The sequence below is a fragment of the Lemur catta genome, chromosome 5 (assembly GCF_020740605.2).
Source record: "Lemur catta isolate mLemCat1 chromosome 5, mLemCat1.pri, whole genome shotgun sequence".
Taxonomy (NCBI): domain Eukaryota; kingdom Metazoa; phylum Chordata; class Mammalia; order Primates; family Lemuridae; genus Lemur; species Lemur catta.
The window spans coordinates 38,171,930-38,460,287 of record NC_059132.1 but is presented as its reverse complement, the minus strand read 5'-3'; the positions used below and the strand labels follow the sequence as shown (position 1 = coordinate 38,460,287).

Below are 288,358 nucleotides of genomic sequence, written 5' to 3'. Positions count from 1 at the left end.
ATTTTTGGCACCAGGGACCAATATCATGGAAGACAATTTTTCCATAGACTGGGGGTGGGGAGGGAGGTGATGTGCAACATATTTATTGTGCAGTCAAACCTCTCTGCAGATGATAATCTGTATTTGCAGCTGCTCCCCAGTGGCTGCTGGTCTGATGGAGGCAGAGCTCATGGGATGATGTGAGTGATGGGGAGCAGCTGTCAATACAGATGAAGCTTCGCTTGCTCACCCGCTGCTCACCTCCTGCTGTGTGGCCCGGTTCCTAACAGGCCACGGACAGGTACTGCATGGCCTGAGGGTTGGGGACCCCAGCCTTAGAGTAAGAGGCAGGGGCTGTGCACCCATTGACACTGTGCCCCTGCAGCCCATGCGTCAGGCTCCCACAGCTGCTGCCTCAGCTACATCGGCTGTGTGGCTGCAGGATGTGAGGAAGTCCTACTGAGTGTGTTCTGAGTAAAAGAATAATAATAATAATAATGATCACAATTTTCAATTTCTCCTTTTTTCTGTATGCAATTTCTAGTGCCAAGAGAAATTGCCAGCTGACCTCACGATCCTCATCTTCGTGGCTGTTGTCAGAGCGATGGGGGCCATGATCCCTCCCCAGTCCTCTACCTGCATTTCCTCTCCTGCCACCACTGGGGACAATTCAAGTAACTGATGCTGTCACATGCTACAGCTTATCAGAGTCTCATCTCCTGGCAAAGCTACTTGCGTACTTCTCGATGTGAGCAGCCCAGCGCCAGAATCCCCTTCCCAGGGCTTTCCTGGGGCCATTTCCAGTACCAATTACTACTCCAGTCGGATGTTACACTCAAATGGAGTAATCGAGAGAATTTAATAAAGGAATCGTTTTAAAAGGCCTGAGCAAAAATAGAGATAGATGATAGCTAGACAATTGATAGATGACAGATGACAGATAAATGACAGATCATAGATAGATGACATGGGTGATAGCCAATTGGCAGATGATTCACGGATGGAGGGATGAATGGATGCGTGGCACAAGAAGGGTCCAGGGAAGCCTGTTAGGGACCAAGCTCCCTTTATCCCATCATGGCCCATGCAGTACAAAGACACCACAAAGCAAATTAGCGTTCGCTTAAGTTTCATCCTAAATGAATGTGTCCTGGTAGTGAAGGCACATTTGACCTCTCCTCTGTCCTGTTTACTTAGAGCCATCATTGCCGCCAGGCAACTCTCTAATCTGATAAATCCATGTGTGTTTATGAGGTCAATCTTGCTAAGAACTTCAGGCGCTGTTTGTATCCTACAAGAGCTGGAAGCGGCTAGCACTCCACGGTGGTGCTCACTCTGCCTGTCGGTAGAGCTCTCGGTGTCGTCTCCTCGGGAAAACTGCAGTTCTCTGCCCTTTAAATAACTATATGGTGCTTCCAAAGTTAACAAGATCAAATAGTTTAAAACATTTTATTTAGAAAAGAAGAGTCTGATAGAAAAGTAATTCAATAAAATGAAAACAATACCCTCATTTTTTTCAGTAGGAAGCATACTTTTAAAATTCCAGTATTATATTCTTTTTAAAAATCTTCTAAATGAGAGTAACATTTCATTGTGAATTATCATAATTTGGGTTTAAAAAGTCATGTTCTTGAGTGGCTTAATTAAATATGGAGTACCACTCAGCCATAAAAAATGATGAACTAATACCCTTTGTATCAACGTAGATGGAGCTGGAGACCATTCTTCTAAGTGAAGTATCACAAGAATGGAAAAACAAACACCACATGTACTTAACATTAAATTGGAACTAATCTATCAACACTTATGTGCACATATGAAAATAACATTCATTGTAAATCAAGCAAGAGGAGGGGGAGGAGGGGATAGGTAAATTCACACCTAACAGGTACAATGTACGCTGTCTGGATGTAGGGCACACTTATAACTTTGACTCAAACAGCACAAAAGCAGTTCATATAACCAAAACATTTGGACCCTGTAATATTCTGAAATTTTTAAAAAGTCGTGTTCTAGAAAGTTTAGTCTGCCTCTAGTAAAATAGAAAAGTAGGAAAAATGCTCAGTTGCCATGAAGCACAGAGTAATGGAGATTTTTGTAAACTAGAAACAGAGAAGGACATTTGGAAAAGGAAAATGGCTAAAATGGAAGAGGCCTGGAAAAAAGTATTTGCCTTATCCAATTGAAAAATCTTGCCATACAGCATTAAGGTCAATTCTGGATAAAACTACGCGATGGGCAGAGTTGGTCTTGATGGCTCCATGCTGTGTCTTTCTCCAGTTGTTATCAAATCTTCCTGGACCCCAAGGACACTGCATTTTCTTCCTCCACCCCCTTCCTCCTCCTTCTCTCTCTCTCTCTCTCTCTCTCTCTCTTTCCCCCTTGCTCCCCCCCACCTTGCACAATCACCACCCTCTCCTATTCCTCCTCAGTCCATTTAAATTCTACTTTCAACAATCAGAAAAGCATCTCAGCAATTCATTTGCTTTGATGGCAAAAATGACTAATAAGTCTTAGTATGTTACAACTTTATAAACTGTTACCATTTCATAGGTGACAATGACTTTGTAAAATTTTAGATCAAATTGTGGAATTTTGGGCAACAGTAAATGGAGTGAGGATGTTCCTGTGACTGAGGATGGACCCCAACCACAACATGAATCTAGTGCCACTCACCAACAGTTAGAAATCCAAAGGTGGATAACACACAAACCCAGCTAATTAAGAAAGCTCTCAAAAAGCAATCTTCTCATAAATGAGCCAGGTACAAACCATTTCACCAGTAAATTGTTTCAAATATTAAAAGAACATCTACTTCTAATTCTATTTCAACTCTCACAGAACATAGAAAAGTTTCACATCACTTTCATTATTAGGTAAAATACTGATATTAAAACTTGAAAAAAAAAGGAAAAAAGTAGAGTTTTCACCAGTAGAATGGCTATTCTCAGAAATTTCCCAAAAGCAATAAGAAGAAACAGAAGTGCAAATGCAAGTTTCATCTTTGAAAAAACAAGGATACACCTTTAACACCAACCACAATATTTGAGAATGGGCTGCTAAATACCCACTTTGAAAGATGTTCACCAATCTCACTGATGGAGGAGAGAACATCCTAAATAAATGAAACTGAGCAGTTTATCAAAAATAAATTCATCACAATCAAGTAGAGTTTATCCCAGGAATAAAAAAAAATCTACTAATATATCTTATTAATTATTTAAATAAAAATTATCTTATAATCTTTATAGGTGCAGAAAAAGCATTCACTAAAATTGAATGTTTACATATGATTATAAGTAAAAAGAATTATTTAAGCAGGGTCAGGTGGCTTACACCTGTAATCCTAGCACTTTAGGAGGTCCAGGCAGGAGGATGTCTTGAGGCCAGGAATTTAAGACCAACCTGAACAAACTATCAAGACCCTGTCTCTCAAAAAAAAAATTGAAAAAATTATCTAGGTGTGGTGGTGCATGCTTGTAGTCCCAGCTACTCAGGAGGCTGAGGCAGGAGGATTGTTTGAGCCCAGGAGTTTGAGCTTGCAGTGAGCTATGATGACACCATGGCACTCTAGCACAGTTAACAGAGCAAGACCATGTCTCAAAAAAAAAAAAAAAAAATTATACACAACTAGTAATAGAGGAGATCTCTTTCAATTTGATTAAAGTTATTAAAAATAGAGCAAAAATCCTGTGAAATGATATAAATGTACATGCATTAATGCATTACTATTAAAATCAGAAATAAGGCAGAACGTGGCTTCTACCATTAGTTCTGTTCAGCCTTGAATTGAAGGCCTTAACCATGTAATATAGCAAGAAAAAGAAATAATAGGCATAAGAATTGACAAGGAGTGATACATTGTCTCACAGAAAACCCAAGAGAATCTGCAGACAGACAATTATTAATAGAACTGATAAGAAAGTTAAGCAAATTTGTGGGATTAAAAAAACTCACATTAATGAGCATTGCAATATACCATTAAAATATTCAAAAGCAGAAAGAAAAAACATATCCCATTTCCAGTAACAACAAAAACTATAACTAACATAAAAATAGATCTAACAAAAGTTGTAAAAAGTTTTCTTGTCAATGATTACCAAGTTTTATTAAAAGGCAAGAATTGAATAAATAGAAAGTTGAACTATATTCATGGATAAAGACTCAAAATTATAAGAATATCAATTCTCCCTTATTAAAAATACAAGTTAAAAGTACTTATAATAAAAATTCTAACAAGATTTTATGGAATTTCGCAAGCTGATCCTCAAATGAATATGGAAAAATTGAAGTCCAAGAAAATCTAAGAAATTTAGAAGAATGAGGAAGAGGAAATTAAGAGCTAACAAGACTTATGAAGCTATTATACTTGATACAGTGTTTTATTAGCACCTGGACAGTCTCATACACAAATGGAGCAGAATCCAAAAATAGAGCTGAGTGCATATAGAAAGTTGATATATAAACAGTGTTGATATTAAGTATATGGTGGCTAGGACTTCCTTTAAAATCAGTGTGAGGCATAGACGTGGAAGAGCATTTGAATGGAGCAGAATTGGCCAAGGTTGATGGCTGTTGGGGTTGGGAAATAAGCACATGGGTGTTCATTGTGATTTTGCCTACTTTTACCAAGAAATTTCCATTATAAGAAGTATTTTTAAATTATATCAGAAATATAGTAATATACTATTTTTTAAAATAAATTTTTATTGTTTATATTTGAGGTTTCTTATGATGTCATGGGATACATACAGGCAGTAAAATGATTACTAGTAATATATTCTTGTATAAGATTAAATATATATACTGGGCAAAAAAAGGTCAGTGGTGAACAATAGCTTATTCTGTGGGAAAATAAAACTAGATCATGTCCTTACTTCATCAAACTCACATACATACAACCCTCATGTGCACAAACACTCTCGCTCTAGATGAATTAAAGACTTAAATGTAAGAAGAAAACTTTTGGAAGAAAACAAAGGAGAAGATTTTCTAATCCTGGGGTAGGATATGATTTCTTCAACATGACACACATAGAGAAAAACACTACACATTAAGGAAAAGAGCATTAGAGCGTTAGTTTAACTATACCCAAATTTAAAACTTCTCTATAACAAAAAAAGTAAAGTTTTTCTTAAAGCCACAAACTGGGAAGAGATATTTGCAATAAATAAAACAAAGGATGATTATCCATAATATTAATATAAGAATTCCTATGAATTCCCAAAAGAGAAAATCCAAATGGCCATAGACAATACACAAAGATTCTCATTCTTATTATAAATTTGAGCAATATTACAACATCAGATACAATTTCACTCATCAGCTGGTTTAAAATTTGACAACAATTAACACTGGCAAAGATATGAAGTAGTAGAAATGTACATATAATGCCGGTAGAAATGTAAAGTATATAACTGACTTTGGAGAGAAACTTGGCAATACCTATTAAACAATGGCCAGGTGCCTGTAATCCCAGCATTTCGGGAGGCTGAGGGAGGAGGATGGCTTGAGGCCAGGAGTTTAAGACCAGCCTGGGCAACAGAATGGGACCATCTCTCCACAAAAACTGGAAAAAATTAGCTGGGCATGGTGGCATGTGCCTATAGTCCCAGCTACTCAGCAGGCTGAGGCAGGAAGATCACTGGAGCCTGGGAGTTCAAGGCTGCTGTGAGCTACGATTACACCACGGCATCCAGCCTGGGCAACAAAGTGGAATCTTGTGTCAAAGAAAAAAAATGAAGATGTGTATAACCTAAAACAAAAATAAATAATAAAAATAAATACATAAATAATAAAAATAAAAATAAAAGTTCTATTAAATATACTGAAATAGACACATGGCATAAGGGTCATGTCTACAAATGTAAATGGGCAAAACATTCTTAATAACAGAAAAAGGCTTACAAATTGTACCACGAAGCAACACCCAATATTATGCTGTATATAATCTAACTGTTAAAAATAAAACAATCAGTAAAAGGATATTTGTCAAATACAAACAAAAAGAAGAGGTTGTTCATTGAATATTATTTCACTGATTTCAGGACAAAAGTATTTAGTAAGACAAAGCACAAACTTGGAGGACTGGCACTTCCTGACTTCAAGACTTACTAGAAAGTAATCAAGACAGTGTGGTGTCGGTGGGAGAAGCAATGAACAGATCAGAGGAAATGCAGGCCAGAAATAGACCCAAACAAATACAGTCAAGCAACCTTTGACAAAGGATCAGACACCAGTCACTGGAGAAAGGATAATCTCAACAACTGGCGCTGGAAAAACTGGATATCTACCTGCAAAATAATGAATCTGAACACACACCTTATAACTTTCGCAAAAATTAATTCAAAAGGGATCATAGACCTAAATGTAAAATCCAAATCTAAAATTCCTAGAAGATAAGAGAGGAGGAAATCCAGGTGACATTGGCTTTGGTGATGACTTTAGATACATCACCAAAATTGTGATCATAAAAGAAAAAGTTAAGTGGAACATCATTAAAATTTAAAATGTATGCTCTGAAAAAAAGGGCACCCTGGAGAGAATGGAAAGACAAGCAGCAGACTGGGAGGAAATATTTGCAAAGCACTTATCTGATAAAGGGCTGTTACCCAGAATATACAAGATTCTCTTAAAACTCAGTAATCAGAAAACAAAGTCGCAATTTCGAAATGGGAACAAAGGCCTCCCCCAAGAAGATATAGAGATGGCGAATGCACACATGAAAAGTGGCTCGACAGGAGATGTCATTAGGGAATTGCAAATTAATCTGACAGGGCAATGCCCTACTACACACCTATTAGAATCACAAAATTAGAATAGTAGCACAGGGATTTGAGTCATTTACCTGTAGAATGAAACCGGATGTGGACTTTAAGATGTTTCAAAAAGCATGATTTTGCCAGACAACCAGGGGGAGTGAATCTTCTGTCTGCAGAAAACAATATAATCTAAACTGAAAAACCGACAAACCAATCAGACCGCTAGGGAGAGAAGGAAAAAGCAATGAGCAAAAGACCTGCCTGGGTGTTAACCAGAGGAAATAAAATACATTAACATCCAGAGCCAATTTTATTGTTACATTTCCTACTAAATATTCTAAAAGCCCCATCCCTCAATCATCACGATCATAATAAAAATATTTTACAAATAGAAATTGTTATCAATTTCTTATATATGTTTTTTCTCCTTCTCTCTCTTCTTAATGCAAAGTCCAGGTGTGTATCTTTTGAAGGATGTGGGTTTTATCCTCAACGGCACCTCATATTTCCTGGGAGCTCTAAAAATGTCCAGCCAATGGACATAGTTTACTCAAGAGGGTAATTCTCTATCACTAGAAGATGCATTTCTCCTGCTTCATATTGTTGGCAAGCCTGCCTTTGATGGTATGAACGATACCCGTAATCACAGCAGCCAGCACTTGTGCAGTGCTTCCCACGGAATCCAAGCTGCAGTGAAACCCAGCCTCTTCACGCAGATCTACGTTCTCAGCCTCTTCAAGCACAACTATTTTCTCCTTCCCTTTAAGAAGATAAAGTCCACTCACTCACTCAGTTATGTTTAATTTGGGAGACAAAATTAACGTTGTTGCATTTGTCCACACAGAGGAGGAAGATGCATCTGAATGGAAAGGTGTCTATTTTGTCTTCTCCCAGTGGCATGAAACCTGAATTATGAAATCATCTTTCACTCCACCACAGTAATACAATACTATCCTTGTAGTTGATGTAATTTTATCCTTAGGTTATCTGATAAGATATTTCCTCCCAGTAACTTAACTGTAACCTGTATGCAGCAAGCCCCCAATAGGACAGCCTTAGCCAAAATCGTCTGTCACCTTAAAAGCACACTGAGTGCTTCTCCCTATCTTCAAAGCAGTCCCCCTAGACAATGCATGAATAAGAACCAGATTGTTCACTTAGGACTTGTGGATAAAAGACTAAACTGTGCTTCCCAGAAGGAATTTAATCAAAATCCCCATTAAGCTTTGTTCTTTCCCTGACAACTACCTCAACTCTCCTCTTCTCCTTGATAAGACCTGTAAAAACTCCTTTGACCAATCTCACACTCATCTTGCATAAAGCCACTCAGTGTGAAAAACCCACCAGGGAGCTTTACAGTGACAATCTATTCTTTCTCAAGCCATGCCCTTGGGAATCTCATCTCCCAGGACAAGTAGCACCTCCAGTAAAAACAAGGCCTAGCTCTGCTTCTAAGAAAAGACTGTTTCCCATTCGGTGCATACACAATTGTACTTATTTCAAAAGGTTTTTATAGAAATCATATGCTTAAATACTCATTGCAACTATGAATCTACAGTTCTGAAGATAGAAAAATGCATTCACCTTTACCTCTATTTAAAGACAGAGAAACAAGAACACTGAATTAATAGAGGAATTGTCCAATATCTCATAGATAATGGCAAAATTTAGCCTATAATCTAGTCCTTTGATTTATAGCCCAAATTTCTTCCCACTGAAGAGCTCTGCCTCCTGGTAAAGACCAACTTTTCTGCTTGCATTATGTCCTTAATCCTTAGATTCTCATCTGAGGCTGCACCCTATCCTTGAAAATTCAATCCTTTCTACAAGGATGCACACTGTGAATGTGTGTGCACTTTGTGTTTCTTAGAAATATATCTAATCAATACAAGGTGTTGCTCCAACAAAGATCCAAGTTTTGACCTCTGATATATGTCAATGACTGATGTCATACATTTCAAAGCAAAATGTAGCCTGATATTGTCCTGGTAAACCAGGCGTGTAAATTAATTCAGCCATAAAACCTTTAAAAAAAATTAAAAGAGGGGGCTTTGGCAAGTAGATTAAAAAACAGAAGAACGTAAGTGTTTCAGGCTGTTGGTGGTACTCACTGCCGTCCTGTACATTACTGTTATGACGTTGACAAGCCTGGGAAGGACTGGACACTCTGCTATGGGATGGTAGGTTTTTTTTAAACCTATTCATAAGATCGTTCATATTAACTTCTCTCAAACAGCACCAGTTCAAAGAAAGAGAAGGGGAAATTGAAACTACCAGCTGAGATCAAGCAGATAGTCCAGTCCCGCCTCCTGCCCTCCCTTCTCCCAAAGCCTCTGTGGATAATGTAGCCAATTACGGTAGAGGTGGAGCCACTAGCTCATTGTGATTTACAACGTGACTGATTCTACTATGCCAAGAGAACGGTGACATCATGAAGCACAGATGACAGTGGATGAACTAGATGGCATTAACTTCATGTCCAAGAAGCTGAATTTGCTGTTTTTTTTTTTAAATATAGAAAACACATTTGAAATTTATTTGTCTGGTGGGGGATAAGATTGGCATTAAGGTAAACAACTAGCAAATTGTTCATAGCAATGAATGTGTGCAGTGGCTTTTCATTCCAAAACTTTAGAAATTAGAGACTGTTCTCCAGATGTTGTTACTAATTTTTTTTTTTTTTTTTTTTGCTAATTTAACTACTAAATTGCTAAAAGGTACACTCTGGTAAGTCCTGTTTTAGCTGAAAATGTCTGTGTCTTGTTAAATGTTTATTGAGTAGTGTAATTATATTGGTTTTTCTGTTAAATGATATTGACATTCTTGAATAGGAAAGAGTTTTATTCAGGCAAGATGAAATATGAACATCTGGCAATAACGTTATGTGTAACATTGAAACAAACAAACAAAAATCTTGACCAGGGTGTTATTTTTTTCTTTGTCTCTTTCCCAAATTCTCTGGATGTGACTCACATCAGAATATACTTAACCATGGGGACTTTGTCACTTAACATAGAAATGTTCAAAGTAAATCTTTGTAAGCTAGCCAGTGGCTTCTGAAGATGGCATTAATTTAGCCATGAAACAACTGTTCTCAAATGACAAGCCAGCTGCTTGGTTCACTTCACATTATTGTGATAGCAAAAAGGAAAAAATGATCTTTAAAATAGATGTACTACAATGGCCATTTGTTATAACATTAGCAGAAGCTTAAAATTTTGTATAATAAGTTTATGGGGATGCCAAGGCTCCACAAGACAAAGAAATTAATTTCTAGATGGTATTGTCAGACAGCTGTGGGTTTTTTTCTCTACACAGAATGTTTCTGTTGTAGGAATCTCTAGATTTTTTCAATTATGTAGTTGACCCTCCCAGAGTGGCTGCGATGAGGTCACAGGAAGAGAATCTGCAGAGTGGTGGCTCCCCGTGTCCCCAGCACATTGCTTCCTTCTCCTTCCCGTTTCCTGTCGTGGAACGGAGGATGACAGAGAGTGGTGCTCCTGCACCCAGAGAACTCTGTATTAATTTAAAGGCAAGATTTTGATTTATATGCAAAAAAGACGTTGCATGTACCCCTGAGTGTTCCACAAGGAATCTTCAAGGCAGCTTTTTTGTTCTTTTAGGTTTCCCTGTCAAAAAAGAGATTTAGACATCAGAATAAGTCAAATATAATCAAATGCAAGTGTCTAGTACCAGCTATAACTGCTCAGCAAAGCAACAGTTGTCAAGCCAGTTCGTCTAATCCAAGCCCAGGTCTGAAGGCTTTCATTCATCTTAAGCAACCAGAATGGTTATGAAGAATGTCCCCAGTTGGCCAACTTCTCAGCTTCCCCTTTGCTTTAGTTACTTAAAAACTTATTCCCCTCCCAGCCATGGCATGACAAGGCACGGCTAAAGTCTTGTCTCTGTTCTTCTGCTCATCCACAGGACAGATTTTCCAGGGTGCTAAGATGGCCCTAGGTAAGCCAGAAAATCCCAACTCTATAAGCCCAGAACAGATTCTCAATCTAAACTTGCTCTACCATTTATTAAAACAGCCTTGACTGTGGTAGGCCTGGAAAGGTGAAGAGAACTGATAAAGACATTCAAGTTGAGGAATCGTGCTTGAACACACGTGTCGGTGTTGAAACCACAGGGGGGTGAAAAGTGAGTAGGTTAAGTAAGTCGGAGCAGGAGGTTACATTCAGTCTCAGACGTGAGATAGATAGGTGGATAGTAGAAGCAAATAATATTCAAGAGAACAATATGTACAATAGCTTACATTGGCCTGGTGAGTGAAAACTATTGCAAGAAGCTTGGCATAGCTGGAGCATAAATCCTGGATGGGGAGAAATTTAACTGCCAGAAAAGCAACTAGGTAGGCAGGAGTCAGGTAATCAGGTCCCTGGCAGGATGAGAGATTTGAATTTAATCCAAGAGGCAATGGCATTTTTGATAAGGGTGTAATATAATCAATTTTGTGTTTTAGAAAGATCACTGCATTGATTTTAGGAGGACAGATTGGAGGGATTGGTAATGTAGGGATGAGGAGACAGAATGGATAGGAGAAACTCTAAAAAGTCAGTACACACAGGCCTCCTTGTTAGGTAGAATGTGGAAGGTGACAGAGATCACCTTTGTGGTTCGGGTCACTGTCTCCATGAAGGTCCTAGTCTGAAACTGGGGGAAGAAGACAAGGAGTTTGGTTTGACCTGATAAACCAAAGTTGCTTATGAAACATTATGGCAGAATCCCTAATAGATATGTGGGCTTGGAATTCAGGAAGAATAACTAAACATATGTATATTAAAATTATTTTTTGATTAAAAAGTAACATATGTTCATTTTATAACATTGATATGCAGCTGGGCTGGATATATAGATTCAGTAGTTAAATGTCCTGAATAATAATTTCCCTCTAGCTCATATGTGGAGCATAAATTTTCAAAGAGTTAGTATATAATAAAATGCATTTAAAAGTAGAACTAAACTGTATGCATGACATGGTTTGACTGTCATGAACTAAGAATGACCTTAAAAAGCTGAATTACCACAAGAAAGAATAGTTCAATATTAACTATGCCAAAAATCTAAATTACATTCAAATGGGAGATACTAAGTAACATATTAACCAGATTGACTATTCAACTTTGTGGAAATATCTTTGCAGCTAGCTCACCTTGGCAGGCCTGTTAGACAATGGTAGGTCACAAAATCAGGCTCCACAGGAGACAAGGCCTCAGGTTCGCCTACAGTTAAGGCAACTAATATAAATACTTGCACTTACAATTTTCTATTTTCTAGGTATGGAATTCTATGATCTCAAGTAACACTTGCTCAAATACATAAGCAAATCAAAAACTTTCTTTGAGAAAAAAAGTTGATTCTGTCTTTAGTCATCTCTGTAGCCAACTTCCACAGAAGTGGAATGGGACCTCCTTGGGGCAGGAATAAAAGTCAGAATCTACCATTCTCATAAAAGATTGCAAGCTTTAAACATTAGGTTCCTATGTCAGTATCTAATGTGTACGGGAACTCCCCTCTCACCTGTGTAGAATGTGTGCACTCCAGGCACTTACTAAAACAGCTTGATCTTTTCTTTTCTTAAGGAAGTATCTTACATGACGTGCACACATCTAGATGTGCACTACTACATGAAATCTTACATGTGTACACACCTGTATAATCACCACCAAGGTCAAGATGGAGAACATTTTCAACACCCAAAAATGTTCCCTCACACATTTACTCAGTGACTAGTGCCCTGAACCCCACAGAAAAACACTGTTCTGACTTCCGTTGTCAAGGATTAGCTTTGCCCATTCTTGAAATATAAATGGAATCATGCGGTATCTTTTGCATGTGGCTTCTTTTGTTCAACATATCATTTTTGAGATTCATCCATGTTATAACGTGTGTTGGTAGTTTGTCCTTTTTTATTGCTGTGTAACATTCCACTGTATACTATACTTTGTTTATTCATTTTCCTGTGACGAACACTTAGGCTGATCAGTTTGGGTTCTTACAAATAAAGCTAGTATAAACATTCTGGTCCATTTCTTTTGGTGGACGTAAGTACTCGCTTCTCTTGTATATTACCTAGAGTGGGTATATGTATGTTTAGCTTTAGGATATACTATAAAACAATTTTCTAAAGTGGCTGTACAAATTTATACTTCGAGCAGCAGAAAATTTAATTTTGACTTATACACTGTTTCTTTCAATACTACTCTGGACTGAATTCATATTATATTGGAATAATGTGAGAATCATGCTAACTTCTCATCCACTAAGTCATTAAGCTCAGACTTTGATTCATCTTAGAGCACCAGAAATACTTGCCTTTACTACACTATTTTAGATATCCCAAGGAAATGTCTCATTGAATTTTATCAAGAAACTGTATAAGAAACAGACATAGAAGTTTTAAAACTTCTAATCAGTATGACAGATGAAGAGTCCTCCAACTTACTAAAAACAAAAGACATTTTGGATTTGACCATTTAAATTTTTTTTTAATTTTATTGATAAATAATAGCTGTACATATTTATGGGGTACATATTATATTTTGATACATACATGTAATATGTATTGATCAAATCAGGGTATTTAGGATATCCATAAACTCAAACATTTATCATTTCTTTGTGTTGGGAACATTTCACATCTTCTCTTCTAGTTATTTTAAAATTTTAAACACATAGCCAATCTCAAAAGTAAGAAAGGAAAAAAAATCTCTGTTACCCTAAATAAAAAAGGGAATTAAAGTCCGGGTAAATGTTGGAGTTGACATCAAGTGATCCACCCAAGTATCAGAATTTGATAAACACCTAAGGTATAGGAGTTTATACAATTACTCAAGAATCAAGAGTCAAATATTTTTCTGGATTCACATCAGTACTTTTAATTCAATGTGTCCCAGGGTAAATTACTTGTCTTGTGGATTTCCAAACTCAATGGATTTCATTCACCCAGTTACCCAAACCAGATTCAGGGCTTGGCAAACTTTTTCTACAAAGAGTCATCTAGTAAACATTTTAGGCTCTACAGACCCATGGTCTCTGTCACAATTACTCAACTCTGCTTGTTTGTAGTACAAAAGCAGCCATAGACAATACATAAACGAATGGCCATGGCTGTGTCTCAATGAAACATTATTCACAAAAACAGGCAGCAGACCAAATTGGTGCCAAGTGTTAGGGTGTGCCTGCCCTGGCTAATTAGGGCAGCTAGGCTCCTCCAACTTACTTCCTTCAAAGGCTAATTCTCGTTAAATATTTCACAATACTCTGCTCCCTCTTCTCACTGGTTGACTACACAAATCCACTATGATGTGTATATCATGCTATTGTGCATACTTCATTCATTTTCAACTGTTGTATATTTCATTGTGTTAATATCTTTTTAAAGCCCATTCATCCATTTCCCTGTCAATGTATATTTGGGTGGTTTCTACTTTTGGGCCTCAATTTCCTCCTCTATAGAATATAATAATATCTACTTCATACCTTTTATGGATTTAATAATTCAATATGTGTAAATTGCTTGAAAATGTGTCTGATACACAATAAATTCCACAGAAGGTTTGCTATTATTGTATTACAGTTATGTCTAGATGTTCAACTCCTACTGCACTGCTAGTTTGCTGAGTTCCAAGGTCATGTTTCCTCACTTTCTTATTTCCGAGACTTATAATACCTTAGTGGCTCAATAAATGTTTATTAAATTTTTAAAAATGAAAAATTAAAGAGAGAATTGAATATGAATATCATCCTCATCTGATATATACATTCTAAGAGAGTCCAATCAAAATCCCAAGAGGGCTTCTGTGGAATTTGATAAGTTAATTCTTAAATTTATATAAAATAACAAAGGACCAAGAAAAGATAAGATATTGCTGAAGAAGCAAAAGAAGAAAGTGGAAGAATATGACACACCAGACATCAAAAATAAACATAACATCTATTGGCTGGGCCCAGTGGCTCACGCCTGTAATCCTAGCACTCTGGGAGGCCAAGGCGGATGGTTGGAGCTCAGCAGTTCGAGATCAGCCTGAGCAAGAGCAAGACCCCGTCTCCACTAAAAAAATAGAAAGAAATTATCTGGACAACCAAAAATATACAGAAAAAGTTAGCCAGGCATGGTGGCTCATGCCTGTAGTCCCAGCTACTCGGGAGGCTGAGGCAGGAGAATCGCTTGAGCCCAGGAGTTTGAGGTTGCTGTGAGCTAGCCTGACACCACGGCACTCTGGCCCGAGCAACAGAGTGAGACTCTGTCTCAAAAAATATATATATAACATCTATTGAAACTAAGAAAATGTACTTACTATTGACACAGAGAAACAGAAATTGACAAAAATAACAGGAAAAAGAACCTAAAACAGATTTATGCATTTATAGATGCACAATAATTATTGGAGGTGGCATTGCATATCAGTCAGTGGGAAAATTGGGGGCTAATGAATAAATGATTCTGGGGCAATTAGTTATCAATATGGAGAAAAAATAAAATTGGACTCCTACCTCACACCATACACAAAATCATGAAATCAATTCTAGGTGAATCAAAGACATAAATGTATAAAACAATTCTCTAAAAAATGTAGAATAACAACCATAAAACATAATACATGCTAAAACTAAATACTTCTATTAATCAAAAGGCACTCTTTAAAAGGGAAGTTATGTACATAAACTAGGAGAAATTACCTGTAACACATATAGGTACACTTCGTTTTATTGTGCCTCACTTTATTGCACTTCGGAGATATTGCGTTCTTTACAAATTTAAGGTTTGTGGCAACACTTCATCAAACAACTCTTCATCTATTGGCACTATTTTTCCAACAGCATGTGCTCACTTTGTATCTCTGTGTCACATTTTGGGTAATTCTCACAATATTGCAAACTTTTTAATTATTAGTATACCTGTTACGGTGATCTGTGCTCAGTGACCATTGATGTCACTATCATAATGGCTTTGGGGCACCATGAACTACACCTGCATAAGACAGTGGACTGAACTGATAAATGTTGTGTGTGTTCTGACTGCTCCAACACCGTTCCCTCCTCTCTCCCTCTCCTCAGGCCTCCTTATTACCTGTCACACAACAATAGAGAAATTAGGTCAGTTAATAACCCTACAGTGGCCTCTAAGTGTTCAAGTGAAAGAACAAGACAGACATCACTCACTTTGAATTAGAAGCTAGAAATGATTGAGCTTAGTGAGGACGGCATGTTGAAAGCCTAGACAGGCCGAAAGCTGGGTCTCTTGTGTGAAACAGTTAGCTAAGTTGTAAATGCAAAGGCAAAGTTCTTGAAGGAAATAGAAGTGTTACTCCAGTGAATACATGAATGATAAGAAAGCAAAGCAGCCTCATTGCTGATATGGAGAAAGTTTGAGTGGTGTGGGTAGAAGATCAAACCAGTCATAACATTCCCTTAAGCCAAAACTTAATCCAAAGAAAGGCCCTAAGTCTCTTCAATTCTATGAAGGCTGAGAGAGGTGAGGAAGCTGCAGAAGAAAAGGTCGAAGCTGGCAGAGGTTGGCTCATGAGGTTTAAGGAAAGAAGCCGTCTCCATAACATAAAAGCGCAAGATGGGCTGGCTGCGCGGTGGCTCACGCCTGTAATCCTCGCACTCTGGGAGGCCAAGGCGGGTGGATCGCTTGAGCTCAGGAATTTGAGACCAGCCTGAGCAAGAGTGAGACCCCGTCTCTACTAAAAATAAAAAAATTAGCTGGGAGTTGTGGCACATGCCTGTAGCCCCAGCTACCAGGGAGGCTGAAGCAGGAGGACAGCTTGAGCCCAGTTTGAGGTTGCTGTGAGCTACGATGATGCCACTGCAGTCTACCTGGGGCCACAGGGTGAGACTCTGTGTCAAAAAAAATAAAGTGCATGATGAAGCAGCAAGTGCTGATGTAGATGCTACAGCAAGTTATCCAGATGATCTAGCTAAGATCGTTGGTGAAGGTGGCTACCCTAAACAACAGACTGTCAGTGTAGATGAAACAGCCTTGTACTGGAAGATGTCATCTAGGACTTTCATAGCTAGAGAGCAGAAGTCAATACCTGGCTTTAAAGCTTTAAAGGACAGGCTGACTCTCTTGTTAGGGGATAATGCAGCTGGTGACTTTAAGTTAAAACCAACGTTAACCTGCCATTCTGAAAACCCTAGACCCTTAAGAATTATGCTAAATATACTTTATCTGTGAACTATAAATGGAATAACAAAGCCTGGATTATGGCACATCTGTTTATAGCATAATTTAATGAATATTTTAAGCCCACTATTGAAACCTAATGCTAAAAGAAAAAAAAAAAGATTCCTTTCAGAATATTAGTGCTCATTGATAATGCACTTAGTCATCCAGGAGCCCCAATGGAAACATACAAGGAGATGAATGTTGTTTTCATGCCAGTTAACAATATGCATTCTGTAGCCCATTAATCAAGGAGTAATTTCAACTTTCAAATCTTATTATTTAAGGAATACATTTTATAAGTCTATAACTACCATAGACAATGAATTCTCTGATAGATCTGAGCAAAGTAAATTGAACACTTCCTGGAAAGAATTCACCATCCTAGATGCCATTAAGAATATTTGTGATTCATTGGAGGACATTAAAATATCAACATTAACAGGAGTTTGGAAGAAGTTGATTCTAAACCTCATGGACGACTTTGAGGGGTTCAAGACTTCAGTGGAGGAAGTCACTGCAGATATGGAGGAAATAGCAAGAGAAATAGAATTAGAAGTGGAGCCTGAAGACATGATTGGATTACTGCAATCTCATGATAAAATTTGAAGGGATGAGGAATTGCTTCTTATGAATAAACAAAGAAAGTGGTTTCTTGAGATGGAATCTACTCCTTGTGAAGATGCTGTGAACACTACTGAAATGACAACAGAGGATGCAGAATATTGCATAAACTTGGTTGATAAAACAGTGGCAGGGTTTGAGAAGACTGACTCCATTTTGAAAGCTATCAAACAGCATCACATGCTACCGAGAAACCTTTCATGAAAGGAGGAGTCAATTGACGTCAGAAACTTCATTGCTGTCTTAATTTAAGAAATTACCACAGCCACCCCAGCCTTCAGCAACCACCGCCGTCACCAGTCACCAGCCATCAACATTGATGCAAAACCCTCTGCTGGTAAAAAGATTACCACTTGCTGAAGGCTCAGATGATCATTTGCATTTTTTAGCAAAAAAAGCATTTTTAATTAAGGTATGTAAATTTTTTAGACATAATGCTATGCACACTCAACACACTACAGCATAGCGTAAATATAACTTTTATATGCACTGGGAAACCAAAAAAGTTGTGTGACTCTCTTTATTGCCATGTTTGTTTTATTGGATTGATCAACCAGCAATGTCTCCAAGGTATGCCTGTATAACTGACCAATGGTTCAAATTCAGAATACATGGAGAAATTCCAAATATCAAACAAGATAAAGCAAAACAACCCAATAGAAATATGGGTAAAAAATTAAAACAGGTGTTTCACAGAAGAGGAAATACACATGGCAATGCCCTCAGCCTCAGTCATCATGGAAGTATAAATTGAGACCACAATAAGATGCAAAAATTGGCGAGAATTAAGAAATTTGACAATATAAAATGTGAAAGAGAAGTAGACCAATTGGGATTCTTACAAACTGCCAGTGGAAGTGAAAAACAGCTACCTTGCAAAACAGTTTGGCATCATCTTATAAAATGTAGCATTTGCCCCATGATTCCTCACAGCCTTATACCCTAGAAAACCCTTGCACACGTGTACCATGAGACATGTACAAAATGTTTATAGCAGCAATGTTCATACAAGCAAAAATCTAGAAACAGCCCAAATCTCCAGTTTTACAAGAAAATGTACAAGTTGACTTTTTCTATTTACACAATGAACTACTGTACAACAGTTAATAATGAATGATTTCTACACAACATGGAAGACTCATAAAAATATAATGTTGAGTGTAAACAGGAAGTCCCAGACCACTTAAAATTATAAGATATAATTTTCAGGCTCAAAAAAGTTAAACAATATGTTGCTTAGAAATGTATACTATAAGAGAATATTATTTTTAAGGTAAAAATATGATGAAATAAAAAATTGTGAAAGTGCTTACTTCTGGCACCTGAGAGGTCCATGTGGGGAAATACTATTTAGGAATTGCATCAGTTTCAGTGTGAGTTTAGATTCTACCATTATGCTTCACAGTTTCCATATATGTTGCATATATTCTTCCTTATCAAATATCATAATAAATTATAATTTAAAAAATTAAAGAATGAATGAACCAGTCATATTGGTGGAATGCCTGGTAAGAGACTACTGTCCATATCAAACAAAACTTGATCTCCAGCTCAGGGAAGAGCAACACATTCCCCAGCACAACGGGGAATAGAGGAATCTCTCTGGAATTGTCTTGGAATGGCCAGATTTCTCCCAGGGAAAACCAGACTTCAGTTTAGGTAAAGAAAAAGTAGGAAAAATGGTTAGGAAACAAAATGTTCAGAATATAGGGGAGTTCACTCAAAATTAAACAAGAAATTCAGAACAGCAGTCCAACAGTAGCCCAACTTCTATTTAGATAAGGAGTTAACAAATGCAAAAACTCAAATTATATTTGCTAAAGAAACGATGCATTTCCCCTGGTTCCATATAGTCATGATAATTAATATGCTCATCTCTTTAACCTGGTTTCTATATGCTGATAAGGAGGAAAATACCTTATTAGATCATTTCTTTGGTAATTGCAATTTTAAATCATTAAGAACTTAGCTTGACTGTCCTACAGCTTCTCAAATGAATTCTGATAGAATGCAATGATTATTCCTCTTCCACCAGAACTTCAAACACTGTGATATGTGGGAAGCGCGGACGCCATTGCAAGATGGCGCCGATTTCCGGTGGCCTGGCTGAGGTAAACAAGTGCGGCACATGCGTAGTACATCTGTAGGGTTGTTGCATAAGTATGCATATGAGGTTTTCTGGCTTGGCCTATTGGTGACCGCTTGTGATTGATTGTGGCCTATCACTGTTACTTCCTGTTTCCCTGAGAGTATATTACTGTGTGAGAGCTTGTGCTCAGGGTCTTCCGCATCTTGAAGCTTAAAGGGATCCCCAATAAAGCACTGTTAGAAGAACTCCTGTTGCCGCATCTTCCTTGCTGGCGAGGCGGGCGCGACAGTGATAGACTTGTGTAATTTGTCTAACTGTTCTAGGGTTAAGTCTCTTCAAATGTAAAAAGAATGTTCTCCTGCAGCTAAGTTTCATAAGCCAGAGAAATATTTTAAAACTACAAAGGTACTAGAGTTTTAATATGAGGTGAAAAATTGACTGATAAATATAGAATTTTTATTCCCACCAGAAACTTCCTAGACTCTTTCTAATTTGTTATATCTTAAACATCTTTCTTTGATGCTGTCAGTAACTTACCACTAGAAAGAAATATATTACTTTTATAATTATCTCGTCTTGGCACTTACATTCTCCTTACCCTCATTCCCTTTGCCACATTCTTGCATTTTTAAAAGATCTCTTGTTTTTCCTTGTTATTGAACACAAATATTCTGCTGATTTTGATGCCCTGAAGCTTGTTTTTATTCCCGCTTGTCATGAAACTATTGGAATCATGTAAGCTAAAAAAGTGTGCACTGGGTAAGAAGAAGTTAAAGTGTTTACAAGATTTTCTTTTAGGACTAGTTATTATGCAGGTGATTTGAAAATCTAATACAAGATATGGTAAACTAGGTGTTCACAGAAACCACTCCTGGCACATCACAAATAAAAATGAAGAAGGGGGGAAATCTGGTATAATGCATGACCGAACCAGCAGAGAGTAAGGGAATTCTTGAGAAGCCAGAACAAGAACGTTCTTATCCCTAGACGTAAGCTGGCACTCACCAGAGCCAGGGATGCCCTTAGGGTCTGTGTCCAACCCTGGTGGCCTAGATCCTGGACTGAAGGGACCACTGGAAGAAAAGAGACAAAACTGAAACCTTAGTTTAATATGAAATAACTTTGCTGAAGTCAAATCTACGTCTAAATAGCAGGGATAATTTCATTGAGAAGATAATCTTGGAGCCAGGCGTGGTGGCACATGCCCGTAGTCCCAGCTATTCAGGAGGCTGAGGCAGGAGGATCACTTGAGCCCAGGAGCTCAAGGCTGCAGTGAGCTGTGATTGCACCTCTGCACTCCAGCCTGGGTGAGAGAGCAAGACTCCATCTCTGTGAAAACAAAAAACAAACAAACAAAAAGTCTGTTGTCCATAAAAAGCACAGCTAATATGTTAAAATATCTTTATGTCTAATGTCATTTCAGGGGACACGCTTTAATGTCATTTTCATAATTACCCCCCTCCTGTGCCTACCATCACTCGAAAAAAATCAGAGAAAATATTGGACCATGGCTTGTTCAATTAGCTAAAGCTCAACTCTGCCTCCACACTCCTCATTTTCCTTTTCCAGCAGGTGACCTTCTGTAGTCATCAGGACAAGCTGGGAATAACTTGTGAGCTTTCGAAAATCCAATTCATACGTTCAAAGCAAAGAATGAGCAAAAAGTTTTAATTTTTCAATCTGTGGAAACAATTCCAAAATAGGAAATGCAAAATATTTCGAGTAGTGACCTTTTACCAGAACATATGTTTGGCTTCCCAAATGACGACCCTGAAGGGGCCAACATTCATTTGAACGTCATAAACCTTGTGGTATGTTTTTAAAGAATCAGTTTCAATTTATATTATACTCAAATGATGCTTTATTAATGAAAAATTGTTTTTTACAATCCACAACTACAGAAAATACCTGCTATTGAAATACTGAAGTTAATATTTTCTATTTTGAGTATTTGGAGAAATCAAAATAGATGTTACAATTCGTAATTTTAATTAGATTCATTTAAAATACAACCTGTGGCCTATTTAGACCTGACATCCCAGGGTACAGTCAACCGTGACTAAGTCAGCCTCCCTCAGCCCGCCAGCCTCCCTGCGCCGGCCGGTCCTCGCGGCCCTCCCGCTGTCCCGCCCCAGGACCTTGGCACCGGCTGCTCCCCTGAAGCGCCCTTCGGCCTGCGGCCCCCGGTCCCCTCCACTCATCTTTTCTCCAGCGTCTCCCTCCGCCGGGCCGCCTCCTCATTCGTCTTCCTGTCCCCGCGGGCCCCTCCCCCGCAGGACGCCGGTCCCTCCCGTCCAGGCGTGCCCACCCACCCGCGCACCTGGACCAACCGCGGGCCCCCTGGGCTCACCTGCTGCCACTCTGCACGGGGACGCGCGTGCCCGCTCTGGAGTCGGGGGCCCGGCGGAGACCCCGCGTTCCGGGCCAGGCCTGCCTCGACTCCACGGACCCGGCGCCCTGTTCCTTTCCGCGGGTGGCAGCGCTTACTGCTCCTTTCTTTCGGTGAGAGACCGAGTTGCTGGTGTTTGGAGCGTGTGTGGTCTCTGCGGGAACGATGACAGGCGGCTGGCGCCGCGCTGAGAGGCGGCGGGGCCGGAGGGGACCCCGGCCCCACGCGCCGCCACCCCTAGAGAACAGGATGACTCACTGTTCAGCACCACCCTTTCCTGACATGCTCAATGACAAAATCCTAGTGCAAATCCTCAGCATTGAGAAGTAAATTGTTGTGGTTTTTCCTCCTCTATGTGCAACTTTTGAAGAAATAAAGTTCAGTGGAATTTTTCCGACTGAAAATCCTTTCCTTGTGCTCCAACATCTATCCACAACTCAGTTTTTATGGCTGGCTGGACAGTAAAATAAATATAAATACAACAACCATTATTTTCTCTTTTAACACACTGGTCTCTTGGCAGTATTCCATCCAGCTATCAATCCAACACACTTTACTGAATTTATGGATGTTGATAGTATATGGACCTGTTTGTGCAGATCTAGGAAATTTCTGTCAGAGGTTAGTTTTGCATCCAGAGTTTGAGTAACTAACATTATTACATAAACTGGAAAAAGTTCTTCTCTTCTCTTCTGGATTTCCCAGGACAGAGGACATTAACCATCACATGCTGATCTGCACATAGCAGGAAAGCTCTTCTTGCTGTTTCTGTCCGATTGGGAAACTGAGCAGTGGTTGGTTAGAAACATCATCTTGTTTTCATTCCACTGTGTGTGAATGTCACCCAGTACCTGTTCAAACTTGAGGCATTCTCATCCCCGTTTCGTGATTTTTGTCATTTCCATCACATCTATGGACTTGCATTTCTCAACAGGGCTCTTTAAATTCCCTCAATATTTTCCTTTGTAAACCTCCTTTTATTTTTATTACAAGTAATAAAATCATCAATTTGAGTCATTAATTCATTTAACAAGTATTTATTTGAGCATATACTTTGTGACACATATTTTTGGGAGCTGGATATAGCTATGAACGAGACAAAGACCTTGTCTCAGAGAGGTTTCACTTCAAGGGAACAAAAAGAGTCAGTAAACAAATATTAATAAATATATAACATTTCTACAAATACAATGTCAGCTAAATGCCATAAAGAAAAGAAAAAAAAAGAGGGAGGTGAAGAGGAAAAAGAAAATGCCATGGACTGAGTGGCCCTCTGAGGGAGTGATATTTGAGCAGAGACTTGGGTGCAAGCCCAGGCAGGCCTCGGCTGGGAGCCTGGGAGGGGAAATGCCTCCAGGTGAGAATGAGTCCACTATGCCCAGGGAATGGTGGTAGGTGTAGACGGGCCCCTGTCGTGGCTGGGCCAGGGGGACAGAAAGGTCTGGAGACAAAGCTTCAGAGCCAGGCAGGGACCAGATGAGGTAGGGCTCCTGGGAAGGAGCTTGGACTTTCTCTTGAGTGCAGTGAGAAACCATGGGGAGTTGTCAGCAAGGTGGGCCACAGAGTGTGTTCCAGCTGCCATCATCACTGAGGCCTCTGCGGGAAGAATTGGCCCTAGACTAGCAGTTCTGGAAACCACGTGGAGGTCCCTGCGGAGATCCAGGGGAGGCAGGTGCTGGCGGCAGTGAAGTTGAAAGAAGTGGATGGACTGGCTGGTTTTCTGTTTTCTAATACACATCAAAATAAATACCAACTATTAAAAACATCTTAAAGTTCCTCCATGTTCTATCTGAAAGCATCGCACACACAGTGTTCTGGGCTGCGTTGTTGATGAGACGCTAGTTCAGTGGTTTGAACTCAGGCTCCAGAGCCGGATGCTTTGGTTTGAGTCTGACGCAAACCCAGGCAGTAGCCTGGCAGAACTTTTGCAAGTTATTTCACCTTCCAAAGTTTCTCAGTCTTTGTCTAGACAAGGAGAATGCTGATAGCTCTCTCATAGAATTATTGCAAGTATTCAGTAGGATAATGCATGTGTAGTACTTAGCACAGTATCTGTTGAATAATAATTAATAATCACTATATATCTGTAATCAATACAATTAATGAAGACATCCAATTCTTATTTTGGCTTTTCAGTAACTACAACCAGCACTATGTTAACCTTATAAATATGTTTGCTCATTTTTAGTTACTGCTGTTATTATCCTTAAGAAGAATTAGTGTTTTTCTTTTTTTTGTTGGGCATTTAATAAACAGAATTAATATGTTGCAATCAATATCTATTGTTTTCCAACTAATTGGTGGTGGCAGTGGTGTTTTCCAAATAATTTTAGTGTGTCAGATTGAAAGTTCTAGGAAGTGTTTTCTTTCCTTGTGCTCCTACAGGTGAAATAACAGCTGGAAATTACCAGAATTCTACTCGTCAGAGAGTCTGCATGGAGTGGCATAAACCTAACCCAGGTGCCCCAGCGTGCTGACAAAGCATAAATAGAAGGGCATGTTCTAAAAGGCCCTCAGCACTTCGCTTCTCAGAATACCACTTACAAAACGTGGCCAGCTTTGTTCTGCAAATTCGCTGACATCTACCACCGAGGAGCTGCTGGTGCCACCTGGATTCCCTTATCTCGTTTATTATTATTAACCATTTCAAAAACACTTTGGAGATTTTAAAGAAAAGGAGAGATTGTGATCTCTGCTCTGAGTGTGGTCCTGCTGGGAGGCCAAATGGCTTTTTAAAGGTCCCTTTAGTGACATGGTTTGTCTTAACTGATATTTTCCTTTTAAAAACAACTGTCCTTTTGGGGGATGCCCAGAAAGGATATTAGGGATTATGTTTGAATAAAAATATTGGAACTTGCTTTCCTATTCCCCCCTTTTTTTTCCAGGGAAGAAATTCTCCTGGAATGTGGAGAAGAAATGAGTTTGAGCATACTAAATCCAAATAACCCAATGTCGATCTCTCTTAGCCTCAAGTCAATACGATAGCAAAAGCCCCAATAATGTTAGACTCGCCTCAGGGGCAAGCACGGTGACTGCTGTGCCTGTGTGAGATGGATGGGTGGTCTAGAGGACGTGGCCCTCCCGTAAAACCGAAGGCATGTACACACACGCTTATAAAAACTTCTCACAGGAGGCCTTCCAAGGAATCTCCATGCCACCCCTCCCAATTCCTCCAACTACAATCTAAGTAAGAGTCCTCCAACTGATTTCTCCAAACTTTCACACAGAAATACCAAGTTTCAGCCTTCCCTGTGCTTCCCTGACTGCAGACTTACATGGCTGGCCTAATCAGCCCCTATCTGAGAACAGCCTCCCCAGCCTAATACTCCATTTTCTTCCAACCGGTGAAGCTGGGATGGCCTCTGCCACCCCCCGCCCCCGAGGCTCCAGTGTGAATGCCGAGGCCCAAATTTCAGAACAGAGCTGAGCCTGCCGATGGAGTAACTGAGGTGACTGGCAAAATCACGAACTGCAGCCCACATCTATGCGAGAGTTCTTGCAAAATGCTGGCCGAGGTTGACAATGTGCAGCTCTGCAGGGCTGGGCCACGAGGAACCTGACAGCTCACACAGGGAGTGAACGTGCTAGAGAAACCCTAAGGACGGTGTGTCCCACAGCCTTCCAAACACAACAGGAATGTTCTGGGAATCGGTAAAAAGCTAGATTTCTCTACCTGGAGTATTTTCTCTTCTAGACTACTAACTGAATCATTCTACATATTAAAAAAATGTAATAAGTGCCCTATTTATGGAGAATTTTACAACTAAAATGTAGAAATAGCATGGTCTGACTATTTTATGAAAGAGCCAGAACACAGTAAATTAAGATTGATTTGCATGAAATTTTGCAGACACCCAGATGATAATATTAAAAAAGGAAACAAACTTTGTTTGAACTCTGTAGCTGTTATATTAGATTATCCCCCTTGTCTGTACTCTACTTCTGTTCCTAATTTAACACCTGTAAATTGCCATGGAAATTGCGTATAAAATGTACATTTCATATTGCAAAGGTAGGAAGTTCAAATTGTGTGAGAGTCAGAATTTTATTAGAAGTTTTTTAGCTCATGCCTTTCCTGAGCCTTGAAAATGTGGGCAATCCATTTTCTATCTTTTTTTGTATCTTGTAGTGTTTGGCAAAATCAACAAAGGTGGTCAGGAGAGCCCAGAGGCCTTGCTGGGACCATAAACCATGGCAGGGAGATGGAACAGATTGAATTTGGCCTTAATAGTCTTCTAATTCACTTTTTCAAAATTAATTTCTTGCCCTTAAACATTCTCCATATGTTTCTGTTGAACAAATGGAAAAATCGGAGCAGGCCCTGGTGCCTCCACTGGTTCTGAACCCTGGAGACAGAGGCAGGGCAAGGCCAGGGAGGGGGCTGGCTCCACTCTAGAGTAACGAGGGGGCTCTGCTGGGATCGTGCTTTGATTACTCATCATATTAGCTTTCTTCTTCCACAAATGGGACTGGCTGATTCACTGCTAAAAGAATCTACAGGCTAAGGTGCCAATCAGAGAAATTCTTTCTCAGGGACACTTACATGTAAATCCCTCTGAAATGTTTCAGAAACTGGTATTTTTCAGCAGGAGTGATAGGTCATATTTTGTATCATTCTTGCCAAAGTGCCTTTGATATTTTCTACTTTCTTTCCTGATCTCTCTCTCTCTCTCTCTCTCTCTCTCTCTCTCTTTCTCTCTCTCTCTCTCTCCTGATGTGCAAGAGCACAGAATCAGATTCCCACAAATTGCAGAGGCATGTTCAGGAGTGTTACAAAAAGCTGGCCGGGCAGAGCGGGAGCCTTGAGTTGGGACTGGTGGGGACCCTCCGTGCATCCGGAGACCAGTCCCTTCACCTGCTCCCTAGTCCTGTGTCTCAGACTCTGTGATACAGGGGCGGCCCAAGAGAAAACTGTCACTGCCAGACTCCAGGACACACTGTCCTCATTTTCATAAATGCAAGCAATTAATTATGATTTAAATTGGTGCCATGGTGAGAGGGCATTCCCTCAGCATATGTGCCAAGCGTGCTGTGCCGTTTTTCATTAGTGGACACAGAACTTCAACTTCCTCCTCTCCAAAATTGGCTCTCACTCCAATTCAGCATCTACTGTTACCTTCTTTGTCTCCCTACTGTATCAGTTTGTAGCAGGTTAAGGAGAAGCATAGCACATAATTCACATGAATGTGTTTCGAAAGCTAAATACAATGAAAAGTATTATTGTTATTATTATACAAAGTCCCTGTAGCAAAATATACAGTATCTTTTTTCAAAAAATATTGTGAATCTGTTGCTAAGCTAGAGTTAGGATCTAGACTTTCTTAAAACTCCTTTTGTGTTGCTTGCATCTACATCATAAACTTCCTTGGGTATGAAAGCACTTAAGTTTTCTTTTCTCCGGAGTGCCACAGGCAGTCAGCAGGTGTGTCATGACGTCGACAGGCAGGTGGGCAACAAAGACTCTGGATAGGTGTGTTGTTGTGAGACTCCAGATGCTGGATTCCTGTATGACACCCTTCCCCATAAATGTGAACTCTCATTCTTTCTTAATTAAAAAAAAAATCACAATTTAAATAACAAAACTTTAAGTTCAACCATTATTTTAAAGATCACTTTAAAAATAACTCTAAGAATTGAAGGCAGAAATTCTAACTAATTTTTACCTTTTCTTCATTTTTCTACCAAACGGACCTTCAGTTCAAAACTCTTTTTTCTGGCAATTTGTTGCATCTGTTTGAGCTTCCTGATACTACCTCTCATTGATCAACTCCACTCTGTCTTAGCAGCCATCGGCTGCTCAAAGGTTACTACCGGCTTAAGCTGTTCACCTGGAAGTTCTCAGGTGACTGGAACGTTGGTTTACATCTTCACACGCATAGGATTGGAAAAGACAGAAGAAACTGACAAAGGCATCCCATTGAATCAGTCCTCCTTTCTCTAGTTAAAAAGTAGTCATTTCCATCTTAGTCTTCTGAGTTCTCACCACCTGTTACTAAACTTTACTAGGCAGCTCTAGGTGCAGCCTGATTTATGTATTTGTGCACAACTTGAACTCACAAACTTCTTAACAAAGAAAAGTCTACCGAAATGTAAACAGCTCTGTAGGACAGGTCTTTATGCACATTTTATCACACGATTCATTAACTGATGCTAATCTTCAACTAAAAATCACCTGGTCGTCCAGAATAAGGTTCTGGTAATATAGTATAGTTTTGGCATAACTTCAGGATGAGAAATCTCAGTGGATCACAGCTATCTACTTATAAATTATAATTTTCCCCTATGTAGAAGAAAATATTCAAGACCTATATAATTCACATACTTAGAAATGAAAACAACTTATTTTTTTTCCCTTTCTCGAATTGCTTGGAGGTGAAAAAATGTTAAACGGATAATATCTTTCCACACTGAATTGATTTCTCAGCTTAATTTAAGCATAGAAATTATGTGCCAGATGGCATAATCAACATGTTCTGTTGAAAGATTGCAATTTTATTCTTATAAGCAAAAATAAAATAAGCATTTTTCCACGTGGTCTACTCAGCAGGGAAGAGAGTTTATATATGCTCGCTCCAACAATGCCATCTTTGAGGAGGAAAAAGACAATAGTATTGAATGTATCCATGGAACCGTTTTGAAGGCAGAAATGGAACTTTGTTTCACGTTGCCACATGTATCATATAAGACCCAGGGTGAATAACTGGAAAGAGTTATATTAAAATGAATAGTCATGAATATAGTAAAATTTATCTTTGTGCAGTTGGACATTTAAAGATTTTATGAAGTGCATTTCATTTTCAATCATGAAATAACTGTATTCATTCAATATCCTGAACCATGGTGCTATAAAATTTGAATATGCCCTCAGCTCTCTCCTCCCAGGGAGGTCATTAAAAGATCTGCCTATCTTGGGGGAGATGGGAACTGCCTGTTTTCACAACTCATTACATTTTTATGTGACATTTCTATTCCCTACACTTCCATAAAGCACTTTGCCAAGGAACTCGGTCATGAGCTAAAGAGAAAAACACAATGTTTACAAGAGGGAAGAGTCCAAATAGTTAACTGATACAAATATTTGAGTGCTCAGAGTCCCAAGGAGAGACAAGGAAAGGAGAGGAGGGGAGGGGGAGGAGAAAGAATGAGCCAGAAACACGAGAGGGCAGGGAGCCGCTGGATAACAGAGGAAGACAAACAATGAACTAATGAAATAATGAACTAGTGACCTCGCTCCTGAAAAATGAAGAAGGCCCTTCCTATGACAGACAAGTTACAGATAGCAAAAGTGGAGATAATTCTGGTTACTTTAGAACAAAAATTTTAAATGATTATTAAAATAGATACCTTGGAATGAAACAAGTATTCCAGTAAAGTAATAACCTCTCACTCTATACTTTTTGTAAAACAAAACAAGAGTAATAATCGTGTTGCTGTGGCAAATATTTTTATTTTCAACTCTAGGTTGAGATGATCTCCTCTAGGCTTTAAAAATATCTGTATTTTCAGTCTTAGGTATTTCTGGCCCCCAAATGACAAAGCTGCTTGGCAGTATGATGTTAAAATATATTTCTTAACCTCCTCGCATAGAAATAACATTGTTGAAGATGTATACACTCATAATATCAGATAAATTTCAGAAGAATCATATTATAATTTTCAGAAGTCCTCTAAGTCTGGGGTTTTGAATAATCTTTCCAGTATTATTCCCATGACTAAATGCACTTTATTATAATTTCTTACACTGGATTACACCATGCAATCCTCCTATGTGAAATTCACTGGGAGTCACACAGGTTGCTTTTTATACGTGGTTCAAAATGATAAATCATATTAGTTTGACACATTAGTCACTTATTCTGCACTTGGGGTATTGCAAGAAGTGCCATATCATGTCTGGGGTCAAGGATGAATTTTATAGGTATTCCAGATCTTACTTGTATTCTGATACAAGTGGAAACAATATGAATTAAGAATATTTATTTTTAAATGGTTTGCCTTTTGATTTTTATTCTAAAATAAGGCAACTGAAGATAAATAGCCCAAATAGGTGTAACATAAAAAAAAAGCATTTATAAGAGAAAGTGGGGCGGGGCGCGGTGGCTCACGCCTGTAATCCTAGCACTCTGGGAGGCCGAGGCGGGTGGATCACTCGAGGTCAGGAGTTCGAAATCAGCCTGAGCAAGAGCGAGACCCGGTCTCTACTAAAAATAGAAAGAAATTATCTGGCCAACTAAAATATATATAGAAAAAAAAATTAGCCAGGCATGGTGGCGCATGTCTGTAGTCCCAGCTACTTGGGAGGCTGAGGCAGTAGGATCGCTTAAGCCCAGGAGTTTGAGGTTGCTGTGAGCTAGACTGATGCCACGGCACTCACTCCAGCCCGGGCAACAAAGCGAGACTCTGTCTCAAAAAAAAAAAAAAAAGACAAAGTGAAAAGAAAAGTCACAGTTTAGGGGATTTAAGCAAGAAAAGGAAGAATGGTCCAAGAGGTAAAAGAGAGACCACAACGTGTATGTAGGATCAATCAGAATCCAGAGAGAAGCAAGTCTGAGGGAGACACGGGCATTGTCATCAAGTGCAGGACAGACGTCTAGTAAATAAAACTCAAAACGTCCACTGGGTTTGGCCATTCAGAAGTTACCGATCAGGGGTTTCAGTGGAGCAGTGGGGTCTGAAGGCAAATCGCAGAGATTTGAGGTACGAACATTCAGTAAGTAAAGAGACTACAAATAGAGAATCTTCTTTAGAACTTAGAGCAATTGTTTTTCAATGATTTTCATGGAAGGAAAAGTGAATGCTTAGTATACCATTACAACCCTGCCTCATACTTTAAACACTAGTGTGCATCTTGAAATGTTGTGTGAACTTTGCACTCCACTTATTTTACAGTTGTGTGATACTGAATTTTCTGTGTCCCAACTTTGAATTTTCCCCAATGTTGCAGAGCCTAACAAAAGACTTGGATGCAGGCAGTTTATCTGAGAGAGAGGGAGCTGGCAGCAGGAACAGCGAAGGAAGGAAAGCCATCAGGAGGGTCTAGTTGAGCAGGCTGCCACTGTGAGTGACTGGAGCTAGTCTCTCCAGGAGAACCAAGTGGAATGCACTTCAGAGGACTGTCCCTTGGGAGGACTGGCAGGTGGGGAACTTGTGTGCACCAACCAAGAGTTGCTCCCAGGGGCATCAATACTATGGTGGCTAACTGCTGGCTGAGAAGGAACGTCGCTTTGGAGAAAGGCCCATGGTAGAGGCACCAAGAGATGCCTGGAGCCCTCAGGGAGAGGCACGCATGGGGACTGTCCACCGTGATGCTGCAGAGGGGGCACGGTGCAGCACACAGACAGCATACTAGCTCCACCAACACCTCCAACCTCGGTAATCCTGGACCCACTGCTCTAGGAAGTGCCATGCTGGTCCTGTGCTTTCTCATATCCCCTAGCACATGGCAGGGAACACACACACCTGCTTGAGAAGCATAAATTTAGAACCATTCAAACAGGTGCAACAAGTCCAGACCTTCTGTGGAAGCTGATTCAGTCCAGGCTCAGCTCCCAAGAGCACAGGCTGAATGAGAATGAGGCCAAGTGGACTCCACCCGCAGGTGGCGAGCGTAGGTTGCCGCCAGGAGACAGGTACGTGACCGCAGGGCCCACCAATCTGTTCTCCTAATGGTCCCTGCTTGCTATTCCAAAGCCAGGACCACACTCACACCTCCAAAAATAAGTAGAGAAATGAACGCTTCCATTGTAGATGTCATTGAGGCAAAGACTTTCTTCATTAAATAGCACAAGTAGTTGATAATTCACACTTTAAACACTGTCATAGTATTAATACTATGTAGCATTAATAGCACAGGCGATCAGTGAGAAGTGATGTTATACTCAGTTCCAAACAAACGACTTGGCTGTCTCCACACCACCCTCTCTCCATGCCCATGGGTCCTGTTCAATTGACAGGTGTTATGTGTTTTCCTTGCCTCAAAGTGACAGAATGCCCCTCGCCAGGGCTCTCTTTCCATAAGTAGACTAGCCAAAAGGTGACACAGCCATGTCAGCTCCTCCAGTCTGAATGGAACTCTGCAACAGTGCGCGTGATTTTCTCCTTTGTGATGCAACTCATGAGGTTCCAAACCCTGGGGGTCTCAAAACTTGGCTCCCAGACCAAGAACATCAGCATCACTGGGAAACTTGTCAGAAATACAAATTCTCCCCTATTCCCCAGACACACTGAATCAGAAGCTCTGGGGGTGGGGCCCAAGGATCTGTATCTTATGGAGCCGTACAGCAGATTCGTGAAGTGTGAGACCCGCTGCTCTGAATGAGACCCTGAGGAGGGGTTCAGACATGGTACAAAGGCAGGGACTGTACAATGGGGCAGGACAAGAACACAAGGAAAGGCCAGACCTCCACCTCATGACCTCACATCCTAGCGAGGACATTTGTGAGATGGGCACACACCACCGTTCAGAGAACCTGGAGAAGACTGACTAGGATCTTCAGAGAAACTGTGAACATTTCAGGCATCAGATGGTAGCAATTTAAATATCTGGATTTAAAGTATGGAGTCTATTGTGGCTCTGAAAATCCCACAGGACAGTGGCTAAAATTCTAATTGTCAGGATCAGTTCTGTGGTTCTGAACTGACCTGTGGTTTCACATGAGAAATACCCACAGCTGTAGAGGAAACCTCAGAGGTCTGGGAACTGCAGGCAGAGGTAAACAGAACCACAGTATATGCTACAGATGATCACAAGGAACCACAGAAAAGCATCAAAAGGAAGAAAAATGCATTCCTTGGCTAGGAACTTATTGAATGTTTGAAATCAGGGAACAGAGTCGTAAGAAAGGGAGGGAGATCTCCTTGGCTTCATTTCCACAAAGAAATGGCAGTTAGAGACTTTATATTCGTTTCCCACTGAGGCTGGTTACTGCAGAATACCGCAGAGGGGTTTATTTCAGAATACATCATTATTCCATTTTGTATTTTGATTTCATTTCTTAATTGCTACAGACTTCAGGAACTTATATGTCTCTGCAAAAGTTTTAAAATAGTCAATTTTTTTTAACAGACATGGTTTTAGAAGAGAAATATTCAAATAAGGAGAAAAATTCCATTCTCCAACTTTAGCTTTTTCATCATTACTTTTAAATCCGCTGCCTAGGAGATCAGTAGCAACAAGCAAGCAATAATTGTTACGAAGCAAAATTTGCTTAAATTTCGGTTAACATTCCCCTGCAGGGGAGGAAGGCTCCCTCGCGGCCTGCACACCCCCTCTGGTGGTGGCTCCTCGGAGCTCAAGAGCAGCAGGTCGTTTCCAAAGCCTGTACGAGAGAATTTAATGCTACTGTTCAAATCCAAAAATTGGTCTATTGCTAATCCCCCCCAAAAAGGACATTTTTCTTAACCTGATATAGATATATAGCAAAGAGGTGCTACTTTGTGGTAAATTTCTAGTGTAATATTTGAATCGTCATTAAATTCATTAAATTATTCTTTAAAATTGTAATTATAATGTTAGTACTTACAGTACATGTCATTTTTATATGTCAATACCAAAGACAGTGTTTAATATTCAGATTCATAGCATAAAAGATAAAAGCTAATTCTTTTATTATGAATTGTTCATTCTACCAAAATAGTAGATTATCCACAGACTTAGAAACATACATTTTTGGAAAGGGTTAAAACATAGTCAACTTTTTAAACAGACATGTTCTTTGCAAGAGAATTTTTAATAATAGGAGAAAATTTCCCCTTATTATCATTAGGAAAAAAACTCCTTTTGATATAATGAGGAGGAACGTTTTCAGCATGGTGATTTCCGCTCTGGGCGCCTCCGCCCAGCCGTGAGAACCGGGCTCCGCAGGCAGTCCTGCCGCAGCCCCAGCAGCAGGTGGACGACTCCTGCCTTTACCCACAGCCCTTCCTCCGACCCCACCCCATTTGTTTACTCCTCTTCCTCGAAAAACTTTCCACCTTCTCGCCTCAAATTCTTTCTCTCTCTCCCCTCTTTTTTTTAAGAGTCAGGGTCTTGTTCTGTTGCCCAGGCTGGAGTGCAGTGGTGCAATCATGGCTCGCTGCAGCCTCGAACTCCTGGGCTGAAGCGATCCTCCCACCTCAGCGCCCCCGAGTAGCTGGGACCGCAGGCGCATGCCGGCACAAATGGCTAATTTTTTGTAGACACGAGGTATTGCTGTGTTGCCCAGGCTGGTCTCAAACTCCTGGGCTCACGTGTTCCTCCTGCCTCGGCCCCGAAGTGCTGGGCTCACAGGCCGGAGCCGCCGCTGTGCCCGCCTCGCTCCCGAACGTGCTCCGTGGAAGCAGTTCTCTCCCCGTGACTCAGCTAAACTAGGTCTTACCAAAAGCACCAACTTTGTGCAGTTGGCCAAAACCAGTGGTCCCTCTGGGCTCTTTTCTTATTTCCTAAGTGGTATCTGTGGACACATTTGACCTGTCTCCTTTTTTGTAATATCTAATAAAATACAATCCTGTGCTGCATAATGAAGTTTTGGTTAAAACAGACAGAACATGTATGAAAGTCCCTTAAGATGATAATACCATATTTTTACAGTAGTTTTCTACATTTAGAAACACAAATACTAACCATTGAGCTACAGTTGCCTGCAGTCTTCAGTACAGGGCTTGCTGTACAGGTGTGTGGCCCAGGAGCAAGAGGCCACACCACACAGCCCGGGTGTGCATGCAGGTCTGTGCGTGTGCTCAGTGCATAGGCTGCTCCATGCAGGTCTGTGCGTGTGCTCAGTGCATAGGCTGCTCCATGCAGGTCTGCGCGTGTGCTCAGTGCATAGGCTGCTCCATGCAGGTCTGCGCGTGTGCACAGTGCATAGGCTGCGCCATGCTGGTCTGAGCACTCTGTGATGCTCGCACACGGCAAAATCACCTGTGACGCATATCTCAGATTCCAGCCCCCTTGCTAAGCGACACGCAGCTGCACCTCTAACTTATCCCAGCTAAATCTTGGCTCTAGGACGATGTCCCAACCTGCTTCTCCCAGCTCAAGGCATCACCATTCCCCAGGGCACTCAGCTCCTCTCTTCCGCTCACAAACATATCCCACCTGACAGCAAGTCCTGGTGGCTGGACCCCCATAATAAATCCTGGGCCTTCCACCTCCTCACAGCTTGTACTGTGAGCACCCTGGAACCGTCTCCAACACCCCGCCCTGCGCAGCCTCCAAGCAGCTCCTCATGCGCCGCCTGGCCTGCCCTCTGCAGGCCCCTCCTCACCTCTTCAGATAGAGCCAGAACCCATCAGCTGCCCTTTCACACCCTCCAGAGGCTGCCAGTCTAAACAGGGTAAAACACAACCCCGCATGGCCAACAAGGCACTGCGTCATCTGACGTGTCCCAGACCACGACCCCTAAGCACTCTCCGCCCCTGACCTTGGGCTCCATCCTTAGCTACTTTCACGGGAGCGGTTTCCTTTCTGTCCCCTGCGTTGTCAGCGCCTCTCATCTTTCATGTTCCAGGGGTGCTATTGCTTCCTCTGTCCACTTCTGTGACCATTCTACTGAAAGTGCCCCTTCCCTGTCCCACTGCCTTTGCATGGTCGCCACACCCCTCTCCCTCTCTGAAACCATCTCACCGATTCACGTGTGTGTTATGCGTCCCCACCCACCAGGACATAAGCTCAACACAGTCACGGAACTTCTGCTTATTCACCATTAAATGCGGGGTGCCAGGTGCTCATTACATCACCTGTTCACTGAGCAGACAATGAGCAAGCTGGCTTGCTGCCACGCCCAGTGCCCGTCACCACCTGGCTGCTGTGGGTCGCTCCTCCCGGGGCATCTCTGGGCTGATGGCTTGTTTCTGCCTCGCAGGACTCTTGTGGGCTTCAGAGCCTGCACCCCTGGCCAGCACCCTCTTCAGGTTTTCTCCAGGGTCCCGCCGGAGCGGTGCCTTAGAGGGAAGCTCTGACTCCGATTCTGTTCTTGACTCTGGTCCTGAGACAGATGAATCGGACAGAGTATGGAGGACGGCTGATGAGGACGGGGACAAGACCAGTACGGAGACTTTTCAGTCATCCTAGGAAGTGAGCAGTGGGCTTGCTGGACAGGAAGGAGAGCCGAGAGGTTTCTTAGCACCAGCACTGATCGACCAGGCATGTGAGGATGGGAAAGGGATCAGTCAGCACGAGCTGCCGTAACAAAGTCCCACAGGCCAGGCCGCTTAAATGACGCAGTCCTGGAGGCTGGATGTCAGCGATCAAGATGTCAGCAGGTTTGGTTTCTCCTGAGGCCGCTCTCCTCAGCTGGGCCTCCTGCTGTGCTCCCTGCCTTTTCTCTGGGCATGCACACGCCGCCTGCCTCTCGCTCCTTGTGAGGACACCAGTCCTGTCGGAGAATCAACACCCCCGGCCTCATTTAACTGTAACCATCTCCTTACAGGCCCTGTCCCCACACATGGTCACATCAGGGGCTAGGGCTCCAAGGTGTGATGTGGGGACACAATTCAGTCCATAGCAGGAGGGAGACAGGTTTAGAGGCAACAATGATGACTTCCACGATTGTACGATTTGTCTAATTGTTCCATTACAGATGTCTTGTTTACTTTGCATATTCATATTAAGCTCTTTATGATCATTTTAGAGGCCAGGAAAGCTCCCTATTACCTGAAGACCATAATCTATAGATTGGTTTTAGGACACAGAATACCTCATTTTCCAAGTGACACTCGTACATCTCTTTGTGCCAGTTTGCTCACATTCAGGTGAGAGTGTCAGGCAGCATCGCCAGTCGTAAGCAGCAGGACTGTCATGCTGATTCCCAGCCTTCTGGAAAGGACTGGGAGGGAACTGAGAACCCCACAGGCCTTATGGCAAAGCCAACATGAAAATTAATGGTTTGAAAAGCTCAAACCTGTGCGCACCCAGGCAGACGGACAAGGGGGCTGGCGGCTGCCTTTCTCAGGGGCTGCTGCACTTCCTCACCTCTCTGCCCTCCACGGCTCAAGCCATGCAGGTTCTGACCTCGCCTCAACATGGAAGCCCTCTTGCCCAAGCTGCCAGAGACCTCCAGCCCACTTGCCTTGACTTCTCGACAGGATCAAACACAGTTGGCAGTGGCTCTTTCTCAAAACCCTTCAAAAACGGACTCATATTTCCCTCCAGTGCAGACGACTCCTCTCTAACTCCTTTGCTGACTCTTGCCCCTTTGCCTGACCTCTCAGTGCCTGGGATCTCTTCCTGAACCCTGCTTTGAAGGCCCAATCTTATCTCCAGTTCCGACTTCCCCCCCAACCTCCAGATTCCTATATCCAGCTCCACACCTCTGCTTACAAGTTTAAGAAACATCTTAAACTTAACACTTTCAGAGTAGCATTCCTATTATTTTCCCTAAAATTCACCCTTCTCCAGTCTTCCGCATCTCAGCAAATGGCACTGAATTCATCTAGTTGCTTAATTCACTAATAATAATAATTAATACATTCAGCTTATTGGAGGCCAAATTCTGTTCTAAGCACATTGTGTGTGTGTATCTCCCGCCTAACCCTCACAATACCCCAGTTGAAGGAGATACTATTATTATCCTCATTTTACAAATGAGTGCAGACAGATTAAATAATTACCCAAGGTCACACGGCTAGTGAAGAGCAAAGACGGGCTTTAAATGAATATAGATTGGCTTTAGAGTCTCTGCTGTTAAGCACTACACCGTAATAATTTGTCTTTTTCCTCCCCTTCCCCACAGGCACTCCATCAGCAAGGCCCCTCAGTCCGACCAGCAAAGTGGGACTCAGATGCAGCCACTTCTCCCATTTGCTCTGCTGCCTTCCTTTCCAAGCCATCACCATCACATGCCTAGGCTGCAGGGAATTAGCTACGCTCCCAGCAAAATTTCGGGTCCCTCAGACAGGGGTCATTGCAAAGGAGGGAAAAATAGTAGGAAACAGAAATAAAAATAATATACAGAGCCAAAGATATAGTTTATAGAGTAAAGATTTATGAAGACAGATAACGAGGGTGCCTGGAGGATTACATCTCTTCCCGCCAGAGATGCAACCAAGACTGAAGTTTTACACAGATATTTATGGTGCACAGAGTTTCGGTTGCCAGGGGTAACAGGGTTTACATAATAACAAGTAGTTTGGTTTAGGGTCAAAGTCTTCTAAGAGGCTTTTACAGATTCCTTAACTAACTCTATCTAGGTGAACAATGGGTTATAAGTTTTAAGATAAAGCTATCACTTTAGCAAAAACAGAGACATCATGGCTCTGGTTATTGTGTATTAGAACAGAGATTTCAGAAGTCAAGCATGAGCTGTCCCTTATGGAATTTACTTTAACCTCATGGTTCCGTCTGGGCCCGGCTCGGGCAGCATATCTTATGATCAGCTCTTCTTTGTTGATCAGCTCCGGCATCCCATGACTCTAGGCAAGACCTGCTTTGTCTTTCAAAGCAGGTGAGAGCCACAGGCTTGGACTGCAGCATCACCTTGGAATGCAGCTGCTACTGACCATTGAGATGCCCTCCTGAGGCGAGGCAGCTTTTGATACGTGAACTAACATGTTTACATTTTCCTTCAGGGCAAAGCCTTGCAAGACTCCTGAAATCATTTCTGCCTCTAAAAATATAGGGGCCATATCTATAAATCCATATTTCTTAGGCTCAATATAGGCCATCATCAAAGCCTCTGAGTTATTCTCCCTGTTTTGGACCCTGGCAACCTTATAATCAATTCTTTATAAACATAAATCACATGAGGCCACTCCCCTTCCCACCATCTTCTATGGCTCCCCATCATCCTCAACATGCCATCCAAACTCCTCTCTGCACAGCCCACGAGGCCCAGCAGGACCTGCCTCCTACACACCACAGCAACCTCTGCCCCAGCACTCTTGATGGCTCTCATTTGGTGACTGCCACCAGGACCATTTTGCTCTTCCTCCACCATGCTCATTTATGCCTCAGGGCCTTTGCACTTGCTGCTCCTGTCTGCTTAGAACACTTCCCTCTGCCCCTGCAGTTCTCTTGGCTTACTCCCTCACTTCATTTGGTCTTTCTCAAATGCCATCTCTCTGAGAGGTTCCCCTGACCACTCCATGCAAAAGTCCCATTCCCACCTGTCAATTTTTACCTTCTTCTCTTGTTTTCCATTTTCCTGGTAGAATGTGTCCTCATTGGGCAGTACATTCGATATGTGCGTGTTAGTTATTGCTGTCTCCCTCTAGAACGTCTGCAGTAGGCGGGGGTTGGGGGGGCTTTGCCCTGATTGCTCATCACCAGAGCCCAGAACTGTGTCAAGCACATAGTTAGAACTCAATAAATACTTACTGGATGAATGAATGTGGTATTACTGCTCAGGGGACCTACTTATTTCTAAGGTTTCACATTTTCTATGTTGGGCTTCCTTTTTGCATTAGTTTCTTAGGAGAGTTTCTTGTGCATGCTGAAAGCACATATTCAAGCTACATGGTCACTAGCTCTCTGGACCCTGGACTCCCAACCATATCAGGTGAGACTGTGGATGCTGTACATCTGCCTCCTGGCTTCGACAACCCCTAACAACCTTCTCCTCCCAGGCAAATGCCGTGCTGTCTTTTGTGTAGTGAGTATTAGCTAATGCTAATAATTATCATGGCTATTGTACAACTAGGATAAAAAGAATTCATGCAGAAGATGTTGCCTTTTAAAATTATAACAAGACAAAGTATTAAAAAGCACAACCACAAGAAAATTGTTTTCCCAAAACCAGAGAGCCTCAAGGTAACAATAGTACAAGCGGTGCTTCACAACGCTCCCGACTACTGCTTCATGTCACCTCCTTTTAGCCGTGAAAAGCATACTCTGAAAGACGCCACATTCTCGAGCCAGTCAAGGCATATAATGATTATGGTGAACATGCCCCTGGTGCCTCAGATTTTGGTGGCCATCTCTCACTGAAGGGCTTGGGGCGTGCGGCTCAGTTTCATAAGCAATCCTGAGTCTGGGTAAACATGCTTGACTGATTGATGATAACAGCTCTTAAAACACCACAGACGTTTCCAGCACCCAGAAATGTTTATTTTTTATACTAAATTAAATTCATTTTCCCTCTCATTCCCTCTAAGGAAAATGGTGACAAATTTAAATTCAGAGTGGACTGCTATATTGAAGATGGCCATGTGCCACAGCCTCTGACTGGGCTATGGTTTCGGGGTGCACTTCACCAGCAGGGTGGTGGGGAGTGGGGGATTTGAGGGCTGGGAAGGAAAAAGAAAGGCTCTAGATGAGCGTTGTGCTGGTTAGCACAGAGCCAACTGCCTTGCTCACGGAAGGAAAGGTACGTATTTCCCATTTACCCAATGCAGGAATAATCAAAAGCAGTAATAATTTAGCATATTACAGCACATGATAAATACTTATTTATGATCAAAAAAGAGAAGAAAGCAAATACTGAGGGAGCATATCTGCTTGTGCCAGGCACCGCAATGCAGAGAAGTAGAAAACACTACCTCCACTAGCCACATGAAAATACTGAAGTTTAGAGGAGTTAGTTTGCCCAAGGTGACACAGGTCAGAGCAGTACATAAGCATCAGCCTCTTGGATTCCAAAGCCCATTTTCCATCTGTTTATGCATATCTACACTGCCTCCACTGATGAGATCAACAATAGTAGAACTTATTTATACACAGCATCTATTTATTTTGTTTATATAAACCATTCTGGCCATTTTTATGCTAATGAATTAGTTACCACTTAACAAACGCTATGTTAGACTAGACAGTCATAGCATCCAACTGGTGCAGGGGTTTTTTCCATGTTACCACAATCCTGGTAAATCCCACCAGCTCCATATTACCCAGTGGACACGTTCTTTCAGAAGAGCATGTCCTTCCAAGGAACAGCTGTCCCTGGTTTCTAAGGATCACAGCTCTGTAAGAGAAATTCACATTATTGCAAATATCATTTGAAAACCCTGAGCTGACATAAACAATGGTTTGTCAATTTCAAAGGACAATTACACATTGCTTTTTCTAATTTTTAAAAAGTTTCAGTCACAGATGGATTTATAAAGGCACACGGTCCTAGCTGAAACAGGAAGGTGCACAGCACAGCTGTGAACGTCATCCAGAGGGAGACTGACTTGCTGTTCAACAAAGGCCATCACACATGTTGGGCAAATCTGGACGATGATTCTGTTTTTCTACATGTTAAAGACAGGCACATAATTTCTTCACTTTAGAAAGTGGGTGTATTTTCTACACATCAAGACTGGGGAAGGCTGACAATGTTTATTCGACAAGTGTTTGCTGCGTGCTCGTTTCTGTCAGAAGCTGTGCTGGTCTCGGGATAACAGTTCAGCATGACGCCACCCTTACCCTTCAGTGGCGCGGGGTTCAGGGCAGGGAACCCAGAAATAAGCAAATTATCCTAATACATGATTAGGGCCAAAATGTCAGCAAAGTGCCATAAGACATTAGAGAATAAGTAGGCATGGTGTGTGGTGATCAGAGCAACCTTCTCTCCCCTTAGAAAACCAAAACCAAAACCAAAACCAAAATATTTGACCTAATCTAGTAAATATAATTGTATAGTTAACAGTTAAATCCTTTGGGTTAAGGTTGTGTTCTTCTGTTAAAAGGAACATGTTTCTGGAAGAAGTAATAAAAACTGAACTACAAACTTTCTGAAACATTCTAGGTCTTTCTATTGTAATGTCTCTGATCACAATGAACCTTTACGGCAAATGGCCATTTCCTGCTATCTCCGAATGGCAAATTCCTATTCATTCTTCAAAGTCCGATAGAAAAGCCATCTCCAAGAAGACTTTCAGGATCTCCTAAGCTCAATATGCTCCGGGCCCACTTTACCGCTTTCTTATAAATATATTCCTTTCTAACCCACGTCATGGTTATTTTTTCTGATTTTTTTTTTCCGTTAAGAACACAAGGCTCAGGTTGAGGCCATCTGAAGTTACCAGAGAGAAAGCACACCTTCTTCCTCCTGTTCTGGGGACTCTCTCCCTCTCAGGCAGCTAACCTGGAGCTGCTGAAACTCAGTTGAACGAAAGCACTGCCAGGTGGGTGTGGACCTGGCTACCACTGGGCAGCAGAGCCCGGGGCCTTCAGGGCATGTCCTTCTCCACCCAGGCCCCACCTCTGAAGAGACCAAGTGTCCCATGGGGCCCTGGAGCAGAGGAAGTAGAGGTCTTCCCTCCATGAATACACTTTTTGATCTTAGCGTAAAAAATTAGGTCTGCGATGCACAGAAGGACCCTGATGAAGGGTCAACTGTGCAGAATGGAATGAGTGGCTGTTCTGTTACATCATAATGCACCAGTCTGCTGAGGCTGTGTTATGCTGCGATAACAAACAACTCTCCAATCTCAGGGGCTCACTGCAGCAGAGTGTGCTCTCTCACTCCTGTCACTTCGTCTTGGCTATGGCTTTGCTGTGTGTATTCTCTATCCCAGGGTGTCGGCTGAAGAAGTGGCCTTTGTCCAGAGTGATGCAAATGTCCAGAAGAGGGGAAATGAAGGCACTACTTTTGTAGTGAGGTGGGGCACAGGCCACTTCTGCTCCTACTCCATTGCTACAACAAGACCAGGGCCAGGGCTAGTGTCAGTGGAAGAAGCCTGTAGAAGTGGCACTGAATATTGTAAGGGCCATTTCACCTACCACAACCAGAGGAAGATCTGGATATTGAAGGAACCCAGAAAGCGCACTAGATGGACCAGTAGGTTTCTATTGAGTTTTAGTGGAAATATGATCGTGTCAGTTGGCTGGTTCTAGGCCTCAACTTTCTCATCTATGAAATCAGAGGATTGGTCTGCATGCTGGCAGGGTCCCTTCCAGATCTGGCATTGAGCCCAAAGCCTTGCAGGATGGTGATTTATTTTGGTGTCTTATTCAAAAGGCAAGTGCCAGCATCATTTCTATATTTCTCTGAGACTTCACCAAATATGGTGCTTGGAAACATTTGTTGAATAAATAAGTTGATCCTCAGGAATAACTTACACTTTGATGGGAATTCATTAGGTAATTTTCTGGAAGTAGGTTCAGTGGATGGAATTTGCTAGCAAGTGCCGAGAGCCACGGGGGTGGTGAAGGGGCAGAGAGAAGCCGAGTGACGCTCCAGGGGCCTGAGGAGGGCAACCGGGAAGCCGCGGCTGGGCAGTCCCCTCTGGGGACCCCACCTGGGGCCGGCTCTGGGCTGATATTATAGCAGGATATAGTTCTTGATGTCCCTGCGGCTGAAAATTGCTTAGCTTACTAAATCCAGAGGCATGTATATTTTGAAACTATTGCAAATGGCAAGAGGCACTTTTATTCCTATTCCTTATTTTGTATAGAAAAACTAGGTAAAGAACACACTCCCAGACTGATAGAATTCAATTACAGGAAATGCTGCCGTAGTGTACAAAAATGAAATTCCTGATTTCACTGTGAAAAGGAAAATGATAGCCTTTTAAACCTAACAACATAGTTGATTTGCCAAGAACATGCTCTCAACTGGAAGAAACCAGCTAAGGAGAAATAGCTTTTGTTCCCATTTATTCTTTCGTGGTGAGGTGATAAGACTTTAGGGAAAAACTCCCCTGTGATTACCACAAATACACAGCATTGTTATTTAAATAATTACAATGCACAGTTCGGATTTCATATTTAATCTTCAACGAGAGTGATGGGTATTTACCTTCTACTTACCCAGACCATTCTTCCTGCCCACATGATTGTAGCTTAGAAAGATCACTTGTGAGTTTTCTTCCTTAACAACTGTGGTCCATGATACCTAGTCAATTATTCCACAGCTTGATTGTGAAAATAAGTAGAATGTGTAGATTCATTTTTGTTTATCTATGCAGTGTGAGGGGGATCAAAAATTAGCCTAGTGTTAGAAATTAATAATTAGACCCATAGCAAATAAAACTCATCCAAAATAACAGTGGCTGCCTGTTTTGTAAGCTGAAACAACACCAACTCTTTTTCCACCCTTCCTCTATTAACTAACTTCAACATGATGAGTTGCAAAATTCCAAATGCTGTAGTGACAATCTGAGAAGTGAAAGAGAAAGCACATAACAGAATGGGAAAGCCGTGGTCCGGTGTGTGGATCCCTGAAGAATCCATTGTTTTCATCTTTCCTTGTTGACTCTCAAGTGCTGCCTTCAAAGTAGCGATTTGAACAGTTCAGAGAAACAGTCGAGGCAAGGGGTCTCTGCACCCTGACTCTCAGCCCCCTAGGTAGCCTCTCTCCTTCCCTCTCTGGCCGACCCAGGGCAGGACTGGCATGCACTCTGGCCACAGAAGACACCTCCTGAGCCTCTTTGCCTCGTGAAAAGTGGCTTCCCTGGTTGGCTGCAGCATGTTAACAAGCAATAGCCACTAAGCAGGAAACAATCAGTTCTTAGCTGTGACACTTTAATATCAAAAGCATTTTACACTTTTCACCCACCAGCCAGCATGTTGCCATTTCAGGGGGCTAATGTTCTGCATCTGGGGGCACTGGGAATGTTTCTCAAGCTCGTAAGATGGAATGGGAAGTGTCACTAGGACCTTCAAGTGTTGCTTCACCACGAAGCATCCAGTCTTGAGGCGCAGCAGTACCCTGGGTCGGAATGTGCAGCCCGCTCGTCTGCTCCAGGAAGCCCCCACCGGCCTGTTAACAGGCAGTTTTCCTTGGAGACCGGCCATCTTCATGCTGAGCCTCGCCCCCTCCCAGCCTCCGTCCCTGCTTCCTACCCATGACCCGGCCTAGGGTGCCTTGGACGGATCTCTTGCCATTTCCTGCATTCTGCAGGAGCACTAATTGAAAATTTGGGTGGCCTTGCTTATTTATTTTCCTGGAATGCAGTGGGTTATATTTTTATGGAATTTTCTCAGCAGTGCAACATTTCAACTTCAAACTACAACAACGAAGAAAAGCCAGTCCCCACCAGCACGCAAACACACAACAGAAGAAGGCCATCCGGGTGTGACTCACAGTCCTGCCTGTATAAATTGTAACTAAATATAAGCCATCAGAGACGCCTGCTTCTTTCATGAAACTAAAAAGACAAGTTTATTTCTTTGTTGAAAGGGAGAATACACAAGGATGTGCTCAGTGCCTGTGAAAAGCAAAAGATAAGTAGGAGGTACCATTAAAAATGATCTGCTACAATTCAGCAATTGACTGCCTTGTGTCTAAATCATCATAAAATAGACTAGCTCTAATTTTCTATCAGATTAATATTAAAAAAAGAAATCTACAAAAAAAGAGCTTGCTTCACCAAGCTGTTGCACTGGGGTTTCACACAAACTACGGAATGCACATGTTTCACAGGCATCTTGCTTCAGGAGTATGAAGACGGACTGGGAAATATTTTATTCTCTCAGGATGCTATATACCATGTTGTTTTAATAATCTACCCCTGCTGTAAATTTATTGCCTAACATTCAAAGAGAACTATTTCAATGGATTTGTGTAAAAACATAATTTTGGCTAAAACTAAATATATACACATGGCTTAGAAAATTTACACCTTAAAACTGACTTTTGATTTCATCCTGGATGTGTGTATCTTTAATTTATAAACAAAAAGAATGGATCAAGAGTGGATTTTTAACATCTGATACATTTTGCATGAAATGTATTAAAGATTGAGAATGGTTGAAAATATGTACACGTTTAATGTATTTAGTTATCAAAGATAATAACTTGAATTCAACTCCCTGAAAGAGTGTTCATTGAGGGGCAAATACATTTCCATCTTTCTTCCTTTAAAATGAGACTGAGTCTAAGTCTATTTTCTTAATCTTGAGAGCTACCTTCCCTTGGTTCGTGAGCATTTCTGCCATCGGTGTAATTGACAGGCATGCTAATTGTACATTGATTTACCTCAAAATGGAAAATGACAAGTCCTTTCTGTAGAGCTAAGGGTGGCTGTATTTATGAGCTGGAAGTAAAATTTTAAAAAAACATTGGATCTGTTTTAGTTTGGACAGATGATTTGAAAAATTAAAAAAAACACTTCATATGTACATTTTAATAAAAAATTAATAGTATGAAATCATTGTTCTGAGTTACTTTTTATAAATTGAGATAACACTAAATTGTCAGAAAATCAAATCGTATCTTTACATAAAAAATAAGTATATAAAGGTTATCTGACTTTTTAGGTGAAAAAAACTTATGAATGCCTTGCTGTAGTTCATAAACAGAATTTCTTTTTCATATATATATTGTCTTAAAATTAAAGATCTTGAAGAGGGAAAAAATCTGCTTGAACTATACAAATATTGCCAGCTAAAGTACTTATTTTGAATATACACATGTGAGCTAAATAACATAATTATGGTTTTTCACATGATACTGATTATATACTTGAAACTCAATTATAAGAAATGCTGGGTACACAATGGTAACACTTGAAATTTATATAGCTCTTCATAGACTATGAAAGTATTTTTCAACATATATAATTGAGATTCACAATAATTCTCTGAAGTTCAGTTTAATAAGTACATTAAACTCAACAAAAAAATGTAAAGGAAATTAAGTCCATATTTATTAAAAATATACACATAGTAATAGAACCAAGTGTGACAATTAGGAGACATATTTCAGTTTAAGTAGAGAAGACACTTACCCTCGGACGGCCACAGTGAATATTTAATCCAGCACAAAACAGGATTATTACCGTTCTTTCACTCTTCTGAGAAGTTTAGAAAAAAACAAACTAGAAAACATTCATTAACTTGGTAAATTAAAATATATTTTATTTAGCAGTTTCTCTTTTCATTTGGCTTTTTTAAAATAAAAAGTTAAAAACAAATGACACTATTACTGTTGCTATCAATTTTTTCCCTAGTAGTGGGCCTCTCACTGTGTCAGCCTCATTATGTTAAATTATATCTTAAGAAAATAAACGATGCCTGGGTTACAGTCCATTCAGATTCTCGTGCTTTTGTAGGTGAGCCTGAACAGATACGGGGAAAGGCACACTTCACTATTTGTATGAAGTCTCAAAATATAAAAATCATACATCTTTAATATTTCCCGCCATCATTTCCACTTCACTAGGATTAACAATAAATTTTAGCATGGCTGACGGTTCCCCCACTGCAGTGTCAAACAGAAAAACTGTTTTTCAGAGAAATGCATGTCACAGAATAAACAAGAGCAAAACCACTTCTTGTGACTTACCCTTTCCTGGGTATAGCAAAGAGCTGCCACGCCATTTCCTTTTAACTAGAGATGAATGACTCCAGAGTATATTTTACAATTTGTGCACAGACACCATTCCCAGCTGAATTTAGGCATTGCCCCAGAGCAATTAATTCCTAAAATTTCAAAACTATTCCTAACAAAAATACGAAGCCTGGGCTGGAGGGTTTCTGTGACAGAGGACGGGCCCATCCACTGTGGAGCACACAGAGGAGGGACAAGGCTGCTAAGTGGTCTGCAAAAAACAAAACAAAACAGGGGAGCCTAAGTATGAGCAATCTTCTCATCTTTGCTTGCTCTTGAAACTTAATGACTCAGACAGAAAATTGGAGTATATGTATAATGTCGGATAATGGAATTATTGGATCTATGTATCAGCTTTCTGCGTCTGACATTCAGCTGTAAACAACTGGCGGCTCACCTGATTTGGATTAGTGTATCCAAAGCATAAGGCAAAATACACCAGGCTCTTGATTTCTTTTTCTTGAGGAAATAAGTTGGCTCTTCTGAACACTTTCTTGCAATAGAGTAAAAAGAGGTGCCATGACTAAGAGAGCAGGGCAGCTCACAGCCCGTGGGGCCTGCGGCTCGGCCAGACCAGAGCTGGTCCGCTTGCGCCAAGGCGGGAAAGAAGACCGCTTGTGGCCAGGAAGCCCAAGCTCCCAAACCCGGCTCTCCAGTTACTCCACGGATGATCTGAAGAGCTGCTGAAAGCAAAGGACTAGTTAACAATCTTCCTAGGATGAGTGGTCTGGCCACAAAAGAGAAATATGTTAATCAGAGAATTTTTTAAAAATTAGAAGGCCGCTGTCAGTATTCCTTTTATATGGAATTCTGTCAAAGACCTCAATTTACAGAAAAGATCAAAGAGATGTGGAGAAAATAAACATTTAAACTATGATTGATGAGACAGGATGATCCCAGGTGGGTCCAAGCGAGGCTGAGGCACAATGGAATCTAAACATCCCAAAGGCCTGGAGCCCTCACAGCCACTTTCCCCAGGTTCCTGACCCGCATTGTCACTTCCAGCAGGGCCTGTCCCTATGAACCCCACTGCTGAGCTTATCAGTAGTTATGCCTCCAAATTTGCTTTCAGTTTTTAATCTTTTCTGTGGGTCTGGTGTGTGTAGATGTGTGCCTGTGTGTGCCTATGTATGTGCATGTGTACACATGTGGGTATGTGTATGCATGTGTGCATGTGGATGTGTGTGCATCTGTGCACATGTGCATGTGAGCATAGGGGTGGGGGTGTGTGCATGTGTGTGCCCATGCATGTGCATGTGTACATAGGTATATGGATGTATGCATGCTTGCTTGTGTGTATGTGGGTGAGTATGCATGTATGCATCTGTGCATGTGTCCATGGGAGCACGGATGTGTATGTATGGGGGGTGTGGGGTGTGCACTTATACGTGTGTGCTTGGATCTGTACATGGGCATGTGTGTGGTGACCTGCAGTGACTTCTGCCAGCCTGACCACAGCCATCCTTTGGTCTACCTACCAGGCCAGTCTTGCCCATTGAGAAGGTGGGAGGCTCCTTCCACAGAAGGCAGTCACTTGCCATTGCAAGAGGCTTGCCTTAATCTGTCACTGCCTTTAGCTTCACCAAGAGTGAAAGCTAAAATGACAAAGTCATCAGAGTTACTTGTTTGAGAAGAAAGAACTTCTAATTTCTTAGGAAAATTTGTCCTGTTGAAAAAAAACAAAAAAAAAAAAAATGGAAGGAAGGAGGGATGCAAAGAAAAGGGGAGGGAGTAATTTGTAATCTATTTACAGACAGCTTTCTTCTCTGTCCACTTCCACTCTTTTTTTTTTTTTGGATCAGTTAACAGTTCTCATTTTCTTGCTGCCAGCCATTATCAGTCTGATAACGTTTTTCTCCTTGATACCGAAGTGTGACTTTCAGGAAATAAAAGGGCACAGGAGTAATAGTCAATTTCTGGTGAATTGAAGCTGAATGTCTCATGCAAAAGGAGTTGTTTAATTAAAGTCAGTTTCTTAATTGACATCTGTCACTACCCTCATCTGCAGACTGAAGCGTTTGCGTCAACCTTGCAGAATGTTCCAGCCACCACCATCTACTGACCACTCCTGAAGTGCAGGCCCTCCTGGGTGAGCCATGAGGATCTCTGTGCAGTACGTTTACCATGGCCTGAGAAGAACTTGGGGTGTGTCCACAATCAAAACAAGATGAGGATTTTAGCACCTGGACTCTCATAAATTTTATACACCAAAGAAAGCTTTTATCTCTAAGTGTTTCTCAGCAATTGAAGATTATTATTAATTATAAATATTATTAGCAATACTATTAATAGTATTATAGATGTACAGAAGGGATAAGTCAGCATAAATTCATTGGTCAGAATTACTAAATTTTTTATATTTAGTTATTAAATATTTAAATAAGTTGATGGCTAAGACTTTGTGGAAGTACTTCATTAAAAGCTATATGTTTACGTCAAAAATGCTTCTATAATGAGAAATGTTCTAATTTCCTCTTAAAAATGTAAGAGCTCTTAGGTTTATAAAAGTTCATTTGATCTTGCTATTACTTTATATGCTAAGAAAATATGAAATCTCACTGGATAAACTAGAAAGCCTTGATTCCATGAAAGAACTATCTGCATTCTATAATTATATTTTACCAGGAAGGTCAGTATTCTAAATTATTTATGCTCATTAAATGTTGTGAAATATATAACATTTCTAATCATTTGAAACTGTTTAATATGGGGTTATTATATTCCTAACCAGGCTGTGCATATAGTTTTAAAAAACAAGTTTGAACCATTTGTTATTGTCATTTTTCAAAAATAATCATTATAATGTGTATTTAATTGTATACTTATCATTTGAGGCTTACAAATGCCTACACAGTATTTCTATATTTCCAATAGAGGTCTCAATAATGTGCATGTGAATGTACACATATAATGTAAATTATTATATACACATTTTCAAATATGAATAAGTCCACATTAAAAATGGGAATATTGATAATGTATGGGGCACTTAACATTTTAAAGTAGAGAGTTTATTCATCCTTACATTGTAAAAATTTTAGGTGTGACAACAGCCTGTGTACTAGGACCCTTTCTGCCCTCAAAATACTGCTTATGTAACTGTGTTTACACATAAGCCTGACCAATAGAACAGTCTTTTATTTGGTTCCACTTGAAATTTGCTGACTTAAATATGTTAGAGTATGCTTGAAAAAATAAGCAGGAAAGACAGATTCTTCAGAATTTTAGCGGCTATTTTCTCCAACAGATTTTCTTATGCAACTGGTTTGCATCAGCCCTAACTGTAAACGAGCAAACAAGACCTGGGAACAAAAAATAAAAAGAAAACAAACCTGGATTTTCCATTTATTCTCCTCACCTCTCACCATCCCATGTATGTTTTTCTTATATTGCTTTTGGAAAATTAATATTGCAATAATAATAAAAATCATTATGATGTCTTTGCCTTAATGGCAGATTAGCTTAAATTTATAGAAAGCAAGAGAGAACATGTAGAAAAAAGAACAATTCCTTGAGTATAAGGGGCATTATGTCAATATTTGTTGATTTGAAAAAAGTTGAGCTTGAATTACTGCAATGTACATGTACAGGAGCTCTCTCTGCATTAGTGGCTAGTTTGTGCAGAAAATAAACCTTTTTTGTAAGCGCTTTCTAGAATTGCACTGCCTCTAGGATCAATTAAACACAGATTTCTTAGACATCTTTAAAGGAAAGAATTGTTGAACTGTTGTAAACCAAGAGAGGAAAGCAATGTAAAAATTCTATAAATATAGAAGATCGACTAAATATGCAGAAAACTCTCCTCTCTTTTTGATGTGGAAAGCTGACTCGTCTCTTTCTGGAAGAACATCCTAAATTCTTTGAGGATTAATTTATATTTTCTTTCTCTGAAAGCATGCCAAAACCCATCTGGGGGGGGCAAGGGTTGATATAGCCATGCATTTCATTCCCTTTTCCTGTGGGTGATATCCTACTTTACATTATAGAGTTTCTAGCCTGAAATTATATTTACTAGAAAAATTGCTGCCGAATTTATAGAGGCAGTGGTTACCAGCATATTTATGTAAAGCAAGAGTTTAGAAAGTTCGATGGTGTTTAATATTTTTCCTGGATATTAATCAGCATGGTGCATGTCACACCGTGGCTAGTCATCTTCCCATTTGGTAGCGGAACAGGGTTGGCAATTTGAAGCAAGCCAGAATTATAACCGAGGAAAATGCAGTCTATAAGTTCTAGTTCAAAACTGATTTCCCTAAAGAATGAAACTTCCTTCTAAATGTGTTTTAACAAATTCATTCTTGCAACAGGAGGCCACTTCACAGCAGTAACAATTACATTTAAACATATCCAAACACAAAGCAACGTGAAAGAATAAACGGCTGTCACTAACTGCTTTCACAAAACGAAATCTGCAAAAAGATCTCATAACTTTCTACGATTTAGTTCTAATTATACAATCGGAGAGAGAATCTCCATTTGTTCTCAAATAAAACTTTGTTAGGAATCCTCACAAGTCTACAGAGTCCTGAAAAGCTATTATTTATCAGAAAAAAAGCATACACGTGTTTAAATCTATTGTCTGTGTCTGTGGATCCATTTGGGTTCTAATCCACAGTAGTGGAATGACTATGCATCGTGTTAAATATATGTAAAACACAATAATATTGCATATCAGCACAGACATCCAGGATTGGAAAAAATGTGGCCAAACTTAGGAAGAATTACTTAATGGAAAAGTAGGAATTCAATAAAAATGCAAAATTGAAAATGCAACCCACATATTTAACATCATATTGTTTTTCTCTTTATTACTTCACTTTTAAACTACTATGACTTAGCTTTCCATGACAGAACCCTAGTCAGGGACAAAAAAGTAAAGTAATGAGTTCACAGGGCAAGGGAGCCTATGGATGTGATTCAGAACACAGGAGCAAAAAGTTACAGAAACAGAAATGGACGAACAAGCTGCTTGAAAGTCAGAGAAAGCAACCAAGTTCTCACTTTAAAATGGACTCTCTTATAGGTAACAAATTCAAAGAATGAAGCCTCTGGGGAAAAAAATCCTTTTAATTGAATAGCAGAACAATGAGCGTGATCCACGCCCGCTGGCACACAGAGTTATTTGGGAAAACTCCATCAACACCGCCCATACGTCTGGCTCTACGCAGATGGCCAGATAAAGTCTCCAGAAAGAAGGCCCCACAGCTCAGCCGAAACTCACTGCAGAAGAATTGTTTATTGACAAGTGCAGTCATGGGATTTTAGAGCTTACAGGGATTTTAGGCTCTCTCCTACCCAACCATCTTATTTTAAAAATGAGATAACTGGAACTGTCAAGAGGTCAAACAATCAGGGTCAATATCTAGCAGGATCTAGAATATGCGTTTTTGGATTTTCAATGTAATTTTTTTAACTGACAGTACTATAGTCAACTCTTGAGTTTTCAGGGGCTGTGGACATTTTTGTTTCTCTGAGTATTTCACTGCAAAAACTTTTATCCTTCATAAGAGGTAAAAAAAAATATGATTCAAATCAACTGGCAATGCTCTATGTTGTTGTCTTTGTTTCAAGGGCTCGGTCAGGAAAAACAAAGGCTCAGACTGTTAGCTAAACTGTGGCCTGGAAATTATCTTTGGCTTTTAATTCTGCATGTACTGCTTATCCCTTAGTGCCATGAAAAAGTGTAAAGATGGACTCACAGGAGGCAGGTACCTGAAGGCAGCAGGTCAAGTGCCTGAGGACACACACCTCCTCAGCGGCCCAGTCACACCTGTGCTGGGTGAGCAGAGCCGGGCCCTGCACATCGATGCTTGTATTCACCTTTGGAACCTGTGGTCCACACTCTTAGAGGGGAGCGCATCCAAGTTAACAACTTTGGGGAAAGCTACCACACATAGAGGGCAAGAAACCTGCCTTTATTAAGGAGTTTAAAATATTTTATTGGGTGTGTGAGAAACCAAGGAGCAATGAAAACAACTCAGGTAAAATTGGTGTCATATTAGAATAAAAAGAAATGAGATATGAAGACAGGCTGGCAAATCATATGCAAAGCAATCCTAAACTTCTGGGAGGCGGCAGGCTTCATAAAAGCGTGTTGGTAGGACTCAAATCCTACATGCAAGTCACGAGGGCAGTGCCACGTGTCCCGTCTGCGTGAAGCTGTAGCTGGTACTTTGCTCCCAATGAGGGGACATTCCTCGACAGTAGAGGTACAGAGTGACAACCCAGAAGACGGCTGCCCTAAGCCTTGGTCTCTACAGGACACCATCACATCTGTGGAATAAACTGGGAGTATGGTGCTATTTTCCATGTTTTTTCTATGACTGCTGACCTTACAGACAGAATGGAAATTAGCCCTGTCCCCACTGATTATAGAGGACCTTCAAGTGGACAATTTTAAAAGACAAACCAAACAAGCAAACAAAAAACCCTCCAAAACTAAAAACCACTCACCCACTCCTAGCTAGCAATTTAAAATAAATTAAAATGCTATCTTGTGTTCTGTTATAAATCCTTCATTTAGAACATACAGTGGTCTAAATTCTTCTTCACAGAAAAATCACAGAATCAGGTTATTCCTGCCCTCTGCACACATGGCAGGGCGAGCGGGGACTGGCGAGGCTCTTGTCAGTCGCTATGGGAAACTGCTTTCCCATTCTGACCTGGTGCTTCCCTGTCTCCAGGTTATGTGGCTGTCATTTCTCTCTGGCAGTGAGAGCCTTTCCTCAATTTCTCCTTTCCCTTCTGGACCACCTACAGACACAACTTACTTCCAGAGACACCCAGATGTAAACACAGGTGTTCGGCACATCTGCGTTACTGGGCTGTGTGGCAGTGGGGCCACGTGGTTGGAGTAACACTATTGTAACATCCTGCTCTGGAGCTCCATTTACAATTTTCTTATTAAAATATGCAAACAGCAAGTACATAGAAAGCCACAGAGCTCTGTTTTGCAGTAAAATTGATTGGAGGCATTTGACTGTTTTGAGGACTTTTCCTATAAAAGCTCTGAAACTGACAGGAAACGCAGGCGGTAAGCGCACATAGAGGCGTTTGCGAGGAGCACACAATAGTAAGATAAAGCTAAAACCAAAATGATGCAAGGGGATTGAATCCAGGAATTGCCGAAACAGAGTTGAAAGCTCTTGGGGCCTTGCAGGATTTCAAATTGTCCTGTGATCTCAACACACATAAGACTCCAGGAAAAGATGACAACGCTCGATGGTATTTACTGAAATATCTCAATTATCCATTGTCAAGATGTGCCTATCAAATTTTCCTGATCTTTTTGTGCCTTTAAGTGGCCATTCAGCATATTTTGAAATAGACAATTGGAAACAGACATCTGTCCCAACTCTGCTACTATCATAATGTCCTGTATTCTTATTTTAATTTTACTTTTTATTTTATTACATACATATTTATTGAGCATCTATCATGTGTGAGGTTTGGGTGAACAATACAATGTCTCTACCCTCAAGCTGATGTCCTTGTGGGAAGAGACAACCGAAAAAGTAAACAAATAGATAATAACCTATTTACAGGTTGTGGTTCGTGCTGTTCTTGGACAGTCAGCCTGGTGTACCGTGTAACTGTGACATCTACATCAGAGAGTAAAGCAGGAACCTGCCAGCAAGGGGCTGAGAGCTGGTGAATTAACAGACGACAGACGATTCTCAGTCTTTGCTAAAAAGGATCAGCAAGGCCTGGCATACTGCAGCTGTTTGAGTTAGGTCCTGCACTAATTCTGGTCCCTTACAAACTGATGTGCCATGCAGCACAGAACACGTGAAGTACTGATTTAATGTCAAAAAGTATCTAAAGAACAGGGAATGTGTCTCTCCCACTGTTTCCTAAGACTGTTTCCAAAGGGATTTCATGCTTCAAAGTTAGTTATTCTTTCTCTCCAAGTCAAATGAAATCTGAAGCAGAATTGAAAACATACAGCTATACAATGATATTTAATTGCCCTGGTGGCTACTACTGTAATTTTAGGTTTAATGATTTTATTTGCTGCCAACTTCTACATGTACAGCACTAATGCATGCTAGCTGGCTTCAGAATTAGGACCAGAAATTTAAGAAAAAAAGAAAGAAAACAACACCAGTATTCTTTATATTAACAAAAGAGTCTCTTTCCTCTTTTGAGTGTTTTTGTTTCAGGAATACAGTGTTATTTGTTATTTTTTGATCCAGGAAAAATCTGTGAGTTCTCAAGACCCATACGTCCTGGCTTAATGGCAGGATCGCCTAACCTGGGAAACGGCATGTCACCGAGACCCTCAGGGTTTAGTTTCACGGTGATGGGGGTGTACCGCTGCCAGGGATTTCTCTTTCTTTCCTTTTGACCGTGGCTGCCAAGTCTCTGACTCCCATTTCCCAGCTCTCCCTTTGCTCTTTAAATTCGATAATGCCGAGGACTGTCACATTAGTGCGTAACTAGAGCAGCACTCTGGCACATCCTCTGATGAAAAGGAGAGAAAAATGAAGTCGTGCTAAGTGCCACGATTTAAAAGCGTCTGTACAAAAATCACCTTCCACCCCCAAGATGTATTTCCCTAAGAAATATGCGATTCAGCACATTAAGATATTTGAATCACATGTATAGGCTGTTTTTGGTCTATGATAATGACAATCTTGGCTGGATTCCCCCAGAAGCCAACCCTGAGATAAGGTTTCCAGGGCTAGCATTTTACATGAGAGGTGACAGTAGGAAACGGCAGGAGAGGAGTGGGGAGGCCAGTAAAGGTGTGTCACGACCACCTCACTGAGGAAGATGGAGCACAGCTCCCTGGGGATTCTGCACAGCCACGGACCACATGCCGCCAGCTATCCCAGCCAGGCACCACCATGCCGGGGTCCTACACAACCCCCTCGTCTGCTGCAGGTTGAGGCCTGCTTCTGGGGGAATTAACTCTCCGGTGCTTCCAGCTCGTCCTGCTCCAGAAAGAAGGCCCCTTAGGTACAAAGACAGGTGCAGGTGTGCCCGGAAAGCAGCCTCCAGGTGAGGGGAGCTGGCTGGGGCCTTGGCAGCCTCTGCTGCTGCCCCTCCCTGCTTGGCTCAGACTCACTGGTACCAGTCCCGTCTCTGATGCCTTCTGGTGGTGTCCAGTCATGCTTCACTGGTGAGGCGGGGGGGCGGGGGGGAACCCACAGGAGCGCTGGCAGGTCAGGCCGTCGTGCCGTCGTGTCCACTGCAGCAGCTGGTCCTGAGGCCATAGCGATTCTCAGCGTCGTCTTTTTTGATTCTTCTCACTTGCAAGCAGCACTTCCGTGGCCCACTTGCCTGTTCCACAATGTGACCCAGACCTTCTTCCCCGTGTGGTCTGAGACCCTGGTGGCCATGTCCTTGTTGGGCCAGTGTTGCTAACCCGGGTCAAATTTTGTTGCCTGAATGAGGAGCCCAAAGGAGGACCTTTAGATTTAGTGGAACCTTGTGTCTCCTGGGGGAGCACCTTCCGCTCACCCCAGAAGCCAGGACTCTAGACACTGGGGACGCAGCACCATACGCTGGTATCAGGTTCCAAGTGTATACTGAGTCCCACAGCACAGTGTTCCCACCCTGCACACTGTCTTCCGCAGCTGGAGCCTTTGCTATGGCTTTTTGGGGCATGCTGACATGCTGTCAGGGTGGCAGTTCTGGGTGTGTGATCTGTAATGGATCCTGTGGATCCAGTGGTCATGGCCCCTTTGCCTACCTCTTTCACTCTTAGAAGGGTCCCTGGTCCCAGGTAGTATTAAGGGAAATCCCATGATGATGAAGCATGACACTCTGTAAGCAACTGGGTAGTCTTTCTGCTAGGGCCCTGCAGCCAGGGAGGGCAAACTCAAGCCCAGGTTATGCATCTGGGCCTGCAGAGATCACCTCACCACGACCCGGCGGCCTGGTTCCTCGAGGGATGGCACCACACCCCAGGCTGTGCACGGGCCTCTGCAGCTGCCTTGTCAAGGGGTCCCTGCAGCCTGCATCCCTCCTGCCTGGCCTGCACTGGTCGGATCAGCCCAGGTGCTTGGCCCCCACTGTGGATGCTCTCTGATGGGCGTTCACACGGGGCACACGGATGGGCCACAGACTGAGTCTGTGTGAGGGGTGTATCTGAGTTCTCTGGGTGAGAGGCTGCAAAGTCCACAGCCTGGCCACCCTCCTCTCCACCGTGGTTAGAAGTTACTCCAGCACGTCTCCTACCTTTGGGAATTTCTACACACTCTTGGTCACATACAGTTCCGAGGGCAGCCCAGCTCTGCTGAGAACTCCACCCCATGCTTAGCTCCACCCTGACAGCACCAAGCACAGGCCCACGGACCCTTCAGGTTGGCAACTACTAACCCAGATTAGAACCAGTAATGTGAATCCCCTGAGGGCCTCAAGAGGTGTCTCACCTCACTGTCTGGGGGCTTTCTTTATAAGTGGGGAGACTCTAGGGTGACCATATATTACCTAAAAGGAACACTTTTGGCAGTGAAGGGGACAGTGTTAATCAGCCAGCATAACAGACACAAACCAGAGTTATCCCAGGCAAAGTGGGACATACGACCACTTAGTCAGCAGCCCTCTTTCTTGCTCCAGGTGGCCAATTTCAGGACAACCAGAAAGAAGTCTATCTAAGTACCCTGTCACACCAGCTTAAACGTGCTCCTCGGTCCTGTCTAATGTTATTTCTTCACACAGATTCTCAACTATCCTGCTCCCTCCTCCTGCTGCTGTGTCAAACTACAACCTCAGCTACAACTAATTTCTACTGACTCCCCACTACCCCAGGGCAGCCAAAACACACACAAGCAGGCTGACAGGTTCCATCTTAAATGTAGGGCCACACATCCCACATGGGCTTTCCACCCTGCCTGGCAATCATTACATTTCCTTAGGAAATTCATCTCACAGTATCCAAGATAGCAATCTCACCCCTCGCTCTCAACCCTCCCATGCCCCATCCCCTGTGCTCATAGATGATCTTGCTAGTTCTTTTGCTGATAAAATAGAAGCAACCAGAAGAGTATTTTCTCATTTTCTCCTTACCATGTCTACCAAACCAGCATGGTAGCCTCATGTTGCCACTCCTCCCGTGATGGCCTAGCTCTGCGGGCTCTTTCCCAGGGATAACCTCTGCCCTTGTGCGACAGAGACTTTGTTCTGAATGTGCCCCTGTCTCTCCTGCATCAGCAGTTTTCTCTTTAGCAAATAATAGCTCCCACCTTAAAACAAAATTTTCCAGTGACACCATGTTCCAACAGCAACGACCCCACATCTCTGCTCCCTTTATTGAAAAATTCTTCAAAGTGGTTGTCAAAATTGCCAGATAAAGATACAGAACATCCCCTTAAATTTGAATTTAGATAAACAACAAATATTATTATGAGTATGTCCCGTGCAATATTTGGGACATACTTACACTAAAAAAATACTAAAACAATGTTTTAGTATACATACATCCCAGGCAATGTTAGTATAGGGATATATCTATGCTAAAAGCTATTTGGTGTTTATCTGAAATTCAACCTTAACTGGGCATCTTGTATTTTTATTTGCTAAATCTCCCAACCTAGGTTGTCTAAACTTACGTTCTTCCACTTCACTTTATTTTCTCTTCTGTGTCCACTCCAATGAGACTTTGGTACGCCATATTCCTTTGAAACGGCTCCTGTCAAGGATGTCAATGACGGCTGTGTGCCATACTCAGTTGTCTCCGGAGTCTTGGCCTCGCAGTACTTTTTGGCTTGGTCAATCAATTCCTCCTTTCTGAAACTCCCCCTTTAGCCCTCATGCATGCCCACTTCCCTGGTTGTCCTTCCTCACTGGCTTCTCTGTCTTGGTTCCTTCCTCTTCCTGAAGTCTCTGACACCCCAGCTCTCAGCCCCAGACCTCTTCTGTCTTCTCTCTATTTCCACTCCCCAGATCTCACACACCCACAGCATAAATACCAGCCACCAACTTCTAACTTACAAAGGTATACGTCCAGTGCAGACCTCTCCCCTGAGCTATGGGCCCATATTCCCAAGGGCCTACCCAACAGCTCCACCAGAGTGCTAACTGCATTTTACATTTTAAAAGAGAACTTCTGGCCCTCCTCCCTCACTCTTTTCTATTTTAGTTAGTAGAAGCACCACTCCCCTAGTACTTAGATCACTACCTTAAGTCATTTTTCTCTCACAGCTGTGGCAAGTCCTGCCAATTCAAACTGTCAACCCACACCCTCAGTTTGGCCACTGTCACCGGCTCCCCTTCTGATGGTCCCTAGTGCAGGCCTCGGTCCTTTCCTGGCCAGACAGCTGCAGTCACTCCCCGGTACGGCTCAGGTTTCCACTGTGGCTGTGGCTGTCCCAGGCCAGCCAGCTGAGGGTGACTGCTCTTATTCACCTTGTGACCTTCAGAGCCTGCACAGCACCCAGGTGATGGATGTGTTCACTCAATGGCCACCAACACTCAGGGTCCCAGGCAGGAGATACTAGCCACCTCTGAAAGTTCCATGGGCCTGTGGTCTCTGCGCGTCACCTAACTTCCTAGGGCCTCCAAAGGAGCCACAGCGCCCTGACCTGGTGCACCTCCCCGACCTGGTGCATGGCTCTGACCCCAATGCATCCCCCCTAACCCCAGTGCATCCCCCTGACCCCAATGCATCCCCCTGACCCAGTGCATCCCCCTGACTCAGTGCGGCCACCTGACCAGGTACATCGTCCTGACCCGGTGGGGCCCCTGACGCAGAGCAGTTGTGAATTGTGACCTCACAAACGCACCGGGACCCTGCAGCCTCTTTGAGACGACCCAAGGGCACGGGGAGGGACAGTGCACACGGCGCAGCCCCGAGGTTGTATCTTTCTCCGCCTCACCCCCACCCGACGCGAAGCCCTCTCCCCTAAATGCGTTTGCTCGCGCGCACGCGCGCAGGCGGCCGCCGCCAGCCCGAGGCCGACCCGCGCGCGCCGCGCGAGGACTCCGCCTTCCGCCCGCCGCCCCGCCCATCCAGGGCTCGGCGCTCGACTGTCCGGCGGATCGACGCGCTCGGCGCTCGCGGCGGGCGGAAGTAGGGCGCCGACCGCAGGGCGCCAGCGGCCCTGGTTTTCCGCGAGCCTTTCCGGACCCCGTCTGAGGTGGCGGCAGGCAGGCTGGAGGTGAGTGCGGGAGCCTGCGGGTCCCCAGGCCTGGGCCGCGAGGGCAGGAGCCGCGCCGTCCCAGCCCGGCCGCGGGCACCTGCGGGGCGAGGGCTCCGGGGCCGTCCCCGCCACCCGGGTTGCGGCTGGGCCCGCGCGCCCTGCCCCCCGCGTAGTTGTCACCCTGCCAGGTTTGGGAACGTGCTCGCGCGGCCCCGTCGCTGGGTCCCGGCGTCCCGGTGCCCGCCGGGTGCGACTTGGTAGCCCGCGTTGCGGACGGGTCGGCGGCTTGGGTGCTGGGGTAGGCGGGCGGCTTGGGTGCTGGGTTAGGCAGGCGGCTTGGGTGTTGGGGTAGGCGGGGGGCTTGGGTGCTGGGTTAGGTCGCCGGCTTGGGTGCTGGGGTAGGTGGGCGGCTTGGGTGCTGGGTTAGGTCGCCGGCTTGGGTGCTGGGTTAGGAGGGCGGCTTGGGTGCTGGGTTAGGAGGGCGGCTTGGGTGCTGGGGTAGGTGGGGGGCTTGGGTGCTGGGTTAGGTCGCCAGCTTGGGTGCTGGGTTAGGTCGCCGGCTTGGGTGCTGGGTTAGGTGGGCGGCTTGGGTGCTGGGTTAGGTCGCCGGCTTGGGTGCTGGGTTAGGAGGGCGGCTTGGGTGCTGGGGTAGGTGGGGGGCTTGGGTGCTGGGTTAGGTCGCCGGCTTGGGTGCTGGGTTAGGTCGTCGGCTTGGGTGCTGGGGTAGGCGGGGGGCTTGGGTGCTGGCTTAGGTCGCCGGCTTGGGTGCTGGGTTAGGCGGGCGGCTTGGGTGTTGGGGTAGGTGGGGGGCTTGGGTGCTGGGGTAGGTCGCCGGCTTGGGTGCTGGGTTAGGTCGCCGGCTTGGGTGCTGGGTTAGGTGGGCGGCTTGGGTGCTGGGTTAGGTCGCCGGCTTGGGTGCTGGGTTAGGCGGGCGGCTTGGGTGTTGGGGTAGGTGGGAGGCTTGGGTGCTGGGGTAGGTCGCCGGCTTGGGTGCTGGGTTAGGTGGGCGGCTTGGGTGTTGGGTTAGGTCGCCGGCTTGGGTGCTGGGTTAGGTGGGCGGCTTGGGTGCTGGGTTAGGTCGCCGGCTTGGGTGCTGGGTTAGGAGGGCGGCTTGGGTGCTGGGTTAGGTGGGCGGCTTGGGTGCTGGGTTAGGTCGCCGGCTTGGGTGCTGGGTTAGGAGGGCGGCTTGGGTGCTGGGGTAGGTGGGGGGCTTGGGTGCTGGGTTAGGTCGCCAGCTTGGGTGCTGGGGTAGGCGGGGGGCTTGGGTGCTGGCTTAGGTCGCCAGCTTGGGTGCTGGGTTAGGCGGGCGGCTTGGGTGTTGGGGTAGGCGGGGGGCTTGGGTGCTGGGTTAGGTGGGCGGCTTGGGTGCTGGGTTAGGTCGCCGGCTTGGGTGCTGGGTTAGGTCGCCGGCTTGGGTGCTGGGTTAGGAGGGCGGCTTGGGTGCTGGGGTAGGTGGGGGGCTTGGGTGCTGGGTTAGGTCGCCGGCTTGGGTGCTGGGTTAGGCGGGCGGCTTGGGTGCTGGGTTAGGAGGGCGGCTTGGGTGCTGGGTTAGGAGGGCGGCTTGGGTGCTGGGTTAGGTCGGCGGCTTGGGTGCTGGGTTAGGCGGGGGGCTTGGGTGCTGGGGTAGGCCGGGGGCTTGGGTGCTGGGTTAGGCGGGGGGCTTGGGTGCTGGGGTAGGCGGGCGGCTTGGGTGCTGGGGTAGGCGGGGGGCTTGGGTGCTGGGGTAGGCGGGGGGCTTGGGTGCTGGGGTAGGCGGGGGCTTGGGTGCTGGGTTAGGCGGGCGGCTTGGGTGCTGGGTTAGGCGGGCGGCTTGGGTGCTGGGTTAGGAGGGCGGCTTGGGTGCTGGGTTAGGTCGGCGGCTTGGGTGCTGGGTTAGGCGGGGGGCTTGGGTGCTGGGGTAGGCGGGGGGCTTGGGTGCTGGGGTAGGCGGGCGGCTTGGGTGCTGGGGTAGGCGGGGGGCTTGGGTGCTGGGGTAGGCGGGGGCTTGGGTGCTGGGGTAGGTGGGCGGCTTGGCTGCTGGGGTAGGCAGCGCACGGGCCGTGTCACAGCTGCCGCGTAGAGCGCGCAGACGGCTCCAGGCCTGCACGCTGGTCGCCTCGAAGCCTGGCGCTGCGTGACCCTGGACCCTAGGGTTTTGTAAAGAGCCGCTTTCTCCTTTCCAATAAGCACTTCTTGAAAGTACTCGTCTTTAAATGGAAACAGGCAATTTTTAATCTGCTAAAGGTCAATGTGCTAATAAGTCTGGGAAAATTTACGTTTGATACCTTTATGAATCTGTGAGTAAACTTACAAGGAAAACTTTGAAAAATATTTTTTAAGTCAGCCACACTTAAATTATTTGGGTGCACTGTGCACGGTGGCAATAGAGAATGTGTGTCTAGTACTTAAATGTTCTCTTCTGTTCGATTAAGTAGAAACTTAGTAAATTTAATCAGAGAAGCAGAGAATCCCCCAGTGTAACTTGGGAGCAACTCTTGGAAGTTTTAGAAAATTATTTCTGTTTTCTCATCAAGCATTTAATTTCCTGTACTGAATACTATTTTGAACTACAGTTGACTCTTGAACACCACCAGGGTTAGGGGTGCTGACCTCCAGTAAAGGCAGAAATTTGCATACAGCTTTTGACTTCCCTAAAACTTTATACTAATAGCCTACTGTTGACTGGAAGCCTTACAGATAACATAAACAGTCAATTAACATGTATTTTGTATGTTATATGTATTATATATTACATACAATTTGTATTCTTACAATAAAGCTAGAGAAAAAATGTTAGTATTAAGAAAATTGTGAGGCAGAGAAAATATATTTACTGTTCATTAAGTAGAAGTGGATCATCATGAAGGTCTTCATCCTTGCTGTCTTCATGTTGAGCAGGCTGAGGAGGAGGAGGAAGAGGAGGGGTTGGTCTTTCTGTCTCAGGAGTGGCAGAAGCAGAAGAAGTGGAAGGGGAGGCAGAGAGGCAGACATGCTCAGTGTCATTTTTATTAAAAAAATTCCATGTATAAGTGAACCTGCACAGTTCAAAGCCACATTGCTCAAGGGTCAACTGTATTACCTTTCTAAAAGATAGTTATTAACCTGCTAGGTAAATTTTCATTCATTCTGAAAATATTTGAGAGCCTATTATATATGAATCTTATGGGAAATGGAATTGGTACTCTGAAAATTTTTGCAAAGGCAGTCTTCTAGTAAAGGACTTTGAACTATTTCCAGTGTCAGTCAGGAAGCCGCAAGATTAGGCCATATAGGAAATGCTAGTTGCAGAGTTATTCTCGCAATTACTTTTTCACTCGTTCTCCAGTTTACCCAGCGTAATCTAGCCAAGATTCCTAGTACAGCACTTCCCAAATAGTAGATGCCTATATGTTTATTGAATGGATGAGTTCTAGGTTAGTGTTGAGTAGAGAGGATTTCGAAATTGACTGGAACAGGAAATAACACTGATCACTCTGCTAAGCAGTGTGCTAGAATGTTGATTATTCTTAAACCCTGGGCTATGTGCATGTACCCTCTGGACTATCTGCTGAAATCACATGGTAGTAGTGTTCGTTTATAATCATATGCTTTAGAGTATGTTTATGTTTAAAATAATTATTACTAATATGAGTACACAAACTTAAAGTAATTGATGAGAAATTGTGAATTTTGAAGTTGTGGACATACCCATAAGGTATCTTTGGATTTCAATTTGAAAATTACAGAGTTAAGAGTTATTTTTGGTTTAGGCCTCAAAGCAACCATTACTGGTCCTTAGGCCACCACTGCCCTGCTTCATAGCACTGGCTGAATGGCTTAGCTGCTTTGGACTGTTTCCTTTTTTTGTGTATTCTGAGAGCACGTGAAACTAGACTATTTCTAAAAATCCTTTCTGCTTTGAAATTTTCCAGCTTACTGAATCCTATAACCCCTTAGCACTTGTCTTATCCCTGTGTTGTGTTAGGGGCTATAACTATTATTGGTATTTACATACTAGTCAAAAGACTAAGCTCAGGCTGGATAGGGATTAGTTTTAATTATTTTTGTATCTCCCAGTCTTAGCATGTGCCTGACACACACATTAAAAATGAAATAATATTAGCCTGAATTCAGAAGGGGCATTTTTGCCCTATCAGTTAAAGAATAGCTAAGAACTAAACTATGTAGTATTGATTGTAAGTACAGCAGGAGTTCACAGGAGGGAAGGATCTGCTGGGGTTAGAGTGATTGGGAAGCTTCAAGGAGGTGAGAGCATGATGAGGGAGGCATGTGAACACCTGAGCTGCACACCAGGAGCAAAGGCCCAGAGGCCAGGAAGTGAGTGCATTTTGGATTATGGAGTGGCTTGAAGGACAGACAGAGGAATTAGGAACTGATTTGTTAGGCAATTTTTTTTTTCTGGAAAATTGCATTAGGGAAGCTCAAGAGCTTTCTGAACGTCCTTTTAACTTAATATTATTGGTAGCATTTACCATTAAAAATAAAGCATTCAGTTTGCTTTAGTTTTGATTTTGGGTTTAGCAATTCCTTCTACTTATTATTTCCCTCTTCCAGTAAGTCTTGGTGCTATTAATGGAAAGAAAACTGGACACCTGGACTTGGGCAGTCTGGATTTCAGTTTATGAAGTTGTGAGCTGCACAAGGTAGATCCAGGGAGCACCTGGAATAGTGCCCTGCACATGGTGAGCACTCAGTGCTAAGAGTGCAGTGGTGAAGTCTCTCCCTTTGTTACTTGCAAGGCTGGCCCTTAGGTTCATCTCTAAGCTTGGATGAATTTTTAAAGGCCTTTTTCAGTTTTAAAGTTCTGTGATTTTGGAGGGTATATGATTTAACTTTCATTGTATTATAATTTTACTGAAAGACAAAAGAAAACAAACAAAACAAAAATCCAGGAATATTTGGTTTTAGTTTAACTTTAATGTAAACCCCGTGTGAGTGACATGTATGTCTGTGTAAGTCAGGGTCTCAGGAGGAGTCAGAAGTCATGCCAGATGGTTCAGATGAAGAGACTTTAATAAAGGGATTACTTGCAGAGGTGTGGGCAGGATAAGGGAATAGAAAAGGGGTGATGAGGCGCAAAGATAGGCTAACAACAATGGGAAGGGACAAAAGGAGAAAGAAGAGCCCGCTGGGAGCTGAGCCCTGGAGGAGGGTGCAGCTGCTGCCAGAGAAGTGGTGCTGGGGGCTGGGGGAGCAGCGCTGAAAATGCCCAACCTCGGCACTGGTCCACTTCTGAAATCCAAAGCTCAGGCCACCCACTATGTGCTTATAGTCTGTCCTCTCTCCCACTCTCACTCACCTCCACTACACCTGCTCTTTTACCTCGTCAGGAGATTTCATGATCATCATCGCTCTCATGTCAGTGAGGCTGGTTGTATCCTTGTCCTTCTGTAGTATTTGGCTGGCAAATTCTCAGCCCTGGATGATCTCAATGCTTTACCTTCTGTAATGCTTGACCTGGGTTGCTGGGACCAGCTGGGGGAACCACAGTATCCAGATTTGTGCCCCTGTGCGTCTGTTTTCATCAGTCTCATTGGGCCATCAAGGAATCTTCTGGAGTTTTCCTCATTAGCACCTGTTTCTGCTCTCTGCAGAATCTATTTTTAGCATTTTTCACACTTGTCAAACACCCCATCCTTTCACATCACCTGCTCTCTCAGCACATAATCTTGCCACCTATTTCATAAATGATAGAGCTGTCTGAGGAGAATCCCATGGTCTTTTCTGCCAAAAAATGTTTCCTCCTTCCCCAGCTCAGTGGAAGAGATTGTGTTTACACTGAGACTAATCCTTGTACCTTGGCTCTGGATCCCATCCACCCCTGCCTTTGGGAGGACTTCACTCAGTGTTCATGTCTTGCTGAAGGCTCCTTCCTGCTGGCCCTTACGTATGCTTAGATGCAGACAACAGGAAAGTGAAACAGAGAAACAACAATGAAAAGAGTAGAATCTTCCTTTATTTCACATTCCCTGCTTCTTCCCTTCCCAGCCAAATTTCTTGAAATAGTTGTTTGTAGTCACCTTCTGGTCACCTATCCCACCACTCTCTGGTTTCGGCACTCATCAGTCTCCTCAAGGCCAGGGTCATCTGTGATCTCCTTATTAGGAAGTCTTGTTCCTGTCATTTCCTCAGTGTAGTGCCTGAAACATAGCAAGTGCTTAAATATTTATTTTGACTGAACAACTCTGAGGGTATTTCCTTTTCTCAATCCTAGTTTATCTGTATCTCTGTTTTTCTGAGGTATAGGAGTCCAACATTGTCATCTTTTGAGGTTTTGGTGACTATTCGCTGTATACCCCAAATCTTCTTGATGAACTGAGCAGATAGAAAAGAACTTTATTTGATAATAACTTATTCAGTCTTCTGGGGAAAAAAAAAGAAACACCTAGACTTTTTTTTCTGAAAAATTACATTTCTTGAAATACCAAAAATTTATGTTTTGTCTATCTGTGTGGATCTAATAAAGGGGGAGTACTAAGGACTTTGGGTACAGCTGGCAATAGATTCATGAATGAGTAATGCTGTGCTCTTGTATGAAACTACTTTCTATTAATAGTGTATCTTCTTTGAGGTTTTTGTTTTTGTTTGTTGGGGGTGGGGGGTGGATGGGGATGGATTTGCACTGGCCTACTTCATTTTTGACACGGCATCAATGTCCAGTGGCATCAGTTAGAGGAATGGCCACCTATAGACCTGCAGCTTTTTGCTGTGCAATGTAGTGAAGGTCATTGTCCTCTAGGAAGAGATTTAGCATGCTGAGGCAGAGGGCTTTGTAGTTCCTGGGGAATAAAGGAGTCTTCTAAGTAACTCTTCCAGCTGAGATAGAACCCAGTGCTCGTTTTACGAGAGTAGCTGAGTACTCCAGTATTTATGTAACATCTGTCACGTGGGGGCTCTGAGAGCCAAGTTCCCAGGCTTTCGTTGTATCCCATCTTGCTTCCAGCATTGATTCTTGGTCACCTTGTGTACTTTCTCTTCGCCTTAACATCTTACCTCCAAACATTGTAGCAGGATGGAAGGTCTTTGTTCCCATCCCCCAAATGAATGAATGAATGAGTGAATAAAAATTAAGTTCCATTTATCAGTTAAATTGTTCAAATCATTGGATTTTTTTCCCCAAGGAATTAAAATACAAACATCTGTGCTTTCATTTAAAACCATAGACAGTATAGTTCAATTATTTATTCTTTGGAGAGGCAAAGAAGGAAAAGAAATACAAAAAGGCCAGGAAAACAGGGTTGTATTATCTCTTATCAAGTGTGTCCTTCCTTTCTGCAAGTGTCCCTTCTGAGACCCAATGAATCTTCTTAGTTAGGGCCTCTGATCAGGCCTTAACCTTATACAATTTGGACCCCATGGGTTCTTTCAGATTTGTGTATGGTTATATTTTTGATAACCATGATTTTGAGGGGGAGCAGCAGCAGGAGAAAGATGATTAATTAAGAAAACTGGATCACAGAGTTCATGACGCGTTTCAGACTTGTCCCACTCTTTGCTGTTAGGTGGTAAAACTTATGGTCATGCTGATCTACCTTGACGTTTACTCAGGAAGAGTGGAGTGTGAGTTTACAGAGAACTGAGGAAGGAAATTACCATTCTCACAAACCCTTTCCCCAATTTCTCTGGGAGATCCGTTTGAGTCCAGCCCAGCCAGCCTAGTGGGGACCAGTCTGTCCTAGAGTACGTTGGGCGCAACTCAAGAAAGGTGTGGTGAATTCTTCACTTTGGTTCTGTTGCAGGGTGGCCTGAGAGTCTGGCTGAGTATAATTTTACTGTTGATACTCACTCACTAGGCAGCTCTGAAACCAGATTTTTTTGAGGTCGTTTAGATACAAGATGGTTCTGAACTGGGTAAGGCCACCAGTGCTTCTCAAGATGTCAGTGTGCACACCGAGTGCTCCAGTGCACTTTCTTACTTGGTAGAGTTGAGCTGAGGTCTGAGACTCTGCTTTTCTGATTTGTTCCCTTGTGATGCTGAGGCTGCTAGCTTGAGTTGTATGTATGTGGAGAAGGATAGACATTTGGGAGGTTTTGTTTGTTTGTGGTTTTTTTTTTTTTTTTTGGTGTTTTTTGGAGAAAACATTCACTTTTCTATAGCCTGATCTATTGAGAAAATAGTGCTTTACCATCTTGGGGCTTTTCTTGGGCTGTGTAGTAAAGGTTCTCCAAGCCTTCAGTGAGTGGGACTTATAATTTCCGGTTCCTGGTGTTCTCCCTTTAGCTGAGCCGGGTGTCTGGGGATGTGACAGGGTGAGACCTGGGATCACTCAATTTGTTCAGATTTTTTGTGTGTTCTTTACTAAATGGTAAGAAATATTGCTTTTATAATTTTAAAACTCCATCTTGGTTGTGGTTTTATATTCTGATTTTTTCTTCATATTATTGCTATCAGTTAATTTTTTCTGTGTATTTTTAGTCTGAAGTTCTGTAAAAAAATTACAATTTACTGTCTTTTGTTCTACCAGTAGATATTTTGGAAAATTAAGATTGTGGGTAAATTATAAGATTAAAATTTTCTGACCCCTGTTGCAAAAACACTTGAAATCTATCCCCATGTGCTTCATTAAAGGAAAAGAGGCAGATGGGTTAAAACTAATATAGAATATCTATAAAGAAAATGTGGCCTTTTGTCTTTATTTTAATGAAATGCTTTTGTAATAGTAATTTTCTCTTTTGACCTGTGATGGATAGGAGGTTAATAGATGTTAAATGGATGCTTTGTTAATCCTTCATCAGCTCCTAAATTGGTGTGTGGGGGAGTACAGATCAGGACTGTACAAGGCCATGACCAGCTTGTTTTGTCAGGAAGGTTTGTGGGTTCTATCCCTCCCCCTTCTGCAAACCACACAGCACTTTCCAGCTGTACAGAGAAGACCCTCCTGCTCCCATCCCCCCTTGCCTCCCCCCATCCCCCAGTCCTCCATCTCTGCTGCTGCCGAGTGACAGCTTGTAGATGTTGCGTGCGAGCGTTCAGCTGGCTCTGTGTGGTCTGAGTGTGTGGTCTCTAGCTCAGCCCAGCGGCTGCAAACAGGGTGGATGAGGGAGAGCAATACTGTTTACTTTAATTTATTTCGGATGCCGGAATTGTGCCCAGAGTTTCTCCTAAGCTTGATTCCATAGTTAGCAGCTTCAATCCCTCCCAGCTGTGTGCAGACTGAACTCTGGGCTGTCCTCTCCCAACAGGCAATTTCCATAGCATCTGCCTGTTTAATCCCTCGTGGCTCAGAAATGTTAAAGGCACTGTTGAGTGCTGTGATTATTTTGCTTTCACTATGTCAAGATTTATGGCCTTCAGAAAGTTTCTTTTGAGATAGAGCTAGAGAAGTAAAGCAGAAATTCTAACTGACATAGTTAGACATCAAGTCTTTTTAGAAATTGGAAAACTATTATACAAAATTTGGCTCAAATTAATCCAACTTTGTTCATGTAAAGGAACCTGGGAGTTAGTGACATCCTGTCATATTTAACAATTTTAATGAAATTAAGCAGGTTAAGCTGACAGTGATTCGGTGACCTTTTCTGAAAATCTACATTATTTGGCATGCCTGTTTACTGTGCTTACTGTGTTTGTCAGCAGAGGTATTGACTCATTGCATCCTAACGATTTGACAAGTTGAGACAAATGAAAGTTGTTTTTATATAATAGTATAAATTTAGTACGGTATCTTTTTATCTAATTCTTTCATTATAAATAGCTTAGTAATATTTTCTTGATTTTGTTCCTGTCTCATTCTTGAACATTCTTGTTGAGATGGTCAAGTACTTTGTTATTTGAATAAACATATGTAGACTCTTGATATCACTTGGGATTTTGCACAGCTTCTCATTCCCATCCTCCCGGCAATCTTGCTGGGATGGGGTAGGTGTTGTTGATATTTGTCGAGGACTGGAAGGTCTAGGTCCCTGACATCTTCCAGAGACGTTGATTTATGGGGCTTGTAGTTCTGCTGCTTTTTTGCTACTCTTAGCTCTGGGTTTCAAAACATGAACTCCGTTTCCAACATCGGGAGGGTAAAGCCTTCTCCTGGCCATGGTTCTGAAGACTTAAGGAATTTGGTAATGTTGGGTACCTTTTAAAAAACGATATCATCTTGTATGTCCTTTTGTGTTCATTTTTTGGAATGCTTTGTCTGTGGTGCTCACAGGAATTCTGAAGCACATTATATTCACAAAGTTTTATAACTGTCACCACTAAGTCCGGAACGTTTTCATCACCCCAAAAGAAAACCCCAAATCCATTATCAATCCTTTCCCATACTCCTCCCTCCATCCACCACTAATCTACTTTCTGTGTCTATGGATTTACCTATTCTGAAATTTATATAGGTGAAATCATACAATATAGTGTCAATTATGGCAAAATATATGCCTGGTATTAGTCATTACACTATGACTTTCACTAGGAAGTGAAAATTCTATATTATAGACACATATATGTAGAAAAAAATATTGATAGATAATGGTTATAGTCAAGTAGTTATAAATGAAAATGAGCTTGTATTTTGGAAACTCAGAAATATTTAACAGGAACTATGAAATACTGTTGGCTTGTATTTGACAGAAATGCCATATGTGTGACTGTCTGTTAGTCACTTGGCACTTTACTGCAGCAGTTGACCCTCCAGGTACCTATTACAAACCTATCTTAAGTTTCACCAATGTTGGTGCTAATCACTTGTTTAAAATTTAGTATAGAACTCTAAATGCTTAAATCCCGATTGAACTGAATCCCTGTATTCCTGTCTTAGGAATAAGACTTATACTGGGGTGAATGCTCTGGGAATGAACAGTGAGCAGGAAAAGGACCAAGGTTTTGCTCTGTGGTAACTGAAGTGGGAATTGTCCTAAAGAGCAGTTGATTCTCTTGCAAGGACAGAGCAACAAAGTGTCTGTAGAACTACAGTACCTTGGCAGCATTTTAAACAATAACATTTCTAAATACATTCCTGTTGAAGACATGTTCATCTTTAAATCTAAGAAAAAGATTACTACCTTTATTTGGACTTTTTGTTATTTAGAACTGAAAAGTTGGTATCTTTTTATATATTTTCAGTACTGTCCCACCCTGTTTTATGGGTGAATTTTTTAAATTGAAAAATCAAATTTAAATCAGTTTTGGCCTAGTTTTTATAGGAATAAAGGATGGTTGAAAATAAGTTTTTCTAATATAAAGTTTTATAAGAGGTAAAATTCATTTTGGTTTAAACATTTAAAATGTTTTAGGGGAGGAAAAAGGGGACCCAGCATCAAAGATCTGAACCTACAAATTAGAATTTCTGGTTTTCAGGTAATTCTGCATGAAAGTGGTAATAGAATGTCAAACTTTTCACTTCTTAGGCCTTACAGTTGAAGGTCAGGTTTGAAGTGGACCTGTTGTTACCCAGAGGTAACAGATCTCTGTGGCTAATTTACATTCATCTGACTGTACTGCAGATCAAGAGGAGCTGTCATGGGTTGATTGAGAAACCTTTTAGGTTGTAATTAGGGGACGCTAGTTTCCATTGTAGTTTTTGGTGATTTGCGGCAGATTTATTGGCTCAGAAAACAGCGCATGGGACACAGTAGAGAATCCAAATGGCACCTGTCATGTAGTAGAACAAATCTTGCTGCCACCCTCCTAGGAGGTCTCATCTCATGGTTTCTCATAGCTGGCGTTTCACGTAGCTTTGAGGTCTCTGCTGCTATCATTTAGGAGCTGAAAGAAGAACCACTCCAGGGAGCCCATGTGTCCCCAGGTCTGTTCAGCTCAGCCACCATTTTACTGACTGTCTGGCACTGGGCTGGCTCTGGGAGTGCAAGAAAGAATGTGATGACAGTCCTAGCCAAGCTTGTTGAGTATGACTCTTTATTGTGGATCTTGGTACAATAATTTTTTCCCCCTTTTTCTTTAATGGAGAAAATATTATTATTAATATTTGCTATAATAATTTTAAGATAGTTGATTTGTAGGAGAAATGAACAGGTCTGAAGATTGAAAAGAGCTTATGAGGCAGAGCTGCAGAGAGGAAACCTCACGAAGTCACTGTTCCCAAGGAGGCCGTCTACTGCCTTGGGTCCCTTCCAGGGGACTGTCTGCAGTGGTCTGGAATTGGACTTTGCTGTATGTTCTAAGGCTTAACTACATTTCTAAAATAATTACATACATGCTTCTTGCCATGTATTTAAAATCATGATTTCCTGACCCCTCCACCCTTCCCAATCTCATTCTCCCCATAATATCAGTCCCAGTGTGCCTCCTTCCCACCCTTTCTCTACATTCATACAGGCTCATACACTTCCACACAGGTAGCTTTTGTGCTGTTCTTCATCTCCTTCTTCTTTTTTTTTTTTTAAATAGGACATTGATTTTAACACATCAAATGTAAAATAATTTTTGAGACAATATGGAAAAATTGAACTTGGGCTGGGTATAAAGTCCTTTATAGATAGAGATACAAACTAGATTATTTATGGATGAAATGATCCAATGTCTGGGGTTTGCTTTAAAATAATGGGTCTGCAGCCTTTTTGGCACCAGAGACGGATTTCATGGAAGACAATTTTTCCACAAATGATGGGGGTAGGGATGGTGGGGTGGTTTTTGAATGATTCAAGCACATTACATTTGTTGTGCACGTTATTTCTATTATTACATTGTAACATGTAATTAAGTAATTATACAACTCACCATAATGCAGAATCTAATGCTGCCACTGATCTGACAGAAGGCAGAGCTCAGGCACTGATGCCAGCAATGAGGAGTGGCTGTAAATGCAGATCTAGCTTCTCTCCCTGAGCGGCTCACCTCCTGCCATGAGACCTAACAGGCTGCAGACTGGTACTGGTAGGCAGCCTGGGGGTTAGGGACCGCTTAAAGTACTCTCTCAAAACATCATAAAAGTGTGTTGAAGAGGAGAATTAGTTGGAACAAGAGATAAAATGTTGAAGCTGGGTCATAGGAATATGGAGCTTCATTCTGCTAGTCTCTCTTCTTTTTTGTATGATTTCCGTAAATAAAAAGTAAAAAAAAAAAAAAAGTCATTGAAAGAATCGGAATAGCATAGAGCTAGGGTCTGGTTTTGAATCCCAGCTCTGCCACTTAGAAGCTGTGACTTTGGATGAGCTGTTTAATCTCTAATAATCCTACCCCAGTTGGTAAAACCACTTGGCATTTTGTAATACTTCTTTCCAGGAACTTTTTCTATACATCTGTCTGTCTATGTGTGTCTGTCTATCTATATAAATTTATGTTTTTTTTTTTACTAATTCATTGTAAGTATTTGTTTAGTCTTTCATATTTTTCTTAATGTTTCACTTGCTGCATAGTACTTCCTTCACTGGACCATAACATTTTGCTGAAGTCGTTTTCTCAGTTGTTTGGAATGTTTCTCTTTTTCCCCCTGTTGCTATAATAAATTTTTGAAGTCATGAGAATCTTCATGCCTAATAACAATCCCTATGGTTTATATTTTTGTCATTGTTCACCTTTCAAGAATATATCCTGAGCCAAAGTATAGAAGTGTAGCTAAAGCTTTAACACATTTTGCCAAATTAGTTTTCAGAGTACTGGAATGTTTGGACTGCTGCCAGCAATGCTTGGGAGAACTATGCAGATTCAGTGCACAATCATGGCCTTCTGCATTGTCTTAAATGTCTTGTGTTAATAGGCCAACAGAGGAATCTCTGTTTTACTTTGTGTTTCTCTGAGCTGAATTTTTTCCACTTGTTTGTTTTTTAGTTGCATCTCCTCTGTCATGAATTGTCTGCTTATGTCCTTTTCTGTTGTTTTTCGAGGCTCTTAGTGTTCTCGTTATGATCTTTGTGAGCTGTTTGTATCATAAAGCTATTAACATTTTATCTTTTTGAATATTGTCTCAAACTTTCTGTTTGGCTTTATTGTTTGGCTTTTAAATTTGGTTGTCTTTTTAAAAAATTTTTTTTATTAACCTAAAGAAGAAGTACTTTCCTGTAATGGCTGAGAAATTAGTGTATTCACTGTTGTGATTCTTCCATCAAGTCCAAGTATAGTCCTCCTACCCCAACAGTTGTAATGTACACTTACTTTATGTTCCTCTAGGTTTTTTTTGGTTTAATAAAAATTATATTTATATTTGTCTTTTTAAATAACCAAAAATTGTTTAAGTCTGTAGATTTTTGAAGTAATGTAAGCAGGAACATTGTAACATTTTTAGGATTGGTGTTAATATGCTAAAAATTAAGAGACAATAAAATAAAGCAGTTGTTTGTTTAGAATGAAATTAGGCTTAATTTTTGGCTATCCTGACTATGTCTCATAGTCAATATTCAGAATTTTCCCATTATATTAATATTATGAAGTGCAATACGGCAGCTTTAAAGAAGTAGCGTCCCCATTTGCTGCGTAGTCCTTGCACCGTAGTTCCTGGGAGATAATCATAGTTGCATACAGTTGCTATATGGCATCTAACCCTCTCTGCCTTGCTTAAGTTATACAGCATGAATCCCATAATGTTTCCATATTCTGGCTCTTTTTTTTTTTTTTTTTTTGAGACACAGTCTTGCTCTGTCCCCAGGCTAGAGTATAGTGGCGTAATCATAGCTCACTGCAACCTCAACCTCAAACTTCTGAGCTTAAGCAATCCTCCTGCCTCAGCCTCTGAGTAGCTGGGACTACAGGTGCATGCCACCATACCTGGCTAATTTTTCTAATTTTTCTAGAGACGGGGGTCTCGAACTCCTGGCCTCAAACAATCCTCCTGCTTTGGCCTGTCAAAGTGCTAGGATTACAGGTGTGAGCCACCATGCCCGGCCTCTGTTCTCTCTTAATGAAATATTTTGTCTTAAAACAGGTTCTACTGTAAGGTTGCTAACCCAGTCCTCACCATGACGGCACACTTAATGACCTGCCTAGTCCTTTCAGTTGGCTTTTGATGCATACCTGTAGCAGTACTTTTATATTGGGGTTTAAAGTTTGCAGAGATCTCGTATACACGATTCCATTTAATCCTCTCGGTATACCTGTGAAGTTAGTAATTATTCCTATTTGAAGATTAAAGGGACTTGAATAAATCATATAGTTAGGATTTGAATTTATGTCTTCCGACTCTTAATTGAGTGTGTTTTCTACCACTTTTGTACCTCACCATAGCTGAACAATTGGTTTGTCTGGTGCAAGTGTGGTGTTGATACTGGTGTTCTTTACCCCACAGAAGTCAGTTCACTTTGTACTGATTAAAAACTGTTGGGGGTATCCTTAATACTCGTCAGCATCTCTCCTCGCATGCTCATGGTCACCCTGGAGAGTGGGTCAGGAGGGTAAGCACTTCTGGGAAAACGTTCTTTTTTGGGGCCCTTTTCATATGTGAAGGCCAGTATGAAGTGTTCGTATGTGTGTATGTGAGATGTGAGATTACAAGCCACTAGAGCCAAACTGCCCAGGTGTGATTCCTGCTCTGATAAGTATTTGTTGTGGGTTATTGGACAAAATATTAATGGGCCACCCTCATAGGGGAGTTGTGAGAATTAGAAGTTATTACATGGGGAAAACATAGAAAAGTGCCTGGACACAATAAGCACTCAATAAATGTGACTTTTGTTACTATTAATTGATGTTTGCTTAATTTCTAAGATATATCATCTGTTGCTTAATAGCTAGTTTCATCTTTTACTAATGTTATTTGTATTGTTTCTTACTTTATGTTAAAAATATCTTAAATAGAGGCAAAAGCCATGTTTGTTCCAAAATACATGCTTCAAATGCTAACTCTGCACTACACATGAAAACTTCAACCTACTAATTAAGAAGTCAAAAGCCCTATAATATATAGTATGAGAAAACGCAAAGTCACCAGGGGAACCTGTCTTTTCCAGAGTTCAAGAGGTGTGAAGCAATGGGTGATGTAATGCCCATTTTCCTTGGAATGAAGACTGCACCTCATGCACTCCGGAGCAGTCAGGGGTTGGGTGTGCTGTCCATGTGGGAATCCTCCTGTCTGTCCTCTATCACTGTTTTGGATAGATGACCAAAAAAAGCAAAAAACCAAAAAAAAAAAAAAACAAAAAAACCCCCCACAACCCCCCCCCAAAACCCTCAAACAATGTTACTACTGTGGCCAGATCCCCCTAAAACACTTAAAGGAGTTAAGGATTTCTAAATATTCTTTGCTTTCTTTCCTCCTCCCTGAGCCTGAGAGCCTCTTTCATTGGTGAACGGGAAGGATTAGCATCAACTTGCAGTGGCTCAGAAAAGGTTGGAAGGGGAAGACTGTTTTAAAATCTAGGTTTTATTATTATCCAGGTATGCTAAGGCCAACAGAGCAGATGATTGCAGTTGAAAAGATGATTTGTTCCTCACAGTCCCCTGGAGGGGCACGCCAGGCCATGCGGGGCCCCTCAGGGAGCACTGGGGTAGGTCAGAGGTGAGAAGGAGCGAGGGGAAAACATGGGCCAGAGCCTCTGTTGTGGTTTTCATGGGAAGGAATGGGCTGGGCAGTGTAGGCAAGCTGAACAAGTTTAGGATTGGATAGTTTGAATGATTTTGGAGTGCTCTGGGCGGTAGGATTGGTCTCTGGTTGTCTGGCACCTAAGGTGTGTAGGGCAGAGAGACAGTGTCCTCATGGTAGCAGCCCGATTGAAGATGGGTATGTGTTTATACCCGCCCGGTGGGCTGGTTTGTATATCAGAGGTGTGCCCCCAGACAAGGAGTCTGAGATCTCTGGGAATTAGCTAACCCTTAGGGGGGCAAGTCCCTTCTCTGGTCCACAAGGCCCAAAGTTTAGGGGTCAAAGCATCAGAAAGTACTGAAAATAAAAAACACGATTAGTACCAGTACTAGGACTTTGTACTGCAGCTTCAGGATTTGGTAGCAGAGTGGAGAAAAAGGTCAGCAGAGCAGTGACTCTTACTGCTGCTGAGAAGAGGCATAAATTTAACCTAGAAAAGAATGTGAATGAAAGCCTTCACAATAGCTAACTTGTTTCTCCCAACTATTTTTGAAATTATCCTTGTTTTACAGATTTTCTTTCTTTCCATCATGGCATGGCCCAGCCTTGTTCTCACTGTTAGGCTTTGAGAAGTGTTCACAGTTCACATTTTGTACGAGGTAATTTTTTTATGCAAGGTATGTGAACTCTTCTGAGGAAACACGACCCAAATGCTAGCTAGCTAAAAGAATAAATAAATAAGTCACTTCCAAGGCTAAACAAAGTCTGTCTTTATTGTTTTACAGAATTATTGAGGGAAAGGAAGTAATCATGTCAGCAACCTTTGTCATTCATTTGGAACTGCTTGTTCTGTAATTGTCATGGCAATAAAAAACTCATTTTGACCTTAGAGTTATCTGTTTGGGTCTAATGATTCAAATGTGGCCAATTACATGTGAATTATGATCAATTTAGTATTTTTGCTTAATTTCTAGGTCAGACTTTGTTAGCTCTGTTACTCTGAACCTGGCATAGCAATATAAAATTTGATTAAAAGTGATGATAGTGACTCCAGTTTTCTGTTTTTGGATTTTGGAGAGTATGGGCAAACCTTGTTTTATTGCACTTTGCATTATTGTGACTTGCAGATACTGTGTTTTGCAGATACTGTGTTTTTTACAAATGGGAGGTTTCTATTGGCACCATTTTTCCAACAGCGTGTGCCCACTTCATGTCTCTGTATCACGGTTTGGTAATTCTCACAATATTTTAAGTTTTTTTCTTATTATATTTTTAAGCTAAATTATGTTCTCTATATTGGGAAGACAAGTAAAGATTAGAAATATCCCTGCCAAAATAGTAAAAAGTTATATATTTTTTTAAATTTTAAAGTATAGACCTGCCTTATTTGGAAACTTCCTTTAGGCCGAACACGTCATTACTAATGACATCTAGTAAATGAGGTGTTGCTACATTATGTTGTACTTTTGAAAACACAGCTCTCGGTTGGGCACGGTGTCCCACCCCTATGATCCCAGCGCTTTGGGGGGCTGAGGTGAGAGGATCGCTTGAGCCCAGGAGTTTGAGACCAGCCTGGGCAACATAGCAAGACCCTTGTCTCTACAAATAATTAAAAATTAGCTGGAAGTGGTGGTGTGTGCCTGTAGTCCCAGCTATTTGGGTAGCTGAGGCAGGAGTTGGAGGCCACAGTAGGCTATGATCATGCCACTGCTCTCCAGCCTGGGTGATAGAGCAAGACCCCATCTCTAAAAAAAAAAAAAAAAATGAAAGAAAGAAAGAAAAAGAAAACAAAAAAAAGAAAACACAGCTCTCAAAATCTGTACCATTAGAAAAGTTTCAGCTACTCCTCACCTCATGGGTTCTGTGAATCCAAGAAATATAAATCTTTTCTGCTTCTAGCAGAAAATTGCATTTTACGCTTCTGAATAAATAAATGTATGACAATACACCTCTGCAGTTTCATACATTAACTCTTGTGTTGGCTAAAGCCTTGCATTGTTGAGGCTTAAGTGTACTGACTTAATGGAAAACTAACCAATACACATAAAAGATAGTTATCTTTTAATTTTTCTTTGATAATTGTGAATTTTAAAACAAAGAGTCTATAGACTTCTGAATTTTACCATAACTTATAATTTTTATATCACTGTTTATATACCACAGCTCTGAGTAAATTAAGAGTTATTTTTTTAATTTTGGGCCAGGTGTGGTGGCTCATGCTTGTAATTCTAGCACTCTGGGAGGCCAAGGTAGGAGGATTCCTTGAGCTCAGGAGTTTGAGGCCAGCCTGAGCAAGAGTGAGATGGGTCTGTACTAAAAAAAAAATAGAAAAAATTAGCTGGGCATGGTGGCGTGCCCCTGTAGTCCCCTGTACTCAGGAGGCTGAGACAGGAGGATAGCCTAAGCGCAGGAGATGGAAATTGCAGTGAGCTCCAGTGATGCCACTGCACTTTAGCCAGGGTGACAGAGCAAGATTGTCTCCAAAAAATAAAAAAAATTACTTATTTAATTTTATAATAATGCAATTTTTTAGTAATGTAAATATTAAAACACAGATCTCTTAGGGTTTCTGGTCTACTATATAAGGAACTTGGAGGTCACCACTCCTATTCTCACAATAAGAAAAATGCTGAACAAACTGAAAATTAACATCTCTTCTTATATCCATCAGAGAATCAAGGTCACAGAGCAGACTGCTGCCCTGCAAATTGGAGAAACAAACAGGCATATACAGAGCATCCCAACGCATTAGCGCAGGAGCTCAGGAATGGAGGTCTCTGTGGGAACCCAGTATTGGGTTGCTTAAACCAGTGCGTCATGTCCAGCTTTGAACAAAAAATCACAAGGCATACTAAAAGACAAAAAGCACAGTTTGAAGAAACAGAACAAGCATTAGATCCAGACTCAGATGTGGTGGGGTTGTTAGGATTTAAGACTATATTTATATGCTAAGGGCCCTAATGGAAAAATTGGATAACATGCAACACAGGAGTAATGTAAACAGAGAGGTGGAAACTTTAAGAAAGAGTAAAAAAGCAATGATAGAAATAAAAAAAAAAAAAAACCACTAACAGAAATGAAGAAGAATACCTTTGATGGGCACATCAGTAGACTGGACAAGGCTAGGGAAAGAATCAGTGAACTTAGAAGAAATCTCCATAGAAACTTCAAAAACTAGAATGGAAAAAGAAAAAAGATTGAAGAAAATGGAACAGAACATTCAAAGTTGTGGGACAGTTACACAAAGCATAACGTGTATAATAGGAATATGAGGAGGAGAAGAAAGAAAGGAACAGAACAAATATGTGTGATAGTAATGGGTGGCTGAGAGTTTTCCATAATTAATGATAGACACCACACCACAGATATAGGAAGCTCAGAGAACAGTAGGCAGGCAAATACCAAAAAATCTAATACTTAGATACCTCATATTCAAGCTGCAGAAAAATCAAAGACAATCTTGAAAGAAGCTTGTATAAAGAGGGGAAAAGATGAAAATTACATTAGACTTTTCTTTAGAAACCATGGAAGCAAGGAAAAAAACCAACATAGAATTCCATATCCAGTAAAATTATCCTTCAAAAGTGAAGAAGAAATAAAGATTTTTTTTCTTAGGCAAGCAACATTGAGGGAATTTGTTGCCAAGACATTTGCCTTAAATATTAAAAGAAGTTAAAATGTTCAAAGAAGTTCTTTAGAGAGATAGAAAGTGATATAGGTCAGAAACTTGGATTTAGATAGTGAAAAGAAGAGTGTTAGAGAAGGAATAAATGAAGGGGCTTCTTGGTTTCCTCCCCTGGTGTCCTGGCAGTGTGCCCAGCACCTGCAACCACATTCATGCTTAATAGCGTGGACATGGAACATGATGCACTGCTGGCCTGAAGGAGAAATGGAAGACTTATTTTTCTTGTTTTTGAGACAGGGTCTCTCTATGTTGCCCAGGCTGGTCTTGAACTCCTGTCCTCAAGTGATCCCCCAGCCCCTGCCTTCCAAGTCGCTGAGACTGCAGGGTGCACCACCGCACCCTGCTGAAGAAGGCTTACTTCCTTGGCCCACAGTTGCAGCCTCTACATTTAAAAGATACCACATGGACATAGCAAGTTCTCTGGCTCATGGAAGGGAAGACTCTACTCCACAGACTAGGAAAAACTGTAAATAAGAAATGAAAATATGATGAAAGGTGTCTCCCCCTAAACTCTAAAGATGTTAAAAATTGCCTTATTGTGTCTTATGCAACAGAACATTTTCTTACAGTATTGTGATGCCCATTAAGATGTGGCATAATTTTGAGACCTGTCATTCAGAGATCAAAAAGAAAGGAACCGAATATTTTAAGTGTAAAAACATTATGAGCTCTTTAAATGTCAAAAATTTTTGCAGATTTTCAAACTGGAACTGAAGGGGCCACTGAAATATCCTATGGTTTTTTGTTTTTTACTTTCTTGGTATATATTGATCACTATAACCCATATAAACAAAAAATGTTTATGTCCCTCCCCACTTTTTTTTTTATTACTAAAAGAGTAAAGAGTTCTTGAGTCCACAAATGAGAAAACTCCTCTGGATTTTCCTCAGCTATAATTGGTCCATTTCTTGCTATGACATAAGGAGCCATTGTTGGAGAATTCTAAGCACCTATTTAAGTTCCTAAGCACCTATTTAAGCTTTTTGGCCTTTGGTAAATTCCAGCAGATACTACTACCACCCGAAGGGTATTGTCCACAGGAAACTAAAACACAAAAAAGCGAGACCTAAAGCCAGAGAACCTGCTTTGGATTCTGACCTGAATGTCAAAGTTGCAGACTTTGGCATCAGCAGTGAGTTCACCTTTGGAAACAAGCTAGACACCTTCTGTGACAGTCCCCCGTATGCTGCCCTGGAACTTTCCCAGGCCAAAAGTACCATGGCCTCACAGTGGATGTGTGGAGCCTGGGACGCACTGGGTCCCTGCCTTTTAACAGACAAAATTTTGCAGAGCTGCCGAAGCAGGTGTTGAGAGAAATAAGCAGGTGTTGAGAGAAATACACCACATTCCCTTTTACGTGTCCATGGAGTATGGAAACCTCAAGAAATTCTCGATCCTCAACCCCAGAGAGAGAGGCACTTGAGAGGAAATCCTGAGGGACCCATGGATAAATCTGGGCCACGAGGAGGAACTGAAACTTTACATCAGATAGCCATTCCTGACTGCAAGGACCCCGGCACAGCGACATGGGCTGTGCGTGGAAGGAATGCGGGACTCACTAATGGGCTGCGAGACGCCTCAGCTGGAGGCTGTAGCAGCACTGGGAAGCCTCTGCCTTAGCTATCCTGCAACGGTTGTAGTCTTCCTCCATCCTCCCAGGTAAAGCCTAGGGGCTCTGTTGGCCCAAAGCAGCAAGCCTGCCATTTCCACCCTGATTTTGATCTTTAACACAGAAATTCAGCAGCTTGAGGAGGACAAGGAGTCAGGCCAGAAGGCTAGCAGAACAGTAGAACTGCCAGCCAGTACCTCACAGGCCTAGTGATGAAGACCACCATCACCTCCCCCCATCCCCAGCACAGCTCCTGACATGGCCCTGGGGCCTCCCCCTTCACCCCACAGCTGCAGGAGCAGTGGTGGAGTCCCAGACAGAACCAGCTGCCCCGAAGTTGTATTCTCCAAAGGAAACTCCCTCCACCCTGGACAGCTTTGGTTGGGACGAGCAGAATTTGCTGGAAGGTTTGACCCCAGCCTCTCCCTCTAGCAAAAGTCAGGGCCAGCAGGGGGCCTCTGGATGTTCTTCATCTTTATTTGCAGATACCTGTGTTTCAGGTCAGCTGGAAAGATCTGGCATGTGGCTAGAACGTGGGAGTTCAAGCCATACTCCCTGCGCTTCACATGGAGCAGGAAGATCCTGAGCTCATGGAGCCCAGGGACTTGGTACAGGAAGTCAGCCAGGTGTAGGATGCAGATAGCTGAGGATGGGAGCAGTGGCACAGGCACACACTGCTGCTTTCTGTGCACAGCACGCTCAGCCCAGAGGACTTTGTGCAGTGGAGGACGGAGGTTGCAAACTGCCTTGTTCTCTCCATGGGTTCAAATTAAGAGGCTCTCTGGCACCTCATGGCATTCAAAGCCATCATGGACGAAAGAGCTGCTGGGCTTAAGTTTAAAGCACTGCCAGGAGTCACCTGGGGGCTAGGAGGGGAGGTGGCAGGTCCTAGCTGTGGGCCAGTCCCTGTGCCCTGACCCAGGTGAAACTTCAGACACCAGACTGTTTTTCCTGGGGCACTTCTCCCTCCCCTGCTATCTTCTCTTCCTCTGTGTTCGTGGGGAGGGGAGACTGCGGGAGGTGACTGCTGATTTGAGTGGTTCTCCTTTATGTTTGTCTTAGAGAACACAGGGATGTCACTTCCCTGATCGGTTTGATGACAGTGATGTTAACACCGACAATGACAATGGCATTTACTGTTGATCAGAGACTTTCCATACCATTCCAGTTCATTTTAGCCACACATGCCCATTTAACAGATTGAGAAATGACACTGGAGGCGAAAATGCTGTATCAGCACTCATGTGACCTGGATGCCCCTTGGCTGGTCTAACAGGTCTGAATCTCCCTGAAGATGCGTTAATGATGGGGAGATGCAAAAATAGAGGGTGAAATAAGTTGTCCAGTTGACTGGCTTACAGCAGGGACAGGGAGGGGACAGCGTGGGGCTGCAGGAGACGTGATGGAGGCATGGTGTAGGCAAGCCTCCATTGTCCTGTGAATGAGAAGAACATGGAGTAGGATCAAGAGCAAAAAAATCTACCCTCAGATATATCATATTCAAACTGCAGGAAATGAGAAACAAAGAGAAACTCTTGAAAGAAGCCAGAGGAAAAAACTAGGGGAGCAAGGATTAGAATTATATGAGATTTCTCTTCAGAAACCATACATGAAAGAGTAGAACGGAGTGAAATATTTAAATTGTGTAAATTAGGGTTCTCCAGAGAAACAGAACCAGTAGAATATAGAAAGACAGATAGATGGGAGAGTATTTATTAGGGGAGTTGGCTCAGGTGATTATGGAAACTGAGGGGTCCCATGGTGTGCTGTCTGCACTCTGGAGAACCTGAGAAGCCAGTAGCATGCTCAGTCTAAGTCTGAAGGCCTCAGAACCTGGCAGGTTGCTGATGCAGAGTCTTGGAGTCCTATGCCACAGAACCTGGGAGTTCTGATATCTCAGGGCAGGAGAAGGTGGGTGTCCCAGCTCCAGAAGAAAGAGAATTCACATTCTCTCTGCCATTTTCTGCTATCTGGGCCCTCAACCAATTGGATGGTACCTGCTTGCAATGAGTAAGGACAGATTATCCTTACTTATTCAGTCTACTGATTCAAATGCCAATCTCTTCCCAAAACACCTTCACAGACACACTCAGAAATAACACTAGGCTGGGCATAGTGGCTTACACCTGTAATCAGCACTTTGGGAGACCAAGGTAGGTGGATTGCTTGAGGCCAGGAGTTCAAGATCAATTTGAGCAAGAGGGAGACTCTGTCTCTACAAGAAATAGAAAAATTATTGGGGCATGGTGGTGCATGCCTATAGTCCTAGCAACTTGGGAGGCTGAGGCCGGAGGATCACTTGAGTCCAAGAGTTTGAGGTTGTAGTGAGCTATGATGACACCACTGCACTCTAACCTGGGTGACAGAGTGAGACTCTGTCTCAAAAAAAAAAAAAAAGCTTTACCAGTTATCTGGATATCTCTTACTCCAGTCAAGTTGACACAGCTGAAATTAACCATCATACCCATCACCATCAAATTTTGTATACCAATTATCCCTCAAAAGTGAATGAGAAATACTTTCTCAGACAAAAAAAAAAATTGAGGCAATTCATCACCTGTAAACCTGTTGTGCAAGAAAGACTAAAAAAAATTCTTCAAAAACAGCAACAGAGCAATGATAATGATGTAAGTCAGAAACTCAGATCTCCATGAAGAAAAGAGGATCATGAGAGAAGAATAAATGAAGGTAAAATACAATTCTTAGTTTTTCTTATTAATTGATTAAAATAGTTTGTTCAAAATAATAACAGCAAAAACTATTAGGTGATTATAGCTGATTGATAAGTAAGATGAATGACAGTAATATAAGGATGGGAAGGAGAAAGTGGGAATACTGTTATAAGGTTCTTCCACTACCCATGAAGTGGGATAGTGTTGTTTGAAAGTGAACTTGATTTAGTTATAAATGTATATTGCAAACTCTAGGATAACCACTGGAAGAAGGTTGAAAAAAAAAAGCATAATTGATATGCTAAGAGAGGAGAAAAAGTGGGATTTTTAAGGCAGTAAAAGTATTCTGTATGATACTGTAATGGTAGATACATGAGTTATACATTTGTCAAAACTTAGAATATATAATACAAAGAGCCCTGATATAAATCAAAAACTATTGGAAATTAGTCAATAATGTGCCTATATTGGCTCATCAGTTGTAAACAAAGTACCACACCGATGCAAGGTACTAATAACAGAGGAAACTGGGGGGAGGGCTGATGGTGAAGGGGCATATGAGGACTCTCTACTTCTGACTCATTTTTTCTATAAACCTAATAAAACTCAAAAAAAGGGAAAAAAACCTGCAAAGTGCCAAAACAAAACAGCAGAGCACCAAATTTCTCAATTCTATACGATAATGTGATTTAATAGATCTTAATTTTTTGAAAGGGATGCTGAAATGATTTTTGAAATTTCCATTGTAAGCGTAAATAATATTTGCATCACTTACTCAGTTTTGCATCCGTGTGGCTTCCAGGATGCAGATGCCTTTATGCATACGAGCCAGTGGTTCTGACGTTCTCTCCTGAATATGTGTCATGTGAGAATGGTGTCGGGAGAGAGGTTGACCTGCCTTCACCTGACAAGAATTGACATACTTTTTCTGCAAAGGGCCAGATAATATTTAGGCTTTTTTTGGCCATGAGGTCTCTGTTGCTCCTACTCAACTCTGCTGTTACAGTGAGAAAGCAGCCGTACGTGACATGGAATGGAATGAGCCTGGCTGTGTTCCAATACAACTTTATTTACAGGAACAGGCGCAGACTGGGTTTGCCTTGATAGCTGTATTTTGCTGATTGCTGATCTAAAATGTGTATCAGGGAGCTCACTGAGTAAGTAAATATAGGGATTCTACAAAAGAAACCTCAATGCATTCCCCAAATTGGGAGATTTACAGACCACATTCTCTGACTGCAGTGCCAAAAATGAAGTAAATAACCAATAACCAGGATATAGTAATAAATAAAAACTAGAATTAAATAGCAGAAGTTCAATAACAAACTTAACCATGGGGAATTCTTTAAAGTTTTCTAAAGTTAATCTTGAGTAAAAGGAGATACCAAAACTGCATTTACAGATCATTCAGAAATGAACAAACTATTGCATATCAACATCTATAGTATCAAACAACAAAATTTCAACAAACTGAGTTTTAAAGATCTAATTGGCTTTTATTAGCAGAGCATCCAGTATACAGAATAGACAGGCCCCCCACCAGGCGTAGCAGAATAGTAGCTTTTTGTAAGGCACCTTGAGTAGGAACAAGGAAACAGCATAGTGAAGAAAGCGAACTGCTTGACCCCTGGCTGCTTCAGGCTACTTTCCTTTGTATGGGTTATAGCAGAGGGGACTTTATCACACTCATTCAGGTTGACTCGGCCCCTTCTGATTGGATTGCTATGAATCTCCTGTTCCTCTTCCTTCCAACACACATCTGGCCTGTTTAGGGATTTAACTACTGTCTTACTCCTGGTTTGTTGGAAGGCCCCACAAGTATAAAGCTTAGGTTTTGATTTGGGGACCTGGAAACCTAGCATTTCCGTTTTTGGTTGATCTGTTGGGCCTAGTGCAGGAGCTCAGGCCAAATAATGGTTTCTTGTAAATTGTATTTAACAATGGTATATGACCAATGTTACAGGTAGGAAAAATAGTGGCTTTAAATGTTATTATAAAATGAGGAAGACTGAAACAAATGAACTTAAGTATTCAATCCAGACAGGTAGAAAGAAATCAGCAAAATGCAAGGAAGAGGAGTTAAGCTGAAAGTGGAGGAAGCTGAAAGTGATGAATTAGGTAATGCTTCCAAACGAAGAAGGTAGAATTGACAACTTACATCAAGGACTGTTATTTTAAAGGATCAATAAAACAGTCATCAACAAGTCTAACCTTGAGAAAATAGTTAAACAAATACTCAAGACAGAATTAAAGGTGATAAAATCACAGTGATGGGAAAAAAATAGTATATTCAATTTCAAAATCACGATGAAATATCTGGTTTTCTCAAAAAATACTAAAATTGTCTTAAGATTTGTAAAATATGGACATATAACCATGAAAGAATTCCTAAATACTCATGCCCAAGAAGGCACTGGAAATAGATGGTTTTATAAGCCACTTACAGGAAATCTAGAATATTCCTGTACTATTTAAACTACTATAAGATGACAAGTATAGAAAACTTCAGTCTTTTTTTAAGGTGAGCGTACTGCTGTAGATATAGGAAGTGCTCAGTAACATTTGTGAACTGCTGAATGCTTCTGGACACCAGCAGCAAAGAATATAATTCTACACCAATTATAAATAAAGATATAGAACTCCTAAATAAAATGTTAGCAAAGCAAATCCAGAAATGTTTAAAGAACTAGAAAATGGAACCAAGTAATGCTTATTTCTATAATATACACTAATTCAATAATTGGACATTTATTGCCTTTGCTATGTTAATAGATGAAAAAAATTATCTTGAAAGATGCTGAAAACTAATTGTATAAAATTTGATATCCATTCCTAATTTTAAAAATGTACTCCTCATACACAAAGAGAAATATTTTGTGTGTCACAATAAAGTGCCAGCTTAATAACAAACATTATGTTAGTGGTGAAATATTAAATAAAGCATGTGTTCTCAACTGAGAGAATAATTGAAAATTAGTTCTTGAGGGGTCAAAAATCTTGATGTATAAAGATATACATATAGTACATAATACAGCTGTGCAATATATTTATGGTATTAAAATTTCATGGGTGGTGATTAGGAAAATAAAAACCTAAGAAGACTTCTCAGGGGGGCACTAATGACAAACAGTTTGGGAAACATTGCTCTACAGGATTTCCCATTAGTAACAAGACAAAGATGCTTGCTAAATACCCCTATTATTCAAAGGTGTTTTGGAAGTTACAGCAAATGCAGTAAGGCAGTTAAAATAAAAGACATATAAACACTGAAGAGTGAGAGCCAAAATTGTAGTATATGAAGGTAGTAAGATCTTCTATGTAAAAACCATAAAAGATCAGTTGAAAAATGATTTCAAGTGAGAGAAGCTTAGTGAATGGACTGACTTCAAGATAATGTGTTACATGAACTTCCCTTGTGAACAGAGCTGAACAATTTACTGACAGTCATAAAAAACGATTTTAAGTGGGAAGAGTCAATGTAAATATTTTAAATATCTTGAAATTATCTAGCAATTTAGACATTTCATACAATTCATAAGTTCATTTAGCAAATGTGTATTGAGCATCAGTTATATGCCAGATACATTTCTAAATACTGGGTGTATAGGAGTGTATGGGACAGACAAAAACACCTTGTCTCCTGACACTTATATTCTAGTGGCTAGAGACAGACAATAAACAAGTCTAACTAAGTACGGTATGTCAAGGTAGTGGTAATAATTTCCATCAGACTTCCAGGGGGATTATTTTTAGAATCTGACAAAATATTTTAAAGTTCTGGAATAATACCTGTGAGAGAATGACTAAGAGAACTTGTGAATGCTTAATTGTCCTATCAGGTATTTAAATATAATGCAGAAATTAAATCACTGTTACAGGTGCAAGATAGGGCGGTGGGATAAATTACAGGGGTTCCAGAAACAGACTCAGGCAAAAATGGGAAATATTGTTGAAGATAAAAGTGTCATTTCAGATCAGTGGAGAAAGGTGGACTGTTGAGTGAAATGGCAGTGTGTGTCAACTAGCTAGTCAGCACTCCAAAATGGATTCCACGAGTCAAATAATTACATTGGTAAAAACATAACATTAAGTACCAGAAACATGACTTTGAAACATGACCCTTGAAGTAGCAAAAAAAGGTCAATAGTTTTGACATTAAAAGATTCAATATTTCCTAAGGGCAAAGAGCACCATAAACAATGTGAAAAGTCAAATGATAAACTGGAGAAGATACTTTACAGTATATGTAATGGACAAAGTGTTAAATGTTCTTACTAGAGATGTTAAAATCAAGAAAAATAAACCCAATAAAAAGATGCAAAGGCCATGAAAATGGAATTTACACATAATGCAGATTGAAACCATTTATTTTATTTTGCCTATCAGATTGCTACAGATAAAAGAGATTACTAATACCCGATGTTGCTGGTGGCTGGAGTGTTGATGCAGCTTTCTGCAAGCCAGTTTGGTGATACGTACAAGGATTTTAAATGTGTATTCTTTGACCACCACTTCCTCTTTGAATTTAATGCAAGGGAATAGTTGGGTAAATGGGCAAAAGTATGGTGTACAAAAATGTTCATAATTGTGTTCAAAATAGCAAAAACTGAGAAGTCATCTAAATGTCAATTGTGTTATTATTAAGTAAATAATTATACATTCGTACAGTAGAAAACCCAGCAGCCATGAAAATGATGTAGATTTGTTTGTATTTACCAACATGAAAGATGTCCATTATACAGGGTGCCCCAAAAGTTGCCATACATAGGGAAAATGGGAAATTGTAGTTAAATGTACCTTTATTTTTACTAAATACTCATTACAAAATTTTTCCTTTGTATGAAGACTTTTGGGATACCCTGTATTATATGTATTATGTATGTGTAAAAATCAGGTTGTAAAACATGCCTAGTATGCTACAATTGTATAAAGCACGTGTAACTATGCATGTATGTCCTGATTGAAGAAGACATTATCAGTGTATATACCAAAGAGATTATAAGTGGTTAGTTATGAGTGATGATTTTCATTGTTGTCATACTGTTTAGAATATTCACAAGTTTCTGCAGTGGTTTAATGCCTATCCTTTTTATAACCAGAGTGGAAACAGTGAAGCCTTTTAAAGAGAGGGGTGGGGGGAAGGTGAGACTAGGTGTGGGCCGGCCTTTGCTGGCCCAGCCCGAGGGGCCGAGGCGGGTGGAAGCCTGGCGCGCTGCTTGGCCGGCGGGAGGGTGCGGAGGGCAGCCCCGCCTGGACCGGACGGGGCGCCGCCTGCGTCTGCGTGTTTTCCCTGGGACCGCACCGGAGCTGCCATTGTCGCGGCCTGGTGAAGTTTTGTGCCGAGATCACCAGCAAGGGCTTCCTACGGCTCTTCCTCCCCATCAGCGGCACCCGGCGAGGCTGGGGGCTGCGCGCTGGCTGTGCTTGCGCCCGCGGCCCGGCCGTCCGGGTGCCGGCGGGGCGAGGTGGGCCGGGCGCCGCCTCCTGCCAGTGTTGCGTGGAAGGCGTTTCCTCAAGCCCGGTGAGATTTGGCTGGAGCTGACTTCGGAGCGCTTGTCCAGCGCGGGGAGACGTGCGGGGGACGCTGCCCTGCAGCTCCAGCTGAGCAACAGGGGTCGGCCCTGCTGACCTTGGCGACGGGGCTGGCGTCGCGCGCAGGTCGCACTCGTGTGGCAGCCCGCGACCTGCCTGTGGGGCTGCCGCCCAGAAGACTGGAGAGGTTGCGCAGAGCCCAGCGTCCGCGCCTCGGGTGTGGGTGTTCATCTGCCAGCTTTGAAGACCCTGAAGCGTGGAAAGGATGGCAAGCATGCGTGATCACGTGTGCTGGTGGAAGCAAATCTACATGGCCAAATGAACTTGAGTATAGGAACTGATGTAGTGTGTATTCAAAGTTATTTAAAAAATCTTGGAAATCCTCCAAAGTCTGCTCTGGGTATGCCTCAAAACCAAGACTGGGAGAACATGGTGCAGGTGTGGGTAGATAATAGGAAGCTTCTGCAGTTTTTCCAGGGACAGCAAATAAACCCTACAACGGCCTTTTGTAATATTTTGAGCAAAACTCTTTTTCATCTTGTTTTGGTTCATGAAGCTGTCTCTCTTCAGTATTTTGTTCCTGCCTCATAAAAATTCAGCCAACCTGAATTTTTTTTTTAAAGCTTATGATCTTTTCAAAACTGAAACAGACCCTGAGTTTATTGGGTTGAAAGTTTACACCCTCACTAATTTACGCAGGACATGTATTTTGTTGAGCCTTTCTTCCTTTGCAAAAATTATATTAAAATATCATTGGTGAAATAGTTGGATAGTTCAGCTTTTTGTTTATAGGCTTTATTAATATTTTTCAAGCTGCTTAAGATTTCAACAAGATTATTTTCAATGCCTTTTTTGGGAAAAAGAATTATAACTAAATAAAAATATCTTCAAATACTGAAACAATTGCACTAGTATTTCATTATAAAATGCTACTGTGTAAAGTGGGAAATTTCTCCTTTTAAAATAGATAAAAACATTTTCTGATAGGGCTTTTCTTAATTTAGAGAGCTCAGTGTATCTGAAAGATGTAAGGTATTTACTTAGCATTTCTGTGTATTACATATTCTTTGTTAAGCTGTGTGTGTTTCCTCAAAGGACATGAATAATATATAAGAGTACATAGTTTTAGACTTACCATCTACAAAGTTTGAATTGATTATTTATTAGGTTCATTTTCATGCGTATCATACTCACATAAGGAGTCAAGGAAATACAGGCATACCCTGGAGATATTGTGGGTTCAGTTCCAGACCACCACAATAAAGCAAATATTGCAATAAAGCCAGTCACACAAATTTTTTGGTTTCCCAGTACATATAAAAGTTATGTTTGCACTATACTGTAGTCTGTTGAGTGCGGAATAGCATAATGGTTAACAAAAATGTACACATTCTCATTAAAAAATATTGCCAGAAAATGCCATTGATCATTGGAGTCGTCATTGAGTGTTGGTGGAGGGTCTTGCCTCACTGTTGATGAATGCTGACTGATCAGGGTGGCTGTGGCAGTTCTTAAAATAAGACAATAATGATGTTTGCTGCATCAGTTGACTCTTTTCTGAAAGATTTCTCTGTAGCATGGGATGTTGTGGGTATTTTACTCACAGTGGAACTTATTTTGAAATGGAGTCAATCCTCTCAAACTCTACCGCTGCTTTATCAACCAAGTTTATATAACAAGTTTATATAATAATCTTTGTTGTTACTTCAACAGTGTTCACAGCATCTTCAACAAGAGTAGACTTCATCTCAAGAAACCACTGTCTTTGCTCATCCCTAGGAAGCAACTCCTCATTTGTTCAAGTTTGATCATGAGATTCTAGCAATTCAGTCACATCTTCAGGCTCGACTTCTAATTCTACTTCTCTTGCTATTTCTACCACTTCTGCAGTTAACTTCCTCCACTGAAGTCTTGAACCCCTCAAAGTCATCCAGGAGGGTTGAAAATAAACTTCCAAAACCCTGTTAATGTTGATATTTTGACTTCCCATGAATGGCATCTAGAATATCGAATCCTTTGCGTATATCAGAGGAATCACTGTGGAAGCTATACCCGTATGAAATGTATTTCTGAAGTAATAAGATTTAAGTCTAAATTGCTCCTTGATCCATGGGCTGCAGAATAGTTGTTGTGTTAGCAGGCATCAAAACATTTGCATATCTCCATCAGAGTTCTTAGGTAACCAGGTGCATTGTTCATAAACAGTAATATTTTGAAAGAAATCTTTTTTCTGAGCAGTAGTTTTCAATAGTGGGCATAAAATATTCAGTAAACATGTTGTAAACAGATGTGCTGTCCTCCAGGCTTTTTTTTTTTTTTCCCCATTTCTAGAGCACAGGAAGAGGAGATTTAGCATAATTCTTAGGGGCCCTAGGATTTTCAGAATGGCAAATGAACATTGGCTTCACCTTAAAGTTACCAGCTGTATTATCCCCTAATAAGAGAGCCAGCCTGTCCTTTGAAGCTTTGAAGCCAGGCATTGCCTTTTCTCTAGCTATGAAAGTTCTAGATGGCATCTTCTTCCAATAAAGGCCTGTTTTGTCTACACTGAAAATCTTTTGTTTAGTGTAGCCACCTTCATTAATGATCTTAGATCTTTTGGATAACTTGCTACAGCTTCCACGTCAGCACTTGCTGTTCCGCGTTGCACTTTTATGTTACAGAAACAGCTTTTTTCCATAAACTTTGTGAATCATTCTCTGCTAGCTTTGACCTTTTCTTCTGCAGCTTCCTCACCTGTCTCAGCCTTCACAGATTGAAGAGAGTTAGAGCCTTGTTCTGGATTAGGCACTGGCTTAAGGAAATGTTGTGGTTGGTTTGATCATCTATCCAGATCACTCAAACTTTCTCCATATTAGCAATTAGGCTGTTTTGCTTTCTTATCATAATTAGATTCTCTGGAGTAGCATTTTTAATTCTTTCAGGAGCTTTTCCTTTGCATTCGCAGTTTGGCTAACTGTTTGGCACAAGAGGCCTATCTGGACATTTGACATGTCTTTCTCACTGAGCTCAGTTATTTCTAGCTTTTGATTTAGAGAGATGTGTGACTCTTCCTTAGGATTATTAATTGGCCTAATTTTAATATTGTTTTTATGTCTCAGGGAATAGGGAGGTCCGAGGAGCCGGTGAGAGATGGGAATGGCAGGTGGGTGGAGCTGTCAGCCCCCATTACTGACCAAGTTCACTGTCTTATATGGTCGTGGTTTGTGGTGCCCCAGCACAATTATAATAGTGACATCAAAGATCCCTGATCACAGAGCACTATAACAGATATAAATTTGAGACAATGCAAGAATCACCAAAATGTGACACAGGGATGTGAAGCAAGCACATGCTGTTGGGAAAATGGTGTCAGTAGACTTGTTGGACGTAGAGTTGCCAAAAATCTTCAGTTTGTAAAAACTGTAATATCTGTGAAGTGCAATAAAACAAAGAGCAATAAAAGGAGATAATCTGTGGTCAAATTTAGGTTGACGAAAATGTTACTTATGGGTAATTGTTGGATAAACTGGGTTTCTGTTTTTTGCCCCCCCAATATTCCATTCCTCCACTTAGAAAATAATTCTTAATCTCATTATTTTGAGAAAAAGGATGTATAGATATACCAAAGGATGGTACAGTGATGAACAATCTCAGGGAGAAAAGTAGTTCATTTTTTTTCATATCAAATTTTAGTTTAGTTTTTTAATGGTGTGTGCAGTAAGATAAGCCATTAACTTGAAAACCTTTATATTTGCATTCCTAGTAAATTCTCCTAACTACATTTTTATTAGTAATGAATAATTTCCTACTAGATTTGGTGATAAAACACTTAAACTTGTTAATTTATTTTGTTTTGCTGACTTTTAAATTACATCTGTGGTGATGTGGAAAGAACACACAAACATTGGACCTACGCAAGTCACTTGAACTCTCTGGCTTGTTAAGATCTCTTTCAGTTTGAGTAGATTCTGACTTAACATTATTAAAGTTATAATATGGCAAGATTAAACAGTTGTTTTCAAAAGTCTGTTAAATGCAGCCTTTTAAAATTATTAATGCATAACCACTTTGGAGTTAATTTTTTAAGCTTTGCGGAATTATTTACTAACTTCTGAGTTACATACAAAAATGTATATATATTTTGTTTGGTGAATATTTTCAAAGTATTTTGTGCAGGTTTCTTAAAAAGCTATTTTTTGGTTCATTTTATAAATATTTTGCTCTCATCAGCATTTTTGTAGACTTTCAATGCAAGATAAATATGGAAAATGCATGCCTTACCACACTGAGGAAATTATAAGATCTGTAGGCTTTGTTTCTGTGGTATAACACAAAAAAATGCCTTATCATGTTTATTTTAGGCATCTCTTCCAAATTTTTTGTTTTTGTTTTTAATTAAATGAGAATTTTCAAGCTATTAAACAAGAATTTTTACCTGTTGTATCCTTTCTCCTCTTCCTCTTTCTCCCCGTCATCTGTCTCTAGTTCTGTTTTTTCCTTTTTACATATTTAATAAAATGAGGGGAAATGAAAAATCTTATGGTTTGTTTTGGAACATAAATAATTGTGCAGTTTCATCGTGGCAAATTATTATGGTTTACTTTTAGTAATTAATTAACAAAGATTTTTATCTGTCAAAAGTTTTATAGCTTAGTTTTTATAGTATAACTTTTGAAAACTAGAAGGATAATTTATTCCTCTATTTAGATTGTTCACCAATCTGTAGATATATTGCCTATGATAGTAAAGAAAAATCAGTAGGCCAGGCAGATGTCTCAATTGAGACTCTTCTAATGGTAGAATAGAAATATTTGATAATAAATACAGAAATTTCACAATGAATAACATACTTTTATTATAGCTTTTAGTTTAATTGTGAAAAGCTAGGGCGTGCCACTTTCTATAGTTGTAACAAAGTTACTGAATTTAAAAACTTTATTCTATAGGACTCTCCTAGAAATGAGAACTAAAAGGTGCCTGAGAGATGATTTCATCCAACCTCCTTGTTTGTAGATGAGAAAACAGTTTCAGGGAGGATCTAAGTAAATAAGCATTTTTATTTGTCAATGCCAGACCAAATTTAGATCTCAAATTCCAAACTATTCATAAATTTTAAGTTTTTGAGCTTGTTCTATCAAGGCCTAATTCAGAGACTTATAGCTTGGATATGCTTTTGTTCATTAGAATAAATCCAGAGTACCATGTGAATGCATTACTTAAAAAAATAAAATTTAAATTTAAAAATATCTAAAACTTTGTTAAAAGTCATTGTCATATTGTCCTTGTGTGAAGATGTCCTTTGTTCTTGCAGGTAGAAAGGAATTTATTTATTTCTAACAAAATGGTAATTTTTTGAAAACCAAGTCTCACATTGAAAAAAATCAAGGCAACAAGTTAATGAGATAGGTTAATCATCCAAATTTTTCTTAGTGTTTGTTTTCCCTGCAGTGTTATGGTATCTTTGGGGCAATATGGTGTCTGTTTATTAAAGCAGTTGTAGGAACTTTTTGTTAAAATATGTCTTTGCTTCCCCGTAAGTTTTTATTAATATGTATTACCATACTAAATTTTATGTTATCAATTTATAATAGTTTTCACTCACATTCTCAAAATAAGCTTTCTACTCTTATCTAAAGAGTAGAAGCATGTCTAAAGAGCTAACAGTGGTCTGTTCCATGTAATTTTATGTAAATTTAACTATTAAATCACCTAAGGTGTCTGTTTAATATCAGTTTATTTATTGCTCATTTGTACATTTTGCAAATGTCATATGTGAAAATAAATATTTATCTTTTGATTTTGACTAACAGTGGGCCTTATCAGGAGAATGTTCGTGTGATGTATTTGTGCTTTATTTCAAAATATTATCAGAGCATTATATTTGATAACTTTTTAATTTTGATATAATTTCAAACCTACAGAAAACTTTCAAGAATAGTAAAAGTAACTCCTGTAAACCTCTTGCTTTTTCATTTTGGTCAGTAACAAATCTTGTAAACCCTTCAGCCATACCCACCAGTGACTTGCTTTTTGCCCTGTTTGCTTTATCATTCTGTCCGTCTGTCTGTGTATTTTTTGAACCCTGTGAAAATAAGATGCAACATCATTCCTTTACTCCTAAAAAATACAGTGTGTAGTTATGCAGAGGAAGGGCATTCTCTTGTATTACCATAGTACAGTTATCAAAACCTGAAGATTTAACATTAATACCATGCTGTCTAATCCAAAGTTCAAATACAGATGGTGACAATTTTTCCAAGTATGTACATTCTAGAAGCATTTTTTTGTGTTCTAGAATCCATCCAGTATCATATATGACATTTAGTTGTAAGTGTCCTTTAATATAGAATAGTTATAAGGCCTTTTAAAAATTTTTCTTGATCTTGATATTTTCAGAGTACAGGTTAATTATTTTGTAGAATGTTTATTAATTTAGTTTTGTCTGATGATTCTTAACTGATTTATGTATTTTTGACAGGGCCTTCACAGACGTGATGTTAGATCCTTCTGAGGGTATCATATCAAGAAACATACGTATTTGTCTTAACATTGGTGATTTCAGTTGTGTTCATTTGGTTAAGGTGATGTCTGTCAGTTATTTCCTTTATAAAATTACTGTTATCCCCTTTGTAGTTAATTACCTACAGGGAGATGCTTTGAGACTGTGTTAATATTCTTGTTTTTAAATCAGACACTCACTAATTTTAGCACCCATTGATAATTTCTACTGGTATAATTATTTCTGTATATATTAGTTGACATTGTATAGTAAGGGAGAGCTTTTTCTCCCTTATATATTTGTTCATTGACTTATTAGGATAGACTCATTTTTTTAGATAAATATATTATGATCTATTACTGTCATTAATTTTTTGGTGCTCAAATTGTCTCAGATGTGAACAGTGGAAGCCCCTCCAGCCTGGCCCCCTGTACCCTTTTGACGTGCACCCACCCTTCTTTGAGTACTTCCTTGCTGGGGCAGCAGAGTGTTTCCGGCTTATCTTGTCTTTGTCCTGCCTCAGCCCTAGAGTCAGCTGCAGTCAGGTCAGCCAAGGATGTCAGTGATACTCTTCCTGCCTTTGTGGCTTCCCCCTCTCCAGGATTTTGTTTTTCTCTCTCTCTCTCTCTCTCTCTCTCTCTCTCCCCCCCCCCGCCCCCCGCTCTGTTAGCGCCAGGCTCCGTCCTCTGACTCCCCAGGCTGTAAGTCTGTGGCTTTCTGACTGTGTAGCTGCCCTGTGCCGGTGGCCTGGGGTGTTCTCTCAGATAAAACCGAGTGTACACTGCTGAGCCAGCGATTTTGAAGTTCTCTAAAATAGAGTTTTAAAATATCATAACTTTTACATTCCTCTCTAAACTTATTTGAAGGATTTTTTTCAATTCAGCTTTTTTTTAAAACAGCTTTATTCACATACCATACAATTCGCTCATTTAAAGCATACAATTCAGGGTTTTTCAGTGTTTTCACATAGTTGTGCAGCCATCACCACAATCAGTTTTAGAGCTTTCATTATGACAGAAAGATTCTGTACTCATTACCAGTCACTCTCCATTTCCTCCCAACCTCCACTCCACTTGCTTCAGTCCTTGGCAACCACTAATCTACTTTCTGTTTGTAGATTTGCCTATTCTAGACTTTTATATGTAAATGGAATTATACAGGATGTGGTCCTTTCTGACTGGCTTTTTTCATTTAGCATAATGTTTTCAAGGTTCATCCATTGTGTAGCATGTGTCAGTTCAGTACTTCATCCCTTTTTAATGCCAAATAATTTTCCATTTTATGGATATATCACATTTTATTTATCATTCATCAGTTGATGGATTGTTGGGTTGGTCTCACTTTTTGGTTATTACTAATACTATGAACATTCATGGACAAGTTTTATGTGGTCATATATTTTCATTTCTCTTGGGTATATGCCTAGGCGTGGAATTGATGGATCATATAGTAACTCTATGTTTAACCTTTTAAGGAACTGCCAGACTGTTTCCTAAAGTAGTTGCACCTTTTACATTCCCTCCAGCAATGTATAAGGTTCCAATTTTTCCATATCCTTGCCAACACACTACTATTTGCCTTTTTGATTATAGCCAGCCTACAGCCTAGTGGATATGAAATGGTATCTCATTGTGGTTTTGATTTGCATGTCCTTGACGGTCAGTAATATTTGGCATCTTTTCATGTACCTTTTATCCATTTCTATATCTTCTTTGGAGAAATGTCTATTCAAATCCTTTGCCCATTTTTACATTGGGTTATTTGTTTTTATTACTGAGTTATTGCGTTATAAAAGTTCACTATATATTCTGAATTCAAATGTCTCATATATGATTCACAAATATTTTCTCTTATTCTGTGGTTTATCTTTTTACTTTCTAAGTGGTAGCCTTTGAAGCACAGAAGTTTTAAATTTTGATCAAGTGCAATTATGTTTTCTCTTTTGTTACTGTGCTTTTGGTGTTGTATTTAAGAAGGGTTTGCCTAACCAAGATGAGACAGATTTACCCATATGTCTTCAAAGAGTTTTATAGTTTTAGCTTCCATGCTTAGATTAATTTTTGTTAGTGGTGTAAGGAGGAGTTCCAGCACCAATCTTTTGCATGTGAATATTGAGTTGTCCTGGAACCATTTGTTGAAAAGTTATTTTTTTCCTATTGTTCAAAAATCTATTGACTTTGCATGTCATTAAAATAAATGGGTTCATTTCTGGACTCTCAGTTTTATGCCATTGATCTATGTGTCTGTCCTTATGCCAGGGCCATGCTTTCTTGATTATGTAGCTTAGCAGTAAATTTTGAAATTGGGAAGGGTGAATCCTCCAGCTTTGTTTCTCTTTCTCAAGATGATTCTAGGTATTCTGTATCCTTCTCATTTCCATAGAATTTTAGGAATAGCTTGTCAATTTCTACAAAAGGCAGCTGGAAATTTGATAGGAATTGCATTGAATCCTTAAATCAACGTGGGAGTAGAGCCATCTTAGCAATATTTAAGTCTTCCTATCCATGTCTATCCATTTATTGGGTCATCTATAATTTCTTTCAACATATTTTGTAGTTTTCAAAGTACAAGTTTTGCACTTCTTTTGTAAAATTTAATCTTAAGTATTTTATTTGTTTTGATGTTGTAGCATTCACTTGTCTTTTATTCATGACTTTTTCTTGTATGTCTATCCCGATCCCAGTCCTTTTCCCATCCCTACTCCCCATCCATTCCTCTACAACTGTACTGTCACCTGTGCTCTTTATCCTATTTTAATTCCAGTGTTCCTTTGGCACCGAGAAACATTCAGAAAGCATCTGTCTGACTTCTCTCAGCAGTCATATGGCGTGCTTATTTTGTGCCACATACTGTACAACAGGTGCTGGGAATAGAGAATTGATTAAACTGTTTCAAAAGAGGAAACACAAACACAATATCAAAAATTTAACACAGGGAATATTAAAATTATGTAGTGGAAGCTTAATAGAAGAAGGGATCAGGGAAATTTACTAGGGAAGGTAATATTTAAGCTTGATTTGAAATATTGGCAAAGATTTAACAAACTTGGAAAGACTTTGTATTTTGTGGAAAGAGGGTAAACGATATCATGGTTAAAAGTACTTGGCAGATTCATAAGAGGTAAATGGGCTTATGAGGTGAGTGTCAGGTGAGTGAGTGGAATGGCAGAGATGAAGTAGGAAATGTAGAAGAGTCCAGTTTTGACATATTTTGAGCATGATGCTAAGGAGTTTGTGAGCAGTTGATGTCATAAAAGATTTTTTTAAAAAACAGCAATGATGTTGATTAGATCTGTATTTTGGAGGACTAACTCCAATGTTTGCTGAGAGTGGATTGCAGCGAGGAGATAATAGAGTAGCATAACCAGGTGGAAGTCTGTTGCAGTGTCCAGGGGGAGAAGGTGAAGGTCTTAACTGGAAGAGCAATAATAGAATTGAGAGGAATAGTTGACTTCTGATTCTGAGAGAAAGATTCTGATTGTGTGATTCAGGGCTGCCGCAGGGAAGGAGAGGAATGAATGCAGGATAACTTTTGAGTTGTTTCATTGGGTTTGTTGGATGGGTGATAATGTCTTTCTGGACCTTCTTTTGTTTTGTCATTTCATTTGTATTAAATAATGATGTAGGCATGATGAATTAAATAATTGCCCAGGTGATTGAATTCCATCTCCAGCCCCTCTCCTGAGGAGGTTGGTTTGATAGAACTTTGCTCAGGCCCTCGCCCTGTAATCACTTGGTCTTTCTGGCATGGCCAGCCCTGATACTGGGTCATCCTGTTGGCCTAACCTCAGGTATGGTCTGGAGGCTCATGAATAACAAAGACACTCCTGTTACTGGGGAATTTCCAAGGATTTAAGAGTCTCTTTCCTAGAAACCAGGGATAGAGGCCAGTCTGATACTTCATTATACGATACACTCAAGACTAATTTAGCTCTCTCCTGCCATCTACCTCCATGTTTCCAGATTCTTCATCTCATCTGACATTTCCTGATAGTCAGTTTTAGACATTAGCTATCAATCTCCCATTATGGGAGATAAAAGGCGATCATTCCCCTTTTCACCCCCCTCCTCTGCTCCCCAAACACATATCCGCCTTTTGTGGCCTTATTACAGCTTTGGTTCAACCAATGGTCAGTTCCTACTTTATTAGGACTATATAAATCTTGTTTCTTTTGACTTTTTGAAAGTTTCAAGAGCTTTTATTCTGGCATCCAGTTCTTTTAGGGGTAAAAAATTTCTCTCTGTGTACATATTAATTTGTGATCAAAGTTTATAAGACTGTTGAAGTTTTTTTTTTTCCTGTTACTTGCTGTATTTCCTAGGGGTGCCATGCCAAAGTACCCCAGACTGTGTGGCTTAAACCACAGAAACTTCTTTCTCATGATTCTGGAGGCTGGAAGTGTGAGATCAAGGGAAGGATCTGTTCCAAGCCTTTGTCTCTGGCTTGTAGGTGGCCGTCTTCTCCCTGTGTCTGGGCCCACCCATATGACCTCATTTTACCTTTACCTCTTTAAAGCCCTATCTCCAAATAGAGTCACATTCTGAGGTCCTGGGGGTGAGGACTTCAACATATGAAATTTGGCAGCTGGAGAGGGGCAGGGCATAATTCAACCCATATAATACCTGCAATATCTCTTTATTCTGGATTTTCTTCTTGTTTGTCTGTCTTCCATCTCTGTCTTACACATTTTTTTTTTTTTGTGACTCTTTTTGGCTGTCCAGTATTGCGGCTCAGAAAATGATACTCTAATATGGTTTTTAACATGCTGAACTAAAGAAGCAGCCCCAAGGTCTCTCTGACCTCCCCCACCCCTCCTGTCTCTCCCAAAGCACAGGATGAGGCTGCTCTCTGCAGTCTCCTTACCTACCTAGAGACTGGACCTATCAAAGAGGAACACTATTGCCTTTGATCTCCTCCCTGAAATTTCATTAACCAGAGAAGATTAAAACTCATATCACAAAGAAAGAGATTGAAAATCAAGCTCCACAGCAGGAGCCCATATGGACTTTGTCCAAACAATTGTCTATTTTCAGATCCCATTCAATTTCTAAAGAGGATTACTTACTATTATCTGAGCAAAGGGCCCATTTTTCCCTCTTAAAAATTATTTGCTACCTCTCAAAATAGCCACGTTCCCCCATCCACCCTTCCCCTGTGAAGCAGGGGATATAAGCATCTGGACCTCACTGGGTTATTATTCGGCAATCATCCTTCTGCGATTCGCCCATGCTTATGCACGTTAAATCAATTTGTATGCCTTTTTCTCCTATTAGTCTGCCTTGGGTCACTTTCAGAGAGCCTTTCGAAAGTAGCAGGGAAGCTTTCCCACATGCCCCTACCCCTTCCACGGTTTAGCATGGGGCTTTTAAGGCGGATCTGATTTAGTTTGGGTGTGGGCAGAGTTTGCCTCTATGTAGCTTTTCCAGCAGGTGGTATGAGGGCAAGCAGCCCTTCCTTTTTTGGGGGACACTTACATATCAGGATCTTTGGGCCTTTTTCCCCTAGGACTCTTTGGTTTCTCTGGAGGTAACATTGTAGTTGTCTGGACAGTGTGGTGTAGGCGGACAGTGCTGTGAGGGCGGGAGGGGTGGAGGCCTGAGGGGCCCTGGGGCTTGCTGCCCAGGTTTACCCAGAGTCCCTGTGTTTAGCCAGCCCCCAGCCATCCCACACCCCTGCTGTGCAAGGCTCTCTGAGGCCTGGTCCTCTTGTTTGGTTTCTTCAGAGATTAAACTTTTTTTTTTGGAACGGAGTCTCGCTCTGTCACCTGGGCTAGAGTGCCATGGCGTCAGCCTAGCTCACAGCAACCCCAGAGTGCTAAGATTACAGGTGTGAGCCACGTGCCAGGCCCAGAGACTAAACTTCTGATCTCCCACCTGATTGTTGGAGGTGGAGGTGCGGCCCAGCTGTCTAACTTCATGGTCTGTAAGGTTCTCACTGTTCTGCTCTGAGCCTCACCCATGCCTTCTGGGGGACCTGAAGCCCTGAGCACTTGGGCTCTACAGGGTTTATTAGTGAGGTTTTAGTATTTGTTGGTTGCCTACAGGGTTTATTAGTGAGGTTTTAGTATTTGTTGGTTGCCTACTATATGCTAGGTACTGTGCTTTCCAAGGATTATCCTACGTAATCTTTACAATAACCTTAGGAAATGGGTCCTATTATTAACACTGTTTCACATACAAAAAGGCAGATGTTTAGTCTAGTATTAGTAAATTGGAGCATCAGTATTTGAACACAGGTCTGTTGACCTTAGAAACTACACTTTTACCCACTCTCCTATACTCACAACAGTGAGCAAATTCATGTTGGTGCCTGTACATCTACATTCTAGGTTTTGTAGAAATATCAATGTACTGCACAGATTTGAGCATATTATAAAGAAGAGTTGCTATACTACATAAATACAATGTGAGGTGAGATTCAATACACCTATGGGAATATAAATGTGGTTTAATTTTTCTGCATATAATTAATCAGAGTATCTTCCTTAAATTACTTTGAAAGTAGAATAGTAAAATATTAATAGTTCCTAGTATCTATTTAGGATTCAGCAGAGGTAGGCATGAAGCTAAATGGTGACATTAGGTCCTATATGCCATTATACAGAAAGTTTTTAGAACCAAGGGCTTAGTTTTCTGTTATTCTTTTATATTTCTCCCAACACTAACTAGAGCGTTAGTACTTAACACTTAGTAACTTAAGTAACTTAATGTTCAGCAGATATTGGCTGATTGGCTAAATGACAGCTAAAAAATTCAGAACTATGTGTTTAAGCATACTTTTTATATTTAGGTACTGAATGTCTAGCATTATTATATTTTTAGTCCATGTTTATCTCAGCTGGCACTAATCCTTTTTTTCCTTTCTTTTTTAGCAGATTGCTTCTGTAACTGGATTACCAGCTCGTTCCGGGAAGCACAATGTCTCGATTACGGCAACCCCCCCTTGTGACAGGCATCTCTCCAAATGAAGGAATACCATGGACGAAGGTCACAATCAGAGGAGAAAACCTGGGCACTGGCCCCACCGACCTCATAGGTAAGGGCAAGGGCTCTGCCATGCATCCTGGCAAACATATTTTTATGTTGGGCAAGTGAGACAAGCTATCTTACTTTGAAATAGTGAAGTGCCTTTTAAGTCCTTTAGAAAAACGTAATTGTGATCACTACAGAACAATCTGAAAAAAAATGAAGGAATTATGTGGTTGTCTGATTTTTTTATTTTATCAAATCTTATCTATATTGCTTTTTTTTTTTTGAGACAAGGTCTCACTCTGTTGCTCTGGTAGCATCACACTGCAACCTCACATTGCTGGGCTCAAGCCATCCTCCTGCCTCAGCCTCCTGAGTAGCTGGGACTACAGGCACGCCACCATGCCCAGCTAATTTTTCTATTTTTAGTAGAGATGAGGTCTCGCTCTTGCTCAGGCTGATCTTGAACTCCTGAGCTCAAGCGATCCTCCCATCTCAGCCTCCCAGAGTGCTGGGATTATAGGTGTGAGCCACCGTGCCCGGCCTATATTGCCTTTTAAGCCCTTTGGAAAGTTTCCCATGGCTGAAATCCACCTCTGATTCCTCAGCTTTGATCCCTTACATTGCCAAAACAGCCACCTCCATATTTTTGCTCTCTTTGGTTTTCCGTCCTTTATACAACTGTTTTTTCTCGAGTGTTCTGTGAATTATGCCTCTTCTGTTCCTTATTGCCCCTCAAAGCAAATCTAAACCCCATCTCCTGGTGAGGTGGGTGCCACTTGGCTCTTATATTCATGCCACTTGCCAGGAGTAGATCTTCGCTGTGACCTGTGCATCCCATTTATAACAAGCCACAGTTAGTTTTTAGGATCAGTTTGTGTTTTTTATCTTTTCTAGTAGAGTTTAAGCTCAAGGACCTGGATGATAGAACACCGTGTATCCAGTTGGCACGGTGTAAATATTTTTAGATGTTGGCTTGCATAGCGTGCTTCCCCCAGCTCCGTGACTTGGGGCCTTTGCTGCTGGCCTGTTCTTGAAGCATTCGTGTCTGTCAGTGCTTCTCAGCCCTGGCTTGTCTGAATCTCTCCAGAACTTTAAAAATAAATTTTCTGGCCTGCTTAGTCTTAGTCTCTGAAGATGGAACCTAAACATTGCTTTCTAAAATATAAATGGGCATCAGGAACACCCAGGGTGGAGAACAAATTTTAAATGTGATTTTATGGTCAGTTAGGATTATGTGCCTGTGAACTCCCCCTGTGGATATACAGGTCATTCGGATGAGGAAGGGAAGAACCTGTGTGTGCTACTGAATGCATAGTCCGGGTTCCCATGTAAATTTATTCTGGACTCATTTCTGAACTGATGAGGGACCCATTGGTAGAGTATTTGAGATTATGAGTTGAAACTTGCTTTTCCTGAATTATGGCTGCTGGTTGATAGATTGGGTTTTGGCTATCCAGAAAACCCTTTAAAAAAATGAATTGGGTCTCAGAACTGAGTTTTGCACTTCCCAGCTATTTCTTTTTGCTAGTGTTATTTAAGTACATCTCATTTTATATTGTTTTCTCTAACTGTGGTTTTTGATTCTTTAGTAAACATTGCTCAAATTTATTCTTGCAAATGTAGTCTTATATAATCCTATGTCTTAGTTTTTGACATAGCTCATTCCAGATGTTTCTTTACCCAAGTGAAAAAATTCCCCAGAATTCTTGGAAATCTATTATACAGGTGGAGGTTAGGTCCAAAATTTTTTTTTTTTATTTCTGCATATTATAGGGGTACAAATGTTTAGGTTAGGTATGTTGCCCTTGCCCCCCCCAGCCCGAGTCAGAGATTCAAGTGTGTCCATCCCCCAGATGGTGCGCATTGCACTCATTATGTGTGAATATACCCATCCCCTCCCCCTGTCCCATCTGCCCAATGCCTGATAAATGTTATTGCTATATGTGCACTTAGGTGATGATGATCAGGGAAACCAATTTGATGGTGAGTACATGTGATGCTTATTTTTCCATTCTTGGGATACTTCACTTAGTAGAATGGGTTCCATTTCTATCCAGGAAAACACAAGAGGTGCTATATCCTCATTGTTTCTTATAGCTGAATAATACTCCTTGGTATATACCACATTTTATTAATCCACTCATGTACTGATGGGCACTTGGGTTGTTTCCACATCTTTGCAATTGTGAATTGTGTTGCTATAAACATTTGAGTGCATGCAGATAGATGTCTTTTTTATAGAATGTCTTTTGTTCTTTTGGGTAGATCCAAATAATGGGATTGCTGGATCAAATGGTAGTTCTACATGTATCTCTTTAAGGTATCTCCATATTGCTTTCCACAGAGGTTACACTAGTTTGCAGTCCCACCAGCAGTGTATGAGTGTTCCTGTCTCTCCGCATCCACGCCAACATTTATTGTTTTGGGACTTTTTGATAAAGTGTGCCCAAAATTTTAACTGGTAGTCGTTGTGAGCTCCCAAACATGACAGTTACTAGCCTATGTAAATTTTAATCATGTTTTAGCTTCAGACAATAGTATTCTTACTTGACTAAGTATATATTACTTTTACTTTGTTAGTTCACCTTACAACCTGCCTCATGTATTGCCAAGAAACCGTTTTTTTTGAAATAAAAAACTTAATCTGCTGAATAATTTAAGTGTTTTAAACTCAGATGATATCTACAATAGCCAAGCAAAATATTATAAAAAGTACTTTACTTGGAATTCTACAAGTTGCTTTTAAGAAAAAGGTACTATTATTATTAATATACTTCATGAAGCAGATTTCTTAGTGTTAGGTAACTTAGCAAAAATATACTTAAGAAATCAAGAAATAGGTGTTATGTTTTTATTTTCATGACATTCAAAATGATGTATTTGAATCTGTTTGTATTATTTGCTGATTATTAAGGTTTTGGAGTAAAAATGCAGATAAGATATGAGACCAGAGGAATCTTGAAAGCAGCTTTGACCAGATGAACAAACAATTATTCTGGGATGGTTTGTGCCGACTTGTACTTTCATGGGTATCATTCATGTTTGCTAATGTGAACATGGTTTTAAGACTTTATGTCTATATATCTGAACTCTGCTCCTACACCTTGGTTTTAATCTTAGGATAGTTCTCTTGCAAGGAACTTATATTAGGAATGACTTCTTTCTTTTTAATGAAGATACTATTTGTATCTTTATATTATGCCCTGACATTAATTGTTGAGTTATTCTTTTTCCTGAAGTGACTTTATATTTAAAATCACAAGAATCTTTTTGATATTAAAAAGTTTAAAAATATTGAATTGTGTATTGACCTGGTGTGATATCAAAATATCCACCATCTGTGGTTAAGCAGGTTACATATTAAAACATTTATTTAAAAAATATGTAGACTGGTTTATGTATGCATAAAATTACTTGAGCAAATGTGCATTGAAGTGTTAGCAGTATTTCTCTCGGGAGGTGGGATTTGGAGGGCCTTTCAGTCTCTTAAATTGTTTAAATTTTTTATAACAAAAATTGGTTATCAGAAAAGATATCAAAGATATTCCCATTTTGAAAAAATAATTTTAAATTATGAATGCATCTAAAAATGTGTTGTACACATTAAAAAAATACCAATGATGACTTAGTACCAAAGGAACCTTTAAATGCTATTATTTAAAAAGGTTACATACATGAATAAACAATAGATGTTTTAGGAAAACCCCTAAAATTCATTATTTCAAGCAGTGTAAATGTATCTTAAACATGTAGTTGTTTTTATTCCTTTCTGGTTAGCATAACAATCTTACTAAATAGTACTTTAAGTTGGAATAAAAGATGACTTGAATCTGTCCCTCCATTTAAAAAATCAGATTTGGCATTAGTTGAGGTGTTTCTGGTGCCTGAAAAAAAAAATTGCACTTGCCAAACTTGACTGCTGAGCAATATGCAAAGTCAAATACAGAGGAAAGAAAGTGTGAAGTGTCTGGGTCCATGCATTCTAGTTTATTTTCTCCATAAATATTTATTACATTGGTCTTTAATTTGCAGAAATGGAAAATGCAAAAGAAATAAGTTAGAAGATTAGCTGGCCAGTGTGGTGGAATACTGGTGTTCTGCCTGGGGGACATGCCTTACTCACTACAACATTCAGTGCCTCCCTGTTGGTTATTGCCTAAATTTTAATTTACATGATATGGGGGAGGTGACATCATGAGTTGACATTTTGGGGGTGTGAGTTTACGGTAAGAGCAGAATGCAGTGTAGTGACAGTTTCATTAGGAAAACACTAAGGCAGAAGGAACTGCCATTCTAGGAACTCATATACAGATATAAAAAACGAGATAATCCAATAATGCCTGAGAACATTTCACTGTATTTACCATAGGCTATGCTTAACATACATAAAGTGTCTACTTTATTTCATTCTCTAATACCATGTATAGTCGAACATTAGAAGAAGTACATGCAGATTATTTTCAGGAAGATGGATGAATTTAGAATGTTTTTAGGGAATGATATGTAAATTTTATTAATACACTTTAAAATTCTAACTTTAATAACTTAGACTGCTAATAATGGCAATCATTTTCCTTCCAATACCTCTAAAAGCAATTTAAGATTCTCATAGTCAAAGTAATCTGGAATGCCTACACGTAATTATTGTGGTCAGTTATTTTCTTATTCCACTGATGTTTCAATAAACTTTATGTATAAAAGAAGTCTTAAATATAAGAGAAAAAAATTAAAAAAATCAATAAAGACAGTATATTTATAAATAATATTGGGTGTATTTAATAATAAATACAACTATTGAACAAGGAAATGTTATTCTGGATTTTTAGTGTAATACACACGTTTAAGGTCTTATTATTGTTCGTACCTTTGAACTTTGTTGTGTGCATGCTTTCATTTTCAGGCTTGACTATTTGTGGACATAATTGCCTTCTTACGGCAGAATGGATGTCTGCGAGTAAAATAGTGTGTCGAGTGGGACAAGCTAAAAATGACAAAGGAGACATTATCGTCACAACCAAGTCAGGTGGCAAAGGAACCTCCACAGTCTCTTTCAAGCTACTCAAACCTGAAAAAATAGGTAAATCCTTTCATGACTTTATTCTAAAGAAGAAAGTAAAAATGAGTTTCTTTTAAAATGTACAACTGGTAGATTCATATGAATTTACCTGCTCTCTTATCTCAACTTAGATTCAGTTTGTGTTTATTTCGACAGGAGTGGGATGTCAGTTAATACGTGCATTACTGTTGAAAAGGCAGTTTGTTGAGCTCACAGTCAGGAAGACCTAAGGCTGATGATCTTAAGAGGACTGTCTTTCTAAGTTCTTAATAAAATCTGTTCATGTAGCATTTTGATATACCAATTTTGGTTCCTTGAACTAGACTATAATGACATTGCTTTTAAAATGTTATACAATTAAGATTTGAGGTGAAATGTCCTTTAATTTGGCCAATAATGTTCCCTTTTCCTTTCCTTTCTCCATCATTCGAGGCTCGGGTGAGATGTTGCCTGGCTTAGATCTGCTTTTAGCCCCCAACACAGTAATAATCAGTCTTCCCTGAACCCCACGGTGTTTTATGTTTTCCTGTTTTGTGTATTTACCTCCTGTGTCTGCAGTGTTAGAAACTTGGTCTGAGGGGCTAACCTGAGCTCTCATCGCGACTAGCTGTGTGGCTTTGCTGCCTCGTTTCTTTGGGGGTGAAAGTGGAATAAGGACATTGCCTACTTCATAATACTGGATGAGCTAGAACAAAAAGTGCTTAGCATAGTCCCTTACACAATAAATTAATGATTTCTCATTATTTTTCTATACCTATTTCTGTGCACGCCTGTCTCCCCTACTAAAATAAGAGCAATGTCAGATTCATCTTTGTGGTCCTGTAATGTCTTGCATGTGGTCAGTACTTGTAAGGTAGGACTATCATGGGCATAATTAAACCCAGGCAGTACTTCTCTTTGCATAAAAAAGTAAATAATTTTGCAAATTTTTTTTTTTAATCTCAGAGCATAGAGCCTTTCTACAGCATTATTCTCTACAAATTCCTAGAATTTTTTTCAATAAATAAAAATTTAAGGAATTTAAGGGAAAATTCAAAGTGGAATTTATTTATATGTATATGTATATACTTACATATGTACATATATAAACATAATATTTTCATTTTTATTCTTTTTTATTTAATATTTTCAAAAACTGAACTATGAAATGAAAGCAGGAAGTTGTACAGTTTTCTGGAGGAAATTAAACATTTTGATAACATTTATATCTTCTTATAATATATTTATACAGCAGGTAAAGAAAGCTTCTGTGAATATAATAATTTTATTCTAAAACACCCAGCCCAGGTCCTAGCACATAGTAGGCTCAGTGAAGATTTATTGAAGTGAACTCAAAAGTGTCTGGACTTGAGCATTGCTTTTGACAGAGCCCCCTGTCACGTGCTGGCAGAACCGTGGGTACTGAGAGAATTAGTGGGTTCACAGAGGATTGTGCAGCTGCAAGTTGCCTGGTATTCAGTTAACCTCCTTCCAGGAAGCCTTCCCAAGCTCCCCCTCAGAGGTGGGCACACATCCTTGGTGCTCCCTGGCACTTGGCCCCTGTTCTGTAGCGGCCAGGGTCCTGGAGGTGGTAGCTGGTAAGTCCTGTGCTGAGTTGAATGATGAAGCGCTCAGTCACCTAAAGGAAGATGCTATTTTTAGAGATTGTCTTGTTCTTCTGGTCCACACTCAGTCAGTTTTCCCTGAATTACCTAGTCATTTCCATTACTCAAGCCATGCATTCCTTGAAAGGTATTTGACTGATTTAATTGTTGGATACTTTAACCACCAAATTGATTTCAGCATAATATGGAAAAAACCTGCTATTTCTACTGTCTAGGACATTTCTAGCGTTAGTAATAGTAAAAAGAATAAGAAATAGCAAGGGGTATGTTATTTTGTATAACTGTTCGTGAAAATATGTGAATGTTTGTGGAGGAAAAGAAAATGAAAGATATTTCTTAAGAATTTCCAAGAACCATTTAAAAAATATTTGGTTTTCATCTGTACCATAATATCTTCGGTAGCATATGGAACCCAGAAGAAGAAACTCAAATTATTAAATCTAAAATCATATACGCAAACTGATTTTTCAGCAGTAATCATAAACAAGACGACTTCCAGTGAACTAATGTTTAACTTGAATATTTTGTGCTTAGGTATTTCCCAGCCAAAAGTTTACACAATTTTGTAATATTCTCTTAAATAAACAGATATTATAGGTCATATCATTGCATCTTATATGCTAACTTTCTAAATTTGTTTTACCAATTTAATCAATTATATTTACCCATGTATATGTAATTGTTATTATTTATTATTTGTGAAGTACATTTGTTTTAGCAGAACATTTTCTCAGAGGCTTAATTTGTCTCCTTTATTGAATAACATACAGTGAAATCATAAGCCAGTTGGTGTTATTTTACCTTTTTTATAGATTCTTAGTGTTTTAACAATTAAGCCACTAGTCATTAAAAAGAAATTCTAAGCTGTAAAATCAGCTCACAGGCATTTTGTGTTAGGTCTTTAAGAAGCAAAGCGAAAGGGCAAGACCGAGCAGGTGGCTGAGGGCTGCTGGTCTCACTGAGGCTGTGCTCCTCTTGTTTGCAGGCATTTTGGATCAGTCTGCTGTGTGGGTTGATGAGATGAATTACTACGATATGCCTACTGACAGGAACAAAGGAATTCCGCCCTTGTCCCTGCGTCCTGCTAATCCTCTTGGCATTGAGATTGAAAAGTAAGTACTGTCTTGCTTTCAGTTTTATTTTTCAGTTGCCAAAAAGTTTTATGTATGTACAGTAAAGGGACTCAAAATCCAGAAACATCCTAGGAAGTACAACTGAAGACACCTCAATTGTTTGGAGAGGGTGTTATTTCTGAAGCCTAGTCAATCAGCTTTGCTGTAGGTGAATGTTGCGATCAGTTAAAACTTTTGGTAAAAGCTACTTGACCTCTTTAGTTGTTTGAGTTTGCATTTTGTGGAAAAAAAAAAAAGTCTTGAAATACTAATAACTAATGCTATTAATGATTTGAGCATTAATATGTTACATGGAGATAGCAGTATTCATATTTAGGTGGTACATGAAGTCAAAACAGAATTTATAATATATTGTTTGATTTTTCTAGAAATATTTTAGAACAATTAGGTTCAATCTGGTCTTTAATTTTGTTTATAACTCCTGCCCATAATCCTTACTTAGTCCAGAAATGTTTAGCTTTAATCATTGAAATTGATGCCAGGTAAATGATATCTTATATCCAAATCTGGAGTTTTGGTTTTTTAATCCTTAGTATAGTGTTTTAGTAACTTTTACAATTAGTACCTTCATACTTAAACTATTTATGTAACATATTAATTATGTCTATAATTTATTTTCTGGCCTTAGTGATTAATTCTGCTTATGGAGTTATATACTGAGTGCTGCACTGACTGAGGGCGATAAATTAATTCAACTAATATTTTAATCATAGTTTTATTTTAGGCTTTTCTACGAATGGAGAAAATTCTCCACTAATGTTTATATGTATGATCTTCAAGCCTGTGCTTGAGGATCATTAGTAATTCAATTAGCGAGTTTCTTTTCCACCTACTGCAGTTTACTGGTGGCTGAGAGAGAGGTAGCCCATTTGTCTTGAGAAGGTATCATGTGTTGAAAAAGTCCTGGGGCTTAGCAGCTTTTAGTGAGCTTGGGCTGTCCTAGGTAACATCTTTGAAGCGCTTTGGCACTATGAATCACTCTAGAGCTGTTTTAAGGATTTGGGTGCCTTATAAATTAAGAGTTCAAAGACCAGGAAAGTCCAGAAAAGAATGGCAGTAGTTAGGTATTTATCAGAGCACAGTTCAAGCATGAATAGGCTTTGCAGTGACAGGAAACACTTTCAGCCTGCTGCAGTGCTCCTCAGCCTCTTTCCAAGGCTGCCACAGACGTGTGGAGCGGGCGGGCGCCTTGGGCTGTTCCGCCAAGAGCCAGTTCTGTACACGAGCAGGAGCGTGGGGGTTCTGTGTGCATTTGGTATGAGACATTTTGTAGACGAAATGATCAAAGTTAGGATTCATTCTGATATTTGTTATTGTACAATTGATTTCCGCAACTTTTATTCTGGCATATAACCCACCCCCCTTGTTTTCTCGGCCTCCTCGTGTCCTTCCAGCCTTTGACTGTCTTCATTGTTCCCCCTGTTGCTGCCACCCCCACGGAGGTGTGGCTTGAGCTGTCTAAGGGCAGTATGTGTTTCACGATCATCCGTTGGTAACGTTGGTAACAGCAGCGAGGAGTAATGGTGCTAAACGTATTGAGCTTTCTTAAAATTTTCTTTTTTTCCCTCTGAGAGGTAGTTAGTTTGATCTGGAGCCACGCTGTCTCCGTCAGAGGCTGGGCTCCACCACTTAACTAGCCCTGCGACTTTGAGTAAGTTACTTAACTACTCTTGCCTCGGTTTCCTGAGGTGTAAAATGGAGCACCCATTTCTTAGGGTTGTTGTGAGGATTCAGTGAGTGAATACAGGTAACCACTTGGAACATGGCAAATATATGATAAAAGTTCATCATTTTTATTAGGATTCTTTGCTCTTCTTGTATATCTACTATTCATTGCTCTGCCACTTAGGAAAAGTTTTTCTTAATGACTTAAGGGTACAGGATAATTAATTATATTAAAAATTAAAAATAATACGTTTATTCAAGAAGTACTTACATGGGAATAAAATTAAATTTTTCTTTCTAGCTGTTTCAGAACTATTTGCTCACACATGGGATAATGTAAAATGTTAAAGGATAATTTTTGAAAAAGGGAAATTCATGATTCTCCTACAAATATAAAATGAGTAGATTTCAGAGCTTTTAGTTAACTCATTAAATAATGGGAGAACAAATACAACATAAAACCAGTTCACAGGAAAGCCCAGGGCAGAGACGTAATAGGCAGTGAGTGCTGGAAGGTGGAAAAGCCACCACTTCTGCTGCGTGGGGATCAGGCGCATCCCCAGCTGCCGTGCACTTCTGTGACCAGCGAGCCTGGCATCAGCACCAGCCCTCAGAGGCTGGCTGCTGTGTCACTAGCACAGAGGCAGGGTGGGCGTCGGCGAGAAAGGCACGGCTCCTGCAGCATCAGGGAGCACGGGGAGGCCCTGTGGGCAGAGAGAGGACATCCAGTCATCTTTTTGTCCATTTAAAAGTCTTTTCCAATTTTTCCTGTCAAAAGAAAGAGAAGATAGAGATACTGGAAAGCAAGAAAATGAATGATGAAGGTAGGAAGAGGTATAGAACCCAAGAGAAGAGAAATGTTTTTGGCTAGAAAAGTGCTTTTCCAGGTTTCTTTCTTTCTTTTTTTTTTTTTAAGATACTATCATGAAAACTGCATTTATCTTATTGAATTCTTTGACCTCAGAGAAATCTTATTTTAGAGAAAGAAAAAGGGAAAGGAAAAGCCGGTTGTAAGATATTGGTGTGGGTTTTATTTCTCTGACTCACTTAATATTTTTTAGATAAATGCTTTGGTCTCCATAGAGAATGGTGTTGTATTCAGATTAGAATCCTTAGTGTCTGTCTTCTATTTCTGTTTATTAATGTCCTTTGGGGGTTTCTTTTATAATTAAAGGTCTATAGAGAGGATCTATTTTTAAAAAAATATCATTAGAGAAGGAATAATTGGGTTTTAATATTATTTGTTGAAAGATATTAAGAAAGTTTGAAGAATTATGAGTGCATGTCATAAAATGCTCTAGTCCTAATGGATTATGAGACTAAAGTGGCGAGGCCACATTTGGAAGATGAATCAGCTTCCGGTGTTCGCAGTGTGAATGTTCATGGAAATTCTCTGCAGCTAACAGTCCAGTGTACAAACTGGAACAATGAGGGGCCTTATAGTGTTGTGGCCAGTTCAGCTGAATATGAAAAAGCAAGTGAGAGTAACACAATATAGTTTCCTTCTTGCTTTTTGGTGTGAGTCAGAGTTTAATAAATATTTTATTGGTGGACCCAGCTGGCATACTGTCATTTTTCAGCCCACAAGTTTAACAACTGGCATTTACTGGCTGCCTTTTCACTGTTAAAATCCTTCATATCCTAAATTTTTAACTGATGTTTTTGCACATGTGGTGCTATGATACTTGTAAAAATGTTATAATTACTCAGAAAAATAACTTCACTTTGAATTGAGACTAGCGTTTGCTTGTAAAAGATCTATATTTCTGAGTCATGATGATTGTCACAAATGTATGTATTCTTTGCATGACTTAAATTATAATAGAGACAAACTATTTAAAGCAAAAAAAGGTAAAACATTCATACTAAGTGAAAGCTTCACTAGATTTTGTTTCTTGAAATTAATATTCAATTGCTTAACATAATATTTCTAGGTAATGTTTTGGGGGCAGTACGTATATTGGAGCAGGGGCAGAAGAATGGAACTTTGCCCTGTTTTTATAGATGATCTCCAACTTTTCTGGTGAATTACTACTTGGGAATGGCTGCGTAGGTAGTCAATTGATGCACCACTAATATCTGTTTTATTCCTTCGTGGGTTTTATGAGCAATGCAATTTTCATCTAATGAGTTTGACTTTCCAACAAAAAAGGTAGCTGTTTTCCCACTACATTTAGAAAAGGGAAAAGGGGCTTTTTTTTTTTTTTTTTTAATTAAAGAAACAGCATTTTGCTCTGTCATCCAGTCTGGAATGCAGTGGCACGATCATAGCTCACTGCAGCCTCGAATTCCTGGGCACAAGTTACCCTCCTGCCTCAGCCTCCCGGGTGGGTGGGATTATAGGCACACGCCACCACGCCTGGCTGTTTCTTTAAATTTTTGTAGAGATGATGTCTTGCTTTGATGCACAGGCTGGTCTTGAACGTTTTGCTTCAAATGATCCTTCTGTTTCCGTCTCCCAAAGTACTGGGATTACAGACGTGAGCCACTGGGCCCAGCCTCCTTTAGAATTTTTGTAAAAATAGATAGGTGGGCTGCGATAGTGCCTAAGTCCAGAAAGTGTGTCAAATAGAACAAAAAAGAAACAACCCAAAACAAACTTATAATATTTAATACAACACTGTAAAAGTGTTGCTAAAAATTTAAAGCCAAAAGAAATGAGTATAGCATAAACACACTCAAAAGAACTACCAACACCCACTTTCACTGTATTAGTGTCCCCCCTTCTGTCTTCTATCTGCCAAATCAAGAAAATGTGTTCCTGTCGATGCAAATAGAGTAACTGCAACCGGGCCTCTCTGTACATGGGGTGGTGAGAATGTTCTCGGAATGATTCCCGTTGATTTGCGTGCTGCATGGGTCATTGCTGCAAACTGTTCTCATACTGGAAAGCAAGTGCTGAGGTGTTAAGACCATTCCTGTTAGTTTTGTGTCTCCACTCAAACTACAGGCCTGGGTCTTCCTGTGGCTTGGGGCTAGCCCTTTTTAGAAGGTTTAAATCTGACCTTACACTGCCACCTAATGGAAAGTGTATTTTTTTAGGGGTAGCGGGAGTTGTCAGTGACTACAATTACGTGTTTTGGTTCCTTGATGACAATGTTTCATGGGTTTACACAGTCAAGTACATATCACTTTTACTCTCTAAGTCCGTGCTAGTAGAGTTAAAGTGTGCAGACTTGGTTTGGATTACTTAGAATGTATATCTTGCTTTTACTGATGTGTTTGAGCCATCACTTCTCTTGGAAGGTTAGAAAATCCAGTTACTCTGAACTAACATTTAAGTCTTAACTATTATTAGTGCTTTGTTAGCTATGGTGACATGGAGCTTCTTCCTTTCCTATTACTGTTGTGAAGATCATTAGCATTTTCTTCATGATAAATCAATTCCCCCTATATTTTTGTCCTTAAAGAGTTGTAGTTGTGATTTTATTTCATATTTAAGATTCTCAGGTTCTTTATTTGGTAATAGATGCATCAGGTTCAAATCTTGTCTAAGTATTTATATGTAACCTCTCTAAAGCTACTTCTTTACCTGTAATATGGGAATATGTAACTCACTTGTTGTTATGAGAATCAAATAAAGTGATACTTAGGAAAATAGCCTGTAAGAAATCAAGAATTATCTAAGTATAAAGAAGCAACAGCAAGTAACATTTTTGAGCATTTATTGTATGTCAGAGACTGCTAAGCCTTCCACAAGCATTATCTACTTTGATCCTCAAAACATTCTTAAGAGGAGGATATTATTATCCCATTATCCTCATGAATAGTGAAGCCTGAGAGAAGTAAATAACTTCCCTCACGTTGTACAGACAGACTGAGCAAACTTCAACATTGGACCCAGACTGAACTACTAACTTCTGCCTCCATGCTGAACACGGAGGCGAGTTGTCTGGGCTTTTGCAGCTGTGCTCCCAGGGAGCTGCATTGACACTTGGCATTGTTATTTGTTTTTGCCACATCATCTATTTCACATTTTTGAGGTGTTTGCACTAAAAGATCAGTATATTTAGGCATATATTTTGGGATAGAATATTCAGTTGGGATGCCTTCAGCTGCAAGTAACAGAAAATGAAAATGTATTTGGCTTAAACAAAAAAGACATTTTTTTCATACTATACAATATCCAGAGATGGTAGACTCGAAGGTTGGTTGAGTCAGTGACTCAGCCATGTCACCAAGATGTGAGAAGCCTGGGTTTGCTGTTCTGCTGCCCTTAGCATAAAACTTAGCAATTCCTGGTGTTCAGTGGCAAAAAGATGCTATCTCTTCTTGGTTCTTTTTCTTAAAAGTATGGAGACCTCTCCCAGAAATGCTCCAGCAGATATTTCCTCAGACATCACCAGTCAAAAGAAGTCCCCCAGCTAAGAGCAAGGGCAGTATGACAGGTGTGGCTGTCTTGGGAGGGCCCCTCCCCTCGTGAAGGGGCGAGCGGGGCTGTGTGGGACTCTCCCGGCAGCGGGGGCCCAGAGTGGTGGCTGGGCTGAAACTGGGCTTTGTGTTTCTGTGCTGCGTTAGTGCTGGACTTGACTGTGTGATTGGCGGAAAATTATTTGACATCCCTATGTTAGAATTTTGCCATTTTGAAAATAATATCTGTCTTACAAATCTGATTCCTAGTGTATGTCTCAATTCTTTTCTTCCAATTAATTAAGATTGGTGAAGAGTTTTAATGTTTTTAGTAAGAAATCACTGAATAATAAACCCAATCTTAGGGGTGATTATGAGGGTTTGGGGACTAGGAGATGGTGTTTTGACCAAGAGATACAGTACTTTCCAAATTCTGCCTGGCTCGTGTAGATGCCTGAAGGAGCGTCATGTCTGGAAAATGAAATACTAGCAGGTGGCCTGATGCTTCAGATCTCAGCATAGGGCTCTCTGCAGAGTGCGTGGTCTCCTCACCACTCACTCTAAAGCCAAAGTTCAGTTTCAGGATCTGCCACCCCTCTTTCTTCCACCCTTGTCCTGCCAGTGGCATGGTGTGTCCGTGATGGAAGAGGTAGGGTGCTGAGCCTGCGCGGGCCTCACTGTGCCCGTGGGCTTCTCTTTGTAGCAGGGACTGCGCTCCGCTGCTGGCGACTGTGGCCAGGCCCATCCCTGTCCCTCTGAGGGTGAGGGGGACAGGGAGGGACTCCTCCGGGGCTAGGACAGTTTCTTAACAGTTCTTTTCCTAGAGCCCTCACTAGACATCAGACCTTTGTCTTTTGCTATAACTGAGATCAATTTATATTTGTAAAAATAACAATTTAGTACATATAAATGTTACTAAAGTTTAAGAATCAGGTGAATTTTAAATATTGAGTACAGAATGGAAAGTTCTGGGTAGCTGCAGGTTTATCTCTTTCCAGTTTGAGCATTTTAACTGTTAAGGGTGTAACTCTTTTTTATATGTGCCATGTACATCCTGTTTTTTTAAATTTTAGCTAAATATGTTGAGCATAATTTAGTTGTCAGACCTCTGGGAGCTGTGTAGTCTTAACCATTTTGCCATGGCATTGTATTTTTGAGTTTTGTGTGTGTATTTTATCCGTCTTTACTTTACTTGCTATTATTGTGTCACAGATCCCTTCTTAATGTTGTCAACTCCTAATGCCAGCAACCCCTCTGCACCCTCTGCCTCCATTACGGGCAGGAGATGCACAATCGGAACAAAACTCCACAGGGCGGGAGTGGGGGACACAGAAGCTCCTGACATCTCAGAGTCACTTGGTGCATCTTTTTTCTAAGGTGTGTCCTTAATATGTGAGTTTGGAATTGATCTTTTTTAGATGAGGAATTTTCTTTTTTTTTCTTTCTTTTTCTTCTTTTTTTTAAGGGACAGAATCTTGCTGTGTTGTCCAGGCTGGAGTGCAGTGGCATGAGCAGAGCTGTAGAAGCAGGGTTGACAAAAACATGGTCTACAGCCACCATGTACTTGTGCACACCGATGACAGGCCTTATTGATTTGTCATGTTGTTCCTTCCAGCCAGCCATGGGGTCCCTCATAGAGTGCTCCAGAAAAGCACTGCCCACCAGTGAGAGTGGGACTACAGAGAGCAGCCCGCGGCATATCAGAAGGAAGGGTTTCTGGGTTACTTGGTGGGGGCTGAGCACATCATGGCTTAGCCTACATCTCCACTAAGTCATTATATTCCCCAAAAGTTCTAACTTAGAGGCACAGTGTGCAAATAAATAAAATGAGAAAAACTTTCCAAGGTGACAGGATTTTCTTACTAAGTATCAGAACCAACATGAAGAATCCAAACCAAAATAAACTTCTAAAACTTCAGCAGCATTCGCCACCTTGCCCTCAGACACGGCTGGCTGGTGAAAATGACCAGCAAGATAATGCATGCCTTATACCTGCCCAGGAGATTCAGGCCGGGGCTTTTTTAACTTCTGAAGGTGGCGAGAAAAGAAGCAAGATTGAGTCAGTCTCAGAGGTACTAAGCAGAGGTGATACGAACCCTCCTACAATTTCATCTCGTCTTCTTTTCCATTGTCACAATTCTAAGCAAGGGTTTCCCCCTCCCCCTGCCGTTAAAAAGAGAACACGTCATAGTGAAGAAGGCCAGTGCAAAGTGGGACCCTCTCTTATACTCTGGTTTCTCTTCAGGTCATATAAATGTTTCGCAAAGTGGGACCCTCTTGCTCCCTTGACTGCGGTGCTCAGGCAGTAGCACTTGATTCCCCAGTAGAGTGGGGTCTCACTGTGCAGGATTTACGAAGGAAATCCTTCAAAGCTGGCTTTGCTGCTTGCATCCCTTGTCCTTTCAATGAGCATGAAGGGAGAGGATACGCATAGAGGTGAGGAGGATTTGTGTGGAGACTCCTTGGGGAGAGCAGGGCTGCACCGTGAGAGGGGAGGGTGGAAACTGTGTCACTGTCTCCACTTGGGCCTGGCGAGTGGGACCTCTGCGGGGCCCCAGGAGAGGGTGTTCCTGCAGCTGTGAGACAAGCTCCTTCATGGAGAACGGTGTTTCCTGTGGCCAGATGAGCACCTTGCTGGAGAGAATGGGCTCCAGGCCCTCCAGGCCACTGGAAGTTGTGGCTAAGAGGACGGGTCACCTGCAGGTGGAGGGGCTCCACCCGGGAGTCTATGCAGTAAGATTTGGGACACCTCGAGGCTGAGGAGCGGCAGCAGGAAGTGAATGCATCCCAGATCCATGGTTGGAGGAATTCTCTGAGCAGCCTTCAAGGAACCCGTGAAAATGCGCACCAGACTCAAGTCAGCTTTAATATCTGGTAGGCAGAGACATAGCCCACCTGTGACAGCACCAGGCACAGGCCCAGAAGGACATTCCATTCTTACCTCTCTATCTATCCTGCCCTTAACCGCTGCTGTCTGAGACAGTGACCAGCAGAGGAAAGATACAGACCTGTCCATTTCCCCACAATGAGCAGCCTATCAACTATTTATCTTAGCTGGGGAGAGGGAAGGGAAACTATTACCTCTGGGTGAAGATTGAGTGTTGATCTTGGACTAAGCTGCCTACTTTCTTAATTGAGACTGTGATAATGGGAAAGCAAGACTCTTCCGGATAAGAGTAAGTAGAAAAGTCACTGGACCTGCTCACATTTTCTTCTGCAGTAGGGGTAATTCCCACATTAAAAAATGCTGAAGAAATACTGGGCTGTCAAATGATGTTGTGTCCTGTTTATACCTTATAAGTTGAGCTTGTCCAGGGTTTCGAGATGGGGGACACATCTTAGAAGAGACAGCAAACCAGAGGAACAAAGTGAAAACCAACATGGTATGTACAGGCAAGTATTGTCTGAGCTTGTCGAAGCTTCAGGTTTGAGGCCTAGAGTAGCAGAAGGGAACCCCAAGAGACAGGCAGGTTCAGCTCCTAGAGATGTGTGGGCTTCACCCTGCAGATGGGGTAGGGCAGCAGCCAGGGCTGCCGGGTTGTGAGCCCTGTGTGGGCAGGGCCAGCCGCTGTGCGTCAGCGCCCAGGCATGTCTGCCGTCCAGCGTGGAGCCTGACCTGTACTATTACATATACTTCATTGATATTTGAATGGATACATAAAAGAATTGATCCAGAAGTTGATCTGAAAAATGTGGGTGAGATAAAGGAGTTGCAGATAATGTATAGCCTGTTGTTATCACAAGCTTTTCTTAAAATATTCTAGACATGGACATGTAAATATGAGTGCTATGCAGTTAGATCTCTGAAAACTTTCTTAGACATTGTATTTCTTAAAACAACTTCTATATAGGTCTCTAACAAAAAACATTTTAGCAAAGTGATTTAATGTTTTTAAATTTTACTGTATCCAAATTTTTATTTTTATCTATTGGGTGGGCAGTGATTTTATATTTTGATAGATTTCATGAAATTCATCTCAGCCTGATGTTTTAAACCCTCTTTAAATCTTATGTTCTTTTACTGATATATTTTCTGTATTTCAACTAATTTGCTATCTTTTATATATAAAATCAAAGTTTACATGGTAAAAAATCAACCATGATATAGGAGATGTATTTCGTACATGTATATAAACATATTCCTGATAATGTGTTATGTATAATTATAATGATTTGTATTCATGTTTATTACTCTAAGTACTCAGTAATGTCTGTTACATTTTTATAGTAATAATAGTTGAAATGTATTTTAAACCTTTTTTCCCCTCAGAAGCAAGTTTCCCCAGAAGGACTTAGAAATGCTGTTCCATGGGCTGAGTGCTGATTTCACAAGTGAGAATTTCTCAGCTGCCTGGTACCTCATAGAGAACCACTCCACCACCAGGTGAGTGGCTGTCCCCCGTCAGCCAGGAAAGGTTTCACTCACACGCGATGATAGGATCATACCTCAACTTGAGTTTAGATCTAGCTCTGCATTACAGTAACATAGTCTTAGGCCCATGAGCCTTTGACTTTTGGTGAGTCTGTGAACATCTCAGGGTATCTATTTATTTATCTGTAAAATGAGATTGTCAGAGGTCTCTTATTTCTTATTATCACTTTACATTTCTGTATGTTTCATTATGTGTGCAACTCATTGAGACTGTGGAGTTGTAGCTGGGCACATAAACTGATGTGTTTGGCTATGATCTCCTCCTATTCAAATAGCAGAAAAGTTTTCAGTTCTGGTGTAGACTATGGAACACACTGCTTTCCCTGACCATAGAATAAAGGAGGATGACTTTGTTATTATATGAAGACCTGGCTTAAAATTAACCAAAAAGTAGACAGGGTTGTATGTGTAAAATAAATCAATCTTTTTGTCTACTAATTACATTTTACCCACTTTATGAGAGCAGATTTGTAACTTACTTGCAAGATTGACTTAAAACAATTATAATCAGTAAAAAAAAGTTTGGATAAATGAATGGTTTGTTGCTTAAATTTAAATTCTTGTTAATCAACTTGTTAAAATATACCTTAATATAATTTTTTTCATTCACACAGGATGAAAACCATTATTAGAAAATATAAGGAAAAGCTAGTATTTTAGTATTATCATATAGAGGAAATTTGGCTTGATAAATCTTTAAAGGAAATGTCTGAAATGAATTTTTTTATTGTAGAAGATGGTTCCAGTTTTACATTACAGATGTGCTTTTTGTATTCTTATAAGTCAGATTTGATCTCTGTTTTTTTGTGTAGGGCTATATCAGGGTACTCGAGAATATATTTAAAGTTTGATAGCCAGATTTTCTTAGCTCACATGGAAATAAAACTTCTGAAATACAGAGGCCTACTTTTCTTTGTTTCTCTGCTTGAGGTATAGAGATAATATATTGTAGTCTTCTTATTTAAATTGTGAATTGACCCACAGGTTTTATGTAATTTTATTATTAAGGACAGAGGACTGGGTATTGATATGATGAATATAATGTTATGCTCAATGTTTCAAAATAGTTAAGTGAGTATACAGAGGAGTTCTACCTTTGAAATATTGCCCATCACTTGACAATCTATGTCTTCTTATCAGGTGTAGAGGATATTTAAAACTCTTTATCTGGAAAATCATATATATTATAGGTTATAAAAATATCTGCATATACATTTACTTCTTAAGGGTCTAACATATTTAGAATTACCATTTGAGGGCTACAAAACTCTTTTGCAGCTGTTGTAATTTAAACATTCATAATGAATAAAAGGCTTGGATCTAGATAAGAATTCGAAAGCTTTTTGTTTTTATCTGGTACTGTATTGTATTAATCTATATGCTTCTTAGCACAGGTTTTAGCATTCCTGGTATTTTACACCTAATGAATTATTTCTTTTTTTGCATGTTAGGTGTCTCAAACCTTTGGTTTCTTTATTTCATTTCAGTTTTGAACAGCTCAAGATGGCAGTCACCAACCTCAAGAGACAGGCTAACAAGAAGAGCGAAGGCAGTCTGGCATATGTGAAGGGGGGTCTTAGTACATTCTTTGAAGCACAAGATGCCCTTTCAGGTAAGGCGATCCTCAGAGCCATCTGCCCGCGGCTTCCACAATGGAAACCTGACACGCACTTGGAGGGTGTTTACAGGGTGTGACATTCGGTCTGTATTTATTAAGTAGAGATCTAAAATGTGCCATAAATATTTGTTGCAGATGAGGCTGGCATCTCTTTGAAGGCTTGGTACTTTAAAAATTTATCTCTGAGGCTTTCACTGACCTATCTTACATGTGTGAAATGGGAGACTACTTTACCTTTCTGTGATGTCCAATCTCCAGGGTTGCTAAGAAATTAAATCTCACTGGGTAAAATTCTAGAATTTTTTAAAATTCTTTTGTAGCCATCAATATCTTACATATGTGACTAATTCTGTAAATGTGACCCATTGTGTATTCAGTTTGGAAAGGACTAATGACAAGGTATCATTCTTCTTAGCTCTTACCCTGGAAGCCCCACACGTACACACATACACAAAGGTAGCTGTCGCACTACCGTGCCATCCTGTTTATGTGGGAGGGAAGTTGTATCAAGTGCAAATGTCATAGCTTTAGACATTTCAATGAAAGGTGTCAGTAGGCTTTTTTTAACCACCTTTAATTAATAAAAGTTTAATTATTATTTATCTAATAAAAAGGAAAACACATTAATAAAAGTTAACCCAATTCTTTTTAAGCTAAGATGCTATAACTATGTACCTATATAGCTAAGTATCTATAACTCTATGTGTTAAGAGGATGCACCTTCTTCAATTCAGAAAGACAAATTTAAAAAATTAATTTGTATTTTTAAAGTACAGAAATCCTTTTATTGTTTTTAAAACCTGTGTCCTCATGTACCAAATATGCTTAATTGACTTCTGACACATTAAATACAGCTCTTTCCTTGCAGGTAGAGGTTAGGTTTTTGAAGGGGTAAAATGTCAATGCCTAGGAGGGAACAGAGAAGCCAGGTCCTCATCTTTGGTAAATGCCATGCACCGATGTTTCTTGATGGTGTGCCTTTCTTTCCCTGTGCTTACTGCTGTTCTGAGTTACCAATAGTTAATCTTAACCATGTCAGGAAGAGAAATATGAGCATATGTGAATAGAGTTTAGTATAATTCAAGTAACGGTGGTTATTCATATGCCTAGTAGCTACACAAATGATTCTCATAAATTATTATAATTAAAGTGATTTCGCTTAGCAAAAAGATGGATTTGACTTTTCTCTCCACTCTTTTTAAAAAGCATATTTACATATACATGTATATTTGTATTTATTTATGCTTTTTGCTTCTATAAATGGCTTTACTGTTGGCAGATTTCAAGAAGTTTTATTTGGTAATTATTAAATTTATGTAGTCTTATTTATTAGACATTCACTCTAGAGGCATGTTATTTGGTACATTAAATTTTGTAGTCTCATTTATTAGACATTTGCTCTAAAAGTGTGTTGGCAACTTAAAGTTTAACAGATAACGTCACCAACTACTAATAAGTGAATGACTGTATGACATGTAGAAACTGTTACGGTAGTAAATTTTAAAACTTTAGACACATGCACATATATCTAGTTTTTCTGATTTTTGATGTAAAAGAAATGCATATTATAGAAAATATTAAACAGATAAACAATTAGAAAGAACTACTTCCATTGTAGAGATAATCACATTAACATTTTGATGTTTTTCTTTGTTTTGATTTTTTTTCTTAGCTTATATGAGTACATATTATAAAATTGGGATTATATTGTATACAGAGTTGTGTACGTTAGAAACCTGTTTTATTCTTTAGAGAAAACCTGTTCATCTGGGTAATTATGTTAGTTTACTATAGCATTTGATTTGTTAGTAGGTTTTTATAACTTTTTCCAATTATAGTCTTAAATGAAATTAATCTATAGTTTTTAAAAATGCTTTTCTGGTCAGGTTGCAGTGTTAATGTTATACAGAATCATATGAATGTATTTGTATGTGTTCGTGTATGTACTCTCAATGGGCTATGTAGATTAGAAATTACATGTTTGAAATTTAAAAGAGCTGTTACATAAAATAGCTCATTTTAATCAAACATGCTAAAATAGAGATGATAGTATTAATATAATCAACTCCTGTATACCTATCACCTAGGTTTAACACTTACTATATTTTTTTCATACTTGTTTTATCAGTATTTTTTGAAGTTGGTTTATTTGTGTTTTGCTGATATATTTTAAAGCAAATCTCAGCCACATGACATTTCTCTCCTATATACCTTAGTATGAATCCCTCAAGTAAAGACATTTATGTACCTAATCATAATACCATTATCATAGCTAACAAAATTAGCAATAATTCTTCAATATCATCTATTCCTAGTTCATATTCAGTTTTCTCCAATTATCCCCAAACTTTCTTTTTTATAGCTGATTTGTCTAAATCAAGATCCAAATAAAATTCAGGCATTTCATTTGGTTTTTAAATCTCTTAAGCCTCTTTTAAACTATAAGAATCCCCTCACCTTCCCTACCTGGTTTTGTTTTTTCATGCCATTGATTGGTTGAAGAAACAAGGTTATATGTCCTATAAGATATCCCATACTCTGGATTTGACTGATTACTTCCTCACAGTGTCATTTAACTTATTTTTCTCTCCAATGTGCTAGGACTTATCTAATTGGACATTAGATAAGATTCAGTTTCAACATTTTTGGCCACAAGTAGTGCTGTGTGCTTCCTGTTTTATCACACGGGGAGTGTGTTAGTGTCTGGTTGTCCCTCCTGTAGAGACATCATAATGTATAGGTGGCTTAAGGGGTGGGCACCAGCAGTTGATACATATGTGTACTTTTAAAACCTCTACTTTTTGTGTTTTGTTTATTTTGGTTGGGGTTTTCCCCTGAAATTCTCTATTTCATCAAGATTTTCATATTTTTTAACCATTGCATTGTAATTTTTAAATCATTTAAAATTAATGTTATAGGGCCTTTCATTATCTGTTTAGTTTATGTGTTCTACTTCCTTTTTTAAAACATTGATTCTTTAGTGATACCCTTTTTGTGTTTTTAAAATTTGTAATTTTAATTTTCCTCCTTGACCTAGTAGTTTCTAGTAAATTTTTGTTTTTAAAGTTAGTCTCTAGTCTTATAGTATTGTGAACAGAAAATGTTTCTTAATATTTATCAATTTTTTGTAAATATGTCAAAGATTAAAAAAAAAGGAGATTGGCATGTTCTCTTCAGGGTACACTGTTTGATATTTTAGCAATACCTGATTAATTACATTATTTAATTCTAGTTTATTTATAATAAACATGATAGACAAATCTCCCTCTTTAATTTTGATTTTGTCAGTTTTTCTTTGTATGTAAAACATGTTTACTTGGTAACTTTTGATTGCTTGGATTTTGTTAATATTATATTATAACATAATAATAACAACTAAAGTTATTAGCAGTCCCCAAGATCACCCTCAGGTTTAGTAATTTGCTAGAACTCAGTGAACACTGTTATACTCACAACTGACAGTTATGGGTTATTACAGGAATAATACACAGATGACAGTCAGCCAAAGGAAGAGAGGCAGGGAGCAGGGGCTAGGAAAATTCCAGGCATGGAGCTTCCAGTTGTTGCCCAGTGGAATGATGGACAGCACTGACCTTTCTGGTCACTATTTGTGACAACACACATGGAAGACTGCCATCCAAGGAAGCCACCCAAGCCCAGGTGTCCAGATGCAGAGTCTTTCCTGGGGCTTCATCACACAGAGATGCTCAGCAGCCCCTTGTCCCACCGCAGGCTCCAGCCCCTCGAGGTTCAGGCTGACACTGAGCAACCAGAGTCCTCACCGCAAATGACATTATTAGACTCTCTGATGTGGCTCAAGGCCCCAGGTAAACAAGACACTTTTATCAGGCAGAGCATTCCAAGAGTTTAGAGGGTTACCCCCCAGGAGCTGAGGGGAAAGGCCACACCTTTTTGGGGGTAAGATTAAATTCTTTACTGCACAATAACATAATGGTAACATTTTACACCCTTATTTTTACTACATTTGCTTAATATTCATAATATTTTTTGTAACCATTTAGAAATTTTGTTTTTGGCGTGTGTCTTATAAGCAACATGTGGTAGGATTTTTATTATTTAAATACCATTCTGATGCCTTTACCCTTTAATAGAAAAATTTAAGCTATTTACATTTATCATATTGAAATTTTTGTCCTATTTTCTTTCTCTCTTGTTTACTTTTTGTTCTTCATTTTTCCCTCTTTGCTACATAGGCCATATGGTTTGCAGATTTGAGGGAAATGTTTTAAAATTGTTATAGGTTGTCTTTTAACTTCTGTTATATGTGGTAACAGTTTAGCACATCTTTATTTCCCATGCTTTTTCCCTTTTCTTCGTCTTAGTTTAATTTGAAATTATAGATGTAGTTTATTTTGCCTTTTCTTTTCCATTTCAGTGTTCTGTTTTTAGGTTTATTTTTGTCTTTTGCATTTAATTTTATAAAATATTTACCACAGTTATCTGATAAATATGTATATTATTTGCTTTGACATTTATTTAATTTGCTTTACTGTTTATTGCCAGTCCTTTTATGTTTCATCTTTCCTATCATTGAAATTTTTATTCTGAACATTGTGGTATATTTTTTGTGCTCTATCTTTTGAGCCTGTGTGTGTCTGGAAATGTCTCTTGCCTTCATACATGAACAGAGACTTGGCTGTAAGAGAATAATTTTATGAAGACATTGATCCAGTGACTTTTAGTGTTGCAGAGACAAAATCCTGAACAATATAATTCTTTATTAGTTGTAGGTAAATTGCTTGTTTTTCTGTCTAGCTAAATGCTTAAAAGATGTATTTGTTTAGCCTTGAATAAACAAAAACAACAAAAAAAAGGAAAGACACCTTTGTGTGATATACTGGAATTCTTTGGAATCTATAGACTTATATCTTCAGTTCTTAAAACTTCTCTTTTGTTATTTCAGATGTCAAATTTATAGCTTGTCTCTGAATGGTCTTGTGTAAAAGTGTCCCTCCTTCCCTTCCGCGGCCTGTGGGTCCCCGGCTGCCCTCTGCTTTCCGTGGGCTGGCGCAGTGCCCAGCAGGAGTCTGTCGCCGGTTTCCTTCTGTTTGCTGCATGCTGCCTGTGGGGAAAGTGGTCTCTAAATGGTTGTCAAAGGAAAGGAGTTGTTGGAGGTGAGAAATGCAGGGGAGCAGAACGATAGTGCTGAAGTGGTTGTGGAAAGGCGTGACGACGTCTCTGGTCTGTGCCATCTGTGTTACAGAGCTGGGCGCAGGTGGGGATGGGACGCGTGTGAGTCAAAGGCTTGCTCCGCTCTGCCCGACATCATCCGTGTTCTTCTCCTTGGCTGAGTGCGCTGCTCATGCCCTGTCTGTCCAGTCAGTGTGCTCTCAGTAGCCTTTGTTTTTCTTTAAGTTTTTATGCCATTGTCAGTTTTGATTTTTCCTGTGTGTACTCGTAAGTATTTTAGCTAGAACTTAGTGAGAAGTATGCCTGGCATAACTTAGCTGCCAGTGTTAACCTCGGTGTGTTTAGTATGGTTTTTTCTTTAGTATTAATATATCCTGCAGAAATATTCCAGCACCACACTGCACTTCTCCATGGCCATCGCTCTGTCATCCCCGTCCACTCCCTTGACGTGGTGAGGAGCCGTGGGCTCTCAGCCTCTGCGGGTGCCAGTCCTCCCTGCGGCGGCCGTGTCTGTGGGGCTCCCGGGGTGGTAGAGGCCTTCCTGCGCTCCTCGGCGCCTTCTGATCACCTCCCCTGTGCCAGCGGCCACTTCCCCGGGTGCCCTGGAGCTTGCGTACTCAGTAACCTGTGTAGTCACTTGTTTTTAGTGGCAAGTCTGACATTACCACTTGCTCCTTTCGAGAACAGCTGTGGGCCCACACTGCACAAACGCACATTCTTTATGGTGCTCTGGAGGAGAAAGGCCAAAGCAGAGGAGGCCGCATGTGTGGCTTCCTGCTCTGCCTGTGCCCCCGCCCGTGTTCCCATTAGTGCTGCCATTCTGCGCCGCGTGAGCCGTGGTTGATTCTTTGACACATTTGGTTTAGTTACTGTTGATGTATGAAGATAATGTTATCTAGGGTGATTATCTCAGTGAGAATTGTTTTTACCTGTTAGTCTTCTAAATAGTTGCAATTATTTTATTATTTATTGGTTTTCTTCATTATAACTGGAGAAAGAAAGGAATCACAGATTACTTAACCAATTCAAATATATGATTTATCTACTCTGACAAAAGTTTGGTAGAATAAAAAGTAGAAACTAAATGTTTGAAAGGCTCTTTATAAATTTCAGTTATTTATTCATCTTACCCTAACGCATCTTAATCTCCTACTTCAGTAAGCATAATCCCCAGAGATGGCATGTGAACCAAACTAGGCCCATCTTTATACATGCCATGGCTTTGTTTTTCAAGCGTTGTTTAAAAGAAAGAAGAGGAAAAAGAATATGTGATAGAGGGTATATCTGGCAACAAAGCCTAAAATATTTATTGCCTGGCTCTTTATAGAAATAGTTTGCCAATCCCTGATCTGGTTTGAATATTCCAACTCACGCAGGCCAGCGGTAACATACAGTGGTTAGAGCATGTACATCAGTTTGTACATGGATCCTGGATCCTGCCTGTATATACACATCATTTCTTAGTGCCTTAATAATAGCATTTATATAAATGTATGGGCAGGTATTATGATTCTTTTATTGAAATTGCAAATTTGACTTCCACATTTTATTGGAGAGTAAAATAAAAGAATCAAATAATTATAGGCAATCTTTCTATAACCCTGATTTTTCTTTGAATAGTACTTTTATATATACTTTTTTGTTTCCCATACAAAAACTTATGATGTTCAACTGCTTCACATATTTAAGTTTTAATAGATTAGAAACAATAACAAACCTGTGATCATGTACCAAGTTGCTTATTGAGTTATTCTACTCAAAAATATTTTCAGAGAAAATAAAAGGTCAAGTGAACCAGACATAGGGTTATTTGGTTTAATTTCCTGGAAAATAGGATTGCCTTTATCAGATCCCAGTGTCTCTGGGTCCTCATGCTCGGCTGACAGCTTGACAGTGGCTCTGCTGTGGTGGAGATGGGCGGGAAGGAGTTGCCTTGTCAGCAGAAAAGACTGTAAACTGAGCCGGGGGACCAGGGTCACCTCATCTTGACCTGCTGATCAGTGATGGACTTTGTCAGCATCAGTAAACATGGCTACATAACTTCCTTTAACGCTGACTTTGACTTAGCAAGTAACATTTGAGGCAGGGCTACTGCAGGAGGCAATGCCTGGACGAACCACACACAGAGCCCACGCAGTAAAGCTGCTGGCGTGCCAGGCGTTCCTTTGTAACCAGGATTGTCACAGAGTCACAGCAGCATATAAATAAAGAATGTGAGCAGGTTTGCTTATACACAACAGGCAAGTCTTTCTAGTTTAGCTTTTTAATACTTAGGCCTAGTCTGTCCCCTTCCTTAAAGAGAGGCCAGGAAGTTCTTTTCCATTTAACAAGTTGAACTTAAGTGTAAGTTTTGATATGTGGAAACATTTTATGTCATTGTTACCCCATAATCTAAATTTGAGATATTAAAGAAATTACTTGCTCTTCACTCTGAATCAACCAAGACAATTAAAAATATAGTGGCTGATTTTTTTCCAAATATATTTCTTTTTCTTTCTTTGAATGTGTTTCCTCATAGGGCAGCATTCTATTTATTTTATAATTTCAAACAAAATTTGAGGTGGCTTTACAAAATAAAGGATGAAAAAGAACAAGTTCAGAATTAAAAACTAATTAAAAGGAGCAGAAACATAGATGTTATTTGGCACTGAGAATGTGTTCATAGTACATTTGAGCAGTGAATTTATCTCAGAGTTTTTTGACCAAAGAGTCAAGGGAAATACATTGAACTACATAGTTCTGAGTAAAAGAATTACACATCTTTCTGTTTGTTTGTTTGTTTTAGCATAAATCTGCCACCTATGACTGGTGGGTTAAGCAGAACCCGTAGTTCCTTTTAAGAAATTGTTCTAACTCACTATTTGAATGTTAGAGAATAGCTAATACATGAGGGTGATGTTCATTCCAGTGTACTAGTTGTGAAGGCCATAGAGTTAAACATCGTGCATTTGGGTTTTTGCTAAAACAAGTTATATGAAAAGTTAAAAATCCTGGCTGTTTTAGCAGCTTTTATTTTGGGGAGGAGAAGCCTCTTTTGTTTTCAACTGAATGCATTTCCCAATTGGCATAATAAGTGTATTATTCTCATTTTACAGATGTAAAAACAGAAGCTTAGACAGTGGAAGTTGCTTGCCCTTACTGTGTGGGGAGTGTGCGATGAGGTTTTATGTACTGGGGATCAGACTGCTCAAGTGCACACTTTGAGTTTGGCTTTATGAACTTGGACAACTTGTTTTAATTTCATGGAGCCATGGTTTTCCCATCTGTAAACGAGAAATAGTATTGGAAGCTACATCACTGGCTTCTTTAAAAGATGACATATATATATACACACATTTATATATATATGTGTGTGTATATATATATAAAAGAGACTTAGCTTATATGTTCATTGCTCAATTAATGTTTGCCTCGCTATTTTTTTATATTACACTTTTGAATTTGAAATTGTATTTGACCATTTGTTTTGGAATTTTTCTTAGTTCTTCACCTAGATAAGCCTGATTTGCTCTGTTTAAAACCTCTTCTCTTCAGTAGGTAAAACTGTTTTTAGGTATAAATTACTAAATGATTTCCTTGTAATCTTTATCAGATTCAGGCAGACATAAATCACTAACAGCAAAAAACTCCAGTGCAGTTTGTACATCCACAGGTAATGTATTGGTAGATGTTGCTAGGTATTTCTTGGGAATCCCCAGAGAAATAACTTGTTATCTTAATAGAATATGAATAATATGTATTTTTCTCTGTTATATTTTAAGGCTGAAATTAAATGTTTTGAGGTTGGTAAACTCCAAATAGTAGTATTCCTATTTTCCAAATAGTGAAACTGAAGAATAAGAATGACTTTCCTGTGGCCAAGTATCAAAGATAGTACAGGTTTAGTGTCCCTTATCTGAAATGCTTGGGACCTGGAGCGTTTCATGTTTTGAATTTTTGGCTTGGGGATGCCCAACCTATAGTAATAAGACCTAGAACACCTTAAGTATTGCTTTTCTTTTGTAATTCAACTGTCTTTACCACTCAGTCTTGAGGTTCAGATGATTGAGTATGTGCATTATGGACTATTTTAATAGTGTTAAACTGTGAATAACTTAGGCTAGTGTCTGCTGGGTACATTGCAAAGTATGGCATATTTGTGCTCCTTTCCGGCAGAGAAAATAATATGACCATTTTTTAAAGCTGTTTAAAAATGTCATTTTGATGTAATATATCCCCACCCATTAAAATGGCCTGCATTTTAACCAGATGTTGTTTTCTAGCCATCCATCAAAAACTAGAAGCGGATGGAACGGAAAAAGTAGAAGGATCCATGACGCAAAAACTGGAGAATGTTCTGAACCGTAAGTTTTGTCCTGCTACCACAAACTATTTATGGACTTTATAACAAGCCTTAGTGTAGTCCTTGGTCCTGCTTTTACAGGACAAGGCTGTTAGTTGCATTTTAGTATTGATTTCTAAACAATAGCGATTATTAAATTCCTGCTGAATGAATATTAAGGGGAATAGAAATACTGAAATGAATATTCTGCTTCTGTTTGCATTTTATTTATGAGAAATCATAATTTGAAAACAAGGCTATATACTTCTTAAGAAATAAAATTTGCTACCATAAAACAGACCAGTGTATAAAAAGCATCATCAAAGACAGGAAAGCACTGAGGCAGTAGCCAGGATTGGCATTGACCAAAAACCTGGAAAAGCCATCGTCAGGTGTCTATCAGTGTTATGCAAATAGCCTTAGCTATTAGAATAGCAGATACTTAGGTGTCATTTATTTGTTTATAACTTGCCTTTTTCCAAAAAGAATTTAAGGTAGCTGGTTATTTAAGAGTATATCTAAATCTGAGAAATTTTGTGAAAATTATAGGCCCAGGAAAAACTGATATATTGAAAGTTTTGGATCTGTCCACCTTTCTTTATGTCCTTTTTCTGACGTCCAAGGTTCTAGTTGCTTACTTATCCTACCAATTTAGAAGAAACTCATCAGGTGAATTAATCTTTATTGTACTATTAGTGCCTTAAAAATAAGTTATTCTCTTTCACATATACAGTTAACATTTGATATGATGCAATAATACCAATAGGAATCTCCTTTTGAAATATAACATGATTTCATCTTGAAGTAGAATTAAAAATAACTGAAAAAATTAAGAAAACTCACATCAGATATCTAAAGATTCTATGAATACAGGACTGTGATAGGAAGTTACTTTTGCTCTTCTAGCTTAATGTAGTCTCATGAGGAGAACTTCTTGAGTCTTTATGTAAATATCTGCTCAAAAACCTGAAGAATCCTTAATAAGAAAGTATTTTCTAGAAAGAAGCTTTAATTTGGTGTCAGCTTTCCTTGGAGAAGAATTTGAGTACTTGGATTTCATTCTAAATTTCTGAATTTAACAGCATTTAAAAATATTTTCTTCTATTGTTATTACTATTATTACTACTTGCTTTGAGATTTTGCCTTATTTTTATCTTTGAGAACCAGGTCACCAACTTTGTTAAAATGGATATATTTTTAATTCAACTCAAATTTATTGAAGCTATTTTCTGAATGGCATTTTCTACTCAGGGATGTTATTTGCACTGTAGAAGTTGTCATCAAACTAAGATATCTGTACAACAAACCAAGATTACTTCAGTAACTTTAAAAAGGTGACTTGTAGGAACAGCGGACTTAAGGACATAGTAATATATCATTGTATCAGTAAAAGAGATACTTGCTAAAGTTTGGGAAAATACTAAGATCTGTTTCATGTTTTAGGCTTAGTATAATGTGGTAATGTAATTTTTTTTCTCTAAGGAGTAGTTTGGGAAATCCTCCCTTGGGACTTATGGTATTAAAAATTGTAAAAAAAATTTGTTTTACTTAATATTCCTTTATAACCATGAATTTTTTCCAGAAATATATTAACTTCTTATTGAAGTTGGCTCTTTTTGAATAAAGTTGGGCTTGACATAAATGGTCACTTCTTTATGAGATCTTCCTTCAGGACTTTATATGGTGTAAAAATTTCCCTAAAATATATTCCTTTATAACAATCCTCATTTTTCCAGAAACATTCTTTATCCACATGATGTTGATGTTTGCTATTTTAGGATAAGGTCCTGCTAATTCAGGTCAGCTTGACATTCATTTGTCACTGGTTGTGTAAAATCTGGTGCTGAACCAGGCTGGGATACAGAGCTGGGAGCGACGAGGTTCTGGTGCCACAAGAGAGCCTACTGCCCAGACGAGGGCTTCACAGTCATCCAGGACTTTAGTACTGTAGAACTGGTAAAAAAAAAAAACAGAAATTAACATCAGGAAAAATTCAATCAGTACTATTGGAAATTCAGTTTCTTTCTTTTGGGAAGGAAGGAAGGAAAGAATGAGAATGAATGTAGTTTAGTTTGCTTAAATCATTACTAATACTTTTATTGTAGGTATAATTATATACTAGTTCATATGGATTTTTCTTTAGTTTTTTAAAATGAGAGTTTTTAAGAATTTGGGCAGTCTTTCTCACTTGAAGCTAAGTTTCCAAAGGATGGTATTGGCTCAAGAAAGTTAGCCCCTTTTATTTGGAGTTTATCAGCGTTGACACCTTTTATTGAAATTGTTTTATTTTCATTGACATGTGTTTCTCATGTTTGTCTTTGAACTTAATAATTCTGTCTTGATTTTAAGCCACCAACTAGTTTATTTATATCAAATTCACATATATTCTAAGAGTATAGAATGGCACTGTCCAGTAGAACTTCTGCAGTGATGAAAATGTAGCTATTGAGCACTTCACATGTGGTTAGTATAGCTGAGGAACTGAATTTTAAATTTTTATTTAATTTTAATTAATTTAGCTTTGAATTGAAATGGCCCCCTGTGGCTAGTAGCTACTGTGTTAGTGCAGGTATAGACAATGCTGTGGAAGTATTTGTCATCATATTTGCGGTAGTAACAGCTAAAACTTGTGTAGCATCTCCTAAAGGTCAGGTGTTGCTCTGAATAGTCTGTGTATTTAGTCCTCACAACAACCCCTTGAGGTCTGTGCTATTCTCTTCATTTTAATGATGAAAAAAATAAAGCCCAGAAGGTTAAGTGAGCTACATACATAAGGTCATACAAGTAGTAAGTGGCAGAGCTGGGCACTATGTCCAGAAATCGGACTCCAAACTTATGCTTGGACCTACAGGCAGTCCTTGCTATGCATGGTTTGGATAGGCAGGGATTTCAGTTACCACGATATATTTGCCTAACTGCATAAAGTACAAACTTCCCCGCTAGCTCTGCAGTCCGCAGATCACTGTAGAAATAACACACGTGCAGGATGAATAGCCTGCTCCTTCCTTCAGAGTCCGTCAGGGACTGGTCGCTGTGCATCTGCTACCTGTTTGCACACGGGCCGCAAAGAGTGTAGCAGTGCTGCCCTTATCTCCAAGTGATGAACCCACGTGACCACGTGTTTTACAAACATGGATAATCAAAAGAAAGGATTGGCCCATAAAGATGAAAATGCATGAAAACCCAAAAAGTAATAGCACTGTACATGAAATTCAAATCCAGCACAAATGGAATTAGAAAAAGTAGCCCATGGTGGGAAGGCAGAGCCTGCTGCTCTGCGAGACTTGGGGGGAGCTCGGGGAGGGGGACGCACCAACGTGGGGGGACGTCCCCGAGGAAGTGGTGCTCGGAGGAACCCACAAAGATACGTCACAACATTGGAAGTGCAAAGATAAAATGTCAGAAGCTGATTCACACTTAGAAAGGAGTATGATGATTTGTCAAAGCATAGAAAAGATGCTTGATAGATATTGTAAATTTTGTGAAATAAAGAAGGCAAATACTCTTGAGAAGTTTTTCTCCAAAGAAATACTCTAATTTTTAATGTTTCTAATGTTTTAAGTTATAGTGTACTAAATATATAATTTTACTATTTTTAAATTTTCCTATTCATTTATTAACATAACCAACAGTAAGTGAGTTTTTAACGTTTCAACAAAAATTTTTAGAAGGCACGAAATGACTGTAATTTTCCCATTGATTATTGAGATGGCTTTTCTAGGTTTCAGCTAATACAGCCATCGTCACAGTCATGCATGCCATGCAAAGCAGAGCTTGGGTGTGCTGCACTGCACCACCTCTCTGAGTGGAATAAACACTGTCATTGATTCACAGACCAATTTACAGTCCCTGTTCTGTGATCATTTTTGAGTACATGTTTGTCTTATCCTAGGAATATAAAGATAAAACTTGCACTTAACATCTAACAAATTATAGCCTAATGAAAAATAGGGACACATAAGCAGGTGATTGAATTGGGTGTGATCATACTCTGCTGCCAGTATTCTTGGGATGCGTCTGGAGCCTGTGCAGGGGGCAACTAACCAACACTGGAGTGGAGGGAATGTCAGGGAGGGTCTCGGGAGCCTTAGGAGGGAAGCAGGAAGTAGCCAGGGAAGTAGAGGTTGGTGGCGGGCAGCTGGGTGGAGGGATGCAGTGTGTCGGGGCGGGGCCGGGAGCATGCGGGGGGTGCACAGCATCGGAGGAGAGATGGCTGCAGTCCTGCAAGCAGCATCTGGGGGGCCCGATGTGCACACGTGAGGGCTGAGGCTGTGAGGTGTGACAGGCTTGCTCGGCAATGGCATGAAAACTAATGGTGAACCATTGGAGCAGTGTGAGTAAGAGATTGGTATTATGAGATTCTTGAAGAACAGCCTGCCGTCTGTATAGAGAATGGGTGAGAGGGAGGCCCACGAGAGGCAAGAGGAGAGACAGAAGTGCCCAGTAATAATGTGAGTTGTGTCAGTAGCAGCGTATGTTGTAACGGAATGAGGTAATGGAAGGGCGACATGGTAAGGACTTTAGCCAAAACAGCTGGTGAAAGCAGAGCTGGCAGGTCAGAAATGTTAAGGAGATGAGGAAGGTAGTACTTGGTCACTGGTTTGATGTGAGATGTAAGAAAAAGGAGATAGTCAATGATGACTTCCAGATTTCTGGCCTGAAATGAGGAAGAAGCACGTTTGGGGCGTGAGGAGAGTAGAGAAGACGTTTAGCTGAGTTTGTAAGATGCTGAGTTTGAGATGCGGAGGGTACGACCAGTGACGCCTTCCTGGCTGTCACTGCTTCCTGGCTGGCACGGTGGCACGTGGAGGAGCCTCCCTGTGTGTCAGTGGCCTCCTCCACCAATGGAGGGAAAGTGGCACCTGTCTTGTAAGCAAGTGCCAATGCCCTAATACATGTAGAGTTTTTAGTTTTACTCTCACCTAGCAGAGAGTAAGTGCTCAATATATTAGCTGTCACTATTGTATGTCTAGTGAAAATATTTTTAAAGATTAGTTTTAAGCTCGGAGACACATCTTGTGATATAGATTTGGGAGTCACCAGCACACAGATGGTAGTGGAGTTAACAGGATTGAATGATGCAGCCAAGTACTGTGTGTAAAATTGAAATAAGAAAGCCACGGCTTTAGAACACTGAGGAATATTAGTGTGAGTCAAGCATGTGAAAAAGAAACTGACTTCTGCTCAGTGGTTGGCTAGTAAATATTTAACAACTGGCATGCAAAAAAGAAAGCAAGAAGAAAGAGACAGAGAGAGAGAGAGAGAGAGAGAGAGAGAGAGAGAGAGAGAGAGAGAGAGAGAGAGAGAGAGAGAGAGAGAGAGAACTCTAATATTAGTATTTCTCGATTTCTGAGGTCCAAGTTCCCCGCTGTGGTTGATTTCAATTTGAGGAGCGATGCCAGCAATTGGCTGCTGAGAGCAGAGAGAGCCGACTTCAGCTCCCTCCTCGTCCCTAGACTCCGGTTCTGTGTCTTTATGCACAGCTACAGGATTCCGGTGTCAGGCACAGTGTTGTAAACATTAAATGTTGCTCATGATACCGTTCATGTAACGCATTGTGGTATAGATAGCAGCCTATCTAGTCATTTTCTAGAATCTATTAAAACTGAGACACATACAGCAGGTTGTTAGGTCTCTTTGGGGTCCTGGTTTTGCTATACATTTGAGTATACATTTTAATTACCTTAATTTTCCAAATGCCCTAATGTTTCATTGCCTAATCTCATTCAGTTTACCTGTTCCTGGGATAAACTGTGTTGTGTGGGTCAGGTGGGGAGCTCCTCTGTTCTACTCCTGGCCCCTGCAATTCCAATCAGGCAGAGAGCACAGATTAAAATCACTTCTGTGACCTATTGTCTCAAGGGTTGGTACCAAGGAAGGGACCAATAAGGTCACTTTGAAACAAGAGAAAGCATACTGTTTACTTTAAATAAACATGCTTGCATTATAAGACACCATTAGAATTTCAGGACTAGGTTTTGTAGATGACAGGAGTTCCTGGCACACTTAAAATGGTTCTTTTTGTTGTTGTTGCTAAGGATGTAAGACCCCTGGGCAGGTGTTAGTCCCACGGGTTAGTGTGCTGTGCCGCAGTGACTTTTCTTCCCATCTTGCACTGTCAGGAAATTTTGCTGCTCTACAAGCCCAGCAATGGTGGCAGCCGCCCTATGTTATAACAGCATTGCTGTTAGTTCTTGGGGTTCGTGTGTGACTGATACAGTGACAGTCACTGTCCACATTAACGTGTTGAGACCATCTTCAGGTGAGAAGGGACCAAATTTCAGGTCTAGGCTTGCCCAGGGCTGGTAAGTGTAGATTAAGGTTTATTCTGCAGCCTGGGCCAAAGCCATGGTTTCCACGGCCAGCTAGTCCAGGTAGATTTGTTTCATGGTTGCACACGGGATGCCCAAAGCCCTGCCGGCTGCCTCACACTGGATGTTCCTCGTGTGCGGAAGTGGGGGAGAATGTGTGTGGATTAGTGTGAGAAGGGGATTTTCTTCCAGATGACTTTGTGGATGCCTTCCCCATGGCCTTATCTACAGCACCAGCCTCATGCGTGACGAACGCAGAGTAGTAGCTTTGTTTTTTATTAGTAGCTCTGAAGAAGAAACCCATTTGTGAGCTGCTGGTGATTTTTATCTGTTTGCACAAATCTTGGTTTCATAGCTCTCTTGTGTTTTATTACTGGATATATCATCCAGTTATCAAAGTTATGAATTATAATTTTATTGTGAATACAGTAAATTTATAGACAGAATAATAATTTATAGTTAAAAGTTGTCTACATATTAAAGTTATAATTTAATAATTTACTTCTCTGTATTTGCATAAATTAAAGTTCTCCATATATAGATATATATGGTTTGGCATAAATAAAATTATAATTTTATAGTTTATAATTTGTCTATAAATTTTTCTCCATAAAGTGTTTATGTTTTGTTTGGTTGTAAGTGGGTTTTCTCCCTGTACTTGTTTTCATGCTTTTTAGAAAAGCTAAAAATTAGTTGGTAATTTTTTACTACTTTAAAAATACGATAGGAAAAATCTAATTTTGAACTCTTATACTTTTTGCCCCAAATTCCTTTATTATATCAAAAAAAGAAAAGTGCTTGGTGATTTAACATTTAAACACTGTACATAAGTGATTACCCTTTTTGAACGATTCAGTCCCCTTATTCGTGTTCGTATTTATTCATTTATGATGCCTCAGTTTACGAAATTTATATTTTTAAAATGACAAATACTTTAAAATAATTTTCTTTAAGGAAAAAAAGTTTTAACCCTAGTCAGATTTCAAATATTCATTTAGCTTCCCTTATGTGGTTTGGTGGCAAGAAGGAAATATATTTTTTCTCATCTTATAGTAGAAATTTAGTATTCTATATTAAATAGCATGTAATGAAAACAGCTATCTTGACAAAGCAAAGTTTTTGTATCAGGCCTTTAAAATTTCAACAGAATTCAAACATTATTTAGATAAAACAATCATGTTACAAAGACGACTTTTAACACGCTCAGGCCACCCACGGTGTGGACCAGAGAATATACGGCATGTGAGCCACCCAGTGAGACTGAGGCCGTTTTTTCATCTTTGCTTAAAGTATCGTCACTAGACCAGATAATGTAGAAACTTTTTACAAGCAGCGATCAAATAACTGAAAACAGTTTATCCTTTTTCTCCCCTTTTCTTGTGGCTTATTAAAAATAATTCACAAGTTACAAAATTTAAACTATTTTTGTACACAGCAAATTTTACTTTAGATAAAGCATCTCTTTCATTACACTGATTCATATAGTTTCAGTTCTTTTAGATCAAAAAAACCTTATGAATTGTCCAGTTCATATATAATTTTATAAGAATTAGTGATTTAAGAAATATTAATGATGCCGTGTTCAAGTTTGTCATTTTAAATTGCTTGTGTAATTTTCTGTGTCTGCTACCTAAAGAGATAATTCCACCAAGAGATAGGATTACTTTTAAAATATTTCTTTTGAGCAACTTTTCCAAAACCTGTTTTGTTTATTTTGTTTATTACTCCGTATGTAGATATTGAACCCATGGAATTTAATGTACATGTGTGTGTGTGTGCGTGCGTGTGTGTGTGTGTGTGTTTACCCTGTTGTCTGAAGTAATGAAATAACCTAAGGGCCTATCATTGCTATAAAATTTAGAAGAGTAACTAAAATAAATGTAGGTTCATGTTAGAGAATTTATTTGGGTTGTTTTTATATTGGATAGCATTCTTAACATGTGAAAAGACTTAGGCAAAATGGAAATTTTATTTTAGCAAACTGTAAAAGATTTCCAATATAGCTAACTTTAAAAACATAGTCTATTGAGTTTTAATGTAAAGCTACAATAGTGGTCTAACATTTTGTTTTTAGTGCCCTGTTACACATTTTCTGATTAAAATCAGCTTTCATCTAAACTTCCTTTTCTCCTTTTAAAATAGGAGCAAGTAATACTGCGGACACATTATTTCAAGAAGTATTAGGTCGAAAGGACAAGGCAGATTCTACTAGAAACGCACTCAATGTGCTTCAGCGATTTAAGTTTCTTTTCAACCTTCCTCTAAATATTGAAAGGAATATTCAAAAGGTAGAGTATATATTTATTTATGTGCATGTGGTTATAGATGTCATAAATTTTAAAGATTTGTTAAGATGTTTTTTATATTCACCCAATGTCTCCAAAATGTTATTTTTTTGTTTTAAAGGGTGATTATGATGTGGTTATTAATGATTATGAAAAGGCCAAGTCACTCTTTGGGAAAACGGAGGTGCAAGTTTTCAAGAAATGTAAGATTTGTTTTATTAATTTTAGATCTTCTACTTTCCTTTTATAGGAAGACTAGGGAATGTATTCTGCAAAGAATGTTATGTGGGCTTTAGTTTTTGTTTATATGGTGCTGTCTTTAAAATTTAAAACGATTACTTCAAAAATAACATTATGACTTTTCTTATTTGAGATATATTGAAAATGAGCAAGCAGGGTAATAGGTTAGTCTTGGACGTTCTTTGCCGTTTGTTAACCACAGACTATAAAAAATCCTTTTTACTAGAAAGAATCAATGACAAGTATTTATAGAAATGGAAGCCTATGTTTTAATCTTCTCTCTTCAGAAAGACCAATATATTTAAGCATACTGACTTCATTTAAAGCAAATGCAACAACTTTTGAAATTATCTCTAATACCAGAGATACAGAAAACAAGAAAAGCTTAAAATGCCCTGTGGTAGGTAAAGCCTTATCAACTAGGAGAAATATCACAGGGTTTTAATAAATTCAAAAATGAAATCGATAAGGCCTCAGAAAACTTAATTTATTTTTTATTGTGGTAAAATGTACATGCAGTGAAATGCACAGACCTTACATGTTCTAGGTCAGTGACTTTTGACAGCACACACCCACGCAACCTATACCCGAGACAGAGTGTTTTGATCACTCTAGAAAGGTCTCTTGTGCCTCTTCTCAGTCAACCTTCACCCCACCAAAAGCAACCACTGTTCTGCTGTCTGAAATTTGGTTTTAAATTTCCACTCTACAAATCCTTGTATATGCTTTTCTTTTTTAATAGATTATGCTGAAGTAGAAACACGGATTGAAGCTTTAAGAGAATTACTTCTGGATAAATTGCTTGAGACACCTTCGACCTTGCATGACCAAAAACGTTATATAAGGTAAATCTTCTGCAAGAATTTTGATGAGTCACATTTATCTGTTTGATACTGGATGCATTATGTAACCTTTAAAGCTAATTTGGGGGAAATTAAGAGATTGATGAAATGGTAAAAGGTAAGACAAATAGAAATTTAGGGGTGTGTAGTTGTAGAACACCAGGAATCTCATGAATACAAATAAATTTGGGAGCAGTTATGGAGTACTCACTTTCTAAGGACAAGAAAATCCCGCTGGTTTGGTGAAAGGAAGGGCAGCTGCGTTCTCAGCCGCCTGCTCCTGCTGCTGAGCAGTGGGTTATCCGACCTTCTGGGACCTTCTGGGGTGGTGTGGGCACGGCACCCTGTTGGTGCTCATCATCCGTGAAGTAGGGGCTCCTACTTCAGAGCAGAATGCTGCACTGGGTGGGAAGTCCTGCATTGCCACAGGAATGTGCCGTGTCTCAACAGTAGAGAAAGTTCTGGAAGGTTTTAGCCTTGACTAGCTGGTTTACAAGCCTTTTGTGATCAATGAAAGAGAAATATATTACTGAGTGGGAATACTTAAAAAAAATAGCTGTAATAGTAAAAGAGGTGGACCTCGCAGGCTATGAAGAGGAGGAGGAGCCGGTATCATCGCACGTGGGACTGGCTGCTCCCTGTGGGCAGCTCCCGTGCCTGCTGGTTTTCAGTGTCCTCATCTGTGAGGTGGGCGTGATGGCGTGGGCTGCGTCTTGGGCTGCAGAGATAGTCAGGGACATGAAGGATTTCACAGCACCTGGCACATAATGAGTAGTCAGCAAATTTTACATGTTTGTGGTTTATACCAGGATTTGAGACAAAGCATATAAATTATAAGCTATTTATATCTGCAATTAAAAAATATTAACTTTATTTTCTGCTGGAATATTTTGAGTGTGGCCTTTGTTCCCAGAATAAGGTGTTATTTTCCAATTTACTGGTTTCTGTTCTTCGATTAGTAAGTTTACTGAATATTCAGTCGTTATAAAATGATAATAGATCATGTATATATTTATACAATTGGCTGTGGTCACCATGTGACTACTGAAAATAATCTCTAGGATGCAAGGAGGGTCTGCCCTGAAAGCTGCTGTGTGTGCAGCTGTGGCGGGGACGAGGGCCCACACCCAGACCTGCGTCCTAGTGACTGGGCACACAGTGGGACTGGCCGTGGTCACTGGGAGTGCACTCGTGTTGCCCAAGAGGGATCGAGCAGAGGCTCTGGCAGTGGGATAGAGAGTGCTAAACTGCTTGCTGCCACTACCTTGCGTGTATGTCCTCTCTAATCCTGACGGCCGCACGAAAGGACACCAGTTTTATGCCCATTTCACAGGGGAAGGCGGCAAAGCTTGCCCGGCACACTGGTGAGGAGGGAGACACTTGTTTTTTCTGGTCCCAGAGCCGACCCTTGCTTCTCTCTCAGCTGCCGCCATAAAGGAAGGGTATATATGGGGGATTTTCCTGGCTTGTAGAGTCCTAGAAATTTAAAGCTCAAAATAAACTACATTAATAATCCAAATGCTTTATTTTCTGCATATAAAGAAACAGGGTTCCAGGGAGGTTGAGCATCTTGTCTAGGACCTGCAGCTACCTGATTCTGTCTCTCTGTGTTCCACCCTGCTGCTTCACTGTTTGTGCTTCATGTGTTTCCTTACCTGTTTACATTTGCTATATTAAATTTGCCTATGGTAGCATGTTAAAACTTATTATTAAGTGTGCAGTTTCTTTAGGTAGTGAATTACCCATCTATGTGGATGACTGATGTGTAGTTCTTATGGCTAGTTAACTTACTGGGTATCATGTACAAGATGGTAGTATTAAAAAGGATGCTTTTAAAGGGCGTATTTAACTGCCTTTTTTCTTGTCATTTTAAAGGGAAAAGAGCAAGAATGTCAACAGTTTGTTTTTTAATGATTATTTTATTTCTGATGCTTTGAGAAGACACTAGGCAGTTCTATTACCTTTTTAAATTAAATTTTTAGTCAATAGCAAATAGAAAAATAAGATCAGAACCAGTCAAATATCTGTTGGATTTTGAAATCTATGATGATAGGTACTGTGAACACCAAGTGGGGACAGAGACAGTTTTATCATCAACAGAAATATACCTGTATTAGTTTTCTTACATAATCTGAGTTATGTATGGTAGGGGTGTAAATCAGATTACTCCTGTATTATCTTACTTTTGTTCACTATTTTATCTAATTAAAAACTTCCTGGCTATTTTCACTCTGTTCTGTCCCGATGCCAGCAGACAACATATTAGTGACTTTAGCAAGAAGAAAAACTCCGGATGCTCCTTGCCATGTCGGCGTGACCCTAGCCCTGGTAACTGTTAAAAATCATGTCAGAATAAAAACTTCTTTAAGTTTTAAACTTTAAAATATTGAGGTGATATTCATAATTAGCACTCTTTACTTTGTTTTTCCTCTAAAAATTCTTTTTAGAAGTATTTTTAATACTTAAATAGCAATAACATGTATTCTAAACAGTGATCTTTGAAATGAAACTACTTATTTTTAAGCTGCATACTAAAAGGAAGAAACTTTTTGGAAGAGACTAGCACGAGTTGTACTTTTGAACTGAAATACTCTAGAATTCCTAAGAGAAGAACTTTATTTTTCTTTATAAAACTCTTTTATTTCAATACCTATTAACAAGATGATAGAAAAAGAATTTTGCCAGGACATGGTAAACATACTAAAAAGACTTATAGTTTAAAAAGTTACTGAGCAAACGAGCTTATTGATTTCTCTTGCTGTGCCTCTGGAGAAAGAGCCCTGTAACTGAACCATCTACATTACTGTTCAGTAGTTTAACGATTAAAAGAAAGTAGCTTCACTAAAAGAATATTCCTATATTTTACCACTGACACCGAATCTGAGGGTTATGTGAACGAAAGGGTTAGGAGAAAGCACTGGAGTATTAGGAGGCAAAGCAAGTCTGTCTGGGAAGGATGCCGAAACACCTTATCCCCAGCAAGGGGGAATAAAATCCCATGTTCTTTGGGAAGAAAAGGCACAATGTACTATTTGTTATATTTATATTTCAGATAACAAAAGAGGAAATCCTTGTGTGAGAAAAAGAAATCAGACTGGATTTGGAAGCTTTGAAATGAATTCCCTATGCCAACCTCAATGTGATTTAATGTCCGATTGTAGTTTTCTTCTCAGGATAGTATCCTCATATGTGAGGAGTCGTCCTAGGCAACTCCCTAATATGAGTAAAGTTCTTTCTTTTAATTGACTTGTCACTTTCTCGACACAGAGACACCACCTATTTGCAACCTGTAAATAGACAGTCATGGCAAGGAGGCAGCTCTCGGGCAGCTCTTGCAGCCCGTGCAGGGTGGGCCGCCGTGCGGGGCCAGATGCCTGCCCTCTTCAGCAGCCCAGGGCAGCAAGAGCGTTCCTAAATGTGACGTCGCATTTCTTCACAGCATTGCATTTGTTGCTAACTTACTGCAATATGGATTTGTTTCTCTTCCAATTAGCTGCTAATTTAGATGTCTGAGTAGTAAATATGTACTCCTAGAGAAACGTGGGAGGGAAGCGCCAAGCGTATCCCTGAATGATTAAGATTTGGCTCCAGGTCACAGCTTGTAACCATTAATGACAATTTACTGTTGAATAAAAATCTTTAAATTCAAGACAAAGGATAGCTTATGGTTTAAGAATCATTTTAAGACAATAAATTCATTTGGACATGCTTTTGGAGTTGATTTAATTGTATTTGACTTGTTATATTTATATATTTTGTGAGGACTGAGGGCCAAATGTTGAATAATATTTGATAGAGATTTTCAACTGATATATATTTAGATTGTGTATATGGGTTTGAGTATTTTATGCACAAAGAAGACTTTAAATATTTTAAGGAATATTTAAAAATTAAGAAAAACACCCCTCTGTACTACATTTTCCAGAGAAATATTTTCTCAAACAGTCATGAATGAGTTAGACCTTGCAGGTGAGTGTACATGTGACAAATCCCTTCATGTGGCCAAGGGTTCAGGCAGCCGTGGGTCAGCTCACCCTAGAAAGCAGTGTCACACTGCCATCTCCTGGCCGCGGTTCATACCAGAAAGGAATAAAAAACAGCTGAAATTTTTAAAATGCTCGCCTAGTGTCCTCCGCTGGCTTCCACCTGTGTTTAGTGTAATAATGACTCTGAGCTAAGTAGGAACACTCTGTGAAATAAATTTAAGTATTATAAAGAAAAGTGCTCTCCAACTAGATAGGATCACTACTAGTTGTCTTTGTCTTTTTAATTGTCTTTTTCCAAAGAGCTAATTAAAATTCTATCATTATTAACTGCATGAAAAGACTATATTTCATTGAGAACTAAATATTAAAGGCTAGTATTGACAAATGTTTTACTAACTGGTAAAATTTTAGCTTTTCTTTTTTTTAAAAAAAGTAATGATTTTAAAATGTGCTAGCTTTTCCTTTGGCCTCGTGTGTAACAGAGGAAGACTGCTTCATCAACCTTGGACTTGCTTTGCAGGTATCTGTCTGACCTCCACGCCCCGGGTGACCCTGCCTGGCAGTGCATCAGGGCCCAGCACGAGTGGATCCTCCAGCTCATGCACGCCTGCAAAGATGGCTTCGTGAAGGACCTGAAAGGCAAGGGCTTCTCTTCCCACGTACTGTGCTGTTCCTTCATGACATTAACGTACTTGGCAAATGCTTAATGATTAAGGGCATGATTACCTAATTTTCTCAGTACCAGTTCTTGTTTTTTGTTTGTTTTCTGGGTTTTTTTGGCCACTGGCTAGCCTTGTACGTAAGAGTGAGCAACAGAACAAGGATGGGCGAAAACTCTTTCACTATCTCTTATTTTTATGCTTGGCTTGCAGTGTTGACAAAGGTTTGCTTGAGGGGGAACAGTTAACATTTCATGGGAGGCAGCATGAGGTTGTAGAAATGATACCAGTCCTTGGTAAATAACAGTCCGCTCATTGTTTCATCAAGTGTATGTTGAGCCCCTGCTGTGTACCAGGCACTGTGCCAAGTACTAGAGAGACAGTGGTGCCTAAAACAGATGCAGTCCCTGCCTCATGGAGGTAGAAAAAGAGAAAGGCATTAACATGTAACTAACCAAATTAAATGTTGAGGCAAGTGATGAAAAGAAAAACAGCAGGGTATTCTGAAGGGAAATAACTGAGGAGAATGCTTTAGATGGCTGTGCTGGAAAGTATCTCAGAGAAGGCTCCATGTTAGCAAAGGACTGGAAGGATGAGAAGTAGTTTACTGGCAGACTCTGGCCTGAGAAGGGGAACCACATGTGCAAAGGCCCTGCGGTAAGCTGGAAGTGAGAAGTCAGAGCTGTATTTGCATGCAGGTTATTGACTTTTGTTTGTATAATCCTATCATCAAACAAATACTGAATGTATCAAATGCCTGCTACCCTCCAGACAGTTGGGGCCTGGCTCAGCACGCTCACAGAACAGTGTGGAGACGGGGAACTGACTGCTGGGATATGATGTGCCACTTCCTGATATGGGGGAGGTTCTGAGTGCTCTGGTGGCACTGAGGAACAACAGCTGATCCAGGGTTTTGAGGTCAGGGAAGTGACATTCTGAGATCTGAAGGAAGTGACATCTGTTTTGAGATTGGAAGGATGTCAGTATTGGCTGGTTGAAATAGAGGAAGAAAGGCTCACAGACCATTCCAGGAAGAGCAGGGGAATGTGCACAGGGTCTCCAGCAAGAGGAGGCTGCTGACCCTGTGTGGCTGGAACCTAGAGCGGGACCAGAGCGGTAAGTGTGGAGGCTGGAGTTAGGAGGCGCCGGGGCCTGACGGGCTTTGTTGGCCACTCTGAGGGGTTCAGACTTTACCCAGAAGGCAGTGGGAGAGCCATGGGAGGATCTAAGCTGGGGAAAGACAGGAGCAGACTTGTTTTTCTAAGACTTCCGTGTCACCGATAGGTGAGAGGGAATAAGCCCGGAGCAGTAGAGCCTAGGAGGCTGGCACGTTGAGCAGGCGTCTGCCCTGGCATGGAGGTGCTGGGGCTGTAGAGAGGCACTTGGGCCCCAGGGCTGTTCAGAAAGGAGAACTGATGGGACTAGGCGATGGAAGAATGAGGAGGAAGAAGGGATGAAGGGTGATTCCCAGAGATCTGACTGTGGCAGCTAGTTAAGATGGTTATGTCTTCCAGTTAGGGAACATTGGGGAGAAAAATGATCACCCCTCTTTTTGTTTGGACAAGTTGATTTGGAGTTGCCTGACATGCAAGTAGAGATATCCAGTAGGTAACTGGATTTAAAGAATGAGAGATTTGGGTGTGGTCTGTATACAGATGGTCCCCGAGAGTTGATGTATTGACCCAAGAAGATGAACAAAGAAGAATATCTAGGACAGAGTCCTGAGGAGCAATGTTTAAATGGCTGGTAGAAGATGAGAAGCCTGCAAAGGAGATGAAGAAGGGGTGGACGTGGGACAGGAGGGAAACAGGAAGGCATAGTATCATGGAACCAGAGAAAGGAGTGTCAGTGAGGTCACTAAGGTGAAGTGGAAGGAGGAGAGACATGTCCTTTAAAGTGTACACTGAGGCTCTTGGCAGGGATCCTGGCATGTAGTCAGTAGCCTGAAACCCTGACTGGATGGCATAAATAAGGAGTAGTTGTCCTTATCAGGTCCCCAAGAGGGTTAGGGGATGTAACATGGCAACTGTCCTGGCACAGAAGGAAGAACAACAGAGAGGTCACCGTTATTTATTTATAGCATAGTTTTGTCATGAGTTCATGGGCTGGGGTTTGAGTTCTTTCTAGCTCTGATTCTGTTCTTTTCTATGCTTGATATTTAAGAAAGCCAAAATATCTCTTTATTGGGGCCATGTCAAAATTCCTATTAATATTATTAATTATTTTATGTTTTTAGCAAGGGAAAATGATAGCAAATGATATACATAATCTGTAGTCTTTGGGAATATTTAGAGTGCCTTACATATTTATTTCTGTGTTGATTTAACAAAGAATTTTTTAGTCTGCTCTGTTTGGCAGGGCTCTCAACCTTGACTGCCTAATCAGAATCCGCTGGGTCTGTTTATTAAATAACAACTATGAAGTCCTGGCCTCCACCCTCTCCGTGCTGATTATATTAGAATCTCTGGAGGTGGGGTCCAGGCTTCGGTATCTTTCAAGCTCCCAGGTAATTCGGGTGCGGCCAGGGTTGGTCATCAGCGTGTAGGTGCTGTGCCGGGAGCTGGAAGTGCTATGGCGTCAGGAGGCCTTTTAGAGCTTGTGGTCTAGTGAGAGAAATTTGTCATTTTACAAATCACATAGGTATGTATTTAATTATAATTGTGAGAAGTGTCATGAAGTGGGGAGTACAAAATTTTATGAAAACATATGACAGGAGGACCCAGTCTGGTTGTGGGGGAAGTCCAAGGAAGTTTCTTAGAGGAGGTGATATCTTAGTTGAACCTTTTTCAGTTCAGTTGACTTTCAGTTCTCTAGATGGGTGTGGAGAAGATTCTAGACACCTGGCAGGTACTCAGTAAATGTCACTGCTCTTCACCATAGGTGATGATGAATATGGTAATCATATTCACCAGACACAAACAACATATATGGTCTGCCAAAGGATTTTCCTTCTTGTGCTTATAGCAAACAATTTCAATACATAATTTGGTATGAAAATATTTGAATTTTTGGGATGTGTGTGTAATTTATGAAGATAACGTAAAGACTTTTTAAAATTAGAAAAATTCCAGAAAATTTCATGTATCTTACTGTTATATCTTTACCTGAAATATCTAATGACCCGTGTTTCATCACCAAAGGTCTGAAGCTTTCTTGAAGATAAAGGGAGTTTATCCTTATTCTTCTTCCCTAACATCTTAATGTTCTGTATTGCTGTATGTATTCATCCAAAACTGCTTAAAATCAGCATTTCTGGGGGAAAAAAAAGATTATGTGTAATTTATTCACTCTGAGCAAGCTTGTTGCAGAACTGTCTCATCACTTGTGAAATAATTAAAAGAGTGTACCTGAAATGGGTCTGTTCACTAGTGATAAGCTTTACCTGAAGTTACTTTCATAAAATGGTCTTTTGATTATAAAGTAAAATTCTTAGTACAGTACAACTCTTTGAACTTTATAATTTTTATGACAATGCAACATAACTTTCCTCAATTCATTAGTCAGATATTTATGGGTTATATTTTAATGTTTCCTTTGACATTCAGAACATACCTAACTGTTCCCTTTTTCATTGTTAGGAAATACTACTTATCTAAATGTAGGTAATCCTAACACATAGGAGCCTTTTCATTGGAATATTGGTGTGGTGTTTTGAGCTTTGGTCAGAAGCAGCTCTTATTTCATGTTGGAGAATCCCACACATACTTAACAGCAGGAAGGCTAATACAGCAGCCTCCCATGTAGTCACCCTAGCTTCAGCAGTTACCAGCTCACGGCCATTCTTATTTCGTCTATACCCTCCTCTGTTTCTTTCCCCTTCCTCACCCTGGATTATTTTGAAGCAGGTCACATCCTGTCATCCATAATTAACTCAGTATGTAATTTTCAGAGATAAGGAGTTTTTGAAAACTGTAACCAAAATACCATTATCATTACCTAAAATATTATCAGTAGTTTCTTAATGTTAAATATTCTGTTAATTTTAAAATTCAGAAGCAGTTTAATATCTCTGATATCTTTCTTTTTAACTGATAGTGATACACAAATGATAAATGTGGCATAAATGCAGACAGAATATGTGTTTCCTAGACTGGAAGAATTAGCCATTAGTAAAATATGGTCTGTCATGGCCAGCTTGTACTTAGATATTTTTCCATTTGTGATCATTGGGATATGTATATGTCATTGGACACCTGTTAGTTCTTTAATATACACTTATGTACATTTACATCTGTAGATAATGTAATTATTAATATATATAGTGAATGTATGTGTGTGAGTGTATATATATAAAATATTTGCCTTAAGTATAAGTTTGCTAGGAATAACCACAATTTTTCTTTTATATAACCTATAACTGTCGATGATGGACTCTGAAGGGATATTTTATGATTGCCATAATTATGTATAACATGGATGTAAGGTAATATGGGGGAAGGTCTACTAAATATTATTTGGAATTTCCATTGGACATTCCCTCATAATTGTGGCATTTTAGACTCAGAAGAAATCTGGTAATTTGTCTTGTTCAATAGATGATTTTTGTGCTATTTTGCACATGAGGAAGGTGTCTCAGAGAAGCCAGGGGACGGTCGCACGGCCTCCGTGTGCTGAGCAGGATGGGATGAGCGCATGTCCGGACTTCTCCCCGCGGCCAGGCTGCACTCCCTGCGGAGCAGCGCCTCCCCACAGCACGTTGCTGGAGCTGATACTGTATCAAACAGGGTTTCTGAACGTGGTGTCAAAGCAGAGCAGCATTTCACTGGCCAGGGAAGGCCCACTGGCATGTAGGGACTCAGGCGGAGCTGGGCCTGAAACTAGCCAAGCTAGACAAACTGTTTCGGACCTCGGTGGCTATTTTTCTGTAAGTAGGTGAATTCTAGTAAAGAAATTTTATGTAGACCTAATTACTAACCTCTAAAATTATATATTCAGTATAAATAAATGCTCTGAGAATGAACAAGTTAAGGAAATGGAGAGAGTGAGAAGGCATCCAGTCCCGCAGGAGGGATTCCAGAAGCATGTCCCTGGGAGGGCCGTGCGTCCCCCAGCGCTGACGGGACTTCGATGCCAGGGATGTGTGAAGAGGCAGTGCCAGCAGGCCTCTGTGGATGCCACTTTCTTCTCCATCCGGCCACGGCTGTGTTTTGTCTGACCGTCTGTGCTCAGTGACTGGGCCTTGCCTGTTTGCGTGGCTCCTGCTGGTTTCCGTGCATTGGTGGGAGCTGTCCACTAAAGGCTGCAGCACTTGAAAAGGTGATTACTGTTCACCATAAGAAATTGCTTAGAAATGATTTGCCCTGGAAAGATTACCTGTGTTTCGTCTAGTACTTTGTTTTTATTCAGTTATTCTTGGGAATCTACTTTGAAAATGAAAGCTTATTGTGTTCCAAATCTAAAGAAAGTGAGTTTTAAGAAGTTCTAAGTTTTAAGAATATCTGTACTTGGACTATTCACACTGCAGAAGAGAAATGGTTGTAATTGTTTATGTAAACCCACAGGCAGAAAAATGGATAAGAACTGAGATAGTTTTGTGGAATAAAGTGCAGTTTTAAATGGATAAACTATAAATATTTCAAACAGGGAAAGAATTCTTGGTGTCTTTTTAAGTAAATCTGGTTTTTATGCATGAATCTAAGAATCTAATTAACATATAATTTTTTTTAAGTCTTTGTGTAGTGGTTTGGGGGAAAAATGTAAATTGTATTTAGTCCTGTGGTCTTCAGAGAAAATTTCACGGGTAAAGATGGTGATAGATGTTCAGAGACAGCGGTCCTGCATACAAAACTGCCTTTTTCCAAGAAAGCTTCTTTTGTAGATGAAGCGTTTGGCAGCAGAGGTGGTCATAAGGTTGACATTCTTAGGAGCACTGCATCAGCTCCTTCCCCAGACTGCAGTTTTTATAGTAATAATATCCACAGGTCCTCGCAGATGGTGCCCTTCAGAGTGCCGCATGGAGACCAGGAGCTCACCTTGCACCTCACGACACCTGGCCCTTTCCCCAACATTCCGCACTTCTCTTCTATGGCCTACCTCTACCCCAAATGTGGTCTTTTGGTTTTTCTAAGGGCAGAAAAAGTTGGGAAAAAAAACAAGAATAAAAGTGAGGATAACATTTTTAGAACTCTTCTTGAAAGCTTAAATACTGGTGGAAGAATTTGTTGTGTTTTTTCAGTCTGAACTGGTTCACCATTTTGCTTCTGTTCCCCTGTATTGAAAGCAGCCCCGTGTCCCGAATTGTTGCACGTTACACTTTTACCGTCTTGTAAGAAGTGTCACTCGTCTCTTAAAGTTTCTGTGAAATAGGTCCAAAATTAGACTGAGTCTTCAGGTTTCCTGCCAGGAAAAGCCTTTGGTTAACCCCCTACTGACAGTTTTAAACAGGATTTTTAAAGGTGGCCTTCAAAGATATTTTTTTCTTTGTTCTTTAAGCGAGTTTCAGTTTAACTCTTAAAATATATGCTGGCTGTGTCTAATAACTTGAGGGAAAATGCATCAGGCTGCTCATAGAGTAATTATCCCCTTCTTTCAGATACATACTTAATGAGAACCTCTCAGAAGGAGATATTAGACTCAGGGCTCAAGAGAGGACAGTTAGAACAGCAGCTATAGCTTAAGTAAACAATAAATCCTTAAGAATAGTCACAGTGCAGGAGAGATACTTATACGTAGTGCAGATTCCCTTTGAAAACTTAGATGCTATGTCATACCTGAATGGTTTATTTTGAATCATCACAATGGTGGAGCTATTATAGAAAGAAAAGAGGATAGAGGATAGAGAAAAGAAGAGCTATTATAGAAAGAAAAGAGGAAAGAATAGAGGATATGCTGAATATCTACCCCTTCAATCATTTCAAATATTTAGGAGAGAATTAACTTGCTTTTAAAAGAAATAAAAATGTTTATTTTAGTCCAAGGACCTTAAGATACAAAACGGTCTATTTTCAACACAAGCTTATAAAATATGTTCATAAATTATATTATTACAATTTATCTACAATCTTGTGAATTTATACAGTATAACTAAACTATTTTTTCTTACTAAAAAATACAAGTATGACCTTTATGTACATATTTTACGTAGGTTTTTTTTTTAATTAATGGGGTTAATACTACATATAATTCTGGTATTACCACAGTGCAGGGTTAGGTAGACTTCCTGTATGCTAGATTAAATTGCAAACTCCATTAGGAAACTTTCAGCAGATTCATTAAATTTTCTGTGGAACTATAAAATATTTCCATGGTTAAAAAGTCAGTATAATTGTGTTGTTATACATATATTACATTTCAAAATATAGTTTTTGTTTTTAAAGTTATAATGAGGTTGTACATTAGGAAGTTTCTTTTAGGGAGTTTATTTTCTGGAGATTTAAAAAATCGTTTCCCTCCTGAATGTTTATGTATGAATAGTATAAACCTAGGATGATAGAGGTTGGTTTAAGAAGAAAAAAAGGAAAGGCACAACTGCCGCAGGCACAGATAAGAGATGCTAATTTCCATCTTCTCCTTGCACTACTGGCTTTGGAACCCACAGGCAGCTGCTGGGGGGCTGGCCCTGGGGCTTCAGTTGTCCACTTGTTCTTTTGCCTGTTGTGACAACAAAGTCATTTTAAAATTGTCTTTAGAAGATGAAATGCTTAGTGGGGTTTTATTTACCTGCTTTAAGATTTAGAAGCTATATCATATATATATATATGTATAGTGTGTGTATATTAATATATAACACACATATATATGTTAGATATATATGAGAAAGCAGATTCAGGAGAAAAAAGTAGAGGAAAAGTACCAGTTTATGATTGCAGTCACAATTATCTTCCCTCCATCGAAGTAGAGGTCTGCTTTTCCTTTCCTTTTTGTCCTTTTTTGAGAAAGAGAAAGAAAACAAAAAACCCAGGTTACATTTAATATGCCACAAATTAGATTTGAACTGTATGCCATTAGAAATTGTCACTGTTGTTTGTAAATAGTATACATTTAAATAAACAATTTTAATTACCAGAATGTCAATCAGTGGATTTTTGCATCATGAGTACAGATTTGTTTTCAAATCTAATTTGAAAAGACAGTTTTTCCTTTCAAATTAAAATTAAGACTAATAATTAATACTAGTAATTTAAACAGTTCTTTTTAAGTCAATAACCTAGGACTTGAGAATTTGATTTGCTTTTGGAATAACATAGCATTCATTTTTCCATCCTGTATAGTAAAATAACAGCTGTTGAACATCATAGGAAAGGGTTGGATTAAGGTCTCTTGTTTCTCCTATTTTATAATTCTGTTCACCTTACAATGGGTGATCTATCTTTTTTAGATCAGACAGGCCAAAAAGGCTATGTCAAAGGACCTTTCCAATTTGTTATTGTAGCAGCTGGTTCTTTTCTCCTGCCTTGGCTTACTGTACATCTGGAAGAGGACTTCTGGCAGCTGGGAGCCATTTCTTGTCTAAACTTGTCCCCCATCCTTAATAGAAAAAAATATTTGATGATGAATGTCAGCTACACGTTGAATGCTAGCATTACTTGGTACTTTAAAAAGTGATTATTACAAGTATTTTAATTCTTTATTCTGTCATTTTTATAACAATTCTTTTACTTATATATTCTAATCATGTTTTCTCTGTGTAAATCTGTATGTAACTGCCAAAAAGTATAGGACTTTAATAAAAACATAAATAATTTTGTTTTGGTTATTCACTTATCCAGCTTACTTATTACAAATATATGGTTCTTGCTTAATTAGCCAATGTTAGCTAATATATACTTCTTCAAAGTTCACACCTGTAGTTTTGCTTTTAATATACATTCCCTTTTTTTAACTCTTATTTTGAATGCTGTTGAAGTACCTTATCAGAAATGTTGCCTGGAACCTGCTGAGGACAATCTGAGTGTTAACAAAGAGGTTTGTTAACTGTGACTCCCTTTAAATTGAGGAAATGTCTCTGTCAGAGCTTTAAAAATATTATATATGTATATATATTTGTATGTATATGATATGCATATATATCAGAAGATCAAAAAGAGCATTTTTATGTTGACACAGGTCTAATTTGTGAGGAATTTGCAATTCTGCCTTGATACGCCCACCCCACCCCCACCCCAGCTTTGGCATTGAAATTCTTCTGTGTGGTGTGCTTGAAAGGAATCCCACCCTGCCTGTGTCTGCCGGGGCTGCTGCCTGCGTGTTTGGTCAACAAGCAACAGTGGGTGGTCGGGCTGCAGCGTAGGACAAGGGCCCGCTGTGCGCAGGAGAATATGTTCAAAGGTGTCTAAGGGTGGTGAGGAAGTCGGCCACCCTTCTGAGAGTCCGGGCTCTGGGTCCCTGTTCTCCACACTGTTGCAGACTGTGAGAAACTCGCTGTAAGAGGCACGAGGATGAGAAAATACAGTAAATGTATTCACCTGGCTCCACATCTGCGGGCTTCCCTTAAGAAAGGTCTCTTCTCCCCTTTATGGTGTATGGAGTCTGTTAGAAAAATATTGACTACTATTTGCATTTAAAATTGGAAAGACTTGCACAGCTTGAGTTGAAAGGATTTGACTGATACATGATAAGGTTTCCGAGAAGTCTTACAGAATTCTAGGTTTAATAAGCATTTTCTATAAAGTCTTCTTAAAGTGCTTACCAGTTTTTTGCAGCATTGTGGGATTCAGAGTTTTCATATAAACCCTTAGGTTTTTGAGCTTTGTGAAAGATCTTTCCAGATCCATCATTCAGAGTAAAGTTGAATCCTTTATCTAGTAGAAATTTCACAGTTGTTGGAAAAAAATAGCAAATGTTTTAACTTGTTCATAGCGAATTGTGAAAGATTGTTTATTTTCTTTGAGAAAAGCTATACATTTTAAACTTCTATTTCTGTGCTACAGCTTTTATTCTTTTAGTGAAGTTGCTAGGATTGTTTCATTAGTGTTCTAAAGAAAATAACTTTTGCAACTTCTGAAAACAAATTTTCCAACTGTTTTTTTTGTTTGTTTGTTTGAGACAGAATCTTGCTCTGTTGTCTGGGCTAGAGTGCCCTGGTGTCAGCCTAGCTCACAGCAGCCTCAAACTCCTGGGCTTAAGCAATCCTTCTGCCTCAGCCTCCTGAGTAGCTGGGACTACAGGCATGCGCCACCATGCCTGGCTAATTTTTTTCTATATATATTTTTAGCTGTCCAGGTCATTTCTTTCTATTTTTAGTAGAGACGGTGTCTCGCTCTTGCTCAGGCTGGTCTTGAACTCCTGAGCTTCGGCCTCCCAGAGTGCTAGGATTATAGGCGTGAGCCACCACGCCCGGCACCAACTGTTTTAATAAAATAAAATTTCTGTTCTTTGTTTATGTAGTTTTCCAAAAGTAATTTTTCCTAATTTTATGTTTGTTTATAATTTGTTCAATGTATCTGCATACTCACAATTAGAATAAGAATTCCTTTTGAGAATGTTGCTAACATATGTTACAGAGCTTTATTTAACTAGAAAAACAAAATAGTGACTTTTGACTTCCATTAATTAAGAAACTTAGTTGTGTCTTCTCTTTTTAATGTTAAGTGTTTAAAGGATTTTTTCCTTCCAAGATGCTTCCTCCAAGCATTTGTAGATAACATATGTATCTTTTCTTTGATATATTGGTAAAATTGTAACTCTAACACTAGTGTGTAGAAGATAAAAGATATAGCTAGACCCTAAGAATATTTACTAATAGAATTTTGTTGTAGCATTTTTCCTACAAGTATCACATAGCATTTTAGAGCTAGAAATACTATAGTGATAATGTCTAGTGCTGCAGGGCTATGTGCCTGTTTGCAGTTTGACTCCAGAGTAATCTTCATCCTGTAGTTACTCTTCAGATAACTTTGACAGATTACAGCCAAATAATTTTGATCTTATAAGTGCTTACCCCTTTGAGAATATTTATTGGTTACTGTGCTTAGTGTCTTTAAAATAGCCAAACTATAAAGTCCATAACAAATGTTATAAAGTTCTGATAGAGTTTTCCTTGTTTTTGTTGTTGTTGCCTTTAGTATTTTCATGATGTAATTTTTTTAAGGCATAATTTTCACATTTGCTCTATGTGTAGAAGCAAACTTTTTATACATTTAGAATGTGAACACCACTGATCAGTGTCCTAAATTGGAATAGTGAGCAGAATCTTTTCCATTTTGTTCTTAGTGGTGATTTAAAGTTTTGGATTCAAACCAAATCATAGAGTCAGAATTTTACACCTAAAAAAGATTTTAGAATTTTACAGCTAAAAAAGATTTTAGAATTTTACAGATAAAAAAGACATTGCACATTTGTAGTTTATGAAGCCTTCATTTTCACAAGTCTGTTTCACAGATAAGCCCACGACTCCATGAGCAGCAAAACCTCATACCAGTTGCATAGCCATGAGAATCTTCACTAGAATTAATCCCTGCTCCAATTGCAAATATAGGGAACAGTTCGTTAGTTATTGGCTCGGATGAAGGCATAAAATTACAACCTTTTCATCGAGGCTAAAAGTAATAACTTCCTACTTGACAAAAGGCTTTTTAAAAATTTCCATCCAGAAAAAATCCTAGGAACAGTTCATTTCTAGAGAAAATGTATTGCCAGAAAACAGTTGACCTCTCAAAACTCATATTAATGCAGTATCCATTTGAAAAAGACAGAGTCTACTGCAGTTTTACAAAACTTGAGTCTTTGTCACCTGTAGAATGTTCCATGGCAAGCTAGCATTCTGATGAAAACTGAAGTTGTGTGTGCACAGTTGATCACTGACTCCAGCAGGATCTCAAGGGGCAAGTAGTTTATGTTTTCAGGGAATATATACTAAGTAACATCTTGCAGTTGCATATGATCTGCAGATCAGTGAGAGAGTGATAATAATGAAACTTCATAATAGTTTTGCTGTATTCTCATTTATAACCATATGCTGCATATAATGTATATATTTATCTTAAACACATCATAAGAAAATGCTATCATACTATGAGGTAAAACAAGCAAGTGGGAATAGGCTGATTTCTTGTGAAATATTTAAAGCCTTTTGCTGATTTTATATTTTATAGAATTTTGTTATCTTTGTTCTTTTATATAGTAATGCTTACTTACTATTAAAGCCACTTTATATTTGTAATAATTTTGTGGGTTGGAAATATTGTTATATAATTTAAGTTTAAAAGCAGGGTTAAAATCCTCAATGTTTTTTTACATTTGATAGTAAATAATTTGTGACAACTGATATTTAAAATGTTTTCATTAATTTTATCTTCAAAGCATACTCTTTCTAAGTCTCTGTAAAATAATTTATTGTAAGATCATTTTGTTGGTAGAAAAAAAGTGCAAAATGTTAGGGAGAGAAATGCAATTCTACATTAGTGCCCACGCTCTTTTTGCAGGGCTTTTGCGTTTGTTTGAAGCGCCACCTTCTGGTCACTCAGCAAAATACATCTTACTAATGCATTCCAGATGCCGAACCGCCCTGAGGGGCACGTGCTGTTCTAGCTCCCTGCGGCTGTGCTATACTTGCTGGCAATGCTCGACCACAAATTAAGAAATTAGTTCATGCTTAACTTTCTTTTCCTGGTATCATAGAAAACTGACGATGTGGTTTCCAATAGAACAAAAGCGTATGCTTAATACAATTTTTGTTATTAAAGGAAAAGATAAACCTTTTATCTGTTGTAAAATTTAAGATTTACTAAAACTATACAAATGAATTAGTACTGAATCATTTTTAAAGTTGTAAAAATACCACTTTTGGGGAGAAAACTTTTTCTGGGTATCTGTTTAAGTGATAATTGTATTATTTGCAGGAATGATATATAGTGTGTTTTCCTTCTTAATCATAAATTTAAGTCCTGAAACCTTCAAGGGTAACATGTAACATTTTAAATGAAAGCATTCTCTTCTTGTACTTTTTACAAACATTTTAATATAAATTATAAATTTTTATTTTTTTAAATGCAGTGCTAAGTTTGGACCTCTTTGTTTCCTTTAAAAATATGTCAAAAATTCATATTTTGACATTAATTTCCTGAATTCTATAATTAATAGCAGTGGCAGCTATGTAAACTTCAAGCAAAAATGTCATAAATCATTAAGACTTCCACACACAAACTTTCTCTTTAACATAAGAAAAAAATCAATTACAAAAAAATATTGTTTCTTCACTATTTGAATTTTTTTACTCTGTATCAAATATATCATTTTTTCTCTTTTAACATATTGTATTATACAAATCTTCTTATATTAGATGTAATATTTTCCAAAGTAGAAATGCATGCACAGCATTTATTTAGCACAGTAGCCAAAACATAGTAAGTCTTCAAAAAAATTAATTCCATTAAAAAATCTGTTCAAATGATTCGATTTCCACTTCTTTAAAACCTACCAGGCAGAATTTGAGAGAAGCTGAGGAGATAGCTGATGCTGTATCATGTGCACATGATAGGAGGGCCCATGAAGTCAGACCTTCTCTTATCACACACTCACTATATAGGTAAATTCTCTGCTTTGGTTTATTTATTTATTGGCTTATTTTCTACCTCCACTACCAGAATGTCAGCACCTTGGGAGCAGGGCCTTACATATGTCATCCACCTTCTCCCCAGGGCCTACAGTTCCTGCCACTTAGAAGGTACCCACTAAATACTTGTCAGCTGTTATTGAATAGCTAGCATCGTCAATGACACAAAATTATTATTTTAATTTATTAGGTTGGTGCAAAAGTAATTGTGGTTTCATACCATGAATTTTAAATCATTATAACTAGGCTCAAACACATCTTTATTACTCAAAATAGCAACTATTACAATCAACACATTGTTGCCAATGAGAAATAAGTTTGTTTATTCCTGTAGCATAAAAATCCATGCTTCGGGATTGGATGAACTCTTGGAAAGCATTTTTTGCATCCTGCTGGTTGCGGAAGCGTTTTCCCTGCGAAAAGTTGTCGAGATGCTTGGAGAAGTTGTAGTCGGTTGACGACAGGTCAGGTGAATGTGACAGATGAGGCAAAACTTTGTAGCCCAATTCCTTCAACTTTTGAAGCTTTGGTTGTGCAATGTGCAGTCGGGCGTTGTCATGGAGAAGAAGAATTGGGCCCTTTCTGTTGACCAACGCCGGCTGCAGGCGTTGCAGTTTTCGCTGCATCTCATCGATTTGCTGAGCATACTTCTCAGATGGAATGGTTTCGCCGAGACTCAGAAAGCTGTAGTGGATCAGACTGGTAGCAGACCACCAAACAGTGACCATGGCCTTTGTTGGTGCAAGTTGGCTTTGGGAAGTGCTTTGGAGCTGCTTCTCGGTCCAGCCACTGAGCTGGTCATCACCTGTTGTCATATGAAATCCACTTTTCATTATGTCACGATCTGATCTAGAAATGGTTCACTGTTGCATACAAGAAGAGGAGATGACATTTCAAAACAACGACTTTTTATGATTTTCAGTCAGCTCATGAGGCACCCACTTACTGAGCTTTTTCATCTTCCCAATTTGCTTCAAATGCTGAACGACATAGAATGGTCGACGTTGAGTTCTTTGGCAACTTCTTCTGTAGTTGTAAGAGGATCAGCTTCGATGATTGCTCTCAATGGGTCGTTGTCAACTTCCGATGGCCACCACTGCGCTCCTCATCTTCAGGGCTCTCGTCTCCTTTGCAAAACTTCTTGAACCACCACTGCGCTGTACGTTCTTGTTAGCAGTTCCTGGGCCAAATGCGTTGTTGATGTTGCGAGTTGTCTCCACTGACCCATGTTGAACTCGAATAAGAAAGTATCTCGAATTTGCATTTTGTCTAACATAATTTCCATAGTCTAAAAGAAATATAAAATAAACAGCAAGTAATAAGTCATTAGCAAAAAAACATTAAGTGAGAAATGTGCATTAAAATGATGTATAACATAATCACATTTATTTAAGAATGTATTCCAATATCAAATGGCAAATGTCGACAATGCTAAAACCACAATTACTTTTTTACCAACCTAATACAAATGTGTTTTTTAGCAGCTAAATACAAATCTGTAAGCTTTTAATATTCTATTAAGTTGTAAAATAAGGAATATAATTTTTAGTGAATTATTCTTAGTGAGTAATATCAGTCACTTACATTTATATAGAGGGAGTTATCAGTGGAAGGTTTGATGACTGTGGGAAATATGGAGATAGAATATTTAGCTCTTAGTCCGGAGAGCTTAGTGGTCTGTCATGGAGATAGGCAGTTTGTGCCTGTTAACAAACAGCAGTTCACTACAAGTCAAATCAATCACAAAGTTAACTAAACCATGTACATTCGAACTGCTGTCAGAGAGCAGAACGACAGCGCTTTAGATAGGTAACGGTTAAGAGGTGACTTTGTGCGGTAGCTGTGATTCAAGTTGAACCTTTAAAGATGCAGGTTTAATGGATGAAGAGGAAAGAAGAATGAGGCCTTAACAGTGGAGAGGATAGCAAATAAGGCAGGAGAATGTAAGGTGTATTTTTGTATGGAGAATATTTAAGTGTCCTATACACAGTGCTCTAAATTATCTGTAAATTTTCAGTGAAATTCAGTTTATTTTGAAGATCTTTGGATGCTCAGCTAAAGAGCTGAGAGTCGTGTTTATAGACTGATGTTACCACTTCAAGCCAATGTCCTTACTACTCCTTTAGCAACATAGAATTTCTAATAGCTCTTGGGATCCATTTTAGAAAACTTGTTTTCCAATTCTCAGCATAATTTGGATTGGAAAACATTGGTGTGGACTTTATCCTGAGGGTTTTCTGGAGGACTTCTAACACCAAGAAAGTAGTATTTGAGTGTGAGATTAATCCAGGACAACCAAGATGATTTCTTGACAATAGTAAAATGTTTTGGTTTCTGGAATATTAGCGGTGGGAGGTGAAAAGGATCCAAACTAGGTTACCGGCATCGGGAATAGAAACAGGGACTCAAGTCCCACACTCCAAAGAAAGGAATGATGGGATTTGAATGTAAAGTGTGGCATGAGAGAAGATTTGTGCTATAGAAATTTGTTATAAATCAGCTACATTAAAAGAAATAGAAGAGGGAGAACTTGATGACTTCCTTCCCAAGTGCCAGTAAGTTGGTTAACCAAATGTGACTGCACCTAGTTTTTACATTCACAGCATCGCCCACCCTTTCCCCCCACCCCAGGTTTTGCTGAACTAGGAATGACATTTAAAATCTATTTAGAGAAAATACTTTTTATTTTACTTAGTAAATGTTTTATTTAAGAGTGGAGCAACTGAGCAAGATATAGCCTCAGAGAAGCCACCCGTTAAATCAACTGGGTAAGATGGTATAGAGCACATGTGAGGTCTCCTCTCTCTTGCAGGTACTCCAGGCCTGCACAGCCCCATGCTGGATCCTGACACTGACGTCCGGCCCTCGGTGTTGGGCCATCTCGGCCAGACAGCCTCACTGAAGAGGGGCAGCAGCTTTCAGTCTGGCCGCGATGACAGTGAGTATCTCCCCACTTCCGCGTGGTGTTTTAAATTTGCACTTGTGTAATTTCAAACATTCTTCTCTTGGAAAATCCCCAAATTTGTGTTGTTCCTTGTGCTAAATATTACTAACCATCATCTCTTGTGCTTATTAAAGCACCTACCTGGTAATTAAACTTAAATAATGAAAATATATTGTACATTTTACCTTAAAGAAATGCTATTTGACTTTTTAAAAAAATGGTCAGTGTTTATTCAACATATGTAGTTAAAGTCTAGTTTTATTTTTTCTGTGGTTGAATTTTTTTAAAGAAATGCTACAGAAAAAAGTCTATGAGAACTTCTTTAAAATGAAGTTTGCAACAAAGTAATGTCTATAGTCAGTATTACTGTTTCAAGGAAATTTAAACTATGGTTTGGAAAGGATTGATTGTTAATTAACCATAAGTTAATCACCAATTAGTTTTTCCGAAGATAAAGCATCTAAAATTGTAACTATATTGCATTTCTTAACTTTCTGAAGAAGATATTTACCTATTATGAGACATAAAATGTATGGGCTATAATGCATTCATATATCAAGTTAGGTGCAATTAGTCACTATAATCTCAATAACAGATATTTCATATAAGAAACTCAAACAGTGCCAGACGCACTGTCTGGAGAATGGACACGCCTGAGGCTCTGACTCAGGGGGATGGGCAGGACACGGACAATGTATACAGCCTGAGCTTTTGTACCCCCATGAAGAGCTGAAAGAAAAAAAAAAAAAAGAAAAAAAAAAGAAACTCAAACAGTAATAGAAATACCTCACCTTATGTTAAATTCAAATGTCTCTAAAGTTTATTTTAAAGTATTTCATATTTCTTATAAGTATTAGAGTAGGGAATTTTTCTAGAGTTTTATTAATGAATATGAATGTCCATCATAGGAATACCCTACAATTAGATGATTCATTTGTGCTAAGTAAAGGGCTTCCGTAACTGTCAGTCCTCCTTCCCGTTGTCCTGCCCCTACTCCCGCCCAGGCCAGCAGCATCAGCAGGGACGGCCACAGAGCAGAACTGTCTCCTGCAGCCTGCGCTGCAGTGTCGGCTGAGCCCATGAGGCTCAGACGGTCTCTCACTCTGGAGTGCAGCCCACGCCGTTTTTAAAAACATTTGCTTCTCTTAGTTATTATAGTAGGGCAATGTATCAGGTTTAAAAACCCCCCACCCAGCTCCTTCCCTGTGCTCACGGCATTTCCTACCCTCAGTTCTCACAGCAGCAGGCTTGGATTCACCGGAAGCCGCACTGGAGGCTGACTGTGATGAATCGCATCATCTTGAACCGTTCAAATTTATCCTGCCTGGGTTTTACCAAGCTACTCGGACCTGTCTTGTTATCAATCTTTGGAAATATTCGTTAAGTTTGTGAAGTGTTCAGCCGTGATTTTCTCACGTGTATTTCTGCCTGCTCCCTCCTGGGGACTCTGATTACATGTGTTTTGTCCATAGATTACTCCATGAATTGCTGAGGCCCTGTCTCTTCAAGGCCTGTTGTTAATCTTTGCTAGAGCTGGTCTAGCATAGCCTTCATTCTAGGGATACTTCAGCCCAACTACCAAGGCATGACCCCTTGTGTCTCTACTGACTGACTGGTCTAGGTCATTGATAGGAACAAGTGTCCCAGGCTGTTTGGAGCCAGAAAGCCTCACTGCCCTGTGTGATCTCTGGGAATTATTGAGCTTAAAGTTCCCCGGCCATTCTTTGTCTAGGTTTGTGAAGTTGTGCTCCACATATACGTGGCCTAGCCTTCAACAAAGACAGAAGAAGACCCCTCTGCATATTTCTGGAGCTTTTCTCCTACAAAGCTCCCTCCCTTCCTGAACTCTTCCCTGCAGTTTCCCATCACCTCAGCCTCCTTGAACTCCAGTCCCCATCCTTCCAACTCAGAAAGGCCACCGAGCCTTGCTGTGGTTCCTCCTACTTTGTGTCTGTTGTCCAGAAAGGGGCAGAAAGCCTGGGTGGCTGGGGAGCTTGCCACCTGTGTCCCCTCCCTCAGATCACAGCCTGTGCTGCCTTCTGTCCAGTGTCTGAAAACAGTTGTTTCATAGAGTTTTCCAGTTTTATAGTTGTTTGTGGCTGGATGTTAAATTCAAGCCTTGTTACTCCAGCATGGCCAGAAGTGGAAGTCAAATAAATCAAGTTTACTTTCCCCCAAGCTATTGCTTGTGTTTGGCACATTATGAAGGATTGCCTGCAGGAAACCATGGGTGTGAATAGAGTTGAGAGAGCTCATTCGCAACTTTGTGATCAAAGCAGAATTCATGAGCCTACATACTTTCTGATTTCTGTCGAAAAAAGTTAGACATTCCTGCCATATCCCTTTAGTTCCTTTCATCATTCTTAGGAAATTGCTCTTGATTATTCTGTCAGTGATGTGTCATGTTGGCCTTTAGGACATGTTGGATTCAGTTAGAAAAAAACAAAACTCATTTTTTAATTTTAATGAACAGAATTTGGGTAAAGTAGACTTAGAAGGAAGCGGGGAAGGACTCTCAACACATACGTGCATACATACACACATGTGAAGAATTGCCAAGCAATAAAAAGATAAAATACAACGCGATGCTGGGAGTTGTTCTCTGCAGGAGATCTCAGGAGCCCAGCTGTTTTCTAAGAGCCTTGATAATTGAGCAGCGATGCCTTGAGTGACTACGGCACCTCCAGCTTAGTGGGTTATCTGGCAGCACTGTGTAGTGGCTGTGCTAACACACTACACTATGGTGAACCGAAATGAAATAATTTTACTGATTAATCTGCCATAAAAAGATTTAGCTGAAGGAATTTCTTGGAAGCCTTTTGGAATTGGTTTGCTATATTATTATTTACAATTGTCTAAAGACTTTTCCTATCATAAAATCATTTCAATTAGAATACTTAATAATTAATGGATTTAACAAGAGAGAAACTGAGTTTACTTTCTGTTTACTTTGTGAGTTTTAAAAAGGAATTTTTATTTAAGCAGGGGAAAGGCAATGTTTTCTCTCTATTTTTCTTGGAGTGGGGAGTAATCTCCATGATGTGCTCCTTGGCACCCAGTAGTATCTATCTATAGAAGAGATGTACATATGCAGAATTATAGATGGATATAGACAGATAGATAGATAATAGTCCTCTACCTATGAAAGGGTTATGTCCCAATAAATCCATCTTAAGTTGAAAATACCATAAGTTTGAACGTACACTTAATATACCTAACCTACCAAACACCATCACCTCTCTTAAATGTGCTCAAAACACTTACATTAGCCTACATTTGGGCAAAATCATCTAACTACAAAGCCTATTTTATATTAAAGTGTTGAATATCTCATATAATTTATTGAATATTGTACTGAAAGCGGAAAACAGAATGCTTGTATTCTACTGACTGTATATTGTCTTCATATCATCTTAAAGTCAGAGTCCTAAATCGAACCATCGTAAGTCAGGGGACCGTTTGTATAAGTGGAACATAGTAATGCGTGGCATAATGACATTTCCATCAATGATGGACTGCATCTATGGTGGCAGTCCCGTAAGATTATAATGGAGCTGAAAAATTCCTAATGTCCATTGATGTCGTGGCCGTCCTAATCTCTTAGTGCAGTTACTTTATTTTTTATAAATTTAATGTAGCCTCAGTATACAGTGTTCATATAATATAAAGTCTTCAGTAGTGTACAGTAATGTTCTAGGCCCTCACATTCACTCACCGACTCACCCAGAGCAACTCCCAGTCCTGCAAGCTCCATTCATGGTAAGTGCCCTATACAGGTGTCTCATTTTTTATCTTTTATACCATATTTTTACTGTACTTCTTCTGTGTTTAGATAGTTTAGATACATAAATGCACTATGGTAGTGTTGTGTTAAAGTTGCCTACGGTATTCAGTAGAGTAACATGCTGTCCAGGTTTGTGGCCTAGGAGCAGGGGGCTATACCATACAGCTCAGGTGTGCAGTAGGCTATGCCGTCTAGGTATGTCTGGGTACACTCCATGATGTTGTACAGCGAAATTGCCTGATGAGGCATTTCGCAGGATGTGTTCCTGTCCTTGACCGATACCTGGCTGTATGTGGCTGCACAGTGTGCCAGGCCAGGTCACACAGAGCCGGTCTAGGTGCAGTGCCACCAGGGACTTGAGTTCCACTTAGATTGCTTTCACTTTAATTTACCAGCAAACAAGCCTTGCAAATGATTTATGAGATAAGGATATAGATGAGCTTCTCACAGTTGGGGCATACAAAATAGTGTTCAATATAGCTGCTCAGAGGACCTCAGATCTTTTGAAACATTATTTTGGGTCTATTTGCTACCATGTAAGGCAGATCTTTTAATGCTTGAATTTTTAGATTTGCTTGTCTTATTTTTTACTTTGTCATTGGACCCTGGGACACTCGTGGTCATGGCCTATATCCTCTCTTGCATGCTGCTTGCCACTTGGAAAGCAGTCTTTATCAACTACTATTGGGCAAAGGAGTCCATACCAGCTCTGTCTCCAGGTGAAATCTGCTTGTCTCGTATTACCATTATGAAGTGTTTAATCGGCTGTTCTGTTAAATAATAAACCCTGTGAAGGCAGAGACCTACCTTGTTCAGCATTAGTGGTGAACAGTTTAGATCTTGGGTACAGCCACACGATGAGCACACAGTTGATACTCACTAAATATTAGTTGAATGAACAAATAAAATTTACAATGTGCCCTTAAAGAACCATGCTTTTCACATATGTGAAAACTGAATTTAAAACATTTTCCCGTGACTGACAGCATAGACAAAGGGCTGATATGCCTAGTAAGTAAGGGGGCTCTGTGGGCGCAGGCGGACGTCTTGGTGGGTCTGGCGCATGCGAGCAGGTGTGCAGCCGCACTCGCCATGCGGGTGGCACGAGGCACAGTAGCAATTCAGTGAGGAATCAGTTTGCCAAAAACTCCAAGTGTTTATTGTCTTGTTTTGGGTTTTGTGTGTTGGATTGTTCATTGGGGAGGTTATAATGGAGCTGCTACTTTCATGTGTTGCTGATGGGAGCGGAAATAACCCCTCTGGAGAACAATTCAGTAATATCTGTCAAAATAGACAACTACATGTACTCTTTGACCCAGCAATTCTCATTCTGGGAATTTACACTTACATGTGTACTGAGTGGTACAGGTATACAGTTATTGGTTGAAGCATTAATTTTAATTGCAAAAGACTGGAAACTGTCTTGTCCATTAGAAGGAAACTTACTAAAGTATGATAAATCCAAAATACGAACTGCTTTGTAACTATGGGAGAAAAAGAGGAAGTGATGTCTTTATGAATATGGGAGAACTCCAGGATCCATTGCTAAATGGAAAAAGAGTGTGTTTAGTCTACGTTCATTTTTGTAAAAAACAAAAACATGTAAAGAACATTTGGGAGGGGAGAATGAATACATATGTGTATTTGCTTGCACACATAAAAAACATTTTAGGAAGATTCACAAGAAGCTGGTCACAGGAGTTTGTGTGGCTGTGCTGGGGACTGGGCAGATGGGGGCAAGAGGTGGACTTTTCACACTGTACCTTTTAAGTGTTATTTTCTAACCATGAATTATCTAGGCAGAAAATTATTAAGCATTTTCAAATAAATAAAATTTACCCCTCCCTCACTGGAATTACAATAACAGCAAAACCCCTCACCCAGGGATGTTTTGAAAGGAAGCTAGTCGTTGGCCAGGAGTTAATGGAAGTCCTCACCGGAGGCTGACCTGTCTTTGCAGTTGCTGGGTGGGAGTCAGAGCTTGGCGGAGGCAGGGCTGACCGCGCGGCTGCGCCATGGGACCGCGGGACGGGCAGCTCCCAAGTGAGCGGGGGTGGGGCATGGCCCTCGGTAAAGGAGGAGGGAGGAGAGCCTGGAAATGGCTAGTGGGCCCCAAGTTTCCACATTTGTTTTTATTCTCACAAACTTATTCTTCCCACAGGAAGTCTAAGTCCTTATTTCTCAGTTACTGCAATACTGCCTTAAATGATGAGTAACTGAAGATGTTTCAATACTTCTATTTTTTTCTTAAATTTCTGTATTATAAAAGGAGTTGTTCATTATGTGATTGCACTGGAGTATATTCCTTTATGACCACTGGCTTGCCTGCTGAATGTGTACCACCTGCGGTGCATAGTGGCATTTCTAACACACTGATATTAGCCTTGAATTTCACTGTTGGCTGCAGAGCAGCCCTGGCTTTGCCTTCCTTTGCTGTTTGAAGGCGTGGCTTTTTGAAGAGGCCTATGGCATCCTGAAGACAAAGTTGAAAAGCCCAAGTATCCTCCTTTCTGAAGCAGAAGGAGCTCTCCCTTCTGAGAGGGAACCGAGAAAAGCAGGGACCTCGTCAGGCCTGCGCCACTGCTCTGGGGTGCCCCCGGGCACGGGGCGCAGGGTGAGGGAAGACCCACTGCCCGCCGGGGAGTTAGGGCCCCCACAGGCTCCACACACCCCTGGGCTGCTTAAGTGTGTGTGTGATTTTCCGTGGAGACTGCAGCAGTATGTTCTAATAGATGACTATTCTTGATTCAAAAGTGTATTCTTAATATTTTATTCTTTCCCCCCTCAGCATGGAGATACAAAACTCCGCACAGGGTGGCATTTGTTGAAAAATTGACCAAGCTTGTCATAAGTCAGCTGCCTAACTTCTGGAAGCTCTGGATTTCATACGTTAATGGAAGCCTTTTCAGTGAGGTATGTATACGAATTTGACTATAGGTGGAGCTAAGACCTTGTGAATTTCTAGTCTTAAAAGTGTTAGATTTTGAAGTGATATTTTCAAACCTTAGAGGCCCAGCATCTATAGCCATAGTCACATATCTTAAGATTAGTTACGAGCATTATGAAATCCTAATACTTAGCAGCCATGTGACCTTGAACAAGTTACTTGATTGTTCTGGGACTCAGTTTTCTCATCTGTGAAAAGAAAATTGTAAGGGTATCTATTTCAGTAGGTGGTTGTGAGGATTAAATGAGATAGTCAATTAAAGAAAAAAGAAAACTTGAAATATATTCAAGGATTCAGAGTTGAGTATAATGCCAGTCAGGTCAAATTATGGATGAAATTAGGTTCAGTAGACTATGAACAAATGATAAAACAAGGATAAAATGTTTGCCTCTTGTACACAAGTCTAAAATAATCCATATACTTATGAAATTTCCTAGTTGGAAAGAATTTAAAGATCATGTAATCTAGCCCCATTATTATCAGTCTACAGAAGTTTTTGCATTTTCGTGAGTTGTACATTTATTTAATGTGTTAATTTTAATATATAATTGGTAGCATAGAAAGTATGACTCTGACTTTTGTGTGTAGCACATGGAAATCAGACTCATCACTTTATAATCTTCATTCAAGTGCTCCATAAAGGCCTCCCGTTCCTGGAATATAGATTCTAATGCCCTCTGCCCCGAGCTTCTACCGGTAAGACCAAGACAGCTCTGTCTCCCGCGTCCGTAGGAGGGCTCTGTACAGCCCTGGGAGCTGGGACAGGTAGAGGTCTTCCTGAGGGTAAAGCTATTTCCTGCTTATCTTGGACTTGGCAACATAGAAAGTGGACACAGACAAAAGCTAAAACCATTTTGTTTTTTGGCAAAGGGGTATACACCCCTTGTGGTTTAAGACAATCCCCTCCTCCTCGGTGGAAAGTGATTGGTGTCTGGGTGCTCGGGGGGTCCATTGAGTTTGGTTTGACCATGGACATAAATTCACACTTGTATTGAAGAAATAGGCTTGTGCTCTGGAGGGATTTTTTTCCTCTGTGTATGTTTAAATTCTGTGTGCCCACTATCTCTTTTCTTTTAAAACTACTAGATCCCTTGATCCTTGTTTATATAAATGGTTGGTTATCTAACTCATGAAATTTATTTAGTGCATGAAAACAAACTCCTCAGGGCAGAAAAACCAATCTCATAAGCATGACTTATCAATGCATTTTTTCCCTTTAATTTCATCAGTGTATTGATTACCAAACTTTATAAGTGAACATTCAAATATTAAAGCAATAAATAATTTTATTTTCTTTTTATATCACTTGGTTATAAAGAAACTGTATTGAAAAGTTAACTATCCAGAGGAAGTCCTTCTTCCATAAAACAGCTGTCAGTTTTGGCTGGTCTTCACAAATGTAGAGTTGCTTATTGCTGGCTTAGGAAGAGAATGCTTTAATTTCAGTTTTGCAAGTGTCCTGAAAAAATTTTCCCAGTGCCCTATTTTTGTACCCATCACACATTAGTTTGTTTCTCTGTGACCATCCACTGGGTGAGGGCTGTGTGGCTCTTTGTGTTGAGGATGGGTTTTGGTGCCTGGCCCTCTGCATAGCAGAGGACAGCGGTACCTGGGCACTGCCACCCCCCTCCACGTCTGCTCAGCCTCTGAACCAAGTCACCATGTGGACGGGAAGTTTAGATGGTGCCTTTGGACAGATTGTGTTCATAGATTTTCTCGCAGAGCACTAGTATCAGAATGGAGACATCCAGTGTACATCACTCACTAGCTGTGGCCTTAGATGATTACTTCTTTGTGCCTATTTGCTTCCACGGGGCTGGTTAGAGAATTCAATGAGTTAGCAAAAGTGAAGTGCTTATAACAGTGTCTGGCGGATGAATAAGAGTTCACTCTTAATATTTGGAATGAAATTTATTCCAGTATTTGAAATTGTATCAGCCTGGCACTTAATACGTGTTCAGTGAACAAAATTTTGTAACATTTAAAAATGCTAGACTGATGAACTGCTAAAGTAGAATTGAAAGATGTCAAGATGTATTAAATCATATAAAGAATTAGTCCCTTAGGAGATGGATTTTAAACCATGTTATTTGTTTGCAGCCAAATGTTTTTCCTGTCCTTTGCATTAGTTCCTGCAGGTGGCCCACCACACAGGGACAGTAGTTGGCTTACCTTGAATCTTGTTGGAGTCCTAAAATTCCTAAGAGTTTTTGATCTGGGATATTTTAGTGAAAGGGGAATATATTTTACTTTCTTACAGGTTATACCTAGTTATGGTAAATATGTAAATGAAATATTTGGTTGTAGATGAAAAATAAATGACCTACTTCATGAACAATATTAATGTGTGGAAATGAACAAATGATTTTGACTATTTGTACTGAGTTAGATATACCTATGGTTTTTCTACCTATTTATGTTTATAAACTTAAAAGCTTATAGCAGTAATTATTAATCACATATAATTCACTGTACAGGGCATTTAGGCATGTTTTTAAACTATTTCCCCTCTGCTGAGAAGTGAGAAAGACACACAGAGAAGTAGGAGGGATGTAGGAGCCAGGCGTGTGCACAGTCAGCCTGGACGCTGCCAGGCCAGTGTTGGGAAGCCGCCTCTGGCAGTTCACATTTAGTTTCATACAAGAAAGCTTTATAATATTTAAACACAATTTACTTCAAATTTCTTATTTTTCTTGTTATGGAACTATATTGTTTTATTAAGAGCCCATCTGTTAATGATTTAGAAGAAGTTTCCAACAGTTTAAAAAATAGTCACTTCTTCAAGCCAGCGAGGCCAATGTGAACTAACATATGTGAAATGTGAATCAAAACAGTGAGATCCAGCCGTTGGGCTTACCACAAAGTAGTTTTGATCTGTGTGTGCAGGAAAGAGTTAAGGTTTCTAGTTAACGAAATGGTTAATAGTAGGTTAAGATCTCACCTTTAGATGTATTTTATATATAATGTATTTGTGGATGAAAATCTTTAAAGCATTCAAAGAATTGTTAAATATTAGGAATCTGCATTTTTAAAAGTCACATAACGCATAGTATATAAATTAAAATGTGCTGTGTGTTCCAGCATTAGATTTTCTTTTAAAAATAGGGCAGACCTTACTACATAATTCATTGTGTCGGAGATGTTCAACTCTTCATCAGATTAAAACAATAAGTAACTGTGGTTTCATTAACAATTGCAAGGGGCCTGCCTGATATCTAATTCCCCTCCTCCTTTTACTGTTCATGCATTTAGGAGACAAGTCCTTGAATTTCACAAAAGACTTGTCCAGTAGATGTCATCATGCAATCAGGAGCACTTTCTTGTTGGGCAAAATTGTTCTGGCAAAATTTAGCCTTAATTCTGATATGATGCTTGCCTTTTAACAACAGACTTCCACTCTTTTCTTCTATTTAAAAATATTTAACAGAACAAATGACTATGAAGTAAGCTTACGATTGAACAATCCTAGCATGTATGAAGTATTAGGTATATTATAGAGAATGCAATTTAGGAAGATACCCTCTGACAGTCAGTACACTTACAGTTTTATACTGGCATGTCCTTTCCTCTGCAGCACACGAGACCAGGTCTGCATGAGTTGGGGTTCTCCAGAGAAACAGAACCAGTGGGCTGTGTGTACATACACAGACACACACCACACACACACACATACATAAAGAGATTTATTATAAGGAATTGGCTCATGTCATGATGGGGACTGACAATCCCAAGGTCTGCAGGGTGACTTGGCAAGCTGGAGACCAGGGGAGGCAATGTGTCAGTTCCAGTTCAAATGCCAGCAGAACTGAGACCTAAAGAGAGCAGATGTTTAAGTTCAAGTAAGAAGGCAGAGAAAACCCCACAACATCCCAGCCTAAAGGCAGTTAGACAGGAGGAGTTCCCTCTCACTCATAGGAGGATCAGCCTTTTTGTTCTAGTCAGGCCTTCAACTAATTGGGTGAGGCCCACCCACAGCAGGGAGGGCAGTCTGGTCACTCTGGGTACTGATTTAGATGTTAATCTCATCCAGAAACACCCTCACAGACATAGTGACTAAATACTTGACTAAATATGTGGGTACCCTGTGGCCCAGTCAGATTGACACACAAAATTAACCATCACAAGGCCCTTAACAAAGACTTGGCAGTGTGGAACCCCAGTGTCACGTGAGCCTCCTGATGCTCCAGCAGGCGCCAGGCTCCTCAGCAGCATCCGAGCTCAACACCTGCAGTCTCCTCCCAAGCCCCAGCCTGCACCCAGGAGTCTCACACCTGTGCTCATCCTTTTGTTGTCACCTTAAATCTCTAGGATAATCAAGTGTTTTGTGCTTTTCAGAAGCCTATCGTAGGGTTATGGCTGGCAGACCTACCTCCAAGGGTCAGTCTGTCACGTTGAGACCCAGGACTTCAGGTTTTTAAAAAAAGGTCTGCAGTTAGCCCAGTCGTGTTCAGGGCTGTCATGCATTCTTAAATATATTCAAGGAGGTTCGGAAGAGCACTAGCTTTAGGTGCTCATTTATTTACCAAGTGCCAGATACTGATAAACACATATACATAAACATATATACACACATGTACATGCATAATACACATGTATACATTCATGCATATGCATACATTTGTGTGCACACCATAGATGCATGTACATACATGTACACATGTATATGTAAACTTGTAGCATATACACACAGGCATATATATATGTGCACTCAAAACATATACACATACACACATACATCTTAAAATACATATATACAATATAAATAAAACAGTGACCAGGATAAACATGACCTCTCCCTTCCTAGAAAGGCTGAACCAAAATACTGTTTTAAAAAATATCCTAAATTCTGGTAACAGCTATAACAGAAACAAATATGGTCCTACGATAAAGAATGCCAGTGGGATGGAGGTCAGGGACCGTCTCTCTGTGGAGATGACATTTAAGCTGACACTCAGCACATGAGAAGGAAACATCCACACAAAGGATCAGGGAAGCAGGTACCAGGCAGCGATAATGACACACAGTGCTGGCATAGGAGCCTGGTGTATCTGAGGAAGGGGAAGAAAGCACAGTGTGTGCGGAGCTTCCTGAGCAGCGGAAGCTGGTGTTCTGGATGACAGCTTTGTCAGTGGAGTTGGAGAGAAATTGTTAGGCTTGATGTGCACTTTGGAGGTGGTGTCGATCAGTCTTGCTGATGGATCAGATGAGGGCGAGGAGGGCAGGGGTTCCAACGTAGCTCCTAGACGGGCTGCTGAGTGAGTATGTATGCCATTCACAAAGTCGGGGCTCTTGAGGAGGACCATGCCGGGAGGAAACATGTCAGACCTGCATTCCAATGTGTTAAATTGAGTTATCCAAGAAGAGACAGCAAGCAGGCAATTTGAGATTCAAATCTGGGTTTCAGGAGATATGTAGGCTGGATATACACATTTCGAAGGCATTAGATAGAAATGATATTCGAAGCTGTGGGAATCAATTAGTGAGAGAGTATAGAGAGAAAAGGGAAAAAAGCCCCCAAGACTAAGACCTGCCAGACCACACCGTTTGGAGAATAGCTAGTTACCACCACAGTGAGCAGGGCGTTCACTCTTCTGCAGGTGGCCCCATATCACCAGCAGTGTTCTTTTGATTCCTAACATCACGCTGGACAAAACCAGAAAGCAGATGAGCAGACATTCAGAGCCACTGGACTGGCCTGAGTGGGCGTGACTTTTAATCAACGCAGAATAATCTTGCACACATTACTGTAGGGGGCTGGGAGTCCTCGGGGTGTGTCACCTTCCTCACTGCGACACCCAGGGCAGCCTGAGCCAACCCCCCGGGCCCACCTGCCCACCTGCTGCTGGGCTGTGGCCACACTCACCTGGACAACGGCAGTGTCCCGCTGGCTGGTCAGGCTCCTACACTGGACCCTGTCATCCTTTCTTCTCACGTTAGACCTAATCACATCACTCCCCTGCCTAAAACCCTCCAATACCTTCTCATTTGTCTTAAAAGAAAAAAAAAATCAATTTCTGAGTTATATACTGGTGTACAAAGAATTTTGAGTGTCACTGACCAATGAACGCAGGAGTTAGCTTTTTGAATGGTTATTGAGGTGAATTTGGGGCTTAGTTTTTTCTGTATACCTTTAATTCTTTCAAAGCAAAAGTACATTTCTACAAAGAAAAAATGATAAAAAGCTGCATAATTTAATATAAAATTTAAAAATACATGTAGAGGTTGAACATTGTGTATTTATGCTATGTGTGTGCTGACCATTTTTTATTAGGCTTGTCTGATATTTGTGTTGAAAACACTCAACAATCCTAATCTTCTTTTACTTATTCATGTCCATGTGTTCATTATGTAGACCAACTCTACACGCAGTTTCTCTAGCTTATATGTAAATACATATATATACACACATATATATATAGGTATGTCACATTACTTATATTTAAAAATTAACTTGAAGTCAATACCATAATCATTTATAATGCAACTATTCTTAACTTGAAAGGTCTCTTGACATGTTTCTAACCAATAATACGTGAGACTGGAGTTTTAACTTTAAAGGATAAATTTTGTACTATGTCAGGAAAGTGTCAGACTTTTCCTTTACATTGTATAATTTTGCTATTGCATCTTTATTTGGAAAGTTTCCTAAGCTTACCCTTTTAGAGCATTTTATACAATAATATTTGGTTGTTAGAAAATTTGTTAATAAAAAGTTAATAGAAATCCAATTGAACAGATTTCTCTTTTAATCAGTATAAAGTTGTCTTCCATATGTTACTTTAAGGAGAAAGAGAAATAATCAGAGGAAGAGAGTTATGTCAAGAAACAGATAAAAAATTAATTCTAGAATGGCACAATGTATTCTCTCCTAAATTATACTGTAAAATCCCTGAAGGAAGGGCAATGATTTGTAATATTTTAAAAATAAAATGATAGATATAGTGCTTGAATTCATAAATATTGACCAAGGGAATGGAATGGATGCTCTATGATTACTATACATTAATTCAGAAATTAGTTTTCTTTTTATTTCTGTACTAGTGAATGAGAAATGGTGTTGAGAATGTTATAATGGGTATGATACTTTATGGTTTAACCATAAGAAATTGTTGATGACATGGCATATGAAATTCACCTATAAAATCAGTAGTTTCAACTTAATTCTTAGGTTTATTTATGGAAATTATACCTAAAGGTTTTAGAAAGATAAATAACTTCCTGTTGGAATAAGAAAGGTTTTATAATTAATCATCCTTTAATCAGAAACTTGGATTATATCTTAAGCATTCCTTTTAATCAAGTTAGAACCATATTTCTTGTTCTCTTAGTATAGAAATATTAAAGCACTTATTTTTATACATTACTTCTAATATGTTTTATTTTGGTTTTTCATTTTTAAGACTGCTGAGAAGTCAGGCCAGATTGAAAGATCAAAGAACGTAAGGCAAAGACAAAATGATTTTAAGGTAAGTTAAGGAAAAATATGTAGACTTTTTAACAGGGTAGGGTTTTCTCATCCAAAGTTACTAGGAGATTTTATGTTCAAGATGCTCATTATTGCTTAGTTAATTTAATCAGATTAATGACATTTTAATGCAGTTTTGCTTGTCCATCATTTTGTAGAAAATGATTCAGGAAGTGACGTACTCTCTTGTGAAGCTGATCCGCGGGGCCTTGCTCCCGCTCAGCATCTGGGACAGCGAGGCCCGGCAGTACGGGGGCTGGGAGGTGAAGTCTGAGCTCTCCGGACAGTGGTTCACGCACGTCGTCCAGACCATCAGGTGAATATGGACACATTCTCGTGAAAAGCAGTACTTTTTTTTTTTTTTACTTTTTGAAAAAAAAATGCTTAGCATGGGATATGACTTTTGATACATTTAACAAAGAAGGAATTTTACTTTTCCTTCTCTGTTTTTTTGCCTCCACGGTTTTCTGTTTATCATCTAACAAGAAAGCCCTTAAATATTCCTGGTGTGTATGTTGGATGAGAGTGTCATACTGTTTGTGCATCTTTTTAATTGCTTGTCCTGGTATTATGGGCACGGTGCAATCCCTGTCGTGGTCTTGCTTTCCCTGTTTTCAACCTAGTGCCGCAGCTTGTAAGCTGCATGAGGAATGATTGTAGCACCGCAAAAGCCATGGCACAAATTGCGGTGGGATCCCACTTTGCTCACTTTTGTTGTGTTTGTTTCGCAGGCTTACTTATGAATCATTGACTGCCCTTGAAATTCCCAACGACATGTTACAGACAATCCAAGATCTCATTTTGGATCTCCGAGTACGTTGTGTAATGGTCACATTGCAACACACAGCAGAAGGTGTGTTTAGAAAAGCTGATTACATTTACTGAACAACAGTTATCTGAATATGCCACCTCCTTTCAGCTTACAAATCTTTGATAATAAGAGAAAATTAGTCTTATGGAAATTTTAATATGTTAGTTCATCTTATATCTAACTACTCAATAGAATTTTTTTCTTTTTTTGATGTCTTTTCAAATCAATCTTATTGAGAAGCAAGACCATTGCAGAAATTAGAATGAATATACTTGAAAATATTTAAGGATATAAGAACATACTTACGGTAGATGTTAACTAGAAAACATAGGATATAAAACTTATATAAAGTAAGGTCCCAGATTTTAAAATATATAACATTTATATATATTTGTATGTATTTAAGATTTGATTTAGAAAAATCAATGTATAATCAGAGGAAAGACTTAGCAATGGTTCTTTAGATTCTAGAAATTACATGTGATTCTTATTTTCTTTATACTTTTAAAAATTTTCAGGATTTTATACATAAAATCAAAAAGCAATGAAGGTTTTCTTTCAAAGCAGTCTTTGGGATATTAAATATTTCCCAAACAATCAAAAACATTGTGATAAATGGTGCAAGCCATTACTGTCTGCCATCAGGCTTTTTAGGTAGGAAGGTTACAGAATTGGTGGCAAATACACTGTGTAAATGGAAAAGGAGTGGAATCTAGGTGAGAAACTGAACATTCGTCTCTTAATTCATCACCTCCCTCCCACTGGGAACCTGAGCCCCCAACGCTGAAGGTGTGGGCAGGTGGCATTCTTTTAGCCGGGTGAGAATCCCACTGCCATTGTCAAGAATGTGTAGGATTCACACAGAATCCAAATTCATGCATCAGAAATTTTAGGGAAAAAAATATTATGTGGCTTATTTTGTACATGCCTAGTATTATCAAGAATACTGAATATGTAATAAATCATTGCCTCAAGTTGTCATTAAACCTAGCCTAGAATTCTCCAAATTAGGCTACACAGTGAAAAATTTTATTTACATTAATATTTTATTGGAAAAATCCAGTGTACAATACATATTTAAAATCTCAAGTCTATCATAATGACATTCTTTCCCCTGCTTTCAGCAAGTTTTTACAAGCCTATAGGAAACAATGAAAAACCATAACATGTATAGATTTTTATCTCTATAAAGATCAGTGAGATAATTGTAATGAATAGTGCTTGTGCACTTGTTTTCCATGTAGAGATAAAGAAATTAGCTGAAAAGGAAGACTGGATTGTTGACAATGAAGGCCTGACTTCTCTAGTGAGTACACATTCTTTTTAATTATTAGTCATTAATGTATATTCAAAATAAATGGTTTATTACATTGATAAGGAGCATAAGCTCTTTACATTGCCGCTCTAAATAGTTTCTGTAAATAGAAATAATAAGCTTCTTAAAGCTTTCCTTGTCAGAGTCATTTTTGCTTAACACTGAACTACAAATATTAAGAAATTAATGAAAAGAGTGGGCTTCTTTTGGAGTGACCTTTCTTCATCCTGTATAACTTACTATTTTTGTTTTTGTTACCTTTAAAAAAAAGTAGAGTATGCTTAATTCCAAGTTATTCAGCAACTTGAATTTTTTAGGAAAGCAGGACAGAAAAAATGCTATTGCTGGCTCCTGAGCAGACACCGACCAACCAAACACACAAATGAAAACAACCGCCACAAACCTCTGCAGATACGTTCACAGGTCGGGCAGGCAACTATAACCTGTTCATTCTAGAATCATCATCTTTTCAGATGCGACTTTTAGTTTCAGATACCTTTGAAAATAGCTCTCCTGATTTATCATGTTTTTACACTTATCTCATGGATCCTGCGTTGCCAGTCAGCTGCTGGAACATCCCAGTGGCTTCAACAAGACAGGGTCTTCCTGGTTCCCTCACATTAACCTGGCAGCCCAATCATGCGGTCAGTGCCCAGGGCTCCTTCCCTGTGACCCTGCACGGTGGCTTCTACTTGGGAGGACCTCGTGGTCACTCACGATCTCACTGCTGTCTGAAGAAAGCCCAGCCTTCTCCCAGGAGCCACAGCCAGCACCTGTTCTCACACCTGCTTGGCTAGAATCCACTCACATGCCTGTCCATGTTGGCAGGAAAGGCTGGGAAAATGGAGTTTTTTAGCAGAGTACCTGGCTGTACCCAACAATTTCTGTCTGTCTTTAGTAAGAAATAAGGAGAAAATAAATCCTGGAGAGGCAATCAGCAGTTTCTGCCTTAGATAAGGAAAGCAGAATAAAATGGTCTTGACTTGCCCAGATTTACAAACCAGTGATGAGTCAGCCTATTGAGAAGCAGTGCAACTGAATAACATTTCCATTTCCTCGAATTTCTGTGCAGTCGTCCCCCAGTATCCACGGTGGGGGATGGGGGGATTGGTTCCAGGACCCCCTCAGGATACCCAGATCTGAAGATGTTCAAGGCCCTTAAAGTTGGCGCTTTGCATCTACAGGTGCCATGTCCAGCTGGTTCCGCCACTGGCTGGAGCCGGGGATGCGGGACCCGGGTGTGGAGGGCTGACTGCACTTGTATCAGCTGTCTTCCCTCGGGGCGTGGGGCATTTGTGGACTCATTTCATTCCTCCAAATTTCAAGATCCTATCTTAAGTTAATACAAATATATACAGTTGTAGCATACTTTATGTGACAGTGTGGTTTAGAAAAGCAATGTTTACTGATAATTTTTTTCAAGTTAAATCATGCTTGAAATGAATTAGGGACATTTATAATTTTAATTAAAAAATTATAATTCTATTTTAAAGGATTTGTGTTTTATAAGAATATGTTAATTGGCTGAGTGTCTTCTATTTGTCACAGTTATCCTATGTAAGTACAAACTAGTCTGTAGCTAGGTCTCTCTCACAGGGAAAGGCGGGCAGACCTGCACCACCCAGGACGAAGCCACATGAGACTCACAAAAAGACAGAATGTAAAACATCTCAACTTTGTATATTGATTACATGTTGAAATAATAATATTTGGACATGCTACATTAAATAAATTATATCAGAATTAGCTTTATTTCTTTTTAGCTTTTTTAATGTGATTACTAGAAAATCTGAAATGTGGCTTGTGTTTGTGGCTCACATTATATTTCTGTTGAACAGCACTGGTACAGAGGGAAAAATGCATTGCACTCAATGTGGAATAAAAACCTAGTTTAGTCCTCCGTGCAATCCTAACGAAGTCACGTAACCTGTGTGACCCTAGTGTCTTCATTTGTAAAGAAGGAGCAGGACAGTGCTTCACAGTGTTGTGTGTTAGGATTAAATTAGATACTGTGGATTAGAGCACTTTGTAAACTGCAAAGCTGTAGCCAAACGTAAAGGGTTTTTATTTGTTTAATTAGTAACATATAATAACTGGGGCCACTGTGAGAATCATACCTTAAGCTTACATTACCTCTCACTACAGACACACAGGTGCAGGTGGGTTAACCGCTGAGTCACTGTGACCCCTGGTTCATGACACCTGCTCAAATCAGTCTTGTGCAAAGGGAAAAAAATTATATGCTCAATTTGAGAAAACTATCAAGGTTCTGTTTCATTTTTCAAAACTGTCACACATTTAGTAACTCAGCTCTGAGCCATAAAATAGTTAATGGCTGTAGGTCCTTCTCCAGGCTGGTGCTTCTGCATTTGTGGCCAGCCCATGTGTGCCTCCACGTGGCGGCCGTACCTCGGGCTGGCTGTGTGGTCATCATAGGTCAGCCCCTGTGAAGATGCTCTGAAGTGGTTACTACAGAAACTTGTGTGTAGTTTATTTTCAAAGTTTAATTATACTAGTGCAATTGTAACCAAAAAATAACTAATTTCATGTTTGAGCTCACACATGACAAGCTACGTAACTCTGCGCACTGACCCTCATACACCTTGTGAATGAATGACCCGCAGGAAGTAGCTCATCTGGACAGTTTCCAGTCACATATCAGTGAAGGAATATGCTAACATGACAGACCTGATACGGCTGAGTAAAGTTTTTAGTTATTCAGCATGGATCTCTCTTAAGAGAAGAGGTGAATCAACGCCTAGAGCTCAAGTCTAGAGTCCAGCTTTGAATATTAGTGTTTTGATCTAATGTGTGTGGAAAATTCTTAGACTTTGAACAATGACAAATTTTATCAAAGCTTATCACATACTTCTAATTTATACTTTCTTAATATTTCCACAGTACCAATCCCATTTGTTTGAGATGAGAGTACTTTTTCTTTCCCTGTAGCTGGGAAAGGAAAATGTTACTTATCACATTAAAGAAATGAACATAAGCTTTGCCTCATTATGACTGTTTTCTTCAGCTGAAGTATTATCTCTAATTAGAAGTTCACTTCAGTGCCCTGAAACAGCTCATTGAAAGCATCCTGTTTTCTTCTCATGTTGAAAATAGTGTCTGCCTTTTTTCAATTTGGATAATTCTGAGAATTTTCTTCTTTCAGAAGAACTGGAATGATGTGTGATTACTTCTTACAGTCAGCTAAATCGGATGATTCACTGACGATACACAGAGATAGTACTATTTCTTTTTTCTAAAAATGTTTGGACTGTAACTTACTCCCAGTATAACTGAGACACACTGAGCCTTCTAGTAGTCTCTATCCACTTATATTAATATAGATATAAAAATAAAATTAATAAGAAAGTCTAGTTCAAATTTTAATATGAGAAATATAAATAACCACACATGAACATTGACATTTAACTGCCCACAGATGAATGTTGGATTTAATTCTCAATATCATAATTATTATTATTTTAACATATTAAATTTTCTTTCCAAGGCAGGTAGGTCAGATGAATAAGGTCAGTCATCTAACATGTTTTGACTCTTTAAATGCTTTCTGTGCCATTGGTATTATTGGTATTTCATCCTACATTCCTTAACTTTTTATTATTTTTTCTGTACTTCCATTTAAGTATTCTTTGTGGTGCCCCCTGGTGGTTTCAAAGTGCAGTAATAAAATTACACTAAAGCTGAGTAATTTTATTATCATTTTATCAATTTTATTTTAACTTTCATTAAGTCTGGGTTCCTTTAGGTAAAAAAATACACATCTTTTTTTTTTACTATTTATGTAGGTGTCACTTTCTTTCTTCGGTTCAGTTTTTTTCCTAAACCTCTTAAAAATTGATGTGTGTATTAAGAAGCGGTTCTCACTGCAGATTTTTGCATAGATCTAACAGGTTGAGAGCATTGAGGCTTCCACGGCTTGCTGCCTGTTGAATGAAACCCAAACCCTCATCCCATTTTTCGAGACCGTGCTGGTGCCCAGTGGTTTCACATGCTGCTCTTCCTATGTCCCTCAACCCTGGCAGTTTCTTGCCCACCCTGGGCCATGAATGCTGTCCTTCTGCGAGGACTTGCTTCCTCCTTCACTGTCCTCTCCAGGGGCCCGTCCCTCTTGTGCGTTGACCCTCAGCTCCAGTGCCCTCATTGGCCCGGGGGAGTCACTTCAGAGAAGGTCCTCCTCCCTCACAGTGCTCTAAGTTTCACATGTGTTATTCACGGTGCTTAGTATAGCTTACGAATGCAATTATTTTAACCATTTTCTTGACAGTGACTTTACCGGTAGTGTCTCCTGGCTGGAATATGCTCTAATGAGAACTCTGTCTTACCCACTCCTGTGTCTCTGTCACCTAGAGTAGTTCCCGGCACAAAGTAAAATCTTAAACACTCTTAGGAGCTACGATGTCAGGATCCATTCACACTTATCCTGAAATGCCACTGGTTGGACTTATTTCCAAGTTTCATTTTCCGACTTAATGTATATAGAAATGACTGTAATGACTTATCTGATTTAAAGGTCTCGTACCTCCTCCGATTGTTAGTATTAACATTAAATTTTGTTGAATAGTACCAGAGATGTGGAAGATCTAAGAACTTGAGCTCATCCCTGAATATACCTGGGAAATAGCATTTAAAATATATACTCATTATATCTGCTACTTATTATGGCATTTGCCTCTCACAAGAATAGAGTCTTGAAGAATGTCTTAGTTATGCCTTTCTTCTGCTCTGGTTGCATTAGATGTACTTTAGAGTCTCAAGATTTACCCATTTTTAAATATTAAGTGCAAAACATGCAGAACCTGAAAACTCAATGACTAGGAGATTACTTTTCAGATATTTATGTCTCTGTTCCTTTCCATAAATCTGGAAAATTTAGAGCTTTGGCTATATATACTTCTGTTAAATATATCTTAATAACTTAACCAGTGCATGTTTTTTAATTTTAAGATACACATTTTTTCCTTCAGCCATGTCAGTTTGAACAGTGCATCGTGCATTCCCTGCAGTCGCTGAAGGGTGTTCTCGAGTGCAAGCCTGGAGAGGCCAGTGTAAGTTCTCTGCTCAGTTCCACCCTTACTGCAGAACTTCCCGAGGAGCCCTTGGCAATCACAGCTGTACGTTTTTGAGTCCTTGCAGCACAAGAACTTTTCTCCCTCATTGCTTGCTTGTTTCATTTAGTTTAACTACATAGGCATGCTGACTCCTGTTCCAAGATAGCTAATGAAAGTTAAAATGTGGTAGAGTGATTGCAATGATAGCACTTTGTGAGCAGAGTGAACAATTAACCTGGATATTGTCCCTCAGCCCAGTACTTCATGGTCTTCTCAAGCCAGAGCCACCACAGCTACAAAAACCACCTCTAGGCCAGCTCTTCACTCACGTCCCCTTTCAGAGTAGAGAGACCCCTGCCTGAAGCAGTTTTCCATATTTTAACTGTTATATCTAACTTCATAAAGAAAAAATTTTGTTTTATTAACAAAATGCAAAATTTTTAATGAAGATTCTTTTGCATAGGTCTTTCAACAACCTAAAACACAGGAGGAGGTTTGCCAGCTAAGCATCAATATCATGCAGGTAATTACTGCAAGCAGTGAAGCCCAAAGCCAGAAGTGGTGCTCCCCAGCCCCTCCTGTTTATGTTAAGTGTGTAACATGTATCAGATGTGTGTTCTTGTTTCGTCTTGTCTGTGTACATGATAGTTTAGGGTAACTAGGGCAACAAAATAAAGTTTAATATAGGATTAATTCCAACTTATTTTAGCAGTGCCCAAATTTTTCATTTATATTACGCTCCCCTTTTTTGCGTTCTCTTGGTGCTTTATATATATTTCTGTTAGAGCACAGAGTAAATTAAATGATAATCATTTGCATTATATCTAGAGTGTAAAGTTTTTTGATTGGGACCAGTGCTCTGTAATCACATAAAGTTGAGCATTCGAGTGAGTGGGAAAAGGTCTTTTTCTACTTTAATTTATGTAAAGTTACTTTTATGTCCAAATAGATTAATATCTGAGAGTTCATTCATCTGAGAGTTCTGAAACTTACTATTTTTGACTTAGGTTTTTATATACTGTCTGGAACAATTGAGCACCAAGCCTGATGCAGATACAGATACTACACAGTAAGTGAAAATGAAATTAATCTCATTAATGCATTTAGGAGAATTAAAAATATAGACTCAAGTTTTTATATTTGGTCATATATCCCAAGACTTCCAGTAAGAGAGATAGATTGTTCACATTAAAGCCAGTTTTATATATTTGTTCTATATTCTTTCCATAATTTCTTTATCTTCTGAACACAGCCTTATTAAAGACATATTAACTTAAACACATGATTAGCTTATTGTTGAACATATTTTATAATTAATAAAGCAGAAATTTTAAATATATAACTCCTACTTGATTGTTTTTACAATCCTGACATTCGGGGAACACACTAGTACTCTTGTTAGAGACTATACACATGTTGGTAGAAGTAAGTCTGGGTCAGGCTTAGTTATTTGAGCTCTTAGATCTGTGGTCCCCAAGCCCCGGGCCATAGACTAGTATCCGTCAAGGGCCTGTTAAGAACCAGGAGGGCCACACAGCAGGTGGTGAGCAGCAGGTGGGCAAGTGAAGCTTCACCTGTACTTAGCCGCTCCCTGTCACTCGCATCACCGCCTGAGCTCCGCCTCCCGTCAGACCAGCAGTGGCACTAGGTTCTCACAGGAGCGTGAACCCTAACATAGACTGCGCATGTGAGGGATCTAGGTTGTGGCTCCTTGTGAGAATCTACTGCCTGATGACTGAGGTGGAGCCTGGGCGGAGATGAGCTGCTGGGGAGCAGCTGCAAATACAGATCAGCATCAGCAGAGAGGTCTGACTGCACAATAAATGAGATGTACTTGAATCATCCTGAAACCATCCCCCCACCCCAAGTCCGTGGAAAAATTGTCTTCCATGAAACCAGTCTCTGGTGCCAAAAAGGTTGAGGGCCGCTGTTCTAGAGGACACATCTTAACTCTTGATGTTTACAAATCCATGTGGACATCCATGTTCTATTGGATAGCATTGTAAAATGCTATGATTTTTTTTTTTTTAAATCTAGCATTTCTGAACTATACTTGGCATGAGTAACTTCTGTGCACCTATGATTTATGCTGACATGGGTAATACTGAAATAAATGCCTCTCAAATCTTTAATTCACAGTTTGAGAATTTTTCCATGTTAGTCTATTTATTGGTATTGGTTTTTGCTTCTCAGTATATGAAACTATTACCTCTCTGAAGACCTAATAAGTTTTTAATTCTTCTAGATTTTCTTTTATTTGATTTCATATTTTTAGCTCACTATTTCACCAGGAATTTGTATTCTTAGATCCCTGATATTATTAATTAATAACTAATTATTATTGTCTTTCCTTATTTTGTTAATTTGTTTCATGTATCACTGAATTCTGATGTATAGTGCAATATATTTCTAAACTTTATCTTTTGTTCAAACACATTTTGTATCAGTTGGTGCTGTTTTAATTATCACTAGTTTATGTTTTGTCTTTCGGATTGGTATCCTTTTTTAACCTCTCAATTTTGAAATATTATTATATATTTTCATCATTTTAGTCTTCCATATGAATTCTAAAATCAGTTGGTCAGGCTTAAAGAAAATAAGTCCTGCGGAGGTATTTAGTATGATTCTATTCTGTCTACAAATTAATCCGTGGAGTTATGATCCCCCCTATTTTATATTTCTGATCACTTGCAAGTTATCAACTAATTTCCTAACTCACTTCACCCTGTAAGGGATTTACTATGAAAATGAGCTTGAAAAAGCCCCCCAGATATTCTGATGGGTAGAAACATTTTAATTTTGTAAGTGCATACTTAGGATAATTAGAATTATTTGACATTATTCCCCTTAGTGATTTATTTTTTAGTTTAATTAAATCAAAGCCCTAAGACTTTGGGAAGACCCCAAAACAAATTTCATATGGCCCATGTTAATATATAGCCCATCATGCCTTCTTTGAGGTGTTAATTGTGAAAAAAACTTGTACAAGGTTATATGATTTTTAATCAAAATTAAAATTCAAATTGGTATGTATTTAATAGTTCACTGCATTTTTAAATTTTAGTGCTTTAATTGTAACTATTTCTTACTTACTTCTGTATTCAGTCTTTCCATTGACGTGTCTTCTCCTGATTTGTTTGGAAGTATCCATGAAGACTTCAGTTTGGCCTCTGTGAGTAAGATTATAAATAGAAAGTAAAACATTTTAAAAATATTTAATGCCTATTTCATAATCAGCCTAAATTACGTTGAACGTTACTGCATCACTGCTGTAGAATGTACTGATAGTATACAACTGCGGTACCCACACCCCAGGCCACAGAGGTACCAGTCTGAGGTCTGTTAGGAGCCAGGCCGCATAGCAGCAGGGGGCAAGTGAGCAAAGCTTCATCTGTATTTACAGCCGCTCCCCGTCACTCCCCTCGCCCCCTTCCCCCAGTCTGTGGAAAAATTGTCTTCCATGAAACCAGCCCCTGATGCCAAAAAGGTTGGGGACCGCTGGTGTAGGACATTGCTCTATACTTTGGAGCTATGTCATAGTATGTGAAAATTATACTCAATATAATTTATATGAATTTTACACTTAAAACTTTTTACTTGGAATGGATAGTTCCATATACAGCATCTGTGCAGTTCCTGAGTGTTAAGTGGGCACCCTCGTGGTGCCCTGGTGCATGAGAGTTGTTGGAATTGGCCGAGGAGGACCCATTTCCTTCACACTTTTGGCCTCTTCATCCAGAGAAGTTCTGTTTTTCTCTGTATAATTTCCATACATGCCCTAATAACATTTTATTTGGACACAGGTTCAAATAAAAAATATATATGTATATGTAAATACACATATACATACCTATACATATTATTTTTAACATATATACATATTTAGGGAGAATTCACATACATGAATTATCACACATATAAATTCAACTATCAAAATTCAAACTCCAGCTGTCTTAAAGAAAACAACCCTCTCTGGTTTTCTGGTTTGTTATGAGCTTGAAGGGGGGGTGGGGGTGTGTATCTCAAGAAAAAAAAAAGACCTGAATTCTACCCTATGTCATTTCCATAGTTACTATATTTTTAAACATGAATTCCTAAGTAGGGAGTTTGGTATATTAGGAAAAGTATAGTTTCAAAGTAATTAAAAAAATATTCTAGGTTTAATTACTTGGATGAGTAGGTGGAGAGTGATAGCATTTACTGAGACAAAGAATGCAGGAAGAAAACAGATTCTAAAGAAAGATTAAAAACTCAGTTTGGGACCAGATTTGTTGAGTGGATGACATTCAGGTAGAGTTCTCTGATGGGTGATGAGCTGTACTTGTCTGGATCCCAGGAGAGAAATCTGGGTGTAGATTGGTGAATCAGCTGTACGTGAACAACATGAGGCCTGGGAGTGGGTGAAAATACTAAGGAAAATGCTAGTTGTTTCTTCCAGCAAGACTCGCAGCTGGAGTCACCCCACAACTGGCAGGAGGGTCAGGCCTGTAGCGCACTGCCCCAGACTGTCCCAACAGATGGGTCGGCTGGATTCCAAAGAAAGAACCGCTAAACGCCAGGTGATCAGTCCCCAGCATTAGGGGGACTTACGTATGGAGAGGCCACGGTACGTCCTCCCAGGGGACAGCAAGAAGAGATGTTCTACCTGGGTAGGTCAGCAACAAGGGGATCAGGTTATGGGGTTTATATGAGGGTTCAAGGAATTTGGCTCAGGGCAGGGCTGGTTTCCACCTGTTTAGCAACATGGTTGCTCTCTCTGTGTTCTCAGGCAACAGCCCAAAGAGCTTTACCAGTGCCTGGAATTGTTCAAGGCCTGGGCCTGGGTGCAAGCCTACCAGGGAAAGCAGGGAAAGCACTCTGCTGCTCAGTTAGGAGATAGAAAGAAAGTGGGGGGCCTGCGGAAGCCTATACTGGTTGAATGAGAGAAGGGCCAAATATATATAATACAAAAGTAATATTGGGGTGTCAGTATTTAAGGGGTAGCTAGAAACAGAGCCTCGACGAGTCAGAGTGATGGGAGGAAACCCAGACGGAGCTGCACCCTGAGACGGAAGGGAAGAGCACGCGGGGTGCTTGCAGTGTGAGGGCCGAGGAGGCTGGGGGTAAGCAGCGGGGCCTGTGGCTTGGCAGCAGGAGCGAGGCCTCAGCCTGCTTGGGAAAGGAGAGAGAAAGGGGCAGGGGGCACTGGGCCTCAAGGAGATCCCCCAGAATAGAGAAGGGCCTGGTGAGCTCTCTGGCGCTTTTTTCTTCCATCTTTCAGAACGAGCCTGATTGCCATGTGGATACCTTTCCAGCGTTTGGGAACCTTGGCTGTGTGCACTGAGTCTTCCCTTCTCCTAGCAGACACCCTAAATCCTTAGGCCTTGCCCTGCAGGGTGCTTGTGCCCCTTGAGTGGCGGTGGCGATGGCCATGTTGATGGTGGTGGACCTTCCAGCCTGCCCTTCGTGGGGGAGCACGGGAGTCAGCGCCAGGCCCCCCGGGCTGGACTCAGGTCGCGCCTTCTGCCGGCTGCCCCCGTGCTCCGCGTCTGCACGTGCACTGCCAGGCGCAGGGCCTCGGCTTTCTCTCCAGTGTTCCTTGTGACCAAGCTCAGTTCCTGCTTTTGCCCCCTGGAAGGTATCTGGATAGATCTGGCTCTTCCTCTCAGATTACTGACCTCCCCTTAAGTCTTGTTCTATTACCCAGAAGGGAGACAGTTATGAAAAGAAAGATCTAGATTTGGGGTCAGACAGAAAACACCGGCAGGCGTCCTGGGTGCTCCTCACCAGCTGCACAGCCCCGGGCGTCCAGGCCGTGTTCTCCAGACAGACTGGGACGGTAATGCCTACGCCACTGAGACATGGTTGGGATGACACCGAGGATGTACTCCTTCATCCACAGGTGTGACACTTGATGGCTATTTTAAAATCTACATTGCCATCTAAGTGGTTAATAAGCTTTTGATCAGTCCTCCAAGTTTAAGGATTTGTTTGTATTGTTCACTTGTTCTTCCCACTTTCATTGCATCTGATTGGTTAGATTTGAGAAGCAAAGGCACTTACTAAGACTTTAAACCACTCAAATAGTTCTTCTATTTTTGAAGAACCATGCATAGCACAGTGGGAAAGAATCAAGCAAAGATAGTTAATTTGCAGGGCAGAGAAGATGTACCAGGCTCAGGTCTGCTAGATAAGCAGGTTTGATTCTTGGAGGAAAAAGCAATTAAAGATTGATTTTGAAACTGAGAAAACAGTTGAGATTTTTGAGGAGTGCAGCATGCTTGGAGCGGCTGATGCAACGTCACGTTTACTTTATTCCTGTCTTCACCAGGAGCGCACAGTGGTGACGCCAGGCGTGGTGGGAGGGAAGCCTGGCCTCACCATGCGAGTTTCCGAGCTTGTTCACTGCTTTCTTTCTAGTGTCTTTACTCACAAATTGTGGAAAATGAGTATTATCCATAGTATAGCCCTATTTACCTTGTTTTGTATTCCATTTCCCATCCATAAATTAATTCAGGGCTATTAGTAACCTTTCATTTGTTTGAAGGTCCCTTAATAATTCCCCAGCCTTTTACTTATATTTGTTGATAACCAAGAAAGGCAGTGAATAGGCTATGCTCTGCCAGAAATAAAGATAAGAACATTTTAAATAAAGAACTCTAGAAAGTTTTTAAAAATTTGACTGGGCTAGGTGAAATTATTGGCAGATATTATATATGCCTGGCAATTGAATTCCAAGACTACAGTTGTTCATCTTTGGTGCACGTACCTTAAAGAGTAGGAACCTGTTTGTTTCCACAGTTATTATATTGAATTCCTTTATTGTTAAATTATTCTGATGATATACACAAAGAGTAAGCAAAGTCTGGGTGAGGACTTTTCCTGGAAAGTGGTTTTTGCCATAGTTTTAGTCAAGGGATCTAAGTCAGGGCCCCAGATGAGTCCCAGCTGTTGCAGAGAATGGGACAACGCCCTCACACCTGTGGGAGCGCAGGGCAGGGAGCCTCAGTGAACCGCAACACCGCAGCAAGGGCCGTTCCTGGAATTTTATTTACAAAAATAGTTCTTCTGAACTATTGTATTCAGGACATTGTATTCATCAGCATTTGGGTCTGGTAATTTTTGTAAGAAATTGCTTTAGGTGGACAGAGCCCTGGAGAGTGTAGAAGTAGGTGGTTTCTCCCCTCCTCCTTGGCTGACACTGGCCTTCCCCTACGGAGGTGTCCCCTGGCCTTGCCGACCCCTTCCCCATTAGAGGGAGGCCATTCTTGGTGTTCTCCTACATACACAAAAATTTCTTAAAGGCCTAAGTTTTTAGAAGGAGCTTATCATATAGAATATAGGGAAATATAATTCTCTTCCAAGTTATGAAAAATTTACAAACTATTTTCTGATAGTTTCTACATTTTTAATATAATTGTTTAAAATATCCATTCCTGTAGCCTTTGGTGTACACAAAGTATTAAGTAGAATAAAGTGGAACCCCTTTCATAAGGACAGCCTATCCTGGTTAAATGGACTTTACCAATTTATTTTTCCATACAGCCATTACATTTCAAAAGAAATTTTATTTGACTCTGAGTATATTATGTAATAATGAGCAAATAGTAGAACTGTAGGATTGTATTATGTTTCTCTTCATATTGTGATACTGGGAAAGAAGCAGTGAAGAGAAGCAAAGCATTGAATATTAATGCTAAAGAATAAGAGATTCTAATTAAACTTAAGAAGTGATAGGTATTATCTGTTATATTCTCAACTTGTTACTATAAATGTAATTTTATAAAAATTTGTTTTGCTTTTAGGAACAGCGAATTTTGATAGTCCTAAGTAACTGCTGCTATCTAGAACGCCACACCTTCCTAAACATAGCAGAACATTTTGAGAAGCACAACTTCCAGGGAATAGAAAAAATAACACAGGTAAACAAGTTAATGTTAAATGGACAAATCTGTTGTTTTGCCAGCTTAGTTTACAAACTGTTTTCTCGGCACCATCTTCTTTTGCTTTCCTGTCTTGTTCCTCTACTTGCCCTCCCCCCCTGCTCCTTCCTGCCTCAGCCCACTGCGTTTGAATGATTCCCTTCCTCCTCACAGCTCATCTTCAATCCTTCATTTCATACTCTTTGCTTTTCTCTAGGGCAGAGCTCTCTCAAGATTAGAGCTGGTGTACTCCCCACCTAAAGTGTTCCAAGGTGAGAGAAGAAAATAAGGAGAGAAAGGGAGCAAACCCAAATCTTTAAGAATCATCTCAGATTAGACTCCTTGTGGGTGAAAGCCTTTAGACACAGCCAACAGCAAACTCCCTGAGCCTGCAGAAAAACCTCTTCCTGCTTATTCACGTCTCTCCTTCCTCTCTTCCTTTCCATATGACCACAAGGGTGCTTTGCTTTACTTCCACAGCGCGCAGTGCGCGCACACACATCCAGCATACAAAAGCTGTAGGATGCTAGACGTGTTACCTGACAGATACGTGCTCCCCCGGTCTCCAATCATTGCATAGAGAAAGGTCAGGCAAAAATGCGTCCTGTAGAAATTAATGGAGTGGTTTTTTTTTTAATGTTATACTTTGCTGTTTATATTTTTTTCAAGTAAGCAGAAAAGGGAAAAATGAAGTAACCTGGTTATTAAACGTTGGTTGGTTCCTGGGCAAACGTTTATCAGATTTCTAAGTAAAACTATGCTAGAACCACTTTTTAATGTCATTTACAGTTTTCTCATTGCAAAGAATTAGAAAGATAATGATCTTACAATCAACATGTACTCTTAATGGATTATATACTTTTTACAATGATGGTTCCAGTTCATGAACTACATTGGGATTTTTTTTTCAAAGAATGAAAATGTCAAAGTGGGCGGCTCTGTCTTGTTTTCATGCCTTTTCGTAAAGATTAATCATCCTGATGAGAAACGCTGTGACTTAAGGCTTTGGGGCAGATGTCTAGTTTATTTCCAGAAATTTTTGTGTTGAGAATTGCAAGATGCTGTCTTGCAGTAAAAAGTTATTATTTGTATTGTAGAAAGAAGGCACTTTGTTTTTGCACACCACCACAAATATATTTATTGGGGAAATTTTATTTATCATATGAAATGATTAGGAATTGGTTATAAGAGAAGCAATAAGTTTGGTTTCTCTAGGTTTTTGTGAAGTAATAAGTAGGAACTGTCTGTTGCTTCAGCTTGTATCATTAAGAATTAGAATCAAATTGACATTAAAAAAGGTTGTTGATGTTCTTCCTTGACTTTGTCTGGATTATTTTGATACCAAGATAATATGAAGGATGTGGGGGTGCAACTTAGAATAAGTGATGGACTCTTTTTTCACTCAAAATTTGAACTTTTTTAAATTGTGTTGAATATTTTGAAATTATTCAGTTGTGTTTAAAATGAATAGACAGTAAACTAGATTTAGATTATAGCATGGGCATTGATTCTATTAATTTATGAATCTATTGTGTGAACCTATTAATTTCATGATGTAACCAAGTAAAATATATTTCTTGCATTAAAGAAAAAAGGCCACTGACTGCCATTATTTTTCATGGTTTCCTTTTCAAATGACAGGTAACTCTGGAGGCATAGATTCCAGAAAAATCGCAGGACACAGGGAACAATGGAAGGTTTATCCATTCTCCCTGTTTTTCTGCTCTTGGTGGTAGTGGTCCGTCACAGGCCTTCTTGTGCAGTGTCACTGGACACTGGACGCCTCTCAGCCTCCTCCTGCTGTGGCCCTGTGGTTGGCCATGTGTTCCTTCCAGGTATATTTCCTCCCGCTTTCTCATTGGTAGAGAAGGGCAAAAATGGCTAGTTTTTAATTCTCTTCACTTGTTTCTCACCTTCAAAAATAGAGTTGCATTAATCTTAATATAGGCAGAATATACCAAAATAACCATGTTTTTTAGTTTATTATAATTAATGATCAATCAAAATTTAATGATCAATGACATTAGTCCTAGAAATATTTTTTCTAGTTATTCATTTTTCCTTCTTATGAGAATAAGACCCAACCATTATTTTTAAAAAGAAAAAATACTGAGAAGCCTAATAAAAAATAAAAATCAGCACCATTTATTGAATGAGGTGCTGATTTTTATTTTTTATTAGGCTTCTCAGTATTTTCTCTTTTGGACCCACAGCTTTCACCTGTCACAAAAATCAAATCACGGTGGATAACAGACTCAAACCTTAGGTGCAAAACTATTAGAATTCTAAAAGAAAATGTAGGAAAGACTCTTACAGACATTGGTCTAGGCAAAGAATTTATGAAGAAGACCCCTAAGGGAATCACAGCAACAACAAAAATAAACGAATGGGACCTGATTAAATTAAAAAGCTTCTGCACAGCCAAAGAAACAGTCACGAAAATATACAGACAGCCTACAGAATAGGAAAAAATTTTTGCATACTACACATCAGATAAAGGACTGATAACAAGAATCTATTTAGAACTCAGGAAAATCAGTAAGAAAAAATCGAACAACCCTATCAAAAAGTGGGCAAAGGACATAAATAGAAATTTTTCAAAAGAAGATAGAACAATGGCCAGCAAACATATGAAAAACTGCTCAACATCTCTAATCATCAGGGAAATGCAAATCAAAACCACAATGAGATACCACTTAACTCCAGTGAGAATGGCCTTTATCAAAAAGTCCCAAAACAATACATGTTGGCATGGATGCGGAGAGATAGGAACACTCATACACTGCTGGTGGGACTGCAAACTAGTGCAATCTCTGTGGAAAGCAATATGGAGATACCTTAAACAGATTCAAGTAGACCTACCATTCGATCCAGCAATCCCATTATTGGGCATCTACCCAAAGGAACAAAAGTCATTCTATCACAAAGGCACCTGTACCCGAATGTTTATAGCAGCACAATTCACAATTGCAAAGATGTGGAAACAACCCAAATGCCCATCAATTCATGAGTGGATTAGTAAACTGTGGTATACGTATACCATGGAGTATTACTCAGCTATAAGAAATAACGGTGATATAGAATCCCTTTTGTTCTCCTGGAGAGAGTTGGAACCCATTCTATTAACTGAAGTATCTCAAGAATGGAAAAACAAGCACCACATGTACTCACCAGCAAATTGGTTTCCCTGATCATCACCTAAGTGCACATTTGGGAATAACACCAATTGGGTATCGGACAGAGGTAGGGGTGGGGGGAGGGGATGGGTGTATACCTACATGATGAGTGTGATGCGCACTGTCTGGGGAATGGACACGCTTGAAGCTCTGACTCGGGGGGATGGGGGGGAAGGGCGATATATATAATCTAAAGTTTTGTACCCCCATAATAAGCTGAAATAAAAAAAAATAATAAAATAAAAATCACCTATAATGTACCAGCCAAATTTAACACTACTATTTTAGTATTTATACTAATCAATATTTCATATACCATATGTCTATGTCAATATATGTTATATAAATACAACACATTTTTCTGAATTCAGTTTACATTGAATTATTTTTCTATTGAATATTTCATAACTTTTCCATTTTTTTAAATATTTTTTGTAAAATATGAATTTTATGACTTTATAATATTTGTTTATGTGGATATACCATTTTTTTAACCTCTCCCTTACCTAGAACCTTAAAGTTATTTTCAATTTTTTGTTGTTGTCGTTATTTAGAGATGAAGATAATCTTTGATCACATGTGTAATTAATTACTTCCTCACAACAGACTCCTAGAGGCAGACTCAGTGCCAAAGACTCTCGGTAAATGTTGCCAGATTGTTTTTCAGAAGCTGATCTCATCATATTTTTGCTATAGGTTTTAATTACAGTTTCTAATTTGATAGGTAAAAATACTCTTTCATTGTATTTTAATTTGCATGCCTTTCACTATTTAGGAGGTTAGCACTTTTTCTTCTATTTATTCACTATTTATATTCTAAAAGAGCTAATTTTGAAGGCACTTAGTTAAGAAATACAGAGTTTTGCAATTTCAGTGTGCAAACCAAATATGCTACCAGTCAAATTTTTTGAGAACTGTATAGTTAATAAGCCTTAACATATAATTTTATTGTGGTTGCTGTAATGATATAATTCTGGAGAATTTTTTTATATGTATAAAATGCTTTCTTTTAACCTATCCTAGTCTTTTAAAAAAAAACAAACATCTAATTTAGAGTTTGCATAATTGCAGATTTTCAACTGACTCGAGAGTGTAGACATTAAACACATCTGACATTAAATTCTTGATAGAAGTTTTCTTTTAAGCCTCTAAACTCTCTTTCTTTTAAGCCTCTAAACTCTCTTTTACAAACTCCAACATGAAGGGTGTGGAGAGGGCAGCTTCTTTTTCTCGTATATCCAGGGGTGATCCTTACATACAGTTTACAATCAATTTTCAAGAGTTTTGTGTTGATTGAACCATATTACCATATTTTGCCTATTTGATTATTTTTAGCTTAATAGAATACAGTTCTTAAATTTGATATTTTTTAATTTAATTCAATATAATTCTTAAATTTCAAGTTTGAAACCATTTGAATTCATAGATGCCAGTGAGTACAGCTTTGCGTCCTTACCTTTATTATCTGTATGTATATTTGTTTCATTTTTCCCATCTCTTCATAAATATATTAATAATTTAGCTAATTGTTGTTTAGCAGCTATTTTTATGTAATAAATTAGTTATTAGGGACAAAAAAATGACAAATTAGTTGTAAGTTAATCCATTTTGGAGTTTAAGATCTAATAGACCGAAATTATAAGTTGATCAGATGAGCCCCTGCCTGCTAAACAGCTTAATTTTGGACCCTGTTTAGCTGCCTCAAGTTCCTTATGCAAACTAGAAGGTAAAAAGAAACACACGTAGAGAGATACAGTATTAAGGATTCCAGGACCTTTTAGTTTATAAAGTATCGCGTGGCTTCCCCAGTACAGAAAGTAACGCAGAAAAGCTTTTACAAGTAAGAAAGAATGCTAGATGCCACGTCTCTTTGGAAAGTTGAAGAGATGCAGGAGATAAACGAGGGAAACAGCCCGCTCTCCAGGTGGGTTGGGTGTGGCGTTCCTAAATCACAAACCCCAAACCCTAGCAGTAAGATTCCACATAAACAGCCGTCTGTCACCGTCCCCTTCGCACTGCTGCTCTCTGGCGTGTGATCTGCGTGTTTCCTCTTCCCACTCCTGTGGTGTCCCTGGGTGCTTCCATCTGCCTGCAGGTTCAGCCCTCACCGATGCCCTCGTTCCCAATCCTGCATCTTTATCACTCCATGCCCTTAGACACGTTTCCTACCAGACTTCTTCACTAGAAGTTTCCTTTGGGATTTCACATCAACATGCCCAAACCAAAGTCAGCTTCCTCCTAACCAGCTTCTCTTATAAACCAACCTAATTAACACACCCATCACCTCACCAACTTAACAGATTTTTTTTTTGTGGGGAGAATGTTAAAAATCTATTCTTTTAGCAATTTTGAAAATACATTATTATTAATTGTGGTCCTCATGTTGTACAGTTCATCACTAAAACTTACTTGTCCAGTCTGAGACTCGGTGCCCTGTGATCAGCATCTCCCCTTTCCCCATCCTCTCTGGTAGCCACCCCTCTACTCTCTGTTTCTGTGAGATGGACTTGCTTAGATTCCCATGTGCATGAAATCACATGGTGTTTGTCTTTTTGTGCCTGGCCTTTTTCAGTTAATGTCATGTCTTCCAGGTCCATCCATGTTGTTAAGAGTGATAGAATTTCCTTCTTTTTTAAGCATTCCGCGTGGCTTTCCTCCCCAACCCCCACCATCATCGACCTTGGACACCCACTCATCAGTCCTTGAACATGTCCTATAATTTGTCCATTCAGTCATTTCAACAAACATTTAGCACCAGCTTATCATGTTATATTTTAAGAATATTTACCTGTATCTTGTGTCATATGGTCTGTCTGGAAGCCTTTTTCTCAATCTGGACTTGACAAAATCTCACCATCCTTCAAAGCCCAATTCAGATGCAAATGTCTCATCCTGAATGAAGCCTTTGATGGCCTTTCCTCATCCGTTCTCCCAAAGTGCAAACTGGGCCCTATCCCCTTTTTCTTCCTGTGGTGCTTTGCTCCTACCGCTAGAATAGCATTGAACACATTGCAGAGAATTGGTTTCATGTAGACGTACTTCTTTTCTAGATTGTAAATTCTCAGATATTTTTATGTTAAATATTTTATGCCTATAAAAGAATAGGTATTGTGAAAATGTGAGCTGTAAAAGAGGAATGAAATGAACACATGCCCCCTAAGCTGAAAAAATAGCCCATCCACAGGCCACTTTTAGGGCCCATTTTTGCCTCTGTACAATTGCATCACCCTTCTTCCCTTTAGAGCATCACTTCTGAATTTTGTGGTTTCTAAACAATATACTGTTTAAAATTACCTGTTTTTGACTTTTACAGAGTGTAAATAGGATTGTATGGTATGTATTTTTCTGTGGTTTTCTTTTTCCACCTTATATTATTTTTGAGATTTGCCCGTGAGGCTGTATGTAGGTCTTGCTAGTTTGTAAAATGAATTAAAGAGTGAAACCATAAAAATCCTAGAAGAAAATGTAGGAAAAACTCTTCTGGACATAGGCCTAGGCAAAGATTTTATGTCTAAGACCCCAAAGGCAAATATAGTAACAACAAAAATAAATAAATGAACTTAACTAAATATAAAAAATATGCACAGCAAAGGAAATAATCAACAGAGTAATTAGACAACCTACAGAATGGGAGAAAGTATTTTCAAACTATACATTCAACAAAGGACTAATATCCAGAATCCACAAAGAACTCAAAGAAATCAGCAAGAAAAAAACAAAAAGTGTACAAGAGACATGAACAGAATTTTTTCAAAAGAAGGTAGACAGATGGCCAAGAAACATATGAAAAAAATATTCAACATCACCTGTCATCAGGGAAATGCAAATTAAAACAATGAGATACCACCTTATCCCCATCAGAATGGCCATTATTAAAAAATAAAAAAACAATAGATGCTGGTGTGGCTGCAGAGAAAAAGGAACACTTATGCACTGTTGGTGGGTCTGCAAATTAGTACAACCTCTATGGAAAACAGTTTGGAGATTGCTCAAAGAAATTAAAGTAGACCTACCATTCAATCTAGCAGTCCCATTACTGGGTATCTACCCAAAGGAAAAGAAGTTATTTTATCAAAAAAACACCTGTACTTGAATGTTTATCACAATACAGTTCACAATTGCAAAGATATGGAATTAATCTAAGTGCCCATCAATTTATGACTGAATAAAGAAAATGTGGTGTGTATATATACCCTGGAGCACTATTCAGCCATAAAAAGGAATGAAGTATTGTCATTTGCAGTAACTTGGATGGAAGTGGAGACCATTATCCTAAGTGAAGTATCTCAGAAATGGAAAAACAAACACCACGTTATCACTAATAAGTGGGAGCTAAACAATGGGTATGATGGGTACACGTGGGCACAAAGAGATATAAAGGACATTGGAAACCAGAAGCGGGGAGGAGGGGGAGGGTGTGGGATAAAAACTTACCTACTGGATACAATGAAAACTATTCTGGTGGCAGGAACACCAAAAGCCCTGACTTCAGCATTATACAATGTATCCGTGTAACAAAAACATTTGTACCCCCTTAATATTTTGAAATTAAAAAAAAAAAAGAGTATCTCCCTTCTTCCTTGAAAGAGTTTGTATAAGACTGGAATGATTTGGTATGTTCAGCAGCCAGTCTGAACAGGGTATTAGTGAAATAGGGCAGTTGAGATAATAGTAACAGCTGGTAGCATTTATTAATGCACTTTCATTGTGCTACGGAAGTTTTATGACTTATCTGTTTAAATTCTCACAACAAAACTTAGGAGGTGAGTACTTCTGACCTTAGCCTTTCCTTGGCACACATTAGTACTGCCACCCTATGCTCTTTTTGTTGCATTTGCCTAAAATCTATTTGTTCATCCATTTATTTTCAACCCTTCTTTTTCCCCTTTTAAAAAGAGATATAATTTATATACAGTAAAATGCATAAATCTTAAGTGTATGGATTGGTGGCTGTTTACATATGTACACATTCCAGCATCCACCACCCAGATGAAGCTATAAAACTTGCCCTGTTCCCCATTCCAGTCAGTAGACCCCACTGCATCATTGTTCTGACTCCTGTCAGCAGAGAGCAGTTTTGCCTGTTCTGGAACTTCATATGAGAGGCAGCCATACAGTTTGTAGTCTTTTGTATCTGGCTTCTTTTGCTCCAACTTAATAATTTTTTAAGATTCATCCACATTATATGTCTATCAGTAATTCAGTTTCTTTTCTTACTGAGTTTGGATAACCAAGTTTTAATCATTCTCATGGTGATGGACATTGAGTCGTATCCAGTTTTAGGCTTTTGTGAATAAAGTTACTGTGAACATTCTTGTAAAAATCTTTTTGTGGACATTTGTACTCACTTATCTTGGATGTATGTCTTGAAATGGAATTGCTGGTCATGGCACAAGCTGATTAGAAACTCCGAATAGTTTTCTAAAATGGGCATCTATTGTACACTTGTTCTTTGTAAACATGTAAGTATACCAGTTTCTCCATGTCCTTGCCAACACTTAGTATTATTCTTTTTCACTTTAGCCAATCTCATTGTTGCTTTAATTGGCTTTCCCTGATAAATGATATTAAGCACCTTTTCTTATGCATTCAGATGATTGCTTTCAGAAAGCTGCTTTTTTGAAGTACCTGTTTAACCCTTCAGCTCACTTTTTATTTGAGTCAGTCATCTCTCCATTAATGATTTTTAGAAGTCTTTATATACATTCTCTGCCACATATGTGTATATATGGTTTTTTTTCTCCCAGTCCATGGTTTGCTGTTTTGCCCTTACAATGATATTTTTTGAGTAGAATTTTTTTATGAGATCCATTGACGAGATCCAATTTTACAATTTTTAAAAATGTTTAATGCTTTTCATATCCTGTTAAAATCTTTACCTGCTCCAATGTCCTGAATATTTTTTTCCAGAAGCTTTGTAATATTAACTTTTATGTTTAGAGCTATGACCTACCTTTTATTAAGTTTCTCTGTATTAAATGAGGTAGGGGTGAGTGTTCATATTTTTTCCAAACAAATATAATAACACATCATTCCAGCAAAGTTTCCTGAAAAGTCTTTCTTTTGTCATTGAATTTCATTGGTGCCTTTTCAGAAAATCAAAGATCATCTATAAGTGGCTTGTGTCCAGACTCTTTTTTCTTTTCCATTGATTTTTTTGTCCATCCTTACACCAGCATCACGCTGTGTTATTTATTATACATTTATAGTCAATCTTGAAATCATGTAGTATGACTCCTCCAACTTCGTTCTTCTTTTCCAATTGTTTTGGCTATTCTAGATCCTTTCCATTTCAATATAAATTGCAGAATTAACCTGTGAATTTTTACCAAAAAAGGCCTTTTAAAAGTGCGTTGAATTTGGGGGAGATCAACAATATTGATTCTTCCTGCTTATTTGTTTAGGTCATCGTTAATTTCTTTCAGCAATATTTTGTAGTTTTCAGTAGACATTTTTCACATCATTTGTTAAATTCATTCCTAGGTATTTTTTATGCTAATGTGAATGATATTATATTTCTTCTGTGTCTAATATATAGAAACACAATTGATTTTTGTTACTGACTTTGTATACTGCCTCTATAAATGTATTCATTCCATTAATTTGCTTTTCAACTTGTTTGGATTTTCTAAATATATAATCATGTCTCCTGTGAATAAAGACAATTTCACTTCGGCTTTTCTGGCATTTTTTTCTTGCCATATCCCATGGACTCTAGGACCTGTAATATAATCATAAAAATAAGTGGTGAAAGGGGATGTCCTTGCCTTATTTTTGATGTTATGGAGATAATATTCTATATTTGTACCATTTTTACTGATACTCTTTATAACCAGGGTCCCCAACCCCTGGGCCGCAGACACCATCCATGGCCTGTTAGGAACCAGGCCGCACAGCAGCAGGTGAGCAGGGGAAGCTTCATCTGTACTCACAGCTGCTCCCCATCGCTCCCATCACTGCCTGAGCTCCGCCTCCCGTCAGATCAGTCACTGTCTCCCGTCACCCCCAGATGGGACCGTCTAGTCGCAGCAAAACAAGCTCAGGGCTCCCACTGATTCTGCATTATGGAGAGTTGTATGATTATTTCATTATACATTACAATGTAATAATAATAGAAATAAAATACACAATAAATGTAATGAACTTGAATCATCCCTAAACCATCCCCCCCACCCTGCCTTCTGTAGAAAAATTGTCTTCCGTGAAGGTGGTCCCTGGTGCCAAGAAGGTTGGGGATCGCTGCTTTATAAGATTGATTTTTTCTCTATTCCTTGTTTACTGAGAATTTTTATCATGAAAGTATGTTGAATTTTATCAGGTGCTTTTTCTTCATCTATTAAAATAATGCCATTTCTGTGTGACGTATTTTTATTTATTTATGGGTTCAATTTGCCAATTTGTCAGGGTTTTTATGTCTTTATTCATAAGGCCCATTTGTGTATAATTTTCTTTTCTTGTAATATCTTTGTCAGCTTTTGGTATTAGGGTTATACTGGCCTCATTAAACAAAATAGGAAAAGCTCTCAGCCTCTATTCCATGAAAGAGTTTGTGTGTGATGTAATTTTTTCCTTAAATGCTTGGCAGAATTCACCAGTGAAATCATCTAGGCCTGAAGTTTTCGTTATACAAACTCTTTAAAATAATGGATTCAGTTAATCTAATATAGGACTACTCATACCATTTTTTGAAAGTTGTGTTTTTTAGGAGATTATTAATTTCCTCTGCGTTGTCCAACGCACTGGCACAAAACAGTAATGACCCTCTACTATCTTTTAACATCTTTAGTGTTTCCTTTTTCATTTCTGTTATTGGCAATTTATGTTATTTCTCTTTATTTCTTAATCAGTATTGTCTGGGAACTTGTTTTTATTATTCTTTTCTAAAAACATACTTTTGGCATTAGTGGTTTTCTGTAATATTCATCTTTTTAAAAGTTTAATTGATTTCTGTTCTTATTCTTATCTTTTTCTTCAATTGTCTTTGGATTTAATTTTCTCTTTCTAGCTACTTGAAGTAGAAGATTAGAGCATTATTAATTTTAAGCTTTTCTACTTTCAAACCTTTCTTTTAAAACATTTATGCCTACAAATTTCTTTCTACCCACTGCTGTGTCTCCATCAACAGATTTTGATATTTTGTATCTTCACTGCCATCCTAGATTCTTACTGTAATAGTGTTTCCCTTTTGGATGCCTCTTCTCTTTAGTATTTATAACCTTTGCTCTGCTTGTAGCAATAAAAATTAGGTATTCTTAAAGATAACCTGTAGTCCATACATGGGGATTATTTCTTATCCTGTAAAATCTCTATACTAAGAATGGTCTTTATTACTCAAAAGAGATAAAGCAGGGGCTTTTGTGGGAAAATTGATAAGTGCTTTTAAAATACACTAACGTATTCATTATAAACAATGTTTTACTTTTCACCCTTAAATAGGCAACTCATACTCTTTATTATGTGTTCATAGGTTAGCATGGCATCGTTGAAAGAACTAGACCAAAGGCTCTTTGAAAATTACATTGAGTTGAAAGCAGATCCCATTGTTGGCTCCTTAGAACCTGGAATTTATGCAGGCTATTTTGATTGGAAAGACTGCCTGCCTCCAACAGGTAAGTAAAGTTACTGGACTTTTCTAAAAGTAATCTGATGCATCTAGAGTGATAGATGTGGATACATTTTTATCAGTTAATAAATGCTTTTCTTTTTATTCACATTTTTCTCTTACCCACAGAGGGTGGGAGATTAGTTTCATTTTAACTTTTTATTAGCTTGAACATATTTCTTGGTTAGTTTGGAATTTAGTACACTTTTTATTATTACTACTCAGTGGCTTAAAGTTATTCTTAAATTCCAAAGAATAATTAATTATACCTTATAATAATTGATCATTTTAGTAGTACATACTTCCTATGATCGATCCTTTTTTGCATAGATGTAATAGAGTAACTTTGAGTGACAGTGTTATCAATGAATGACCTTGTGACCATCAACAAAAAATTTATTTAAGAAATCTGGTTACTTCTGTGTAAGACCTAATTATTGATGCTGAAAACGTGAAAGATAGAAGGAAAATGTGTAACAGTAAGATTATTATAGTAATTTAGCAAAGAAAATTAAGCCACAGAAAAATGACTGCCACAGTTCCAGTATTCTGTAGTTCCAGTATTAGTGTGGAACACATAAAACCAAGCTACCTGTTAACATTTTTATATAGAAGTGGTCTTATATAGAACTGGTCATGCTCATATTAGACATAGATCCTTTTTGGATGTATATATGTAGATGTGCCAATGAATTATTAACAGATTTGGCTTAATCTTCATTCTTTTAACTAATCACTTTAATCACCATTGGTTTTTATTGCATAGTGCTTTTATTAGATGTTGATAAAATTGTTAACTGTTTAAACACCTTTGATTTTTATTGTATAGTGTTCACATAGAGTGATGCCAAAAGTCTAAAAACCAGAATCATTAAATTAACCACAGTTATTTAATGTGACCACAGTTATTTAATTTTCTGAAATCACAGTCACTTTAGTCATATGAGTCCTTATTCCTCCAGCTGGCCATAATTGATCTTTTTTCCCTTAGACTCCATTACTTTTCTGTATATGTACTTTACTGTGTCCAAACTGGATTATAGTTCATGCCCCAAGTATATCTTTTTAAAGTCTAAATCAGATCCTATCATATCTTGCTCAAAATTCTTACGCAGTCTTCCCATCACAGTAAACCTGGGAAGCTGTGCTGTGTGGGCCTCGCCCTGGCGTGCTGCCCGGCAGCCTCTCTCCAGCTGAACTCCGCCTCTGCCTTTCTGAAAAGCTCATCGTTCTAAAATATAAATTGGATTCTGTCAGTCCCCTGCTTAAAACTCTCCAGGGTGACTCCTTCTGCCTCAGGCTAACCCCAGACTTCTCAGGCAGTGCTAAGGCTTACGTCCCTCGGTGTCCGCGGGGCGTTGGTTCCAGTACCCCGCAGACACCAAAATCCACTGATGCTCAAGTTCCTCGTATAAACCGATGTACTGTTGGCATGTAACTTAAGTACAGCCTCCTGTATACTTTCAGTCATCTCTAGATTACTTGTAATACCTAATGTAAATGCCATGTAAATAGTTGTTATACTGTATCCTTTAGGGAATGATAACAAGGGAAAAAAGCTTGTATTGGTAAATGTTCAGTACGGATGCAACCATTTTGTTTTCTCAAATCTTTCCCATCCTCCGTTGGTTGACTCACAGGTGGGAGGGCGGCCCGCCCACTGTGCTTGCGCCTCCCTCACCACGTGCCTCTTCCAGCAGCAGGCAGGCTGGGCACCCCTGCACCGCCCGCTGGGCGCCCACCCCCTGGCGCCTCCACCCGCTCTCCTGCCCTTCACTGCCCTCTCGGGCGCTGCACCCTTGGGGTTCCCCCTGACCACCTGCTGTGTGCTCCAGGCCAGGTGAGCACACCTCCACCTCCTGGGCTCCTGGAGCAGTTTCCTGTTCTGCAGCTGCACACCGTGCACACAGGAAACGTTTTGTCCTCTTCTGCTTTCTTGGTGGACAGCCTCAGCGCAGGGGCTGTCATTTCGACTGCGTTCCTGGTGTTTTTAGCATAGTCCTGACACACAGATACTGTGTGTGTTTGTTGAGTGAATGAAGATTGGTAGTTTATTAATAGACCATCTTTCTAAATGCCCCAATTACTCCTTCTCTTCCAAGTGTGTGCTATATGGTTTTGCAGTGATTTTTCTCAAAATTTGTTTTTGATAGGAAAGCATATCATACAATGTTCTAGTTTCCATTATTCTTCTCATTCACATTTTAATAAATAGTACACAGTGGGTATACATATTGGTTGAATTAAGTTGAATTAAAATGAACATTTTAGCACTCATTTTTCTGTCTTCTGTGAATTCTCATATTGTAGCTGTGTGCACTCCCTAAATTTGAACAATTGCATTTCAATTAAAGTGCAACTATCAAGTGTATCTAACACATCAGCAAATGTATGTGGCATCACCATGCACAAAATAATATTCAGTGATAATTTAAATGAATTTTGCTAAAATTTATATTTTCCTCAGTGACTAGCATGTAAGGACATTAACTGTTAGCCCTGAAATTATTCTTATATTATTTCATATATGTTCAAGGTTATTAAATTGCCTGTGATGTTTTTGTGAGAATAGGAAAAATCATGACACAGCCACTGCAGGTTTCCGGCACTTTAATGATGACTTCAACAAATTCAAATTGGCCACCTAGTTTCAGTGTCCACAAACAGTAGTTCACATCTGTCTTCATCGAAACCTGTAATTGTTACTGAGAAACAGGATTTACTTGGCCCTGATGCGGAGGAAGACCTTTTCTTTGCCAGCCTTCTCTCAGACTCTCCTTCTCTCAGCAGACAATAGGGCCGGCCTTTCGCATACGAACGCTGGCAATGGCAGTAAGAATGCCCATCGAGCGGAAGGCAGGGCTTCTTTCTCATCCATCCAGCTCTGTAAGAGGTGTCTTTGGAAAAGGGACATCCCTGAAGGACATTGGGAGGTCACAATACTTCAAATGCGATGACTGGTGGCTATTATTGTATGATGGTGGATCCTCTAACAACACTTCAGTGAGAATTAACAAAAAGGCAAAGTTTGTATGAATGGCAGTGCCGTGTGCCAGGCCGGGGGGATCTTAGGTTTCCGCTGCTTCCGGCTAGAGAATGATGACTTAGAATTTCTACATCCTCCATAGGAATATTTACTTAAGGTACCCAGATGCTTTCTCTATTATCTTCATATCTTTTCAGCCATGACATTGAACTAACACAAGCCTCTGACGTGAATTAGGATTAGAGTCTCAAAATAATCATGAGATTGATCTTAATAGTAGTCTGTAACCTCGGGTAATTTTTTTACACAAAATTAAGATTCTGCTGGCTGTGTGATTTTAAGTAATATGGCCTTTATTTTATATAACTCAATTTTTTGTTTTTAGTTTTTCTTAAGATAAACTTTCTTTCATAAACAAATGGTACATGGCCCCATAATGTCAGCAGTTTATTTATTCTTTCTCAGATTCCAAAAACACTTAGAAGTAGTTGGTGTTCATTTCACTTTTACAAACTGTGTTTAGTTCTGTTCTTTGTGTAGTTTTGACTTCATGATTGCTAACTGAACCTCAGTCTTCATAGTCATCCAGTGATTGTTAGTTTGTTTAAAGTTGACTTAAGTTGAGACCTTGTATAAAGTGAATAGCCAAAGTAGTTTGACTATTAATCTTCTGTAATAATTTCAATTAATAACTTTACTATTATCTTTAGAGCTTTCATCTCCAAAAACTAGATTTTACAAATCATATAGGTAACTGATTACTTATTGCTGTAGTTAGCAATAAATTTAGTTTCCGATACTATATATAGTGATTAAAAAAAATCCAGTTGATTAATTTCATGATTCAAGAAGAGATATCCGTTAAAGCCATAGCTATGTTTTTCTAACCTGACAGTTGGATAGATATTTAAATTGTTGCTACCTCTTTATTTGTGTATATGTCAGTAAAGATTATTCTGGTTAGTTTTGAGTCACAAAACTGTTCTTAAGATTTTAGTTGTTCTGTTATCCATGGTTATTAAGAGTTCTGAGTAACTGATTTTTATAAATTTTAACTAAATTAAGAATATTTTTGCTCTTCATTTACAAATACACATGGAAGTTCACATCTTTAAAACATATTAAATAACAAAAAAAATTTCTTTAAATTTTCTCTTAAATATTGGTGGTTTTAGCTATTTTTTTCCATCCAAAAGGCATACAAATTTAAATTTATTCACATTCTTTAAAGGCATTTAATAAGTGCACTTAAACTTAACCATTTTTATATAGGCAAAGTACTGAATTCATTTTTAATTCAAATGCTTATATATTAATTATAATTGAAATTATAATGGGTAGGCGAAGACTTTATATAGTTCATGACATGAATATGTCTAGTACCATTCTAAAAAATAATAGCATAGTTGATTGCTTCTGTGTCTGATGCATGTAATTCAGAGCAAAATAGTTTCCCACATGTCAGTGACATGTCAGGTCACAGGCCCTGTGGTGCCCGGTTCCTCAGTCAACAAGAGTCACTGGATGTCTGTTGTCAACGCAGTGTGCTAAGCAGCATATTTAAACAAGTGGAAGAGAGAAAATGTAAATCTAACTATGGAGACAAAAGCAAAGGGGTAGCTCTTCTTAAGCCCGTATTTACTTTACCCAAGAGAATTTCAATTTTATTTTAAGATCTGTACCTTTTAGAATCAATCTTGCAGATAAGAGACATTGCACAATTAGGTTTTCTCTTGCATCTTGTAACTTAAATAATTCAAAGCTCAGGACCAGTTTAGAATTTCTAGAAAATAAGAAAGATGCTACAAAAGTAGAAATAAAGAAAAATTATATTTTTTATTTGATTTTCAAAAAATGGAGAACTGCAAACCTTAAAGCTTGATGTTGCTCTCTGAGAAGATGGATTATTAAAATGTTTGTGAGCTCTTGTAAAAAGTTTTTTGTTATACATATATGTGAATTTATACACACACGTATATTAACATATGCATTTGAACACACACATTGCTATATATGCCTAGTAACGCAGTTAGCATGTATTGCACATATACCCTGTGCCAGGCAGAGGGATTCACATAGACTGATTTAATCTTCAGCAGCAGCACCTCAAAAAGTAAGCAACATTTTTGTCCTTGTTTTATAAATTAAGCCACTGAGCACAAAGAGGGTAAGCAACTTGCCTGAGGCCATGTAGCTATGAAGTACTGGGGCCGGGGTTCAGAGTTCACATCCAGGCAGCTCCTACTTTTAGGCACTATGCTGTGTTGCCAGACAAAGAGCTAATAATCTCCATTAAAAATCTATGAAGAAGAAGGCAGATACCCTGATAGAAGAATAGGTACAAGTTATGAAATTCACAAAGAACTATTAATGGCCAATAAACATGAAAAGATAACAAAAACTCATCAATTCTCAAAGAATGCAGATTAAAATAGCATTACGTATCATTTTTAAAAAACCCTCTGAATTGGCAAATATTAAAAAGCTTGATAATACATGTTTTTTGGCAGAGGTACAGAGAAACAGACAATCCTACCACCTTTCTAGGAGGGTAAGTTGGTCCAGGTACACACACACACATACATATATGTGTGGATGTGCATGTGTCTGTGTGTGTGTGTGTGTGTATATATATATCTCATTAACTTAGAAATTCTAAGAATCCATCTTAAGGAAAATATCAGATAAGTAAGGAACAATGTACAGTGATATTTATTGAAACACTTTTTAATATAAGCACAATCTGCAAAATAACTTAAATGCCCATCAGTAATGAATTAGTTAAATAAATTATGGTATACCCAAGCAGATCTATGCATCCTTTATAATGGATGAGATGGAGATATATATACACATACACAGAGAGAGAGATGTCCATATATTGGTAGAAAATGTTGGTTAAGAAATCATGCATTAATTATTCTCTCATATTTCTTAAAAATGATAATATATCAATTCACATGTACAATTTAAGTACAAATGTATCTTCCAAGGGAGTGGGAAGTATAATCACAGAAAACTTTAATTTTCTACTCTAAACTTTTGTGTTTTTGAACAATTGGGAAGAACATACATTTTTATTTTCTTTAAATTCTCTATTAAAAAATGAAGACAACCATCCATGGAGACTGCATACTGATGAAGAAAGGCACATGTGACACTAACTTGTTTTCTTCACAGACACACAGTTTGATAGAGTAATTACATGCATGGTGAATCTGGGCTTCAGCAAGTCATTTGACATTTTTCCTGATACTCTGGAATTGTATTGCTGGCCTATAGCCAGCGTGTCTTTGTGTCAGTCTAGAGGGAAGCCTCTAGTCATTGCAAGAGGATTTTTTAAACAATGTTCAATATTTTATTAGACATTTGAAAATGGGGAATAAAAACTACTTTAGCTAAATTAGTAAAGTTAGATTATATAGCACTATCTTACTCTTACATTATACCTACAAAGTTTCTCCAATGCTTTTATGTAAACCTGTGATGGAAGTATCCTAAAATTAATGACAAAATTTAGAATACTTTGTTAATTAGTACTACCACAGAATCAAAAGTAAAAGCTTCATTGGAATTCTTGTTCCAGTAATAGTGGAAGAACTTGTTATCAGATTAATTCTTCCACAGTTAAAAATTGCAAACTCTGCACAGAACATGGAAGCCGGGCCATCAGAAGCACTGCAGAGCCGTCACAAGCAGACAGAGACTGGAGGGAACTTACGCCGGCCAAGGCCTTGCCTTCCCACAGCTCTCGGGGCGCCTGGGCAGCAGCGCCCAGTGGCCAGCACTGCAGCAGAAAGCCACAGACTGCAGTCTGGAAGTGCAGCCACGGAGAGTAGCACTAGGGGGAAACTGAATCTAAAGGAAAGAATCAAAAGCACTAGAAATGGTAGGTTTTGGGGTAAATATAAAGGGGAAACTCTGGTTTTCGTTTTTGGTTTTTATTTTTTTTAAGACAATTGATACAAGAAAAATCCCGATATGTATTAAATTGAATTCACAGTCAAAAATCTTTCTTTGTATAAAATTTCACGTCCAAATGATTTTACTGATAAATTCTATAAGATATTTAAGGAAGAAATAATACCAGTTTTATGCAAACTTTATCAGAAAATAGAGGAGGAAATGTATCGATCTCATTGTATGAAGACTTACATAACCCTAAGCCAAAAATCTGGCAAGTGCATTACAAGGAAAGAAAATTATAGACTAGTATCCCTCATGAACATAGGAACAAAAATTTTAACAATTATTTTAGCAAATCAAATAAAGCAATGTTATTCATGCAATGGAGTACTAATACATTAAGACCAAGTAGGGCTTATTTCAGGTATGCAAGGTTAGTGCAACATTTGAAAATTCATTACCATGACAGTATTCTGAGGGGGAAAAAAACACATAATCATCTCAGCAGATGCAAATAAAGCACTTAATGAAATTCAACATCCATTCCTGATTTAAAAAAAAAAAACTCAGCCAAATAGAAATAGAAAGAAGTTTCTAAACTGGATAAGAAGGACCTATAAAAATCCTATGGTTAATATCATGTGGTGATAAAATACACAATCTTTGCTTCTAGGATTGCAAAGGAGACAAGGATGTCTGCTCTCCTTCAATATTGTACTAGAGGTTTTAAGTAGTTTCATCACGTAAGGAAAAGAAAGAAGATGGGGCACAAAAAATAAGCATGTAGACAATATCATGATGTATGTAGAAAGTCCCAAGAAATGCAAAAAATTGCTGTAATTAATAAGTGAATTTTTTTTCCCCTCTCAGGTTCCTCCAGTTTAGGCTCGTAAGATCTCAGGGTGAGAATCAATATACAAAAATCAATTGTATTTAACATACACTAATATATACCAAAAAATGGAAAATAAACTTTAAAAATTCCATTTACAATAGCATCAAAACATATAAACAATAAGGAACAAATTGAACAAAAGACCTTTTCACTGGAAACTAGAAATCACTGCTGAATGAAATTAAAGAAAAACCAAAATAAATGAGGAGCTAGGCCATGTTTTTGTATTGTGACTCTCAATATTGTTAAGAAATCAATCTCCCAGTAGATTCAGTGCATTCCCAATCAAAACCCCAACAGGATTTTTTTTAGAAATTACAGGATGCTTCTAAAACTCTTTTTGGAAAAGTGAAGGACTTTGAATAGCCCAAGCAATCTTGAAGAAGAGCAGAAAAGTTGATGTACTCATACTAACTGATTTAAAGACTTTCTAAAGCTACTGTGATATAGTGTGTATTAGTATCAAAGATAGACAAATAGATCAATGGAACAAAATAGACCCACACATATGTAATCAGTTAATTTTTGACAAAGGCACCAAGACATGTCCATGACAAAAGGAAAAGTCTTCTCAACAGATATGTTGGAACAGGTAGATAAATATATAAACAAAATTCTCACAAAAGAAGGATACTCAGTGGCCGGCAACAAATGAAAGGTATGCAACATCATCTGTCATCAGGGAAGTGCAGATAAACCCACAGTGAGACACTACCTCAGACCCACTATTGGAGCTGAAAGTAAACAGGCCGGCAGGACCACATGTTGACAAGTGACGTGGAGCGACTGGAACTCACGAGTTGCTGGTGAGCATGTGAAATGGCACACCCACTTTAGAAACAGCTTCCGATAAAGTTAAATATGACCCACCAATTCTTCTAGGTATTTTCCCAAGAGAAATGAAAAATACATCCACAAATAGACTTATACGGTGTGGTCATGGCAGCTTTTTTTCATAATAGTGAAAAACTGGAAACAGCCTAAGTGTCCATCAAGAAGAGAATGTATCAAATTGTAATTCATACAGTGCAACAGTATCCATAGAGTGGAGTTGTTGTGATTGATACCTACAAATGTGGATGGATCTCAAAAACATTACGTTTAAGCGCAAAAAGCCAAATATAAAAGAGCACATACTTAGAATTCCATCTAAGTGCAGTTCAAGGACAGGCTGCCTGATCACTGTCAGTGGTGGCTGTCTGTGGGCGGGTGGCACAGCTTTAAGGGCTAATGTGTGAATTCTGAAGGTCCTAGGCTAATTTGCAAGCCCACTGTAAGTGCTCTGGAACTTGGCTGCTTCAAAGTAGCGAGGAAAATGACAGTGCAGTGTCCAAAGGTAGGAGGTGCCAATTCCTGTGTTCTGGAGTCATCACATCTGGTCTTAAAACCAGGCCGTATGAGAAAATGATTGTCAGAATAGACTATATTCTGGAGAAAGGATTAAGGACACATCTAATAGTTATCTCTAAATATCTGTGTGTGTGTGTGTGTGTGTGTGTGTGTGTGTGTGTGTGTGTGTGTGTGTAAGACGTTCTGTATAGTGACAGACGGCAGAATTACAATCAAACCGATAGGAGTTATAGTTAGAATTTTCAGAAACTGGTGAGCCTTATAAGAACTGTTCATAGGTTTTCTGTGGCTGCCAGTACTGACACTGGCCTGCCGACAGCCCGATGTGGATGTGTTTTTGTCGGGACTCCTGCCTGACCTGAATGGCCTCTAAAGACTCACAAACCCCAAGATTCTGCTGCTCCTAGGATGATCTAACCTGGCATCATGTGGTGTCTTGAGGAACACGTAGGATTTGGGAAACTTCCCAAAAATTAGAATGGCAGGGCATTCCAAGCTCCTGAAGGTTTCAAAAATAATACAGTTGACGTGATGCTTGAAAGGAAACTATTAATGTGGTAATAGCAAGACGGCCTGGTTGGAGATGAGGAGATGCAGGTTGGGGTTGTCATCCTGCTGACAGGGAGACCAGGGCGGAGGTACTCAGGAAGGCACGCCGTGCGGTGAGTGAACAGTCTGCCAGGGGAAACTGTCCATGAGTTTTCTGTAGGAGAAATTGTGGGTTTATGACAATTAGCATGATTAAACATAGTGAGATGTATTTACTTGGGGGAAACTGTCAAGCATTTTCACATCTCAGCACTGTTATCTAACTGCTTTTTGCTTAGAAGAAACAGTTAAATTTAAAATTAAGTATGTAAAACTGCTTTTCAGAGTAAGAATGAAGTCTCCTATATGTTTAGAAATGAAAAGGAAGACGTCAATTCTTTGAATTCACCAGAGCAGCTTGGCCGCCACCTGGGCTCTGTGAGCCACGGGGGAGGCAGGGGGCCTGCCTGGGTCGTGAGATGACACCCTATGTAATTACAGTCATTATCGAGTCTGATAGTTTTTCCCTGATACTTAAATGTCCTAATGAGTGACCAAATAAGGACTTTAAGAAGTTTTTCTTTTCACTGAGCATATATTGCTTTTGCTTTTCTGTCAATAAAAATATAAAATTATGAGCAAATTTATCTCCTCTGTTTAACTTAATTAAACTTCAAGTTCTCTTCCCTTAGCTTCCTTTTCAGTTTTGGTTGAAGCATTTGGATAAACTTTCACTGCGGTTTCCTAGTTCTAATCAGTTTTGCACCCCCCACATACAAACAACCCCCAAACATTACCTTCGAATAATAGCACTTTATTCAGGATATAAATTCAGTGGAAAATTGAAATAGTTTTCTAGTCTAAATAGCACATTTTTAAAAGGAATTTAGAAAGTTGAATTTTCATTCATATAAGTGAGTGATATCACCAATAAGATTTTAAAGACCTCATTATACTTTGTGCACTGGCCAAAGAAAACTACACATTCGTTACTGTGTTCATACTTAGCCTAAGTTGAATTCACAGATGTGGAAATATGCATATTTGGAAGAGCAAGGCTAGAATAAAGTGAAATAGTCTGTTAGTCTGTATACTCAAAGTCTGTAAAATATTCACCTCGTGTACAAATAGAGAATACATTTGCTTTTCATTCACAAATTTAGCAAATAGTACCAAGTCTATTCTATACAAGGTACTCTGTAGGTTTTCCAAGTTGTTCAAGATAGCAGCTCCTGATTTCCAAGTTTAAAGTGTAAGTAGGGAAGCTGATAGTATGTGTACCGAACAGAAGCATTGCGATTCTTCCTTAAGTAAGTTATTAACAGTAAGCATTTATATCCTCCTTCAGCATCCGTGGAAACCAGGGTGCTGACCTCGAGAGCGTGCCCCTGAATGTTCTCCACACTCTGGAATATCCTTAAAAGAAGCATTGCTAGAGAAGGCTGCTGAAACAGTTTCTTCATCTTATTAGTATCTTTATCTGTGCTGGGTGCTTCTCTTTTTATTGGTTGGTTTATTTGTTACTGATGAGTTGTTGGGGAAGGGTGTGTTTGTGCACGTGGGAGATAGGTGTTTTGGTGAAAAATATTAAGTGGAAAAAAAGTTAAATAATTTTATATCCATTTATTTTTTAAATCATATCTTCTTGGAGTACTTAAGGTGTTTTTCCCCTCCTTTAAAATTAAAATCCAGTGAGTTTTGTGGGGAGTAAATGTGAAATACAACATTCTTGGTGTGTTTAGTTTGTTTCTGTTTTTTTGTTATTTTGTTTTAAATTTTCATCATTTCTTTGTAGTTATCTAAGGAAAATATATTTCCACTGCCATGTGAAGAATATCTTGGTTAGCTATTGTATGGTTTTTCCAACACTTTTCTCTTAATACTCTTTTGTAATTTAACTAGATTTTTGTACTTCAGGGAATTAATGACACTTACCTTAATAACATGCAGAACTTTTGAGGTAGCGGCTAGGCTGCTTGCCCATTTGTGTCATTAAATTTTCACCGCCATTTAAACATTAATCTCATCAGTTGTTAAACTTTAACCATCCATAGGGAAAATCTTTCTCTGAAATTTTTTGGGGAGTTTGTTAAAGTGCATTTTAGGGCTGATACAGGGTCTACACAGGGTTGTTGTAATGTTGCTGTCTGACTTATCCTTTGTCTCTGTCCATTTGTGCTACTATAACAAAATACCACAGACCGGGTCATTTGTAAAGAACAGAAATTTATTTCTCACAGTTCTGGAGGCAGGGAGGTCTAAGGTCAAGGTCCAGCAGATCCAGTGTCTGGTGAGGGCTGCTCTCTGCTTCCAGGGCGGTGCCTGTCGCTGTGTCTTCTGGAGCTGAGTACTAAATCTTCACGTGGCGGGAGGGATGGAAGGGGGTGGACTTCAAGGCCTTTTATAAGGCAATAATCCATTCATGAGGGTGGTGCCCTCATGGCCTAATCACATCTCAATACCACCACAGTTGGGATTAAGTTTCAGTATAAATTTTGGAGGGGACACATTCAAACTGTAGCATCCTTATAGATTAACTATAGTAGTGATGTCCGGTATCATAGAAGAGCAAAAGATAGGGACTCTCCTACTCCATTAGCATCTCATCCTAAACAGAAAAATAGGAAGGGAGAGAGGGAGACAAGGGGAAAGGGAAGGGAAGGAAGGAAGGAAAAGGAAAAAAAAACAAAACCTCTGTTGGAATCTTTGGGGATGGGAAACCAATAAATAACAACCCTCTTTTCCACCCAAGTTTCAAACCAATTGAAGAGTAAGACCAGAGAGCCAGCAGATAATAAAGCTGGTATTGGAGAAAATAGTTTCCAGGAGCCACATGGGCTCCCTAGCCTTTGGCCTAGACCTTGAAACAGGCCACCAAAGAGAAAGGCTGAAACTGCCGAGCAGATACACTGACCCAGGTCTCTGCCTCACACGGGTCCAGGGTGGAGAGGAAAGAAGGAAGAGACCAAACCTCTGTGTTCAAGATTTTATTATATTAGATTCGCTCAACCCAGTGAAAAAGTGGACTGAGGGTGTCATGCACCGGTGGGGAAATACTGCTCTGGGGGAGAGGAGTAGGGAAGCGGGTGAGAAGCCACGAATGTTAGGGGAAAATCTTGCCTCACAGAAACCAGAAGAGTAGGAGACACCATTCCCCTTTTTAAAAACCAAACACAGTAAATAAAACCTTTATATTTCAAATTATTACACTGTTTCCAGGATGGGTCGAAGGATACTTTTGTTGCTTACACTTTTCCTTTCCAAATGATGTTAATATGAGTTTATATTAATTATAATTAATGATATATGTTATATTAATTATAATTAATGATATAGGTATAATTAATGAAGGAATAATATAATATATACTTACAGCAAGAGATAGATCTAGATGTATAGGCAAAGGATATGAGCTGATCTCAGCAAATAATAACAGGGGTGTCCCATTGATATACAAAGAAACCAGAACTATTTTAGAATTCATTATTTCAAATACCTCAGCCAGCAGTTCAAGGATCAGCTATAAAGGTGATTTGTAAAACTGTAAGTTGACTGAGTGTTTTTCTCTCTGTGTCCACTCCTGGTTTTCTGGATGATGGAATCCAGCAGTCAACACCGGCTCCTTTGCCGTCCCTCCCCTTTAAAGCGTGTGTCCCTCCTTCTGCCATCAGGGCAGAGGAGGTGCCAGGAGCTGACTGCTCCTGCTTCCAGATCCACCCTGCACTCCCATGGGAGCTCACCCTATCCCCTCTTCTCTTTCTCCAGCCTTTGACATCTCACAGCCTTTTTCTTACCAGCATTGAAAATCACTCAAGTCTCTGGAGGGGGGAGCCCTTGCTTCCTCACCTCCAGCTAGGTGTCTAGATCTCCCTTCACCTGCAGTCAAGCTGCTTACCAGAGCTGCCCCTGCTCACCCCCTCCCTTCCTGCCTCAGCTCCCTGGCTCCCTGGGCAGACCTGTTCTTCAGCATCTCTCGCCCCTCTCCTGTCCTCTCCGCAGCTACGCACCCCCCCCCACCCGGTGCCTCCCTTGGTGCCCGTGTGCCCTGCATCCACCCTCCAGCCCTTTGTCCTTTGTTCACGCCAGGCCCTCGGCCGCCTGCTGTGCACCTGGCTGGGCTGCCCTGACCCGCATCCCAAATGCTCGTTCCACAGAGGCCCACGCGCGCCGCCCCGCTGTGTCTGGAGCTCTGTGTCCTTATGGGGCACTGCCCCCCACGCTTGTCCCCTTGACCCTCCGAGGCTATTCATATCACTCCAGTCCATCCCTCCCTTCAGATTCTTTGATCTTACCTAGCAGATTTTGATTTTCAGGTATCACCTATCAGGTTAGATTTTTTTCCCTATCTAATCTCTTCCTCCCTGGCTCACCCCCCTCAAATCCTGCTGACACAGAATGTAGGATTGTGTCCAGGTTCTGTCCTCTGCTCACACTCCTTCAGTGCTTCCCTGGTCTTCAGGGGAATAGCTGTGGTATCGATGGGTTCGGCCCGCTTGGCTCTCTCCGACCCCACCGCTGCGCACCGCCTGGCCCTCTGGACTCGGCCCACACGGGGCCAGAGCTGGTCCTCAAGGCGTGCCCTTCCCCGGACGCCCTCACCCACACTCCTCCCTTCTCTTCGTCCTCCGTCACCGTGAGGACCTGGCTGAGGCCTCCAGACACTGCTGGCCCCTGGGCCCTGAGCGTGGCCGCGCCTTCTCCGTGCTCACCCGCGCCGGCCCGCAGGCCCCTCTGTGTCCGCGGCTACCTGCTGCCTGGCCGCAGTGAGCGTTCGGTAATTAGTTGATGAGTTAATGAGAAACACTTTGGTAAAGGTTACTCAAGCCAGAGATGATAGGAAAAATAAACATTAAAGTATCAATTTACCATTTAGTTTTTGAGATTAATAAATATTTTCAACAGAATGTCAGATTGAGTAAACTATTTTTTATTGAATAAATGTCCAAAAAGGGAACTTTGTTTGATTACATAGGATAACTTTAACCAAAATTAACATATGGCCAACCATATAGAAAGAATTAGAATGTTGTAAAATAGTTATAACGCCAAAGGTCTCCTAAGTGTAGTTCTACTTATCCACATTCTGAAGACTCTGAGCCTTACAGAAATTTTAAGGGCACCATTACAAGCCTCACATTCCTGGCGGTGGCTGTTGGGACACTTTTCCAAGTCTGTTTTGCTCTCTGGATGCGGACTGTGGGCTGGCACTCAGTGAAGCTGCCGCTTCCCTGTCACCCACCCAGTCCGCACAGGGCCCCTGCGCCCCTGTCATTGGCAGTAGCTTGGCACTTCAGGAGTTCTGCTTTTGATTGAAACAGATACCAACTGAGTGGACGTCATCTTCGAAGAGAGAAGGCTAAGTCAGTAATTTTTCCCTTTGCTGAACTCTGAAGGAAAAACTTTATGAATTCCTGGGACTATTCTTAATTACATTTAAAATTTTTGTGAAGTAGATGCTAATAGTCTTATATTTGATCTTTTATTAGCAAAACATTAATTTTGCATTTTCTAAAAAAGGATAATTCTAGCCAGTCACCCTTTTTTGAAATCACAGTTTCGTTAAGCTCACTATTTTTTCAGACATTTTCTCCTTTTTTATATAAGCATTTTGATATATTAGAGTCAGTGCTATAAAACCATTTGTACAATGCTTTGAACATTTGGTTATAATTTCTTTGTCTGCCAAGTATTTTTCAATAAAGCTAAATTTTGGCTCTAATCATCTCAAATGTGAAATTTATTAACCTTCAGATGACCTGTGGCCGACATACTTTCTTCATTGCATGCCTTATCTGCTAGAGTATTTATTTTGTGTATTAAATTGACCGCTATAAACTATGTTATTTGGCCTCAGAGTAAACTAACATGCTATTGGGCAAGTCAATAGTCTAAGTCATTTTTAGAACTTTTTGTTATGGAAATTTTCAGACATGTATCAAAATAGAACAGTGTGACAAATCCTGATTGACCTATCAGCCAGTGTCAGCAGCGCTTGGCTTGTGGCCAGTCATGTTTGGTCTGCACCCCTGGACTCCCTACTACCTCTGGGACCTGTTATTTTAAAGTAAATCCCAGATATTAGATCATTTCATCTATACACAAATAAGGTTACATTTTTAAGAAATGTAACCATACCACCAATATCATGTCTGGAAAAAATTAACAATAATTGCTTAATTTCATCAAATATCTAATCAGTGTTCAAATTCTCATAGAAGCTTTCCAGACAGGTAGTTTGTTCAAATCAGGATTCAGTCAGGGTCTCCATGTTGCTTTTGGTTGAAATGTTTCTTAATTTTTTTAAAAAACTCTCTAGAGTCTCTGTTCAGCTGATTTGTTGAATAAATCAGGTTCTTTGTTCTGTAGGTCTCACATTTAATATGTTCTTCTGTCCCTGGTGTTTCCTATAAATTTGTGGTTAATAAAGAAGCTTTATCAATTTTAGGTTTAATTTTTTTTTATGTTGTTTCCTTCCACTAGGAGGTACATTGTGTTTGGTTGTCTGTCTTAAAATGTTAAGATTGAAAATTGGATTCAAGTGTTATCAGGTTGGTTCACCATTTACAAGTTCACCAGAAACTTCTCATCTACTGGTTTTAACACCACTGGTAATTGTTTTCATGATCTATTAATATTTCTTATTAGGGATTGTGAAATAATAATTGTTAACTAGAACAGTAAATAAATTTTTAAAGCTTTTTGATCAACTACTTGATTACTCTGTAGTATAGTTTATACAGGAATGTCAGGAAAATAATCGACTGTATTTTACAGTTTTCAGAATGAGTTGTTTTCTTAGCATTTTTCAAAGGTCATCAGTGAGATATATTTTATTTTTTTAATCATGTTTATGAGGTCATATGTGAACATATTTGATGAGTTTTAATTCATTATAGTAGTTTTTCTTTTTTTAATCAAATTGTGCCCTCTTTGGCTGGGAGAATCTCTTCAACCAGGGTCTGGGTGCTGAAGGTGCAGCCTCCCATACAGAGCCATGCTGCACACTTGTCATGGCTTCCTTGGTTCAGTGGAATCGCTGTGGGGCCCAGGCTGGAGAGCAGTGGCTGTTCACAGGCGCCACCGTAGCTCACTGTATGCTTAAGCTCATGGGCTCAAATGATCCTCTTGCCTCAGTCTCCCAAGTAGCTGGGACTACAGGCATGAGCTACCATGCCCAGCAGCTGTTAGAAGGGAATGAGAAAATATGAAATATAAATATCTTCTTCTCTCTTAACTCTCTTTGACTCTTACCACGCTGTGTCTCTGTCCTGTCTATCTACTCCCTGGATTTTTATAACCCCTTTGCTCTCGTTAAATCTCATGCAGAAGTCTGTTCTGCAGTTGGATGAGCTGTTTTAGCAGCAGTCACATTACCTGGTGTTTTTGCTCAGAAGTGAACACCAGCTAAGCCTATTCCTGAATGTCACTATTCCTGCCAGACAGGTAAGGAAAGGCTACATCCCTGCCCTCTAAAGTGGTCTTTTTGAGTCATAAGGCTTTGGAGAAAGCGTGCATGTGTGTTCTGTAGTGATTTTATATCTGTATTATGAATCTGTGGAACTTAATGCTTCTAAGGTGCTATGGAAAGCATTAGGGATTTTTTTCCCTCACTTTACCTGATTTTGTTTGTCTAATTATAGATCTAAGAGTCTCTTTCTAAAACTAATTTACACATTTTACAACTTGTGCACCATGGTAATAAATGATAGATACTTGTATATATTCTAATGTTTTGGCATTCTTTTTTCCACTCTTGCTATTTTATTATTTCCTTATGGCCTTGACTACATTTGTTGTTAATGTTAGCCATGAGTTTAATAAGTATTTGTCTTAAACAGCTCTGCCTGAAAATTTCTGAAGGGCATTAGAGGGCCTGCCTTTGTTTCGAACCCTGTGGCTTAGGGCATGCCCTGAAGAGCCTGTGGCGGTCTCTGGTGTCGCTCATGTGATGAGCAGAGGGAGCTCAGCTTAGGCAGCCACGCCGCACAGCGCCGTTTGGCTGGGGGGAGTCTGGTGCTATAACTATACAAGCTCTATGTTTGGGAACAATGAAAGTTTATGGCAAATGTCGAAATTTGGATCATCATTTTCATGTAAGCTTAGCCTAGCAGTTACCTTATCTCCACCCAGATACGTCCTCAAAACAAAAGCTTTGGCTCATATTTAGAAATTTTTATTCTCCTAGTATTAGTAACAAAGATGGCCTGCTATAACAAAATTGTTTGATTAATTTTGATATCTTTGCACTCTAATGAACACTTTTAGGTTTATTGTAGTATTTGGTTGGATGGAGCACATTGGACTAGTATAGTGAGGTAGACAATTCCAAATTATTGCTTTGAATTGGAAAACTGTGAAAAAATGTTGTGCTTTCCTAGTTATTTACAAAATGCATTGCAATAGAAAGCTGAGGTTCAGATGATTTCCAAATGTTATTGTTGGATTTCTTAACAAATTTCAAGTCACCATGTGCTTTGATAGTTTAGTCACTAGTTAGTAGAACCTACAGGATTGAAGTGACAATGCTGAAACTACAGATATTCAAGTTTTCCAAAAGAAACCCCATAATATCCACTCTGTGCTCACTGCAGATAGCTACAGGCTGTGTGTGTGTACGTGTGTGTTTGTGTGCACACAATCGCCTTGTTTATTGGAAATCATTATTTAATTACAGTCATGCTTGCTAGTTCCTTCTCCCCAGGGCTGTGTCGCGCCCTGCCCCCCAGCACACCTGGCATCCCACTAGCTGCACTTCAGCCCTGAAGCTCCTGTTGGTGCCGAGGCTGACCAGGGCGCAGCTCTCTGGTCACCTTACCTCCAGCTGTGCTGGCGACATTCTTCTTCTTTTTTTTTTGTTGATAATATTTTATTGTATTGTATTTTTTATTTATTTTTAATTCAGGATATTATGGGGGTACAAACATTTTGGTTACATGTAATACATTTGCCTCACCGAAGCTAGGGCTACAAGCATGCCCTTCCCCCATACAGTACGCTCTGCATCCATTAGCTGTGGGTTTGCCCCCACCCCACCACCTGACCGACACCCGATGAATATTACTTCCATGTGGGCACCTTAGTGTTGCTATGTTAGTACCAATTTGATGGTGAGTACACGTGGTGCTTGTTTTTCCATTCTTGTGATACTTCACTTTGAAGGATGGGCTCAGCCTCTATATCCAGGATAACACAAGAGATGCTAGATCACCATTGTTTTTTATAGTTGAGTAGTATTCCATGGTGTACATATACCACATTTTATTAATCCACTCATGATTTGATGGGCACTTGGGTTGTTTCCAGATCTTTGCAATTGTGAATTGTGCTGCTATAAACATTCGAGTGCTGGGGATTTCAACACCCCACTGACTGAACTGGACAGATCCTCCAAACAAAAAATAAGTAAAGAAATAATGGACTTAAACAAAGTTCTAGAACAAATGGATCTAACAGACATCTACAGAACATTCCACCCCAAAAAAGCCGAATATACATTCTTCTTACCGGTTCATGGAACTTTTTCCAAAATCAATCACATCCTAGGCCACAAATCAGACCTCAACAAATTTAAAAAAAATAGAAATTGTACCATGTATCTTCTCAGACCACAGTGGTATAAAATAGAGATCAATTCCAACAGAAACACTCCCACTTCACAAAGTCATGGAAATTAATCTATTGCTGAATGACTACTGGGTCAAGGAAGAGATCTAGATGGAGATCAAAAATTCTTTTAATTAAACGAGAACGGGAACACAGTTATCAAAAGCTGTGGGATACAGCAAAAGCATTCTTGAGAGGAAAACTGATAGCATTAAATGCTCACATCAAAAAGACAGCTCACAAATCAACAAACTAATAAACCATCTCAAGGAACTGGAAAAGGAAGAGCAAATCAATACTAAATCTAGCAGAAGAAAAGAAATAACTAAGATCAGAGTAGAACTAAGTGAACTTGAGAATAAAAGAACTATACAGAAGATCAGTAAAACCAAAAGTTGGTTATTCGAAAAGATAAACAAAATTGACAGCCCTCATGGTATATTGACAAGAACTAGAAAGGAAAGGACTTTAATAAACTCAATTGGAAATGAAAAAGGAGAGGTCACTACAGACATCCTGGAAATATAAAACATTATCTTTGAATACTATAAAAATCTATAAGCCCAAAAAGCTGGCGACATTCTTCTGATCACAAAGAGAGTAAGAGTGATGACACAAAGGCCTGGGAGAGATAAGGAGGACAGAAAACTGTGTGGAAAGGATAGAAGGAAGTTAAGAAATGAATTTTTTTTCGTGTTTTTTTATTCGCTTCCAGTGCCTACATTTCCTAACCTGCCTCCCTGACTTTGTTTGTTTGTTTGTTTTTAAGTTACTTTGTTTTTCTAGAGGTGGGGTGGAGTGGGGTAGGGTAGCAGCAGGCTGTAGTTCTTAGTTGCCGACTTTGGGCAAGGGAAAATTAATTCCTAGAGCTGAGCTGAAAAACGTGTATTTCAAGTGTTCTCTCCTTTCTACCCTAAGAATGTTACAAACTTGTCTCTGGCATGATATTCTATAAAAGCCAACACCTTTATGGTTTCATCAAAAGCAACATAATTGAAATGTTTTTATTGTGGCTAGAACTGAAAGAGAAAAGTTTTGAGAATTGTTAAGTTTAGAGCCAAGCCACCAGTGCTTATCATTCTAAGTTTTCTGTGTGCACAGATTTGGTCACGCTCCTGCAACTTCATCCAAGACCCCTTCAAGGACTCCTCTTTGCCCTCCCACAGCCCTACCTCCCTCCTGTCCTCCCTCACCACCTTCCTCCCAGGGGGCCTGATTCTGGGTGCTTCCCTGGCTCCCTGTCCCTTGGGCTCCTCCCGCAGAGGTTCTCTCCCAGAGGCTGCTCCTCCCCGGCCTTCTCTGTCCCTGGGGCTTCCTGGAGCCATTGAACAGCTGTGGCCTTGTCTCCACTCCTCTTGAAGCTCCTAAGGAACCGTCAGGTACATACCAAGCACTCAGAACCATGTGCTCAGGGAATGGGAAAGGCAAGTGGATTCACTCATTTTAGTAGAAAATCAACACCTGATATACTTTGGTAAGAAAGCTAAACCACAGAGCAATGCTTTGTATGTTTCATCTTTTCTATTTTGATATCAGAAATGCCATCTCTTTGTCTCTCCCAAAACCAGGATAGAACCTCAGAGATTAAAGGCACTTTGTAAATATTTATTGGGTTAATCGTGTCCAACTTTCTTAAGCACCTTCTCTTAATACGCAGCAAATGCCAACCCCAAAGTACTTCTAGAACAGATTGATAGCTAGCCATTTTGATTATTCTTTATTCTAAACATCAATGTGGAAAACTTTTGAATATTTTTAAAATAGCAACATCTTGAACATTTCCTAAGAGTCCACAATCAAAGGGTTACTGACAGGCCAGAAAGGAGCTGAGAGACCTAACATGCCCTCCCTTTTGTCATTGAGGAAACTAGGTCCAGGTGCAGTGTTATCCAGGGCCACAGAGGAACGTTGGATTGACAAAACTGGGACTTGTTTGTCTGCCTTCTGAATACTTTCCAAAAATATATCATTTATCAGTAAGCTAATTAATGTGCCTAAACTCTACATTGTATAAACAGTCCAAAAATGGTGCAGCTGAAATAAAAAACTCATTTTTTGGCTAAGTTTTAAGGGTTTGAAGCAAGAGACATAAACAAAGCAGTTTATGTCTATCAGAGCAAATTAAAGACAGTGTTAATAAAATCTTTATATTGTACAGAATATTTACTTGGGATAGGGATACTTTTTTGGATCTGTTTGCTTCAATTTTCTGATAATATCTCATAGTAATAACGAATATTTGAGTGACAACCAAAGTAAATTCGTAAATATGATATACTTGAAACCCATTTTTCTTTTGTGAAAGTGCTGTCATTTCTGGTTGCAAATGGTGTGACAGCCTATGATTACAGTAACAAGGGCCTTCAGAATTGTGTGTAGAATGCATATAACTTTTAGCAAGTTTGTGTATTGAAAGAATTTAATAAGAGGTTTTATGAAATCACAAAAGCCACCTTCATGGACTTTAAATATGATGGGTATGAAAGAAATTAATATTCTTGTACTCCACGGTTGGGTTGTATTAATGAAAAGAAAAATTGATGTATATTGTGCTTTTTTTTCCTCTTTTTTGGTTTGTGCTATGACTTACTTTTTTATATTCTGCTAAGGAAAACAGGTAGAGCTAGTGCTGCTTATGGACCTGTGGGCCCATGTGGAGCAGTGCTGCACATAACTGCGGGTGACAGTGATGTGCTTTGGTAGGGGGTGCAGTCACACTCTTCTCCCCTAAGGGGACACTGGCAGTGTACACTCAAGGTAAATATGCATATTTATGACCCAGTTCCATTCCAGTATATCAACTGGGAGAAATGAGCATTTATGCTCACCAAAAGACATGAACAACTATATTCATAAAACTCTATTTGAAATAGCTAGAAATTGGAAACAAATGTCTGTCCGCAGTGGAACAGATGAGCAAATTGTGGTATGGTCATACTGTAAAATTCTGTGCAGCACTGAGGGTGACCAGACTCTCCTACGTGCAGCAGCCTGAACGATTCTCACTGACACAGCATTGAGAGGAAGAAGCAGGTGCAGAAGAATGCCTGCTGTCTGCTTCCGCTTTCATTGCTCCCTTTGCAGGAAAGCCAGCACGGCTCCTCTGTGGAGAGGAAGGTCAGAGTACCGATTGCATCTTGCGTAGGGAACAAGTACAGCAGAGTCTGCCTGGGTGCTAGAAATAGACATTCTGTATCCTGATCTGGGTGGCGGTTATGTGTGTATCCGAATGTAAAGGAATCATCCAGCCCTTTTATACACATGGAATATTTATGTACTTCACTATATGTAAGTTATACCTAACTTTAAAAGAGGGGGGAAAATTGATTTTGCAAACTTAAAAATCTTGACAACAGAGTGATTATGATTTAGTAAGTACAGCCCGTTACATACCTCTTCCAAATACATCTGCGTACCTTCATGTAATAGTTTCTCGGTCATGAAAGCCACTAAAGCCAAGTATCAACATAAAATGAGCTTAGAGTTAGACCTTCAAATCATGTTAATTTCAATTCTAAAACACTTTTTTACTGTTAAATGAAAATTCCACCACAAACAATTGCAGTAGATTGTATTAATGTTTGCCAAAGTCCCTTTGTCTCCCTGGGAGAGGGTTCTCCTGCCCTGCCCACTGGCGTCAGACCTGGCCCTGGGGAGGCAGCGTGGACAGCCTCCAGCCAGAGCCCGAGTGCCAGCCAGCTCCTGGCTCTCTCCCCTTTTCCCTCTGCTGTGATCTCAGAAGCACACGTTAGTGAAACCTCCATAAACCTAGATCCCTGAGTGACCACAGTGATCAGACCCCCTGACCCACAGCAGACATATCACATCAGCTGTTGTTTTAAGCTGCTGATAATTTGGGTTTTTTTTTAACTTTAGCATAAGCTAGCTTATATGGACTAATAAAATAGTCCTCTTTATCTCTTCCTTTTCTAATTTGTTTCTCTTAATTTATAATGTATAGACTAAATAATGTATGTATTTATAAGTTGCGTTTTATAAATGAATATATCATAAATTGTATATATCTTTATAATATACAGAATGTAGTAACATTGTGTTACATATATTTATAAATCAGAGGGTATATGTTTCTATCATATATTATCATCTTCTGTGTATTTATATGTAAGTATACATGTATCAAGAGGACTCAAATTCTTTTACCTATCATTTGCACAATCAAAAAACAGTTTCAAGACTCCTCTCCCAGTTCCACGGCAGGCCCCGGGCCACAGTCATCCTTGAGGTCCCTTTCTATACTGGGTTGTCAGCATATGTTTGAACAAAGGGATGCTTGAGTAAATGAAAGAGTAAATAGTTTCCCAGTCTGAAAATCACTCTAAGTCTTAACATTTTCTCCTGATGAAAAACTTAAAATTGGAAATACGTACGATCCAGCAGCCTCCCTGCTGGGTGTCCATCCATACAGGAATTCAGTATGTCAGAGAGGACATCTGTGCTCCATGTTGATGGCATCATTGTTCACAAGAGCTGAGATGCAGACTCGGCCTGAGTGCCCGATGGATGAGTGGATGAAGAAAAGGTGGTGTGTACATACTGTGGAATACTGCTCGGCCACAAAAAAGAATGAAATCCTGTCACTTGTGGAACATGGATGAGCCTGGAGGACATTATGTTGAATGAAATAAGCCAGGCACAGAAAGACAAATATCACATGTTCTCACTCATATGTGAGAGCTAAAAAAAAAAAAGAACTCATGGAGATAGGCAGTGGAACGGTGCCCAGAGGTTGGGAAGGGTAGTGGGGAGGGAGGGTTAGAGGTGCAAAAGCACAGTCAGGAGGAATAAGACATAGTAGCTGGTAGCACGATAGGGCAACTATAGTTAATAATTTATTGTATACCTTAAAATAAAAGAGTGGAATTGGAATGGAATTTATCATGATATATTCACATGATAAATACTTCAGGTGATGGATACTCCAATTACCTAGATTTGATCATTATGTATTGTATGCCTATATCAAAATATCACATGTACCCCATAAATATGTATAGCTATTATATATCCATAATAATTAAAAATAAGTAACTAAAGATGAGTAAACCAGAAAAAAGCCATTTCATACTAGTTTGCCTGTAGAAACCTAGTTGGTGTCCGCGTGTGCTCTGCTTTAGAAACTGGGTGAATGAGGGAGGACCAAGCAAGTTGTACAGCCGCACTGGCTGGAAACAGACTTGTAGAGTTGGCCTGTTTTTGTGGTTTTACGCTTGTAGTGCTAAAAGTAAAATACATTTTGCTTTGATTCATATTGAAAACCTGATAGATTTATTAAGATACTTCATTTGGTCCATTTTAACATAAAAATATTTTAGTTTAACTTCTTTTTATATACATCATTGCATTTTATCCTCACCACAACTCTGTTGGTGTAAAACATTGTTTTCCCCATGTGGTAAATTTTTCAATTTGGAGAATCAGTGCAGACTGTGACTTGTGCAAGGTGATAGAACTAGGCCCAATTCTTTTGTCTCCAAATTCTACCTTTAGCACTCTTACCATGTGACATGTATAGGGTATGGAAAACGGGTCAGGTCATAGGGGTAACAGTGCTGTGTAATTTTGTGTATCCTAATGATTTGTCAATACAGCTGCCCCCTGCACAACACTAGGGTTAGGGGTACTGACCCCATGCAGGATTGAAAATCCCCATGTAACTTTTGACTTCCCAGAACTTAACTACTCATAGCCTACTGTTGACTGGAAGCCTTAGCAATAACATAAACAGCTGGTTAACACATGCTTCGTATTTTATAAGTAGTATATTCTCCCTGAGCAGGGCTCAGGGGCCGTGGTCTCGCAGCATGCTCCCGCTGACGAGAGTGGTGGCTTACCTCCAAGGAGAAAGACAGCATGTGTATATCCAGTTTGCCTTTCTTCTGACAGACAGTGGCTTATGACAGATAGTTTCCAAGTGTGGCAAAGTTGTAAATGAAGGAAGAGTAAAGGGTTGCATTTATATTTGGATTAAAAATCCGCACAAAAGTGTACCATGGCACCAAGCAACAAATTTGATAGAATGTTAAAAGCAAGTGTTGATACTGAAGATGGAAGAGTAGCTGAGTAATTGTCAATAAAATTCTCAAGAGAAATAGTAACTATAGTAAGTTGGTATTCAGATATTTGAATGAAGATTTTCTTATGAAAAGTCAGAGGAACAAAATCCTGTCGATGAAATGCAGTGTTGCTTCTGCCTCCTCTTCCTGCTCTTGGTGCTGGTGGTGGCGGCCGTCTCGGGGCACGTGCTGAAGCTGGCCTTGCCACTCGGACCGCGGACTCCTGCAGGCAGGCAGCGGGCGGGCTGGACAGTGCCATCAGTCCCAGGGCTTCTGAAAGCTGCATATTCCTGCCTACATTTCTTGCTATGTAGATGAGACTTTAAACTCCCAATTAGTAATAGGCTTTTCATATTTTTCTCTGCCTTCAATTTTATTATGACTCAAAATTGTTTTGAATTTCAAAGTCATTCCTTTTTGAAGGGCTTAATGGCAGAAACTTATAATTGGATTTTATTTTTTGAATTGTGTATGGAACCGTATTTTGAGCATAGGGACTACACCTTATTACTTCTTTCCTATGCTCCGCAGTAATCATTCTAGTCACAGGGATGCAATAGTAATGGGACCGCCTGGCATTTTTGCACTGTCTACAGAGTGTCAGGCAATGGCAGAAGCATTTCCCAGCATTCACTGATGTAAATCACAGAGGCCACACAGCTAAATAGCAGAGCAAGGATCCCAACCCACTTCACAGCCCTGCTTCTCTCATAAGCATTAATTGGTTTTGATTTCATTGAAATCATTCTTATTTTTTTTAAAAAAAAAAAAAGACTCCTTGAGATTTTGAAAATTGAACAGAAACTCAAACCCTGTTTGTGAAATGTTATGTCCAGAAGTAATACCTGACAGTATAAAACAGATACGTTCATTTACATGTGTAGAATGAATCCTATTTTCTTCTTCACTTTCACTTTGCTAATTGAAGTTGCCTTCTAATGAAAAAAAAAGATTTCTTTGGCCAAAAGACTAAATTGAAACAAATGAGTTTAATTTGTCAGTTTATGTTAAAGTAATTAACTTTCTGCTTTTAAGTCTGAAATTCCATGTACCAAGTTTATGAATGATATGAAACTGATACTCTGTGCCAAACATGCCATGTATTCTGTAACATTTTATATTAGTTTTACACAGCCCACTTTAACTTGGAATGGGAGGGGGGATTGTGTTTCTCTTCCCTATATTTTTGTCTTAAAAGTTATTTGTGAAGTTTATGAATGCTAAACTCTTGTGAATATAAATCCTTTCTTACAGATGGAAAAAATAAGCCATGAAATCATTTCACTGTTATTTTCACTGCTGGCAATGTTTTCTGTTTTCAGAAGGAAAGTTTTCCTATTCAGATTGATCATATTGCTCCATAGGAGATCATATTGATTAAAGAAAAATAAAAGATCCTGGGATGGAAGATAGAAAGCTGTAGGGACTGAAGTTATTCATTCGGACACTGCACGTGAATTGTGTCCTTCCCGCAAATAGTCATTTTTTAAAAATCCATCATACGGCAAAAGACATTTATCAATTTGGGAATGAGTACACTAAAGTGTAGTCCCTAACCCTCAGGCCGCTGACTGGTACTGGCCATGCCTGCTAGGAACCGGCCACACGGCAGGAGGTGAGCGGCAGGCCAGCCAGTGAAGCTTCATCTGAATTCACAGCCCCTTGCCATCTCACCCTGCCCCTGTTCATGGAAAAGTTGTCTTCCATGAAACCCGTGCCTGGTGTCAAAATGTTGGGGACTGCTGCAACTAAAATACTAAGACCTAGGACTTATAAAACCCTTTCTCAATTCCAACAAAAGCTAATTTTGTTGCAGAATATTTAGCCCTATCTGTTCTGTCAATATTAATACAGTTTCTGGCTACCTTTTTTTTAAATGAGGCAGTAATTTTGATGATGTGTCTTCAGAGTATAATTGAATAATTTATTTGAAAAAAAATACTCCATAGTTCTTTCATGTAGTGTTTCAGTTTGACAATTTAAAAAAGTACATTGTGGGATATTTATAGTATTTTTCAATCTATTTTTATCAGTAGACTAGGAGTGATAACTGATTTAAGGCAAAAGGGTTTAAAAACAGGAAATGTGGTTTGTAAAGTAGGTAGTATCTCCAGAGTTTCCAGAGGTTGATTCTTATAGTATCGTCTGAAGAGTGTCATGTTTCAAAACAACATTAGGCTCAGTACCTTGAAATCAGTCTGTGTTTAAAGGAAATGCTTCATGGAAAAGTTTGCATTCTTGGTATAGGTTCAAATGGTATAGCAGTTGTTTTCTGTAATTACAGCATGTTCTTCCTCTCTCTTTTTCAGACACTCTTTATACAGTCAGATTAAGTCTTGTGTAATTTTTAGTAAATTTCCTTTGACCTTTGTATTTGGCTTAAAATTTATTTTATTTTAATGAAGAGTTCTGCCAAATAGCTGTTTAAAGAATGTTTTAAAAGGAACTTTCATAGTTGAGGAGGTGCATATAGTAGGGATACTATTAGTTATAGTAATCAGAGAATCCAAGTTAAGAAGATAAAAAGGCATGAAAAAATAGGAGTACAATTTTGTGTGGCCTTTTGAGTGACAGCTTAGCAGAATTCATGAAAACTGAAAGAAACCCTTTTGACTGAGCAATTCCACTTCTAGGAAGATACCATACTTAAATTATTCTATTAGAAAATAAGAATCTGAGTCCATTACAGCATTATCTATAGTAGTAAATACTGAAAGGCAACATAACTGTCCATCAGTAGGAGAATGGGTAAATAAATCATGGCACAGCCATGCTACAGAATACTAGGCAGCCATTGAAAATCATAAGATAGATATATATGCATGGAAGAACAAAAAACCCAGTTAGGAAATGGGTCAAAGACCTTAACAGACACCTCATCAGAGTAAATATGCAGGTGGAAAACAAACACATGAAAAGATGCTCCATATCATATGCCATCGGGGAATTGCAAATTAGAACAGCAGTGAGATGATACCACTGCACACGTATTAAAATAACCGAAATCCAGAATAGTGAAAACACCTAATGTTGATGAGGATGTGGGGCATTAGGAACTCTTGTTCATTGCTGGTAGAAATGAAAAATGGTACAGCCACTTTGGAAGACAGTTTGGCAATCTCTTACAAAACTGAACACACTCTTACCATGTGATCCAGCAGTGGCAGTACATGGTATTTACCCAAAGGAATTGAAACCTTATGTCCTCATAAAAACCTACACAAGAATGTTTATAGCGGCTTTATTCATAATTGCCAAAACTTGAAAGTAACCAAGTAGTCCTTCAGTAGGTGAATGGATAAATAAACTATGGCACATCTAGAAAATGGAATGTTACTGAGCACTAAAAAGAAATGACCTATCAAGCCATGAAAGGACATGGAGGAATCTAAAGTGCATATTACTAAGTGAAATAAGCTAATCTGAAAAGGCTAGATACTATATATGATTCCAACTACATGACATTATGGGAGAGGCAAAACTATGGAAACAGTAAAAACGTCAGTGCTTGTCAGGGCCTGGGGAAGGAGGAATCACAGAGGATTTTTAGCACAGTGAAAATACTCTGTATATGATGATATTATAATAGTGGAGACCTGTCAGTTAAACATTTGTCTAAACTCATAGAAGTGGACACTACCAATAGTGAACTTAAAACTGTTCCAAAAAGTAAAATCTAGTTTTAAAAAAAAGATTGCAATAGGATGAAATAAGCTTCAAGAAGAGAATGTGTAATGTAATCTCTTTTTAGGAAAACAATTTATATTCATAGGAAAAGATCTGGAAGAATATACACCAAACTATCAGTAGTTATTCCTCGGGAGAAGGATGAAAGAGGATCTTATTGGACTTTTACTTATTATTATGTAAATTTATATTTCTATGTTTTATTTCTTTTCAATGAACATTTAATTTTTTAATTTTCTAGATAAAGAATTAAGAACAAAGGCTTGATCAATCCAAAATGTTTAGTATTCTGTTCTTTACTGTGGATGTTCTCTATAGAAGTTTGTCCAAATTATTAATAGTAATCAAATGTCCCTATATAACATTTTTTAAGTTACAAAGCATTTTCCTATACACCAAAGAAAATCAGAAGCTCAAATGAATTAAGTGACTTTCCGGCTAAGATTTAAATCCAGGTTATTCTAATATTCAGCTGTACACTGTCTATTTCAGGGTCTTACTAGGTATTATTCTCTAGGGATTGGCACAAAAGGAGCACTACCATCCTTTTGACATGTGAAGGGGACCATTTTTTCACAAATGGTGCTGAGGATTCCTATCAAACAGAAGCCTTCCCCTGGCCAATGTGGGTTTTATTGATTACCTCAATAATTCATTTCATGCAATTGCTTTCTTGTGCTGTTTAGAGACAATATAAGTCTCCTCTCTCCCAAGTGCAAGATGGTCATTTATTTTATTAAATCGGGGTGTGTCTCCACTAGAGTGGAGGGGCTTTCTGTGTATGTGTGTGTGTATATGTGTGTGTATTTAGTCACTAATATTAATATATCCCCAACACCTGGAATAGTGTCTGGCATGTAATAATAACGGGCACTCAACACATATTTTTAATAGCATGCCTATTCTAAAATCAAGTGACCTCCGTACTTGATTAAAAAAAGAAACTGACAAATATACCAAAAAAGAAGGCTGCTTTTCTGTTTTGATGAATGAAAACAGATGCTCGTTGCTGGAGAAGCTGGACCGGCCAACTGGCTGACTTACAGGAAGCCCCCCATGCGAGAAGCTGCCTACAAGTCCTTGCTCCGAGCAGAGATGAGCTTTGTTTTCTCCATGGGGAATTTCCACACTAGGCTACTAGATTAATTGCTAAGTGATAGTCTAGGTTGATACTGCGTGGGTGGGGACACTTTTTTTGTCAAATATCATGACACATTCTAATTTCATATTCAGAGAGTAGAGAAGATACATATTGTAAATGCTTAGAAGCTGTTTCTCATTCCCTTGCTTAAATAGCATGGAAAATTGTGGGGGTTTATCTAGGGGAACCTTTTTAAAAACAATACTTATTACTACATCAAAATAATGTAGCATTTATCTGTAGCTCCAAGAAGCAAGTTAGTTTGCCTTATTTTTCCTATACTCACTGTCACACTGACGATTCCTTCCCTAATATCGTGTGTACTGTAAGTCTGACATGTCGTGGCCCACTTCTGTTGGCATGCAGACTAAAACTCAGGTTTCCTAACACACTTATTAGGCATTCACAATGTCCTACTATTTCTGGATATATTCCTAAGTATCCAGCACATAGTGAGCCTTCAGCAAATACTTGATTTATTATTTGAAATAAGCTATTAGCTTAAGTATATAACCCAAAAAATAAATCATATTTGGAAAGCAAATAGATTCAGTCTCAGCAGTATTCTATTCTACTATACTTACTTTATTCAACTTGTATTTTTCACATGGATCCTCATGCTTAATTTCAAAAGGACTGTCTTTGCTTTCCTAAATCCTAGGAGAAGTGAGAAATGCATGCTCTACCACAGAATACCTGCTTCTTACATAAACTGAGGCCCGCACTTACCTTTGTAGGGAATGGCTCAAGTATCTCTTGACTGTGGATGTTATAGAATCCAACATCTATTTAAATTTTTCTCTTATGTATGTATTCATTCATTTATGCATTCGCTTAGCAGCTCATTTAGATGGTTAAGTCCTAAGAACGTAGTAGTGAGCAAGACAGACACAGTCTTTGCTGCCTTTTATTCCTTCATTAATATTTTTGAACATATTTTTGAGCATTCATGAATATTTTGAACATAAATATTTTTAAGCATGAATATTTTTTGAACTATGTGCACATCTCTGTGATGGGTACTGAGGCTACAAAGATAAAATGGCAGATTGTCCCTCCTCTGATGGAGTGTACAGTCCAGTAGGGGAGACAGATGTTAATCGAGTAGTCACACAAATAATAGTAAAGCTGCTACAATGTTCCAGGGGACACAGTGCTCCAAAAGGATATGAGGAGTGATCCACGTGCCACACCTAGGAATACAGGGCTGGGGCAGGATCAGTCCTATCACTTCCCATTTGTTGACTGCCTGCTATCTGGCCTGGCCTCTTAAAAAGAGTATTTCATTTAATAAATGTTATCTCTGTTTTATAAAGAAAAAAGCTACCAATCAGAGCAGTTCGGAAACTTGCCCCAAGGTGACTGATAAGTTAGTAATGTGTGTGAGGTCACCATCTAATTCTGCCGGTGTCCCCCTTGGTCCTTCATTCAGGGCATGACTCAGTTGTCACCACAGGAGCAAGGTCTTCCCTGACCATCACTGACGTGTGATATTCAGCCATTCTTTTCAAAACCAGTGCAAAGTATGACAAGAGAATTCCACGAGAATTCCAACTTCCAAGAACTTTGCTTGAAACCAGCAAAATAGGAGTGCTGTCAAAGACGAACCTTTCCAATTACAGCACATCGCAGTTGTATCCGGGCTTTTTGCTGTTGTCATGTTCTTATATGCAAATTCAATTATTAAGCAATTCCTTGTGCCACTCAAAGTGAACCTGCAATTAAGGTCTGCCAACTAGAGGACAGTCATGGCAGGACTGATTGTCCAAACTTATGTGCCATGTGTTTTTTCTAGTTATCTTGCCTTTTAGTCAACTATTATGTCTTTAAGAAAGTAACACCTCAATTACGTGGACTGCTTTAGAATTGACAAAGTGCTCCTCCCCACTAACCTGTGAGCTCCGCAGGGTGTGGGGTCACATCTGTCTTGCTCACTTTCATATACCACCAGTGCCGAGCACATGGCAGATACACAGCAAATGTGGGCAGAATGAGGGAGTACATCCATGGGACATTTTCATAACAGTTTTGGTAGCAAAGCAGGTGTGGTCATGTTTCGCAGAGGAGGCAATTATCGGAAAGGTGAAGTTGGCAGCGTGAGGGAAGCCAGGATTTAGCTCCCAAGTGTTCTTTCCGTCCACCTCAGTGAACGTAAAAGGAATTATCAACCGTTAATGTTAATAATAGTAAAGTTAGAATAAAATTTAGTGGGAAGAGAACATGTACCACTAAAATTAACTGCAGTATGGTTCCTTTGTCATAGTCTTGGACTTGAAAATGGTGCTGTAACCAAAAACTGAATTCTGGCCCTGTCCCCAGGCCAGGTCCTGTGGAACTCGTCCTGGGCTTCCTTCCTGCGCTGTGCGGCCTCGCGTACAGACCGCTCTTCCCCGACAGCCCCGGGCTCCTCCTCCGGGTCCCCCCAGCATTCTTCCGGCCTCTGTGTCGCCTCTTCATCCAGCCCTCCTGGTGAAGGAAGAGACCGTGAGGCCACAGGCAAGACCCCGCTTGCGTTTCCGGCGCGGGCTTGGCACGGTCACCCACAGTGTGTGGCCGGTTGCCCGCAGTGTGTGGCCGGTCGCCTGCGGTGTGGTCGCCCGCAGTGAGTGGCCGGTCGCCCGCGGTGTGTGGCCGTCCGCGACTCTGCGCAGCGGCCTGCGCGCCGGGTGCTGTCAGCGCTGTCCGCGCGTCGCAGGCTCTGGGTGCCGGAGTTTGAAAGAGCAGACCTTCTCCCACACTTGGGACTTTGGGCAAAATTTTGCGACAGAGATCCCGGCAGGCCGTTCCACCCAGGAAGCGCGTCCGAGCGCAGCGCTTTGAAGGGCGAGTCCAAAAGCCTGGCTGTGCGCCCGCCGCTCTGCGGACCCGCCCAGGGAGAAAGGAATTGAAATTCTGAACTGGGAAGACCATAGAGACTTCATCAGTTTCCCAGGCATGAACCCACCGAGTCTCTAGGCCCTGACTTTGCCCACCCCTGCCCAAGTGCTGTTCTTCAACCACTGAGCGATTTCACAAAACAAAGATAAGCAACTGAATGTTTCACAAATTAGCTTAAATTGAAGTAAAAAGATTTCGTTTACATATGTAATCCTTTTATATAGCCATCCGGCACATGTGTGCAGGTCGAGCTTGCAATGACGGAGTACTCTGGGGTCTTCCCGTCTCGGGGGTCCACACCCGCAGGGCTGGTTGGAGACGCGCGCCCGGCTACCGCAGACGGTCGGCCACGTGGCAGGGCCGCAATAAATGTATGTTAAAAGAATGAATGAAAACTTTTATTCATTTCCTTGCTTCTGTATTTAACTCAGTGAGTCGATTTGGGGGGAGAGGCAATTCATGACTTGTTTTCATATTTTTAAGTTATAACTCCAGGACACGCATTGCTTGGGGAGATTGGAATAGTATTTCAGGGGGCTGCGCCTCCAGCCGGCTGCTTCAGATGTGTCCAGTTTCACACCCGCTCTTCGCCCTCTGGCCTGACCTGTGGTTTGACCAAGAGCCCTATTTCTGTCCACCCCTAGCACCGCAGTTTTTTCCCTTCTCTTTTTCCAGCATTACCACAGTTTTTGGTATGAAGCAGTTATTTTTTATTTTGGTGGGAAAAGAAGGCAATTATTTCCTTTTTTTTCTGTTCATAAAGATAAAAATCTCCTAGAAATACAGAATTTTCTTTCTTGTCCAAAGTTAAGCCCTTTAGGTCCTTACAATATATTATCCATGCAAAACCTGTGGTCCATCTAAAACAGGAAGCTTGCTTTTTTTTAAATTTTCTATCAACAAAAATATAGTTCTTTTAGTTGAAAGTATCCTGTGCTTTTATTCTTACTATTCACAACTTAGTCTTTAGAATCGAATTGAGTGATTCAGATCTGTCCCCTTTACAGGGTGTTTTGCTAGCAACGCTTAGGCTGGGGGCTCTCGCCAGGAAATGCTTTTCCTCTCGGGTCAGAGTGGGAGTCGAGTTTATAGCACACTGCCACCGAGCATGTGACACTCCCCTGCTTCATTCTAAGTTTAATTTTCTGCTTTTTAGTCAGCACTGTGTCCCCCCTCTGCTCTTTTACATTGAGGAATTCTCAAAGTTAGAAACTGCCCTCACATTTCCAGTCATCACTGCTAGAACATTGTTAGAACCCAAACTCCTGACACTTGTTCTTATAGTAAAATTGACAGGTCCTGGTTCTCACTGAGGGCAGAGGCTGCTGGATTTTTTATTCTTAGATCCTCAGAGCATCATTGGCCTACTGTTGTGTTTTTGTTTTTAGTATTTAGTGTATTTAGCATACATTTTATGTTACCTGTATAGCCGCATGGCTGATCTTCCATGGGATTGCAGTCTGGGGGCTCTAGGCCCGAGCACAGCGATGGCGTGCCCTGCTGCCTGCACCCGTGGCAGAGGAGCCCTGGCTGCAGTGGGGAGCAGTCGGGGGACATCGCTGTGGTGTGGCTTTCCTCCTACAGGAAGAGAGCTGCTCTGGTCCCCAGCACAAGTCAGTTCATTTCACTTTCGCTTGTAATAGGCTCCTTCTGTTCTTCTCGCCTACCTGCCTGGTAAGACTTCTTACCTTGCAGTTATCCTTTCTCAGGAAGAACCAGTTCATTTCTGGATTATATTTAACTACTCTTCACTCAGCTTTCTCAGCGAATTCCATCAGCAAAATAGGATTAATAACACCTAAACCTTTATATCCCAAATGAGTGTATTTAAGAAATGGGCTTCTCGAAAGAAAAACAATATGCTTATTTATACACCATAGTATGTGACAGAATCAGAAACTAGTCAAATATTTAGAATCTGCAAGTGCCAGTTCAAAGAGTTAATTATAGTGCTTGGTCTCTGTCTTAACTTTCCTAAAGAATCATTAGCAAGGATGAGATTCTAGGAGAAGGTTATCTGTCCTTAACATTATTACTGTTGACATCCATGATTTTACAATGCAGCATTTTTTCTCTTCTATAGAAAAGGTATTCTAAGTGTGTATAGTTAATTCTAGAAGGCATTCTGAAATATTCCACTCCAAGTGAAAGTAATTGTTTTGGCATTACAATAAAGCAGCATTTTGATTTTATGTTTTTTTCCTTGCAAAATAATGATGATGAAGGCTCTTAATGAGCTTCGTGAATACCAGGCCTATCGCATGCTTCATCTCCTTTCATCTTCACTGCCACGCTGCGAGATGGGTATGGTCAGTATACTCATTTGATAGGTGAGAAAACGGAGGTGCGCAGTCTTCTTGCCAAAAGTCACAACTAGTAGATATATATTATTGTTTATTTTATATGTATATATATGAAGAAATTGAAAGATTTTAAAATGTTCATTTTGAGGCCAACTGAACACCAGTTATAGACAGTGTAAGCAGTGATGGAAATGAAAAACAGTGAAAGAAAACTCCTAACTAATTCAACATTTTTTTTTTGACCTGTATGAAAATAGTCCTTTCACCGTTTGGTTCTCAAAAGGAAATAGGTAGTGGTGGTGTTACTTTCTGTTTCTCCTCAGAAAACTCAGGCAGTGCACTGGGTACAGCAGTGCCAGCAGGGGAGGGTAGCTTGTGTTTCCACTAAATGCCTGTTTCCCTCCCCCATCTCGATTTCAGGTGTCAGAAACTATTTAAAAGAAGCATTGGTGAATATAATTGCCGTGCATGCAGAGGTAAGCTATCATTAGATGTTCCTAAGAGATATAGATAACTGGAAAAAAAGACACAAATTTGATGGTTTTTATGGTGGTCTTTTCTTCCCTTCTGAATATGTCTTGGATACAAATAAAACACAACTTGGCTTGCTCTCGAGCACGTGCGTGGCAGCTCTCTCTCCCTCCCTCTCTCTCATGTGTGTTTAACTATGAGTCTTTTTTCTGAAATTGTATATGTTTCTCTGATAGCTAAAACTAAATTCATTAATATTTGAGAGGTAAAGAGAAAGTAGATTGAAAGGATGTTTTTCCTTTAAAGAGTGTGAAATCCCTTACCTTGGAAAAGGCATTAACCTCTTTTTGGCCAGTACACAAGTAAGCACTGGTGTCTCATTCCTGTAGCAGTGTGGTGTCCACAGCGGTTGGGATTCCAGAAAAGTAGAAGCTGGTTAGAAAGAGAGGCTCGAGGGCAGACTGCAGCTGGGAAGCAGATGCATGGTTTCCTGTCAGTGGTTTACTTAGGTTCATGTAGATGTTGCTGCTTCTGGTTCATGTGAAAACTTGCCCCCGCTTGAAGCATTTATCATCTTAAGCTTCATATTAACATCATTAGTTGCCACCCTGGTTAGCAGACTCTTCTGAGGAAGACTGAAAGAAGAGTCCAGAGCTGCCACCATAATCCCCACGGTGACTACCTGCTTTCATTCAGTAATTTCACAATCCATTACTCACTGCTTTGCCAGTGCTTCCAGAGTAGCTGTGGCCCACAGGCTGATGGGCGACCAGATAAAATGGGGCAGAGCAAGGGGTTACCGTCAGTCACTTTCCACCGTTGCTCAGAGTGCCTCTTGAGCACTGTGCATCCAACAGAGGTGTTTTTTAAGATCATGCCGCCTCCTGCTTCCCAGAGTATCTGAGGCCATCAAGGTAAACTGAAAAAACATGGATAGTTAAGACTAAAACAACAGAGTGACCAAAGAAGCAAAGATAATGCGACCTGGTTCCTGAATTTGGCTCTAAGTTTGAAGCACCTAGAGCAGAAAGAAAAAAATTTAGTATATTACAGTTTCCAGTTCTTAGAAAAGGGAAGCATATACATTCCTCTATAAAAATAAAGTTTTTATATGATTTAACTCGGGTAGGAGTTTATCGCATAGCTCTTTTTATAATCAATAATATTTTAAACTGTGATTTTTATCAAAAATATTCAAAAGCTATTCTGTTAGGTTCCTATACAGTTAGGCTCCTATACAGCTAGAGCCTAAAATGAATCTTCAGTCAGTGGAGCATTTCGGTGGCAGGTGGGCAGAGGCCTGTGAGGTCTGTGGGAATCCTTACGGTGACGCTGCTTCCTAATGAGGCAGGTTTTATTAATGTCTGTTATGAATCACCATGAGATTATTTATAAATATTAGGCTTTTCAAGCCCCCTAAACGAAAAGTTAGTTTAGCCCAATGTCGGAAAGCAGAATTCCATTCATAATGTTTACTACTTACTATTTGCCACATGATGTTAAATTGCCAAAAATTTTCTCGAACACTCAAATTATGTTTGTGTCTGCCCAAATGTTTAATACTAGTGGCTCAGTCTGAAAAATGGAAAAGCTTAAAAAGAAAATATGATTGACTTTAATTTATAAATCAAGAGAGTGAAATGTTTCACTACATCTCCAACTATAATCTCAGTTTGAAAGTGTCAGACTTTAAAGTTTGAAATTAACTTTGTAAGTCAAATAAAATGCAATATATATTTAGTACATCATACAGTGAAATTGGGGAGCTTGTTATCCAATACAGAATTGTGTACCCCATAAGAAATAATGTTTGTCATGTTATGGTAAAATAATGACCCAGTATGTTTTTATTTCTGTAATTTCCTCTTTAGAAATCATGTTTCTTTCTTGTGAAAGGGGCAAGAGGAAGAAGAATCTTTAAAATAGTTTTTATTCCGTTAATATCAACAATGCCTTTCCAAATTGTATTTGCCAATATTGGATTTTTAGGAGAATTATTTTTTGTTATTAATCAGTTAATACAATTTAGGTATGTATTAAATTGTATTTAATTTCTTCTTTCCTTTCACTCGTAACTTTGGTCTTTTAAAAGTATGACTTAGAAAACCTGTGAATTTTTTATTTTGAATCTTACTCTGTTTTTAACAAATTCGAGTCAGTAAAAAGCCCTGTACAGCACCATTTCTTCTTACTTCAAACCTTGCATCAGGTGTTCACTATTTCCAAAGAACTGGTGCCTCGGGTGCTGTCCAAAGTGGTGGAAGCGGTTTCGGAAGAGCTCAGCCGGCTGATGCAGTGCGTTTCAGCCTTCAGCAGAAATGGAGCCTTACAGGTACCAGAATCATTCCATTTCTTGTTGAACTTCTATTTGTATTTAAAACTTATAAATGTATTTTAGTCATCAATCTTATGATACACAGATTTTTTTAAATGGATCTACTGATTAGAGGTGTACATATTCTTTCTTGCATAAGCTATACCCATGACTCATTGTCTACAAGTTCCAGAGTTTGTTTCTTTAAAGTAGAGCAAGACCTTAAAAATTCCTGTGAAATTATCTGAATGCAGATCCTTCAAAACTTTTGTGGTTTTTCTTTTTATTTTACAGTCATCTTCACTATGTTCAATTCCACAGGAAATGTTTAGCATCTTACTTTTAGTAAGTCTTTCCAAAGCATTCAGTGCCATCTGCATAGAAACAACAAATACCTATCTCTTTTGTTTTAGCTGTGTAATTCCAACAGGTGTAACTCCTTTAACCTGTTGCTTATTGGCACACATGTAAGCCAACGGGTAGGCACCACGGCACGCAGGCACGTGGAAGAGTCGCTTCCCACTGTGGACTCTCCGTGCACTGGGAGTATTGCGAGTGTGTTTTATAAAGCCATGGCAGCTCTGCTTCCGGTGATGGCTGAGGAAGCTCCTATAAGTCTATCCTTCCACAGATACCTATAAACTTGAATAATATCTAAAAATAAAATATTCCAAATTGATTTTAAAAAACCCTGAAGACATCACCACCTATTAGTGGGCAGATTCTGGAGGAAATGGCACTTGGGTAAATCTCCTGCTTTCTGTGGGTTTTAGCCTGAAGGCAGGCCCAGGGGGACCTAAAACCCTGACAACAAAACCTGTTTTCTTTCTGGCTTGAAGAACAGGTTTTGGGGCAGTCACTGCAGGAAAGTGAGGGAGGCGTCCCAGAGAGCAGAGTGCAAGAGCCACATGCTCTGTGTGTACACTGACTGGCCCCTTAAAACATATACATGGTCACACTGCACTGCAGCCAGCCCAGCTGTGGCTACAAGAACTGAAGAAAGAGCCGAACTGCAGCCCAAGGGCCAGGAGTTTTCAGCTTGAGTTGAAATAAGTGCATTCCTTGCTAAAACAAACAAAACAAAAATCAACAGTCCTTAGAGGCACATCACAGAACCCAGAGTCTCCACAACATCACATTCATAATGTCCAGGTTACAAATTTAATTTAATTGAAATGCACAAACAGAACAGGAAAACGTGATGCACTCTTAACACAAAAGACAATCAACTGAGACCAACCTTAAGATGACCCAGTTGTTGGAGTTAGCAGGCAAGGATTTTACCACAGATGTGTTCAGTGATGTAAAGGGGACTATGCTCCTAATGAATTGATGGGGGAAATCTCAGCACAGAAATATCAGTAGAAACCCTGAAAAAAAGGAACTAAATGGAAATTCTGGAATGGAAAAATATAGTACATGAGTGTTTAAAAATCTACTAGATGGTAACAATAGCAGAATAGAGAAGATAAAGGAAAAGTCAGTTAACTTGTAGACCAACAGAAATTATCTTACATGAAGAACAGAGGGAATAATTGGTGAAAATAAATAAACAGAGCTCCAAGGACTCCTGGGACTATGTCAGCAGGTCTAGCATACGTGTTATTTAGATTCTAAAAGAGTAAGAATGGCCAATCAGCACATGAAAGGATGGTCAGCATCATTAGTTAGTAGTGAAATGAAAATTAACACTATGGTAGGATACATATCTATCAGGATAAAAAAAATTAAAGACTGACAGTACCAAATGTTGGCAAGAATCTGGAGGAACTAGAGTTACCACACATTTTGGGGAATGTAAAATAGTACAATTGTTTTGGGAAAAGCTTTTGCAGTTTCTTTTAAAACTAAACATACGCATACATACCCTATAACCCAGCCATTCCAATCCTAGTTATTTAACCAAGAGAACTGAAAACATATGTTCACACACACAAATAAAAAAAATTTGTAAGAATGCTCATAGCGGTTTTATTTATAATATCCAAAAACTGGAAACAGCCCAGGTGTCCATCAATAGAATAAACAAACTGTAATATATTCACACAACTGTTTCAGCATTAAAGAGAACCAAGCACTGACTCAGCATGGTGAACCTGGGAAGCATTATGCCAGAGTGAAGGAGCCTTACACAGAACACACAAAGACCATGTAGCTTCATTTCTATAGGTTCTAGAATAGATAAAACAACCAGTAGTGGGAAAACTCAGAACAGTGGTTTCCTCTGCGTGGTTGGGATTAACTGGGAAGGGCACGAGAGAGCTTCGCGGGGTTAGCGGTGCACCTCGATGAGGATTTCCGTCACTCAGGTGTATGCATCGGCCAAACTCATCAGACGGTACCCTTTGAAATTTGTCCATTGGGTAGTGTGTAAATTTTAACTCACGACAAAAAAAAAGAACTGACACAAATAGTCCACTTTAGCTAATAATATGCATGCTGAAATATATCAGAGCAATACAATGGATGGATTGATGGATGGATGAAGTGGTTATGCAAATAAATGTTAATGGCAGAGTTGGTGGGTATATAGGTGTTCACTGCAAAATTCTTTTGAAGTCTCTGTACATTTGAAAATTTTCATAATAAAATACATATTAGGGGAAAAAGGAATCTGATTTATCAGACTTTTGGTATTATAGTTTAAATTGAAAGGTCATGATTCCATCAGAGGAGATCAGTAGTGTAAATTGTGCAATGAGGAAGATGAATTAAAGGAAGCTACAGCAGCTACAGTGGGCCTCAGCAATCTTGGAATTATAACAAAAATCTGCCCTCTCCGAAAATTACCTCTGTAACCCATTTATCTGGTGGCTAAATCCCTCTCAGAGCTAGCAGGGAAGGGTTGAAAAGAGATAGATACCAGAATCAGCTGGAGAGCTTTTTCAACATACATATGTCCAAGAGACTATTGGCCTTCGTAACTGTGCCAACCTCCAATATTCTGATACCTCCAAGGGACTAGGCAGGCATTTGTCTCTGAAAAGTTCAGTTGAGGCTAAGCCTCCACCCTCACCCTCTCCCTTTGAGAATGACTGCAAAAGTGTCATTCTTTGGAGAGGTAACCGAGAAGGACAACAGGTTAATCTTTGATAGTATAAAGTGCCAATCCCCAGAACCTTCCTGAGAGCCAATTTACAGAGGAAGAGAGTGACAGTTTGGTGATTTTAGCTGATCTTTTAGCATGATATTTTCTGGATTACAATTTTATAGATACTATATAAATAACCACAGCTTTTATAATTGGCATAATTCATAGGTTAATTAAAATACCCTCTAACTTTGATTAAATAAAATTTCTACCTGAAGATTGGTTTTACAGTGCTTTAGTTTTTCTGCTAAAATATTCAGCTAAAAGTTCTGCCTTATTTTTCTCTCTTGGATGTTTTCCTTGCTGGTCTATTTGTATCTATCCTAGAATATAAACAGTAGGGACAGAAATTGTCTCACTTTGTAGCATGTGTAACTTTCTAGTTACAAACTATTTTTCAGCCTTCTAAAGCAGCGAAAAAATGGAACCAAACAATTGCTTTCCAACCAGAGAAGGTCAATGAATATACTGTATCTGATGTAAATCAGTTTTTATCTAAATTGCTTACAGAACTTCTAATGAGCAGTAACAACCAGCTACGTCCTTTGTCATTGCTTACATTTGGTCCACTCCTTGAGAATAGGGCAGTTCCTTTTTTTTTTTTTTTTTTTGAGACAGAGTCTCGCTCTGTTGCCCGGGCTAGAGTGAGTGCCGTGGCGTCAGCCTAGCTCGCAGCAACCTCAGACTCCTGGGCTTAAGTGATCCTACTGCCTCAGCCTCCCGAGTAGCTGGGACTACAGGCATGCGCCACCACGCCCGGCCAATTTTTTCCATATATATTTTTAGTTGTCCAGATAATTTTTATTTGTATTTTTAGTAGAGACGGGGTCTCGCTCAGGCTGGTCTCAAACTCCTGACCTCAAGCAATCCACCCACCTCGGCCTCCCAGAGGGCTAGGATTACAGGCATGAGCCACCGCGCCCGGCCGGGCAGTTCCTTTTAAACGCTCTCTGGGCACCTCCTTGAAGAGCCGAGCGCTGTACGCGGATGCATCCTCCTTGAGGCTTTGCCCGAGCTCCAGGGAAACTGCTTGTATGTCTGAGCACACTTTTTCAAGCTTGATAAAAGTGAAAGCTTTAGGCTAGCTTTGTTTTCTTAAAAATTCTGTGCAGATTTATTTTATGTACCATACAATTTGCCTCTAATATAAAAAGAGTGTACAGTTCAGTAATTTGTAGTATGTTCACAGAGCTGTCCAGTCATCAACATTTCATCACCCCAAAAAGAGATCTCTGACCTATTAGTAGTCATTCTGCCCCCCACCCCTGCTGTCCCTGCTAAAGACAACCACTAATCAGCTTTCTATCTCTATGATTTGTGTACTCTGAAAATTTCATATAAATGGAATCATACAAATATGGCCTTTTGTAACTGGCTTCTTTCACTGAGCATAAGGTTTCAAGATTCATCCATGTTGTAGCATGTACTAGTACATCATTCCTTTTTATGGATGAATGATATACCATTGTATAAAATACCACATTTTATTTATTCATTCATCAGTTAATGGAAATTTGAGTTTTTTCCACTTTTTACCTAATATAAATGCTTGTGAGCATTCCTGGGGACATATGTTTTCATGTCTTTTGGGTGTATACCAAGGAATGGAATTGATAGGCCATATGATTACTCTGTGTTTAATCTTCTGAGGAACTGCCAGGCTGTTTTCCAAAGTGACTGCCTCATTTTACATTCCCACCAGCAGTTTATGAGGGTTCCATTTTCTCCACATCCTAACCAATACTTGTTATTGTCTGTCTTATTGATTATGGCCATCCTATATAGTTTTATCCCTTACATTTAGATCTGTGATCCATTTTAAGTTAATTTTTGTGTTAAGGAATGAATCCAGCTTCCTTCTTCTGCATGTGGATATCCAGTTGTCTCAGTACCATTTGTTGAAGAGACTATTCTTTCTCCATTGAATGATCTTGGCGCCATTGTTGAAAATCAATTGATTATAAATGTAAGGGTTTATTTCTGGACTCCCAATTCTGTTCCAGTAATGTATATATCTGTCCATATGCCAGTACCACACTGTATTGATTATTGTAGCTTTGTAGTAGTGAGTTTAAAATCAGAAAGTGTGAGTCCTCTGAATGTGTTATTCTTTTTCAAGATTGTTTTGGCTATTCTGCTTCCCTCACATTTCCATGTGAATGGAAAATGTGTCAATTATCAACTTGTCAATTTCCATTAAAGAAAAGCTGGCTATGATTGTAATAGGGATTGCATTGAATCTGTAGAGAGTAGTTTAGCTTTTGAGATTAAGGCAGTGTGCCTGGAAGGGCATAGGAGTGAAGAAGCGAGCCACACCAAGCCCTTAACTCTGTGGGGAGTGGGCCTTTCAGGGGCAGTGTTTCAGAGTTTCATTCCTCTCACAACCAGACTAAATGAAAAATTGCTGGGTAGATGATAAACACAGATTGCTGGAAAGTCACTGCACAGTTTGTATTTCTCGTGGTGAGATCTCTAGCTCCCTGCAGTCACACAGTCATCCTTGCCTGCAGTTTAACTCTCAGTAAAAGGAAATTTTGTGGTAGCCAATTTCTTTGGACTGTTTACAGCTCATAGTCACCATGGTGGTATTATGCCAACCCTGTCCTATGATAAACAGGCTGGAGACTGTTCCCCTCAGCACTTGTTTACGTTTGGTAACTGACATATTTTCCTGCTGTCACTTTGTCCTTATCTTCAGGCGAGACTTGAAATCTGTGCTTTGAGGGATACTGTGGCTCTTTACCTGACTCCTGAAAGCAAGTAAGATACAGTGTTCTTTAGTTCCGAGTGCTTTATTAAAAATAAAGGTCGTCTTACTTGTATATTATGTCTTTTGTAAAGATAACTTATCAGAATAATGCTTATGAATTTGGGATGATGGGATAAAGTTTATATTTGCTCAAATTTTAGCTAAAAACCATAAACCTACAATCAACCAATTCTCAAGGATGGTTTTTTGTAGCACAATATAAAGGAAAAGAGGTTTAATATCATTTTGTTTTTCATTCACTACTGATAAATCTTAGCCTTACAAATAATGTAGCAAAGCATTACATACTTCTTTAAAAAAGGAGAGAGTAAGAATTGAGTCTTAATCTATTCATAGCAGACTTTGAAGGACAGTTCCAGTGTCGTAAATATCAGTATAAGAGGAAGCCTTGTGGTTTCTCTGCAAAATTTTGTAGTGGAAATTTGATGATAATTTTTAGTTGTTTTGAATGAAAGTCAGGATTTCCTACCATTGAAGTGAATCAGAACTACTATTTGCCTATGCAGAATTATTTACTACATTGGCAATATTACCTAGGAAATACTGGTTTATATTGTTAATGTGCCTGAGAAGCCAAGTGTACAAATAAAATGTTTAAGGACAGACACTGTATAATATACTTAATTCTTTTATTTCCAGCGTCTGATAGCATGGCTCATGCCATCATTCTTACTGTCTTCATTGCAACTGGAAAGACTTTAAATTTTTCCTCAACAAATGCAGTTGCCTTCTCAGCGCTGTTCATGGCCAGAGCCATTTCTGGGAGGCTCTGATGCTCAATACGTAACCACATCTTTTCCCAACCATCACTGTCCTGTACAAGGTGCTGTGTAGAGGACACAAAGCACCCAGTCCACGCCTGTGTGTGTACGCTTTGTGTGCCTGTGTGTTTCTTCCCAATAACTTAAACTTTCAGAGCCTAGGTTCCTCATTCATTTACAGAAGACAAAAATACCTTCTTGGCAAAGTTTTGAGGCGATTAAGTGAGAAAATGTGTCAAGTCGCCTTCTCAACTGTTGGTGCCCGACAAGTAATAAGTAGTAAAATCTTTATCATCATTATTGTCATAATGTCAAAATAAAGGACAGGAGTATCACATTTCTTTCATTTAATGGGGAAGGGGTTCATAGCAAACCAGATGATGTGACTTCCCTCCACCTGAGGAAGTGGAGAGCCAGTAGGATGTGGGGCAGGGACCTGAGTGTGCCAACAAGCCACCGTCCCTGTGCCCCTCCCTCCTCTCCCAGCAGCAACTGGAGATTCCCAAAGCCAATTTGATGACTCTATTGGGATTTCTCAGTCTCCCTACATGTTGTCGTGACACCGGCCCCTACTTTGAGGACCAGTGTTCAAAATGTATTTCCTGGTAGATTGATGAGGATGTTTTCACAATACAAACTGAAAGACCACCTTAAAGTCAAGAATAGTTACCTTTACTTCTTCACCCCAGTCAGCCATTCATAAAGAAGACGAAAGGTGGTGGCTGTTCCTCAGTGACGGCACAGCACAAGTTACCACCAGATAGTCTCCCTGTGGGGCCTTTCGTTTAGTTCAGTAATTCTGTTGCTTCCTACTTGTAAAAGTTAAACATGCCAAATAAGTTCTCAATTCATTCCTTTTACCTTTTTCATTTAAACAACTGATGTTGAATTTTTAAAGTATACATACATCTCTTCATTTTCTAATAAATTTTAAATAGCTGAATTGTGCAGAGACTGTCTTCAGTCACCCCGAGAGCGGGGCTGCCAGCCGGGCTTGTCCACCAGCTGTCCTCCCAGCGTGGCCTCGGGCTCTTCCTTTCTTGCCAGTTCCTTTATTTGCAGTTCTGTTTTGTTCTGAAGACTTTTTAAATAAACATTTCTGTCTTAAGCTCTCATCTGTCATGAGTAGCATCCTTTCTTGTTGTCGATAAGTCAGTTTCTTCTTTAGCTTTTCAAGCTGCGTGTTGTTTCCTAGTTGAGTTTTTCTGACCCCACTCCCACAAAGCCTCCTCCTGGTAACCAGGCCCTCACTTTTACTTTTACTTTTTCTATTGCTTTTCACTTTTACTTTTTCTCATATTTCCACTTGCTTCGCTGGCTTATATTGGTTTCTTTATAGTTAAGATATGCTTAAGAATTTTTTAGTGATCCTCTTAATTCCCCTCAGAACCACGAATGTCCCTGCTTATGTGCTGCCATTTCTGTTCCAGGTCTAGTTTTAAACAGGCTGTGGAAGCCCTGCCTCAGCTCTCCAGCGGAGCAGATAAAAAGTAAGTTCTGCGTGCCACCGTCAGGAGCCAGCCGGGTGTGCTGAATAAGGTTTTGTTACCTAAAGTACCTTTAAAAAAAATACTACTGATTTGGATTTAAGGAAGAGCCCTACTGACTAGCCCTAAATAGGCATGTCATGTCGCCGGTACCTTGCCTATCTCCCAAATGACGGAATAAAATAAAGTAAAACATTTCTTCTGGGTTTAGGATAATTTAGAAATCAGTTCTTTTCTTGTTTTAAGTGACTGGTCCAGACTTTTTCAGTAAACTGTATTATTAGATTATATATTTAAGAAGATCGTGTAAAAAAGAGGGCAGCCTAGTAAAACGCAGGACTCAGGAGTTTTTTCTCTTTGAGTAGTGTAGTGATAAACATTTTGCGCTTTATAAAATGTAAAGTATTAAGAATGAGTAGATGTCTCCATACGGCATAATAAAGTCATAAACATTTCATTACACCACGTTCATGATCTCGACCTGAGCTTAAGCTTCACTACCCGTGTAACAGGGAGCTAACCCGAGAGAGAATCTGGGCCAGGGCATTTCCTACATGCCAGCCTACCCTCAGCGAGGGCGGAAGCAGTGTAGACGCTTGCTCTTTCTCCACTTCCCTCTGCGTGTGGCCAGCGGACCGCAGGCACGGGCTGAGCGCGGGCAGTGCTGGTCCCTGGGGTCGAGCGCTGGGGTCACCGCGGGAGCCCAGAGGGCGGCGAGCGCGTGGGCTGGCCAGAGGGAGGGCACTGCCGGGCAGCGGTGGCCACGGGCAGCAGGCCAGCCTGCCTCAGGTGTGATCCTCACACAGCCCTGGCCTCCGCTTCCCTGCTGCTTTCTTCCCTCACTGACTTTCACCCTCTGTCTGAATCGATTCCAAACTCTGTCCGTTTCTTTAAAATAAATATGATAAATGATTAAAACAACCACTGTTACTTTTAATATGTGGACCAAAGTTCTTGGAGTCGAGAACAACAGACACCCTGAAATAGCCTTGGGCCAGGACTGTGTTTCAGGTGTGCTGGGGGCCAGTGTTCTGACATGAGTGTGTTGAACCGCCGCCTGGTCTCCTGACCTCGGTTCTGTTCAGCCTGTTCTTGCTGCTCTGTCTCAACCGAGCGAGTGCAGGATCCCTTCTACCTTCAGAGCTAGGTGAATGTGTCAGGCCAGCTGTAAGTGGAGACACCAAGCAGCAGAATGATTTGCCCAGAGGAATTAGAACTGACCCTGCTTACCCTGGCGATTAACTCACCACTTTCTCTCACCACTCTCAGTATTTGTTAAAGACAAAACATAAAATTAGAGGAAGGGAAAGCAAGCAGTGCTGCGGGGGTGGGGCAGAGGGCGAGGCCGGCTGCAGAGGGGCGGGAGAGGCTGCGGCTGCATCCCGCCTGCAGACCCTGCCACGCTGCCTCACGGTGTGTCAGCACTCAGGACTGCGTGACAGAAAGAGTGGATTTTAGTGTTTGTAAATTTTTTAGAGTGAATTTTAAAAAAAGAATAAGCCAAAATATCAGTCTGGTTTAGGGAGTAATAATTTAATCTGGGGGAGGGGACAGGAAGGAGATTTGCATATACAAACATAAATATGTGTGTCAGCATATCCCTTTTGATCAGCTTCTTTGATTGACTTATTTCTGTTATTGAGTTAAGAATCCATAGATAGTAACTTTTCATCTACCTTCTAAAAACAGCAAGCACAGGCAGAGCCAGGCCCCGATTCCCTGGTGTGTTTCCTTGTGTTGCTGGGGCCAGCGGGCTGCCCGCCTGTCAGGCTGTAAAACACTGTCTCCTCCCTGCAGGTTGCTGGAAGAGCTTCTGAACAAGTTCAAGAGCAGCATGCACTTGCAGCTCACCTGCTTCCAAGCAGCTTCTTCAACCATGATGAAAACATAAATATTTGCCAATAAGGGCAGTCCAGAAAGATAACAAGTAACAAACTATTCACTTTTCTAAGTGCCCTAAAGGTATTGGTTATCAAAACATTGGGTTTGCAATTTCTGTGTCTCCCTCTTTTTTTTTTTTTTTCCTTTTTCTCATTTGGTAGCTTAGAAAGATATTAGTATAAGTTTTATTTCAACCAAAATGACCTTATTTGAAATGCCCAAGCAATGTTTGTTTCACCATTTTTATTAAATTAGATCCTGTATGACTGTTTAAAATCCCTTTTAAAATACATTTTGCATCTTAGCTAAGCGTTGCGTGGCGAGTGCTGCAGGAGGAGCTGCTCTGCAGGGGTGTTTGAGGTGGTGTGGTGTGTGTTAGAGCATTTCTGCATGTCTCGTTTACTGGGTGTTAGTGGAGAGTCTCTCAGGACACGTGGGGAGATTGGTAAGAAGAGATTTGGGAAGTTATGTTCAGGTATCTTTGGAGCTTTAACTGTCCTAAACTATACGGCTGTCTTTAAAAACTTTATTTCATAGAAATGGCCCCAAATCTCCTAATTCAAGTAGGTTTTTAGAAGAATTGGTGGTCTGCATTTTTTTAAAAATGTTATAATTGGAGTAGATTATTTGTGGTTCAGATGTCCATGAATTAAGTTTTCATTTTGCTCTCTAATTTTTGTTTTTCCCAGTGAGAAACACTAAGCACCTTCTCAATGCAGCTTGCCCAGTTTTCACTCTTGATGTGTGTCACTTCACATCAGTGTGTGGTGGCCCCAAGGCCCTGTGTGTCTCTGCTGTGGCATGTGGGTGCTGGGCACTGTGCTCACTCACACACTGGCAGGCCCCCAGAGGGCAGGCCAGGCCCATGGGAATGGACAGCCCCTCCCAGGCCCTGTCGGCACCTTACCACGGCGGTTGATATTCTCTCTGCCACTTCGTGCCCTTTGAACTGTGTCGCTCAGTGGCTGCAAGAATGCCCCTCTGGCACAGTCTGTGTTTTCTGAAGATGGGAGACACCACTTGGTCACCAGGCAGTGGGCTCTGCAGACCAGCCGTGTGCATTTGTCCCACATGCACTGATGACTGGGCATACTGGGATAGGGACAGGTCATGGTGACCTCTCTCAAAGTCATCTTCCCCTACCTTGCTCCGTTGTGCCATTTACATCTGAAAACTGAGCACTTCTCCGTTGGTAGTCAGCTTGGCAGGGTTCTGAAATTTTTCTATGGGTATTATAGAATCTCTTTGAAGTTAATGTCTTTATTAATACAAGTAATTTTGGAGCACAGTATCTAAAGTATTAGCCACATACAGTATCCACTATTTGAAATAAGTAAACATTGTTGTGTTTGTTCCTTTGGTGTATAAGGGAGAAATCATAGTAACTGGAAGTGAAAGTTTTATAAATGTGCTTGATAAAGCTATTAAATATACAGAATATGGTCTCTCCTAAGGGTGTTAACTATTGTAACTAACATGACTATACACTAAATTACAAAACTGCAATCCTGAATGTATCATTTTAAATATCTAATATAGCACTGTCAGCAATAAAGAATCTGTTCTTAATGTGACATGTCATTTAGTTGACATTTTTTTCCCTAAGTGCTTTTACTTCAACATTTTCATTAGCTATATAACTAGCTTTTCATATGTCCAGTTTTAACAATCAAAGTAAATACTTAAATTCTGGTTAACTCTGTATTTCTTGAGTCATTGTCAGACAGCATTTATCAGATCCTTCTGCTTGTGTTTGTTGGGGGCTTGGCACGTGCTAGGCATCGCACTGACGTGCCTTCTGTGACACCTGAGGGCTAGGTCATACCCCTGTGTCGATTTAGCAGGTGAGGAAATCAGGGCCTAGAGCTGGGAGACTCCTGGAAGACTGCAGGGCCGGTAAGTGGCAGCACATGCTCACACTCACAGTTCACACTCACAGTTCACACTCTGTCCCTCCCTCCAGTGGAGTGTGCGTTCTGACGCCCCTTGGCTGGGGACACAGCACAAGGAAAGCTCATCAGTGCCAGAGGCTGATAAGCTTTAGCAACATCAGAGCGAGTACGTGCTTTTAGGGCTCAGAGTGGAGGGCAGAGGTATAAAAACCCCGTACCCAAATGAGGAAGTTCAAGCACTACTCTTCCAACAAGTCAAGGGGACTTCTTGGAAGAAAGGGGGATTTCAAGAGCTACTGGAGGTCCAGAAGGTTGACTTAGTGGTTAAGAGGAGATGGATAAATATGACATGCGTTAGGAGAAAGCTGAGAGATAAGTCGGGACTTGGAGAAAGTTTAACAAAGAGGGAGCTGAGGAAAAGAATTGAGGGGGTCCCATGGCACTTTCCTTCTCAGGTAGCATTTTGGCTTTAGCACGTCCATGTCTGTATGGCTCACCATGGCTTCATGTGAGTTAGCTAAGTTGGCCTCACTTTAAATGCAGAGGAGCTATTAGAAATGATTTGGTTTTACTAAGACTTTCTATATCAGTGTACTATGAAAGTGGCATGTTCTAGAAATGATTTGGGCATTGCAGAACAAGTATCATAGCTGTAGACCCAGCTCACTGACTCATTCTCTTGTCTCTGTCATCCTTGCTCACGGTTTTTTTAAAACAAATAGACAGAAAAGATTACATTTTTATTCTGGATTTTATTCTGGTACAAGGTAGTGTAGTGGGTATTTCTATTTTGATCACATGCTGTGGGATATTCTGCTGTTAGTTGCATAAGAGTGTTATAATGTATTTTCTGAAAAGTTATAAATTTTAACTAGTTTTTAAATCAAGATTAGGTTTCTAAAATAGTCAAATATATTTTATTTAATATGCACAAAATACTTATGCATAACTATAGACCAAACTTGCATACCTTTGGTACTATCATAAAGATTTTTATGTGGATCTATGAACTGCTCTGACCCTCTAGAAGATACATTGAATATTTGATAACATACCTCAACTAGAGCAGGAGCTGTAATGATTTTATTAGGTCATTAAATATGAAATGTCCAATTTTGAATCAAAAAACTTAGTTTATTACATCTCAAACAAGAAACAATACAATTAATCGAAGTATGCACCAGAACTTTCAATACAGTTTTGCTATCTTAACGGTAGCTTGTTTATGCCAGCAGCAGAGAAGCCTGGAAAGCAAGTGGCAATGAAATGGCGAAAGGTGTTTTCCACAGCTTGTTGAAAATTGAATATTTTTCCTTGCAAGAAGTGGTCCAAAGCCTGGAAGAAGCGGGAGTCAGTTGGTGCAAGGTCTGGGGAATACAGTGGATGACAGAGAGTTTCCAAATCCAGTTTCTATAGTTTGAGCAGCGCTGTTTGTGCAACATGTGGTTGAGAGTTATCTTACAAGAGGATTGGCCTGTCTCTGGTGACCGGTATCCGTTGCCTCATCACAAGCATCCTCATCATTTTGTCCAGTGGTTGCAGTAGACACCCGCTGTCATCGACTGACCTTGGACTGTGTTTCTGCACTTTATCTTTATCCAACCATTGTGCTGAATGCTTGCGATTGTCAAAAAGAATCCATTTTTCATCACTATGTAAAAATACTGTGTAGAAAACGTTCACCTTATGTTGTGACAGCAACGGCAAGCTTCGAGACAATTTCTCTTCTGACGCCTGTTTAATTCATGAGGTACCCATCTATCCAGCTTTGTTTCAAATGGTCCAATACTATTGGAATAGTAACATTAAACCTTGCTGCTAATTCACATGTAGGTTGAGATGCTGCTATAGCTTTCAGCTCATCATTATCCACCTTGGTCTCAGGCTGCTCACATGGCTCATGTTCAAGAGTAAAATCACCAGAATGGAACTTCTCAAACCACCCACGTACTGTGCGTTCATTAGCCACATCCTTCCCAAACACTTCGTTGATATTTTGAGCTGTCTGTGCTGCATTGGTTCCACGATGGAACTCACATTTGAAAATAACATGAGTTTTTGACTTATCCATGGTTTTCACAAAAATTGCTCTAAAAAAATTTGAAAGATAATCACAAGCCAAATCATGTGTTTGGCAGAATGAGGATGTACCTGCACGATAAAAATAAAACAAGAAGGGTCAAAGTGAAATGTCAGAGATATCAACTGTCAAACTTAGTGCGTAAGGAAATCGGCTGTTTCATACCTGATAACCTAATAGCTTGGTTTAACTGCAGCTGTGCACTGTTCTGTGTCAGGGCTGTCAGGCATTTTGTGTGCTGACCTCATCTCATTTCTGGTCACCGTTGTTTTATCATATGCATCACAGGAAAGCCTTTTCTAACCTGGCCAGGTTAGAAATACATAACAATAAACATCCTATGAACAGGACCTAGGTCTTCAATTCCTGTTTGTAGTTTGGCTGATGAAAGCCAAGAGTATGTCAGAATGTCTTTCTCCTGTCTAGGCACATAAACTCTAAGGTGACCACTGAGCTAGTCTTGTGTCTCCATCAATATTTTAACTGTGACTGGTATGCCACTGGTTTTGTCGTGGTGGTCATTGTTGACATTGTTATGGTTGTTATCATTATTATTTCTTCACTTTTTTTTTTTAGTATTCCTGTCCCACCTGCCTACCAGCCATCTAGCTAGGCACAAATCCCTGAGAAGCAAGACCACTGCCTGAACTCTGACTGCCAAGGAAAGCCTCTAAAGGACTCATCATAGGAGGAAAACCAGGAAAGAGTGGGGTCATGGGGTCGCGGAAATCAAGGAAAGAGCAAGAACTACAATAAGAACAAAGAGATTATCAGCAAAGTCAAATGGCGCAGATGTCAAAGGGTGAACACTGAGACATGGTTGCTGAACTTGGCATTTAGAAAATCATGAATGAGCAGGTAGAGAGGAGTAAGGAGGGAACCAGAGAAACTTCATACTGTAGATTTGTTCTCTTAACTCACAGCCTGGGCTCTCAAGAGAGCTGCGTCTTCTTTGAAGATCAGAGCATCCTGGCCTCAAGGACAAAAGTGAAACTATTCTTTAAAGATCTTTCCTCAGCTTCCTTCTCTTCTTAATTTCTCTTCTCTGGGCATTTGATCAATTCCTGCTGTCCCTGCTTTTTTGTCTGTTAGAATGTCTTACAAATATCTATACCCAGCCCTTTCTTTTCTTGAAATGCTTACTGAGTTTCTCTGGAACTAGGCCTCACCTGGGGAGGTGCAGATGTCACATGGCCTTGGAGTTGTTTTCTGCTGTGCTTGTCTCCCACCCCTGCTCCCGACTGACCCCGGAGCCCGTGTGCAGACTGCGCAAGTGAGTTCCGGGAGCCATCAGCCAGCCTCGGCATGGGGACTGCAGGTCCTCGGCCGATACTGGGTACTGAATAACCCCTTAGGAAATAGTTGTTGAGTGTTATTGATGAAATTGTTAGCAAATGTATCAGATTATCTTTTTATATTTTTTAATTGAATACATAGTCAAATGGTTCCATAGAGCTGGTTGTGGAAATGAAGAGTCCCCTTATAAGTTATGATTTATGATCTTTTCCTGCTCTATAAGTGCCCCTTTGCTTGCTTCTTAAAGCTACCCACTTTCAAATCTTCTAGCTGATCTGGTTCTTATAGGAGCTACCTTGCTGTCTCTAACAGGTGTGTATTGACACTTCTTGATTCTTTGGTTTGGGGCATTCGGTCTTCCTACAATGGAACGTGAGGATTTTGTGCTCTTCTCTTTCATCCCCTCTACCGTGTGCTCACAGTTCCCTCAACCCCTCCTCCCAGTGCGTTCCTTCTGGTCAGGGCGACTCAGTGCCCGTGTTTGAGGCAGGGATGTGCCATGCATGCTGAGCTCACCGTGGACTGTGGCGCTTTTCCTCTGTACTCTGTGTCATCCATGTTGCTTATGTCATTTTCACTCATCCCAAAACTCCCTGCATCCACATTGTGCAAATATCCTTGCAGTGTATTCACACACCCAGATATTTTATCAAGTTCATCCTGAACAACTTCCCCATAGGTTTCTGGCCCGTCCCAGTCTGGGCGGGGTGCTTGCTGGGTCGGCCTCACACTGGGCACCTGCTTTCGTGATCGTCAGCCTCGAGTTCTGCTTTGCCTCTTCTGTGTCGGACCCACCGGTTCTGGGAACTGTGTCTTCGTTTTTCTTGATTTGCTCTCTCACGTGGTAAAACTCTGCCTCTGGTAACTTCCCAAGAAAAGAGTATATTGGAGGTAAATCTTTGAGACTTTGAATTTCTGAAGAAAATCTTTATTGATAGCTTAGCTGGCTATGGAATTCTAGGTTGGAAATAACTTTTCCTCAGAATTCTGAAGCCTTTGCCCTTTTATGTCTGCCTTTGTCTCTCTGCTTGAATCTTCTCTTTCTCCTAGTTTTCTGAAAGATCATAATATTGTACTGGTTGTGATGCTCTTTTATTCCTATTGGTGAGTCAAATGTCTTCAGAGTCTGGGAAATTTTCTTGAATTATGTTTTTGAATCCCTTCTGTCCCTCTGCTCTCAGGAACCAAAAGTTATATCCAAGAAATTGCAGCTGCTGGACAAAGAGGAAAATTTTGGGAAAAAAGAACCAGAGAAGATATCTCCAAATTAGGTCTGTTTAAATCACTGGCTGACCCCTGAACAATATCTGCATAAAGCAGGCAGAATAGTTCAGCTAAGGACAAAGATTTTAACTGAGATTAAAGCTACTATTCAAGAAATATTCAAGAAACTGAGTTTGGAGTTCAAGTCCAAGCAAGATAATTACCTGCTAAATCAAAAGACAATAGTATCCATATTATCCATAATTCATCATTTATAATGTCAAGGGTAAAATCCAAAATTACCTGGGCTAAGGAGAACAAAGAAAATGGAACACATTTTCAAGAGAATAGAAAACCAACTGACACCTGAGATGATCCAAATGTTGAAATTAGCACACAAAGATTTTAATGCACCTCTTATAACTATCCACAATGATGTAAAAGAAAATACGATAGCCACAAATTAATAGAAAATCTCAGTAGAAACATAGAAACAAATAAGACTGAGGAAAGAGTAAGTGAACTTGAAGACAAATCAGTGAATATTATCCAATGTGAAGAATTAGAGGTAAATGTTTGGGCAAAAGTGAACATGTACTTTTATAAGGACCTGTTTGATATAATCAAATGGCCTAATGTGTGTGTTGCTCTAGGAGAGCAACAAGCGAATCAGGCAGAAAAAATATTTGAAGAAATAATGGCTGTTTCCCAAATGTAATGGCAGACATGAACCTACAAATTCAAGATGCTTAATGAACAGCAAAAAGGATAAGCACAAAGAATGCTACACTGTTGAAAGTCAAAGCTAAAAACAAATCTAGTAGGCAGAGGTAGAAAAACAACATATTACATACAGGGAAACACCATTTGAATTGACTTCTGACTTAACGTCAGAAACTACAGAAGCCAAAGAAAGTAAAATAGAAATATTTAAAGTGATAGAAAAAAAAAGCCTGTCAAGCTAGAATTTTATATCAAGTGAAAACATTCTTACAGCAAAATAAAGGCATTTTCAGATAAAAGAATATTTAAGAGAACTGGTTGCAGCACACCTGCACTATAAGAAATGCTAAAGGAAGTTCTTCAAACTGAGAGGAAATGATACCTGATGGAAACTCAGGTCCTTAGAAAGCAGCAAAGGTCATCAGAGATGGTGAATAGCTGGGTAAATACAGAGTTTGTTCCCTTTGCTTTTTCTCCTAAAGCTTTTTAAATATATATGACTGAGTAAATGTTATAGCATTGCCATGTGGGTGGATAGCCTCTGTATGTCACATGAAGGAAGGGGGAGGTGGACCTATATGGTTACAAGATTTCTACATTTTACATGATGTGGTAATATAATTGTTAATGGACTGTGAAAAATTAAGGACATATGTTGTAATCCCCAGAACAATCACTAAAACAGTAATGTGGAGAAGTGTAGCTAAAAGGCCAACAGGAAAATTATAATTAAATTTTTAAAATATTTATATAATTTTTAAAAGGCATGAAAGGAAGAACAGGAAACAAAAAGAACAGATAGAAAACAAATAATCGAATGATACACCCATACACAACCATACCAATAATTTCATTAAACATGAATAGATTAAATATTTCAAGTAAAAGACAGAGGTTGTCAGAATAAAAAAGCGTGACCCAACTATATGCTATGTACAAGAGATGAACTTTATATTTAAAGGCACTGATAGGCTGAAAGTAACTGGATAGGAAAAAATACACCATGCAAGTAGTAAGCATAAAGAAGCCTGGAGTGGCTATCTTCACATGAGAAAAAAGGAGATTTTAAGAAAAAACATGTCATAACAGACATGGACAGACTTTTCATAGTTATAAAATGGTCACTCAGAAAGATATAACAGTCATACGTGTCTCTGGCCTAACAGAGTATGCAAAACATTAAAATACATGAGACAGAAATTGACAGGATTAAAGGAGGAAATAGTTCCATTATTCTCACATTTGGAAGAGTTTTAAGCTCCTCTCTCAGCAGTTGTTAGAACATCTAAATTAAAAAATAAGCAAAGACATAGAAGATCCAAGTAATGATTGATATTTATAAAACAGTACACTAAACAACTGAGGAATGCACATTTCTTGTAAGTTACATGGTGCATTCACCAGGATAGACCATGCTATGCCCTGAAACAAATCTCAGAAACAATAAAAAATTTTCAGATCACACAGAGTTTGTTGTCTGACCATAGTGGAATTAAATTAGAAATCAATAACAATAAAATATTTAGAAAACCCCTAAATATTTATAGTAACTTCTGAGTAACTCATGAGTCAAAAAGGAAAACACCAGAGAAATTAGAAAATATTTGAACTACATGAAAAGTAAAATAAAAAATATCAAAAATTCAGGGATGCCACTGCAGAGGGCTGAGAGGGAAAACTTACATTGCATGCTTATATGAGGAAAGAAAACAGATCTACAATCGATGCTTTAGGCTCCATCTTAAGAAATTAACAAAGAACAGCAGATCAAACCCAACCCCCAGCAATAATAAAGGTAAGGGCAGATATCAACAAAATAGAAAAATGTATAAGCAGTAGAGAAAATGAAGTCAAAAGACACTGGGCTGGTTTCTTCTTTCAGCCGTCCCCAGCTCTGCACAGCACTGGCAACGTGACTTGGCCTTTGGCTGCGTCTGTTTATTCGTCTGTATATAGGGTGATTGGACTTAAGTGATACACAGAGTGCTCTAAGTTGGTGCTTGCTGGAGGCAGAAGAGCAATCATAGTGGAATTGTTTAAATAAGCATGTACTGCTGGTTGCTCAGTGAATACCCTAAGTAAATGAAGCCTGAAAGAAGATGCGGTCACTTCTCCAAGTATTGCCTTGTACATGTACAACCCTGATCAATTTGTATTCTGTTATCATACCCGAGGAATATATACCATGAACACAGACACGACTCACAAAAACAATGTTCTACATTAAGCAAGAGGTTCAAGCAGTTAGACTGCAGACCAGAGGTTGGAGACCCCAGGGTTGAGTTCTGTTTCACTTGCTCCTGGGGTCCTTGGAAAATCATTGTCTTTGTTCTGTGGGTCTATTTCCCCATATTGAGTTTTCTGCATTATTTTTAAGATTTAATCAGACACCAAAGCCAAATTGTTTTCTGCCACAAAATAAGTTCTGATAAGACTGCTACAAAGAAGCATTCTTGATGTGCCCCTTAAATTAGTTTTCTTTCTTTCTTTTTTATTTCAAGATATTATGGGGGTACAAACATTTTGGTTACAAGTAATGACTTTGCCTTGCCCAAGCCAGGGCTAGAGGTGTCCCCTTCCCCTGTACAGTGCGCATCACATCTATTTCAGTTGTGAGTTTACCCACCCACCCCCACATGACCGACACCCAGTGAGTATTACTACCATGTGGGCACCTTAGTGTTGATCAGTTAGTACCAATTTGATGGTGAGCACATGTGGTGCATGTTTTTCCATCCTTGTGATACCTTACTTCAAAGGATGGGCTCAAGCTCTATCCAGGATAATATAAGAGGTGCTAGAGCACCACTGTTTTTTGTAGTTGAGTAGTATTCCATAATATACATATACCACATTTTATTAATCCACTCATGTATTGATGGGCACCTTGGGTTGTTCCCGCATCTTTGCAGTAGTGAATTGTGCTGCCATAAACGTTCAAGTGCAGATGTCTTTATTATAGAATGTCTTTTGTTGCTTTGGGTAGATGCCCAGTAATGGGATTGCTGGATCAAATGGTATTTCTATTTTTAGCTCTTTGAAGTATCTCCAAATTATTTTCCACAGGGGTTGTACTAATCTGCAGTCCCACCAGCAGTGTAAGAGTGTTCCAATCTCTCCACATCCATGCCAGCATTTGTTGTTTTGGGACTTTCTGATAAAGGCCATTCTCACTGGAGTTAAGTGATATCTCATTGTGGTTTTGATTTGCATTTCCCTGATGATTAGAGATATTGCGCATTTTTTTATATGTTTGCTGGCCATTGGTCTGTCTTCTTTTGAAAAGTTTCTGTTCATGTCCTTTGCCCATTTATTGATGGAGTTGTCTGATTTTTTCTTGTTGATTTTTTAAAGTTCTATATAGATTCTTGTTATCAGCCCTTTATTGGATGTATGGAAAGCAAATATTTTCTTCCATTCTGTGGGTTGTCTATTTGCTCTAATGATAATTTCCTTGGCTATACAGAAGCTTTTTAATTTTATCAAGTCCCATTTATTTATTTTTGTTGCCGCTGTGATTGCTTTGGGGGTCTTCTTCATAAATTCTTTGCCTAGGCCAATGTCTAAAAGAGTTTTCCCAACATTTTCTTCTAGAATTCTCAAGGTTTCATGCCTTGGGTTTAAGTCTGTTATCCATCGTGACTTAATTTTTGTAAGAGGTGAGAGGTAGGGATCCAGTTTCAATCTTCTGCATGTGGATATCCAGTTTTCCCAGCACCATTTATTGAATAGAGATTCTTTTCCCCAGTGTATGTTTTTGTCTGTTTTGTCAAAGATTAGATGATGCTATGCGGATGGTTTCATATCTGGGTTCTCAGCCCTGTTCCAAATGTCTATATCTCTGTGTTTGTGCCAGTACCATGCCACAACCATACCACCCTGAATGTACCTGATCTCATCTGATCTCGGAAGCTAAGCAGGGCTGGGCCTGGTTAGTACTTGGATGGGGGACAAGGTTTCTTTCTTAAAGTTGCTCAGATTCTTATAATGATAGTTGAGAATATGGTTTTTGGGTCTAGGAGGAAGCACATCACCAAAATCCTAAACTTTAAAGCCACTGTTCCTTCTAGTATTAGACAGAGTATCAATTATATGTGCCCTGGAGCAGTTCCCAAGAGTCCCCACTCTTGGCTGTACCCAGCAGCTCTCAAGGGGATCTGCCCTTGGGCTGTTGGCACTCCTGCCCAGGACTTCCTCTTGGATCTGAGTCTTCTCCTGCCCCTGAGTTAGGAGATTTGCGACAGAAGAGTGGGATGTGGTGAGCTCAGTTTCTGGGGGAGAAGGCAACTGGACCTGGAACATTGCCAGTTTTCTGATATTCCACTCTTCTAGAACAGGCAGCATTAACTACATTTTTGGCAAAAATACCAGAGTAGTGATGCTCATAACTCGAATTTAATCACAAAGAAATGTTAAAGAAGCACAGTTGAAGGACATTCTTATATATACCTGACCAGTACTCTTCAGAAGCGTCGAGGTCATGACAGACAAAAACTTGAGGAACTGCCCCCCCCGGGGCGGGGCAGGGGGGGTGTGGTCCTCGGTTGGATCTTGAGCCAGAAAAAGGGCACGAATAGGACAACCGGGCAAAGTTGAATGAGATCTGTGGATTAGTCCATAGTATCATGTCAGTGTTAATCTCTTGGCTTTGATACTTACTGTGACAATGTGAGATACTCATATTTAGAGAAGTTGGGTGAAGAGATGGAATATGGAAATTTTTTATCCAATTGTTAAAACATTTTTGTGTCTGAAATTATTTTAAAATGTAAAGTCTTTTAATTTAAAAGAATAGGTGTAGAATAGAAAACTTTCAAAGCAGTGTATATTGGTAGAGAATTAAAAAATAAATCAACGGAAGTAACTAATATGGGGAAGAGGGTGTTAGTGAAGCCCAGAAAAAGAGAGAAAATAGAAAATGCAAACTAAGGCCTGGCGAGGTGGCTCCCACCTGTAATCCCAGCACTCTGGGAGGCCGAGGCAGGAGGATTGCTCAAAGTCAGGAGTTTGAGACCAGCCTAAGCAAGAGTGAAATCCCATCTCTACCAAAAGTAGAAAAATTAGCTGGGCGTGGGTGGTACATGCCTGTAGTCCCAGCTACTCGCTCGGGAGGCTGAGGCAGGAGGGTTGCTAGAATCCAGGAGTTTGAGGCTGCAGTGAGCTATGACAACACCACAGCACTCTAGCCTGGATGACAGAGGCAAGACTCTGTCTCAAAAAAACAAACAAACAAAAAAAGCAAACTAAGAGGGTAAAGATATTCTTAAATGAATTAGCACAGTAATGTCAATGAACTAATGTTTTCAGATAAAATAGATCCTCAGATTAGAGCCACCCCCCAAACAATCCATCTACGTGGTATTCCTGAACCCTAAAATATAAGGACACATAAAGATTGAAAGCTAAAGAATCCCCTCCACCAGCAAAAAAAGGGTACCGGGAAAATACTCGTGAAAAGAAAGCGAAGGGGGCTGAGTTGATATCACACAAAAGGTGCTTGAAGGCAGAATGCGTCTGAGGAGAAAGGCTGCTGCGTGAAAGTAATGATTTGCCTGGAAGGTGAAATGATTCTGTGTTTAGGTTCACTTAGCATAACTTCAAGATATGTAACTTTAAAATTGCTGGAATTTACAGTCAATAATCATATTACTACATTATTAATGCACTTTTCTCAGTATTGGTGGATTAAGCAGGCAAAATAATTCTCAAACTTAAAGAAAAGTTGAAAAGCAAGCTTAATCTGGCAGCAATTTGTAGAACCTTCCAAACTCAATCAGAGAATTGACCACATTCTAGTCACAAAGCAAGCTTCAAGAAATAACAAAGAATTCTCTGTTCTCTGATTACAATAAAATTATATTAGAGATCAGTAGCAAGAAGAAAACTTTTAAAACCCTGCATATGTTTGGAAATTTAAAACTGACTTCTAAATAACACATAGGTCAAAAAAGAAGCCATCGCAAAAATTAGAAAAATTGAGAGCTGAACAATAATAAAAAAAAAATCGCATCGAAATGTGGGATGCAGCTAAAGAAATACTTCCAGGGAAATGCAGAGCTTCCAGTGCTTACATTGAAGAGAAAAAGAGATGGAATATGAGCCATGCAGCAAAGTCGAAAGTTAAAAAAAAAAGAGATAGAGAGAGAGCCCAAAGAAAGTCGACGGAAGGCGACAATGAAAACCAGAAATGAAGAAAACAGAAAATGCAGGTGCAGCAGAGACGATGCGATCGGCAAGGTCGAGAGCTGGTTCTCTGAGAATCTGTGAAAGGGGAACCCTGGCAGGTGGATCAAAAGGCAAAAAGAAGAGAGAGAGCAGGAATGTTAGGCATGAAGAGGGAAACATCCTGAAACAGACGTCTGCCCGTTGAAGACATTTCTGTGGTAAGACAGGTCCTGAACGGGCGGCCGGGGTCCCTGCGCCCCAGCCCCCGCCCCGCGGTCGCCGCGCCCGAGCGGAGAACAGGCCCCCACAGGAAAGGAGGCTGCTTTTGAGAAGGAGAAAACCAGCATAGAGGATATTTTTAAGGTTTATTATCGTAGTTGGCAGTACCAAGTCACAACATGAAATCCCACTGTGTGTAGGCTGATGGGTGATACATTATCCAAATGACATTTTGAATGACAATTAGGTTTTGAAAATCCTAATCGGGTTCCTGAGCGGGTTCATTTGAAAAATGCCACCGCGTTTAAGAGTGACACTGCCGCCTTCCCGTGGCACTGACACGACACACCATGACAGCGTCCCAGGGGCGGGCTGGGGACTGGCACGGCCCCCCGCAGACTGGCGCTGAGGAAGAGCACTGAGGGCAGAGTGCCCTGGAGACTTCCCTTTGCTTCGCTCGTCAAAGACGAGACGGCTGCCAGCAGCCAGGGGTGGCCGGTCTGGCTGTGCGGAGCCTGGACAGGGCACGGCCACGAGGGCGCCCGCAGGCTCGGGGAGCAGGAGGCCACACCGGTGCGAGCCCACTTCATTTCAGGAAACCTCAATGTGTCATCTGCAAGAAATCCTATAAATACTTTCATTCAGGGAAAAAAAAAGGTGTTTCTTTATAAAAATAGACCATACCTTTGATAACTCACCTCACAAATGAAACTAATTTTGGATATTTTGGGCATGAAAACTTTCTAAGCAGGTTCAGAGTTTTACAAAACTCTCCAAGTCAGTGTTTCTGAGCATGTGGCCTTACATCAATGTAAGTTAAAATCCCACGTTCCAAGGCCAGGAATTTCCTGACTTCCTTCTTGGCTCAAAACAGAGCTTCCTCTCCTCTCCACACTGGCCTGCCTGGGGCCCGCGTGTGAAGCCTCCCCCTGCTGCTGAAAGGGACGGACCGCAGGCCACCTCATTCTGTTGCCTCCGTGTAAGTGTCACCTCTCCCGCTGGGTGCTCTGCAGGCCGGGTGGGCACGTGCCCGAGCCGAGCACACGTGGGGTGGAAGTCAGAGGCTGCTGCCCGCCCCCTCCCCGCGTCTGGGGCCCAGGCCACCCCCTCTGTGGGGGTCCCACGGCCCTGGCAGCTGAAGCTCACCCAGCACAGATTCTGGACACCCGTTAGCCATTTGGTGAAGACGTTTGTAAACTGTATGTAAATTGTAAAGTGCTCCAGGCCATTCTCTCTCTATCAAGTGGTGGTTCTCTTCCCACAGGAACCCACAGTAGAACTGGGGTGCTGGTACTTTCACCCTCCGGGTGGGGAGGTGACAGCGGGGCAGAGGTGTCTGCCGGGCACTCCTGTACTGCCCTCTCCGGGTGCCTACAGCCTTCATTCCCTAAGGCAGACCCAAGGCCCTCAGTTTCCCCTCTCCACCCCAGCGAGCTGTGAGTGGAACTTGCGAGCTGCCTTGGCCTCCCGGGATGGTGGGCCAGACAGGCTCTCGCTGCCACCGTGACAGCACGTGGCTCCCTACAGACAGCACAGTAACAGCTTTCGTTAAAATTTCATTCACATTTTAATAAAAATCTGTTTTAGTAATATTAGTTTCACAGCTTTATCATGATGCCACATCTATGCAAAATGGTAACACCAGGGGAACCAGGTGAAGGGCATGTGGACACTCTGCACTATCTTTGCAACTCTTCTATAAGTCTAAAAGATTTTTCAAAATAAATAGTTGGAAAGGAAATTGAGGGCCGTCTTCTAGACCTGTTGGAAGTTCAGGTAGCACCCAAGCAGCTCTTACCCCTGCCGCCCACCGAGGCTGAGGGGGGCGGGTCCGCTGTCCACAGCAGGCTGACGGCAGGGACGTGGTTGGAAAGAGTCAGAGCTGAAGACGGCTCATGCCTTTTCCAGTTAGCTCTAGGAACTTCGCTGAAAGTGCACACTGTCACCTCTGCCACCAAACCAACCCAGAGCCCTCACTCCCCCGTCCTCAGTGTCTGATGGTCTCCAGGTGGGACTGGGATAGGACGATTCCCAGGCTCGAGGACAGGTACCGTGTTTCCCGCTCACAGGCAGCGCTGTGCCCCCAGTCAGAGTCTTACCAGGGGATACCCCCAAAGCCTTGGAGGGAAGCGATTCACTTCTATTCCTTTTTCCGTCCATTTTTCTCAACAACTATTTTTCAGTACCTAGTGTAGGTAAAGCGTTACGCAGTTGGGACAAAGAGCAGATCCAGAGCCAGGCACGGTGGCCACGCCGTCTCGGGGGCTCCTGGCTGTGCACGCATGTTGGAGCGCTCACTCCGGTTCCTTCCCACCACCCCTGACCACAGGCACTTCCCTGTGACTCAGAGCCGTTTGCCCCAGGTGAACTCTTCATCCCCAAGGCATAGGTGAATGTCTGGGAGATCAAATTCACACAAGTGCTGCGTGATGTCTGCACTGCCAGCCAGGACGTGGCATCTTCGAACGACAGAGCCAAGCTCCGCAGCCCCGGAGTCGTTTCTCTCCTCTCCTCATTTTCCTGGTGCCACCAACACCATTATCCTTCAAAGATTCCCAGCTCTCATCCTGGAATGTTCTTTAATCCTTCTGTCACCTCCCTGCGCCTCCTCCTCCCCAGCCAGTCTCCTGGCCTGCCTTTCCTTCCACACGGGGTCGCCTGGATCCACCGCATCCGTCACCGTCTCTCACCTGGCCCGGCAAGAATAACATTCTAAAGGGAAGTCTAACTACACATCAACACGGAAAGCATGGTGACTTGACACATACCCACGTGAAGGTCCAGTGTGGTGCTCCTGGTCAGGGGCCCCAGCAGGCACCTGCTTCCCTGGCTGGCTCTGCCGAGGGCTGGGCTGTGGAGAGCTTCCCTTCCATTCAGGACTCGAGGGACAATGGGAAACACCAAGGCTCGCCCTGCTGTCTGTAGGCCCAGCCTGCTGCTCGGTCCTTGTGTCTCCATAAACCTCAGCCCTCTGTAAACGTCGCCTTGACTAAACCGTCGCTGAATCCTCTGGGTAGGTGGGGCCGTCTGGGACTTCCTGGGTCCTGTTGTTCCCCTGGACGTGCAGGTCCACACCAGCCCGTCCCTGCCTGCTTCTGCTCTGCCCCCGTGACGGCCAAGTCAACCCTCACCCCTGTCTTCAGGCCACGTGCTCAGCCTTCATCTTCATTTTCAGATAACCTTTTTATTGAGAAGTGCAGGTCCTCGGGCGTGATTCCTCTGACTCTGGCTTTGGGTGCACAAACATTAGGGGCAGGCGGGCCGCTCCGGCCACTGGTGAGTTTCTCTCGTTCTCTCCTCAGTTCGATTTGTTTCACAAAGGATTACACACTGCTGGCCCTCCTTTGTCACCTACTACTGTCTTCTTAATGCCCTGCAGTCCGAATGCCACCCCTGCACACTAATGAAACTGTCCTAAGATGACCAGTAGCTTCCAAATAGCCAGATCATATCTACCTTTTCAAATCTTATTTAATGGGGCATTTTGACATTTTGATCACTCCTTCAAATAATGTTTCATTACCTAAGTACTTTTGTTGAATGTTGAAAAAAATGCTAATATAAAGATAAGCCCCCCCAAAAGATTTGTAGTCCTACTATCTAGCTACAACCATTAACCTTTTACTGTATGGCCTTCCAGACGCTTCTATGCATATATATTAAATGGATTATGTAAGGAATTAATAATACGTAACATTTAGTAGTATGGTCATCTTTCCTTGTCAAAAATACAAAGACACGTTCATTTGAATGGCTACATTGGATTCCACTGTATGGTATTGTTTGTTTACATTTGGAAATGTTGGTTGTTGCCAATTGTTCCTTATTAAAGAACAACCTTGTGATGATGAATGGGCTTCTTGGTGCTCCATATTTTTATTTATTCTAATTGTTTTCTTAGAGTAAGTCATTAGAAGTCACAGCCCTGCTGGAAGCTCTCAGCCCACACACCGGCTGCGCTGTCTGCTCAACACAGACAAGAAGGGACGAGCCGGGCTGTGGCTGCAGCCTGGGGCCGGGGCACAGCACTCGGGCGCGGCGCCGCCGGCGGTAACGGGGAGGCGTCCTGGTGCTTCCCCACCTTGGAAACAATGGAACATCCCATAAGCTGCCTGAATGCGCATCTCTCAAACCTGCTCTGTCTACCTCGTAATCGCAGTCACGTTCTCCTAAATTCTGGCGTCGTTACCTGTAAGTCTTCGTTGTTGTCAGACTTTTTCTCCCTACCAGCATTTTAATAAAATGTCAGACAAAGCCATGGACATCTTGAACATGAAGCCCATGTGTTTGCTACTTCCTGAGTTTAATATATATTAATCCCCTTGGCTTCCGCGAAACCACACCCTCCTGTTTCTCTTTGAACACTTTTTCTTTCCTTTTTTTTTTTTTTTTTTATCTCCTTTGGCTTCTACCCGAGCAGCGTCTCCGCTCCCTGCACCGCGCGGACCCCTCGGCCTCCCCTCCCAGACGGCAGGTCCGTCTGCCCAGCTGCCCACCAAACGCCACCCAGGATAATGGGGAGCCCTCAAAGCTGTGAGGTTCGAAGCGGTTTCACCCCCCGCCCCTCGGTCGCGGGATCCAGAAACGGCCGCCCTGCAGACGCGCTCTCCCCGCCGCGCCCGGGCACCGCGCACCACCGACCTCACCCTGGAGGAGTCGGTGCAGTCGGCTGCTGCTTCCTCCGTGCTCCCAGGTCCGAGACAGGGCCTGGCCGTCTCCCACGGGAGAGTCCAGAGTGGCCTCTCCCTTTCCTCCGCTCCTGTCCCACCCAAATGCGGACTCCTCCGCAGCCAGCGTGAACTGCACTCCGGGGTAGGTGCTGCGTGCTGTGCCCCTCGCTGCCTCCTGCCGGGCCTGCTCCACGCTCCCGCCGACGTGGGGCACAGCGCACACAGCCCTCTGTGGCGTGGTCCCACGCCGCCTCTCCTGCATCAACTCACGCCACGCCTTGCCTTAGGTACCACAACCCTCCCCGGATCCCTTGCATTTCCAGGACGCACAGCTCCAAGCCTTTGCTAACAATGCCTGCAGTGTGCTTCCTCCCCCGTGGGCCTAACTCTGACCTCGTAAGTCTCAGCTCGCCCAGGCAGCCATTCCTAACATTTTGTCTGTGTTCCCAAAATGTTCTGTGCTAATTTATGTTCTTTCTCTTACCACATTGCATTACATTTATTTGTTTTTACCACTAGATATTGAAATCCTGGAAAGCAAGAACTATGCCTTTTTCATCTCTGATTCCCTTTTTCATCTCTGATTCCCTAGTTTCTCTTATATTAATAGTACCAGGCACCTTGGCACTCAATAAATTTTTTGAATTAATATATTCAAATAATTGTCTTCAAATATTTTAAGAGAGCTGTCATCAGAACATGCATTACACTTACATTTGGCCAAAGAGGGAGGTTTGAGTGGAAATTATGGGATGACCAGTTACAGCTCAACAAAAGAGAGATCTTCTGGCACTCCGAGCTATCCACAGATAGAGCAGGCTGCCCTGAATGTTAGAGTCCCATTATCTCTAGGTTGTATGAATGTATGGCTGGACAATCAGATAGTTAGAGAATTTGGATGAATAATTCGACCAGTTTATCTTAAAGTTCCCCTCAGGAAACCTTTATACACCGTTTGTGGGAATGTGAATTGCTACAGCCATCATGGAGAACCGTATTTTGGAGGTTACTCAAAGAATTACAAATGGAACTACCATATGATCCAGCAATCCCACTTCTTTCTGGGTGAATATCCAGAGGAAATAAGATCACTATCTTGAAGCAATATCTTCACTTCCATTTTGTTGCAACATTTTCACAATAGCCATGTTAGGGAGACAACCTACGTGTTCATCAGCAGGTGAATGGATAAAGAAGCTGTGCTGTATATACACAATGGAATACTATTCAGCTATAAAAAAGAAGGGAATTCTGCCATTTGCAACAACGTAGATGAACCTGGAAGACATTATGCTTAAGTGAAATAAGCCAGACACAGACAAATACTGCGTGATCTCACTTATATGTGGAATCTAAAATTGTCGAACTCATAGAAACACAAAGTGGAAGGATGGTTACCATGGGTTGGTGTTGGGGTGGAGCAAAGGGGGAGGTGCTGGTCAAAGGATACAAACTTGTAGCTATAAGAATAGGTTCTGGAGACCCAATGCACAGCATGGTGACCAATAATGGCCTGTATACTTGCAGTTTGCAAGAGTAGATCTTAAGTATTCTTGCCATGGAAAGGGTAACTGTGAGGTGATGGATGTGTTCATTAGCTTGGTTGTGGAAATCACTCCACAGCATGTATGTATATCAAAACATCACATTGTATACATTGAATATATATAATTTTTAATTGTCAATTATACCTCAATAAAACTGAAAAATATTTTTAAAAAAGCTCTGAGAGTCTAATTCTAAGGATTAACTAAATCCTTAATAAAGATAGGTTTGGGGGTATTAACAGAGACAGGAGTGAGAGAGAAAAGTATGCTGGAAGGCCCCATTCTCGATGCCCGGGTGCACAGGTCCTGCCTGAGACTGAGGAGGGACCTGGAGAACTGAGGCTCCTTGTTAACATCATTGATGTTAGGCTCGAGATGAGCCCAGCATCAGGGACCGTCAGACCCCCTTGGGCAGCGGCACAAGGCTGCAGACAGACCCCTGGGCACAGACATGCAGGGACTGCTGGAAGCTGAGGATCAAGCTCTCTAGCACCCAGGCTCCCCCTGACCAACAAAAATGTGCAGAAGCCCACTGCTAGAGGATTTTACAGGCACTAAAGATAATGAAAGCAAAAAACAAAACTCAAATCTAGCTCAACTCCGGACTAGGTAGGCTTGACCCTCCACATTAATGAAGAACCTGCATGTTTCCAAGTGTGTATGCTTTTTACCTCAGTCTCTGCTTTTCTACACGTGATGTTTGCAATTCAATCAAAAATTGAGAAACAATAAGGATTTAAGAGAAAAAATGTCAAGGAATCAACAGACCACACACAGAGATGACCAAATGTTGGAAATATCAGGTAGGACTTTAAGATGACTATAATCAGTCTATGAAAGAACCTCATGGAGAAAGTAGATAACATGTATGAACAGATGGGAAATTTCATCACAGAGATGGAAATAATAAAAAAGAGTCAAATGGAAATGTTAGAAATAAACATAGTATCAGATATAAAGTATTTTTGTATAAAGCAGATATGATTATATTTATTTTATAAATTTGTGACACAGAAGCTCAAAAGGTATTAGTAACTTGATCAAGGTTATAAAACTAGTAAAATACATTCTGGGATTAGAACCCAGGTCTGTCTGAATCTGAAACGGCAGTCACTCTGTAGGGCTGCTTCTGGACACGAACCGTTCCCGCAGGGGGTTTTTAGCAGAATGCACATCACTGAGCAAACGGGTCAGTAGAAATTATCCAAAAGAGGGAAGGAGGGGTGGCAGGCACTGAACAGAGCATCCAAAAGATGTCAAACAATATCAAATAGTCTGACGTATTCTTTGGACCTCCAGAAAAAAAATAAACAAAAAGAGGCAAAAATCTTTGAAGAGATAGTAGCTGAAAATTTTCCAAAACTAATGAAAGACAGCAAACCACAGAGCCAAGAGGCTCTGGGAGTCTCAAGCAGGATAAAACAACCACACACACACACACACACACACACACACACACGCACACGTACCAGTCTAATTAGCATGTTCCATAGACAGAGAAAATCTTCACGTGGCCAAAGGAAAAGAAACGTTACATAGAGAACCACAGATGGCTTCATCTCCCAAACCATGCGAGCCAAAGACAGTGGAGCAACGTCTTTAAGTACCATTGTACCCCTCATCCATGGTTTTGTTCTCTGCGGTTTCAGTTACCCACAGTCAACTGCAGTCCTAAAACATTACATGGAAAATTCCAGAAATAAACAACTTATGAGTTACAAGTTTTAAATTGTATGCCATTCTGAGTAGTGTGATGGAGTGGCCGGCGCACTCCATTCCTTTGTCGTCACAAGGATGAGTACAGTACAATAAGAGATTTTGAGAGAGAGAGAGGCCACATTTACATAACTTTCATTATAGTGTATTGTTATAATTGTTCTATTTTATTATTAGTCATTGTTAATCTATTTCTGTGCTTAATTTGTAAATTAAACCTTATCATAGGTATATGCATAGGAAAAATCATATTAATACTATATGTAGGATTCAGTAATATTCATGGTTTCAGGCATCCACTGGGAGTCTTGGAACGTATCCCCCACAGATAAGGGGGGACTACTGTACTGAGAGAACAAACTGCCTACCTAGAATTCTATACCAAATGAAATTATCTTTCAAAAATGAAGGTCAAATACAGATTTCTTTAGATAAACTGTGTCTGTGACAATTTATTTCCAGCAAACAGAAGCTGAGAGAATTCATTTACGCAGACCTACACTGGAATATGACACTAGGTAGAAGTTAGTGTCTACATACACACACCGAAAAACACACATTAAAAATAAAAGGATGGAGAAAGATACAAACACTAATCAAAAGACGGAGCGGCTGTACTAGCAAAGACTGTCGGCGAGGGTGGAAGGGAACATCACAACGACAAATGAGTCAAGTTATCAGGAAGGCAGAATAAGTGTCCATGTGTGCCCACAACAAAACAGCTTCAATTTATAAAACAAAAATTATAAGACTGAAAGCAGAAATAAACAAATCCACAATTCTAGTTAGGTACTCCAACATTTCTTTCTCAATAACTGATAGAATAGACATAAAATCAATGAAGATACAGTGGGTCCTCAAACAACATTGTTTTGTTATAAAGTTTGATAAGAAAAAAATCAGTTCCCGTCTGGGGTCACTGTGTGGAGTTGGCACTTTCTCCCCATATCTGCGTGAGTTTTCTCCAGGTACTACAGTTGCCTCCCGCATCCCAAAGATGTGCATGTTCAGGGAATTTGTGTGTCTGCCTGGACCCGGCCTGAGTGAGCGTGGGTGTGTGCGCAGGCGGCTCCTATCCAGGGTGGGTTCTCGCCGCCTTCCCCAAGCTGCTGGGGTGGGCTCTAGCCACCCACGACCCTGAACTGGAATAAGTGGGTTGGAAAATGGATGTATGAATGAATACAAATTATTGTAAAATAAAAATTCATAAAGTCTACAGTAATCACACAAATGCTTGATAATGCATGATGCAATATGAAGGCACTCACAAACCCACTGTATCTGGTCTTGTTTGTTGTTGAATTGGCAGATGGTAGGGAGTGTTCCTTACGATGGTCACTTTGCAAGGGTTTATCCCTTGGTTTAACCTGCTGCAACGAGCACTAATGGTGCGCTGTGCACCCCTGATGTCTGTGGCCACAGAAAGCAGAGAAAAAGTGTGACAATAGAAACAAAGTTATTAACCAAAGTTTTAAAGAGGTTTAAGGATGGACAGGTGAGGCGTGGATGTCGGAAGACGCACCTGTACCCTTCACCAGTGATGGGGACCGAGCTTCCCTCCCCACACCGCCAGCACCCCAACAGCCGTCATGCTCTGAGTCACCAGACATTGGGCTACTAATTGTCATACTTGTTTTCATTCCTTCTTAAATGTACGTACAGCTCACATGTATTTCACTGTTTAGTATTTGAAGTGTTTGGGGTCTTTATGAGCATGTTTAGAAGTTTGTTGATATTTTTGTGACCAGAATTATGCCATAGACACTTAACTCTTATTTGTGTCAGCAGCCTATGGTGAAACTGGTTTCATTACATGTCGTTTCACCTAAAGTCACGGTTTCCAAGAATCTAATCAATGACATTGAGGACTGTACTGTATAGAAAACCTAAGCAATATCTCGGCCAATGTCACGTAACCGGAATCTACAGGGCACTGCACCGCACAGCACCGTGTGCACTATGCTCAGATGCACGCGGAGCATCCACCACGATGGGCCGTGAGACATTTGCTGGCCATTAAACAAGCCTGATCAAATTTAGAAGAATTGAACTGATACAAAGTTTTTTTCTCTGGCCACAATAGAATTAAAGTAGAAATCACAAACAGAAAGCCATCTGGAAAATCCCTAAATATTTGGAAATTAAACAACACATTTCTAAATATCCCATGAATCGATAAAGAAATCACAAGATGACTTAGAAAATATTCTGAAGTGAGTGAAGCTCAATGTATCACAGACTGTGAGACATGGCTAGCGCAGCGCGGACGGGGAGATGGAGGGGCCGGATGGTTTTATCAGAAAACAGGAACAGCCTCAATCTGTACACCAAGTTTCCACCTTAAGGAAATAGGAAAAGAACAGCAAAACAATCCAGAGCAAGCACAACGAGGAGAGTCATAATATGAGAGCAGAAATGAATTACATCAAAAAAGAAGAAAAATGATGGAAAAAAAATCTATAAAACCAAGATCCACTTCTTTGAAAAAATCAATAAAATTGGTAAAGCCAGAGCGATACAGAAGAAAGGGAGAAAGCATGAATTACTGAGAGCCGGGATGAGGAGCCGCAGACGTTACAAGGACAGTAAGGGGGCGTCATGAACAACTTTATGCCCATAGATTTGCTATCAGGGACAAGATGGACAAGCTTGAAACACAAACCACCAGACCTCACTCAGGAAGAAATAGACAACCTGGGTAGTTCCACATTATAGAAATTGACTTCATGGTTAAAAATCCTCCCCTAAAGAAACCTCCAGGCTACATGTCTTCACTGGTGAATTCTACTAAACATTTAAAGAATATTTAAATTATATTTTAGAATATTGCTCTCTTTCAGAATATGGGAGCGGACACTCCCCAATTCATTTTCTAATTCCAGTATTATCCTAATACCAAAACCAGACAAACACCTTATGAGAAAAGAAAACTACTGACCAATGTCCCTCATGAACATAGACAGGAAGATCCTGAGTGTGACAGTGGCAAATGGCAACCAGCAATAATAGAAGGGATGAAATATCATGACCAAGTGGGGTTTGCCCCAGAGATGAAAGGTTGGTTCAGTGTTTGAAAAGTAATCAAAGCAATTCATCATCTGAAAAGACGAAAAAGAAGAACCATAGGATCGTCTTAATAGATGCAGAAAAAGTGCGCTGGCTGTGGCGTCGGGCAGAGATGTCTCTGCTGCTCACCAGCCGTGGCCTTTGCCAGTGGCCCGCAGTCCCTGAGCAGCCCCGCCCTCACCTGGCGACTGGGCCATGGTCCCTCCTCCCAGGGCCGGGACGAGGGCCAATGAGGGTGCTGGCTTTGTTGCCTTGAGCCTTGAGAAACCAGAGAGCCCAGCCGGCGCCTGGTCCAGCTCCTGGTGGAAGCAGCAGCCTTCCCAGCTGTCCCTGGAGCCGCAGGGGAGCCTGTGCCAGAGACAGCTGGGCCGGCGGCTGCCGCTCGGGGCTGTGTGTGCACAGGGCAGGACACTGTGCCTCCCGCCCGCCCAGGCAGCTGCCTCACCAGTTGTGGATCTACGAAGGCTGCGCTTCACTCCCTGAGCCGCAGGCGCATCCGCAGGAGTGCGGGGAGCTGCCGTCGGAAGTCTGGACTGTACTCATGCCAGCTGTGGCTCTGACCAAGGCGACAAAGATGCTCCCCGTGGAGCGCTGCCCAGGAACACGTGCCCGTGCCGCAGGACCGGCCCTGGGTCCCCTGTGACCTGGCAGGGGCCCTGCATGGCCTTTCGCCGTGGCGGGCTGAGGCATCCGCTCGGTTTTCTTTCCCGGGCCTGTCTGACCATCTGGGGCAAGAGGCTCCCCCGGAGTCTTCAGGCAAGAGCAGCTCTGGGTCCATCTCCCTGGGCAGCCACCTGGAGGACACGCAGGGCGCGCACAGGGTGCACCCCGGGGGTGTCCCTCCCCTCCCACAATGGTGTTGTCAGAGCCCCTCTGCAGTTCCAGGATGGCGTGAGGGAAGAAGCCTTGGGTCTCCCACTAGATGTCCAGCCGTGGCCAGAGCAGTATCTTCCAGGATGTCAGCTGCAGCTCTGGTGTCTCTGTTGAAGCTGAGCCAGGTGACTGTACCTTTCTCTGTCTGAGAGATGCTGGGAGTCTCTGGAGAAACTGGTCCCCAGACAAAGACATTTGCGTGCTTCAAGGCTGATGGCAGGCCTCAGAAGGCAATGACCAAGTTGGTTAACGAGAGAACATTTATCAAACACATTGTGTGATCCATGGCCCATCCTGAGTGTTCAGTAAATTTTAGCGATTTTTATCTTAATTTCTTCCACTGAAAACATTGGTCACAGGCCAATTACAATGGTAGCTAACACTTAAAGCACTCACTCTACACCAGGCACTATTTACGCTGCTGTGCACATGGGGGTCCACTCAAACCGCAGGGGAACTCTGTGAGGCAGGTACCGTCATCGACTCCATTGTGCTTTTAAGGAAACCGAGGCACGGGGAAGATGAGTGACTAGCCCCTGTCCTAGCGAAGGGACCCAGAAGACGCCCTGCACACCTCCGCACCGCAGACACTCTGGCCATGGCTCAGGGCTGCCCTGTGCCTGGGCGCGGCTGTCCCCTGAGTGCATGTCGGGGTCTGTCCCCCACAGGCCTGCACGCCTGCTGCTCCCGATGGTCTGTGACTGACTGCGGGAGAGCACAGGTGTTTCTAGGTTGAGCTGAAAACTTCTGTGCCTGTTTGCCAAGAGCAAATCGAAACCCAGACATTGACGTGTTGGGGAGAGCAATGACATTGGCTGTTTCATGTAGGGAGAAGGCTGGGGTGACTATCAGTCGCCCAGTGACCTTAGAGACCCAGGCACTGTCATGCTCAGCTTGTAGGCTTTTTCTCTTAAAATGGTCCCATTGAGATCTCAAGACAGCTACTACAAGCAGAAGGAAAGTCCAGAGGCAGGAAAAAGAGGACATTCCTGTCTTGTCTTCCTTTATAGGTGATGGGTCCCTCCCGGAACCCCATGGGTCCCCTGTGTCACAGTGAGCTCACCCTCACTGGCCAGACCCAGCAACACTCAGTGTGGGCCTCCCCGAATATCGTGGCCTCTTGGAAGGGTGAGCAGAGTCCGGGTCCCATGAGCAAGGACACAATGGGGAGTGGCTTGGGGGCAGCCCCATCACCGTGGACAAGCCCCTTGGCCCTATCCCCTCTGTCTTTCCAGGGACAGCTGCTGGGCATGTGTCCCCACTCTGTCCTCGCATTAACAGACTTTCCCTCTGCACTGCGCCCTTTTCACCAGCATGCAGACCAGTTGTGCCAGCTGCCATCTTTGCGACGTCCCCCTCCCACGGTGCCCTCCTTTGCAGAGCGCGGAGAGACGCAGTGCCCACACGCACTCTGTTAACTGGGACTTCTCTCCTCCGTCTCCACCCAGACAGCTCCTGCCAAGGCCACAGAGCCAACGCCCATGGCCTGTACTTAGGGCCTGTGTCACTCGGGATTTCAGCAGCAAACCTGTGTCTGAGCACGCGCTCCTCGAGATGAGGCCCTTCCCAGTGCGTGCTGCGCCCTGGGGGCCAGGCCCGGGCTCCAGCTGCTCCTGCTCACAGGGGCACTCATGGAGGCAGAGGACCTGCGCCCCGGCCCTGTGCTGGCCCCTCCCAGGACTCCCTGTCTCCAGCCACAGCTCCACCCCATCCAGGCTGCCAGCCCCGCGGTGGGTCCCCAGCATCGGACAGATGTCCCCGTGCCCAGCAGGGTCCTGTCGGTTCACCCCCTGCCCGTCTGTCCCTCACTTGGCCCAGACTCTTGCAATCTTCTTGCCTCTTCTTTCTCTCGTGCACCACACACCTAACCTAGCAACAAATATTGTTAACTCTACCTTGACAATAAATCCCGAATCTGCGCCCTGCTGCAACCCTGAGTCCTCATCTGAGCCTGCGGGGGCCTCTGACTGCTCTCTGCCAGCCCCTCCCTCCCGAGGTGGGGTGGAAATCAGATCCTGTAGCCTCTGTCCCCGCTGCGCCCAGCCCTCCGCACGCGTCCAGGCCAGCCTTCCTGGCTGTGGGACGCCCCAGGGTCCCGGTGCGCCCTTTCATCTGGCTCGTTTTCTTTGTCTTGGCTTAAAGATAGAAACGAGTTGCTCTACTATGACTTCACGGGCAGCCTCCTCTCTGGGGCTGCTTGGATGGGGCGGTCCGGTGGAGGAGAGAAGAGCCAGCGCCGTGGCCTGGGCTGTTTGCGTCCTGGGCCCTCTCGCGAGCTTCCTCCGGGAAGGCCGCACTGCTTTCCTGCCCTGCAGAACCGCGGAGCTGTCCCCAGGATGTTGTCGTCCTGTGCTGCACACCGGAATTCTGGTCGCAGGGTGCTGCCCCGCGTGGGCATGTGCCTGCAGAAGACCTTCAGGAGGGGCCTCGGTGGCCCCAGCTCCCAGGGCGAGGCTGTGTGCGGGGTGGTGACGTGCTCCCAGGCCACCGCAGCGCTTGCTGGGTGAACCCAGCCCTCTCCCTGGCCTGGACGCTCAGCGCCATCTACGAGCACCTGCTGGGTGCTCCCACACCCGGTCTGGGGAGGGAAACGGCTCGGGACACAAGCTGGGAAGAGCCAGCTGGGCAGAGGAGGGTCCCCAGGTTTCCATCCCTGAAATGGGATGACAGAGCAGGGCAGTGCGGCGGGGCCCCCTCCCTTCCCGGCCCGGAGCCCTCGGGTTTCCCCAGCCCCTGCCCTGTTCCATTGGGGGCTTCTTGGTTTCTTGTAAAAGATGCGATTAGAGTAACCCTGCAGCCTCATTCCCACCTCGTCTCATAAACACAACAGGGAAATGCCAGTGACACACAAGCCGTTCCTCAAACCACCTTGTTTTTAAGCTCTGCAGTGGAAACACACCACTTCCTCCCCTGAGTCAGGCGCCTCCCGCCGCCCGGGCCAGCCCTGGGGGCTCCGTCACTCTTTCCACCAAAACGCTGCTGTCCCCCCGGTGGAGCGTGGCCATGTCAGGGGCTGTGGGCTGGTGGGTTTTTTTTTTTTTTTTTTGCTGTTGTTGTTTGGTTTTTGCATTTTCTTAAATTGCATAAGTCACTAACTAGGTTAAAAGCAGTGAGGTGGGCGTGTTCACCTGCCCCTCCCCACCCCCCCCCCCCGGTGCCCAGCACCCACTGCCGGGGGTCCCCACGAGGGGCCCTGAAGCACAAGCAGAGGGTGGCCGGTAGATGGGCACCTTCTTGTCCTTGCCACCCACACCTGCCGCCCCCCTGGCTGCTGAATTCTGTCTGTTCTAGAACGGTCTGGGTGCTGCATCCGGAATAGCTTCTCCCATGGCCGCCCTCACTCGGTGCCCCTCAGAGCCCTCCGCCCTGCATATGAATGGACAGATGACACTGACGTCCCCTGCAGGAGCTCCCAGCCTGCCTCCTTCTTCCCTCTCCTGCTCTCACCCCTCCAGGGAGCCAGGAGGGGCTGGGCTGGGCCAGGCCCACCGGCAGGCAGGCCCAGAGCCCAAGGAAGTGACAAGAATTATAATCTGGGGCTGGAGTCTGAGGGACAGGCTGCAGAAATTTCTGTAGAAAATGTGGCTTAACACCGAGCCAGGACCCCAGGCAGTCAGGGACCCTGGGGGCTTCCTGCACAGGTCCGAGCTGGGCTCCGTGCCAGCCAGGTGGGATGGCAGCTCCGAGGGGTCCTCCAGGGCTGCCAGCCCCACGCCCTCTCCCTCGTCCTCCTGCCTGGCCACCACTGCTTCTGCCCACCACAGTCTCCACCCCAACCCCAGCCCTTTTCGAAAGCCCACGGCAACTCCAGTCTTTTCGTTCCCCAGCGCACACAGAGAGCATTGCTTTATTTGGAGATCCCTGTTGTCCTCTTTTGGGGGATGGACACATTAAAGACCGTATTGACCCTTTAGTACGAATCCCAAAGATCTGCTCTTGCCCCGGCTTCCTGTAGTGCTGGGGGCCCAGAGTCACAGGCCTAGAGATGGGAGGAAACTGCCCGTCCCCACGGCCAGACACGGAGCAGCCACACCCCAGACGCAGGCCAGCTGCTCCCAGGGGAGGCTCCTCCGTTCTGGGGTCCATCTTCTGCGCCCCAACTGCCCAGTGCTCTGTGATTTCCCACCTGGATCTCTGACTCCAGCAAAGAGAGGGCTGTGCGTTGTTGCGTGTGAGATATTTCTGTCATTCGGGGGCCTGTGTGCCACTGTGCCTGCATTTTTCTTTAAACCGTTTCTTGAACAGATCCTGTGACAGCTTCTGGAAAGGCCCAAACCTGAGCTCTTTAATCCTTTTACCTGTTTTTGTTCCAGACTCGATTTCATAACACCAAAGCTAAACACCTCAGAAACCTACGTTGCCAGCGCGGGTTTGTTCACGGTGATTCGGATGCGTGCTCTTAACTCGCCCTTCAAACTCTGAACAATCAGAGGAGGAAAAAAATGCACACACAGTCGCGTTGTCATCTGAAAAGCAAGGACGAGGATGACTCTAAGCACACTTCACACACTCTGGGGTTTCCACCGTCTGCCGCGTAACCCTCGCCCTCTCTGGAACCATCGAACCATCCTCTTGCTTCCTCCTTGCCGGTGTTGTGGTTTGGTCTTTGATTTCAAATTCATTCAACATCCATTCAGCAAAATTCTGATGAGCGTGTTATCAAACTGATTCACCAAATACTTCCCGAAAGCCTGCCTGGCCGAACGTCCTGCTGAGCTCCCAGAGGGCCTGCACCTCTCTGCACAGCCCCACGGCCGCTGGGGTCCCCCAGGGCGGGAACGGCCACCGGGTCATATCTCAGGCCCTAAGGGAGTGTTTGTTCCGGGGATGGAGCCTGAGAGGCCGAGGCACAGCTGCTGCTCACGCACTGGCCCCTGATGGGCGTTTGCCACGTGCCGACCTGCTACACACGTCCTTGTGCTCACTCACAGGCCGCTCTCAGCAGCCCTGTGGCCATGTGCTGCCACTGTCCCCAGGGAGCAGACGGTGGCGGCTGAGGCCTCCCACGCACCCGGCTGGTCAGTGGCAGGACTTGGACGATATTAAGACACAAAGACTCCACTAGGACATCGGGGAGGGGGTGCGCACGGGAAGAGTGCAGAGTGCAGAGGTGAAATCAAAACCACCAACCATGGTGGGGTTCCAAGTGCTAAAAGCAGCGTTCGGTTTTGGTTTCTAAGATAGTATCACGAGCTGGGTAACCAGGAGCATTTAACGTGGGAGGTAGGAGATGACTCGGGTCCAGGGTGTCGAAAGTGTAGGAAAAAGTGGATTTCAGTTCAAGAAAAGCAGACATTCTCTGATGGTTGGGGTGGTCCCATGAGAGAACGGTTGTCCCTGATGGAGTGGCACGTGCTCCCTGTCCCTGAACAGGGTGAGTTGAGGGCAGAGGGTCCCAGGGCGGACAGAGACCCACAGCCCTGGCTGCCTTCTGTGCTGATTGCTAGTACTTGAAGGGTCACCTCCTGGTGGCTCCTGCCCCCTCCCCGTGCCTGAGTGTCCCCTGGGAGCCCGCCCCCAGGCTCTCTGGGCAGCCCTGTGCTGGGGGGAGGGCCTGGGCCACGAGGGTCGCCCCCACCGCACACCTGCTCCTGCCTCCCTCCTGCTTCCCGGGACTCACGGCCACCCTAATGACTTTGTGTCCCCTCCCCGGCTGAGCGTCACGGCTGACCTCAGAGGGCCACCCTGGATGAGAGGGGAGTACGCCAAGGGCCCAGGCAAGGCAGGGGCTCCACCCTTGCACCCTCCCCTCACTCCTACCCTCGAGTTTCTTGCACCCCCGTTTTCCATCATGCCCCTTTTCAAGCTGCTCACTGAAACACCGAGTGCAGCTGGTCGCCCTCCTTCTTGTGCCCTCACCCTGCTGGGTCCCTGCTGGGCTCGTTCTCACACAGCTGCTCTTGCCTTTACCCCCACGGAGACCCTCCTCTCTTCCCGGCTTTCCCGGCAGGGTCAGTGCCCGCCCTGGATCCCCGCCCCACGTGCAAGCTCTGCCCTGCCGGCGCGGGGCCACCCCCCTCGGCCCCCCGGGAGCGCTGGCCTTCCTCCAGCGGTCGCTGGTGTCCCCATTTGCAGACAGGCTGAGACCACGAGGCCCAGCCATGGGCTCGGCCACACTCGCGGCCAAACGTTCTTTCCAAAAGAGGCGCGGAATAGCCTTTGTGTCCCCTTCACGCCTCTTTGCAGCACACGCTTTTTCTCTTCACAAATTCAAATACACCCTCCCAGCATAAAATTTTTTAATCTTTTTGTTAAGGAAAAATTTTTAAACATACTTGAAAGTGACTGGAAGTAGTATCATGCCCCGTCACCCAGCCTTGATAATTGTCCAAATTTGGCCATTCCTGTCTCATCCCCACTCCCATTTATACCTTTTTTTGTTTTGTTTTGTTTTAGACAGTCTCTCTCTGTCACCCAGGTTGGAGTGCAGTGGCATCATCATAGCTCACAGCAACCTCAAACTCCTGGGCTCAAGCGATGCCCCTGTCTCAGCCTGCAAGTAGCTGGGACTACAGGTGTGCACCACCACACCCAGCTAATTTTTCTTCATTTTGTAGAGATGGGATCTCACTCTTGCTCAGGCTGGTCTTGAACTCCTGACCTCTCCTGACCTCAAGAGATCCTCCCACCTTGGCCTCCCAGAGTGCTAGGATTACACATGTGAGCCACCGTGCCTGGCCTTTTTACTGTATTTTTAATAGTCATTGATTTATAAAATATGAGACAAGGAGCGTTAGATGAATTCAGTAGCGTTCGTAAATGAATTTGCATCTGGTTGATCACAGCAGAACTCGCACATGTGGGCACGGTAGCGGCGCCGACGCACACAGGCGCTGCCCGGCCAGCCTCCCTCGCCCGGTGCTCACGTGGACCATGGGGCTCTGCGGCAGCTATATAGCCACGGGCCCAGCTCTTTTTTGTTGTTCTTTAACATTTTATTTTGAAATAATTTATACTTACAAAAGTTGCCAAAATATTACAAAGAATTCCCTGTATACCCTCCACCAGTTTCTCCAGTGTTAAGACTTTACCACTTGCTTTCATATTCTCTCCCCAGCTGTACGCTCTTCCTGAGCTATGGGAGAATCCGTTGCATGCATTGCACCCTCCACCGCTAAATTCTTCAGTGTGTGTTTCCTAAAATCAAAGACAAAGGCATTTCTCACATAGCCACGGTATAATCATCTGCATTAAAAATGAACATGGACATGGTCCTGTCACACTCCAGACAGCATCGCAGCTTCACCCGGTGACCCACTACTGTGCTTTATAGAAAAGAAGAAAATTGCTTTTTGGGGGCCAGGGTGCCATGGAGGCCTTCAGGCGGCATTTGCCTCCCACGGCGTGGGACAGTTCTGTGCTCCGGCTGTCCCTTGTGCCATTGAACTCCTCGTCATTACCGGCTTATTATTAGCTGGAAATCCAGCAAGGAAGCCATGTTATTTTACTTGCAAATTCTTCTCTAAATGACAGGCACCATTTTGGCAGCCCCAGAGCACTGGAGACAGCTGGCCCCCAAGGGTGGGGTCCCCAACATGAGCCCGCGAGTCTGCAGCAGCCTGCTGGCCTCGTGGGGCCGCCTGCCTGTGCATATCCGACGCCCCAGGAAGATGGCGAAAATGGGCATCGTGAAGGCCCTTTCTCTTCCCTTGGCTCATCTTCCCCACTTCTCTGCTTTAGTTTGGGCTCCCAGCTAGAAAATTAGGAACTCAAAGAAAGCGAAAAGCTGTGCAAGAAAGGAAATGTCGCCAGAACACCCTGCTGGACCCTGCTGGGCTCTTCCGGCTCTGGGCTCTGCCCGTGGGATCCTTGCAGAACCCACTTCCGGACACAGCGCAGAAGCCGCGGTCGTGAGCGCCGAGCAGAAAGCCCACATCATCAAATTCACTTTGGTCACAGACAGACCTACATGTATGGAGTTGCATCCCTCGAGAGTGACCTTGCCGCTGATGGGAAGGGCCAAGGGCGCTGGCGCAGAGGATGGAGTGAAGGGACAGCCAGTGGGAGGGCTGGGGACAGCGGTGCCACTGTCGGAGCCCAGAGGCCAGACAGCTGCAGAGGGTGACCTTGTGCGTTCCCTGGTGAAATCACAAGATCCCACTGGAAATAGCAAGCCCAGGCACAGGGTGTGCGCACACCCTGGGTGACGCAGAGACACCTGCAGAGGCACAGGTGGAAGGACCCGTATGCTGGCTCTGGGCAGGGAGTGCGGCTGGGACTTTGTTCCCATTATAAGCCTTGCTGTACACCACAGGTGGCATTGCCTTGATACATTTTTTTAAAGACCAGTGAACTCAGGAACTGGATCCTTGCCTTGGTTTCTCGTCTGGGGGTAGCTCCCTGCCTCCTGGATGAGAGTATACCCTCACCTGCCCCCATCCCCTGCAGAGCTGCTGCGAGGCTCAAAGAACATATTTAGTGTTTGCTAATCTCTGTGTTGCAAGTGGTAGCAATAGCGCTAGTATTGCATTATTATTCTTAAAACAGTGCAAAAATAAACATACATTAAGACACTAATTAGAGCCATGTGATGTCACTGAAACAGAGAGAGAATGTTATTAGGGAAAATTTGGGGTGGGCTGAGATGAGGTGAGGTGTGTGTTCACAAAGGTGCTAGGCCACAGTGAGGTTGCACACCAGCAGTACATGGACATTATTCAAAGGGTCATGCCTTTGACCCACTGTCTCCATTTCTGAAAATGTATTCCCTGGAAATAATTATTGATGTATAAGAGTACATCTAATGGAGCCAACCAAGAGGTCAACAACAGAGAACCAAGTAATAAAATGTGGTACTTAATCGTGCTGTCATACCTGCAGCAACATCGGAAATGTTCATTCTGTTACAAGCAGACAATAAAAGTACATTTACACTACATCATGGCCATGTAAAAAATGATGTGCACAAGAACAATGGGAGATCACTTTCTAGGTTTTCACTCATTTCTTTATTCAACAGCCATTTGCACTCAATGGTGTCCCAGGCCCTGTGGGGAGCCCAAGAGAGATAGCTTGGTGCCACCGTGCCCAGGCAGCTGTCACTGCACAAGAGAAATGATGATGATGCCCAGCATTTTCTCCCCAGTAACTTGTTTTAAGGGGAGTACTCTCTGATCAGGAAACGTGAAGGCAGATGTCTGCCCCTGCAATCAGGAAGCCACGGAGGTGGACACGATGAAGCTGGAAGAGGTGGATTTAGGAAGGACTGTTTTGCAAAATATCCAATGAATCTGTGACCTTTGTTTGTCCCGAGAGTTGTAAAAAATGAATGCACCAATAGGTTCCAAAAGCTTTAAGTGTACCGACTGATGCCAGATCTGTCAAGTGGTGGCTGGGGGAACATGTGTGGTTGTCCCCATTGTGAGCAAGCTAGCGCTTGGGTCACAGAGGCCCACCCACCACCGGAAGCCAGGAGGCCAAGGGCCTTTGTCCTCCACTAGTATGTACCCTTGCCTGAGGGCTGCTGCCAGAGGTCCCTCCCCACCCTTCCCTGCACACAGGTGGACTTGGGGCTGGGGGGACATGGGCAGACATCCGGATGTGTCCTTGAACCTGGATGTTGACAGCACAGAGGATGGTTCTGCATCTTTGGGAGTTTCCCTGGCCTGCTGGGTTCCTGAGCTTGGGGGCAACCTGCCTAGCGCAGGTGCGTCCAGAGAGGGGCACCTTCCTCAGAGTTTGTAGCCCCCATAGGCAGGCTCCTGCTCACTGGCATTTTCCATCAGGTGGTGCTAGTAAGGGATGGAATTTTGCTGAAGCAGGTTCCACCCCTTTCCATGTACTGCCCTCATCACGTGGCCTCCTTGGAGATGGGCACATCTGGAAAGAGAGCTATGAGAACTCACCCAGGTAAGTCACTAGGGAAAATCAGGAACACCTGTTCTTGCCAGCCCAACACATGTCCTGGGCCTGACCCTCCCAGGAGGGCAGCCAGGTACACATGCAGGAATCTCCTCTGTCGATTCTGAACTTGCATCCCACCTGCACCCCAAATAGGAGGTGACTCAGAGGGT

The 288,358-nt window shown here is 40.5% G+C and overlaps 2 protein-coding genes and 1 long non-coding RNA gene across 7 annotated transcripts; all 3 read left to right on the top strand.

Moving 5' to 3' along the window:
* Positions 1-60,157: 60,157 nt before the first annotated feature.
* On the top strand, positions 60,158-254,471 carry EXOC2 (exocyst complex component 2). Of its 5 annotated transcripts, none has more exons than XM_045551563.1 (28): positions 60,158-60,300; positions 103,515-103,675; positions 108,512-108,688; positions 111,257-111,383; positions 121,690-121,803; positions 123,339-123,463; positions 132,883-132,963; positions 141,395-141,540; positions 141,659-141,740; positions 142,520-142,622; positions 147,126-147,244; positions 163,569-163,694; positions 170,273-170,397; positions 177,832-177,897; positions 178,055-178,212; positions 178,628-178,749; positions 179,952-180,013; positions 185,005-185,085; positions 185,552-185,611; positions 186,096-186,157; positions 188,194-188,260; positions 192,873-192,989; positions 204,633-204,774; positions 240,541-240,596; positions 242,801-242,923; positions 248,695-248,756; positions 250,958-251,017; positions 252,812-254,471. In XM_045551563.1, exons 2-28 carry the CDS (start codon positions 103,558-103,560, stop codon positions 252,903-252,905), a joined length of 2,775 nt encoding a protein of 924 aa, XP_045407519.1. In that variant the 5' UTR covers positions 60,158-60,300; positions 103,515-103,557; the 3' UTR covers positions 252,906-254,471. The 5 variants fall into 5 exon arrangements, 3 of the variants coding, with proteins under 3 accessions (XP_045407519.1, XP_045407518.1, XP_045407520.1); XM_045551562.1 differs by having other exon boundaries at positions 60,212-60,300; positions 103,512-103,675; XR_006735216.1 differs by lacking the exon at positions 248,695-248,756 and having other exon boundaries at positions 60,212-60,300; positions 103,512-103,675; positions 252,812-252,848.
* Positions 89,047-90,992, top strand: HUS1B (HUS1 checkpoint clamp component B). The gene is given in 5 exon segments (XM_045552592.1): positions 89,047-89,157; positions 89,780-90,017; positions 90,020-90,247; positions 90,250-90,337; positions 90,339-90,992. Coding segments are annotated over 5 exon segments (1,077 nt in total). The 3' UTR covers positions 90,751-90,992.
* Positions 254,472-265,260: 10,789 nt separating the features above from the next.
* On the top strand, positions 265,261-271,792 carry LOC123638162. Its single transcript, XR_006735215.1, has 2 exons — positions 265,261-270,664; positions 270,894-271,792. It is a non-coding gene; the product is annotated as an uncharacterized LOC123638162 (long non-coding RNA).
* The last annotated feature ends 16,566 nt before the right edge of the window (positions 271,793-288,358 follow it).

What these genes read in the sequence shown, in the direction of transcription:
- EXOC2 (XM_045551563.1), top strand. Translation starts at nt 103,558, where the DNA reads ATGTCTCGATTACGGCAACCCCCCCTTGTGACAGGCATCTCTCCAAAT. An exon ending in AAAGACAAAATGATTTTAAG is followed by an intron (nt 177,898 to 178,054) that starts GTAAGTTAAGGA and finishes ATCATTTTGTAG; the next exon opens with AAAATGATTCAGGAAGTGAC. An exon ending in TAATTGCCGTGCATGCAGAG is followed by an intron (nt 240,597 to 242,800) that starts GTAAGCTATCAT and finishes ACCTTGCATCAG; the next exon opens with GTGTTCACTATTTCCAAAGA.